Here is a 288,358-nt window from a genome sequence, read left to right on the forward strand (position 1 = left end):
ATATGTGTACAGCTCCAAATAACTTCAAACATCCCTGCAGCCAAGGGTGTGTAGGAGCGTAGGAGAGCTGGGGAGGGATTGACGTGATGGTGCTAAGATCTCTCTGTGGGACAGGGAAGGATGAGAACACCTGGCCATAGTCATGGTCATAGAGTATGACAGCACAGAAACAGGCCCTTTGGCCCACCTAGTCTGGCTTTCTACCTAGACACATACTCCTCCACCTGGGCCATAGCCCTCTAAACTCCTTCCATCAATGTACTTACCCAAAATTCTCCAAGCAGTCCTTCCTGATGAGGCAACTCTTCACCTGAGAATCTGGTGGGGTTGTCTATTGCGTCCGGTACTCCTGATGCAGTCTCCCCTACATCGGTGAGACCTGTTGTAAACTGGGGGACTGCTTCGTCAAGCACCTCCACTCCATCTGCCAAAAGCAGAATTTCCCAGTGGACAAACATTTTAATTCCGGTTCCCATTCCTGTTCCGAAATGTCTTGTGCCATGATGAGACTACCCTCATGGTGGAGGAGAAACACCTTATATTCCGTCTGGGTGGCCTCCCACTTGATGGCATCCCAGCCATTGTCAATACTCTTCAGAAATTGTCTGCCTGGTGTCAGTGGTCGCATAACCAGGACTTGTGATATGCACCAGCTCTCATACGACCGTCCACCACCTGCTCCCATGGCTTCATGTGACCCTAAACAGGTTCTACTCCTTGCCTAGGGTGATCTGTAGGCTATCAAAAGGAAGGAGCTCCTCACACCTGCTTTGTTAGAGATGTACCCCCACTCTGCCACCCAACAGGGCTATTGCAATGACCAACTAACCTACTAACTGATACTCTTTTGGGCTGTTGGTGGAAACCAGAGTGCCCAGAGGAAATTCACGTGGTCATGGGAAGAATGTACAAACTGCTTACAGAGAACATCAGAAGTGAACTCTGAACTCTGAACTCTGGAAGACCCTGAACTGTCATAGCATCGCATTAACTGCTACCCCAATCTGCACCATTCATTGACCATCCCCGCGTCACAGGGTTACAAAGTCTTAATTCTAGAATCCCACCATTGACTTCAAGTACCTCCATGTCATGGAATCATTCAGAAGGAGAAAACAGGCCTTTCGGCTCACACTGTACATGCTGACTGTCAAGCATCTATCTACAATAGAGATTTTAAAGATGAAAGATTAGCTTTATTTGTCACATGTACAGCCAAACATTGAAACATGGGTTGAGGGTGAAATTTGTTGTTTGTGTCAACAACCAACACACTCTGAAGATGTGCTGGGTCAGCCTACAAGTGTCGCCATGCTTCCAGTACCAACATAGGATTTCAACAACTTACTAATCCTAGCCCATGTATTTCTGGACATGCCCTCTTCTCAGTGCTACCATCAGGGAGGAGGTACTGGAGCCTGAAGACACACACCCAATGATTCAGGAGCAGCTTCTTCCCCTCTGCCATCCGATCCTGAACCCGAACCCAATCCTGCAATGTGCCGCCACCACATCATAACAAATTTCACACCAAATGCTCAGTCACTGGGGTGTCCCAAGCTCTTGAATTCCATCCTCTTTGTCTTACTGCCCTCCTTCTCCCCCTTAAGATACTCATTAAAAAATCTACTTCTCTCAACTTGTCATCTGCCCTAAATACAAGAGGTTTTTCAGATGCTGGAGACCGGATGCCATGAGCACCATGGTAGTGTAGTGGTTAGCACGGTGCTCCAGTTTCCGCCCACAGTCTAAAGACATACCGGGTAGGTAAATTGGTCATTGTTAATTGTCCTGTGCTTAGGTTAGGGTTAATTGGGGTTGTGGAATAGCTGGGGCAGCATGGCTCAAAGGGCCAGAGGGGCCTACTCCATGTTGTATTTCTAAATAAATAAATTTGTCAGATTGTAATTATAGACAAGTAGAATACGTAGCTAAGTATACATCGTAAGTTTGTCCTGCTCTCCGATCCAATGATATCTGGAGATGTTGTCCAGAACATTAGCAGAATCAATTAGTTCATAAAGGGCTGGAAAATGGGAACATTATTTTTTCAGCTTTAGCCACATTAGGTAACCCACTATAAAGGAACCCACATAAAAACACACTTAAAAGTTGACATAAAACAGGTGAGAACTGAATAAGGAAGAAATGAGAGCTCTGGTTACACTTAACTAAATGATGATTTGGAGAATGTGAAACAGAGAGAAAACAAATACATCAATATACTGTTGGTTTAAACTGTCGGATAGATATATGGACAGGAAAGGAATGGAGGGTTATGGGCTGAGTGCAGGTCGGTGGGACTAGGTGAGAGTAGGAGTTTGGCATGGACTAGAAGGGCCGAGATGGCCTGTTTCCGTGCTGTAATTGTTATATGGTTATATATAGGTTCTAGAGTGCCTCCACTGGGGAGAACGGGGAATTGCAACTGCTCCGAACCCTCTGCTTTGTCTGTCTCTGCCCAGAAAAACGAACTCCATCACTACACGAAAATCCTAGGTGGCTCAGTGCCAATTTATTGTTTGAAACGCCTTAGGATATCTTGCAATTAAAAGCTATTTATACTTTTACATTGTTGCTGCTTTGACTTTGGTGAGGCCACACCTGCGCTGGCATGCACAGCTTTCTCAACCTTAAACAGTGAAGCAAAGCTTGACTGTGATTAGTGGTTGTTCTGTATGGCAAACTAAATTAACTGGTTTTGTAAGATAGTATCTTGATGGGTCAACTATGGAACTAGTTCTTTTAATTCCAATTTTGTGCAGTGAGAAAGCTTGTTTAATGATCTGTAATTGCGTTGCTTGTGGGGAATAGTGATCATAATGTGATAGAAATTTATTGAAGGACTAGCGACTTTTTCTCAAGGTGGAAATGGCTAGTACCAGGGGACACTATTTTAAGGTGATTGGAAGAAAGTATAAGGTGGATATCAGTGGTAAGTTCTTTACACAGAGAGGGGTGAGTGTGTGGAACACCTTTCCAGGGCAGGTGGTAGAAACAAATACATTAGGGATGTTTGCTGACCCTGGAGGTTAGGTCGCAAATGTTCATCACTAGTCGAGGTGACATCATCAGTGAGCAATTGAATGTTGTTTCTGCGGAATGCTCTTGTTTATATTGATCTGACTTGTTGCTGTGATTGTTTAGCTATTGCGCTGGTAGCAAGTCTCCACTTGGTCCTGGCCAGCTGGAGAACTTATGCCTACGCTGACTCATATCCCTGGTTATCAGTTGCTGTGAGTGTTGTTTCCTCAGGTGTGCATGTCTTACCCCTCGGCTCCAATCCGCAGATGCATCGGTTCGTAAGTTACATCCAGTTCAATAAGCTTGTGGATAGAGTCTATCATTGAGAACTAAGCTTCTGAGAGTTCTCTTGATTTCTTGCTTTGTGCTTCTGCCAGGAATTTTGTATTTTCCCCAGACGAACTTGTGTCCTTCTTAGTCTTCATGTACTGCGATGAGTGACAGAGGATCGTGTCGTCTTACGGCTGGTTGATGTTCATATTGTCCCGTGGATAGTTTTCTCTCCATCTCATCCACTCCTACATAGTGTTTTGAGGCATTCTCCACATCTCCACATTGGCTTTGGTATATTACGTTTGTTCTCTCCGCCAGTGATGTTGGATCCTTGAGTCTTGAGGTGAGTGTTGTGATGGTTGTGCTGAGTTTGTGTGCTACCATTATACCATGTGTGACCTCACCTCCAGGCTCAGCAAACAATCCTACAAGCAAGCAGCGAACCAGAGCTACCTGTTTTCACTTTTGTTTCAATCATTAGTGATATTTAAGAATCTCTTAGATGGGTACTTGGATGGAAGTAAAATGGAGGGCTATGTAGGAGGAATAAGTTAGATCGATCTTGAAGTGGGTTAAAAGGTCAACGACTGTGCTGTAACGTTCTATGATTCAAATTGAAGACGTTCAGTCTATCGGGGTGGCATGGTAGCATTGAGGTTAGCATAACGCTTTACCTTCCGGAGACTGCTCTTTGGCAAGTTGGATAATTTGGCTGCACACCTACTTCCTGCATACAGACAGAGCCTCAAGAGCAAGGCTCCAGAGATCAAGACAGCTAAGAGGTGGTCATGGGAGGCAGAGGAACAGTTACAGCATTGCCTTGAATCAGTGGACTGAGTCGTGTTCAAGAACTCATCTGAGGACCCAAATGACTACACTTGGGTCGTAACAGACTTTACTAAAACAGCTGTGGATGAGTGTGTTCCCACAAAATCACTCAGGCTTCACCACAATCAGAACTCTGAATGAACAATGATATCCGGAACTTGCTGAGAGCCAGATCAGAGGCATTCAACTCTGGAGATCCAGTATGCAACAAGAGGTGCAGGTATGATCTCTGGAAAGCCACCTCACAGGCGAACTGGAGATTCCAGACTGGACTGGAATCAATGAGGGATGTTCAACAGCTGTGGCGGGTTCTGAATGCCGTAGTCTAGCGAGCTTCACTTCCAGCTGAGCTCAGTGCCTTCTGTGCTTGCTTTGACCATCAGAAAAGTGAGGAACCATTGCGCGCCCCCATGTATCCCAATGATCCTTTGGTCCCAGTATCTGATTAGATAATGAAGACACACAGTCCTCTTTTATTATCGTTTAGTAGTGCATGTATTAAGAAATGATACAATATTTTCTCCGGTGTGATATGACAAAACACAGGACAAACCAAGACTGAAAAAACTAACAAAACCACATAATTATAACATATAGTTACAACAGTGCAACAATACCATAACTTGATGAAGAACAATCCATGAGCACAGTAAAAAGTTCAAACTTTCTCAAATGTCCCACATCTCACGCAGACGGGAGAAGGAAGAAAAACTCTCCCTGCCATGCCCGACCACGGTCCGACTCTGAGTTGTCTGAAAACTTCGAGCCTCTGATCAGCTCTCCAACACCGAGTACTGAGCACCATCTCTATCCGAGCGATTCAACCTCAATCTCGGTTGCCAACAGCAGGTAAAGCCGGGGATTTTGAGGCCTTCCCTCCGGAAGATTCACGGTCGCGCAGTAACGACAGCAGCAAACGGGCTTTTCAGAAATTTCTCCAGATGTTCCTCTGTGCTTTCACGTCTGTCTCCATCAAATCAGAATTGTCCACGGCCCCTATTTAATGAATACGATATCATTTTTCACCGGAGGGCTGCTCACGCGCGGCGCGCTGCACTCTCTCCTCCCGCCTGATGACATGCGGACTGCCTTCAAAACAGTGAATCCATAGAAAGCATTGGGTCTGGATGAAGTACCTAGCCGAGTACTGGAGACCTGTGCTGACCAACTGGCTGGTCTATTCACGGATATCTTCAACCTCTCACTCCAGCAGTGTGGTACCCATCTGCTTCAAGCAGGCTTCAATCTTATTGGTGCTCAAGAAGCACGTGGTAACTTGTCTCAATGACTATCCCCCAGTGGCACTTACATCCACAGTGATGAAGTGTTTTGAGAGGCTGGTGTTGAAGCACGTCAGCTCCTGTCTGAGTGGCGACTTAGATCCGCTCCAATTTGCCTACCGAAGCAACAGGTCCATAGCAGATGCTGTCTCATTGGCTCTTCACACAATCCTGGAACAAATGGACAGCAAAGGTGCATACATCAGGATGCTCTTTATCGATTACAGATCAGCATTTAATACCATCATGCCCTCAAGACTAATCAATAAACTCAAGACCTTGGCCTCAATAACCCCTGGTGCAACTTGATCGTGGATTTCCTCACTTGTAAACTTCTGTCAGTTCAGACTGTCAAAAATACATCCTCTACAATCTCCGTCAGCGCAGGAGCACAACAGAGATGTGTGCCACACGCTCTACTTGCTTTACAGCTGTGACTGTGCGGCTAAGTACAGCTCCAACGCCATATACAACTTTGCTGATGACACCACCAAAGGGGGTGGTGAATCAACATAGAGCAGGGAGACTGAAAATTTGGCTGAGTGGTGTAATAACAACAACCTCTCACTCAATGTCAGTAAGATCAAGGAACTGATTGTATACTTCAGGAAAGGGAAACCAGAGGTCCATGAGCCAGCAATCATTGAAGGATCAGAGGTAGAAAGGGTCAGCAACTTTAAATTCCTGGGTGTCACTATCTCAGAGGACCCGTCCTGGACCCATCATATAAATATAATTTCAAAGAAAGCACAGCAGTGCATCTTCTCCCTCAGGAGTCTGCAGAGATTCAGCATGTCATCCAAAATCTAGGCAAACTTCAATAGGTGTGTGGTAGAAAGTGTGCTGACTGGCTGCATTACGGCCTGGTATCGGAACACCAATGCCTTTGAGTAGAAAATCCTACAAAAGTTAGACATTTCGGCCCAACCATTGAGCTCATCTAAATGAGATGTTGCCAGGGAAAAGCAGCATCCATCATAAAAGATTCTCACCACCCAGGCCATATTCTTTTCTCACTGCTGCCATCAGGTAGAAGGTACAGGTGCCTCAGGACTCACGCCATGAGGTTCAAGAACAGTTACTACTTCTCAAACTTCAGTCTCTTGAACAACACTCATTCTACTGGTGTTCCCACAACCAATGGTCTTACTTTAAGGACTCTTTATCTTGTTATTTCATACTCATTATTAATTGCTATTTATTTATATCTGCATTTGCACAGTTTGTTGTTCATTGATCCTGTTTACAGTTACTGTTCTATAGATTTGCTGAGTGTGCCCGCAGGAAAAGATCCTTGGCATTGTACATGGTGACATGTATGTACCCTGATAATAAATTTTACTTTGAACTTTGACCTTTACAGCGCCAGTGTTCAATTCTGACTGCTATCTGTAAGGAGTTTGTATGTTCTCTCCATGACAGTGTGGGTTTCCTCCAGGTGCTCTAGTTTCCTCCCACAGTCCAAAGATGTACAGGTTAGGATTAGTGAGTGGTGGGCATGCTATGTTGACACCAGAAGCATGGTGACCCTTCCATGCTGCCCCCAGAACATCCTCAGACTGTGTTGGTCATTGACATAACCAATGCATTTCACTGTGTGTACGTTTGACAAATAAATCTAATCTTTTTAAATCTCTATCTATTTGGATCCGAAATAAAGTCTTTAAGTCTAAATAAAGCAAACTATCAAATTATGATAGGTGATAGTGGAATGAGAAACTACATTGGAAGATATGACAGTAAGTATGTTAGTGCTTAAAGGATTAATGTGTCATTTGACAAATGTTTCTCCCTTTAAGGTTAGAAAACCAAACATGGTGGGCTTGTATTCTGCTGTACTGTTCAATGTTCTGAAAGGAGGAATAGGACTGAGGATTGGGTATATTTTAGAATTCAGTAAAATAAGACCAAGGCATTGATAAGGAATGCAAATTCAGAGGCATCCATAACAATCAGTATTGTGACCTCTGCTGTTTGTGATGTTAAAAAGAAGTTAAAGTCTGTCCTGAGCCTTGTGGCCCATCAGGCCGGTGCTTATGCCGGTTTCTGTGGCGAGAAGCGACTGAGACTCCCCCCTGGATAGGACACCAGTCTATCGCGAGGTCAACCCCCAGCATTTTGCTGACTGGAGCAGTGTGTGGTTAAGTGCCTTGCTCAAAGACACAACACGCAGCCTTGGCTGAGACTCGAACCCACGACCTTTAGATCGTGAGCCCAACGCCCTAACCACTTGGCCACGCGCCACACGTGCTGTTTGTGATGTACAGTATATAAATTAAATAGATGAAAATGGAGATGTTAGTAAGTTTGCAGATGATGAAGATTAGTGGAGTTGTGGATAGTGTAAAAGACTGGCAAAGAATACAGTGAGATATAAGTCAGTTCAGTACTCTGAGGTGGGTTGTCATGCCTAGTTCAGTATACTCTTCATTCTCAGAAGGGTGTTTTTTGCCATCCCTATTCTTCTTGTGAAGTCCATGTCGCACCTGCCATCTGATCTCGCCCAGCTTCCTAAGTAGCAAAAGTTCTTTACTTGTTTTATGTCTTCCCCATTTATTCTCAGCCTGCAGATAGTATTCTCCTTCTTTTTGGATATCACCATACATTCTGTCTTTTTGCAATTGATAGACCCATTTTTGCACTTTCTTCAACAATTATATCAATTAAGCCTTGTAGTTCTTCCTCTGTACTTGCAATTAACACACTGTCATCTGCATATCTGAAATTATTGATGTTTTCACCGCCAACTTTGATTCCCAAGAGATCTCTTATTTTTTGTAATATTGTTTCACTGTACACATTAAATAAATCAGGGAAGGAAACACACCCTTGTCTAACACCTCTCTTGATTTTCGTAAACTGACTCACTTCTCCATCTTTTCTTACAGCAGCAGTTTGTCCCCAGTACAGATTTCTGATTAGGCATAATGTACTGGTTGGGCACAGGAATACATTCAGCCAGAGACTCATTCCACCGAGATGCAACACTGAGCGTCATAGGAAGTCCTTCCTGCCTGTGGCCATCAAACTTTACAACTCCTCCCTTGGAGGGTCAGACACCCTAAGCCAATAGGCTGGTCTTGGACTTATTTCCCGGCATAATTTACATATAACTATTTAATTATTCGTGGTTTTATATTGCTATATCTATACTCTATTCTTGGTTGGGGCAACTGTAATGAAAATCAGTTTCCCTCGGGATCAATAAAGTATGACTATGATTATGACTATCTAGAGTTTTCTTTAATATTTCAAATAACTTATTGCACTTCACTTTATCAAATGCTTTTGAGTAGTCGATAAAACAAACAAACAAATCTTTTTGCACATGAATAGCACATTCTGATAGTATCCTTAACATCAATATTGCGTTTCTTGTACCTTTGTCTTTCACAAAACCACATTGTTCTTTGTTTATTTTTTTTAGATTAGATTTAGATTAGATTATGAGGACACGCAGTTCTCTTTTATTGTCATCTAGTAATGCATGCATTAAGAAATGATACAATGTTCCTCCAGAATGATATCACAGAAACACAAGGCAAACCAAGACTAAAAATCTGAGAAAAACCACATAATTATAACATATAGCTACAACAGTGCAAAGCAATACCATAATTTGATAAAGAGCAGACCATGGGCATGGTAAAAAAAAGTCTCAAAGTTTCTCGAAAGTCCCATCATCTCACGCAGACGGTAGAAGGAAGAAAAATTCTCCCTGCCATGAACCTCCAGTGCCGCAAACTTGCCGATGCAGCACCCTGGAAGCACTCGACCACAGCCGACTCTTGAGTCTGTCTAAAAATTCCAAGCCTCCAACCAGCCCTCCGACACCGAGCACCGAGCACCATCTCTACTGAGTGCTTCGACCCTGGCTCCGGCAACAGGCAATAGGCAAAGCCAAGGATTTGAGGCCTTCCCCTCCAGAGATTCTCGATCGCACAGTAACAACTGCAGCGAAGCAGGCATTTCAGAAGTTTCTCCAGATGTTCCTCTGTGCTCCTCATGTCTGTCTCCATCAAATCAGGATTGTGCACGACCCCTATTTAACAAATACAATATTATTTCGGAGTGGCCACACACGCTGCGTCGCGCCGCCATCTTCTCCTCCCCACCTTGTATTGAGAGTGACATAGTTAATTCAGAAACAAAGGTTCTGAACCTAAAGAGGGGTAACTTTGAAGGTATGAGACGTTAATTAGCTAAGATAGACTGGCAAATGACACTTAAAGGATTGACGGTGGATATGCAATGGCAAGTATTTAAAGGTTGCATGGATGAACTACAACAATTGTTCATCCCAGTTTGGCAAAAGAATAAATCAAGGAAGGTAGTGCGCCCGTGGCTGACAAGAGAAATTAGGGATAGTATCAATTCCAAAGAAGAAGCATACAAATTAGCCAGAAAAAGTGGCTCACCTGAGGACTGGGAGAAATTCAGAGTTCAGCAGAGGAGGACAAAGGGCTTAATTAGGAAGGGGAGAAAAGATTATGAGAGAAAACTGGCAGGCAACATAAAAACAGACTGTAAAAGCTTTTATAGATATGTAAAAAGGAAAAGACTGGTAAAGACAAATGTAGGTCCCCTGCAGACAGAAACAGGTGAATTGATTATACGGGAGCAAGGACATGGCAGACCAATTGAATAATTACTTTGGTTCTGTCTTCACTAAGGAGGACATAAATAATCTTCCAGAAATAGTAGGGGACAGAGGGTCCAGTGAGATGGAGGAACTGTGCGAAATACATGTTAGTAGGGAAGTGGTGTTAGGTAAATTGAAGGGATTGAAGGCAGATAAATCCCCAGGGCCAGATGGTCTGCATCCTAGAGTGCTTAAGGAAGTAGCCCAAGAAATAGTGGATGCATTAGTGATAATTTTTCAAAACTCGTTAGATTCTGGACTAGTTCCTGAGGATTGGAGGGTGGCTAATGTAACCCCACTTTTTAAAAAAGGAGGGAGAGAGAAACCGGGGAATTATAGACCGGTTAGCCTAACGTCGGTGGTGGGGAAACTGCTGGAGTCAGTTATCAAAGATGTGATAACAGCTCATTTGGAAAGCAGTGAAATCATCGGACAAAGTCAGCATGGATTTGTGAAAGGAAAATCATGTCTGACGAATCTCATAGAATTTTTTGAGGATGTAACTAGTAGAGTGGATAGGGGAGAACCAGTGGATATGGTATATTTGGATTTTCAAAAGGCTTTTGACAAGGTCCCACACAGGAGATTAGTGTGCAAACTTAAAGCACATGGTATTGGGGGTAAGGTATTGATGTGGATAGAGAATTGGTTAGCAGACAGGAAGCAAAGAGTGGGAATAAACGGGACCTTTTCAGAATGGCAGGTGGTGACTAGTGGGGTACTGCAAGACTCAGTGCTGGGACCCCAGTTGTTTACAATATATATTAATGACTTGGATGAGGGAATTAAATGCAGCATCTCCAAGTTTGCGGATGACACAAAGCTGGGTGGCAGTGTTAGCTGTGAGGAGGATGCTAAGAGGATGCAGAGTGACTTGGATAGGTTGGGTGAGTGGGCAAATTCATGGCAGAAGCAATTTAATGTGGATAAATGTGAAGTTATCCACTTTGGTTGCAAAAACAGGAAGACAGATTATTATCTGAATGGTGGCCGATTAGGAAAAGGGGAGGTGCAACGAGACCTGGGTGTCATTATACACCAGTCATTGAAAGTGGGCATGCAGGTACAGCAGGCGGTGAAAAAGGCGAATGGTATGCTGGCATTTATAGCGAGAGGATTCGAGTACAGGAGCAGGGAGGTACTACTGCAGTTGTACAAGGCCTTGGTGAGACCACACCTGGAGTATTGTGTGCAGTTTTGGTCCCCTAATCTGAGGAAAGACATCCTTGCCATAGAGGGAATACAAAGAAGGTTCACCAGATTGATTCCTGGGATGGCAGGACTTTCATATGAAGAAAGACTGGATGAACTGGGCTTGTACTCGTTGGAATTTAGAAGATTGAGGGGGGATCTGATTGAAACGTATTAAATCCTGAAGGGATTGGACAGGCTAGATGCAGGAAGATTGTTCCCGATGTTGGGGAAGTCCAGAACGAGAGGTCACAGTTTGAGGATAAAGGGGAAGCCTTTTAGGACCGAGATTAGGAAAAACTTCTTCACACAGAGAGTGGTGAATCTGTGGAATTCTCTGCCACAGGAAACAGTTGAGGCCAGTTCATTGGCTATATTTAAGAGGGAGTTAGATATGGCCCTTGTGGCTACGGGGATCAGGGGGTATGGAGGGAAGGCTGGGGCGGGGTTCTGAGTTAGATGATCAGCCATGATCATAATAAATGGTGGTGCAGGCTCGAAGGGCCGAATGGCCTACTCCTGCACCTATTTTCTATGTTTCTATGTTTCTATCTTGTTTCAGCTTGTATCTTACTTTTAGCTTTTAAAAGACACCTTTACGAGAATGAAGAGTATACTGACCAATACTAAACTAGGCATGACAACCTGCCTCAGAGTACTGAAATGTTATGTTTATCCAGTTATGTTATATGGCTCAGAATGTTGGACAATATCTAGTAACATGAGGAAACCAATTGTAGCAGCAGAGATGTGGTTTTTGAGGAGGATGCAAAGAATATCATGGATGAAATGAATATCTAATGAGGATGTCATGAACAGAGCAAACACGAAAAGAGAAATAATGTATGAGACCATGAAAAGGCAATGTAACTTCATTGGACATGTGATTAGGAAAGAGGAGTTAGGATGCATGGTAATTATGGGAAAGATTGAAGGGAAGAAAGCAAGAGGAAAACAAAGACAAAAGATGACGGAGACGGCAGCCAGAGAACTGGAAATGAATACCAATGAATTGATCCACTTGACCCGAAACAAGAGTGTGTGGGCCATGGCAGTCAAAGCTCAAACTGGGCATGGCACCTGATGATGATGATAGGTCAGTTGCAGATATGGGTGAGGGAATGGCAGATGGAGTTTAACAAGGCCAAATGTGAAGTGTTGCACTATTAAGTGCAAGATCCTGAAAAGAGGGATCTTGCGGTCCAAGTTCCTAGTTCCCTGAAAGTGGCTATGCAGGTTGACAGGGTGGTTTGGAAGGCATATGCAATTCTTGCCTTTATTAGTGAAGGAACTGAATTCAAAAGTCAGCACATTACATTGCAGCTTTATAAAACTCTGGTTAGGCCGCAATTGGAGTATTGCACATGGTTCTGGTTGCTCCATTATATGAAGGATGACAAGGCTTTGAGGAGCGTTCAGAGAGGTATATCAGGATGCAGCCTGCGTATGCTCGAACAAGGGTTTGGACAAACTTGTGCTGTTTTCTCTGGAGCGGTGGAGGCTGAAGGGAAATCTGATAGAGGTTTATAAGATTATGAGAGGCATTGATAGAGTAGTGAGACAATATTCTTTTCTAAGGGTTGAACTGTCTAATACCAGAGGGCAAGTATCTAGGGTGAGAGGGGGTAATTTCAAAGAAGGTGAGAGGAGCAAATTTTTTACACCGAGAGTGGAGGGTGGCTGGTGTGGTGGTAGAGGCAGATATATTAGGGACTTGTGAGAACTTAGCAATTCAGGAACATCTTATTCCCTTCTGCTATCTGATTCCTAAATGGACATTGAACCCATGAACACTGCCTCATTTTTAAAATATATATTATTTCTGTTTTTGCATGATTTTTAATCGATTCAATATACGAACGTTTGTACATATATTGTAATTGATTTACTTATTTATTTTTACTTTTTATCTTCTATGTTATGTATTGCATTGAACTGTTGTTGCAAAGGTAACAAATTTCACAACACATGCTGGTGAAAATAAACCTGATTCTGATTCTGAAGTATTTGAATAGGCACACTAATGTGAGGAAAATGGAAAGATATGTACATTGTGTAGGCAGAGGGGATTAATTTAATTAGCCATTTAATTCCTAATTTTACTGGTTAAGGGCTTGTTCCATGTTCAAACTCCACTCAGACAGCACCCATGGCCAGGATTGAACCCTGGTTGCTGAAGTAGTGAGACTCCAGTTTGAGAACCCTTGGTGTGGAGAACTTTGCCTGTGATGGACTGCTTTGTGTCCACAACTTTCTGTAGCCTTTTCCGCTCCTGGCCTCCAAGAGGACCACAGCCTTGTCGTGGTTTGGAAGCTTGCATGCCTCAATGACTCAGAGAGCTATGCTGGCTGGAGTCAGAATTTTATGCTTTGGCTCTTGGTAGGGTCACCCATGCCAAACAGGTCAAAGGGTAGAGGCCAGACTAAGAGTGGTCCACCAGCCCTCCAGGTTCAGGGGTTCAGCTCAGGGCTAACAACACTGACTGGTAAAGCGAAACTGTTACAGAAACAGCAATGAAGAATCCTTCTACCTCTGAGTGAGACGGTATTCCTGAGTGTCCACCTGGGACTTGCATGACTGACAGTAGTGAAAATCAAGAGGAAGCTACTGGTATGAAGCTCTGATCACCATATAACAGGCAGTAAGTAGGCAAGTTCCATTCATAGGCATTGATGTTTCTATACCAGAATGTGATGCAATCAGACAGGATACTCTTCACTGTCCATCTATAAAAGTTTGCCAAAGTTTTTGGTGACAAGCTGTGTCTACACAAACTTCTAAGAAAGTAGAGGTGGTGCCGTGCCTTCTTTGTGGTGGTACTTATGTGCTGGTCGCAGGACAGATAGTCTGAATTGATAACACATGTGATTGCCTCATGTTACCTAGACATCTGGGAGTTACTCTTCCAAAAGCATCGTTCTTGGTGAAGGCAGAGGGAGCTGAACACAGGTCCCAGCAAGCCTAATGTTCACTTGTTCTCTCCTTCAGGTCAGTTGCTCAACAGAACAAGTCATCCACATCCTCAGAAAGAAATTAAGTAACAAAGCTTTTCTGTGGAAAAACTGCTGTGCAATAGCGCTTAAGGGACGGGGGTTTGAATAACTGTGTGAAGTGACTGTTCTGATTGGAATGTGGTTGACAGTCATTATTGAATCCTTGCCCATGCTGGGTAGGTGGTGTTTCTGAGTTGCCTCCTGGGCTACCAGTTTTTTTGACACTGCCGGTACCTCTCTGGGCTGTGGTGGGACGCGGTCCTTCCCTCTGGAGTGTGTCTGTGGGTGTTCCTTACTGAAGAAGCATTGGAAAACCACTGGGATCTTCAAGCAGCTTCAGTCTCATCTATTTCCCAACCTACAAATGTGGGCAGCAATGATGTGGCAGATAAGGCTACCTTCTCACCGTTTCAGAAATTCCCAGCTTCAACAGAGAATTACAGCTCAGTGACTGGCCAATCTAGTCCATAACGACGCAATCTACCTCCTAATCCCATCTACTCACGCAAGGACCAAAGACCTCCATACCCCTCCAATCCTCGTACCTATCCAAACTTCTCTTAAAAGTTGAAATTGAGCCTACATGCTCCACTTGTGCTGGCAGCTCATTCCACACTCTCATGACCTTCTGAGTGAAGAAGTTTCCCCTCATGTTCCCTTTAAACTTTTCACATTTTACCCTTAACTCATGCCCTCTAGTTGTAGTCCTACCCAATCTCAGGGTAAAAGCGTGCTTGCATTTACCCTGTGTATACCTCTCATAATTTTATATACCTCTATCAAATCTCCTCTCAATTTCCTACGTTACAAGAAATTAAGTCTTAAACTATTCAATCTTTCCCTATAACTCAGGCCCTCCAGACCCAGCAACATCCTTGTAAGTTTTCTCTGTACTATTTCAACCTTATTTACGTCTTTCCTGCAGGTAGGTGACCAAAACTGCACACCATAGTCCAGATTAGACCTCACTAATGCCTTACACAACTTTAACATAACATCCCATCTCATCTATGACTCAATCAGGGACAATTGATGGACATGTGGTGAAGAATAGATTACAGATGTTGGATGGGACTGATAAATTGTCATTTTCTTTGCAGTTTAACAATTAATTGTCTACTTGCATTTTATATAATTACTTATATACGTACAAGTAACTTCTTACTATGATTCCTGGTGGCTATAGTATGCATAACGGTTTAAAGTACCCCTAGTGCTTGGGTTCCCAACCTGGAGTTCACAGACCCTTTGCCTAATGGTATCAGTCCATGACATAAAAAAGGTTGGGAACCCCTTCGTTAGTGGTTATATAAGATATAATTCTGGAAGTTCTATTTGTTATTTCATTAAGTGAATGAATATTTTCTCATTCTTAATTTTGACTGCAGTATTGATTAGCTGCTTTCTAACAGGGGTATTGTTATCTATGGATTTAGACCATGAGACTGTAAGATATAGGGGCATTTGGCCTCTCAAGTCTCTCTGCTATTTCATCATGGCTGGTCCATTTTCGCTCTCAGCCCCAGTCTCCTGCCTTCTCCCCATATCCTTTCAACCCTGGACTAATCAGGAATCTATCAACCTCTACCATAAATATACCTAATGACTTGGCCTCCACAGCCAGCTGTGGCAATGAATTCTGCAAATTCACCACTTTTTGGCTAAAGAAATTCCTTATCTCCATACTAAAAGGACACTCCTCTATTCTGAGGCTGTGTCCTCTGGACTTAGACTCCCCCACCACAGGAAACATTCGCTCCACATCCACTCTATTGAGGCTTTTCACCATTCAATAGGTTTCATTGAGGTCACCCTCAATCTTTTGAATTCCAGTGAGTAGAATCCCAGAGTCATCAAATGCTCTTCATTGGATTTGAATGGAAGTTTTCTTACCCTTGGGTATAAAAGGAGCTATTTTATGCTAAGATCCTACTTTATTTTCTATCTTCTACAGTCGTAGATCCCTGTCACTGTTCTATTTCTGTTCTATTAGCTTTAATAAAACGATTGTGAAGCAACAGGGGTCATGACGTCTAAAAAGAAAACACGAGGAAATCTGCAGATGTTGGAAATTCAGGCAACGCACACAAAATGCTGGCAGAGCACATCAGGCCAGGCAGCATCTATAGGAAGAGGTACAGTCGACGTTTCGGGCCGAGACCCTTCGTCAGGACGAACTGAAAGAAGAGCTAGTAAGAAACTTGAAAGTGGGAGGGGGAGGGGGAGATCCAAAATGATAGGAGAAGACGAGGGGGACGGATGGAACTAAGAGCTGGGAAGTTGATTGGCAAAAGGGATACAAGGCTGGAGAAGGGAGAGGATCATGGGACGGGAGACCTATGGAGAAAGAAAGGGAGAGGGGAGCACCAGAGGAAGATGGAGAACAGGCAAGGAGTTATTGTGAGAGGGAAAGAGAGAGAAAAGAGAGAGAGAAAAAAAGGATGGATAAACAAACAAACAAACAAACAAATAAATAAATAAATAAGGGATCGGTTAAGAAGAGGAGGAGAGGCATTAACAGAAGTTAGAGAAGTCAATGTTTATGTCATCAGGTTGGAGGCTACCCAGACGGAATATAAGGCCTCCAACCTGATGGCATGAACATTGACTTCTCTAACTCCCGTTAATGCCCCTCCTCCCCTTCTTACCCCATCATTTATTTATTTATTTATTCATTCATCCATTTATTTATTTATTTATTTAACCTCTTTTTCTCTCTCTCTTTTCTCTCTCTTTCCCTCTCACAATAACTCCTTGCCTGTTCTCCATCTTCCTCTGGTGCTCCCCCCCCCCTTTCTTTCTCCATAGGCCTCCCATCCCACGAGCCTCTCCCTTCTCCAGCCTTGTATCCCTTTTGCCAATCACCTGTCCAGCTCTTGGCTCCATCCCTCCCCCTCCTGTCTTCTCCTATCATTTCGGATCTCCCCCTCCCCCTCTTACTAGCTCTTCTTTCAGTTAGTCCTGACAAAGGGTCTCGGCCTGAAATGTCGACTGTGCTTCTTCCTATAGATGCTGCCTGGCCTGCGGCGTTCCACCAGCATTTTGTGCGTGTTTCTGAAAAGAATATTGGATTTAAACGTCAAAGTCATACACAGAGAAATATCGGAGTTGGAATTGGAACTGAAATTGTTATTGGTTTATTGTCACCTGTACTGTCCACACTGATAAATTCATCACATTAAAGCACTACAAGGTATAACTGGGCAATTTTCCACATTGTTGGATAGATGTTAGCGTTGTAAATACCCTGGAGCAGCTAAACTAGAGTCACAGATAATTCTGGAGCACATGTCTTTAGCTGTGTCAATTAATTAATTATAGGATTTATAGTCTTTCCAGAGATTCATTAGTGGCACAGAACATAGAACATGGAACATGGAACACAGAACATAGAACACAGAACATGGAACACAGAACATAGAACACAGAACATGGAACACAGAACATGGAACACAGAACATAGAACACAGAACATGGAACACAGAACATAGAACACAGAACATGGAACACAGAACATGGAACACAGAACATAGAACACAGAACATGGAACACAGAACATGGAACACAGTACAAGCCCTTCAGCCCATAACGTCGTACCTACATTCAACCTCCTCTAAGATCAATCTAAAAGTTCCCTCGTACATTGCCCTCCAGTTTTCTCAATCCATGTGTCTATCTAAGAGTCTCTTAAATGTAGCAGAATAATTGGAGGAATTAGGACACCGGGATACAGTAGATTCTGGAAATCTGGAGCAACACACACAAAATGCCTAAGGAGCTCAGCAGGTCGGTAGCAGGTATAGAGTTGATGTTTCAAGTGAAGACCTTTCGTCAGGGAGAATGGGATTGTTAAGGATGTCAGAGAACTGGAATTGACTGGATGGGTCAAAAGACCCCCAGTGTTGAAAGGAAATATTAAACTGCTGGTGTTTCTCATGCCCACACTGACTAAATTCTCTCACTGGAGTGGGATTCTGTTGAAAAAGGCTTGTGCATGAATCCCAGCAGGAAAGAACACATTGGGGCAAAAGAGAGGGCAAACAGTATTCAAATATAAAGAGGAGTTCATTTGCACACACACATTGAAACATTGAAACATTCAGTGAAATGTGTTCTTGGTGTCAATGGCCAACACAGTCCGAGAATGTGCTGGGGGCAGCCTGCAAGTGTCACCATGCTTCCGGTGCTTGAGTATCATGGCTAATCTGAACATATTTGCAATGTGCAAGGAAACCAGAGAAGTTGGAGGAAACCCACACAATCATGGGGGAAGCCTACAAACTCCTTACAGACAGTGGCGGGTACCCCGATTGCCGGCACAGTGAAGCGGTACGCTGGCCGCTGTGCTACCGTGCCACCTACATCATTTTATGATGATGAGTGTCAGTACTGTGAGAAACTGATGTTTATTTCAGAGAGAGAGAACGCCAAGTAGGTCCTCCAGCCCTTCGAGCCACACCACCCAGCAAACCCCTGATTTACTCCTAGCCTAATCTTGGGACAATGCACAATAACCAATTCACATACCAATCGCTACGTCTTTAGACTGTGGGAGGAAACACATGAGATCACGGAGACAGCGTGCAAACTCCTTGCAGGCAGCAGTGGGAATTGAACCCTGGTTGCTGGTATGGTGAAGTGTCGTGCTAACCACGATGCTACCGTGCAGCTCCATACAAATGACAGTGTCTGCCACTTTGGGAGTGATTGAGAGTAGAGAAAACAACTGCGTGGTAACTAGTTGGATTGGATTTGTTCCGCTCTTTGTGAACAAGAGGTATCAGGGCAATTATCCTTCAGCAGCTAAACTAGACTCACAGATAATTCTGGAGGGCATGTCTTCAGCTGTGTTAATTAGTTACATAATTTATTGTCTTTCTAGAGAGTTGTTGTCAGTAAAGAACTTAGAACACTGCAGTACACTACAGGCCCTTCAGTTCACAATGTTGTACCAACATTTTAACCTATTGAAGATCAGTCTAAACCTTCCCTCCTACATTGCCCTATTTCTATCACCGCTTCATTTTGTGAGCTGCTGGACTTGCATGCACGTATCAGACAATTCTGCTAATCAAGTGCTTGACTGGTCAGCGGACATGACCGGGGCATTTGATGATAACAAGTGAGCTCATTCTAATGGGACCCTACTGGCACACCACGCTTTATCACCCGCAGCCCAATGGCTAACACCCCTCCTTAAAGGCTGCTCTGAGGTCTTCCCTGACTGATGAGTGTTGGCATGATCGTCTCCCGTGGGTCCCGCTGGGGCTCAGAACAGCTCCAACAGAGGACCTGCAGTTATCCGTGGCAGAGTTAGTATACAGGCAGCCATTACGAGTGCTAGGCGATTTCATCCCTGTCATCATGATCGCCTGGTCGGCCTCACAGTAGTGTTCCACCCTCCTCAGTAAATTCAATTCCTTTTCACCTATTCCTACCGCCCATCATAGCGTACAGGATTCTTGGGTTCTTGTCGACTTAGTTCCACCTCGTTTGTTTCCGCCTGCCGTGGTGCACACCAGCATCCCCCTAGGGCCCCTTACGATTGTCCATTCCGTGTTTTGGAACGTGGAGAAAAGACTTTTATCATAGATGAGGGGCAAACCTGCACATATTTTGTTAGATCGCCTTAAACCAGCCCATCAAGATTTAGAGGACACTGCTACCACGCGACCATGCGTCATGACATGACCCTGAGCATGTCAATGCACCTCTGGCCGAGCCAAAGGCCTCTGCTGTTCCTCGATCCATGGAACATAGGAGTCGTACTGGGTGGCCCCTTCGAGCTCCAGTCTCACAATGCCGGTTTTAGTGAATTCTGGGGAAGCCTGTGTAGGCATGATTGATAGAAATGTTATTAAAATCACAACCACTGACATTGGGGTGGGGTTTATAGCATTATAGCATGTGCTATAATGAGAAGTTGGACACAATGAAGATAGAGGTTTACAAGACGATGAGAGGCGGAGGTAGAGTAGACTGACAGCACTTTTGTCCCAGGGTTGGAAAGCCTAAAATCAAAGGGCACGCATTTAAGCTGCAAGGGGGTTAATTTCAAAGGAGCTGTGAATTTTTTCACACAGTGAGTGATGGGTGCCTGCAATACACTGCCTGGGGAGGTGATAGAGGCAGAAACTTTCAAGAACTGTTTAGATAGACACATGAATGTGAGGAAAATGAAAGGATATAGACATTGTGTTGGCAGAGAGATTAGCTCAGTTTGTCATTTGATTACTGACGTACTTGGCTCAGTACAACATTCTGGGCCAACGAGCCTATTCCTATGCTGTTCTGGTCTATGCTCTTCACACTGGTCAGTGCTAAGAATGGGAAGAATTAGTACAGGACAGACAGAACAAACATAAGCGGTGTTTAATGGGCTGTTAGACGTGAGCACACAGGGAACGTGGGGATATGGATCCCATTCTGGCGGAAGAAGTTGAGCTTAATTTGCCGTTGTGTTTGGCACAGACATTGTGGGCCAATAGGCCTTTTCCTGTACTGTACTTTTCTGTGTTTTATGTTCTATAACTGGCTCCAATCTCTGTTTATTTATTCATTTCGAGATACAGAGCACTGCCTGGCAACCCACCTACTGAGCCCTAGTCACCGTTTGGTTTCTCGCCACCGCGTCCCTCTCCAAGCCCAGGTTGCAGCAAGTGGTCTACACAGCAGAGCAGATCAGTTGCTGACATTAAAAGACCTGTTCATCGCCAGAGTGAACAAAAGAGCTGGAAAAATTACTGCTGACTCCACCCACCCCAGCAGTCACCAATTCACCGAATTGCCATCAGGATGGAGCTGCAAGTCCATCGCCAAGCAGGACTACACGTCATCCCTGAAAGCTTCATTCCTGTATCTGTCCAAATTCTCAACAAAACTCACTCAGGTGCAATACCCTAACCGTCCCTGTACAACATCCAAGAAATGGTCTTTCCTGCTCTCCTTGGTCTGTTGATAATTATTGAGTCTGTTCATATGTTCACATTTATTTCAGTTTGATTATTGATGTTTGCGCGTGTGACTGTTCTGTTAATTGTTGATTGCTCATGGCTGCTTGGACTATTGTCTTGTAAATTGTTGGTTGCTATTGTGTTGTCTGTTGTGGTATTGTCCTGTGTCTTATGTTTGGCACCGAACCACAATCAATTCTTGTCTGTTTCACATACTGGTAATAAAGTTCAATGTTCAAAGTAAATTTATTATCAAAGTAGAGGTATGTCAGCATATATTACCCTGAGATTCATTTTCTTGCAGGCATACTCAATAAATTTATAGAATAATAGCCATAACAGAATCAATGAAAAACCACCCAACTTCAGCGTTTAATCGGAGTGCAGAGCCAGAAGTGATTCTGACTCTGACAGGACCATTCACAATGACCAATTAATCTACTAACCAGTACATCTTTGGAATTTTGGACGAAATCCCCAGAGCACATGGAAGAAATCGAAGTGTGGTACATATGTGATACCATATACTACCCTGAGATTCATTTATTGGAGGTACTTACAGGAAAATATACAATAGAATTTGTGAAAAACTGACTGACAAACAACCAATGTGCAAACAAAAATAATACTGACAACGTGAGTTGTAAAGAGGCCTTGAAAGTAGGCAGTGGAAGCGGTGAAGTTATCTACGCTGGTTCAGGAGCCTGATGGTTAAGGAGCAAGAACTATTCCTGAAATTGGTGGTGTGGAACCTAAAGCTCCTGTATCTCCTTTCTGATGGCCATAGCGAGACAAGAATATGGCCTGGATGGCAGGAGGCCTTAATGGTGGATGCTGCTTTCTTGTGGCTTCTGCACCTCAAGTTCAATGGAACATCGGAGACAGAAGAGACGGCAGACACTGGAATTCGGACCAGCAGACAATGTGCTGGAGGAACCCAGCAGGCTGAACATCTGTGGGAGGAAAGAAATTGACAGCATTTCAGAGCAATTCAGGACTCGAAAGAACATTGCTTCATATGAATGTGCTGCAGATCTGTGGTGAAACCAATTTCAGGATGGCAATTAAATAGTCATGGACCACTAAATGCTGCAAAGAACCTTAGTGAATTATTACAGCATAGCTGAGAGTCCTCAGGCACAGTGACAGAGGAGATGAGTTGAGGTTTCAGGTCACGTTTTTTGAAGCTCTTTATGTTGTTGAGGTGTTCCCCGTGGACAATAGGTGATGTTAGGTCAGGCTGTGTAGTGGTTGCTTTCTTTGCAGTTTAACAATTTACATCTGCTAGTATTTTATATAACTACCTATATACAGGTACAGTGATTCTTCAGTGCATTTCTTAGTGTTTGCAGTTCTTTGTATGATTCAAGATTCAAGATTCAAAGATTAAAAAATTTTATTGTCATTCTAACCATACATCAGCTCTGCAGGGCAGAATGAGACAGCGTTTCTCAGGGGCAGTGCAATTATAACATAACAAACGCAACACTAAATAATAAACATAACAATAAATAGTAAAACACAACAGACACATGTCCGTTAAAATCAGTTATAAGTGTTCAGTGCAAGTTAAAAGTGTCCAAAGCAGAGTCAGGTGGAGCAGCTATTTAGCAGTCTGACTGCCTGTGGGAGGAAGCTGTTTAGTAGCCTTGTGGTTTTAGTTTTGATGCTCCTGTAACGTTTTTCTGATGGCAGAAGAACAAACAGTTCATGGAGAGGGTGTGAGGAGTCTTTAATGATGTAACATGTCTTCTGGAGGCATTGACTCTGAAAGAGGTCTTGGACAGAAGGTAGGGAGACCCCAATAACCTTCTCTGCTCCCCTAACCACCCTCTGCAAGGCTTTTTTGTCGACAGCACTGCAGCTGGAGTACCAGGTTGTGATGCAAAAGGTCAGCACACTCTCAACCACGCCTCTGTAGAATGTAGTTAAGATGTTAATGGGGACTGATGCTTGTTTAAGTTTCCTCAGAAATTGCAATCTCTGCTGGGTCTGTTTCACAAACCCAGTGGTGTTCCTGGACCAAGTGAGATTGTCTGAGATCTACACCCAAGGAACTTGATGTTTTCCACTCTCTCCACTGTGGAGCCGCTGATGCTGAGGGGTGTGTGCTCAGGCTGAGACCGTCTGAAATCGACGATCATCTCCTTGGTTTTGGTGACATTAAGCATCAAGTTGTTATCCCTGCACCAGCTCTCTAGGTGTTTGATCTCCTCCCTGTACATTGTTTCATCATTTTTGCTGATGAGCCCCACCACTGTGGTATCATCTGCAAATTTAATGATCAGGTTCTCCTTGAATCTGGCTGCACCGTCATGTGTTAGCAGTGTAAACAGCAATGGGCTAAGCACACAGCCTTGTGGAAGCTTCTTGACAGTGCATTATTAGAATAGGGGCTCTATGATTGGTTAACACTTATCAATATATTTGAATGGAATGTCTCTTACCTAAAGGGTTTAAGAAGAGCTGAACACTTTGTCGTGTCATCTTTTTCTGTTGTTTGTTCTTAGCAAGTAGACCTTTGAAGCTCTATATTTCCAATTCTCTTTGTTCTATTAGCACATAATAAGATGATCACGAAGGAACAAGTTTTATGCCTGTTTCTTGTCTTCTGAAAGAACCTTGGATTAAAAACATTAGATTCCAACAGTGACTCATGATAATGATTTTTAGGAGAGGAATGAGACGTGACCATTAGTTGTAAACCATTGGACTTGTTTATGGAATGAGATGATTTTCCACAAGGAGAGGATATTTGGAATGGGGTTTATTGGGATTTGGATCAACCTGTCTAGATTGAGTAAAATGACCAGAGATATTGCCAAGGTGAAAAGTAAGGAAGACACAATAAGATTAAAAAAGTGAATTTACCAGGATACTGCTGGGTTACTGAGGACCTGAGTCATAGGGAAAGCCTGAATGAAGTTCAAGAAGTTCAAAGTTCAAAGTAAGATTTGTTATCAGAGTACATACATGTCACCTCATACAACACTGAGATTACTTTTCCTACAGGCATACTCAGCAAACCTATAGAACAGTAACTGTAAACAGGATCAATGAACAACAAACTGTGCAAATGCAAATATAAATAAATAGCAATAAATAACGAGAGCATGAAATAGCTTAAGAGTCCTAAAAGTAAAAGTATTGGTTGTGGGAACGTCAGAAATAGAATGAGTGTAGTTATCCTCTTTTGTACAGGAGCCTGATGGTTGAGGGCTAGTAACCGTTCTTGAACCTGGTGGTGTGAGTTCTGAGGTACTTGCGCCTTCTATCTGATGGCAGCAGTGAGAAAAGAGCATGGCTTGTGTGGTGGGGATCTTTGTCGAAGGATGCTGCTTTCCTATGCCAGCATTTCATGTAGATGTGCTCAATGGTTGGGAGGGTTTTACCCATGATGGACTGCGCTGAATCCATCACCGTTAGTTTAGGATTTTATTCCCTGGAGCATAGGAGAATGAGTGGAGTTTGACAGAGGTATACAAAATTATGAGAGTTATAGATAGGGTAAATGTGAGCAGGCTTTTTCCACTAAGGTTGGGTGGGACTGCTACTAGAGATCATAGATTAAGGATAAAAGGTCATGAAGACATCCTAGTCTCTCCCCACAGACTGTGCTTGATCTGCTGAGTGTTTCAAACATTTCCTGGATTTATTCCAGAGTTCCAGCATCTGCAGTTTGAGAACTAGAAGTCATAGGTTAAGGGTGAAAGGCGAAATGTTTATGGGGGAACTTCTTCACTCAGAGGGTGGTGAGAGTGTGGAACAAGCTACCAGCAGAAGCGATAGATGTGGGTTCGATTTCAACGTTTAAGAAAAATTTGGATAAGTACATTGATGGGAGGGGGATGGAAGGCTATGGGAGCAGGATGATGCAACTCAGCAGATTAATAGTTTGGCTTGGACTAGATGTACATTTTCTCCCAGGATCATTGTGGTGGAGAGACTTGTGAGTTCCTGAGATCCTTAGGGAGATGCTGTCTTCAGCTTAGCTCCTGGTAGAGTCACCCATCGCAGTAAGGTCAAGGGGGAGGTTCCTAGACAGAGAGATCCAACCAAGACCTCAGCAGCGGAGCTTGTGGAAGATGATGACGCATCACTACAGCAGTGAATGTGGAGGAAGGCTGAAGTAGTGAAAGGTCCCCAGTCATCTTGCATTCTTTGTCACTGGACACTGACCTTGATCTGCCAAGGACCATGTGGTGGCTGCCCGTGTATCAGTGTCCCTATGTTAAACAAGGTCACACACAGGCATTCTCCATTTATGTGGATCCTGGAATAGCCTCTACAGCCATCTGAAACTCATCAATAGACACTGTTATGTATCTAATATTCCAGTAAGACTTATTAATCTTCTATATATTTTGTTTGATTAAGAATTCAAAACATAACAAACACTCCTTCATTCTCGACTGAAGTGATACCTCTACACTGTAATCCTTGAGTTCTGAAATTACCTGCAACCCCACCACACCCCGAGATTGCTCATACTAAGTAAATACAGAAACTTCAACTTTAATTCTGGACTCACAGCATCTGGAAGCGGAACGCCACGGTATAGCACGACGCTATTACAAATCAGGGTGTTCCGAAGTTGGGAGTTCAGTTCCAGTGCCGTCATTCTCCTCATGACAGCGTGGGTTTCCTCTGGGTGTTCCATGATCCAAAGACGTACCAGTTAGTAGGTTAATTGGTTATTGTAAATTGTCCTGCGATTAGGCTAGGGTTAATGCAACACACATCAAAATTGCTGGTGAACGCAACAGGCCAGGCAGCATCTCTAGGAAGAGGTGCAGTTGACGTTTCGGGCCGAGACCCTTCGTCAGGACTAACTGAAAGACGAACTAGTAAGAGATTTGAAAGTGGGAGGGGGAGGGGAGATCCAAAATGATAGGAGAAGACATATCCCTTTTGCCAATCACCTGTCCAGCTCTTGGCTCCTTTCCTCTCCCTCCTGTCTTCTCCTATCATTTTGGATCTCCCCTCCCCCTCCCACTTTCAAATCTTTTACTAGCTCTTCTTTCAGTTAGTCCTGACGAAGGGTCTTGGCCCGAAACGTCGACTGTACCTCTTCCTAGAGATGCTGCCTGGCCTGCTGCGTTCACCAGCAACTTTGATGTGTGTTGCTTGAATTTCCAGCATCTGCAAATTTCTTCGAGTTTGCGAGGCTAGGGTTAAATATGGTCAGTTGCTTTGGCTCATTGGGCTGGAAAGGCTGCTCCATGCTGTATCTCCAAATAAAAATAAATCTGTATTTTTCTCCTTTTTTTTTTAAGATATCTTTGCTTTCCCACAACACTGGAGTTTTGTGGCTTTAAGTTCCTGAAAGGATAGTCTAATGTGTTAGCCAAGGGATGGGGCACATTGACAGTTAGTTGAAGTTGGGTTCGAGCTGGATCTCCCTGAATAGTAGTTTGAAGCCTTTCTGTCTGTTCACTCAGACCACTAAAGTCGTTTGTCACTATCCTGGATTAGAGAGCATGTCTTACAATGGTAGACTGAGCAAGCTAGAATGTTTCTCTTTGGAGCGAAGGAGGATGGGAGGAGACTTGATCGAGGTGTACAAACACAGAGACCTTTTCCCAGGGTGGAAATGACTAATACGATGGGACGTAATTTTAAGATGATTGGAGGAAAGTACAGGTGGGATATCAGAGGTAGCGTTTTCACACAGAGTGCTGGATGCTGCTGGGGTGGTGTCAGAGCAGATGCAGTACATTAGGGCAATATAATAACTCTTAGACCGGCACATGGGTGAATGAGACATGAGGGGCTATGTGGGAGGGAGTGTGGGTTAGAAATTAAAGAAGAACATTACAGCACAGTACAGGCCCTTCTGTTATGATGTTGTGCCGACCTTTAACCCACTCCAAGATCAAACTAACCCTCCCCTCCCTCATAGCCCTCCATTTTTCTATAATCCATGTAAGTTTGATCTTGGAGTAGGTTAAAAGGTTGACAAATTCAGATCAGTTTATTCAAGTTCAAGTTTAATTATTGTTCAACCATACATGAATACAGCCAAACAAAACTGTGCTCCTTTGGGGCCAAAGTGCATAGCATACACATATAGCAGGTCAACGTATAGTCACACAGATAAAAATATGTAGCCCAAGTCCCTGAGTGGGATGTCCTGTAAACTAATGGTGCTCTCGGCAAGAAAAAGACATTCTTAGCAGTCCACAGATGAAAGTATCCATGCATGCAGTCCAACTTGTCATTCCACTGATTGGACACTGGAGGGCAGCACCCACAGGAGCAGCCGCCCCCAGCCGAGCATGGATACTGCAGTACACTGCCTCCAGCGTCTCCTCCCCTGGAGTGCAGCAGCAGGCAATCCTGCGGCCTGAGGCCCAGTCCTCTCATCAACTGAGGCCACTCAGTTCCCCCGCGGTGTTGCACCAATAAACGAGATAAACTGACTTGCGGCATTTTACATCATCAATTTCCAACAGGATCTTACGATTGCACGAGCAATGTCTAAGACAGGTGAAGAAGAGTTGGAGAGCAGCAGGAAATACAGAGAGGGAAAGTGGGACTCACTAAACTCATAGAAACATAGAAAACCTACAGCACAATACAAGCCATTCAGCCCACCATGCTGTGCTGAGCGTACTTGCTTTAGAAATTGCCTAGGGTTACCCATTGCCCTCTATTTTTCTAAGCTCCAAGTACCTATCCAAGAATCTCTTAAAAGATCCTATTGTATCCGTCTCCACCACGGTCACTGGCAGCTCATTCCATGCACTCACCACTCTCTGCGTAAAAAAATTACTCCTGACATCTCCTCTGTACCTACTTCCAAGCACCTTAAAACTCTGCCCTCTCATGGTAGCCATTTCAGCCTTGGGAAAAAGCCTCTGACTATCCACATGATCAATGCCTCTCATCATCTTATATACCTCTATTTGGTCACCTCTCATCCTCTGTCGCTCCAAGGAGAAAAGGCCAAGTTCTCTCAACCTATTCTCATAAGGCATGCTCCCCAATCCAGGCAATATCCTTGTAAATCTCCCCTGCACCCTTTCTATGGCTTCCACATCCTTCTATAAGTGAGGTGACCAGAACTGAGCACAGTACTCCAAGTGGGATCTGACCATGGTCCTATATAGCTGCAACATTACTTCTCGGCTCTTGAACTCAATCGCACAGTTGATGAAGGCCAGTACACCGTATGCCTTCTTAACCACAGAGTCAACTTGCACAGCAGCTTTGAGTGTCCTATAGACTCAGACCACAAGATCCCTCTGATCCTCCACACTGCCAAGAGTCTTATCATTAATACTATATTCTGTCATCATATTTGACCTACCAAAATGAACCACCTCACACTTCTCTGGGTTGAACTCCATCTTCCACTTCTCAGCCCAGTTTTGCATCCTGTTGATGTCCTGCTGTAACCTCTGACATCGCTCCAGACTATCCACAACACCCTCAACTTCTGTGTCATCAGCAAATTTACTAACCCATCCCTCCACTTCCTCATCCAGATTATTTATAAAAATTACGAAGGGGTCCCAGAGCAGATCCCTGAGGCACACCACTGGTCATCAACCTCCATGCAGAATATGACCCGTCTACAACCACTCTTTGCCTTCTGTGGGCAAGCCAGTTCTGGATCCACAAAGCAATGTCCCCTTGGATCCCATGCCTCCTTACTTTCTCAATAAGCCTTGCATGGGGTATCTTATAAAATGCCTTGCTGTAATCCATATACACTACATCCACGGCTCTACCTTCATCAGTATGTTTAATCACATCTTAAAAAAAATTTAATCAGGCTCGTAAAATATGACTTGCCTTTGACAAAGCCATGCTGACTATTCCTCATCATATTATGCCTCTCCAAATGTTCATAAATCCTGCCTCTCAGGATCTTCTCCATCAACTTACCAATCACTGAAGTAAGACTCACTGGTCTATAATTTCCTGGGCTATCTGTACCCCCTTTCTTGAATAATGGAACAACATCTGCAACCGTCCAATCCTCCGGAACCTCTCCCGTCCCCAATGATGATGCAAAGGTCATCGCCAGAGGCTCAGCAATCTCCTCCCTCGCCTCTCGCAGTAGCCTGGGGTACATCTCGTCCGGTCCCGATGACTTACCCAAGTTGATGCTTTCCAAAAGCTCCAGCACATCCTCTTTCTTAATGTCTATATGCTCAAGCTTTTCAGTCTGCTGTAAGTCATACTTACAATCGCCAAGGTCCTTTTCTGTAGTGAGTACTGAAGCAAAGTATTTATTAAGTACCTCCACTACCTCCTCCGGTTCCATACACACTTTTCCGCTGTCACACTTGATTGGTCCTATTCTCTCACACCTTATCCTCTTGCTCTTCACATACTTGTAGAATGCCTTGGGGTTTTCCTTAATCCTGCTCACCAAGGCCTTCTCATGGCCCCTTCTGGCTCTCCTAATTTTATTCTTATGTTCCTTCCTGCTAGCCTTATAATTTTCTAGATCTCTATCACTACCTAGTTTTCTGAACCTTTCGTAAGCTTTCCTTTTCTTCTTAACTGGATTTTCTACGGCCTTTGTACACCATGCTTCCTGTACCCTACCATCCTTTCCCTGTCTCATTGAAATATACCTACGCAGAATTCCACGCAAACATTTGCCACATTTCTGCTGTACAGTTCCCTGAAAACATCTGCTCCCAATTTATGCTTCCATGTTCCTACCTGATAGCTTCATATTTCCCCTTACTCAGATTAAACATTTTCCTGACTTGTCTGCTCCTATCCCTCTCCAATGTTATGCTCCAACTCCTGGGGAAGAGATGATTTAAACTTCTTCAGGGTAAGCGTCCCTTGACAACTCTTTGACTATGACTAGCTACCCACCTTCCCCTTCCCCTACCTTGCTATTCTGGCATCGTGCCCCCTCCTTTTCAGTCCTGAAGAAGGTTCTCAGCCCGAAACATCGACCGTTTCTTCATTTCCATAGATGCCACCTGATCCTCTGAGTTTCTCCAGTATTGTATGTGTGTTGCATTGGATTTCCAGTGTCTGGAGAATTTCTCCTGTTTATTAGAACCAGAATCAGAATCAGGTTTAATATCACCAGCATATACCATGAAATTTGTTAACTTTGCGGCAGCGGTGCACTACAATACACAATAATAGGGAAAAAAACAAATTACAGGAAATATATATCTATAAAACTGTTAAATTAAATAAGTAGTGCAAAAATAGAAATAAAAAAGTAGTGAGATAGTGTTCATGGGTTCAATGTCCATTGAGAAATCTGATGGCAGAGGGGAAGAAGCTGTTCCTGAATCGTTGAGTGTGTGCCTTCAGACTCATGTACCTCCTTCTTGATGGTAGCAATGAGAACTGGGTATGTCCTGAATGATGGGGGTCCTTCATCATAGATGGCGCCTTTCTAAGGCATTGCTCCTTGAATATGTCCTGCATACTGTGGAGGCCAGTGCCCGTGATGGACCTAACGAAATTTACAGCTCTCTGCAGCTTCTTTCCATCCTGTGCATTCCCACCCCCCACCTGCCCCCATACCAGACGGTGATGTAGCCAGTTAGAATGCTCTCCATGGTACAGCTGTAGAAATTTTTGAGTGTTTTTGGAGTCATCCCAAATTCCTAATGAAATATAGCTGCATTGTTATGTTGAGTTGAGGTTAGATCCTCAGAGATATTGACACCAAGGAACTTGAAATTGTTATCTTATATACTTCCCAACTCTTCTGAGTTGACCAAGATGCCAACCTAAAGCTAGGCCCGTTTGTCTGCATTCCTCTAAGCCTGTCCTGTCCACGTACTGCACTTTTCCAAATATCTTCATCCAGGTTGAAAGAATTGTTAAAAAGGTTTTTTGTTCCCTGGCATAACCTGGCTTTGAACTTTTAGTTCAGAGGCCAAAGCACTGTGTGACCCCGGTCTCAACCCCAGGGATCCTGGTGGGGAGCCAGCACACCTCATCCAGGAGCCTCCAGGTGATGGATATGCTTGAATGTCAAGGCAAAGGCAGAAAGTACAGCAAATTTGAATAGAATGTGGCCGGGAGCTGTGGGAATTGTAAATCTACCGTGAAACCCAATCAAAATAAACAGAGGTGAAAAATTACTGAGTAAAAGTACAAAAGACACAGCACTTCCGGTCCTTCAACATGTTGGGTGTTTCCTTAGATGTTGAGCCACCAGTACATTTTGCTGGGGGCAGGTACAGCAGGGTGAGATGCAGAGAAAACATCTGCCTGCATTGCCCCCACACTCCCAGAGAGGGGACAATGTTAGCCAGTTACTCCTTATCTGTGAAATTAGAGCAATGTAGAAGGATGTTAACTCTGCATTTCAAAGCCAAAGTCAAAGCAAATTTATTATCAAAGTTCAGATATGTTACCATATACTAACTTAGAAATTCATTTTCTTGCAGGCATATATAGGAAAATAAACAGATACATAGAATGAATGAAAAACTATACATAAACAAAGGCAGGCAACTAATGTGCAAATGAGCACAAATTGCACATATAATTAAACAAATAAAACTGACAATATGAGTTGTACAGTCCTTGAAAGTGAGTCTGTGGGTTGTGGAATCAGTTCAGAGTTGAGGTGAGTGAAGTTATCCACGCTGGGTCAGGAGCCTGATGGTTGAAGGGTAATAACTGTTCCTGAACCTAGTGGTGTGGGACCAGAGGCTTCAGTCCCTCCTTCCTGAGGTTGTAGTGAGAAGAGAGCACCGCCTGGATGTGGGGGCCCTTGATGCTGCTTTCTTGTAGCAGCGCTCCATGTCAATGCGCTCACTGGTGGGAGGGCTTCACCTGTGATGGTGCTGTCCCTGCTTTACCTACCCACAGAGAAATCTACATTTACAAAGACTGTCTATACCTCTCATTTCCTTTGTAAAGAAAACAGCACCCACTACAGACATTCTCTCTTTTCCTCCGTCCCATCTGAAAGCACATCCCACCAGGCTCAAGGACAACTTCTATACCTGGATATGTTTTATAAATAGTAACATAATCCTCTCTCTACATTTTTCGCTTCTTTGGTGAAGCATCAAACCCACCTCGGACATTTTCCCTTCAATCCCATCCCATCAGGCAGGAAACCCTGAAACTGTACCAGGCTGCGGGTCACTTTCCACCCCAGTGTCACCAGATCAAACCCTTGAATGGACCTCTTGTATGATGAGATGGACTCTTGACCTCACGGTCCACTTCGTGCACCTTATTGTCTCCTTACAATACACTCTCTCTGAAACTGTTATGTTGGAGCCATGTATCTACTTTTTGTCTGTAGGAGCCATGTACCTATTTTCTTGTCTGCACGATTATTCTAGTAATCTGTCACGTGGGCTGGGGCGTGGTTGAAGCACATGAGCATGGTTACGTATTCACGCTTTGTCTAAGTTTTAGCTTAGTCCAGTTGAGAGTTCAAGGCAGCTGGGAATGATTTTTTTTTGACTGCTTAAATATGCTAACTTTGCTAATTGGAGCGCTAATTTAGTTTGACCATTAATTATGCTGTTCGATTGCCAGTTAGAATACTTAGTAATATCACTAATTTGACCACTAAGATCACTTGTTGGCCAGAAAGAACTACAGTTTGCAAATCAGTGAGTTTGAATGAATCAAGGACACAGTGGAAGCAGACAGACCAATTGCCTTTGCTCTTTCCACGAGGAAGGAGATGGAGGCTGCCGTTTTATGAAGAAGATTGGGCTCTCCATTTTGTGAGTCAGTTGCTTGGGTTGATCAGTGTCTTAAAGTAGACACAATGATGCCTCAGAAATCTGCTGAACTTGGGCTTACTTCCAAATAAGAAGTTATTTGTGAGATGTTCTTTGGTTGGATATAACATTCAGGTTTTTGACTGTTGGAGTTGGTATCTATTCTGTGTGAACCAAGCTGGTGGCTGATTGGGAACAAAGAGCCATAGATTACCGAATTTCACTTGCTAGGAAGAGAGCAATAAAAGGATGCTGGACCAATAAGGAAGTGTTTAAAGATCAGACACATGACCTACAGCCTATGAAACTGGAATGCAATACTTGAATTGGTAAGAAATGAATATAAAAGCAGACGCTTCAAATGTGCTGGCAGCGGTAACTCTGTAGGAGAACATCTATTGTGGGTGTGAGGTGCCCCATAGACAGGTAGAGATTCGAAACGGAACTGCAAGGAACATTTGGCCAGAAGCAGATACTCCTTTTTAACTGGTATTATATTTTCTGTTCATTGACTGTTCATGGAAGGTCAGGAAAAGTTAGTTGATCTGCACATAGGTATTAGTTATGTCAGTTCATGTGTTCTCCCATTGAGACAATAAAGGTACTTGCTGGTAAATACAGATTCTCTCTGTGCCTCCCTGATCATTATTACAAGGGGTTGGGATTCTTGTAATCCACTCTAGTGCTAATTTAGTTTTGTTAGATTTTTATCGCTATAAGAACCTTTGTCTTTGCTGGTTTTGTGATAAACAATCAGATGCACTTATTTTTTGAATTGGAAATTCATTATTTGGAAGCATGTCATACATTGTTGATTACCTTGGCCTAGTGTCCCAATGGTTTTGGTTTGATTTTGAGTAACTGCTGCTTGTTACACTTTACTCTGCATTGTTAGTGTTTTACCTTAGAATGTAGAACAGTAAAACACAAGAACAGGCCCGTCAGCCCACAATGCCATGCTGAACCAGCTGAAAAGTGAAGCTCCCAAAGCTAATCCCTCATACCTACCCAATGTCCACACCTTCCATCTTCCTCACACATATGTGCCCATCCAAATGTCTCCTATACATTGGGAGAAGAAGTAAAGCCAGCTGACTGGACTTCCCAAAGAGTGGGTGTGGGATGGCACAATTACTGTCTTTGATGGTTTTATAACAGTGGTCAAGTGTGTTGGCTCCTCTGGTTCTACAGGTGATATGTTGGTAGTGGTTGTTCAGAGACTTTTTCAAGCTGGTCTAGTTCAAATCTCCTGCAGTGATAGGGAATGAATTCCAGTGAATTGATCTGTAGGAAATACATAGTACTGTGCAAAAGTCTTAGACACATATATATAGCTAGAGTGCCTAAGGTGTTTGCACAGTACTTTATTTGTCAATGTGGAGCAGAGAGCGAGTTTTGTAGTTCTGGCGAGAGCACAGGAGTGGTGAGGGTGGAGCGCTGTGGGAGGGGTGTAGGACAAGTGGCAGAGAAGCAGGGGGTGGCGTGGGTGCAGACATGCCCAGCCTTGAGATATCAGGCAAGACCATTTGATTTAAAACAATTGGTTTATTGATCATTACAGAATATCAATCTGATGCTCCCTGCTCTCTCCCTTCTCCATTCCCCTTCTCCCAAACATGATTCCCCTCTACCTCCCTCCTTCCCATTCTCAGTCCACAATAGAGACCCATATCAGAATCAGGTTTATCATCAGTCGCATATGTCATAAAATTTGTGTTTTTTTTGTGGCAGCAATACAGTGCAATACATAAAAGTACTGCAGCACTGTGTAAAATTCTTAGGCACCCTTGCTATATATATGTATGTGACTAAATCTTTTGCACAGTTTGGTGTGTAAGACAAGCTTTACTCTGTATCTTGGTGCATGTGACAATAGTAAACCAATGCTAATACCAATAGCAGTGTCCTGAACACAACGACTTTAGCATGGGAGCATAGCAGCTAACATTACACTATTACAGCACCCATGACCGAGGTTCCATTCTGCTGCTGTATGTAAGAAGATTATACATTCTGCCCATTACCACATGGGTTTCCTCTGCGTGCTCCGATTTCCTCCCATGTTCCAAAGACATGTGGATATGTTGTAGGCATGGTATGTTGGTGCCAGAAGCATGGTGACTCTTGTGGCTGCCCAACCCTAACCCAAACCCCCAACAGTTATTCGGACTCTATTGGTAATTAACGCAAACAATGCATTTCACCATATGTTTTTGTGCTGTGATGTACATGTGACAAATAAAGCTAATCTTCATCTTCAGCCTCTTTATCATTGGCCTTCACAAGGTCAGAAGGTGGGAAGCTTTCTACTGGTTGCATAGTGTCCACACAGAGTAGAACATAGACCAGTATTGCACATTGAGGACCATTCGGCCTCGACTCCGTGATTACTCTAACCCTTCCCTCCTACACGGCCCATAATTCACCATTTTCCTATCACCATTGTGCCTATCTCAGAGTCTCTTCAACATCCCTAATGTAATTGCAATTATTCAATTCCACTTGCAACTCCTCGAGTTTAGCCCATGGAGTGTAGAAGAGTGTGTGGGGTGGGGTGCTCACAGAGGTTCATAAAATCGCAAGAGGAATGGATAGGATGGACAATCATAACCCTTTTTCCCCAGGGATGGGGAGTCTAGGAGGAAAGGGAACTGTTACAAGATAAGAGGAGAGAGATTTTGAAGACCTGAGAGGTAGGTCTTTACGCAGGGGGTAGTGAGTGCCAGATGAAGTGGTCGAGCTGGGTACAATTGCAACGTTTATGGGGCATTTTGGTAGGTACATGGAGGGGAGGGGTTTGGAAGGATATGGGCTGAACATGGGCAACTGGGACTAGCGGGGGTCGGGGTGGATGCCGTGGACCGCATGGCCTAGCTGGCTGAACAGCCTGTTATTATGCTGTATGACACTATGACTCTATGCAACAAGATCTGGCACCATTCAGACGTGGGCTGATAAGTGACAAATAGCGTATCTATCACTGTCAAACCAGGCAATAATATATGGTGGTGGTTGTTCATTGGGTCCAATGATGACAGGAAACCTGTGTGGGAGAGTTTTTAAAGTGGAAAGGCCATTGCACTGGGATAGTTTCACTCTCTCGATCTCAGATGGTCCGGGTCCAGTGGCGTCAACAAGAGTCCCAAACTGGGGTCTTCCTTGGTTGCAGTGGATGATCATGTTGTCTTCTGTGCCTTGCCATGCTCTTTGTTCTGCATGGAATGTTGCAGAACCACCCTCCTACCCACTGGATCTCACAGTAGATCTCATCTGCCCAGTCCGCCAGAGCTAATTTTGCATGCTGGGACAGGCATATCCCGACTTCACCAGAGTATGAGACTGCCGACTACCCTTACCTGGTTTAGCCCGCCTGTCAAAGCAGTGCACCGGGGTGTGGCCGCTGTCGTATGCAAACAGCTATTCGGAGCCACAGGTGAGAGCTGCCCCCAGAACAGACGGCAAGCCCTTTGACCAGAGATGCTACCCCTCTCTGGACACCCCATAGAGCCCACCAAGTGATAACATGAGAGAGTTAAAGTAGCATGGCACTTATACTACTAAAAATGTAGGCCAGTAGGGAGTATAATGGAGCAGAGGGACCCAGGAGTACAAGTGGACAAGTGCCAATGTCACGATCTAATGTCACGATGCGCACTGGCAATACTAGAGGAAAGACAGACTCCAGTGCAGAGATGGCGACCAGAGTTTATCCATAAGAATTCCAGCAGAACATTGATGGCTTGGCCACAAGGCACCAGGAGATGTAACATTCTCAGGTTGGCTGGTGGCGCAGTGAGATCAGAGCTGGGCTCGTGAACGGAGGTTCCCGAGTTCAATCCACTGACAGACGACTCCCAAGCGCGCTTTCCATCCGTGCTGGGTTGAGGTCGAGTTCGCAACTCAACCTCGTAAAAAATGCAATGTTAACATTCATTCTGAAAGGACTAGAATATAAGAGCAAGGATGTAATGTTACGGCTCTATAAAACACTGGTGAGGCCCTACTTGGAGTATTATGAATAGTTTTGGGCCTTTTATCTAAGAAAATATGTGTTGGCATTGGAGAGGGTGCAGAGGGGGTTCACGAGAATGATATTAGGAATGAAAGGGTTAACATATAAGTAGCGTTTGATGGCTCAAGGTGTGTACTCACTGGAGTTTAGAATGACTGTCGGGGGGGTGGGGGTGGGGAAGATCCCTTTGAAACTTAATGAATATTGAAAGGCTTAGAGAGAGTTGATATGGAGAGGGTGTTTCCTATGGTGGGGGAGTCTAGGACCAGAGGGCACAACCCCAGAATGGAGGGATGTCCATTTGGAACAGAGATAGAGGAGGAATTTCTTAAGCCAGAGGGTGGTAAATCTGTGGAATTTGCTGCCACAGACAGCTGTGGAAGCCAAGTCATTGGGTATATTTAAGGCAGAGATCGATAGGTTCTTGATTTGTGAGAAGTCAGGTGAATAGGATTGAGAAGGATAATGAATCAGCCATGATGGAATAGTGGAACAGATTTGATAGGCTGATTGGCCTTATTCTGTCTTGTGATCTTATTGTCTTATGCTCTCAAGGTACAACTCCTGTTTGCATGCCATCCAGACAGATTATTCTCCTGTGGCCATGTGGGTTTCCGCTGGAAGCTCGGGTTTCCTCCCACATTCTAAAGACGTACAGGTTAGTAGGTTATGTGGGTGCAACTGGGCAGCACAAGCTCGTTGGGCCGGAAGGGCCTGTTACGATGGTGTATCTCTAAATAAATAAACATTTCCCCAGCATGGGGAAGTCTAAAACTAGAAGGCACAGGATTCAGGTGAGAAAAGAAAGGTTTAAAAGTGATCTGAGGGGTATCTTATTCATTCAGAGGTTGCTGGGTAGATGGAATAAGCTGCCAGGGGATGGGGTGCAGGCAATCTATTGTACATGGATAGGAAAGGATTAGAAGAGGGGTTCCCAATATGGGATCAATTGACTCCTTACATAATAGTATTGGCCCATGGCATAAAGAAGGTTGGGAACCCCTGGCTTAGAGGGATATGGGCCAAATGCTGAGAGATGGGACTGGCTTAGATATATCAAGGTTGGCATAACCAGTTGGGCCTGTTTCTGTGCTGCATAACTCTACGATGAAGTGATAGAGGCAGGTTCGATTTCATTTGAACTGCATTTGGACAGGTGCATGGATAGGAAAGTCTTAGAAGGACAGGGGTCAGAGGTAGGCATCTGGCTCAGGTAGGCAACTTAGTCAGCATGAACAACATCGAACAGAGAACAGTACAGCACAGGCCCTTCAGCCCATAATGATGTGCTGACCTTTTATCATACACTAAGATCAATCTACACCTTCCCTCCCACATAGGCCTCCATTTTTCTTTCAAAAATATGCCCTAAGAGTCTCTTAAATACCCCTATTTTATATGCTTCCACCACCAACCCTGGCAGTATGTTCCAGCACTATTCTCTTTGTAAAAAAACTTGCCTCTGACATCCCTTATACTTTTCTCTAATCACCTTAATGTAAAGCCTCCTCATTTCAGTCATTTCTGCCCTGGGAAATAGTCTTTGGCTATTCACTTTATCTTGCACATCCCTATCAAGTCTCCTCTCATCCTCCTTCACTCCAAAGAGAGAACAGCCCTAGTTTGCTCAATTTAACCTCATAAGATGTGCTCTCTAATCCAGACCACATCCTGGTAAATCTGTTCTGCACCCTCGCTAAAGCTTTCACATCCTTCCTGTAATGAGATGGCCAGAACTGAACGTAATATTCCAAGTGTGAAATAACCAGGGTTTTATAGAGATGCAACATTACCTCACGGCTCTTGAACTCATTCTCCTGACTAATGAAGGCCAACACACCATACACCTTCTTAACCAGCCTATCAACTTGCATGGCAACTTCGAGGGATCTATGGATGTGGGCTCTAATATTCCTCTGTTCCTCCACACTGCTAAGAATCCTGCCATTTCCCCTGCCTTCAAATTTAACCTTACAAAGCGAGTCACTTTGTACTTCTCTGGGTTGGACTCCATCTGCCACTTCTCTGCTCAGCTCTACACCTTGTCAATGTCCCCTTGGAACTAATGGCAAAGTTCTACACCATCCACAACTCCACCAACCTTTGTGTTGCCTCAAACAAGAGAAAATCTGCAGATGCTGGAAAATCAGACAACAGACACAAAATACTGGAGGAACTCAGAAAGCCAGGCAGCATCTATGGAAAAAAGTACAGTCGATGCTTCGTGTCGAGACCCTGAAGGTCTGAAGATCAGCTGAAGGGTCTCAGCCTGAAACATCAACTGTACTCTTTTCCATGGATTCTGCCTGGCCTGCTGAGTTTCTCTAGCATTTTCACCTGCAAAGTTAATAACTCACTCTTACACTTCCTCATCCAAGTCATTTGTAAAAGTTGGGTTCCATGCTGGGCCCATTTAACTCTATATCATAGCTGACAGCAATCAGAGTGGGAGAGATTAGTCGCTCACTCCTTTCGAGTATCGGGACTAGTTTGGAGCTGCTTCCAACATGGAGTGCTGTGATTCAGCTTGTTTACAAAAGAATGGGGGTCAGAAGTTGAGGGAACTCCTTCTGACCGTGACTCATGGAACGAATCCCCAGCAGCTCCTGTGATTAGCCATTGTAGTCGTGTCAATCATCACCCTGGCACTGAGCCAAAGGTGCTGATGGGTGAGGTGCCCTTTGTCCACGCAGGAAGCTTCTGGATGATTCATTCAAAAGGTAAATAAATTAGCAGTGACTGAACACAAAATCCCTCGGTTAACACAACTGAGCCTTTGATGGGGTGGAGATGTGAACAGGCAGGTTTCAAATGACATAACATTGATATAAAAATGCCACGGTATGGTAGTGCTAACACAACTCATTCAGGGCATTACAGCTATTACAGCTCAGTACATTCCAGAGTTCAGTTCTGGTGCCATCTGTAGGAAGTTTGAATGTTCTTCCTGTGACCACGTGGGCTTTCTCTGTGTGCTCCAGTTGCCTCCCACGTTCCAAAGGTGTACCAGTTACCAGTAATTGATCATTGTGAATTGTTCTAGTATTAAATAGGTGGGATGTTGGGCAGTGTAGTCTGTTGAGCCAAAAGGGCCTGTTTGGCATTGAATCTCTAATTAATTAATTAAATAAAATTTATATTGCTGGGGTCATTAAATGGGATCACGGAGTCCTAGAAATGTACAGATGCAGTGGTAGTATGGTAGCGTGGCAGTTCTAGTTTATTGTCATTCAACCATACACATGTATACAGCTAAACAAAACATTGTTCCTCTGGGATCAAGGAACAATGTGCAAAACACAGTCACACACTGCTCATAGAGACACAAAATAATATTAGTGGCATTGCCTGAAGATTGACAAATCGACAGGTTGACCAGAAGTGCGAGGTGCATGTTTATGTGAGACAGTATAATGTTACTGACACTATTATATTAAAACAAGTAGTCGTATAGATATGTGAAACAGCAGCAATAAAAGATGAACAGTGACCAGTCTGGGATGGGAGTGTGTCTATGAGTTGGGAAGTGCGGGGGAGGCATGGGGGACAATTGCCACCATTATCTGTAAGGGGTTTGTACGTTTTCCCTGTGGCTGCATGGGTTTCCTCCGGGTTCTCCGGTTTCTAAAGACATACGAGTGAATAGACTAATTGGGTGTAATGGGGCTGGAGGTGCCTGATACTGTGTTGTTGCTCTAAGTAAAACACAGGCTCTTCTGTCCATCGTGACTGTACAGTCACCCATTGATACTAATCCTACATCAATCCCACTACCTCCTCTCATCTCCATGTTCTACTCCTTTCACAGGAGGTAATTTACACTCGTCAATTAACTCAGCAGGTCTTCAGGATTTTTATTTTATTTAGAGATACTGCATGGTAACAGCAAAGGTAATCAGCCAATCAGGTGACAGCAACTCAATGCATAAAAGCATGCGGACATGGTCAAGAGGTTCAGCTGTTGTTCAGACCAAACATCAGAATGGGGAAGAAATGTGGTCTGAGTGACTTTGACTATGGAATGATTGTTGATGCCAGGTGGGGTGGTTTGAGTACCTCAGAAACTTCTAATCTTCTGAAATTTTCAGGTACAGCAGTTTAGAGCAGGGGTTCCCAAACTGGGGTCCACTGGCCCCTTGGTTAATTGTAAGACTCCATGGTTGGGAACCCCTGGTCTCGAGTTTACAGGGAATGGAGCAAAAACCAAAAAGGCATCCAGAGAGTGGTAGTTCTGTGGACAAAAATACCTTTTTAATGAGAGAGGTCAGAGGCGAATGGCCAGACTGGTTCAAGCTGACAGGAAGGCGACAGTAACTCAGATAACCACATGCTACAACAGTGGTGTGTAGAGGAGCATCTCTGAACGCACAACACATCGAACCTTGAAATGATGCCTACGGCAGCAGACCGCACTGGGTTTCCCTCCTGTGCCTAATAAAGTGGCCACCGAGTGTATGCTTTTCTTGTAAACGCTGTGTCTTTAGTGCTCTGTGTCTGTGATGCTGCTGTGATTTTCACTGCAGACTTGATGGGACAAATGGCCTAATTCTGCTCCTATGTCTTATGGTCTTATAAAATGCACGTAAGTACCAGCACATATTTACAACGTAAACAGCATTATAACATGTGATTTCAAGTGTCTACAGTGCAGTGTAATGATGAGGATAATAGATAGAGGGGGTGGGGGCATGTCATGGATGGCTCCTTAGTGATGGATGTCCATCTTGAGACTCCGTCTCTTGAAAGTGTCTTCTGTTGAGGGGAGGTTTGTGCTCATGATGGATCTGGTTGAGTCTACAACCGTCTGTACTATAGAGCCTCTATCCTCTTGTGATCCTGTGCTTTGGACCCTCCATTCCAGGTGATGCAGCCAGCCAGAGTGTTCCGCACTGTACATATACAGGGATTTGCACGACTCTTTAGTGACATGCCGAATGATTGTCCAGATTCGCTCAAAGATTCCCAACCAGAAAACGGCAAAAGCAGAGAGGGTGAAAGAAGCCAATGAAAGCAAGGCTACCCTCAGGCAGTGAAAGGGTCACTGAAGGTGGGAGACTGCTACAGATCGCGTGCTTTCAATGTGAATTGACAGGAGGAACGCTTGCATTGAGTACTGTTGTAGCTCCAAGTAAATTGCATTAATGGAATATGACAAATTGCTAATGGGCCATAAATTTCCAAGGGCAGTTTTTTTGTTGATGTGAAAAAGAGATAAAAAAATATTGGAGCGAGCTTGGCGCTCTCAACCGTACTCACCCAGGTCAAGCATACTGATCTCGACTCTATGCAGATTATCTTATTAAAGGAAACAAACCAAGTAATCAAGCCTCCTGCCCATTGAGTTCAATCAAAACAACGTTTGATGGACAATCAGCAAATTGCTGACCTTTGTCCTCTCGGTAACCTTTCCGAACTTTGTGTGTGCCTCCCTCACCCCCTATTTGTGACATTTACCAGGAACATCGCAGACAAAAGGCCTGAAGCATTGCTGAGAATCCCTACCACCCAACCCACAATCTCTTTGACCCACTACCGTCAAGTCAAGTCAAGTCAAGTCAAGTTTATTGTTATTTTGTGTATATACATGTATACTGTCAAACAAGACTTTCTCCAAACCAGGCTGCAAAGCACAGTAGTACACATAACACACAATTACTTGTGAAGGTAAGAAAAAAATCTACAGACGAATTACACATAAATAACAAACTAAAGTGCATTAATTGAATACTGTAAGGTACGGAACAGATTAACCAGTGACACTTTGAATACAATGCCGCTGGGACTTCAGAAGCCTAATGATCTGGGGGAAGATGTTTCCCATCCTGACTGTTCCTGTTTCTATGCATCACAGTCTCCTCCCTGATGGTAGAAAGTCAGAGGATGCTGGATGGATGGGTGGGATTCTTAATAATACTAAAGGCCCTGCGTATGCCATGCTGCTGATAAATGTCCCCGATGGATGGTAGGGAGACCCCTATGATCCTCTCAGCTGTTCTCACTGTCCTTTGTGGGGGCTCCTGGTCCGATGCTCAGCTGCTTCCATACCGGATGGAGACACAACTTGAGAGGATGCTCTCGATGTTGCTCCTGTAAAATGCAGTTAAGATGGAGGTACAGGAGCATCAGGACTAGGACTGCCAGACTGAGTGACAGCTTCTTCCCTCAGGCTGTGACTAATGAATACCCTGCCACCACCAAGGTCTCGTCTCTAGGGCAGCAAGCTGCTTACAGTTTAACTGTGCTGCCCACTACATGCACTTTGAATTATATTTCATCAATCTATTTGTGCTAATATTTTATTTTATGTGCCATGTGTGATATACGTTTTGTGGGTGCACCATGGTCCGGAGGAACGTTGCTTCGTTTGGTTATTTATATGTACAGTCAGATGACCATAAACTTGAATTAGAACTTGAACTTACTCACTGGATAGAAACTATTGAGGCCCATCTCCCTCCCTCTCCCTCTCAGAGGGGAATCTCCTGGATCCAGCACATCTGGAAGCAATTTACTTTGATTAGTTTTTGTTGGCATTGATCTGTGTATTTTCTTTAAAAAAAAGAGTAAGTCTATGAAAGCTCTTGCGGAGATTGTGGTCTTGTTTTGGGCACTCATGGGTATTGAGTGAAGGGCATCCTCGCCCTTTAGTTAGAAGTTGGGTACAGGATGCTTTGGTTGCTCCTTGACTGTTCTCTAAGAGATTCCTTCCAACCCTGTTGAATTGGATTATTTGCTATTTTCTTTACAGCTTAACAATTGTCAGCTTGTATTTTATATAACAACTTACAGCACATACATGTAATTATTCAGTGAGTTTCCTAGTGGCAGACTGGCCCCAGCACACCCTTGTGTGTGTTGGTTTATTAATGCAAACAATCATTTCACTGTATGTTCTGATGTACGTGAGAAATAAACATGAATCTTGAATCAATGCACCGTGTAACGATCTGATCTGTACGAATAGTATGCAAGACAAGTCTTCACTCTATCTCAGTACATGTGACAATAATAAACCAATTCCAATTCTAATCCTGACATTCAGTCTAGGAGCCTCACTGAGGAATTCTTCCCTCACCTTTGAGCAGACACTCCTTCCTTCCTTATTAGGGAGAGAGAGAACCTGTGGTAAATTGAATACTGGGTGAAATATGAAGGCTTTGGGGTACTGCAAGTCTGTGTCTTTGCTGTTGCTTTGCTGCACGCTTGAGTGCTTGGTGGTGGTGCTGATGTCTTTTTTTGCTGGTGGGGGGAGGGGGGATTGTTACTCGCTGCCGCTTATGCGCTGGAGTGGGGAGCTGGGGGGGGGGACATTGGGGTTCTAACATTTAGCTGTTGTCCATTCTTTGGGGCACTCCTCTGCTTTCACATATGGTTGCGAAGAAAAAGCATTTCAGGATGTATATTGTATACGTTTCTCTGACATTGAATTGTACCTTTGAACCTTTGAACAACAACACCCATAGCAACAGGTAGCACGTCACATGGACAAAGAGATGATGAAACAGTTTGATTTTTTTTTAAAATCTTGAGCACCTAACTCAATCATCAGTTAAGCAATTTGCTTTTGAGTACAATCACTTTGTATTCTGTATGACTTAATCACATGACACAAGGGGTTCTGCAGATGTTGGAAATCCAGAGCAACACACACAAGATGCAAGTTGAACTTACAGGTCAGGCAGCATCTATGGAAGGGAATATGAATAGGCCGAGACCTTTCATCAGGACTGGAAGAAAAGGGGGAATATAAGAAGGTGGAGGTGGGGGAGGAGTACAAGCAGGAAGGTGATAGGTGAGACCAGGTGAGGAGGAAGGTAAGTGGGTAGAATAGGGAGGGATGAAGTGCAAAGCTTGGAGGTGTTTTATCACACAACGATGTCAAAGGATGACGAGGCATTTAATCTTGTGTTTTTGCCTCTTTGCCTTCAGGAAATCTGTCGTGGGTGAGCCAGTTCCTTTGGAAAGCCTTGTACAGAATGTGTGTGAGATATTGGAAACTGAACCAGGACCTGGACAATGTTATGGTATTGGGTTTGCTGACTGCAAAGTCTGAAACTCAAACAAAGACTTTAATCCCTATTGGATGTAAATAGCCATGAATACTCTTGCTAAAAGATTATTCTGTAATGACAGTCTAGAAAGACAAGTTCACTTTTCTGTTTAGTCTCCATGGTGTCAGTGTAAAGAGGTGTACATCCTCCTATGACTGCGTGGGTTTCCTCCGGGTGCTCCGGTTTCCTCCCATAGTCCAAAGACATACCAGCTAGTAGGTTAATTGGTCATTGTAAATTGTCCCGTGATTAGAGTAGGATTAAATCGGGGAATTGTTGGGCAGCATTGCTCGAAGGGCTGAAAAGGCCAATTCTGTGTTGTATTTTAATAAAACAGCTTTAAAAAAAATACGCACTTTTCATGTAGTGGGTCACCATTTCCTACCAAGGAGAAAATATTTCCACTAACTAAGTAGTTTCAAACGCAGTTCATTTATTTTTGGTGATATACGTTTAAATCCAAACAACATTCTTAAACCTCACAAAGGGTATCTATCTGCAACATTTCCACATTACAAACCATTTCTAGAACACAAAGCACAAAAGATTTCTAAGACACTGCTACAATTCCTATAAATTAAAAAGACATACCAATGATGCAGACCAGCAAATCATCCATTGCAGAAATTGAAGCCAGAGGAATGGACTTTGGTTCACCCTGTGTTTCGTGCATGTTTCTTGATGTTCTTTACCCCATTCCTAATAAGCCTGAGCTGCTGTCTACATTTATACCCTTTTTTCTACATGGGTGACTTCACACACATATGATATTTCCTCAGATGGCCTTTGTACAAAATGGTCTAAAAGCATCTTGGAGACACAGTTCCACAATCAATGCTATAAAGTTAAGCTAACTTCTCTGAGTACGTAAAGTTCCCAACATTACTAGATCAGTAATTTGATATGATAAATGATACTATTCATCTGGTCTGCAAGCTTCCTTGAACTAAACAACTTTTCTGCTTAGTTCAAGGAAGCTTGTCTGAAACAAGACAAATTAAACAACACATTGTCTTATACTGCATCTTGAATGGCAATAAACCAGGTGTAGTGTGCTACATCTTACTTCTCACAGAATTAAGTTGCTGTGCACTGCATTATAAAAGATACAAAGGTGTTCTATAGACAATACTTTTTTTTAACTTCAAACTCATTACTGCTTTCCACTTACATTTTATGAACTGAAGGCTGACTCTCATTTATGACCAGAACCTAAAGAAACTGTTAGTAGAAGTGTACTTACAACTGTTTTGGGCTTACAAGTGGCATTTGTAGTGTTTAGAAAGTAAGATGAGCAAACCATGAGAAAGAGGGAGCATTGCTACAAGAAAGCAGTATCTATCATCAAGGACACACATCATCCAGGCTATTCTCCCTCCTTGTTGCTGCCATAGGGAAGGAGGTACAGGAGCCTCAGATCCTACACGACTTATTACCCTTCAGCTATCAGGCTCCTGAACCAGCATGGATAATTTAACTTATCTTAATAATGAATTGATTCCACAACTGACAGACTTACTTCCAATGACTCTACAACTTATGTTCTCAGTATTATTTATTTTCTTTTGTGCATTGGTTGTTTGTCACTCCTTGTTTATGTATAGTTTCTACTGGCAAGGTGGCGCCAGCGGCCAATGTGACCACCAGCGATGTCCTGCAGACAGTTCATGATACTGCTTCTTCTTCTTTTAGATATACTGTACTACTAATCAGTGTGTAATTGGAGCCTGTAGTTTACATTTTGATAGTGTGTTTTTGGGTTGACTGAGTGATCTGAGCTTTTGTTGTCTCAGAGGGAACTTGGCAGAGTTGAGACTGGAGTGTGCCTAATGGTGGCGTGCATCTCCAGTTCTTGACTAACTCGCTGATTAAAGAATCGTGCAAGGTTGACTGCAGCCTGCAGTCAGCGAACAGAACAGCGTTGAATTAGACTGTACTGAACTAAACAGAACATTCCTGGACTATTTCAAGGACTCTATGTTTTGATGTTCGAGATTCTGTTTTGCATTCACTTGTTTGTTACTGGTCGTCCAATTTGTTCTTACTTTTTGCACATTGGGTGTTTGATGTTTTGAGGTGCCTGCAGGAAGGTGAATCTCAAGGTTGTATGCTGCATACATACTTTGATAATAAATGTATTTTGAATCTTTGAGTTTCATAAATTCTGTTGTAATTCTTTATTTTCCTCTAAATTCCTGCAAGAAAATGTTGACATAAACAGATCTAGATCCTAGATAATAAATTTAATTTCACTTTGATTGAAGAACTGAGCTGGTCAACAGTTCCAAATTGAGTCACAGGGATTTTAGTAACAAGTAGGCTTCAAACTCAATGTTTCATTTGATATTTGGAAGGTAGCCAAAATATCCATGAGTGCAGCACAACAGTTTAAAAAGTTTACACCTCTCACAAAGTCTTAACAATGGTTTTTTTTATATTCTAGATTTAGGGATGGAGGTTTATTGATCCCAGGTTGGAGACTCAAATCTCCCTGGTGATTATAAAGAAAACTATATTTTTTAAAATCCAAGGACAGTTGGTGGGAAATCCAAGGAAAGGAGAGTTTCCGATTTGTGGGGATAGGTATTGAGGAAACAATTGAAAAATAGGTACAATTATCCATCACAGGAAATGCCCCCTTACCATTGAACACATCTCCAAGGAGTGCTGCCACAAGAAAAGAGCATCTGTCATCCAAAACCCCCACCAAATGGACCATGTTCTGTTCTTGCAACTACAGGTCTACAGAAGAAGGAAATGGAAGAAACTTTTTGCCCTAAAACGTCGACTGCTTACTCTTTTCCATTGATGTTGCCTGACTGCTGAGTTCCACCAGCATTTTGTGTGTGTTGCTTGGATTTCCAGCATCTGCACATTTCCTATTGCCTGTGATTCCACAATCTAGGGACCCACTTTCAGCAATCTACAACTCATGTTCTGAGTATTTATTACTTATTTGTTTATTAATATTATTTTGTTTCTCTTTCTTATTTACACAATTTGCGCATTGATTCTATTGCGTTTCTTTGTATTTATGGTGAATGTCTGCATGAAAATGAATCTCAAGGCAAAATATGGTGACATATACGTACTTCGATAATAAATTTACTTTGAACTTTGAACTTTACCATTGGGCAGGAGGTAGCAGAGCTTGAGGTCCCACACCTCCAGGTGCAGGAACAGTTATTACCCTACAACCATCAGGGTCCTCAACTGGCATGGATAACTACCCATGGACTCTACAACTCATAGTCTCAGTAATATTTATTTATTTTTATTTACTTGCACATTATCTTCTTTTGCACATCATTGGTTGTCAGATTTTGTTTGTGTGTACTTTTTCATTGATCCTATTGCATTTTCTTTGTTTTACCGTGAATGCCTGCAAAAAAATGTATCTCAGAGTAGTATATTGATATAGATAATTCTTACTGCCTGTTACGCCGCTGGTGTTTTGGGAAGCAATGAAGGTCCTCCATCTTTGGCAATGTTCAGGGCTTCCTTTATTGTGTCAGTAGCTTCCTCTCCTTTTTCACTACTGTCAGTCATGCAGTGCAGTTCCCGGGTGGAGATGCAGGAATGTCATCACACATAGAAGTAGAAGGATTCCTCATTGCTGTTTCAGTAACAATTTTGTTTTACCAGTCAGGGTTGTTAGCCCTGAGATGAACCCCTGAACCTGGAGTACCAGTGGACCACTACCCTTCGACCTGTTTAGTATGGGTAACCCTATCAACAACCAAAGCATAAAGCATTGACTCCAGCCAACACAGCTCTTTGGTTATTGAGGCACCAAGCCTCCAAATCATACCAAGGTTGTAGTCCTCTTGATATGTCCAGTACTTTGATAACAAATTTAGTTTGAACTTTGAAGATCTTTGAATTGAGTTGTCTCAATGTGGTCGGTATATGTAGATGATGCCATTAGGAAAGTTGAGACCAAGATAAATAGGAAGAATCGAAGAGATGTAGAGTTAGAACAGTGAAGCAACTGGTTCATCAGAGGATTGGTGTGTCTTATTTTAAGAACAACCAAAATGGTGGGATTCCTGGCTGTTGGAACAATAACAAGCAGACAGTCCCATTGCTGTATCAGGCTAAAGCTACCCTTACCCTGGGCTAATGGCTGATTGGCAGCTGACAAGAGGAGGAGAAGATGGCAGCGCGACGGCAGCACACGCGGCCTCTCTGGTGAATGATATCTGTAATCTGTCAAGTAGGGTACCATGCACAATTCTGATTTGATGGAGACGGACGTGAGAGTACGGAGGAACATCTGGAGAAACTTCTGCAATGCCCGCTTCGCTGCCGTTGCTACTGTATGGTAACTGGAATCTCCAGAGCAGAAGGCCCCGAATCCTCGGCTTTGCTTGTTTCAGCGGCCGGGGCTAGGTCGAAGGCGCTTGGTAGAGGATGGCGCTCGGGAAGCTGTATCGGAGGGTCTGGTTGGAGGCTTGAAGTTTTCAGATGGACGGACTCAATGTCGGCTGTGATTGGCTGCTTCCAAGGCATTGGCAAGTTGACGGTGCCTGGAGGTTTATGGCAGGGAGTTTCTCCCTTTTGCCGCCTGCTATCAGGGACTCGGGAGTCGATTGACTCGGTGACTTTGAGACTTTTTTTTTACTGTGCCCATGGTTTGTTCTTCATCAAATTATGGTATTGCTTTGAACTGCTGTAACTATATGTTATAATTATGTGGTTCTGTCAGTGTTAGTCAAACATTGTATCATTTCTTAATGCATGTATGCATTTCTAAATGACAATAAAAGAGGACTGAGTATTCTCATAATCTAAAAAAGATTGGCAGTGTTGGGCAGTCTAGAATGTTAACAGAATGCAGAACTGGGCTGCGAGGTGGCGGATGGAGTTCAATATGGAAAATTGTGAAGTGATTCTCTTTGGAAGTTCAGACTTAAAGGCAGAGTACAGAGCAGGACTCTTAGCAGTGAGAAAGAACAGAGGGATGTTGGAGTCCACATCTATAAATCTTTCAAAGATATCATCTAAGTTGATAGGGTTGTTAAGAAGGCATATGGTGCGTGCTTTCATTATTCAAGTGAATTGAGTTCAAAGGCTGGGAGGTAATGTTACACCTCTATAGATCACTGATTACACTGCACTTAGAGTATTGTGTTCAGTTTTGGCAAGGATGCAAAAGAGATTTAGCACGATGCTCTCTGGATTAGAGAGCCTGTCCTGTGAGGCAAGGTTGAGCGAGCTAGGGCTTTTCCCTTTTAGATGAAGGAGGATGGAAGGTGAATTGACAGAGGTGTACAAAATGACAAAAGGCATTGGTTGAGTTGTCAACTAGAGACCTTTATCTCTAGTGGAAATGGCTAATACAAGAGGGCATAATTTTAAGGTGTTTGGAGGAGACCTTCGGGTGGATGTCAGATGTAGGTTTTTCACATAGATGGAACATGATACCGGGGCAATGGTAATAGCAGATACCAGAGTGCCAGGACAGTTAGTGGAGAGGTTGTGGAGGCAGATGTTGGTAAGACCTCAGACAATGTTAGGAATCAAAAGATTGAGTGTGGTGTGACAAAATCAAAAAGGATGAATACAGGACCGAAGGTGTTGTAATTGAATATGCACAGTACTGTATATGGAATAAGGTAGATGGAATCCTCATCCACAGATTTCTCAAAGATGTCATGTAAGTTGATAGGATTTTATAGTGTGTTGGCCTTCATTGTGTGAAACCCTCAATTGTTAAGGATAAGGTGATGGAGTACTTGGTGACGCAGGATAAGATAGGACAAAATCAACATGGTTTCCTTCAGGGAAATCCTGCCTGATAAACCTGTTGTAATTCTTTGAGGAGATTACAAGTAGGACAGATAAAGGGGATGCAGTGGATGTTGTGTATTTGGACTTTCAGAAGGCCTTTGACAAGTTGTCACGCATGAGGCTGCTTACCTAGTTAAGAGCCCATGGTATTACAGGAAAGTTACTAACATGGTTAGAACATTGGCTGATTGGTAGGAGGCAGCGAGTGGGAATAAAAAATCCTTTTCTGTTTGGCAGCCAGTGACTAGTGGTGTTCCGCAAGGATCGGTGTTGGGACCACTTCTTTTTATGCTGTTTTTAAATGATTTAGATGATGGAATAGATGGCTTTGTTGCCAGGTTTGTAGATGATACTAAGATTGGTGGAGGGACAGGTAGTGTTGAGGAAACAGGTAGGATGCAGAATGACTTAGACAGATTAGGAGAATGAACAAGAAAATGGAAAATGAAATATAATGTTGGAAAATGCATGGTCATGCACTTTGGTAGTAGAAATAAATGTGTGGACTATTTTCTAAACGGGGGAAAGTCCAAGAATCTGAGATTCAAAGGGACTTGGGAGTCCTTGTGCAGAACACCCTAAAGGATAACTTGCAGGTTGAGTTGGTGGTGAGGAAGACAAATGCCATGTTAGCATTCATTTCAAGAGGTCTGGAATACAAGAGCAAGGATGTGATACTGAGGCTTTATAAGACGCTGGTGAGACCTCACCTTGAGTATTGTGAACAGTTTTGGGCCCTTCATCTTGGAAAAAATGTGCTGCCATTGGAGAATCTACAGAGGAGGTTCACAAGAATGATTCCAGGAATGAAAGGGTTATCATAAGGGGAATGTTTGAGAGCTCTGGGTCTGTATGCGCTGAAATTCAAAAGGATGAAGGGGATCTCATTGAAACCTTTTGAATGTTGAACGGCCTAGACAGTGTAGATATGGAAAGCATGCTTTCCATTGTGGGGGAGTCTAGGACAAGAGGGCACAGCCTCAGGATAGAGAGGCGCTCTTTCAAAGCAGAGATTAGGAGAAACTTCTTTAGTCAAAGAGTGGTGAATTAGTGGAATTTGTTGCCACAAGCAGCTGTGGAGGCCAGGTCGTTGGGTGTATTTAAGGCAGAGATTGATAGGTTCATGATTGGACATGGCATCAAATGTTATGGGGAGAAGGCCGGGTACTGGGGTTGAGGAAGAGAAAGAAAAAAGGATCAGCCATGATTGAAAATGCATGCCAAAAGGGTAATGTTACAACAGTCATGGGGGACTTCAACATGCAGGGAGATTGTGAAAAACAGGTTGGTGCTAGATTACAGGAGAGGGAATTTCTAGAGTGCCTACAAGATGGCTTTTTAGCTGATTGTTGAGGTCACTAGGGGATCAGCTATTCTGGATTGGGTGCTGTGCAATTAACCAGGATTGATTAGAGACCTTAAGTAAAAGAACCCTTAAGGGTAAGTGATCATAATATGATCAAATTCATCCTGAGATTTGAGAAGGAGAAGCTAAAGTCAGAAGTATCAGTATTACAGTGAAGCAAAGGGAATTACAGAGGTATGAGAGAGGAGTTGGCCTGAATTGATTGGAAAGGAACGCTGTCAGGGATGACAGCAGAGCACCAATGGCTGGAATTTCTGAAAGCAATTTGGAAGGCCTAGGATATATACATCCTAAAGAGTAAGAAGTATTCTAAAAGAAAGATGACACAACTGTGGTTACAAGTGAAGTCAAAGCCAACATAATAGCTAAAGAGATATAATAGAGCAAAGATTAATGGAAGTTAGTGAATTGGGAAGCTTTTAAAAACCAACAGAAGGCAACTATAGAAGTCATAAAGAACGAGTGCAAAAGTATGCTAGCCAATAATATTAAAGAGGATACCAAAAGTTTCTTCAGATACATAAAGTCTAAAAGAGAAGTGAGAGTGGATATCGGACCATTGGAAAACAAGTAATGGGGGACAATGAAATTGCAGGAAAACTGAATAAGTGTTTTGCATCAGTCTTCACTGTAGAAGACACTAGCAGTATGGTGGAAGTTCCAGGTGTCAGGGGACATAAAGAGTGTGGAGTTACCATAACTTGAGATAAGGTTTTTGGAAAACTGAAAGGGCTGAAGGTAGATAAGTCACCTGGACCAGATGGTGTACACCCCAGGGTTCTGAAAGAGGTGACTGAAGAATTATGGAGGCATTATTAATGAGCTTTCAAGAGTCACTGGGCTTTGAAATTGTTCCAGAAGACTGGAAAATTGTAAATGTCGCGCCACTCTTCAAGGTGGGAGAGAGGCAGAAGAAAGGAAACTATACTCCTGTTAGCTCTCAGGGTACTTGGAGGCATGTGATAAAATAGGCCATAGTCAGCATAGTTTCTTCAAGAGAAAATCTTGCCTGACAAATCTGTTGGAATTCTTTGAAGAAGTGACAAGCAGGATAGACAAAAGAGAATCGGTTGATGTTGTGTACTTGGATTTTCAGAAGGCCTTTGACAAGGTGCCACACATAAGGCTGCTTAACAAGCTATGAGCCCATGGTATTACAGGAAAGATTCTAGCATGGATAAAGCAGTGGCTGATTGACACGAGGCAAAGAGTGGAAATAAAAGGAGCCTTTTCTGGCTGGCTGCTGGTGACTTGTGGTGTTCCACAGGAGTCTGTGTTGGGACAGATTCTTTTTACGTTATATGCCAATAGTTTAGATGATGGAATTGATAGCTTTATTGTAAAGTTTGATCGATATGAAGATAGGTGGAGGGACAGGTCATTCTGAGGAATTGGAGAGTCTATAGAAGGACTTAGACATGTTAAGAGAATGGAAAAAGAAGTGGCGGATGGAATATAGTGTTAGGAAATGTATGGTCTTGTTCTTTGGTAGAAGAAATTAAAAGGTCGAATATTTTCTAATTGGAGAGAAAATAGAAATCTTTGTGCAGGATTCCCTAAAAGTTCATTTGTATGTTGAGTCTGTGGTGAGGAAGACAAATGTGATGTTAGCATTTATTTCAAGAGGACTGGAATATAAAGCAAGGATGTAATGTTGCAACTTTATAAAGCACTGGTAAGGCCTCACTTGGAGTATTGTGAGCAGGTTTGAGACACTTATCTTAGAAAGGATGTGCTGAAACTGGAGAGGGTTCAAAGGAGATCCATGAAAATGCTTCCAGGATTGAATGGTTTGTCATATGAAGAGCATTTGATAGCTCTGGGCCTGTGATCACTAGAATTCAGAAAAATGTGGGGTGACCTCATTAAAACCTATTGAATGGTGAAGGGCCTTGAGCGAGTGGATGTGGAGAGGATGTTTCCTCTGGTGGGACCGGAGGACACAGCCTCAGAATAGAGGGGTGTCCTTTTAGAATGGAAATGAAGAGAATTCCTTTAGCCAGAGCGTGGTGAATCTATGGAATTCTTTGCTACAGGCGGCTGTGGAGGCCATCCCTTTATGTAAATTTAAGGCAGAGGTTGATAGATTCCTGATTGGTCAGGGCATAAAGGGATACGGGGAGAAGGCAGGAGACTGGGACTGAGAGGAAAATTGAATCAGCCATGATGAAATGGCAGAACAGACTCGATGGGCCAAATGGCCTATTTCTGCTCCTATATCTTATGATCATATGGTTTCATACAGGTGGCATTGGTGGTGGAATGCGTGCTGGTTCTTGCAGGCTGCCCTTAGAACATCATTGTGTGTGTTGGTTGTTAGTACAAATTGTGCATTTCACAGTATGCTTCCATGCACATGTAATAAATAAGTCTGAACATATATAAATATATATATATATATAGTAATTTAAATATATTTTTATTATTATGTATCGCAATGTATTTCTACCATAAAACGACAAACTTCACTACGTATGCCAGTGGTATTCAACTTGATTCTGATTCTGATAGCAAGTCAAATTTGACCTTTAACCATGTAAACATGGTTTTAGCCCAGACTGTGTGGTTAGTGGTGAAAGAACAATGTTCTCTCTTCTGACCTTAAGGTGTAAAACTCTTCCTCGGTCCTTGTGGCGAAATTCCCTCTTGGCAATGGATTAGATGTTGACTCAATAGTAGTCTTAGTGTCCGGCAGCTATGATGATCACACCAAAGACTGCTGAAACGGAAGCAAAATGCATCGTAAAGCTGAAAGGATAATCTTTAATCACATGTTTAAAACAGTGCACAGGCTGTTAGGCAAGGATGGGGTCATGAGTAACGCACAATTAGATTTGTCATGGACAAAATTTTTTGAAAAATGCAGTTTATTCACCCTCAGTGATCTCTGACTCTCCGACTGTGTACTCATGCTGACTCACCCCCACAGCCACGTGTCCTTCCTGAGAACTTGTCTCTGCGACCATCATGATCCATCAGGCTTCCAGCTCTGATCAGATTCCTCCTTTTTCTGTCCTTTGCCTCCTCCACCTATCCATCCCAACTTCTCACTTCAAAGGCAGAACTCCCAGTCCTGTCTGTTCTCCCCATGACCGTATGGGTTTCCTCCTACATTTTGAAGAATATCGGCTGGTTGGTTAATCCATCCTGATCAGAAAGGCACAAAGGCACCTTTATTTCTTGCAGAGCATCAAGAAAGCTCATCTCTGTCCCAGGATACTGATGAACTTTTACTGCTGTACCATTGAGAGCGCTCTCACCAACTGCATCTCAGTGTGGTATGGCAATTGTCCCGTATCGGACTGCAAAGCACTCCAGCGTGTGGTGAAAACTGCCCAGTGGATTATCGGCACCCAATTGCCCACCATTGAGAACGTCGACCATAAACGCTGCCTGAGCAGGGCGAAAAGCATTATCAAGGATGCATCTCACCCTAACCATGGACTTTTTACTCTCCTCTCATCCGGTAGGTGCTATAGGAGCCTCCGCTCCCGCACCAGCAGGCACAGGAAGAGCTTCTTCCCTGAGGCTGTGACCCTGCTGAACCTCACATCACAGCGCTAAGCAGTATTGCACCCATATTGGACTGTCTCAGTAGTTTTATATTTGTGTGCAATAGCACTTACTTTTTGTTCGCAGTTATTTTGTAAATAACATTATTGTTTGCATTTCTGGTTAGATGCTAAATGCATTTCATTGACTTTGTATCTGTACTTGGCACAATGACAATAAAGTTGAATCTAATCTCATCTAATTGGTCATTGTAAATTGTCCTGTGATTCGGCTAGGGTTAAACTGAGGATTGTTGGACAGCATGGCTCAAAGGGCCAGAAGGATCTACTCCACACAGTATCTCAATAAATACTGCAAATCAGTAAACAATGGGTCTGGAACTTGGGAAGCAGAGGGGTACTGACATTCCAGAAAGAACTTGCAACAGTTTTACCCTCAGCTTCCTCTTATAGAACATAGAACATTACAGCTCACTATGTTGTACTGACCTTTAAACCTACTCTAAGATCAGTCTTGTGTATAAGATGATGAGAGGCATTGACCATGTGGATAGTCAGAGGTTATTTCCCAGGGCTGAAATCATTAGCACGAGAGGGTACAGTTTTAAAGTGCTTGGAAATAGATACAGAGGAGATATCAGGGGTAAGTTTTTTACGTAGACAGTGGTGAGTGCATGCAATGGGCTGCCGGCAATGGTGGTGGTGGTGGATATGATAGGGTCTTTTAAGAGGCTCCCGTATAGGTACATGGAGCTTAGAAAAACAGAAGGATGTGGGTAACCCTAGGTAATTTCAAAGATAAGGGCATATTTGGCACAGCTTTGTGGGCCGAAGGGCCTGTATTGTGCTGTAGGTTTTCTATGTTTCTATGTTTTACCTCCATAGCCCTCCGTTTTTAGTTCAGCCCATATTCCTATCTAAGTTTCTTTATTGCCCCTAATGTACCTGGCTCTACCACCTGCCATGAAAGCGCATTCCATGTGCCCAACACTCTCTGTATAAAAGACCTACCTCTGGCATCCCTCTCTATATTTTCCTCCAATCACCTTAAAATTTTGCCCCCTCATATTAGCCATTCCCACCCTGGGAAAAAAAATTCTCTGACTGTCCACTCGATCTATGCCTCTTATCATCTTGTACACTTCCATCAAGTCTTCTCTCTTCCTTCCTGCTCCCTCACTCCAAAGAGAAAAGCCCTTGATCACTCAACTTACCTTCATTAGGCATGCTCTCTAGTCCAGGCAGCATCCTGGTAAATCTCCTCGGCACCCTCGCTAAAGCTTCCTCATGCTTCCTGTAACGAGGCAACCAGCAAAGAAAAATTCTGCTCTTCTGCTTAATTTGCATAAATTCCAGTACCTTTTGGAAAGAGCCATCTGTTTCCTAGAGATCCTATTTGTTTGTCCATTCGTCGTATGATGTATCTTCACCCCACCACCCACAGAGTTCCATCACCCAGGTCAAAAGGCAAGGCTGGGACTGGCTTCCCTGGAGTGCAGTTGGCTGAGGAGAATGTAGACAGGAACGTGGATATGAAAGGTTTATTGGGATATGGGCCAAACGAGGGCTAATGAGACTGGTTCCGAAAGACTTCTCGATCAGCATGGATGCATTGGGCCAAAAGGCCTTTTCCAATGCCCTTTGGCCCTGTGACTCTCTGAAAACAATCTCCTAGTGATCCTGTAACTGAAAGCTGAACTCCCAAAATCCCCAAGGATCAAGGGAGAGTTTCTCCTTCTTCTTATAATGTAGTAATTGAGAGCAGAGATTATTCTCTGCATCAAGTCACTACTTGTGGTTTTGTAAGAAGATTTTCATGGACATTCCACAGATCTCAACGCCAGGGGAGGGCTAGGACCAATGTTAGAAATCCAGAAGTGGAAACAATCCCCTTTTCTTGGAAAGCTTCCCCATTCCCATGGTTTCTTACATCGGACCCTGCTTTCTGAAATACACGCAGCAATTCTGGAGGAACTCAGCCGGTCAGGCACCATCAATGGTAGGGATTAAACAGTCAGCATTTCAGGCTGACATCCTTCCTTTCCAGTCCTGATAAATAGCCTCAGCCTGAAACTTTGACTGTTTATTCCCCTCCACAGATGCTGCCTGACTTGCTGAGTTCCTCCAGCATTTTGTGTGTATTGTTCTGGATTTACAGCCTCTGCAGAATCTCTCATGTTTATAATTCCCTGCTTTCTGCTCTCTCTTCCATTTCAGAAGAAAATAAGACGTAGGAGCAGATTTAGACCATTTATCCTATCGAATCTGCTCTGCCATTCTATCATTCCTGATTTATTATCCCTCTCCAGCCCATTCACTTATAGGACCATAATACATAGCAGCAGAATTTGGATTTAGCAGAACTTCACAAGGATCTCATTCTGGAGTTCCCTTTGTTCCCATTTGTGCCCCTTTCCCCGAGTTCCTTGCCCTTCAACAAGAATCTGTCTCCCTACTCCCTCCCCACTAACTGGGACCTCCATTCCCTGCTCCCTTTGAATATTCTGGGGTCCTGGTTCCTGCACTTCCTTCCCATTCTCCAAGGTCCTCAGTCCAGTTCACTCACTCTCCAGTTCTGTTCCCGAATTTACATGCTTACCGAAGTATTTCTCTTTCTACTCTATAACATAAAGTCAAAGAAGAGTCATATAACTCTACAGTACAGCTCATCTAGTCCCTGCTGAACTATCATTCTGCCTCATCCCATCGATCTACACTCAGACCATAGCCCTCCATAACCCTCCCATCTAAATTTCTCTTCAATGTTGAAATCAAACCGGCATCTACCACTTCCGCTGGCTGCTCTTTCCACACTCTCACCACCCTCAGAGTGAAGTGAAGTTCCCCTTAAACATTTCACCTTTCACCCTTAACCTTTGACCTCTACTTCTAGTCTCACCCAACCGCATTGGCAAAATACTGCTTGCACTTACCCAATCTACCCACTGTTCCCTCTAAGCTGCACAGGTGCATGGCCACACAATAACTGAAAAACTACTTCGCACATAACCTTTTTTATTTTAACTACTTTAATATAATTTTGAAATTATGTTAATAGAATTTTGAAACCTTTGTTAATGTAATTGTGAAATACCCTGTATTCTTGTGCCTAAGAAGAATAATGTGAGCTGCCTTAATGACTGTTGCCTGGTAGCATTTATATCGACAGTGATGAAATGCTTTGAGAGGTTGGTTATGACTAAACTGAACTCCTGCCTCATCAAGGTCCTGGATCCATTGCAATTTGCCTATCGCCTCAATAGGTCAACAGCAGATGCAATCTCAATGGCTCTTAACACGGCTTTGAACAACACAAACACCTATGTCAAGATGCTGTTCATTAACTATAGCTCAGCATTTAATACCATCATTCCCACAATCCTGATTGAGAAGTTGCAGAACCTGGGCCTCTGTACCTCCCTCTGCAATTGGATCCTCAACTTCCTAACCGGAAGACCACAATCTCTGCAGATTGGTGATAACATCTCTTCCTCACTGACGATCAACACTGGTGCACCTCAGGGGTGTGTGCTTAGCCCACTGTTCTACACTCTATATACACATGACTGTGTGGCTAGGCATAACTCAAATACCATCAATAAATTTGCTAACGATGCAACCATTGTTGGTAGAATCTCAGGTGGTGACGAGAGGTCATATAGGAGTGAGATATACCAACTAGTGGAGTGGTGCCACAGCAACAACCTGGCACTCGACGTCAGAAAGATGAAAGAGCTGATTGTGGACTTCCAGAAGGGTAAGACAAAGGAACACACAGCAATCCTCATAGAGGCATCAGAAGTGGAGAGAGTGAGCAGTTTCAAGTTCCTGGGTGTCAAGATCTCTGAGGATCTAACCTGGTCCCAACATAACGATGCAGTTATAAAGAAGGCAAGGCAACATTTATACTTCATTAGGAGTTCGAAGAGATTTGGAATGTCAACAAACACACTCAAAAACTTCTATAGATGTACAGATGTACCATGGATAATGATCTGACAGGCTGCGTCACTGTCTTGTATGGGGGGGGAGGTGTGTTACTGCACAGGACTGAAAGAAGCTGCAGAGGATTGTAAATTTAGTCAGCTCCATCTTGGGTACTAGCCTACAAAGTACCCTTCTTCAGGGAGCGGTGTCTCAGAAAGGCAGCATTCATTATTAAGGACGTCCAGAACCCAGGGCATGCCCTTTTCTCACTGTTACCACCAGGTAGAAAGTACAGAAGCCTGAAGGCACGCACTCAGCGATTCAGGAACAGCTTCTTCCCCTCTGCCATCCGATTCCTAAATGGACATTGAACCCTTGGACACTACCTCACTTTTTTAATATATAGCATGTCTGTTTTTTGCACGATTTTAAATCTTTTCAATATACATATACCGTAATTGATTTACTTATTTATTTATTATTATTATTTATTTTGTTTTTTTCTTCTAGATTATGTATTGCATTGAACTGCTGCTGCTAAGTTAACTAATTTCACGTCACATGCCGGTGATAACAAACCTGATTCTGATTCTGATTCAGATAATTAATTATGTTAATGAATATAGATTTTCTAAGTAATAAGCGTACTATAAACTTTACTTTGAAACATTTTACAGCTTCGATATATTTACAATGCCACTGTTTCAAGTTACAACACTACTACAAAGTGCAACAACAAACACAGAATGAACCATTGGCCCGCTGAATGCTGATGGTGTCTAAGTTTAAAAGTTTATGAAATGGTAGATATTTTCTTTGTTGTACTGTATCTGAATGCCCACAAGAAAAGGAATCTCAGGATAGTATATGGTAATATATATGTACTTTGAACTTTGAGATTACTGAGGGAACAGTGGTGAAGTACGACACAGTAAGAAGTTTAAAGTCAAGCTGTTCAGCCAGTGTTTCCAGCAAGCAGAGGATGTGAGAGTAAGAGTTCAGTGTGAGTTAAGCCGTAGGAAGCAGCGATTTGGGTGAGTTCAAGTTCAGAGCATCAAAGGTTAAGGAAAGCAAATGTCAGTATGGATGTGATTTTTGGAAGCAACTGATGCATGATACACAGATTTCAACATCTTGTGAACAGCTGTGAGGGACAGCAAGCATGAGCCTCTTGCTAACCAAACATAGAACTTGAAATCTACATCACAGTACAGGACCTTCGGCCCACAAATTTGTGTTGACCTTTTAACCTACTTCAAGATCAATCTGACCCTTCCCTCACACATAGCCTCCATTTTCATATCTTCCATGTACCAAGCCAAGAGTCTTTTAAATGGCCCAAATGTCCTTTTATGTCCTTATATATATATTATTCATTCATTTTGTGTGATGTATGATGTAGGCAATCATGGACTTTCCATGACCATGATTATTCTTGACAAATTTTTCTACAGAAGTGGTTTGACATTGCTTTCCTCTGGACAGTGCCTTTACAAGACAGGTGGCCCCAGTCGTTACCAATACTCCTCAGATATTGTCTGCCTGGCGTCAATGGTTGCATAACCAGGACTTGTGATATGCACCAGTTGCTCATACGACCATCCACCCATGGTTTCACGTGACCCTGATTGGAGGCTAAGCAGGTGCTACACCTTGCCCAGGGGTGACCTGCAGGCTAGTGGAGGGAAGGAATGCCTTACACCTCCTTTGGTAGAGACATATCTCCACCCTGACACACACACTCTCTCTCTCTCTCTCTCTCTCTCTCTCTCTCTCTCTCTCTATATATATATATATATATATATAAATATAAAACTAAATTAACTAAATTAAGTAAGTAGTGTAAAAAGAGAGAGAACAAAAAAAATGAGGGAGTGTTCATGGCTTCATTGTCCTTTCAGAAATCTGATGGCAGAGGGGAAGACGGTGTTCCTGAAATGTGAAGTGTATGTCTTCAGTCTCCTATACCTCTTTCCTGATGAGAAGAGGGCACGTCCTGGGTGATGGGGGTCCTTAAAGATTGTTGCTGAATTTTTGAGGCATCGCCTTTTGAAGGTGTCCTCAATGATGGGAAGGTTAGTGCTCATGATGGAGCTGGCTGTGTCTACAACTTTCTACAGCTTTTTCTGATCCCTTGCGGTGTCGCCACTGTACAGCAGACTGATCAGTCTGATGGAATGCTTGAGGGTTGTACTTAAATGCCTCAACCTCAACTATCAATAGCTTTCCAGGCTCAAGTTCAAGTTTATGGCAGACAGACCATAGAAATTAGCTATTTGCAACAGCAGCATGGTACTTTACAAGCAAGAAAATTACAAGATAACATAAACTCAAATTAGCATAAATTATACATAATTGCATGTGTGCAAAAATAACGAGAAAACTAAACAACAACGCTAGTGCAACTTGAGAGAGAGAAAGAAATATAGTCTGTGGTAGTGTTAGGGCTTTTCCCTTCTGTTGAATAACGTGGATCCTTAAGGCTGTCATAGCCAGGTGGAGGGGGTAGAGGGGATAGAGGGGATATGCTCCCACTACCTATTAAAGGCTCCCAATGACGTGTATGTTTCAGATAGCCTCCGACAACTAAGGCCAGCTCCTGGCCTTCACGTGTGGCTTAGCTACAAAATCTGGTGGAACCGTTTCTATCGACAGGAGAAGAGGCAAAGGTGGGTAACTGGTGCCTTAAAACCAGTCACTTCGGGCAGATGGGGCTTCTCAGCCTTGGTTGGCAGCTAATCTAGGGGAAAGAAAACTCTGATCTCAAACCTCCACAGAGTTGTGACTATACCCACTCATGGGGAAGGCTTCAGGAGAAAACCTTGAGCAAAAATCCAGAAGCTGGAGTCTTACATTGAGTTCAACACCGACTGGCAATTCCTGTGACACCACTGGTGCCAAACTGTACTGGTCTCTGCCATTCCTTTGGATTTACCAGATGCATGGAGAGAGGCAGCCTGCAGCACAGGCACGAGGTTACTCACTCTTTTGCACTACCCTGGCTTGCGTATGTAGACAGCTAAGATGTAACATCCATGCTCGACCCCAACCAATGGAGGGCTCAGGAACCTGACGTCAGTGGGGAAGAAGCTGTTTCTGAACCTTGAGGTGCGGGCCTTCAGAATCCTTTACCTCCTGCCTGATAGCAGCATCGAGAGCAGAGCATTCCCTGGGTGGTAGAGGTCCTTGATGATGGATGTCTCCCTCCTTGGACATTGGATGTCCATATTCCTGGCTTAATGTATGAAGTTCCACTTTAATTCTCAGGTAAAGAAGTAAATTGCTAATCGATTTACTACCTACTATACCTACAGCGAAAAGTGTAGGCAGAGACCGTGGAGGAGATGCTCGTTTCCATGATGCTCTGAAATAGCCTACAATTTTGTGCTGATCGATTTATTGTCCCATGTAACCAGCTACAGTGAAAAATGTTGTTTTGCATGTCTTCTTTATTGAAGAAAGGATGTGCTGACATTGGAGAGGGTTAAAAGGAGGTTCACGAGAATGATTCCAGGATTGAAAAGCTTATCATACGAGGAGTGTTTGATGGCTTTGGGCCTGTACTCACTGGAATTCAGAAGAATGAAGTGGAGCTCTTGTTGAAACCTATCGAATGTTGAAAGAGTGGATGTGGAGAGGATGCTTCTGATAGATAGGTAGATAGATAGATACTTTATTGATCCCAAAGGAAATTACAGTGTCATAGTAGCATCACGAGTGCACAGATATAAATACTAGAAAAGAAGTAAGAAAGAATAAAAAGTAAGTTACTTCAAAGAGTCTAACAGAAGGGAGTCATCACTTCCCTGGCTATAGGTTGACTCATTATAGAGCCTAATGGCTGAAGGTAAGAATGACCTCATATAGCGCTCTTTGGAGCAGCACAGTCGTCTTAGCCCATTACTGAAAGTACTCCTCTGTTCAGCCAAGGTGGTATGCAGAGGGTGAGAAACATTGTCCAGAATTGTCAGGATTTTCCGTTAGGGTCCTTTGTCCTACCACAGCTTCCAGTGTGTCTGGTTTGTCTCCTATAACAGAGCCAGTCTTTCTAATCAGTTTATTGAGCCTGTTGGCATCACTTGTGTTGATGCCATTGCCCCAGCACACCACCACATAGAAGGTTGTACTGGTGATAACAGACGGGTAGAACATGTGAAGGAGAGGCCTGCACACTCCAAAGGACCTCAGCCTCCTCAGGAAGTAGAGGTGACTCTGGCCCTTGTACCCAGCCTCTGTGTTGGTGATCCACTCAAGTCTGTCATCCAGGTGCACCCCCCGCCCCCAGGTACTTGTAGGTCCTCACCACATCCACATCCTCACTATCAATAGTAACAGACAGCAATCCAGGTTTAGTCTTCCTAAAGTCCCCCACTATCTCCTTTGTATAACTGATGTTAGGATACAGATGATTCAGCTTGCACCATTTGACAAAGTCCTCCACCAAGACCCTGTATTATCCTCCCTTTATACATCCAACTACTGCTGAGTACATCAGAGAATTTCTGTAGATGACAGGACTTGGTGTTTTATCTAAAGTATACAGGGTAAACAGGAAAGGAGCCAATGGAGCCCCAGTACATAGCCATGTCTGACACACAGCTCTGAAGCTGCTCAAACTGTGGTCTGCCAGTCAGATAGTCCATTATCCAGAATACAATAGAAGTGACAACCTGCACTGAATGAAGCTTTTCCCCCAGCCATGAGGATTGTATGGTATTGAAGGCATCTGAGAAATCAAAAAGCATCATCCTCACAGTGCTGCCCTGCTTATCCAAATGCGAGTATGCTCTGTTCAGCAGGTAGATGACAATATTGCCGACTCCAGTGGTGAGGGAGTCTAAGACCAGAGGACACAGCCTCAGAATAGAGGGGTGTCCATTTAGAATGGAGATGAGGAGGAATTTCTTTAGCCAGAGTGTGGTGGAACTGTGGAATTCATTGCCACAGGCTGTTGTGGAGGCCAAGTCACTGCGTGTATTTAAGGCAGAGGTTGATAGATTCTTGATTAGTCAGGGGTGAAGGGATACGGGACGAAAGCAGGAGATTGGGGCTAAGAGGAAAAACGGGTCAACCATGATGAAATAACAGAGCAGACTGGACAGGCCAAATGGTCTAATTCTGCTCCTATGTCTTATAGTCTTCCATAGGGATCATTTCATCACATCAGTGTATCGAGGTAGTACACGGGAAAAAAATAACAGAATGCAGAATAAAGTGTTACAGTTTCAGAGAAAGTGCAGTGCAGGCAGACAGTAAAATATCAGATCATAATGAGACAGACTGTGAGGTGAAGGGTCCATCTTAGCCCAGGGGACTATTCAGGAGTATGATAATAGTAGGAAAGAAGCTGTCCTTCAGCCTGGTTGTATGTGCTTTCAGGCGTTTGTATCTTCTGCCTGATGGGTGGAGGGAGAAGAGAGAATGCTTGGAGTGTGTGGGTGGGTCATTGATACTACCTGCTATACCTACAGCGAAAACTGTAGGCAGAGACCCTGGAGGGGATGCTCGTTTCCATGATGCTCTGAAATAGAACATAGAACATAGAGATCTACAGCACATTACCGGCCCTTTGGCCCACAATGTTGTGCTGACCATTAACCTACTCTAGAAACTGCCTCAAATTTCCCTACTGCAAAGCCCTCTATTTTTCTAAGCTCCCTGTACCAATCTAAGAGTCTTTTAAAAGACCCTATTGTACCCACCTCCACCACCATCACCAGCAGTGCATTCCAGGCACCCACTACTCCTTGTGTGAAAAACATACCCAGACATCCCCTCTGTACCTACTTCCAAGCATCTTAAGACTATGCTCCCTTGTGTTAGCCATTTCAGCCCTGGGGAAAAAGCCTCTGCCTATCCACAGGATCAATGCCTCTCATCATCTTCTGCACCTATATCAGGTCTCCTTTCATCCTCCTTCACTCCAAGGAGAAAAGGCCAAGTTCACTCAATCTATTCTCAGAAGGTATGCTGTCCAATCTAGGCAACATCCTTGTAAATCTCCCTTGCACTCTCTCTATATTATCCACATCCTTACTGTAATGAGGTGACCAGAACTGAACACAGTACTCCAAGTGGGGTCTGACCAAGGTCTTATATAGCTGTAATATTACCTCACGGCTCTTGAACTCAGTCCAATGGTTGATGAATGCCAACACACTATATGCCTTCTTAACCACACTGTCAACTAGCACAGCAGCTTTGAGTGGCCTAGACACAGACCCTGAGATCTCTCTGATCCTCCACACTGGCAAGATTCTTACCATTAATATTCTGTCTTCAAATTGGACCTACCAACATGAACCACCTCACAATTATCTGGATTGAACTCCATCTGCCACTTTTCAGTCCAGTTCTGCATCCTACTGATGTCCCGCCATAACCTCTGACAACCCTTCAGTCGGAAATGTGTCCACAAATCTCTGCAGTTTCTTGTGGTCACGGGCAGAGCAGTTGCTGTACCAAGCTGTGATGCATCCAGATAGGATGCTTTCTGTGGCGGCAATAAAAATTGGTGGCATCACACACAAAATGCTGCAGAAGGGTCTCAACTGTTTATTCATTTTCATAGATGCCTGATCTGCTGAGTTCCTTCTGCATTTTATGTGTGTTGCTTTAGATTTCCAGCATCTGCAGACATTCTCATGTTAATAAAACTGGTGAAGGTCAAAGAGGACATGCTGGATTTCTTTATTCTTTGGGTTATGAGCCGAGAATTCTGATGACTGCCTAGCGTGAGCTACTTAAATGATGCATCAACCGCACTCCTGACCTTTCTGTGGATATCGCTGGAATAAACAGAGTGTGTTGTCAGGATATAATAAAGTACTGGTCTGCAGCTGGGGTTAAAAGTACTGGGGATGCTTAGCATGAAGGTCCATGGGTTACGTAAAGTTCAAGAGAGATGTGCTCTGCATCTAAATGATTGAAGTCCAAGCATGCTAAAGCCATCTGGATATCACCTGCATAAAATCTTGCACATATTTTCTCTCAACCCAGTCCCTGAAGAATTGATAGAACATAGAACCATAGAAGGGTGAGATCAGGGCTTCCTAACTGGGGGTCCACAGACCCCTTGCTGAATGGTATTGATCCATGTCATAAAAAAGGTTCGGAACCCCTGGCTTAGATAGATGTTGGAGTAGTTTAAAAGGTCAGCACAACATCATGGGCTGATGGGCCTGTATTGTGCTGTGTGTTCTCCACTCTCAATTGCACATCAATGACTCTGCATTGGAAAAGGCTAAGAACACAAAGATCTTGGTGTGTACAAGAGAATATAGAATAATTTATTTATAATAATTTATTTCTAATCTACAATCAGAATAAAGGAATGTAGCATGTCTGCTTTGACCTTCACCAGTTTTATTAACATGAGAATGTCTGCAGATGCTGGAAATCTAAAGCAACACAAATCCATTACACAACAGATGATATAACCCAGACCCACAACACATTCTTGCCATAGAGGGAGTACAAAGAAGGTTCACCAGATTGATTCCTGGGATGGCAGGGCTTTCATAAGAGGAAAGACTGGATCGACTAGGCTTATACTCGTTGGAATTTAGAAGATTGAGGAGGGATCTTATTGAAACGTATATAATCCTAAAGGGATTGGACAGGCTAGATGCAGGAAGATTGTTCCCGATGTTGGGGAAGTCCAGAACGAGGGGTCACAGTTTGAGGATAAATGGGAAGCCTTTTAGGACCGAGATTAGGAAAAACTTCTTCACACAGAGAGTGGTGAATCTGTGGAATTCTCTGCCACAGGAAACAGTTGAGGCCAGTTCATTGGCTATATTTAAGAGGGAGTTAGATATGGCCCTTGTGGCTAAAGGGATCAAGGGGTATGGAGGGAAGGCTGGTACAGGGTTCTGAGTTGGATGATCAGCCATGATCATACTGAATGGCGGTGCAGGCTCGAAGGGCCAAATGGCCTACTCCTGCACCTATTTTCTATGTTTCTATGTTTCTATCCTCACTAGTCAAGAAGGCACAGGAGCATCTACACTTTCTGAGGACATTGAGGAATAAAAGGATCCCTGCCCCTATTCTAACAGCTTTCTCCAGGAGCACAATCAGGAGTGTCCTGTCTGGCTGCATCATTGTGAGATACAGAAACTTCAAGGCATTGGACCACAAGATCCCACAGAGGATAGATAAAACTTAGACCATAAGTCCATTATATATAGGAGCAGAATTAGGCCATTGTTCCATCATGTCCACTCCACCATTCAATCATGGCTGATCCTTTCTTCCCTCCTCAGCCCCACTCCCCAGCCTTCTCCATGTAACCTTTGATGCCGTGTCCAGTCAAGAACCTATCAAGTTCTGTCTTAAATACACCCAATGACCTCAGAGATCGATATATCGTTTTAGATACTGTTGGAGAGGTTGACCTGACAGAGGAAGACCACAGCGAACAGGACTCTGGCATTCTGCCCAGTGCCGTGATCAAGAGAGCAAGGAGAAATGCAGTAGTTACAGGGGAATCCATAGAGAGAGGAACAAACAAGAGATTCTGCAAGCCGGACAAGGATATCCGGATGGTGTGTTGCCTCCCTGGTGCCAGAGGGCGAGCAGCCAGAAGTCTTGGAACATGTTGGTACCAATGACATAGACAGAAAAAGAGAGGAGGTTCTGGAAGAAGATTACTGGGAGCTAGGAAGAAAATTGAAAAGCTGGACCTCCAGAGTAATAATCTCGAGATTACTGCTTGAACCACGCACTAATGAAGGTAAGAATAGCAGAATTAAGCAGATGAATGTGTGGCTAAGTAACTGGTGCAGGGGGCAGGGCTTCAGATTCTTGGATCATTGGGATCTTTTTTGGGGAAGTATGATTTATACAAAAACGACAGATTACACCTGAACTCAAAGGGTACTAATATCCTGGCGGGATTGTTTAATATAGCTGTTAGGGAGGGTTTAAACTAAGTTGGCAGGGAGAAGGAAACCAGGGTGTTAGGGTCAAGGAAGAGGAAAATAGAAATAAATCAAAGATACTGTGCAGCAAAGATGGCAAGAAGGACAGGCAGGTGAATAGACAGGATAATTTGCTGTGCGATAGAAATATAGCAAAATAGGTAACAGATACTGATCTAAATGTACTGTACTTAAATGTACGCAGCATTAGAAATAAAGTGGATGACCTTGCTGCACAGCTGCAGGTTAAAAGATATGACATTGTGGCCATCACCGAGTCATGGCTAAATGATGGATGTGACTGGGAGCTGAATATCCAAGGATACACGGTGTATAGGAAAGATGGGAAGGTAGGTAAAGGGGATGGCGTGGCCCTGAATGGTAGGCAACGATATCAAATCACTAGAAAGAAGGGACATAGGATCAGAAGAGGTAGAATCCTTATGGGTCAAGTTAAGAAATGGCAAGGGTAAAAAGACACTAATAGCAATTATATACAGGCCTCCAAACAGCAGCCGGGATGTGGACTACAAGTTACAGCTGGAAATAGAAAAAGCGCGTCAGAAGAAAAATGTCAAGATAATTATGGGGGATTTTAATATGAAAGTGGATTGGGAAAGTCAGGAAGATAATGGATCTCAGGAGAGGGAGTTTGTAGAATGCCTACGGGATGGCTTTTTGGAGCAGCTTGTCCAGAAGCCCACCAGGGGACCGGCTGTTTTGGATTGGGTGCTGTGTAATGAACCTGAGGCGATTAGGGAGCTGGAGGTAATGGAACCCCTTGGAAGTAGTGATCATAATATGATTGAGTTCAGTTTCAAATTTGAAAAGGAAAAGCTGGTATCAGGTGTATCGATATTTCAGTGGAACAAAGGAAATTACAGTGTTATGAGAGAGGAACTGGCCCAAGTTAATTGGAAAAGTAAGCTAGATGGAGAGATGGTAGAGCATAATTGGATGAAATTCCTACAAGAAATAACGAAAGTGCAGGAAAAATATATTCCAAGAAAAAAGAAAATCATGAATGGAAAAATGGCACAAATGTGGCTATCGAGAGAGGTTAAGGCTAAAATAAAAGCAAAAGAGATTGCATACAAGGAAGCAAAAATTAGTGGGAAAACTGAGAACTGACAACTTTTAAGAACTTACAGAAGGAAACTAAGAAAGTCATTAGGAAAGAAAAGATGAATTATGAAAGGAAGTTGGCAATTAACATAAAAAGGATACTAAGAGTTTTTTTAAATATGTGAAGAGTAAGAAGTGACACTGGTAGATATAGGACCAATTGAAAATGATGCTGGAGAAATTATAATGGGTAACAAAGAGATGGCAGAGGAACTGAATGAGTATTTTGCATCAGTCTTCACAGTGGAAGACATTAGCAACATATCTAATAGCCAAAGGTCTCAGGGAATAGAATTAGGTACAGTCAAGATTACCGGAGAGAAAGTGCTTGGGAAGCTAAATGGACTAAGAATAGATAAGTCTCCCGGACCAGATGAGGTGCACCCACGGGTTCTGAAGGAGGTGGCTTTGGAGATTGTGGAGTCATTGGAAATGATCTTCTAGGAATCAATACACTCTGGCATGGTTCCAGAGGACTGGAAGGTCGCAAATGTAGTTCCACTGTTTAAGAAAGGAGGGAGGCAGCAAAAAGAAAATTACAGACCTATTAGTCTGGCATCAGTAGTTGGAAAGTTATTGGAGTCGATCCTCAAGGACGGGGTTATGAAATACCTTGAGGTGCATGACAAGATAGGCCCAAGCCAGCATGGTTTCATGAAGGGAAGATCCTGCCTCACCATCCTATTGGAATTTTTTGAGGTAATCTCAAACAAGATTGACAAGAGAGAGGCTGTGGATGTTGTGTATTTGGATTTTCAAAAGGCTTTCGATAAGGTGCCGCATAAGGGGCTGCTTAATAAGATGAGAGCCCATGGAATTACAGGAAGGATATTGGAATAGGTGGAGCATTGGCTGATAGGCAGAAAGCAAAGGGTGGAATAAAGGGATCCTATTCTGATTGGTTGCCGGTTACTAGTGGTGTTCCGCAGGGGGCAGTGTTGGGGCCGCTGCTTTTTACAATGTATATCGATGATTTAGATTATGGATTAAATGGTTTTGTGGCTAAGTTTTCGGAGAGGAGCAGGAAGTGTTGAAGAAACGGAAAAGTTGCAGAGAGGCTTGGTCGCTGTAGAAGAGTGGACAAAGAAATGGAAGATGAGATACAATGTTGAGAAATGTACAGTTGTACATTTTGGAAGAAGAAATAATCAGGCAGATTATTATTTAGATGGGGAGAAAATTAAAAAATTGGAAGTGCAAAGGGACTTGGGGGTCCTCGTGCAGGACACCCTAAAGGTTAACCACCAGGTTGGATCGGAAGTAAGGAAAGTGAATGCCATGTTGGCATTCATTTCAAGAGGAATAGTGTATAAGAGTAAGGAGGTGTTGATGCGGCTCTATGGGGCACTGGTGAGACCTCATTTGGGATACTGTGTGCAGTTTTGGGACCCCTATCTTAGAAGGGATGTTCTGACGTTGGAGAGAGTTCAGAGAAGATTTACGAGGATGATTCCTGGAATGCAGGGGCTAACATATGAGGAGCATTTGTTGGCTCTTGGACTGTATTCTTTAGAATGTAGAAGAATGAGAGGAGATCTCCCAGAAACATTTCGAATGTTGAAAGGGTTGGACAGAGTAGATGTGGAAAGGCTGTTTCCCTTGGTGGGTGAGTCCAGGATAAGAGGCCACAGTCTTAGAATTAGAGGGTACCCATTTAAAACAGAGATGTGGAGACATTTTTTTAGCCTGAGGGTTGTGGATTTATGGAATTCGTTGCCACATACAGCTGTGGAGGCCCGATCAATGGTGTTTAAGGAGGAGATTGATAGGTATCTAATTAGTCAGGGTATCAAGGGATATGGGGAAAAAGCCGAAATTGGAACTAGATGGGAGAATAGTTTAGCTCATGGCGGAGTGGTAGAGCAGACTCCATGGACGGAATGGCCTACTTCTGCTCCTTTGTCTTGTGATCTTGTGATCTTGTGACCTTGTGACCTGACCTCCACAGCCGCCTGTGGCAACAAATTCCTCAAATTTACCACCCTCTGTTTAAAGAAATTTCTCTGCCTCTCTATTTTAAATGGATGCCCCTCAATCCTGAGGCTGTACCCTCTTGTCCTAGACTCCCCCACAATTGGAAACATCCTTTCCGCATCTACTCTGTCTAGGTCTTTCAACATTTGAAAGATTTCAATGAGATCCCCCGTATCCTTCTAAATTCCAGGCCTAGAGCCATCAAACGTTCCTCATATGATAACCCTTTCATTCCCAGAAACATCCGTGTGAACTTCATCTGAACCCTCTCTAATGCCAGCCCAGCTTTTCTTAGATAAGGAGCCCAAAACTATTCACAATACTCAAGGTGAGGCCTCACCATTGCCTTTTAAAACCTCAGTATCATATCCCAGCTCTTATATTCTAGAATTTTTGAAATGAATGCTAACATTGCATTTGCCTTCCTCACTACCGACTCAACCTGCAAGTTAATCTTCAGGGTGTGCTGCACAAAGACTCCCAAGTCCATTTTTCATCTCAGATGTTTGGGTTTTCTCACCGTTTAAGTAATAGGCTACACATTTATTTCTACTACCGAAGTGCATGACCATGCATTTTCCAACATTGTATTTCATTTCCAAACAAAAGAAAATCTGCAGATGTTGGAAATCTGAGCAACACACACAAAATACTGAAGGAACTCAGCAGGCCAGTAAAGAGTACAGTCAACGTTTCGGGCTGAAACCCTTCGGCAGTCCTGAGCTTTTTGAGCACCTTCTCCCTTGTAATAGTAACTGTACTCACTTCTCTTCCCTCACACCCTTAAACATCAGGCACGCCAATAGTGTCTTCCACAGTGAGGATTGATGCAAGATACTAATTTAGTTCATCTACCATCTCCTTGCCCCCTGTTATTGTTTCTTCAGCCTCATTTTCTTCTGGTCCTATATCCACTCTCATCTCTCTTTTATCTTTTATGTACTTGAAAAAGCTTTTCCTTTCCACCTTGATATTGTTGTCTGTTCCCTTACTTTCATATTTCATCTTTTCCCTTCTAATAATTTTTTTAGTGGCTGTCTGTAGATTTTTAAAAGCTTCCCAATCCTCTTGTCTTCCTGCTAATTTTTGCTTTGTCATATGCTCTCTCTTTTGCTTTTACATTAGCTCTGGCTTCCTTTGTCTTCCACAGTTGTACAATTTTGCGACTGAGTAATTCTTTGTTTTTGGATTGCATCCATCATGCACTTTCCTTATTTTCCCCAGAAGCTCATGCCATTGCTGCTCTGTTGTCATCCCTGTCAGCATCTCCTTCCAATTTACTTTGGCCAACTCCTCTCTCATACCACTGTAATTTCCTTTACTCCACTGAAATACTGCTACATCAGACTTTACTTTCTCCCTATCAAATTTCAAGTTGAACTCAATCATATTGTGATTACTGTCTCCTCAGAGTTCCATTACCTTAAGCTCCCTAATCGCCTCTGGTTCATTACATAACAACCAATCCTGTATAGCTGATCCCCCTAATAGGCTCAACAAGCTGCTCTGAAGAACCATCTCTTAGGCATTCAGCAAACTCACTCTCTTGAGATCCATTACCATCCTGATTTTAACTGCCATCAGGGTCCTTTTACCTTTGCAGTTTCTTAACTCATCCCACAAGGATTCAATATCTTCTGATCCATTCTTTCCCTGCAGAGACCTCTGCCTTCTCTCCGATACAACGTGTAAACTTGGACATTCAGCTCCCAACTCCAACCATCCTTCAGCCACGATTCAGTGCTGGCCACATCACACCTGACAATCTGTAAAAATGCAACAAGATCATCCACCTTATTTCTTGTACTCCATGCATTGAGATATAATACTTGGAGTGCTGTATTTGCTACCCCTTTTGATTCTGCATCCCTAATGTACTGATACTCACCCTGCTGCCTGCAATTTTGTCATATCATCTGCCTGCCCTTCCTGACAGTCTGACTGCACACTATCTTTGTTTTTTTACCATCCACCCTATCCAGAGTCCCTTCACTCCAGTTCCCATCATCCTGCCAAATTAGTTCCCATCTTCCAACTTCCCGCAATTTGTGACACTTCCCACAAATGTTGTATTTAAAGGGCTCAAAGCATTGTTGAGGATCCCTACCACCCAACCCACAGTCTCTTTGACCCACTACCATCAGGAAGGAGGTACAGGAGCATCAGGACTAGGACTGCCAGACTGTGAGACAAATACAACCGCCATGGTCTCATCAGTAAGACAGCAGTCTACTTTCTGTTTACCTGTTCTGCACACTTCACATGCATTTCGAATTATATTTTATAAATTTAACTGTGGTACTGTATAGTTTTATGTGCTGTGTGTGATACATGTTTTGTGGGTGCACCATGGTCAAGAGGAAGATTGTTTAATTTGGTTGTATATAAGTATGTTTAGATGGCAATAAACCTGAACTTGAACTTGAAAATGAATCTGTAGATAGCTCAGGACAGACGGAGATGAAGGACCTTCATTGTTACCCGAAATGCCAGCAGACGCAATGGGCAGTAAGTAAATTTGATACATGTATTATGGGTGCACTGTGGTCCAGAGGAACATTGTTTCATTTGGTTGTATATATGTACAGTCAGATGAAAATAAACTTGACCTTGAATTTGTTCTATGGTCTATGTGCAAATCCTCCGGTTCGAGTAAAAACCCAATGAATCTTTTTTGGTTGTTGAAACAGGTTTTCATTCTCTCTAAGCCTCTTATAATTTTATGCACCTCATTTAAGTCTCCCCTGTATCCCAACCTAGCAAGTATTATCCGGCACCAGCAATAACGTCCTGGCAAGTGTCTCCACCCCCTCCAAAACTGTCACCGCAGCAGTGACCAGGACTATGTTAACTCCTTTTGTCTGGGCAACAGTGAATCAATCATTGTAATTACTTTTTGCCCACAGCCCAGTCACACCACAGGAACCAGTCTCCCCTCGGTGGACTCTGTCTATATTTCTTGCTGCCTCAATAAAGTAGCCAGCATAATCAAAGACCCCACTCACCCCAGACATTCTCTCTTCTTTCTCCTTTCAGACAGAAGATACAACACTTGGCCTTGACCTTGCACTTTATCATCTACTGGCATTGAAATTGTGGTTGCTTTTACACTTTGTCATTGTTTTACCTTGTTCTACCTCAAAGCAGAGTGTAATGAATGGATCTGTATGAATGATTTGCAGGACAGGCTTTTCACTGCATCTTGGTACCTGTGACAATAATAAGCTGAAGCCAATACATCTAATTCAAGCCCAGATCTTCCACTCATCCACCCCACCTCCCACAGCCTCTCCGTTGTCCAATCTTCCAGTACCTTTCCCAACATCTACCTTGATGCTAAAGGAATTCAGCATGCCCCCATCACTTCTTACCAACTTTAATCGATGCACCATAGAAAGCATGCTGCCTAACAGCTTGGCATGGCAAATCTTCTGCATGTGGCTGCAAGAAACTGCAGACAGTTCTAGACACAGCTCAGCACATCACAGGAACCAGGGCCCGCTCTGTGTACTCTGTCTACACTTCTCGCTCCTTCAGTAAGGCAACCAACATTAAGACCTCACCCCCCCCAGACATTCTCTCTTTTCCCCATTCTATCAGGCAGAAGGTACAAACGACTGAAAGCATGTACCGCAAAGCTCAGCGACAACTTCCATCCTAGACTATTGAATGGACATCTTGTACAATAAAATGGATGTGACCTCACGACCTGCCTCATTATGATCTTGCATTTTATTGTTTAGCTGCTTTGCCCTTTCTCTGTAACTACACTTTATTCTGCATTGTTATTGTTTTATCTTGTTCTAGCTTAGTGCATTATCTAATGATCTGGTATGCATGAACAAAACAAGTTTTTCACTGTATCTTGGTACAAGTGACAATAATAAAGCAATTCCAACACCAATGCCAAATCTGAGATGGCAACTGGAGCACTGCTATCTAGTGTGATCACCGTGGTGATGTTGGTATGGTTTACGTAGACCAGCGAGGCTTCTGAAGCTTCTATATCCTTCCTATTCAAAAGCTCAAAGTAAATTTAGAAACACAGAAACATAGAAAACCTACAGCACAATACAGGCCCTTCGGCCCACAAAGTTGTGCCGAACATGTCCCTACCTTAGAAATTACTAGGCTTAAGCCCAATTTATACTTCTGCGTCAAATGTACACCATAGGTACGGCTTAGCTGCGTACCCTATGCTGTACTCTACGTCGAACCCTACGCCGTAGCCTAACGCGCACCTCTCCCAAAATGTAACTACGCGTCGCGGCGATGCAGACCGCAACTGTGTTTGGTCCGCTTGGTAGCATCGCGTTTCCTCCTACGCATTTCCGGTTGCTTCTTCTTCTCTGCCATTTCAGAATTGAGAGAGAAGAAACTCTTGTTCAACATTTATTAGCTCCAACTCCAACATGATGCACTCCGTTTCAATCGCTATTGTTTGAAGTACAGGATGAAACTGAACACAGTGCCATAGAAACCCCACCGCCAGCTAGTGTTTTGGCAGTGAATTGCAGAGCAACGCAGACACACCAACACACAAGTATAAATGCTCACAATGGTGAAGACCACTTGCGTAGGCAACAGCGTAAGCTACGGCATAGCCCTTACGCACAAGTATAAATCAGCCTTTACTCATAGCCCTCTATCTTTCTAAGCTCCATGTACCTATCCAAAAGTCTCTTAAAAGACCCTATCGTGTCCGCCTTCACCACGGTTGCCAGCAGCCCATTCCACACGCACTCACCACTCTCTGATTAAAAAAACTTACCCCTGACATTTTCTCTGTACCTACTCCCCAGCACCTTAAACCTATGTCCTCTTGTGGCAACCATTCCAGCCCTGGAAAAAAGCCTCTAACTATCCACTTGATCAATGCCTCTCATCATCTTAATAAATCTGATAAATTTATTATCAAAGTACAAAGAGGCCATAGTCTTAGAATTAGAGGGTACTCAGTTAAAACAGAGGTGAGGAGAAATTTTTTTAGCCAGAGGGTCGTGGATTTGTGGAATCTGTTGCCACATATGGCTGTGGAGGCCCGATCATTGAGGGTGTTTAAGGAGGAGATTGACAGGTATCTAATTAGTCAGGGTATCAAGGGATATGGGGAAAAAGCCGGAAATTGGAACTAGATGGGTGAATAGTTTAGCTCATGGGGGAGCTGCGGAGCAGACTCGATGGGCCGAATGGCCTACTTCTGCTCCTTTGTCTTGTGATCTTGTGATATATGTCACTATATACAAGCCTGAGATTCATTTTCTTGTAGGCATTGACAATAAATACAGGAAGACAATAGAATCAATGAAAGACTGCCCCCAACAGAACAAACAACAACTAATCGGCAAAAGAAAACAAATTATGCAAATATGAAGAATAAATAAGAAAATGAATAATAATAAATAAACAATAAATATCAAGCATATGAGATGGTGTCCTTGAAAGAGAGTCCATAGGTTATGGGAACAATTCAGTGATGGGGTGAGTGAAGTTGAGTGAAGTTATCCTCTTTGATTCAAGAGTCTAATGGTTGAGGGGTAATAACTGTTCCTGAACCTGGTAGTGTGGGTCCTGAGGCTCCTTTACCTTCCCCCTGATGGCAGCAATGAGAAGAGACCATAACCTGGGTGGTGGGGGTCTCTGATGATAGATTCCTCTTTGGTGCAACAGTGCTCCATGTAGATGTGCTCAAAGGTTGGGAGGGCATTACCTGTGTTGGACTGGGCTGTATCCACTACTTTTTGTACCTTTTCCCTTTTAAGGGCATTGGTGTTTCTGTACCAAAGAATATACTCTCCACAACACATCTATAGAAGTTTGCCTAAGTTTCAGATGTCATGCCAAACCTTCGCAAATTTCTAAGAAAGCAGAACTACCAGGTAACAAGTTATCAAGGATCCAATTCACGTTAACATTCTAGATCAATATATCATGACAGACCTTACCAAATGCCAAGTGCGAGCTCCTTCTCAATATTGGAAATTTTGGAATCGGTGCCAATGGAAAATGGATAATTTCATTCAGAAGTTATCCCCCAGCTGAGAATTCTGGCTGATTTTCAAACTGTTTCCCAGAAAGGAGAGGAAAGAGAAGTTGCAAACTCATTGGGTAAGTTACTGATTCTCAGAGGAGTCACTCTAACCAGCTTCCAAAAGGAAAATCCCAAAATTTCCCATCAGTTCTATGAAGCACTGCTGCAGTAGTTTGATTTTCCATGAAGGGGAATATCTTAAGTTAAGACTGAAGGACTGGCTAATACTCACCAACTTTCTGATTCCCCAAGGGAGGTTGAACTAAAAAAGCAGAAACTAAATATGAAAACTCTGTTACACTAAATATGAAATTTCTCTTTTTTTCATTGTTCCAATATAAAATAAATCAATTGCGTGTTAATTGTGTGGGAACTGGAGGGAATAGACAAGACTTCAGTCAGACTTTCCCATGGATTTAATTCCATTGCTCAAACATGTTGAAGGAACAAGAAAAAGAAACGTAGATTGTAGAATAGTACAGCATTGGAACACGCCACTCAGCCCACTATAGAACATGCTAAGTTCAAACCCTTATATTACAGCTAAGTACAAACCCCTTTGGCCAACAATATTGGCACAGGCCATGCTCTCTTCTCACTGCTGGAATCAGGAAGAAGGTACAGGAGCCTCAGGACTCTCACCAGCAGGTTCAGGAACAGTTATTACCCCTCAGCCATCAGGCTGTTAAACCAGAGGGGATAACCTCACTCAACTTCACTTGCCCTGTCATTGAAACATTCCCACAACCTATATTTATTGCTTAATATTTATTATTATTTCTTCTTTTTGTACTTGCATAGTTTGTTGTCTTCTGGACTTTGGTTGAATGCCTAAATTGGGCAGTCTTTCATTGATTCTGTTATGGTTACTACTCTATAGGTTCATTGAGTATGCTCGCAAGAAAGTGAATCTCAGAGTTGTATATGGTGACATATTGTATATGCACTTTAATAATAAATCTACTTTGAACTTTGATCTTTTAACCTATTCTAAGACCAATCTACCCCTTCCCTCCCACATACCCCTCCATAAATCTATCATCTATGTGCCTATCAAAGAGTCTCTTAAATATTGCTAATGTGTCTGCCTCTCTCACTGCCCCTGGCAGCACATTCCATTCACCAGCACATGCTGTACAAAAAAACTTGCCTCTGACATCCCCTCTATCCTTTGCTCTAATCTTTAAAATTCCTTAACATTATATGCTCTTGTAATAAACATTTTTGTACTGTGGAAAACTCTTTGGGTATCCGCTTGATCTATGCCTCTTATCATCTTGTACACCTCTATTAAGTCACCTCTCACCTTCCTTCACTCTGAGGAGAGAAGCCCTAGCTCGCTCAATCTACCCTCATAGGACATGTTTGCTAGTCCAGTCAGCTTCCTGATAAATCTCCTCTGCACCCTCTCTAAAGCTCTCTAAGTCTAGGTAATCACATGACCAAACTAAAGTTTGGACAGTTGATTGGCAAAAGTTCTTGGCTCCATCCCTCCTTCTCCTGTCTTCTCCTATCATTTTGGATCTCTCCCTCCCCCTCCCACTTTCTTATCTCTCACTAGGTCTTCCTTCAGTTCGTCCTGACGAAGGGTCTCGGCCCGAAACGTCGACTGTACCTCTTCCTAGAGATGCTGCCTGGCCTGCTGCGTTCACCAGCAACTTTGACGTGTGTTGCTTGAATTTCCAGCATCTGCAGAATTCCTCGTGTTTGCGTGACCAAACTAAATCCTTCTTTTTACATCCAGTAATATCCATATCTGTCTGCTTCTGTTTTCTGCAAAATGCCTTGACTGCAGAGGCAATAACTTGCCTTTGTATAGAAGCTTAAGGTAGGAATTCAAATCAAGGTGATTCACAGGTTGCTCAGCATCATCACAAACGGAATCATGTTGATTACCGCTGACATAGTCAAGATGGCACTAAACGGTGATTCGTTTGCTTGCATCTTTGTAAACAGCTCTACTTCTATCTTTGATATCTCTTTTTTTCCCTTTTCAAGGTTCTTTTGAAGATCCTGACCTGAGTTACACTCTGACTTCGGTTCTTTGTGAAAATAGGACCTGCTCTCAGGGCCTCACGACCGGCCACTTTTTGCTGATCCAAGGACATGGCCTGGAAGGCGAGCATGTCTTCAGGGGTGCTGGATTTTCATGGCCCTGGAGATGGGTGATTCAAAGCAAGTGCCCCTAACTGAAGCATCGCAGGAGAACACAGAACATTGGGAGTAGCAGGTTAGCTGCCAGCTGTGTGTCCAGAGATCTGATCCTTTCCGGGGCTGATCCTCTGGGTGCAGAGCTCATAAAAGATGACGCAACAGACTTTTAACATCATAAGTCAGTGAGTTGTTTGTTAGATTTCCCCTCTCACTGTGAAACGGAGACACCTCTTTTTCCCTTATTAGAGAGAGAGAGAGAATTACTGGGTGAACGAGTGGTCTTGGGGGTACTGCAAGTCTATGTCTTTACTGATGCTTGCTGCACGCTTGAGTGCTCGGTGGAAAGTGCCGATGCTTTTTTCTGGCGGAGTGGGGGGACGAGGTCATTGCCTTGGTGCTGCTTGTGAGTGGGAGGGAGGGGGGATTAGGGTGCTAATGTTAAACTGTCATTCATTCTTTGGGACACTCCTCTGTTTTCATGGATGTTTGCGAAGAAAAGGAATTTCAGGATGTATATTGTATACATGTCTCTGACATCAAATGTACCTATTGAACATATGTTGTGAAGTTTGTTGTTTGCAGTACAGTGCAGGCTATAAAAGTTAATCAGTTACAAAACTAAAAAAAGTGCCAAAAAATGAGGTAGTTGTCATGATTTTATGCTCTTTCCAGAAAATTGATGGTGAAAGGGAAGAAGCTATTCCTGAGATGTTCAGGTCCCTGGACCTCCTCCCCAATGGTAGCACTGAGATGAGGGGATGTTCCAGATAGTGATGGGTACTGCCTTTTTGGGCCATCAGCATTTGCTGATGTTTTTGATGGTGGAGAGGATAAAGCCCATGATGGAGCTGGCTGAGGTTACATCCCTCTACAGCTCCTTACAATCCTCTGCATTCATCATCATCATCATAATTATGGGCCGAGTCATTTCTCTTTCCAAGACCATGATTGCTCTTGGAGAATTTTTCTGCAGAAGTGGTTGACCTTTGCCTTCTCATGGACAGCTACTCTTCAGAGATTGTCTGCCTGCCATCAGTGGTTGCATAACCAGGACTTATGAAATGCACCAACTTCTCGTACGACCATCTACTACCTGCTCCCATGGCTCCACGTGACCCTGACTGGGGGGAGGGGAGGGGGCTGAGCAGGTGCTACACCTTGCCCAAGGGTGACCTGCAGGCCAGCGGAGGGGAGGAACGCCTTTGCAAATAGTTTGGTAGTGACGCTGCCACCTGTGCCTCCATACCAGATGGTGATGCAACCATTCATAATGCTGCCCAAGGATACAGCCCAGCCCATCATGGGGAAAGCCTGCCCCACCACTGAGCACACCTGCCAGGAACGCTGCCACAAGAAAGCAGCATCCATCATCAAGGACCCCCACCATCCAGGCCGTGGTCTCTTCTCACTATCACCATCGGGCTGGAGATACAGGAGCCTCAAGTCCCACACCACAAGGTTCAGGAACAGTTACTACCCCTCAACCATCAGGCTGCTGAACCATTGTGGATAACTTGACTCACCACAACACTGAGCTGATTCCACAACCTACAAGCTCAATTTCATGGACGCTACAATTCATGTTCTCAGTATTATTAATTTTCTTTATGTCCACAATCTGTCTTCTTTGGCACATTAGTTGTTAGTTTGTCTTTTTTACACCTAGCTTTCATAAATTCTATTGTATTTCTTTATTTTCCTGTAAATGCCTGAAAAAAATGAATTTCAAGGTAGCATGTGGTGACCTACACTCAGTGGCCACTTTATTAGGTACATTTGTACACCTGCTTGCTACTGCAAATAACAAATCAGCCAATCATGTGGCAGCACTTCAATGCATAAAAGCATGCAGACACGATCAAGAGGTTCAGTTGTTGTTCAGACCAAACATCAGAATGGGGAAGAAATGTGATCCAAATGACTTTAACTGTGGAATGATTGTTGGCGCCAGATGGGGTGGTTGGAGTATCTCAGAAGCTGCTGATCTCCTGGGATTCTCATGTACAGTAGTTTTCAGAGAATGGTGCAAGAAGCAAAAAAAAAAATCCAGTGAGAAGCAGTTCTGTGGGTTAAAACTTTTTGATAATGTGAGAGGTCGGAGGAGAATGGCCAGACTGGTTCAGGCTTACAGGAAGGTGACAGTAACTCAAATCACCATGTGTTACAACAGTGGTGTTCAGAAGAGTATCTATAATGCACAACACATCAAATCTTGAAGTGGATGGGCTACAAAAACAGAAGACTATGAACGTACACTTAGTGACCACTTTACTAGGTACAGGAGGTACCTAATAAATTGGTCACTGAGCATATAAGTACTTTGTTAATAAATTTACTTTGACTTTGACTTTGAAAAATAACTGACTACGTTTTGATCTTCCAGTCCTGCGTAATGATTCAGAGAAATGAGTTCAAGTCCCTGAAGAGGAACTGGAGAACTTAACTTTGGTTTCTAAAATTAATCTGGAATACAATATTGGTCTCAGAGGCCGTGAAATTGTTGGACTTCCTGAAAGCACATTGGCTTTCCTCGCATTCTTCAGAAAAAGAAAGCTGAGTTCTTGGTCTTACACAGAAGCCCCCAGCCCTCCAATGTAGTTGACACTTAGGAAGCCGAGGAAGAATTTTGGGATGGGCAAGGAATTATGACCTTGCCAGGAACAACCACAGTCCCGGGATAGCTTTTAAGAAAACTCTATTATTTTCCAGTCTAGTCTCTCTGGAAGGTGATGTAACTGGGTAACCTTTGATTTTTTTTTCCACAGATTAAAAGTATTCAAAGTTTTTATGCTCTGGCTGGCTTGACGTTAGACCACAGGGAATTAGGGGCAGTTATTACCCTTTAACCAAAGGGGATAACTTCATTCAACTTCACTTGCCCTATCACTGAACTGTTTCCACAACCAAATGACTAACTCTCAAGGACTTCATCTCATGTACTTCATATTTAATATTATTACCTTCTTTCATTTTATATTTGCACAGTTTGTTGTCTTTTGTACATTGGTTGTTTGTCTGTCCTGTTTGGAGTGGTCTTCTGTGTGTCTTGTATTTACTGTGAATGCCCACAAGAAAATGAATCACAGGGTAATATTTGGTGACAAATATCTGCTCACTTCATAAACTTACTTTGACTGTTAAGAAGGCCACTCAGCCCCTCAAACCTGTCCCATCATTCCAAATGATTGTGGCAGATCCACCCCAAGTTTCAAATGTTTTCCCATTTCTCTGATCTTTCAAAAACGTTATCCACTGTCCCTTTAAATTCCCCTCATGATTCTTCCCACACTCTATTGTAAAGAATTCTGCAGATTCGCCACCCCCTGCAAGAACAAGTTCCTACAGACCACCGCTTTCAAAAACTGCCTCCCTACTAATCCAGTATCTGGACAGGAGGGCTTAAGTTTGAACATAGAATGTCACAGCACAGTACACACCCTTCAACCCATGACATTGCGCCTACCTTTTAAATTACTCCAAGATCCATCTAATCCTTCCCTCTCAAGTTGGCCTCCATTTTTCTATCATCCATGTGCCTATCTAAGAGTCTAATAAATGCCTCTAATGTAATTGCCTCTACCACCACCCCAGCAGTGCATACCACACACCCATCACTTTGTGTTAAAAAAACAACCTCTGACATCCCCCCTAGACTTTCCTTTAATTACCTTAAACATACCTCATCTCATATTAGCCATTTCCCTTCCGGGGAAAAGTCATGAATTTACTTTGAACTTTGACATAGCTTCAAGATTCGAGGAGATTTAAGATGGAGATGAGGAGGAACTGCTTTTCCCAGAGAGTGGTGAATCTGTGGAATTCTCTGCCAAATGAAGCAATGGAGGCTACCTCAGTAAATATATTTAAGACAAGGTTGGATAGATTTTTGCATAGTACGGGAATTAATGGTTATGGGGAAAAGGTAGGTAGGTGGAGATGAGTCCACGGCCAGATCAGCCATGATCTAACTGACGGGTTGGATGGCCGACTCCTGCTCCTATTTCTTACGTCCTTATATACTAACTTTGAGTGGACAGCTGTCCACTCTATCTGTGTCCCCTATCATCCCCGTCACCTCTCATCCTTCTTTGCTCCAAAGAGAAAAGTCCTAGCTTGCTCAACCTTTCCTCATAAGACATGACTCTCTAATCTTGGGAACATCCTAGTAAATCTCCTCTGCAGCCTCTCTAAAGCTTCCACATCCTTTCTATAATGAGGTGACCAGAAATGAACACAATACTCCAAGCGTGGTCTGACCAGGGTTTTATAGAGCTGTTACAGATCATCTCCTGAGTCTTCCTGGAACCTGCTAAGTACAAAGGGAGTGCTCATTCTATGCTTTTTATCATCTGACATCCCCCTATACTTTTCTTGAATCATTTTAAACATATGCCATTTCCTATTAGCCATCTCCGCCCTGGGAAAAAGTCTTTGGCTATCCACTTTATCTCTGCCTCTTATCATCTTGTACACCTCTGATAGTCACCTCTCATCCTCCTTCGCTTGATGGGCTGTGAATTCTTTTCTGTGGATTCTAAGAAGCGGAGGGGTATCATTACAGCGGTTAATAAGGTGAGGATAATTGATTTCAGGTAGTGGGGAGTGGGGTTGGCAGTACACACACTGCTGTTTACATCAATGGTGCTGAGGTGGAGAGAGTTGGGAGCTTAAAGCTCCCGATTGTGAACATCATCAATAGTCCGTCCTGGTCCAACCACATGCTCACTGACACCGCTACTTCCTCAGAAGTTTTGAAAAACCTGGTACATCTTTTTTGACACTCACTAATTTTTATTGATGCACATTAGAAGGCATCCCATCAGGATGCATCATGGCCTGGAACAGCATCTGCTCTGTCCATGACTGCAAGAAACCACAGAGAGTTGTGGGCACAGATCAGCACATCACGGAAACCAGCCTCCCGTCCATGGACTCAGTCTACAATTATCACTGCCTCAGAATCAGGTTTAATATCATTGGCTTATGTCATGAAATGTGTTGTTTTGAAACAGCAGTACAATGTAATACATAATAATAGAAAACTGTAAATTACAGTAAGTATATTTTTTTGTAAAGTTAAATTAAATAAATAGCGCAAAAAGAAAGAAAAGTAGTGAGGTTCATGGGTTTAATATCCATTCAGAAATAAGACCAGAAGATATAGGAGCAGAATTAGTCTATTCGGCCCACCTAGTCTGCTCTGCCATTTCGTTATGGTGATCTAATATTCCTCTCAGCCCCAGTCTCCTGCTCTCTCCCCCTATCTCTGCATCCTAACAGTATCCCACTGTAACCTACAACAACCTTCTCCCCTCTCCACAACACTACTAACCTTCGTGTCATCTTTAAACTTACGAACACACTCCTCCATTGCTCGTTTCTGTAAGTGGTATCCACAACTCTGCATTTTCTGTGGTCACGTGCAGAACAGTTGTCATACCAAGATGTTATCTATCCAGACAGGATGTTTTCTTTGGTGCATTGATAAAAATTGTACAAACTACTACAAATGTCTTAAGTCTCCTAAAGAGAGGTGACTTGGATCCACTCCAATTTGCCTGCTGGAGCAGCAATCATACAGCAGACGCCATCTCCTTGGCTCTGCAGTCAACCCTAGAAAATCTGGACAGTAACGATGCATACATCAGGATGCTCATTATCAGAAAATCCGACAAAAGTTAATGGATTCAGCCAGTCCATCATGGATTAAGGCCTCCCAACCACTGAGCACATCTACATGGAATGCTGTCATAGGAAAGCAGCATCTATCATAAGAGATCCCCACCCCCCAGGCCATGATTTTTTCTCACTGCAATCATCGGGTAGAAGGTACAAGAGCCTCAGGACTCACACCACCAGGTTTAAGAACAGTTACGACCCCTCGACCATCAGGCCCTTGAACAAAAGGGAATAACTATACTCATTTGCCCATCCATTAAGATGTTCCCACAACTAATAATCTCACTTTATCTCATTATCCCATGTTCCTGTTGTTTATTGCTATTTATTTATATTTGCAGTTACACAGTTTGTTGTCTTCTGCACTCTGGTTGATCTTTCATTGATCCTGTTATAGTTACTATTCTATAGATTTGCTGAGTATGCCCTAGGAAAATGAATCTCAGGGTTACATATGGTGAGATTCATACGTATTTTGATGCTAAAGTTTACTTTGAATTTTGAACTTTGGTAGAAGAGCATTGGTGAGATTTCTTGGCCACAACATCAACGTGGCTAAGTATTATTTCTCATTTGTAATCCTTGGGGGTGATTTGCAGATTTTAATCACCTCCTGTCCCGGGACCTTCCTTCTGAACTCACGTTGGACTCTCTCAGGCTGATGCAAGTTTTCCACAGAACAGCATGACAGAAACAGGAGCTGGGATTTGGCCATTCAGGCCCTTGAGTGTGCCCGACCACTCAATGAGATCATGGCTCATCTGACCTTATCTTCAACTCCAATTCTCTTCCTGTTCTCTTTAAAGAGACCAGTTGTCCTCCTCAGCCAGGATAGTATTCAATGACTCAGCCATCACAGCTTTCTGGAACTGAACATGCACAAAAAAACACTTATTTAATTATTTTTATTTAGGGATACAGCATGGTAACAGGTCCTTCCAACCCAATGAGCCGGAGCTGCTCAGTTATACCCTTGTGATCAATTAACCTGGGGATGTGTGTAGAAACCGGATGACCTGGAGGAAACCTATTCAGTCACATGGAGAAGGTACAAACTCCTTACAGACAGTGGTGGAATTTAACCCAGGTTCCTGACACCGTAATAGCATTATGCTAATTGCTGTGCTAAAAAGGTTCAGCACTTTGTGGAGTCCCAGAATCTCACAGCATGGAAACGGGCCTTTGAAAACATTAATTAAGTTTCCACCTCCACAGTTGCTGCCTGCCCTTCTGAGTGTTTTCAGCACTCACTTTTATACAGATTAAAGATTAGCTTTATTTGTCACATGAACATTGAAACGTAGAGTGAAATGCGTCATTTGCATCATCAACCAACACAGAACGTAGTGGGGGCAGCCCGCCACACTTTTAGCAGCACCATTGCATGCCGAGAGGTCACTAACCCTAACCCTTTGGAATGTCTTACTCGTTGATGAAAACGTGGTCATGGGAAGAATGTACAAACACCTTACAGACAGCAGTGAAATTTGGTGCTGTCAATTGTTGTGCTAACTGCTAAGCTTCTGTTCCCGGGAGGTCTGAATCTAGGTCACCAAGTGACGTTTCGTACTTCCCTTCCGGCTTCTTGGGGTCCTGGTTCCTGCTTTTCCTCCTGACTCTCTAGTTCCCAAAATGCCACTTTGGCCTCAACTCCATTCCAAACTACTGGAGCCCTGTTTTCCCTGACACTCTAGGTCTTCACTCTCTTCTGCTTCACCAAGACCCTCAAAACTATGTTCTCTTTCAACTCACCAGAAGCCTATTTCCCACACTCCTTTTGTACTTACCAGGTTCTTTGAAGTCTTATAACATATTCTGCAACATCTCTATAAATCCCTGCTTAGACCATACTTGGAGTATTGAGTTCAGTTCTGGTCACCTCACTATAGGAAGGATGTGGAAGCTTCAGATAGGGTGCAGAGGAGATTTACCAGGGTACTGTCTGGATTAGAGAGCATGTCTTATAAGAAAAGGCTGAGTGTGCTAGGGGTTTTCTCCTTGGAGAGGAGGAGGATGAGAGGTGATGTAGATGATACAAGGCATAGACAATAGACAGCCAATAACTCCTTCTTGGGTTGGAAATGGCAGGAGGTCTGTTTTTTACACAGAGTGTGGTGGGTGTGTGGAATGCGTTACCAGGGTGGTGGTAGAGGCAGATATTTAAGGGACATTTAATTGACTCTTAGATAGACAAAAGGATGATAGAAAAATAGACGGCCATGTGAGAGGGAAGGGTTGGATTGATCTTAGAGTACGTTAAGAAGTTGGCACAACATTGTGGGCTGAAGGGCCTGTACTGTGATGTACTTTTCTATGTTCCAAAACTGTCCACAGCACTGGATAAAGATTTACAAGATACATTGACAGAGTGGACAGCCAGAGAATTTTTCCCAGGGAAGGAATCGCTAATAAGAGACTGCAACATTTTAAGGTGATTGGAGGAATGTATAGCAGGGATGCCAAGTGCCAGTACATTGTGGGTGTGAGGAATATCCTGCCAGGGGTGGTGGTAGAGGCAGATATATTAAGAGCATTTAAGAGACTCTTCGATTGCACATGGATGATAGAAAAATGGAGGGCTGTGTGGGAGGGAAGGGTTAGATTGGGAGTTGCAAGTTGAGGACTGGAGTGCTCGAAGCGTCGGGGTGCGGAGTGGGATTTGAGCATACTTCCTTGTGAACCAAGGTGAGAGACTTATCCGTTTAGTAGCCTGACATCATCAGACTGATGGTTACCATTTTCCTGCTGTAACTATGACAACAAAAGGCTTTTTCTTGCATTTGCACCTCGGAGTTTAGAGCTGGGAGGTGATGAGAGGCGCTTTGAAAATGTTCAATTGCCTTCTTGTACCTGGCAAAGGGTCACAGAATCAGTTCCAGGGCTGAATGGGTTTCTCGAGAAGTGTGAGGCTGCTCTGTGCAGAGTGGGAAATGTAAAACCAGGAAACTCCCTGGCCGCGAGCCAAACTTCCAACCTCCCCATTGACAGTGAATCAACACCACGACCCACTCAGCTCCGGGTTCATCCACAGGGCACAGCAGTTCATCCAAGACGCCAGAGGTTGCAGAGCTGAAGGGGAGACCTGAAGGGGAGACTCAGCACACAAGCTGAGTGGGAGACCTCAGCAATCATTCCTCATCGCCAGCCAAACCAAAGGGAGAACTGTATGTTTAGTGGGAGAGACATGTGTGGTCCCAGTGGTGCAAACCTTGCAGTGGAACAATGGAAATGGTCATAGTAGTCATAGAACACTACAGCACAGAACGAGGCCCTTCAGCCCATCTAGAACATGCCAATCTATTATTCTGCCTAGTCCCATTGACTTGCACCTGGACTATAGCCCTCCAAACACCATATATCTATTTAAACTTCTCCTAAATGTTGAAATTGAGCTTGCATGCACCACTCCTGTTGGCAGCTCATTCCACACTCTCACCACGCTCTGAGTGAAGAAGATCCCCCTCATGTTCCCTTTAAACATTTCACCTTTCACCCTTAAACTATGACTTCTAGTTGTAGTCTCACCCAACCTCAATGGAAAAAGCCTGCTTACATTTACTCTATTTATATATTCCTCATAATTTTGTATACCTCTATCAAATCTCTCCTCCATCTGCTACCTCCCAAGTCCTAACCTATTCAACCTATTCCCGTAACTCAGGGCCTTAAGTCTTGGTAATATTTGTGTAGTTAAGGAAGATATTAGTAGGGGTTCAGGAGAAATTAGTGAGGTGGGGGTTGGGTTTGCAAAGGACAGCAAGAACATAAGGCATACAACATAGAACAGGCTCTTTGGCCCACCATGTTGTGCCGACCCCATGACCTACTTTAAGATAAGTAGTAGTGCAAGCACTTGAGTCGAGTATGGTATTCTCCTGAGGAATTGAGGAGGCATTTGCTTAATAGAGAACACCTGCTCGTGACTTTGTTTAATGAGGGGAGTCTGATGCATGGGTAGCCACCACATGGTCCTTGACAGATCAGGGTCAGGGTTCAGTGGCGTCGAATGCAAGATGACTGGGGACCTTCCACTGCTGCAGCCTTCCTCCACTGCAGTTGTGATGGGCCATCATCTTCTGACGTCTCCACTGTTAATGTCTTGGTTGGAATCGTTCTTTGTCTGGAATCTCCCCCTTGACCTTACCACCATGGGTGACCCCACCAGGAGCTAAGCTCCAGACAGAATCTCCCTCAGGATCTCAGAAACTCACAAGCCTCTCCACCATGATGAGGCGATGATGCCTGGAAACGTTTCAGAACAGTACAGCACAATTCAGGTCTCTCGACCCACAATGTTGTGCTGGCATTTTAACCTGCTCTAACATCAATCTAACCATTCCTTTGTAGAACACATAGCATGGAACCAGGCCAAGTATCTGCCTCTACCAGCTTCACTGGCAGTGCATTCTGTGTACCCACCACTCTCTGTGTGAAAAACTTACCTCTGACATCCCCCTTGTACCTACTTCCAAGCACCTTAAAACTATGCCCCCTCGTGTTAGCCATTTCAGCCATAGGAAAAAGCCTCTGCATTCTTTTCAGCACAAGGGCAGCTTTCCTATAGGAGTGTGACCAAAACTGAACATAATATTACAAGACACAGAAATTTATGTAGATGATGGACATCCAGAACACATGGAATGCTGGAGTACGTTAGCAGGTCAGGTAGATCCTATGGAGAGAAATTCCTTTCCATAGCTGCTGCGTGACCTGGTGAGGTCTCCAGCATTTTGTGTGTGTCTTGCTCTATATTCCAAATATGACCTCACCAGCATCTTATACAACTGCAACATAACATCCCAACTTTCATCCTCAATGCCCTGAGTGATGTAGGTCAGCGTGTCAAATGCCTTCTTCATCCTGTCTACCTGTGATGCCACTCTCAGGAACCATGTAATTGTACTCCTCTGTTCTACAGAACTCCCCAGGACCCAACTTTTCACTGTGGAAAGTCCTACCTGGATTTGATATACGGATACAAATCAGCGCTGGACTTGAGTTGGGTGCTGGGGTGGAGATACGTCTCTACCAAAGGAGGTGTAAGGCACTCCTTCCCTCCGCTAGCCTGCACGTCACTCTTGGGCAAGGTGTAGCACCTGCTTGGACCCCAGTCAGGATCATGTCAAGCCATGGGAGCAGGTGGTGGATGGTCGTATGAGCAGCTGGTGCACATCACAAGTCCTGATTCTGCGACCACTGACACCAGGCAGACAATCTCTGAAGAGTATTGATAATGGTTGGGGTCACCCGTCGATGTAAAGACACTGCCCAGGAGAAGGCAATGGCAAACCATTCCTGTAGAAAAATTTGCCAAGAACAATCATGATCGCCCATGTCATACAACATGGCACATAACAAATAAATTACTTAATTTCATGTTTCTTACTATTACCTATAGTAATTTTTCTGTTTTGCATTGTATTGTTGCTGCAAGATAACAAATTTCAATACATATATTCATGGTAATGAACCTGATCCTGATCCTGATTCTGATTCTGATCCTGATCTTGATTCGGAGTATCTCTGGAACAAGTATCAGACTACCATAATTGCTTTGTTTTTTTTCTTTGTTGTTGTAAAACATAATAACATGTTTGTAATCACCAAGTCTTATGGCACATTTTCGACTTCCATGACACCATAAGACATAGTAGCAGAATTAGGCCATTCGGTCCATCGAGTCTGCTCTGCCATTATGTCATGGCTGTTTTATTATCCCTCTCAACCCTATTCTCCTACTTTCTCCCCATGCCCCTTGTCATCCTGACTAAGCAAGAAACTATCAACTTGCACTTTAAATACACTCAATGATTTGGCATTCATAGTCATTTTTGGCAATGAATTCAACAGTTTCAGCACCAGCTGGCTAAAGAAATTCTAACTCATCCCTGTTCTGAAGGGACAGCCTTCTATTCTGAGTCTGTGCCCTCTGGTCCTAGACTCCCCCACCATGGGAAGCATCCTCTCCACATCCACTCTATTTAGGCCTGTCAATTTTTGGCAGGTTTCAAAGGGATTGCCCCCTCATTCATCTAAACTTCAGTGAATACAGGCCCAGAGCATGAAATGCGCCTCACATATTAACCCTTTCATTACTAGGATCATTCTCATGAACCTCCCCTGAACCTTCTCTAAAGCCAGCGCATCTTTTCTTTAAGGGGCCTAATACTGCTCGCAATACTCCAAATCAGTCTGACCAATGCCTTATAAAGCTTCAGAAGAAATTCTGAAGATCCAACTGCGCTTTCATATGAAACTCCACTCAGCCACTCCACAGACAAGTGTGGTCTGGCAGACACTGTTCTTTCTCAAGAGTGACATAATTTTTATCTTCTGTAGCTGCATTAACACCCTGCATCCCCTCTCTCTCCACCTTATCAGTGGATGTATTCATCGATCTGATACTCCAGACAAGCGTCTGTCTGGTCTCATTAAAACAAATTACGGACATTTCTGACCTTCTTGCAGCTCAGGACTGCCAATATTTCCACAGCTCAGACAATGCTAATTTAAATGTCTGAATTGCTCTCTACTTGGTCTGCTCGAATGAAATCATTTATCTAATAACAAATTTCACAACATATCCATGCTCTCTTCTTGCTGCTGCCATTGGGAAGGAGATGCAGGAGTCTTAGGTCCCACACCACCAGATTCAGAAACAAATAAAACCCTTCAACCATCAGGCTCCTGAAACAAGTGTGAAAACTTCACTCACCTCAACTCTGAACAGTTCCGCAACTTATGGATTCACTTTCAAGTACACTACAACGTTTGTTCTCAACATCTATCTATAAATCTATTGATCTGTCTATCCAAAACAACACACACAAAATGCTGGAGGAACTCAGCTGGTCAGGCAGTGTTTATGGAAAAGAGTGAATGGTCAACATTTTGGGCTGAGATTCTTCTGTAGGACTGAGCAGGAAGGGGTGAGATGCCTGAATTAAAAGGTGGGGAGGGAGGGAAACAGGTTAGCTGGGAGGTGATCAGTGAAGCCAGTTGGGTGGGAAAGGTCAAGGGCTGGAGAGGAAGGAATCTGATAGGAGAGGAGAGTGGACCATAGCAGAAAGGGAGGGGAGAGGAGACCCAGGGCAAAGTAATAAGCAGATCAGAAGAGGTAAAAGTTTAGAGTGGGGAATAGCTGTGGGGGCAGAGGGAGTTTTTGTTCACCCGAAGGAAAAATCAGTATTCATGCTATCAGGTTGGAGGGTACAGAGACAAAATCTATGTATGTATGTATGTATGTATGTATGCATGCATCCAGCTATCTATTAACTAATTTACTTATTTGTTCTTACACAGTTTGTAGTGTTTTCATATTGGCCGTTTGTCTTTGTTTGTTGATTCTGTTGTGTTGGTGGGAAAGTCATTTTCCTATTGTAGTAGTTTCAAAAACCAAAAGGCTGAAGAAGAGGGAATCTGATAGGGGAGGAGTACGGCCCATGGGAGAAAGGGAATGAGGATAGAAGGTATTGAATAGAAGTAATTATTCCAGAGGGGCATAAAGGTTGGCATTGATATAATGGGCTGAGGGGCCTGTTTCTGGGTTGTCCACCTTTGTGAATATATGATTCTTTAAGGGTGGAGGAATGAATAGAAGTTGGTGATCAACTTTCAACTTATAGCCATGTCTGGCACGAGAATGTACTGTCAAAATCAAAGCCGAGTTTATTGTCATCTGCACAAGTCCATGTGTGCACAGGCGCAATGAAAAACTTACTTGCAGCAGCATCACAGGGACGGAGTGTCAGACAATCAGCGTTCACAAGAAAAACATAAATGATTCAAAATTATGCAAGAAAGTACGCAATTAGAACAAAACTAAATTGAGTCCACATCAGTGCAAAGTGATCATTGTGACCATGGTATTGCTAGACTGAAGTGATTAGGGTTTTGCCAGTTGATTCAAGAACAGATGAAGGATCTTGGCCCAAAATGTCGACTGTTTATTCTTCTCCAGAGATGCTGCCTGACTTGCTGAGTTCCTCCAGCATTTTGTGTGTGTTCCTCTGGTTTACCAGCATCTACAGAATCTCTAGTGTTTATGGCTCAAGAACTGCGTGTTTGAAATGTCAATGATAAATTTATTATCAAAGCAGGTCTGTTACTATACACTACCATGAGATTCATTACCTTGCTGATGCTTACAGGAAAATAATGCAATAGAATTTATGAAAAATTATACATAAAGACTGAAGCAGTGAGAGGATAGCATGGCCCGAATGATGTGGATCTTTGGTGATAGATGTGGCCTTCTTGAGACAGTGTATCCTGTACCTACCATCAATGGTGGGGAGGGATGTAGCAGTCAAATACTTGGCACAGTCTACTATTCCCTACAGCTTTTTGCATTCCTGCACATTGAAATTGCCATACCAGATCACGATGCAACCAGTCAGGATATTTTCAACAGTACAGCTGTGGAAGTTTGTTAGTGTTTGGTGACAAGATGAACCTCCTTAACTTTCTAAGAGAGTAAAGACGCTGGCCTGATCTCCTTGTGCTCTCTAATTGGTAGTGTCCGTAAAGGATCCTTTCAGAATCAGGTTTATTATCACTGACATATGTTGGGAAATTTGTTGTCTGTGGCAGCAGGGCAGTCAAAAACTAAAAATTATTACAAAATTACAATAATAATTATTGAAAAAGAAGAAATAAATGGGGCAAAAAGAGAGTAGACAGTGAGGTAGTGCTCAGGATCATTAGAAGTCTGATGGTGGAGAGAAAGAAGCTGTTCCTGAAACATTGAGTGTGTGTCTTCAAACTCCTGTACCTCCTCCTTGAGGGTAGCAATAAGAATAGTAGCAATGTCCTAGATGGTGGGGATATAACCATATAACAATTACAGCACAGAAATAGGCCATCTCAGCCCTTCTAGTCCGTGCCGAACTCTTACTCTCACCTAGTCCCACTGACCTGCACTCAGCCCATAACCCTCCATTCCTTTCCTGTCCATATATCTATCCAATTTAACTTTAAATGACAACATCGAACCTGCCTCAACCACTTCTGCTGGAAGCTCATTCCACGCAGCTACCACTCTCTGAGTAAAGAAGTTCCCCCTCATGTTACCCCTAAACTTTTGCCCTTTAACTCTCAACTCATGTCCTCTTGTTTGAATCTCCCCCATTCTCAATGGAAAAAGCCTATCCACGTCAACTCTATCTGTCCCCCTCATAATTTTAAATACCTCTATCAAGTTCCCCCTCAACCTTCTACGCTCCAAAGAATAAAGACCTAACTTGTTCAACATTTCTCTGTAATTTAAGAGATGAAACCCAGGCAACATTCTAGTAAATCTCTTCTGTACTCTCTCAATTTTATTGACATCTTTCCTATAATCAGTTCATGATAGACGCCTCCTTCTTGGGGCATCGCCTTTTGAAGGTGCCCTCGATGTGGGGAGGCTAGTGCCCATGATAGAGCTGGCAGAGTTTACAGCCTTCTTCAGCTTTTTCCAATCCTGTGCAGTGGGCCCTCTGTACCAGATGGAGTGCCGCTGGTCATAATGTAGAAATTTGCGAGGATCTTTGGTGACATTTCAAATCACCTCAAGCTCCTAATAAAATATAGCCAATTGTGTACCTTCTTTGTAATTGCATCAATATATTGGACCCAGAATACACCTTCAGAGATGTTGACACCCAGGAATTTGCAGCTGCTCCTCCTTTCCAATGGAGATCCCTCAATGAGGACTGGTACGTGTTCCCTCGTCTTCCCCTTCCTGAAGTCCACAATCTGATCCTTGGTCTTACTGACATTAAGTGCGAGGAGTGAAAGTAGCTCCTCACCAAAACTTCTGACAGTCTTGAACTCTTGATGCCCTGTTGAGCAAATGGGAGAGCCTGAGAACTCGTCTGACATTTCTCCTGACCAGTGGAGCTTACTTGGAATGTTTAAGCATTCGTCAGTAAACCACAAAGCTCTGGACACCGTCCCAGCTCCAGCGAGATCTGAGGCAGATGTACAGACACAGAGAGCAGCAAAAGTGGGGTCCACAGTGGGGAGGAGGCGGAAAATGAAACTAAAGCAGATGAGATTCCCATGGGTCTCTGCGGGGCACTGGCTATCAAATCATTAAGGGGGAGATTAACCCTGGGGCAAGAACAAGTGAACCCTTAGTGCTCACTGAAGCTTTTGTGTGTTTATGCCTGATGGAAAGCAATTCGTCCTTTTGTAACTTATTGTGAAAATGATTGTTAATTAACACAAGAACTTCCATTCTAGCTTCCAAAGGACTGGGTAGGGTGGCTGTGGAGAGGGCGTTTCATATGGTGAGGGTATCCAGAACTAGAGGTCACAACTTCAAAATTGAGGCATGGCGTTTTAGAACAGAGGTAAGAAGGAATGTTTTCAGCCAGAGAGAAGTGAATCTGTGGAATGCTCTACCACAGACTGCGGTGGAGGCCAAGTGCGTGGGTATATTTAAGGCAGAAGTTGATAGTTTCCTGATTGGTCAGGGCATCAAAGGATATGGCGAGAAGGCAGATGTATGGGGTTGAGTGGGATCTGTAACACTTTGATTCTGCATTTTATTATTGTTTTAGCTTGACCTACCTCAACACCCTGCTGGAATGAAGCGATCTGCAAGTCATATTTCTCACTGTACGTGTGACAACAATAAGCCAATTTGCCAAGTAAGCAATTTATTTACCAACTTCTGCTGGTAATTCAAATAGAAGATGATTGAAATAGTTGCTTGTTTCTATCTAAATCAAGGGTTTCCAGCCTGGAGTCTTCAGATCTCTTGGTTAATCGCAGGGGTCCATGGCATGAGAAAGGTTGGGAATCCCTTCTCTGAATGGCATCTTCAAAAACGACAGGAAACAGAAAGTAATTGAAACTAGACAAATATTCCCCTGTAAAGGAAAGCTGACATTTTTTTCCCCCCACATAAATGCGATGTTCTGGAAAAAAAATGTGTATTGGAAATAAAGATTGAACCATCAGGACAGACTTAAGGATCTGCAGATGCTGGAATCTGGAGCAAAAATTCAAAGTGCGGCAAGAATCCAGTCGTGCCTGTTCCAGTTTCGATAAGTGATCTGATCAATCCTAGACAGCTACAATCTGTTCCTTTGTTCCTTGGTATTATCTCGTTGTGTATCAGCTAAGGGTCAGGCACAAGTAAGAGAGCAAAGGGACCATCCCAGTAATCTAAGTGAAATCAAATCTCCCAGATTACATCTGTTCAGATTTCCCCTTCAATTTTGCTGTTAATGTTTCAGACACAAGTGGGTTTCCTTTCATTTTCAGCCTGAGTACATGAAAGTGAAAGAAATTACCAAATGATAGCCTAGTCATAAGACTCATAGGGGGGTACCACATGATGGGTACAGGCCATTCGGCCCAACCAGTCCATGCTGACCACCTTGCCCAGCGGCTCATTTCAATTTCCTGTATCTGATCCGTATCCCTGTATGCCAGGTGTCCCCAACCTGGGGTGCATGGCATAAAAAAGGTTGGGAACTCCTGTCCTATCCCCTGACCTCCATGTACCTATCCAAGTGCTTCTTAAAAGATACTATTGTACCTGCCTCAACCACTTCCTCTGGCAGCTCATTCCATATACTCACAAGCCTCCGGGTGAAAAAGTTGCCATTCAGGTCTGATTTAAGTCTTTCTTCTCTCATCCTCCATATCCTCTAGTTTTGGCCTCTCTTACCCTCGGGTAAAAAACTATTATCGTCCACTTTATCTGTGGCTGTCATGATTGTAAACACTGCTATGAGGTTGTCCCTCATTCACCCCATTTCAAGGAATAAAGACCCTGCCTGGCCATCCTTTCCCTACAACTCAAGCCCTCTAGTCCTGGGTGCATCCTCATAAATCTTTACTGCACTCTTCCCAGTTTAAATACATCATTCCCATAACATTCCTATAAAGGGATAACCAAAAATGTACACAGCACTCTAAGTGTGGACTCACCAACCTCTTTTGTTCCCATTCAAGATTCTCTTCAATGCCCCTTCTATCACCACCCTGGCAGGCTGTTCTACACACACCACTCTCTCAGTGTAAAACCTACCTCTGACATCCCTCCTATCATGTTTCTCCAAACACCTTAAAATTACGCCCTCTCTTACTAGCCATTTCAGCCCTTGGAAAAAAGTGTTTGGTTGTCCACTCAATTTATACTCCTTCTCATCTTGTTCACCTCTATCAAGTTGTCTCTCATCCTCCTTTACTCCAAAGAGAAAAGCCCTAACTCACTCAAACTATCCTCATCAGACATGCTCTCTAATCCTGGTAAAAGTCCTTTGCACCCTTTCTAAAGCATTCGCATCCTTTCTATAGTGAGGTGACCGGAACTGAAAACGGTATTCCAAGTGTGGTCTAACTAGAGTTTTATAGAGCTGCAACATTATACCGTGGCCCTTGAACTCAATCCTCAACTAATAAAGGGATTCAGTTCCAAGTATAATCATCATTCAGCCAATAACTTATATACAGCTAAATGAAAGAGTACTCCTCCAGTGCCTAGCTTCTACACTCGCCCAGTGTAGAGTGCCCTCCTGCTTTAAAGCAACCACCATTGTTCCGGTACCTAAAAAGACCTAGGTTACATGTCTGAACGACTGGCGTCCTGTCACTCTCACCTCAATAATAAGTAAGTTCTTTGAGAGGCTGGTCAGGGACATCTGCGGCATGCTGCCACCCACACTGGACCCACTACAATTTGCCTACTGACACAACCCATCAAGAGATGACACAATAGCCACAGCTCTTGTCTGGAGAAGAGGGATGCTTATGTGAGAATGTTGTTCTTGGACTACAGCTCAGCATTCAACACCATAATTCCCTCCAGGCTCGACAAGAAGCTCAGAGACCTCGGCCTTCACCCTGCCTTGTGCAGCTGGATCCTGGACTTCCTGTCAGATCGCCGGCAGGTGGTAAGAGTGGGCTCCCTCACCGCTGCCCCTCTGACCCTCAACGCAGGTGCCCCTCAGGGCTGTGTACTAAGCCCCCTTCTTTACTCTCTATATACCCATGACTGTGTCGCCACCCACAGCTCCAATCTGCTAATTAAATTTGCTGATGACACTACACTGATTAGCCCAATCTCAAATAATAATGAGGTAGTCCACAGAGAAATCATCACCCTGACACAGTGATGTCAAGAAAACAACCTCTCCCTTAATGTCGCAAAAACAAAGAAGCTAGTTGTGGACTACAGGAGGAATGGAGACAGGCTAGCCCCTATTGACACCAATTGATCTGGGATTGAGAGGGTGAACAGCTTTAAGTTCCTTGACATATACATCACTAAGGATCTCACGTGGTCTGTACATATCGGTTGTGTGGTGAAAAAGTCGCCTCTTACACTTCAGACAGTTGAAGTAGTTTGGTATGGGCCCCCAGATCCTAAGAACTTTCTACAGGGGCACAATTGAGAGCATCCTGACTGGCTGCATCATTGCCTGGTATGGGAACTATACCTCCCTCAATCGCAAGACTCTGCACAGAGTGGTGCAGACAGCCCAGTGCATCTGTAGATGTGAACTTCCCAGTATTCAGGACATTTACAAAGGCAGGTGTGTAAAAAGGGCCTGAAGGATCATTGGGGACCCGAGTCACCCCAACCACAAACTGTTCCAGCTGCTACCAACTGGGAAACGGTACCGCAGCATAAGAGCCAGGACCAACAGGCTCCGGGACAGCTTCTTCCACCAGGCCATCAGACTGATTAATTCATGCTGATGCAACTGTAATTCTATGTTATATTGACTGTCCTGTTGTACATAATATTTATTATAAATTACTATAAATTGCACATTGCACATTTAGACAAAGGTGTAATATAAAGATTTTTACTCCTCGTGTATATGAAGGATGTAAGTAATAAAGTCAATTCAAAATACTGTGTATACAGTCACACACAATACACTACACACATAGCAGATGCAGTCACAAAATGAGATAAATACCAGTCTCTGAGTGTCATGGCCTGAAGATTGATGGTGCATGGAATGCTATTCTGGAGTCATGTTTCTGCAAGAACAAGCACACAGCAGTTTCTCATCTCTGCAGACTCAGATGTAAGCAATCCAGATTGCTTTCCATGGAGGCAATACTGGAGGGCAGCACTCATGGGAGAGCCAGCCTGCAGGGTCCAGTCCCCAACACAGAATGGATTGCAGTGCGCTTGCTCTGTCTATTCTCTTCCATACTGTCTCCAGTGCTTCCTCCCTGGGTGACTGTAACAGGCGATGCCGCAGCATGAGGGCCTGATTGGCACAATAACCGAAGAGACACAGCTCCCCCACGGTCGGTCTCGTTAGTGAACCAGACTTGTAGTATTTTGTATTACCATGGTCCATCAGGGTCTTGTGATTTAGGACAAACACTAGCTCATTTCGTTAGGCTGCTGAGACCAAGCATGCCACCATTTTACTGGAAAGCCAGCAAACCATACTCCTTCTTAACTACCCTATTAACTTGCATGGCAACATTGGTGGATCTATGGAGCGGACCTCAGGATCCCTCTACCACTCCACAGTGCTAAAGATCCCGCCATTAACACTCTACTTCGCCTTCAAATTAGTCCTTCCAAAATGTATCATTTTATTCCATCTGCCACTTCTCAGCCCAGCTCTGCATCCTGTCATTGTCTTGTTGTAACCAATACCAACCTTCTACACTATCCTCAGCTCCACCAAACTTCATTCATTTGCAAACTCGCTAACCCAGCCTTCCATTTCCTCATCCCAGTTTCTTATAGCCATCACAAAGAGCAGGGGATCCCGGAACAGATCCCGACCGAACTCCACTGATTGCCAAACTGTAGCCTGAATGCACTTCATTTACTACCACCCTCTGCCTTCCCTGAGCAAGCCAGTTCTGTATCCACAGAGACCAGTTTCCCCAGGCCTCATGCCTATTGATTCTCTGAATGAGCCTACCTTGGAGAACCTTGTCAACTGCTCAGCCTCAGTGTTTGGACAGGGCAGGAGGAAGTCAATCAATGAGGCTGTGGTTTCTGATAGACCGGTAGGAAGCTGAACCCACTGCCTTTTATTCCTAGATCTTCATCTTCTCCTCCATTCTCTCCTGAGTCAAAGAATCTGCCATTCTGCCCACATTTCAGTTCAAACCCCCTCCTCCAGGGGATGGTTCCAGCTGCCTGATGTGGTCAACAACACTTAGTCAACACACACACACACAAAGCACTGAAGGAACTCTGCAGGTCAGGCAGCATCTATGGAGCTGACGTTCCCTGGTTGAGATCCTTCATCGGTACTGGAAATGAAGGTAAAGAAGCCAGAATAAGAAGAATAAAACAGTTGGAGTGGTGGGGGGTGCGGGGGGGTGGAGGAGGAGGAGCAGGGACTGGCAGATGATAGGTGAATCCAGGTTGTGAGGAAAGGGTAGGAAGATGGGACTAAGGGGAAGTAAATGGCATCAGAAGCTGACAGGTGACAGGTGGATCTAGCTGAGGGGTGGAGGGTAGGAAGATGAGACCAGAGAGAAATGAATGGCATTAGAACCTGGGAGGTGATAGAAGGATCCAGGAGAGGGGTGGAAGGTAGGAGGATGGGACCAGGGAGAAATGAATGGTATGAGAAGCTGGGAAGTGACAAGTGGAAGACAACAACGGACTGAAAAAGAAGGCATCTGATAGGAAAGATCAATGCAGTATGGGAGAAAGACTTCTATGATGGGCACCAGTGGGAGGAAGGTGTGGATTGCAGGCAGGTTGTGAGGGTGGGAGCAGGGGAAAGAGAAGGGGTAACAGGATTACAGTGATAAGGAAAACAGAGAGGGGATAGCGCCCCTCCCCTTATGTATGTGTCTTTGTGAAAGTGTGTTTGCCTGTGTGCAAGTGTGACTGTGTGTGTGATTGTGTATGTGGGTGAGTGTGTGAGCAAAAGGAGAGGGGTATTAACAGGGTGGAGGGGGAAGGAAAAGATGCCCTTGAGTGTGAAAGAGCTGAACAAGGAATGAGGAGAGAGAGAGCTGAACAAGGAATGAGGAGAGAGAGACTGGAACAAGGAATGAGGAGTGAGAGAGACTGGAACAAGGAATGAGGAGGGAGAGACTGGAACAAGGAATGAGGAGAGAGAGACTGGAACAAGGAATGAGGAGTGAGAGACTGGAACAAGGAATGAGGAGTGAGAGAGACTGGAACAAGGAATGAGGAGGGAGAGAGCTGAACAAGGAACTGGAAACACAAGGTTTGAGCTCAGTGCCTGGAGGCAGAGAGTGGGGAAACTGGAACTGTCCCAGAACATTGTTGCGTCAGGTTGCCAGCAGAGGGTTACAGGTTGCCGTTGGGTGGGAAGTGTACGGAGCTAAGCAGTGAATCCGTTTTGGGCTGGTACATTGTCGAAAAGGCATAGAGGTGGAGGGAATGAGGTGGAGGTGGGTGGATTGTAAATGTTTAACATTCCTGTGTCTCCCAAGTGACCCTTAATATCCAGAGCTGCTTCAGTTTTGAAGCTCTCCTCTCCAGCTGGGACAGAGTAGTCAGGAGGTAGGAATCCCACTAACCATTTCTGTGCTTTGTATTTACCCACGAACACTAAGACCAGGCAGAAGTAGAATTAGGGCATTTGGCCCATTGAGTTTGCTCCACTATTTTATCATGGCTGATTTAGTATCTTTTCTCAACCCCATTCTCCTGTCTTCTCCTGGTAACCTTTGACACCATGACTAATCAAGAACCTATCAAGCTCCGCTTTAAGTATAACCAGTGACTCAGCCGTCTGTGACCATGAATTCCAGAGGAATTTGTGAAGGATCTCAACAAAAACAATTCTTCCCAGCCTCTCTTTCAAGAGTTGCAAGTCATGTTGGCTTCCATTAGATCCGGCTCCAATGAGACTGAAGGGTTTGTTTCCCAGTTCACTGTAAGCTGCCTTGACTTGATAGTGATAATTCAACAAAATTATTGGTTACAGGATAGTTCCAGTTTTGGGAGAATCTAGGACCAGAGGGTACAAATTCACAATAGAAGGACATCCCTTTAGAACAGAGATGAGGAGGAATTTCTTTAGCCAGAAGCTGTGAATCGGTGGAACTCATTGTCACAGATGACTGTGGAGGCCAAGTCATTGGGTATATTTAAGGTGGAGGTTGATAGGTTCTTGATTAGTCAGGACGTCAAAGGTTATGGGGAAAAGGCAGAAGAATGGGGTTGAGAAGAAAATGGATCAGCCATGATGGAATTGTGTAGCAGGCTCAATGGGCCAAATGTTAATTCTGTGCCAATGTTTTATAGTCTTAAAGTCTTAAAAATTCAAAATACGTGCAATCATTACTGAAGACCCATGGCAGCGAGGAGCTTCAGAAAATGTAACCCTCTAACCTTGACCGAGTTCAAAAGGCTCCGCTCCCTCGAAAGATTTTGTTTTCAGTTTATTTCAACACAAGCAGATCCCCAGACATCTTCTGCATCCAGAAAATTTGCTAATTATTATTAGCATTATTTAAAAAATATGGCAAGTTAATCGGGGGTACTGAGAGATAAATAGAGCACGCTTGCCAAGGTTAGTTCTATGAGCCGAGCAAGCTTTTCCCTCAGTGAAATGCTCTAACCAGCAGTCCTTTGTGTTCAATTGATACCGAGCTCCCTCCTCCCCCTCCATCCCCCTACTTCACCGCACCCCACCAGCTACAGATGTACCATGGAGAGCATTTTAACTGAAAATTAGGCCACTGCACAGGCTTGGAAAAAGCTGCTGAGGGTAGTATGCCCACTCAGCTCCATCACGGGCATTACCTCTCCAGTTTTGAGGACAACTTCAAAAGCTGAAGCATCAAAAAATGCGGCCATCATTATTAAGGACATATTCTCGTCTCAGTTGTTACCATCAAGGAGGAGGGACGGGAGCCTGAAGACACACACTCAACATTTCAGGAACAGTTTTTTCCCCTCTGCCATCAGATTTCTGAATAGACAGTGAACCCATGTACACTACCTCACTATTCTTTGCTCTCTTTCTGCACCACTCATTTAATTTAATTAATATACAGTAAATACTTATTTCTCACCGTAATTTATAGTCTTTTTCTATTATGTATTGCACTGTACTGCTGCCACAAAACAACAAATTTCATGACTTGATTCTGATTCTGATCAATATGCTGATTGTCATGATGAACCAGAAGTTTAACTTAACCAGTTATCGACTGCAGGAACAGGTCAAGGACAGGGTACCCTGTGATGAGGACTCATTTACTCGATATGCCAAAGCCTTACTACCATCCACAAAATTCAGGAGCAGAAAGAAACACACTCCACTCGCCTGTGAATGACTCCCGACGTGCTAGAGGTGCATAAAATCACGAGGGGCATAGATGAGGTGAGCACACATTATCTTTTATTTTCCAGAGATATTTAAAGCAGAGGTTGGTGAGTAAGGATGTCAAAGGTTATGGGGAGAAGTCAGGAGAATGGGGTTGAGGGGGATAATAAACCAGCCATGATGGAATGGCAGACCAGACTTGGTGGGCCAAGTGTCCTAATTGTTCTCCTCTGTCTTACAATCTTCTGGTCCAATGGATGGAGTCACTGTAGTTTTATTCCAAAGGATTGGGGAATCAGGGATCGGCAAACGCTGGGGTCAATAACAAACTTGGAAGCCTGAAGGTCAGTGAGGCCTGTTGGGCAAGGCTCTTTGTCTGTGAGTCTACTGTGGAAGCTGGAGGATCTTTGTCCATGAGTCTGCAGGTCTGCTGGAGGCTAGAGCCCAGGAGTTGGCCTGTGCCACGGTTGAAGGACTGCCTGAGTGTGTAAGTGTGTGGGTGGGTGGGCGGGAGATAAGGGGCTTGATTTGCCCTTGTGCTGTTGTTCTCAGTTGCGTTGTATCAGGTCAAAACGAGGTAGATTGTGAGGCCAAGGGTCAACCTTACTGTATGAGATCCTTTCAAGAGCCTGATAACAGTGGATTAGAAGCTGTCGTTGAGCCTGGTGGTACGTGCTTTATGGCTTTTGTTACTTTCTGCCTGATGGGAGAGGGGAGATGAGAGAACGTTCAGGGTGGGTGAGGTCTTTGATTGTGTTGACTGCTTTACTGAGGCAAACAAGGGTAGATAGAGTCCATAGAGGGGAGGCTGGTTCCTGCGACATGCAGTCATGGGCACATCAGTTTCTGTACCAAGCCGTTATGCATCCACAGGATGCTTTCTGATGGTGCATCAATAAAAATTGGTCACAGCATTTAAAATACATTTGGACAGGTACGTGGGTAGGAAAGGTTTAGAGGATAAGGGCCAAATGCAGGCAAATTGCACATGATTATTACAAAAAAGGGAACACAATTTAAACCAAAAAAAATCCATTGTAGCACCTGAGTCTTCCATCTGGGGTCTGCCGATATCGACTATTAGCGTATCAATATGCTTTTAAAACATCTTAAAATGGTGTTGCTTCCTGAAATATCCATGGCTCTGACTGTGAATTTCAGATGTAGTCATCCAGAATGGGAACATTTGATGATTCCTATTGGAGCTGCACACCGACAGTCGCCACTTATCGGTGTCATCTTGAGTTTATTATAGGACCAAAATAAACTTATTGGGAAGAGCAGACCCAATAAACCATTGGGTCTGCTCTTCCATTCCATTGTAGCTGATTTATTATCCCTCTCAACCCCAATGTCCTGCCATCTTCCAGTAACCTTTGATGCTCTGACTAATCAACAACCCATCAAGCTCCGCTTTAAATATACCCAATGACTTGGCCTCCACAGTTGTCTGTGGCAATGTATTCTGCAGATTCATTACCCTCTGGGTAAAGAAATTCCTCCTTTTCTCTGTTCTAAATAGATGTCCCTCTATTCTGAGGCTGCGCCTTCTGGTCCTAGACTCCACCACTATTGGAAACATTGTCCCCACATCCACTCTATCTGGGTCTTTCAATATTCAATAAGTTTCTATAAGATTCCCCCCCTCATTCTTCTAAACTTCAGTGAGTACAGGCCCAGAGCTATCAAACGCTCCTGATTACACTTCCATTCCTGGAATCATTCCTGTGAGCTTCCTCTGGACCTTCTCCAATGCCACCACACCTTTCCTTAAATAAGGGGCTCAAAACTGCTCACAGCACTAAGTGAAGTCTGACCTTATAAAGCTTCAGCATTACATCTATGCTTCTATATCCTAGTCCTCTCAAAATGAATGCTAACATTGCATTTGCCTTCCTTACCACTAACTCAACCTGCAAGTTAACCTTTAAGGAATCCTGCACAAGGACTCCCAAGTCCCTTTGCACCTCTCCATTTACAAAATCGTCTACACCTTTATCCTTCTACCAAAGTGTATGACCTTACGCTTCCTGATACTGTATTGCATCTCACTTCTTTGCCCATTCTGCCAATCTAAGTCCTTCTGTAGACTCCCTGCTTCCTCAACACTGTCTGCTCCTCCACCTGTCTTTGTACTGTTTGCAAACTTGGCCACAAAGCCATCAATTTTGTCATCTAAATCATTGAAAAATAATGTGAAAAGCAGTCCCAACACTGACCCCTGCGGAACACCACTAATCACTGGCAGTCAACCAGAAATACTTCTAAGAAAGTGGAGGCTGTGTTGTGCCTTCTTTGTGATGAACATTATATGTTGGTCCCAGGACAAATCATCTGATATGCCAAGAAATTTAAAGTTACTGATCCTCTCTCAACTCCGATCCCCGAATGAGGACTGACTCATGGACATTGCCTTCTTCCTCCTAATAGTCAACACAATCAGCTTTTTGGTTTTGCTGACATTGATTGTGAGTGGTGTCGTTAGCAAATGTACAGCAAATATGGTTGTGAAGGTTGTAATGAGGTCGCCAGCCCAACCCCACGGGTAAAACCCTCCCCACCATTGAACTCATCGACATGGCCTCAGGAAGACGGCATCCATCATCAAGGACCTCCACCACCCAGGCCATGATGTCTTCTGGCTGCTGACATCAGCAAGGAGGTACAGGAGCCTCAGGACCCACACCACCAGGTTCAACAGTTATTACCCTTCAACCATCAGGCTCTGGAACAGAGCGGATAATTTCACTCAACTTCACTCACCCCAACTCTGAACTGTTCTCACAACCTATGGATTCACTTTCAAGGACTCTTCATCTCATGTTCTCAATATTTATTGCCTAATTATGATCTCTTTTTTCTTACATTTGCTCAGTTTGTTGTCTTTTGCACATTGCTTGTTTGACCGTCCTATTGAGTGAGGTCTCCCGTTGATTTTATTGTGTTTCTTGTATTTACTGTGAATGCCTGCAAGAGAATGAATCCTTTGCACACTGGCTGTTTGTCCATCCTTTTAGGTGCGGCCTTTGATTGGTTCTATTGTGTTTCTTGGATATACTGTGGATGCCCACAAGAAAATGAGTCTCAGGGTTGTGCAAGGGGACGTATTTGTACTTTGATAATAAATTTACTTTGAACTTTGAACCTCGCCGCACTGGGTCTGTCACTCACACACACCCGTACAATGTTTACACTGAGTGAGGATTCCTCTCCATCATATTTTCCGGCACTGCATTTCAGAAACTAAACACCACCCAGGTGAAAATGTTTTCCTTGTCTACCCACTAATCCTCTGCTTTAGATGTCTTCCTCTTCTGCTCTGGGAAGTAAATAATCTGGCCCCTGATCAACATATAAACCTTTATTAAACTTCTACTCAAGTCTCCCGTTCCAAAGAAATTAGGCCCAGGTGATCAGACCCCTCTTGAAGTATTGTGAGCAGTTTTAGACACCTTACCTCAGAAAAGGTGTGCTGGCATTGGAGAGGGTCCAGAGGAGGTTCATGAGAATGATCTGGGTGATGAAAGGGTTAATGTTTGTGGTGCATTTGATGGTGATACTCACTGGAGTTTAAATGAATGGGGGGGATCTCATTGAAACCTATTGAATATTGAAAGGCTTAGATAGAGTGGATGGGAAGAGGATATTTCCTATTGTGGGGGAGTCAAGGATCAGAGGACACAGCCTCAGTTTAGAGAGACGTCCATTTATAAATGAAAAATAGAGGGCTATGCGGTAGGGAAATTCTAGGCAGTTTCTAGAGTAGGTTACATTGTTGGCACAACATTATGGGCCGAAGGGCCTGTGATGTGCTGTAGATTTCTATGTTCTATGTTCTATAATAGAAATATGGAGGAATTTCTTTAGCCAGAGGGTAGTGAATCAATGGAATTCATTGCCACAGATGGCTGTGGAAGTCAAGTCATGGTCTTATGATCCAGCCTTAGCTCACTGCAATTTTCCAGTCCTGGAAACATCCTGGTGAGTTAAGTGAGGTAGTGTTTATGGACCTGATTCAGAAACCTGATGACAGAGGGGAAGAATCTGTTCCTGAATCACTGATTGTGTGCCTTCAGGCTTCTGTACCTCCTCCCTGATGGTGGCAACGAGAAGAGGCTAGTGTTGATGATAGAGCTGTATATGTTATCTACTCCTCTCATAATTGAGTAAACTTCCATCATTTATTTTCATTTACTCATTCAATTTATTGCACATTTCTCCACCTTCCTGAATCTGGTGGATCTTCCTTTCTGCTGGCTCAAATCCCCAGAACTCCCTCCTCCACCATAAGCAGTCAGCACAATGCTGTACAACAGCAGTGACAGGATGATCCGGGTTCAATTCCCGCCACTGCCTGTAAGGAGTTTGCACGGTCTCCCCATGACCATGTGGATTTCTTCTGGGTTCCTCTCTCTTCCCAAAAAGTACAGAAAAAGTTTACAAGGATGTTGCTGGGTCAGGAGGACCTGACCTATAAGGAAGGATTGAATAGATTAGGACTGTATTCTTTAGAACGTAGAAGATTGAGAAAAGATTTAACAGAGGTATGCAAAATTATGAGGGGTAGATGGGCTTAAATGCAAGCAGGCTTTTCCCACTGAGATTGGGTGGGACTATAATGAAAGGTCATGGGTTAAGGGTGAAAGGTAAGAGGTTTAAGGGGAACATGAGGGTAAACTTCTTCACTCAGTGAGAGCGTGGAATGAAATGTCAGTGCAAGTGGTGCATGTGAACTCGATTTCAACCTTTAATTGAAGTTGGGATAGGTACATGGACGGTAGGGGGTACGGAGGACTATAGTCCAGGAGCAGGTCAATGGGAGTAAGCAGGTTAAATGGTTTGGCACTGACTGGATGGGCTGAAGGGCCTGTTTCTGAGCTGTACTTACCTGTAAATTTATAACTCTATGTAAGGGTTAGGGTTAGTGAGTTGTGGGCATGCTGCGTTGGTGCTGGAAGCATGGAGACACTTGCAGGCTGCCTCCAGCGCATCCTCGGTCTGTGTTGGTCGTCGGCGCAAACAATGCATTTCACTGGATGTTTCTATGTATATGTGACAGGGAACGCTAATCTCTAGTCAGAACTGTCAGAACATTCCAGGAGCCCGTTCTCAAGGGCAGGCAAGGAAGTGTAATTAATAAAGGCCTGACCAGCATATTTTACTCATAGCTCACCGCCATGGTCTGAATAAAATGAAAGTTCCTGGGAATCTGAAGGATATTTTTAACTTTTAATATATTCTGCTTCTTATTCTCTAGCAACAGAAAACATGTGTGGAGTGTTGTAAGTTCTTGATGCTAAATAGTTTGGAAGAGGAGTGATGAGCTCTCCAGAGGGTTCAGGGGTTGAGTCAGCTCTGCATATGGTTTTGATACAAGCCAGGCAGGAGGGGAGACCAAGAGCGGGGCAACTGTTCATTCCAATATGTAACCACTAGTGCTGGGCACTTAATTACAGTACACAGTACGCCAGTTTATCTTGGTGGCATTGTGGTACAGTGGGTAGGGCCGCTACCTCACCACGCTCTGAGACGTCATCATTATCATTTTGTGCCATGTCATATGACATGGGTGATCATGGTCTTTCCATGACCATGATTGTTCCTGGCAAATTTTTCCACAGAAGTGGTTTGCCACTGCTTTCTTCTGGGCAGCGTCTTTACAAGATGGGTGACCCTGGCTATTATCACGTCTGCCTGGCGTCAGTGGACACATAACCAGGACCTCTGACATGCACCAGCTGCTCATACGACCATCCACCACCTGCTCCCATGGCTTCACGTAACCCTGATCGAGGGCTAAGCGGGTGCTACAACTTGCCCAAAGATGACCTGCAGGCTGGCAGAGGGAAGGAGTGCCTTATACCTCCATTGGTAGAGACGTATCTCTACCTCACCCTAACACAGAATCAGAATCAGGTTTATTATCACCGGCATGTGACATGGAATTTGTTAACTTAGCAGCAGCAGTTCAATGTAATACATAACCTAGCAGAGAGAAAAAAAAAATAGGTAATTTGGCTGATCTACTATCAGTCTCAACCCCATTCTCCTGCCTTCCCCCTGGAAACTTAACTAATCAAGAACCTATCAAACTCTGCTTTAAGTGAACCCAATGCCTTGACCTCCACAGCTGTTTGTGGTCAATGAATTCCACAGATTCACCACTCTCCAGCTAAAGAAATTCCTTCTCATCTCTGCTGTAAGGGGATGTCCGTTAAAGGAAAAGCAATCGCCTACCATTGTGCACATTTACGAGGAGCGCTGTCACAGAAAAGCAGCATCCATCATTAGGGATCCCCACTATCCAGGCCTTGCCCTCTTCTCACGATTACCATCAGGCAGGGGGTACAGGAACCTAAGGTTCCACATCACCAGGTTAAAGGAGAGTTAGTACCCTACAACCACCAGGCTCCTGAACCACTCACCTCAATGCTGAACTGGTTCCACAACCTTTAGACTCACTTTCAAGCACTCTTTTCAACTCAATATCTTTATTTGCACATTGTTTATTTGATAGTCTTTAGGTTTAGTTTTTTTTGTAAAAGTCCACTGCATTTCTTTCCTTCCTTTAAGTGCCAGCAAGAAAATGAATTTCAAGGTAATATATGCCAAAGTCTGTAGAGGTCTGTATGCTGAAGGATTGTTGTTAAGTAGGGTGTGTTATAATAGGCCCAGTGGCTAATTTATTAGATTCACCTGTGCACCTGCTCTTTATGCAAATATCTAATCAGCCAATCATGTGGCAGCAACTCAATGCATGACAGACATGCTCAAGTGGTTCAGTTCTTGTTCAGACCAAACATCAGAATGGGGAAGAAAGGTGATCTAAGTGATTTCCACCATGGAATGATTGTTGGTGCCAGACGGGGTGGTTTGAGTATTTCAGATACTGCTGATCTCCTGGGATTTTCACGCACAGTAGTCACTAGAGCTTACAGAGAATGGTGCGAAAAACAAAAAAAAAATCCAGTGAGCTGCAGTGCTGTGGGTGAAAATGCCTTGTTAATGAGAGAGGTCAGAGGAGAACGGCCACACTGGTTCAAGCTGACAGGAGGGTGTCAGTAACTTAGGTAACAACCCGTTACAACAGTGCTGAGCAGAAGAGCATCTCTGAATGCACAACATGTGAACCTCGAAGTGGATGGACTATAAAACAGCAGCAGAAGACCACGAACTATCACTCAGTGGCCACTTTATTAGTTACACAAGGTACCTGATAAAGTGGCCACTGAGCACATTTCTACGATTATTTATACATCTTTGAGAAGAATGAACTGGACACAAGGATTGGTGTTATCAAGCATTGGTATCACTCTGAATGGATGCCTTTGACAACATTTTACAAGAACTTGAATTTTCAGGATTGTTTCCTCCTGAGGTAACAGAAGAACCAATCGACAGATGACACAATAGCCACAGCTCTACACACCACCCTTACATATCTATAGAAGAGGGATGTTTATGTGAGAATGCTGTCCTTAAACTACAGTTCAGCATTCAACATCATAATTCCCTCCAAGCTCGACAAGGAGCTTAGAGACCTCGGCCTTCACCCTGCCTTGTGTAGTTGGATCCCGGACTTCCTGTCAGATCGCCAGCAGGTGGTAAGAGTGAGCTTCCTCACCTCTGCCCCTCTGACCCTGAACGCAGGTGCCCCAAAGGGCTGTGCCCTAAGCCCCCTCCTTTACTCTCTGTATACACATGACTATGTCGCCACCCACAGCTCGAATCTGCTAATTAAATTTGCTGATGACACTACACTGATTGGCATAATCTCAAATGAGAAATCATCACCCTGATACAATGGTATCAGGAAAAAACAACCTCTCCTTCAATGTCTCAAAAACAAAGGAGCTGGTTGTGGACTACAGGAGGAATGGAGACAGGCTAACCCCTATTGACATCAATGGATCTGGGGTTGAAAGAGTGAACAGCTTTAAGTTCCTCAGCATTCACATCACCAAGGGTCTCGCGTGGTCTGTACATACTGGCTGTGTGGTGATAAAGGCACAACAGCGCCTTCTTTCACCTCAGATGGTTGAGGAATTTTGGTATGGGCCCCCGAATCCTATGAACTTTCTACAGGGGCACAATTGAGAGCATCCTGACTGGCTGCATCACTGCCTGGTATGGGAACTGTACTTCCCTCAATCACAGGACTCTGCAGAGAGTGGTGCGGACTGTCCAGCGCATCTGTAGGTGTAGAACTTCCCATGATCCAGGAAATTTACAAGGCCAGGTGTATAAAAAGGGTCTGAAGGATCATTGGGAACCCAAGACACCCCAACCATAAATTGTTCCAGCTGCTACCATCTGGGAAATGGTACCACAGCATAAAAACCGGACCAACAGGCTCCGGGACAGCTTCTTCCACCAGGCCATCACTGATTAATTCATGCTGATGCAACTGTATTTCTATGTTATATTGACTGCCCTGTTGTACATACTATTTATTATAAATTGCTATAAATCTCACTTTGCACATTTAGACAGAGACGTAACGTAAAGATTTTTACTCCTTTTGTATATGAAGGATGTAAGAAATAAAGTCAATTCAATTCAATTCAATTCAATGTCAGTATGACTGAAGAACTATTTTGCCTTTCCTGGGTTGGTCACTTCCGGTCCCAGTTGTAACATCTCAGATTTTAAAAGTATTGTAGCGATTAATGAATGAAAAAGGCTATAAAATCCGGGGGGTAAAAAAAAAGGCGGCGTCTTTAGGGGTGAAGGTGTTAAAGGGACTGTGTCTAGATGGGTCAGTGTGTTAAAGGAACAGTGTCTGTACGGGAGAGTGTGTTAAAGGGATGGTGTCTGTAGGGTTGAGTGTGTTAAAGGGACAGTGTCTGTATGGGAGAGTGTGTTGAAGGGATGGTGTCTGTAGGGGGAATGTGTTAGAAAGTTGGTGTCTGTGGGGGAGTGTGTTAAAAGGACGGTGTCTGTGGGGGAGTGTGTAAAAGGGACGGTGTCTATAGGGGTCAGTGTGTTAAAGGGTTGGTGTCTGTACAGGTGAGTGTGTTAAAGGGATGGTTTCTATAGGGGTCAGTGTTAAAGGGATGGTGTCTGTATAGGTGAGTGTGTTAAAGGGACGGCGTCCTTACGGGTGAGTGTGTTAAAGGGACGGTGTCTGTATGGGTGAGTGTGTTGAAGGGACGGTGTTTCTAGGGGTGATTGTGTTAAAGGGACGGTAACTGTAGGGTGATAGTGTTAAAGGGACATTCGCACACTTGTTGAGTATGTAAAGAGACTGGGACAGTTGGAGTCACCTCGTGTAAAGACTTGGTAACTGTCTGGGTCAGTCTTTTAAGGGTATCCTAGCTCTAGGGGTCACTATTTTAACAGAATAGTAACTTAGTATTCCGAATGCAAATCCGATCAGAGTCATTATCACAATAGTACACTCAGTGACCAGTTCATTCGGGACCTCCTGTATCTCATAAAGCGGCCACTGATGGTCATCTGCTGCCGCAGCCCGTCCACATCAAGTTTCAAAGCCTTTGATGTTGCGGCTGCCTCCAGCACACCCACGGACAATATTGTTCTTTAATGCAAATGGAGCATTTCACTGACGGTTTTGATGTTTTGATGTACATGCGAAAAATAAAGCGAACTTTTAAATCTTCCATTTGTAACAAAAAGATGGTGAGGGTCCTTAGTGACGGAGGCCATCTTGCGGCAGTGCCTCTTGAAGATGTCCTCGATGGTGGCGGGTGGGGGGGTGTTGTTCCTGAGATGGATCTGGCTGAGTCTGGAACCCGTTGCAGCCTCTTGTGATCTTGTGAATTGGAGCCTTCATATCAGACAGTGATGCAGCCAGTCAGAATGCTCTCCCTGGTACATTTGTAAGAGGCTTTGTTTGATGTACCACATCTCCTCAAATTCCTAATGAAATACAGACATTCGTGTGCCTTCTGCACAGTTTTATTGGTGCGTTGGGCCCAGGACAGATCTGATGACATCCATAATCTTGAAGCTGCTCACCCTTTCCACCACTGACCCCTCGATGAGGACGGGTGTGTGTGTCCCCTGACCTCCCCTTCCTGAAGTCCACAATCAATCCCTTGGTTTTGCTGACGTTTTGTGTGAGGTTGTGTGGTCATTGTGTTAAAGGGGAAATGAATCTGGTTTTCTGTGTGTTACGGGGGGTGACATTTGTAGTCAGTATGCGGCAGAGGGCGGTAATGATGAATTAGTAGTGCGATCACTCAAGCTGACTATGGCGTTCTCCTATAGCAAGGGTTCACAATCTCTTTTTGTGCCCTGGACCAATACCATAAGCAAGCTGCGGACCTCAGAGATTGTCTATCCAGGATCGGAGCACGCCTATCCAGGATCCACGAATTCTGGTGCGGTGTGGGCCAGAGTAAGTGTTGACAGTGGTTAGTAGTTGGGCCTTTTGGTTCTTCAGCCTCTCCTTTCAATCAGTGAGTTAAAGAGGAACAGTGGGAGTCATGGTCTGTCGTAGACACAGCCCTGATACATGGCTTTGACCCGAAACATTCATCATTCATGCCCCTCCACAGATGTAGCTGACCCATCAGATTTGCTGCAGCAGTGTTTGTATGTTAGCCTGGACAGTAACACTAGAGGTCAGTGTGTCCCAGGAAAAAGTGACGACTGTGGTCAGTGTGTTAAAGGGTGCAGTAACCCTGGGTTCAGTGTGTTAGGTGCAACAGTAACACGAGGTATGGAAGGTTGTGAGGGGCAGATAATAAGGGACATTTTCTTACAAGTAAGCATACACCCTTTGAGCATGACCAATTTATCATGATAAGTTTCAGAGAGCTTCCTATCTGGATGCAACACTGCTTGGTACAGCAACTGTTCTGCCCATGACCGCCAGAACCGTAGAGGCTTGTGGACACAGCCTAGGGGTCATCTATTGCATCCGGTGCGGCCTCCTCTACATCGGTGAAACCTGACGCAGATTAGGGGACCGCTTCATCCAGCACCCCCGCTCCGTCTGCCACAACAGACAGGTTCTCCCGGTTGCCAACCACTTCAAATCTGCTTCACGTTTCCATTCAGATATGTCCATACATGGCCTCCTCTACTGCCATGAAGGAGCAACACCTCATATACTGTCTGGGTAGTCTCCAGCCCCTTTGTATGAACATTGAATTCCCCAACTTCAGGTAATTCGCTCCCCTTTCTTTCCCATATCCCAGATTCACTCGGCCCCCTCCCCCAGCTGCCTATCACCTCCCTTATGGTTCCGCCTCCTTCTACTACCCATTGTGCTTTCCCTTCCTTCTTCACCTTTCCTGCCTATCCCCTCCCTGCTTCCAATCCCCCACCCCTTTATCTTTCCCCTTACTGGTTTTTCACCTGGAACCTACCAGCCTTCACCTTCCCACTCTCCCTCACCTTCTTTATAGGGCCTCTGCCCCCTCCCTCTTCAGTCCTGATGAAGGGTCTTGGCCCGAAATGTTGACTGATCGTTTCCACGGATGCTGCCCGACCTGCTGAGTTCCTCCAGCGTGTTGTGAGTGTTGCTTTGACCCCAGCATCTGCAGAGTATTTTGTGTTTACAGCCTGGCATGCACACCAGCCTCCCCTCTATCGACACTCCCTACACTTGTCACTACCTTTGGAAAACAGCCAATGCAATCAAAATCCTTTTAGACATTCTCTCTTCTCCCCCCACTTCAGGCTGACAATACAAAAGCCTGAAAGCACACACCACCAGGCTCAAGGACAGCGTCTATCTCTCTGTAATGATTAATGAATGGACCTCTTGTATGATAAGATGGTCTCTTGACCTCACAATTTACTTGGTTATGGCCCCATCAACCCTTACCATACAAAGCTATCTGGATGCATTATGGCTTGGAACGGCAACTGCTCGACATGTGACCATGAGAAACCACAGAGAGTTGTGGACACAGTGCACACCACGGGAACTAGCCTCCCACCCATGGACTCAGGCTACACTTCCTGCTGTCTTAGTAAAGCAGCCAATGTTACCAACAGCCCCAACCACCTCACCCGCTCTCTTCACCTGCTGGGCAGAAGATGCAAAAGCCTGAAAGCGCATACCACCAGGCACTAGGAGAGCTTCTACCCCGTTGTTATCAGACATTTGAACGGATGTCTCGCCCCTTGAGAATCTTGCTCGTCATGATCTTACACCTTATCATTTACCTGCACTGCATTTTCCCTGTAGCTGCTACACTTTATTCTATATTGTTATTGGTTTACCTTGTTCTGCCTCAATCCGCTGGGTAATGATTTGATCTGTGTGAACAGTATGCAAGAACAGCTTTTCACTCTATCTATTCAGTACTACGACTCAGGAGGAGGTGGAGAAGACTGAAAATCCACATTTCCAGAACAGATTTCTCCCCTCTGCCGTGGGTATCTGAATGGTCCATGAACCCGCAAACACCACCTTGCTATTCCTCTCCTGCCCTATATATTCATTTTTATCGTATGGTAATCCTTATGTACTGCTGTCACAAAACAACAACGTTTAATGACGTGTCAATAATAATAAGTGCTAGACTCCATAGACGCTGGAAATCCTGAACAACACACACAAAATGTTGGAGGAACTCAGCAGGTCAGGCAGCATCTGTGGAGGGGAATAAACAGTTGGTGTTATGGGCTGAGACCCTTCATCAGGACTCAATGAAAATAAACCTGATTGACAATCATCATCATTATGTACCGTGTCTTTTGGCTTTCCGATTATTCTTGGCAAATTTTTCTACAAAAGTGGTTTGCCATTGCTTTCTTCTGGGCAGTGTCTTTACAAGATGGACTATCCCAGCCATTATCAATATTCTTCAGAGACTGTCTGCTTGGCATCAGTGGTCGCATAACCAGGACTTGCGATATGCACCAGCTGCTCATACGACCATCCACCACCTGCTCCTATGGCTTCATGCGACCCTAATTGCCCAAGGGTGACCAGTAGGCTGGCGGAGGGTGGAACACCTTGGTGGAGACATACCTCTACCCTGCTACTCATCGATAACAATACTGATACCATAGCAAAAGTATGTGAGAACAGAGAGTAGAGTTTAAGGTCATTGGGAAGTAGTTTTGAACAGATGTGAGGAAGAACTATTCCACATAAAAGGTGATTAGGATATAGCATGTAGAACCTGGGGTGCTGGTGGAGGAAGAGACTGTATCTGGACAGACATCATTCAGGCCATGCAATCTTTGTGCTATCACCATAGGTCCCACAACACCAGGTTCAGGAGCAGTTATTACTCTACATCAACAGGCTCCTGAACCAGTGTGGGATAACTTCACTCACCTCAGCTCTGAACTTGAACAGGCTGGTATGCAAACACCAATGACCAGGAACAAAAATGTCAACAGAAAATGGTGGATACAACCCAGTCAATCACAGGCAAAGCCCTCCCACTATTGAATACATCTACACAAAGCACTGACACAAGTCCCCCACCATCCAGGCCATGCTCTCTTCTCGCTGCTGCCATCAGGAAGGAGTTACAGGAGCTGTAGGTCCCACAGCACTATGTTCAGAAACTGTTATTACTCTACAATCATTAGACTATTGCACGTCAGGATAACTTCCTGTTCACTCACCACAACTCCAAACTGATTCCATAACCTACAGACTCGATTTCAAGGACACTACAACTCATGTTCTCAGTATTATTTTTGTTATTATTTGAATGATTGGCTTAATTTTGCACATTGGTTGCTTGTCAGTCTTAGTGATGGATGCCTCAAAAAGGTAGCATCAATCATTTGGCTCTCCATTGCCCTTTTCTCATTACAACCATCTGGGAGGAGGTACAGAAGCCTGAAGACACACACTCAACAATTCAGGAATAGCTTCTTCCCCTCTGCCATCAGATTTCTGAATAAACATTGAACCCACGATCAGTACCTCACTAATTTTTTTCTCTTCTTGCACTTTACACATTTCGTGACACATGCCACTGATATTAAACCTGATTCTGATTCTGATTTGTATATAGCTTTTCAATAAACCCTATTGTGTTTCTTTATCTTCCTATAATTGTCTGTAACAAAATGAATGTCAAGGCAGTATATGTTAATACACATTGCCTATAAAAAGTATCCCTCCCCCCCCCCCGGGAGGTTTCATGTTTTATTGTTTTACAACATTGAATCACAGTGGATTTAATTTGGCTTTTTTTGAGGCTGGTCAACAGAAAAAGACTCGTTTGTGTCAAAGTGAAAACTACTTTTGACAAGTTGGTCTAAATTTATGACAATTATTAAACACATAGTGATTTAGAGATTAGCTTTACTTGTGACATGTACATCACAGCATTGAAACATACAGTGAAAAGTGTCATTTGTAGAAAAAAAAGAAAAAGAAAAGAAAAAAGTGTCATTTGTGTCGACGACCAACACAGTCAGAGGATTTGCTGGGGGCAGCCCGCGAGGGTCACCTTGCTTCCGCCAGCATAGCATGCTCGCAACGTACAAAATCAGATTCAGAATCGTGATTGGGTTTATTATCATTGACTTGTCATGAAATTTGTTACTGTACTCTACATTACTATATATGCCAGAGTTCTGAGTCCTGGGCAAGGTTTAATCGACATGGTTTGTGCATTGGATACAGTAGTTCATGTTATGATGATTTTCTAGTTTCTGGTCACACCTTTTCTTGTTACCATTGTAACCCCGTCACTGGGCTCGTACGCAAACTTGACTTGTTAACTGGCGCTGCTAACAGTCACGTGACTCAGTAGAATGAAGGCCACCTCTCATAAACAATATACATCTAGGTTTAGGGTTCAACCAAACAGGAGTGCGGGATGCTCTGATTAAAGAAACTTCAATCTGAGTGAGTGCTGTGTAAATATTGCCCTCACACAATTATCAGTCGGGAAGAAATAACAGATTGTACACTGCATAAAATTATAAAGAAGGTATATTTACTAACTTCAGCTGTATCAAACAGTTATTAGGGAAAAATAGAAAAGAAAACTAAGGTGCCCATTATATTTAAACCAGTCCAATTTGCACATAACTGTTGGAGCTAATCTCTTCCAAAACTGGGTATTTGGGGGTACTTTGTGAGGAAGGCCCATCACTGACTACGGAAGACAATCGGTAAAACACTCATCCCCAGCAGTAATAGTGACCAGGTCTGAAACAGAGCTTCTGCATGGAGCTGTCTCATAGAGAGGCAGCAGTAACCTGCACAGGTATGCTACTGAGTACCAGAACATCTGGTGAAGGCTTCGAAAGAGGAGGTCTGCTTGATGTCGGAGCTGGGAGTCATCGAACCGTCTGAAAGTGAGTGGAGTAGCCCTATTGTCATTGTGCCGAAGAAGGATGGAACTCTTCGCATTTGCATTGACTTTAGGAAACTGAATACCATCTCATTTTTCGATGCCTACCCGATGCCCCGGATTGAGGACCTGTTGGAGAGGATTGGGAGAGCCAACTACATCACCACCTTGGACCTCTGCAAGGGGTATTGGCAGGTCCCCCTGGAGAGCCAGTCCCAGCCCCTCACTGCATTCAGGACCCCCCCAGGCTTCTTTCAGTTCACAGTGATGCCCTTTGGCTTACATGGTGCCCCAGCCACATTCCAGAGGCTTATGAACAGAGTGCTACAAGGTTGTGAGGACTGCAGCGTCTCCTATTTGGATGATGTGGTCATTTTTAGCCTGATCTGGGAGGAATATCTGGAGCACCTTTGTCGAGTCCTAGGTGCAATCAATCCTGCAGGACTTACACTCAGCCTGCAGAAACGTGAGTGGGCCAGGCAGGAAACCCGGTACCTGGGGTATCAGTTGGGGAGAGGAGAAGTCCGGCCTCAGGTGGATAAAGTTGAGGCCATTCTGAACAGCCCCAGGCCCCGTACCAAGACCCAGGTCCCGTCTTTTCTTGGCCTAGTGGGCTGGTACTGACGGTTCATCCCTCACTTTTCAACCCTAGCAGCCCCATTGACCAACCTCACCTGCAAGTTGGCCCGTAATCCTGTGGAATGGAGTGAGGAGTGTGAAAGTGCAGGGCCTGAAGGAGAAATTATGCTCTTCCCCTGTGTTGCAGAGTCCTGACTTTGAACACCGCTTCCTGGTGCAAGTGGATGCCTCAGGTGTAGGCATCGGGGCAGTACTGGCTCAGGAAGAGCCAGGTGAGGAACGCCCTGTGTTATATCTCGGCAGGAAACTTCTGCCCCGTGAAACCCGGTACTCCACAATCGAGAAGGAGTGTCTGGCAATCAAGTGGACGTTGGACAGCGTCAGGTACTACCTTCTTGGGAGGGAGTTTGACCTCCAGACGGACCACAGAGCCCTGACCTGGATCCAGACAATGAAGGACCGGAATGCCAGGGTGACCAGGTGGTACCTGGAACTTCAGCCGTTCAGGTTCTGTGTGCGGCACAAAGCAGGCAAGGAGAACATCACAGCGGACTTCCTGTCAAGACTGCCAAACATTGCCGCTGCAGGAGAGGAGGGTGGTAATGTAACGAAGGCCCGTCACTGACTACGGACAGCACTCGGTAAAGCACTCATCCCCAGCAGTAATAATGACTGGGTCTGAACCAGAGCTGCTGCGTGGAGCTGTCTCATATCGAGGCAGCAGCAACCTGCACAGGTGTGCTAATGGTGGAGGATACCATCTTTAATTGGATAATTGAGTTAATTAGCTTTTGGTTAGGGCTTAGCGGTTATAAGCCTCAGGTTACCAAGGCTTTGAAGTTAGTTTTCTTCTGTGTTTAGTCTGAGGGTGGCGATATATATATATTGTTTTTTTTCCGGTTTTTGTCTTATTTTGAGGTAAATAAAAGCACCTCAATTTATTTTTGAGACTCAAGCTATCTGGTTATTTTTCTTAAACAATTGACCCACAGTTTTTTGTGACATACTTACTCACGTGCTGGACCCACGGTCTGTGTGAAGATACTGGTCACATTTTCAAACTGCCTTCAAAGACCATCTGAAGCAACTGGCTTTCTCTCTCAGGAGATTTGGCCCTTCCTCCTTGGAGCCATTCACCTGCACAAAGCACTTCTTGTAATGGAGACTCTCCTTCCAGTGACTTTCTGTGGCGCCTTCCATTCTGTCCCGTAACGCAGCTCCCACCAAAAGTCACCAAAACCAGACTATTGTCTGTCATAAATCTCTCTCCACTTCGCTCTCTCTGGAACTTTCTCCAGATCCCACCATCCTGGTTGTCTGACACAACATTCCTAAGTTAAATAGTAGAGCTTCTTATCCTTAGCCGAAACCAAAACATTCTACCAGCAGGACACACTCCTTTTGCAGAAAACTGCTAAAATGAAATCTTAACCAGGGCATTACACTCTCTCCCCACCAAAAATTAAACTATTAACCCATTATTAATGATACAGTATTTAAGTAAATTTTGTGGTTTCAGGACCCCCAATCCACTTGTAAATGGAAGTAGCATATTTCACCATGGAAATGGACATAATACTCTGTTTCCAGGTGTACCCTCTGCCAGCCTTGCTGGGGGCTTCCTGACTCTCTGAGGCCTCCTTCTCTCATCTTCGGCTTCTCCAGCTTCAGCCACTCCTTGTGCCCTTTCCTGGTCTTCTAGAGGATACCTCCCCCTGTCTATCGCACATACCCTCCAGCAGCCCGGGTTTCCCTGCCCATGACTAAACTTAGCTTCCTTCAGTTTAAGCAGGTGCTGCTGAACATCTTCAACCTCCGCCGGTGCTAACCAGCGAGACCTCTCTTGCAACGGTGTGACCTCTGTCACTCTTTGGAGCAACCAACATCAAACTCGTCAGTGGAAAATACGCCTTCGCGTCCCAACATCTTCTCAGTTAAACTCCTTTTCCATTCCTCAGGCATTGGTGAATCACTAAAGTTGAATGACTTCAATGTCAACTTCCTTGATCCAGGAGACTGTTTCTCTTCCACTTTCCCCGGAACACTAGACACTATTGTCACAGGAAAAAGACGGGCAATTGGCATTTTCATGCCTGAGGGTGATATTTCTTTCTGAGGTGTTCCTGATAATCACTATCATCCTGCTTGCATAGACAGTCAAAAGTTTCTGCAGTTCAGGTCTCACCAGCGCTCCTGCAGGTAAGCGTGACTTTTCTTCCTGATCATCAGGAGTGTCCACCTGGATGGCCAAGTCGTTGGGAATTCCAGTGAATCTGGGGGCTTCCTATCACTCTAGCTACTCCTCTGGGATGTAACATGACAGGTTTAGACTGGGTGCACCACACAGTTCCTTGATTCTGCTCATCATCCTGCTTAGGAGGAACTTGCAGCCTCTCAAAATCAGCTCTGAACACAGGGTGAATGGACAAGGTTTTCAGAAGGTTCTCTTCATTCCCCTCCTTGCATACTCTCATGAGCCTTCTCACAGTAGAAGAATTTTTTCGCACAGGAATGGAAGCTTCACCCCTTTCAACCCAATCCGGGCAGATCAACACTGGTCTATCAACCGTCTCAGTTACTCCAACATCTGCTTCCGAAAACTCCAGGTTCAACACGTACGGGTACTCATTGGTTCTAAGCCCTCAAGACTCAAGGGTGCTGAGTGGCATCAACGGTAAATGTATTAAAATGTATTCAGCTGAACAGGACCTATAAAGCAAAGTAACTTGAGAACCTGCGTCAAGTATGGCTCTAGATAAACACCTTCAATCTGTATAGATATATCAGAGCTTGGTCCCACTAAACCTTCAGGAATAATATTTCCCACTGTAGTATTTCCCTTGATAAACTGACTGGAACATATCCTCTCCGAGATGCCAACCTCCCTCCGTAGTTTTGCCTCTTTTCTTCTCTGTATGATTAGCCGCTGCCTTACTTTTCAAAGATTTTCTAGTTCCTCACAGTCTTACTTGAAATGTCCATTTGCTTCTCAGTTGTAACAGAAAATAGTGGCCACCTCTCTTGTCAAGAGACCCTTTTCAGCAGCAGCCCTCAGCATCATAAATCCTACAGGTGGATTGGGTTTCCCAACGGGCGTGTCACGTTTAGCTGAAATATGAGCAGACATCCATCGAATCAGCTCAGCTCCAAGGTTGTCCACCTCATTCCTCAAAAGCTCTATCTTTGTGGCATCAGGGTCACTTTAGCAACAGACGCCACTACTGAAGACACCACTAGGCTTTTGGAAATATTCCGCTTGTCAATCATGTTTATCTCCTCTCTAACTTCTCAGAGTAACTCGGTAAATTTTTAATATTTACTATTGATTTGTAATCCAGGCAGCGGGAAGCGCAGAATCAAATATCGCTGTGATGATTGTACGTTCTAGTATCAATTGTTTGGCGACAATAAAATATAAAGTATAAAGTATAAAAATGGAGGAGGGCACACCTTGCAGGTCATTCGAATACGTAGAGCAATCACATCATGTCCTTCACAACTTGCTCCATCCTCGAGCAATTTCTCTCAGGCAGTGGAGTGCCCCCTTTATGGCACAAACAGTGCATCAGTTTCCCCAACCTGAAAAGGTCAGCAGACAGCTTCTCTCCTTCCTGCTGAAATGCGTGCCTACCCTTCATCCTAAGATCAGCTGCAATTTCAGCAAAGCCAAAAGCATCTTCCAGAGCTTGCATATAGTTAGCTGATGTGGCTAACAGGCTTTCTGCTTTTAGGACCCTCACTATATCAGCCACCGGCCCCTTTAAACTCTCTATCAGTCTCTGTTTCTCATATTATCTGAGCACGGCCATTGATCCAGTACCTGAGATGTCTGCCCACCCCAAGCCTCGTGTTCTTCTTCCCCGTCGGATGTGGGCGTGACTCCAGAGAACACTCTCATCCTACGATAACTTTAGCGCTCCGCAGGTAGACTTTGGCATTTACCAACCAGTGATATAATAACCAAAACCAGCTCTGAATTTAAATCAGCCGCTGAAGGACCCATTAGACCTCTCAAATCAGACGACTCTTTGTCCCCTCATTTCACAGAAATGAGAATAACTTGTCTTTAAAGTCTTCACCCTCAGCTACCTTCCCCCCTTCTCTAAAAATATAGGCCCCACCTCTTCAGAGTCTTCTAACATATCAGGCAGCACAACTTCAGTCACATCACTGCTGGACATACATAACATCCTTACCAGATGATTGGTCAAAACGGCGTTCAATCAGCATAACTTTCCCCAACACTTTTACAGAGCTCAGCACTCTAATTAGCAGGATATCGGGACTTCAGATATCCACCCCACTCAGAAGAAGAAGAAGAAGAAGAAGAAGAAGAAGAAAGCCCTGAGTGGAGTCGTCAGGATGCTGTCACGAGGGAATTTTTTTAGCAGGCTTTCTTATTTTACGAGGCCGAGTTGCTAGCTCAACGCTCAACCCAGCATGGATGGAAAGCGGGGTTTGAACTCGGGAGCCTTCACTCCAAAGTCCAACACCGATGCCACTACGCCACCAGCCAGCTAACCCCACTCAGAACACAGGCATAATTTGTGGATATTCTCTTTGAATTGCACCAAGCCTGCAGTATTCATAATAAAGTACCTTAATCACTTCCCGCAACACTAGCTTGAACACAGGCTTAAACACATAAACTTTTTAATCAATCCTAAAACAGCAGTCATGCAGAATCCAAAATCTCAGACAAGCCCCCACAAAATGTAACCTCCCCCCACTGGGCTCGTATGCAAAGTTGGCTTGTAGCTACCTCTGCTATTAGCCACGTGACTCAGTGGCGAGAAGGGCATCTTTCATAAACAATATATGTTTAGGACTGGTTCGATTTGGGTTTCAACCAAATGGGAACGTGTGATGCTTTGATTAAAGAAATCTCAATTTAAGTGAATGCTGTGTGAATACTGACTATACACAATTATCGATTAGTACACAAATGACAGATCGTACACCATATAAAATTATGAAGAAAGTATATTTACTCATTTCAGCTTTATCAAACAGCTATTAGGAAAAAGAAAAGAAAAGATAAATAAAGGGCCTATTATAGTTAAATCAGTTCAATTTGCACATAATCTCTGGAGCTCATCTCTTCCAAAATTGGGATTTTGGGGGTGTATCTCTGACCCATGGTCTGTGCGAAAACATCGGCCACACTTTCGAACTCCGCTGAAAGACCATCTCAAGCAAATGGCTCTCTCCCACAGGAGTACTGTCCTTCCTCCTGGGAGCCATTCATCTGCACAAAGCACTTCTTGCAATGGGGTCTCTCCTTCCAGTGGCATTCCCTGGCATTTTCCCTTCTGTCCCGCTCTGCAACTCCCTTCAAGAGATCCCAAACTAGACTACTGTCCGTCACAAATCTCCTTTCACCCCGGTCTCTCTAGAACTTTCTCCAGATCCCACCATCCTAATTGGCTGATACACCTCTTATCTGTAGCCGAAATCGAAACGTTCTACCAGTAGGACACACTGCTTTTGCAGGAAACTTCTAAAATGAGATGCCTACAGCTGAGCAATAGGAATCTTAACCAGAGCATTACACTATTTTGGGCGATTTTGAATTGGGACTGTCAGAAGTTAACAAACACTGACCTGAACTGAATATGCCCAGACTCTTTTGATTTTGTGTTTTATAATCTGAGTTTCTTGCCTTTTTTGTTGCCGTTTGCATGATTGATTTGTTTTTTTGTGCACGTGGGGAGGGAGGTTTTTCTACGGACAGGTTCCATAGTTTCTTTGTTTTGTGGATGTCTGTGTGAAGATGAATCTCAGGGTTGTATACTGCATACATACTTTGATAATGTACTTTGAATCTGAAAATTACTATAAGTTACAGTAAGAAATATAAAAATTAAGTAAGTTGTGGAAAAAAAAGAGCAAGAAGTTTTGTGATGTTCAGGGGTTCATGAACCATATAGAAATCTGATGGCCAAGGGGGAAATGTTCCTGAGACATTGAGGGTGTGTCTGCAGGCTTCAGTACCTCCTCCCTGATGGCAGCAATGAGAAGAGCTCATATCCCAGATATAGCCTAAAACACAATTTTATACAAGACTTTGAAAAAACATTTTCTTACTAAGTGACATGATCAGGCTCAGATATAAACCTAGCATGTGAAACCTGTGCTTGTTTTTTGCTGCACGAATACTCAATTCTGGTTGAACTTGAGATAAGCACACATGGATTTCACCTTCAAATGAAATAAGATGATTTTCGTCCTTGCTCTTGATGTTTGTTGAACAAGAAAAAGCTTACTCACACATGTAAGAAGTTGAAAACTGCAGCAAAATGTCCATTGCTTTCCTATGAATGGCTCATCCTTTACAGAAATCCAGAACTTGTCCAGGGGCGGGTCAGTAAATCTCATCTTGAGTGCACAGTCAGACTGCAGTTTACCAAGTTTTCCTCTTCTGTCAATGTCAAGTTCTCAGACAGAGCAGAACATTCAGAGGTAGGGTCCCTCACCAAGTCATACACTTGTGCTGAAAGGGAGGGAAATTTCTGCAAAGCGGCAAGCCAGCAACTGAGTTGCGGCGCGTAAAATTCCTTTTTTTAGAATGAAAACTTTCTTCCAATTTTCTACTACGCTGGTAGAGTTTGTTCGTCCCATAAGTCAGTAGGTGGCGCATAAGGGGAGGATGGGGTAGCTACTTTGGGAGGAAGAGGCTGACATCACAGACCAAGTTGGGTGAGACTATTGAATGCTTCGGAAAACACACTTCATACCTACTGTCAGCGTACCATCCTCCCCTCCATGGAATACAGTGTTCAGCAATTATCAACCTATCATCCTTCCTTATCTACTGTCAGCCTACTGACCTCCCCTCCATGGAAAACAGTGCTCACCAATTATCAACCTACCATCCTCGCTTATCTACTGTCATCCTACTGACCTCTCCTCCATGGAATACAGCACTCACCAGTTATCAACCTACTGTCCTCTCCTCCATGGAATACAGCACTCACCAGTTATCAAAGGCCTCCCCATCTACTGACAGCCTAACGTCCTTTCGTCTGTGGAACACAGCATTCACCAGTTATCAATGGCCTCCTCTATCTCGTGTCAAAAACTGAGAACGGACTCAACCAAATAAATACGGTCCTACTGCACATTGCCATACTGGGCTGAGAGAACTTTAACAAGATTGCTAACAAATTGTTTGGTCACTGCCCACTACTGCAAGCGCTAGCATTCTGTCAAGTTCAAAAAAATGATGTTTATTTTTTTTAATAGCAATCTCTCAGGGAACTTCTAGCAACCTCTTGCAGAACCCTAGTCGAGAAACCCTGCTCTACCCAATATGCTACCCTCCTGCCCATAGAGGGCTATAGATCAAGTTCCGGCTATGGGATCTGTGTCGATGATGTAATGGTCAGCATGGGGCTTAGTGGGCTGAAGGGTCTCACCCTGAGCTGAATGATACTGAGCCATCCAATTGCACACGTGACCAATTAACCTACTAACCCGTACATCTCATTGAAACCCATTGACAATTGAAAGGCCAAGATAGAGTGGATGTGGAGAGGATGTTTCCTATGGTGAAGGAATCTAGGACCAGAGGGAGCAGCCTCAGAATAGAAGAACGGCCATTTAGAACAGAGATAAGGAGGAATTTCTTTAGCCAGAGGTTTGTGAATCTGTGGAGCTCATTCCCACAGGTGACTGTGGAGGCCAAATCATTGCGGCTTTGGAATGATGGAAGAAACCGGAGCACCCAGACAAAACCCACGTGATTACGGGGAGATCATGCTAACTCCTTACAGAGAGTGACGGTAATTGAGCCCAGGTTGCCGGCTCGATAACAACATTGCGCTAACTACTACACTTTTGTGTTTCTCCGAGTCCTGCACTCCTGAACTAGACCCGTGAGTTCAAATCCCTGCACAGCTTCTGGAAAATGTTAATGTAATTAAATAAATCCGGAACTTAAATAGAAATGCTTCCCTGAATAACTGTTGGACAAACACATTCTCTTGTTCATTTTCAAGACCTGTTGCCAACAGGACCAGAATTTATTGCCTGACCATTCCTAACTGTTATTGAGAAGGTGGTAGTGATTGCTGTCTTGTGCAATTTGACTCTGAACTTTGAACTTTGAGCAGCTCCAATCACAACCTGGACGTGGAAATCTATCTCCGTCCCTTCGTCGCAGGCTGGGTCTAAGTCCCAGAACTCCCTCCCCAACAGAAGAACTGCAGCAGCTCCCTGTCACCTTCTCAAGGACAATATTTTTAATTCATTCAGAGGGTGGAGATTGCTGGCTGCACTGACACATTTATTTTTTTGCTAAAAATATACTTAATTCATAAAATTGGTCATTACACAATGAAAGTCATTCATCTCTGGTCAGTCACTGAATCAAATGTATCATTACATCTGCTTACAGTGTTTACATTATGTCAACATGTCACTAATGATTCGTTCGCAAATATTCTGTCAGCGCTAGGCTTGAGGGGCTGTTCAACTGAATTTTTCATTTGAAAAACTACGCTAATTAAATCAATGTTACTTGTAGTGCAGTCTAGAAATACACACACTCACCGGCCACTTTATTAGGTACATATGCACACCCGCTAATTAATGAATATATCTAATCAACCAATCATGTGGCTGCAACTCAGTGAGAAAACAGTATGCAGGCATAGTCATGAGCAAACGTCAGCATGGGGGAAGAAATGTGATCTAAGTGACGTTGACCATGGAATGATTGTTGGTGCCAGACGGGGTGGCTTGAGTATTTCAGAAATTGCTGATCTCCTGGGATTTTCATGCACAACAGTCTCTAGAGTTTCCAGGGAATGGAGCAGAAACAAAAAAAAAGCATCCAATGAGTGCCAGTTCTGTGGGTGAAAATGCCAGAGAGGTCAGAGGAGAATGGTCAGACCAGTTCATGCTGATTGGAAGCTGACAGTAACTCAAATAACCATACGGTAAAACAGTAGTGAGCAGAAAAGCAGCTCTGAATGTACAACATGTCGAATCTCGAAGCGGATGGGCTATGGTAGTAAAAGATCACACCAGGTTCCATACTTGTACCAAATAAAATGGTGACTGAGTGTACATGGTGAATAAAGGCAATCCTTGATGTATTCAACTACACTGGAAGTGTCACGGCACACCATTCGCCGGTCCGTACACTGGAAGACAGTCAGGGATTGGGCAGAGGGGCATGGTGACAGGAAACATCCCTCCCCACCATTGGTAGTATCTACAGGAGGTGCTTCCTCAAGAAGGGAACATCTCTCATCAAAGATCCCCGCCATCCAGGCCATTTCCTGAACCCAAGTAGTTTCTGCCCAAAACATGGACGTTTATTCCTCTCCATGGATGCTGCCTAACCTGCTGAGTTCCTCCAGCAATCTGCGTGTGTTATTCTAGTTTAATTGGATCCCTCTAAAGATGCCAAGACACAATAGGGCAATTCATAATTGGGTTGGAGTCATAGATCTCTACAGCACCGAAAAGGCCCTTCGACCCATGCTGAACTATTACTCTCCTACTCTCATTGACACACACCCAGATCAGAGCCCTCCATAAAGGCATCCCTTAGTCTTGCGAGACCATGGATCTGCACCTGGAAAGTCTTCACTCTCTAGAGCGCAGGCCTGGGCAAGGTTGTATGGAAGACCAGCAGTTGCCCATGCTGCAAGTCTCCACTCTCCACGACACTGATGTTGTCCAAGGGAAGGGCATTAGGACCCATACAGCTTGGCACCAGTGTCGTCGCAGAGCAATGTGTGATTAAGTGCCTTGCTCAAGGACACAAAATGTTGCCTCAGCTGGGGCTCGAACTCACGACCTTCAGGTTGCTAGTCCAATGCCTTAACCACTCGGCCACGTGCCCACAAGAGCCCTCCATGGCCTATCCAAATCCATGTACCTATCCAAATTTCTCTTAAATGTTGCAATCGAACCTGCACCCACCATTTATGGCAGCTCGTCCCACACTCTCATGACCCTCTTAGACCCTCTAACACTTAGAGGGTCTAAAGTGAAGGAGATCCCTCTCATGTTCCCCCTTCACCCTTAACCCATGACCTGTAGTTCTAGTCTCACCCAACCTCAATGGAAAAGCCCTTTTGCACTTATCTTAAGTATACCCCTCATAATTTTGTATACCCCTATAAAATCTCCCCTTTTTCTCCTGTGCTCCAGGGATAAAAAGTCCTAAGCTATTCAACCTTCTCCTATAACTCAGGTCATCAAGTCCTGACAAAATCTTTGTAAATTCTATCAATCTTGTAAATATCATTCCTGTAGGTAGGTGACCAGAACTGCACACAATACTCCAAATTAGACCTCAGCAACGTCTTATTGAACTTCACATAATTATTGTCCTCTGTACTGAGAAACAGTGAAAAACTTTGTTTTACATGCATTCCACACAGATCATTCCAAATGTATCGATGTAGACGAAGAGAAAAGCAATAACTTAATGCCAACTGCAGGGGTGAACATCACCAATAGTCTGTCTTAGTTCACTCATGTAGACATCACGGAGGAAAATCCCTCTCCATCATCGGTAGTATTACAGTAGGTACTGCCTCAGGAAGGCAACTTACTTCATCTAAGATCCCAGTCATCTGGGCAACGCTGTTTTCTCACAGCTTCCATGAGGCAGGAGGTACAGAAGCCTGAAGTCCCACAACAGCAGGTTCAGGAACATCTATTTCCCTTCATCCATTCGGGAACAACCCTAATCAGAATCAAAATCAGAGTCAGAATCTATTTTAATACCACTGGCATATGTTGTCAAGTTTGCTGCTTTGCAACAGCACTACAGTGCAATTCAAAACAATAAAAAAGTATAAATTACAATTAGAAGTATATGCTGCTTTGCACGCCATCCAGACAGCTCATTCCAACCACACTGAAGTAGCATGAAGAGAACAGCAATATCGGAATACTGCGGAGCACCGTGGTTGTGTAGCCGTTAGCGCAATGCTACGACAGCTTGGAACGCTTTGGAGCTTGGAGTTCGATTCTGGCACTGTTCTGTAAGGAGTGTCTGTCCGTCCTCGCTGTGGGATGCGTGGGTTTTCCCCAGGTACTCCGGTTTGCTTCCACGGTCTAAAGATGTACCGAGTAGATTGCTTGGTCATTGTAAATTGTCCTGTCATTAGGTCAGGGTTAATCGGGGTTGTGGGGTTGCTGGGGCAGCGTGGCTCAAAGAGCCAGAAGGACCTGCTTTGTGCTCTATCACTAAATAAATAAAAATTATTATATTAAAAAATAAATGAAATAAGTAGTGCAAAAAGAGAGCAAAAAATAGTGAGCTGGTGTTCGTGGGTTTATTGTCCATGCAGAAATCTGGTGGCAGAGGGGAAGGGGTTCCTGAGGTGTTGAGGGTGCGTCTTCAGGCTCCTGTACCTCCTCCTTGATGGTACCAATAAGAAGAGGGCATGTCCTGGGTGATGGGGGTCCTTAATGATGGATGCCGCCTTTTTGAGGCATCACCTTTTAAAGATGTGCTTGATACTATGAAGTTCAGTGCCCATGATGGAGCTGGCTGAGTTTATAACTTTCTGCAGCTTATTTCAATCCTGTGCAGTAGTTCCCCCCCCCCCCCAAACCAGACGGTGATGCAGACAGTTAGAATGTTCTCCATGGTACATCTGTAGAAACTTGCAAGAGTCTTTGATGACATACCAAGCCTCTACAAACTCCGAGTCACTAACTCAGTATAGCAACACCATGACCACTTTGATCACTTACAATATTCTGATTCCCAGGATAAGGAACTGTGACTCTGTCTCTGTCCCTCATGATTTTACCCCCCTCCATAAGGTCACCGTGGCGTAGTGTTTAGCGAGACGCTATCACAGCATGGGGTGTCGGAGCTTGGAGTCCAATTCTGGTGTCCTCTGTAAGCAAGTTTGTACATTCTTCCCGTGTGCGCTTGGGTTTCCTCCGGGTGTTCTGGTTTCCCACCACAGTCCAAGGATGTACCGGTGAGTTACCACTAGCAGGTTAACTGGTCATTGTAAATTGTCCTGTGATTAGGCTAGGGTTAAATCAGTGGTTGCTGGGCAATGTGGCTCATTGGGCCGGAAGGGCTTGTTCTTGTTGTATCTCTAAGTAAGTAAACAAAAATAAGGTCACCCCTACACTCCGAAGAATAAAGCCTTACCGGGTTTGATTCTGAGGGAGAGTTGAAGAAGAAACAGAAATTCCACTGAAAGTTTAGTGTAGTTTGGAGATGCTGTCCCACACGCTGTGTAACTTTTCCATAACCTGCAAAAGTACGGCTGAGAAATTTGAGCTGAGCTCCGGGAAACTTTCTGAAGAGCAGAACGTGCTCCCTGGTGGAGAGGACATGCTGTAGGTGATAGTTATACTCATGTTTCTTGCCTCAGGCACACAGCTTGGCTTGAAAGGCGTCATCTTTGCCATCAGGTGCAGAGTGGCACTCAGTGGTAGAAGTCTCGCCTCTGAGTCAGAAAGTTTGAAGAAAATATAGCAACTTGCATTTCTGACGGGGTGTGGATTTATGTTCCTGCTTCAGATCACGCAGGAGAAAAATAAACGGAGAATTTTCCATGTGAATCTTCATCTTTCCTTAACGGCTGCACAGTGGGGCAGCTTTCTTATGGCAGCACTCCATTCTAATGTGCTCAATGGTGGGCAGGGCTTTGCCTGAGACAGACTGGATGGTCTCTTTGGACACTTGTGGTTGATGCCAAGGATCGATGTCTGAGGGTCAAGTTGGTAGTTTAGTGGACTGTGTATGTGCATGAGTGGGAGGGACGATAGGGACCCCCTTGCTTCTCCTCACCTGCCTATCACCCTTGGGTGCCCCTCCTCCTTCCCTTTGTCCCACGGCCCACTCTCCTCTCCAATCAGATTCCTTCCTCTTCATTCTTTGGCTTTTTCCACCTATCACCCTCCGCCACCCATCTGACGTCACCTATCACCTTCCAGCTCGTCTATCCCCCCCCCCACCCCCAACCAACTTCTTACTCTGGTCTCTTTCCCCTTCCTTTCCAGTCCCGATGAAGGGTCCAAAATGTTGACTGTTTACTTCCATAGATGCTGCCTGACCTGCTGATTTCCTCCAACATTTTGAGTGTGTTGTTCTGGATTTCCAGCATCTGCAGAATCTCTTGTGTTTACATCTAGCATAATATTGTGGGCTGAATGGCCTGTGCTGTGTTCTACTGTTCTACGACATTGCACTCGGTTACCATTAAACTAATGTCTTGAAATGGTGTTTCAACCCACAATATGACTGTTCCTTTCCTCTCACAGATGCTGCTCGACCTGCTAATTTATATATTTTTTTTACTATTATGTATTGCAGTTTAGCGCTGTCGTCAAAACAAAAAATTTCACAACATATGCCAGTGATATTAAACCTGATTCTGATTGTGACCCACTGAGCTGCTCCAGCAGATTGTTGGTAACTCTACAAAAGCGTCCGTCTTGCAGCCTGAGGTTGGCGCGAGGTGAAAGGCAGTGGCTGGGAGGAAGCGATGCCAAGCAAATCGTTCACATTTCTTCCCGAGTGAATGGAAAGCAGGTGTGAAGCTTCCCCATTGATTGACCTTGAATGAGAAACCATAGAAACGCAGCAGAACAGAATACGTTTCCTGGCTCCTTGTAAGCTTGTCCTCGGCTATTTGCAAATATCAGTACCCGAGGAAAGAGCCACTCATCACCTCGATGCTGCATGGCACCAGTGGAGATATTAATGTAAAAACTTGGAGCATTCACACCTCAAGCCTGCTCCTTGTACAATAACTGTTAATGTTTCTCACTGCTTCAAAAAAACAGCCAACATAATCAACCATTCTCTATAGAGCACAGAACATAGAACAGTACAGCACTGGGACAAGCCCTTCAGCCCACAATGTTGTGCTGAAACAACTAAATTAGTAATCAAATGGCTTCTGCCTACACCATATATATGTCCTTCCACTTTCCTCACATTCGTGTGTCAATCTAAATGTCTCTTAAAAGCCTCTAATGTACAGTATCTGCCTCTGGCACCACCCCAGGCAGTGGATTCCAGGCACCCACCACTCTTTGTGTAAAATCTTGCCCCCTCACATCTCCTTTGCAATTACTACCCTCACCTTAAATGCATGTCCTCTGGTATTAGATGTTTTAGTTCTGAAAAAGAAACATATTTTTATCTACTCTATTTACGCCTCTCATAATCTGATAAACCTCTATTATATCTCCCCACAGCCTCTGGCGCCCAAGAGAAAACAATCCACATTTGTCCAGCCTCTCATGATAGCACATGCTCTTTAGTCCAGACAGCATCCTGGTAAACCTCTTCCGCACACTCTCCAAAGCCTCGACATCCTTCCTGCAATGGGGCAACCAGAACTGTAAGTGATTTATCATGGACATTCTCTCTTCTATCCCCCCTTGCACGTACCACCAGGCTCAAGCACCCTCACACTTAGCCATTACCGTCTGGTTTGGTGCAGCATCCTCTTGCAGAGAACAAAAACTACAGCCAACTGTCAGGTCAGCAGAAAGACATCGGCTGCATTCTACCATCACTGCAGTGGTTGCCTGTGTCCAGCACAAAGAAGCAGGCAGGAAAAATCATTGCGGACACTACCCACGCTGCAAACTGTCTTTTCAAAGAGCTCCCTTCTGGAAAGTGCTATAAAACTTCACACAATCCGGTTGAAAGCTTCCTTCCCCCACCCCAGGCAGTCAATCTGATCAGCCATTCTAGTTAGCCACCACACCCCACTCTATACCTCAGTCACTGCGCATTATAAACCACATTTTATAATGCAGTTTACATTACAGATACATGCTGGTGTTTATGTAATTATGCACAATTTATTCCGTATCCATACTTTAACCTCGAACTTTTTTGATATGATTCTATACTCTTGACTGCTGCATGTCACGCCAGCACACCACAGCAAATTCTTAATACATGTAAATATATATGGTGGAAAAAGCTGATCCTTGATTCTTAAAGGACAGCTTCTATCCCACTGTTATGAGACTACAGAATGGTGCCCCAGTACAATAAGATGGGCGCTTGACTTCACAATTGTGCTTGTTATGGCCTCACATGTTATTGTCTACCTGCACTGCACTTTCTCTGTAACTGTTACACTTAATTCTGCTTTGTTATTGTTTTCCCTTGTTCTACCTCACTGCACTGTGTAATGATCTGATCTGTATGAACATTGCAAGACAAGCTTTTCACTGTATCTCGGTACATGTGACAATAATAAACCAATTCCAATTCCGTTCCAATGCAATTACCCAACCAGTCCATGCCGACCACAGTGCCCACCCAACTAGTCCCTATTTCCTGCATTTGGCCCAAGTTGCTGCAAGACCCACCCTTCCCTGTACCTATCCAAATGCTTCTTAAATGACACTATTGTACCTGCCTCAACCACTTCCTCTGGCAGCTCGTTCCATACACTCACCACCCTCTGTGCGAAAAAGTTGTTCCCCCAGGTCCCTTTTAAGTCTTTCCCTCCTCTCCCAAAACCTCTTCCCCCTAGTTTTGGCCTGTTTGAGGTTGACAGAGACCTTACATGTTGCTTGCATTTGACTGAGCTCTGTGTTGGAGTTTGTTGCTACCTCAGGAATATCCGTCAAGTCATAGAACCGTCAGGAATCTCTCTTTGGAAATTAGCACAGCAGACAGGCAGGCTTTGAAACAATCTCTTCTTTTACAGCTGGTCAGACTAACCTGGCAACTCTTGACAGCTGAAGTGTTTTGACTTCAACTTTTTCCACATTTGAAACTTGGACTGTCTGTGATGGAAGGGACAGGCAGGAAGGGGCATGGGGGGAGCCCAGGTCAAGTTTATCACATGTGTGTGTGTGTGTGTGAGAGAGAGAGAGTGTGTGTGTGTGTGTGTGAGTCTATGAGTCTGTGTGTGTGTGTGTGTGTGAGAGAGAGAGTGTGTGTGTGAGAGAGAGAGAGTGTGTGTGTGTGTGTGTGTGTGTGTGTGAGTGTGTGAGTCTATGAGTCTGTGTGTGTGTGTGTGTGTGTGCCTCAATGCAAGGAGTACAGTTTACACCTTGTCTTTACAGCTCATGTTGACAGTCCTGATGAAAGGTCTCAGACCGAAACATCGACTGTTTATTCATTTCTATAGATGCTGCCTGACCTGCTGAGTTCCTCCAGTAACTTTTTTTGAGATACTGAATAGGCCCTTCCAGCACTTTGAACCACGCCACCCAGCAATCCCCTGATTTAAGCCTAATCACGGGACAATTTACGATGACCAATTAACCTATCAATCAGTATGTATTTGGACTGTGGAAGGGAACTGGAGCACCCAGGGGATGTACAAACTCCTTACAGGCAGTGGCTGGAATTGAACCCAGTACCTGGTACTGTAAAACGTTGTGCTAACCACCATGCTACTGTGATGCCCATTTTGTGTGTGTTGCTCTGGATTTCCAGCATCTGCAGAATCCTTTCCAATCTTGAAGAAGGTTCTCGGTCTGAAGCGTCGACTGTTTATTCATTTCCATATTTGCTGCCTGACCTGCTGAGGTCCTCCAGCATTTTGTGTGTGTTGATTTGAAGAATCTCTTGTGCCTAGTTTTATTTATTTAGTTAGTTATTTTGCTTATTTGTGCATTTTTTTCTTATTTTGCACATTAGTTATTTGTCAGTCTTCATTTATGTAAAGGCTTTCCATAACTTGTATTGTATTTAAGGATTCAAGTTTATTCCTCACCTGTACATTGAAACATGCAGTGATATGCATCATTTGCATTGACAACCAGCGCACCCAAGGGTGTTCTGGGGACATCCCACAAGTGTCACCACGCACATTCTGGAATAAAAATATATTTCTTTTATTTTTGGTAAGTACCTGCTATGAAATGAATCCCGAGGTAGTATATGGAGATGTATACATATATTAATGATTAATTTACTTTGAACTTCATTTTAAAGGGTTGGTACAACATCGTGGGCTGAAGGACCTGTGCTGGTCTATGTTCTGTGTTCTTTCCAGTTTGATGCCATCCTTAACAGAGAGGCTACAGCCATATGTGGCCTCACCAACAAGTGGAGATTATATTGACTGGCTGCATTACTAGTATGGAAACACTAGTGCCCTTGAATGGAAAATCCTACAAAAAGTAGTGGAAACAGCCCAGTCCATTACAGGTAAAATCCTTTCCGCCACTGAGCACAGCTGCATGAAACATTGTTAAGGAATGCAGCAGCCATCATCAGGGACCTCCACCACCCGGGACATTCTCTCTTCTCACTGCTCCCATCAGGAAGAAGGAGCAGGAGCCTCAGGACTCACGCCACCATGTTCAGGAACGGTTATTACTCCTCAACCATCGGGCTCTTGAACCAAAGGGAAAATTTCCACTCAACTTCACTTGCCCCATCAGTGAGATGTTCCCACAACTTATGGGTTCTCAAGGACTTTTCATTTCACATTCTCAATATTTATTGCTTCCTTATTTGTTATTATTATTTATTTCTTTTTGTAGTTTCACAGTTTGTTGTCTTTTGCACTGGTTGTTCACCCAGGTTTGTGTGGTATTTCATTGATTATGTTATGGTTATTACTCTATTATGGATTTATTGAGTATGCCTGCAAGGAAATGAATCCCAGGGATGTATATGGCGAATTTGATAATAAACTTACTTTCAACTTCACGGTGAAGTAAACTCCCCCTCAGATCTCTTCTAATCCCCCTTGTCCTTGCCTTGAACCTGTCCCCTTTCGCTTGGACACCTTTATGAAGTCACCTTATAATTGGAGAGGGTTTACAAGAAAGTTATTGGGACTGGAAGCCTTGGGATAGACGGAGAACCTAGACAGGCTGGGACTGCTTTCCCTGGAGCGACAGAACATGAGGGGTGACCTTATAGAGATGAATAAAATCAAGTCAAAGTTCAAAGTAAATTTATTATCAAAGATGCATATGTCTCCTTTTGCTACCCTGAGAGTCATTTTAACAGGCATTTACAGAGAATTACAGAAACACAGTAGAATTTACAAAAATTTATAAAAAGCTGTCTATTAACTGACAACTGAAAGTAAACAAATCATGCAAAGTAAATAATTAATACAGAGAACATGAGTTGTAGAGCTCTTGAAAGCAAGTGCATTGGTTGTGAAATCAGTTCATTGTTGAGGTGAGTGAAGTTATTCACGCTGTTTCAGGAGCCTGATGGTTGTAGGGTGATATTTGCTCCCGAACCCGGTGGTGTGGGTTCTGAGGCTCCAGTACCTCCTGCCAGATGGTAGTAGTGAGGGTCATCAATAGAGTGAATGGTTACACTCTTTTCCCCAAAACTAGAGGGCATAGGTTTAAAATGAAAGGGTAAGATTTAAAGGGGACCTGGGGGCAACACTTTTTCACTTATGGTGAAAAATAGAAAAAGCTGCCAGAAGTAGTGTATGGAGGTGGGTCAAATTACAACATTTGAAGGGCATTTGGACAGACACATGGATAGGAAAGGTTCAGATGGATATACTGGCCAAAAGTAGGAAAATGGGGCCTGGTCAGTTTGGCAACTTTTCAGTGTAAATGCCTTTGTACTATAATCTTTGACTCTATGAATCTATGGCACATGGAGAATGGTTGTATTACAAAATGCACTGTCCAAGGGGCAGTGGAGGCAGGGACATTTAGAAAGCATCTGGATGAGCACCTGAATCACTAAGGACGAGAAAGCTACTGTAGGTAAATGCGTTAGTGAGCAGTGAGTTGGGACTTTATGCTGAAGTTGTATAAGACTCTAGTGAGACCTGATTTGGAGTATTGCGAGCGTTTTTTGTCACCTACCTACAGGTAAGGTATAAATATGGTTGAAAGAATGCAGAGAAAGTAAAAAGGATATTGCCAGGACTTAAGGACATGTGTTATCGGGAATGGTTGAATAGGCTTGGACTTTCTTCCCTGGAGCGCAACAGAATGAGGGGAGATTTAATAGAGGTATACAAAAGTATACAAAAGATTATGAACAGATGGACTGAGTATATTCAGGAATTGTTTGAAGATGATCGAAGCGAAAAACCAGAAATTAAGAAAAACATTGAAGGTCCAAGTATTTTAAAATCTGAAGTTCGTAATGCAATAAATAAGATGAAGAAAGGAAAGGCAGCAGGTCCTGATGAATTAGTAATAGAACAAATTATCGCCTTTGAAGATTATGGAATTGAAAAACTTACTGATTTAATCAGTGACATTTATGAGACTGGAATAATACCAGAAGAGATGAAAGAATCAGTATTTATCACTCTTCCTAAGAAACCTGGAGCAATAGAATGTGAATTACATAGAATCATAAGTTTAATGAGTTATATCACCAAGATACTTCTAAGAATTTTGATTCCAAGAGCTAAAAGTAAGATACAAGCTGAAATAGATACAGAACAATGTGGTTTTGTGAAACACAAAGGTAGAAGAAACGCAATATTGATGTTAAGGATACTATCAGAATGAGCTATTCAAGTGCAAAAAAATTTGTTTGTTCGTTTAATCGACTACACAAAAGCATTTGATAAAGTGAAGCACAATAAGTTATTTGAAATATTACAGAAAACTCTAGATCTAGATTCGAAAGACTCTGCCTAATCAGAAATCTGTACTGGGAACAAACTGCCGCTGTAAGAATAGATGGAGAAGTGAGTCAGTTTACGAAAATCAAGAGAGGCGTTAGACAAGGGTGTGTTTTCTCCTCTGATTTGTTTAATGCGTACAGTGAAACAATATTACAAAAAATAAGAGACATCTTGGGAATCAAAGTTGGTGGTGAAAACATCAATAATTTCAGATATGCAGATAACACTGTGTTAATTGCAAGTACGGAGGTAGAACTACAAAACTTAATTGAAATAGTTGTTGAAGGAAGTGCAAAAATGGCTCTATCTATCAATTGCAAAAAGACAGAATGTACAGTGATATCCAAAAAGAAGGAGAATCCTATCTGCGGGCTGAGAATAAACGGGGAAGACATAAAACAAGTACAGAACTTTTGCTACTTAGGGAGCTGGGTGAGACCAGATGGCAGGTGCGACTTGGACATCAAAAGAAGAATAGGGATGGCAAAAGACACTTTTACGAGAATGAAGAGTATACTGACCAATACTAAACTAGGCAGGACAACCCGCCTCAGAGTACTGAAATGTTACATTTATCCAGTTACGTTATATGGCTCAGAATGTTGGACAATATCTAGTAACATGAGGAAACGAATTGAAGCAGCAGAGATGTGGTTTTTGAGGAGGATGCAAAGAATATCATGGACGAAACGAGTATCTAACGAGGATGTCATGAACAGAGCAAACACAAAAAGAGAAATAATGTATGAGATCATGAAAAAGCAATGCAACTTCATTGGACATGTGATTAGGAAAGAGGAGTTAGAATGCACGGTAGTTATGGGAAAGATTGAAGGGAAGAAAACAAGAGGAAGACAAAGACAAATTATGATGGAGACAGCAGCCAGAGAACTGGAAATGAATACCAATGAATTGATCCACTTGATCCGAAACAGGAGTGTGTGGGCCATGGCAGTCAAAGCTCAAACTGGGCATGATGATGATACAAAAGTATTGGCGGTGTAGATAGGGTGAATGCAAGCAGGCTTTTTCTTCTGAGTTTGGATGAGACTCGAACTAGAGGTCGTGGGTTAAGGGTGAAAGGTGAAATGCTTAAGGAGAACCTGAGGAGGAACCTCTTCACTCAGGGGTGGTGAGAGTGTGGAATGAGCTGCCAGTGTATGTGGTGGATGTGGGTTTTATTTCAACATTTTAGAGAAATTTGGATAGGTACATGGATGGGAGGGGTTTGGAGACCTATGGTCCGGGTGTAGGTCATCGGGACCAGGCAGATTAAAGTTAGACATGGATTAGATGGGCCAAAAGATCTGTTTCTTTACTATTGTGTTTTATGAGTCTGTGACATAAAATGGGATTAGTGAGCGGTGAGGGCCTGTTTCTGTGCCAAAGACCCTATCGCTCTAATCTGAAAGTAAGAAATGGAGAGAATTAGAGTCATAGAGTCACATAGCACAGAAATGGGCCCTTCGGCCCAACAGGTCCATGCTGACCAACATGCTCATCAAAGCTAGTCCCATTTGCCAATGTTTGACTCATAGCCCGCTAAACCTTTCCTATCTATCTAATTGTCCAAAATGTCCTTTCAACGTTGTAATTGTACCCACCTCAATCACTTCCTCTGGCTGCTCGTTCTTTTTTCACTCACTACCCTCTGAATGAAAAAGTTGCCCTTGGGTCCCCTTTAAGTCTTTCACCTCTCACTTTAAACTTATGTCCTCTAGCACTTTTCCAAGTGTCTTTTCAATGATGTTAATGCATCTCCCTCAACCACTTCTTTTGGCAGCTTGTTCCGTATTCTGACCGTCCCTCGTGTGAAGAAGTTTCCCCTTGTGGCCTCTTTAAATCTTTCTCCTCACCCCTTAAACTCTGCCCTCTAGATTTTAGTTCCCCTTTTCCCGGTAAAATTGGGTGGTGGGGTGGAGATACATATCTCCAAAGGAGGTGTGAGATGTTCCTTTTCTCTATATCCTGGAGGTCAACATTGGGCAAGGTGTAGCATAAGTCCTGGTTATGCGACCACTGATGCCAGGCAGACAACCTCTGAAGAGTATTGACAATGGCTGGGGTCAGCCATCTTGTAAAGACACTGTCCAGAAGAAGGCAATGGCAAACCACTTCGATAGAAAAATTTGGCAAGAACAATCCTGGTCATGGAAAGACGATGATCATCCAGATCATACATCAAGGCACATAATGACAATGATCCCTGGGAAAAAGACTGTGGCCCTACCTATGCCCCTCAAGCTTGTATACACCTCTCTGAGGACACCCTCAGTCTCCTCCGTTCCAAGGAATGGTGTCCTAGCCTGCCCATCCTCTCCCTGTGACTCAGCCCCTTGTGAATGGCAACAAGGACGGTGACAATGACAGAAAAGTGTTCAGGACCACAGTATTAATTAATGAAGGGAAGTTGCTCTTCCCACTTCGTCTACATTCTCACAGTCACAGGGGGGTCACTCTGTACTACCCTCCCAACACGCATGGTTCCAGTGTAGGGCTGCATCAGCAAGACCAATAAATTGATTGAGGACTTCAGAAAGGTTCCTTAAGGTTGTTTTAGCCAGGGGTGGTGGTGGGGACAAGCTCCTAATGGTGTGCGACTCAAATAGTCGCTGACCGATGGAAGGGGAAGTTGGGAGAACACGCACCAGTCCTCAGTCAGGTGTCAGCAATGGAAAGTATGAGCAAGTTCCCAAGTGTCAACGACACAGGAGATATGTCCTGGGCTCAACACAAAGTAGAAATTACAAAGAAGGCACTCCAGCCATTGTACTTCATTAGGAGTGTGAGGAGATTTAGTAGGTCATCAAAAATTCGTACTAATTTCTACCATTGTTATATGGGGCCCTGTATTGGAATTTCTTATGGGGTGAGGACTGAGGTTTTTGGTGCAGTGCACCTCTGCTCTGTATGTTTACTTTTGCCTTTATATTTTTCTCCCTTTTGTTGCTCAATATTTAATTTGATTTTGTTAAGGTTGTGGTTTTTGTGGATGTGCTGTATGTTTTTTGTTGTTTTTTTGTTTGTTTGTAATAAAAAAATAAAAAGAACATAAAAAAAATTCTACTATTGTTGGCATAGCTGTAGGGGCTGAAGGGCCTGTACTGTATTGCAGTGTTCTAAGTTCTATATACTGACCTTTTGTATCACCTCCTGGCATGGAGGCTCCATTGCTTTGGATTGCAAGAGTCTGAAGAGGGTCATAGTCTCAGCCAGCTCCATCATGGGTACAAACTTCCCCACCGTCAAGAATATCTTGAAGAGGCAGTGCCTCAAGAAGGCAGCACTTATCACAAAGGACACTCAGCATCCAAGAACGGGCCTCATGGCGCTGACCTCAACACATTGCGGACTATGTTGGGCGTTGACAAAAGCGGCACACTCATGTATGTACGCTTTGATGTTTCAAGGTAAAAAAGTTCAAAGTAAGTTTATCATTGAAGTATGTATATGTCACGATTTACTACCCTGTGATTCATTTTCACGTGGGCATTCACAGCAGAACAAAGAAACACAATAGAACCAATGAAAAACTACGCACAAAGACTGACAAACAACCGATGTGTAAAAAAGACAACCTGCAAATACAATAAATAAATAAACAAAGAACAGTACAAAACAGCCCTTCAATCCACAATGTTGTGCTGAAATAATTAAATTGCTAATCAAATGGATAAATTTCTTCTGCCTAGACAATGTCGATTTTCCTCACGTTCATGTGCCTATCTAAACAACTTTTAAAATTCCCTAATGTATCTGTCTCTACCACCACGCCAAGCAGCGTATTCCAGGCATCCATTGCTCCCTGTGTGAAAAACATGCCCCCAATATCTGCTTCGGACTTACCACCTCTCCCCTTAAATGCATGCCCCCTTGTACTGGACATTTCAACCCTGGGAAAAAGTTACTGTCTGTCTGCTCTTTCTATTCCTCTCAAGATCTTATAAACCTCAATAGGATCTCCCCTCAACGTCTGCCACCATAGAGAAAACAACCCTAGTTTTTCCAACCACTCATTACAGCACATGTGCTCTAATCCAGGCAGCATCATGTAAACCCCCTCTACACCCTTTTCAAAGCCTCAAACAAAAAAGCCATAAGAAAGGAAAAGATCAAATATGAGGGCAAACTAGCCAATTATACAAAACAAGATACTAAAAGATTTTCAGTTATATAAAGAGTAAAAGGGAGATGAGAGTTGATATTGGACCACTGGAAAATAATGCTGATGGGGTAGTAATTGGGGAGAAAGAAATGGTGGATGAACTAAATAAGTACTTTGCCAAGTCTTCATCGTGGAAGACACGAGGAGTGTGCCAGAGGTCTGTGAAATCAGGGAGCAGGAGTGAGTGCCATTGCCAATCCGAAGGAAAAAGCGCTAGGCATACTGAAAGGTCTTGAGGTGGTTAAGTCATCTGAGCCAGATGGACTACGTCCCAGAGTCCTGAAAGAGGTTGCTGAAGAGATAGCAGATTCATTGGTCATGGTCTTTCAAGAGTCTCTTGATTCTGGTGTGATCCCAGAAGAATGGAAAATTGCAAATGTCACTCCATTCTTTAAGAAGGAAGGAAGGCAAAAGAAAGGAAACGATAGGTTAGTTAGCCTGACCTCAGTCATTGGAAGGTGTTGGAGTCCATTATTAAGGATAAGGTTTTGGGGTACTTGGAGACTAATGATAAAATAAATCAAAGTCAGCATGGTTTCTGTAAAGGGAAATCTTGCCTGACAAATCTGTTAGCATTCTTCAAGGAAGTTACAAGGGGGTGGACAAAGGAGAGGTAGTGGATATTATTTACTAGATATTCAGAAAGCATTTGATAAGGTGCCACACATGAGACTGCTTAACAAGATAAAGTCTTATGGCGTTACAGGAGAGATACTGGCAAGGATAGAGAAAGGGCTGACAGGCAGGATGTAGTGAGTGGGAATAAAAGGGACCTTTTCAGGTTGGCTGCCAGTGACGAGTGCTGTTCCTCTGGGGTCCGTATTGAGACCACTATTTTTCACATTCTTTGTCAGTGATTTGGATAATGGAATTGATGGCTTTGTGGCAAAGTTTGAAGATGATATGCAATAGGCGAAGGGGTAGGTAGTGCTGAGGAAGCAATGTGATTGCAGCAGGACTTAGACAAGTTGGAAGAATGGGCAAAAAAGAGGCAGATGGAATACAGTGTTAGGAAATGCATTTTGGTAAAACAAACCTAAGTGCAGACTATTATCTAAATGGGGAGAAGGTACAAACATCAGAGGTGCAGAAGGACTTAGGAGTCCTCATGCAAGACTCCCAGAAGGTTAATTTATAGGTTGAGTCTGTGGTAAAGAAGGGAAATGCAATGTTGGCATTTATTTCAAGGGGAATAGAATATAAAAGCAGGGAGGTAATGCTGAAGCTTTATAATCCACTAGTCAGGCCGCACTGGGAGTATTGTCAACAGTTTTGGGCCCCATGTCTCAGAAAGGATGTGTTGTTATTGGAGAGAGTCCAGAGGAGATTCATGAGGATGAGTTTGAGAATTAAAGGTTTAACATATGAAGAACATTTGGCAGCTTTGGGCCTGTACTCACTGGAATTTAGAAGAAAGCGTGGGAATCTCATTGAAACCTACTGAATGTTGAAAGGATTAGATAAAATGGATTTGGAGAGGGAACAACCTCAAAATTGAGGGTCGACCTTTTAGAACAGACCTATTTTTTGCTAAAGAGAAGTGAGTCTGTGGAATGCTCTGCCACAGACAGCTGTGGGGGCCAAGTCTGTGGGTATATTTGAAGCGAAAGTTAATAGTTTCGTGATTGGCCTGGGCATCAAAGGATATGGCGAGAAGGCAGGTGTATGGGGTTGAGTGGGATCTGGGATCAGTCATGATGGAATGGTGGAGCAGACTCGATGGGCTGAATGACCTAATTCTGCTCCTAAGTCTTATGGTTGTATGGTCTAACCACATCTCCATAATGGAGCCATCAGAACTGTATGCAATGATCCAGATAGAGCCGAACCAGAATTTTATAAACCTGCAACATAATTCTGATTCCGATGGGGGGGCAATTACTTTGTCATAAGTACTTACCTTGTGAATGAGCCGTGAAAGGCTCCTGTTGACGAGCCACTGTGCAGGAAGAGCCCCTCCCAGCTAAAGTCAATGGGTTCATATTCATTTCAAAATTGCGTATGCCAGAATGGGAAAGTATTAAAATTTCACTGGATGAGGACAATTATTAATCATTCTTTCCACTGTGACATTTTGGAAATTCCTAGACCCTGAACTCATTAAGGATCCATTTATTGTAAGAAATTGGAGTAATTTGCCCTTTCAAACCTCTCTCCCATTCATTTGAATTGAGCTTAATTTTTGACAACGGCTCCAATTTTCCCACCCCCATCCCATATAAACCTTCCGTCACACCCTTAACTATACTCCGACTCTGTATCCACAGCTCTCTGCGGCCGGGAACTTGAGAAATCTACAGTCATCAGAGTGAAGAAATTTCTCCCCATCCCATTCTGGGTGTATGGTCCTGTATACAGTCCAAATTCAGTTAAAGAAACTCGACAGAATGCAGTTGTAAGGTCAATCATTAGAACATTGGACATAGAAAAGTACATCACAATATAAACTCTTCTGCCCATAATATTGTGCTGACCCTTTAACCTACTCTAAAGTCAATCTAACCTTTCCCCCCCACATAGCCCTTTGTTCTTCTGTCATCCATGTGCCTATCTAACAGTCTCTTCAATGTCCCTCATGTATCTGCCTGTACCACCACCTCTGGCAGGGTTTCCACACACCCACCACTATCCGTGTAAAGACATACCTCTGACACTCCCCCACCACATTTTCCTCCAATCCTCCTTAAAATTACAGTATGCTCCCTGGAATTAGCCATCTCCGCATTGGAAAACTGTCTCTGGCTGTCCATTATATTTATAAACATGAGAATATCTGCAGATGCTGGAAATCCAAAGCAACACACACAAAATGCTATAAGAATTCAGCAGGCCAGGTAGCATCTCTGGAAAACAGTAAAGAGGGTCCTGATGAAATGTTGACTGTTTACTCTTTTCCATAGATGCTGCCTGGCCTGGTGAGTTCTTTCACTCTATTTACGCCTCCTATCATCTTGTACATCTCTATCCAGTCACCTCTCCCCATCTTGTACATCTCTATCCAATCACCTCTCATCCTTCTTCACTCCTCCTGGTAAATCTCCTCTGCACCTTCTCTAAAGCTTTCTAAGTGTGGCAGCCAAGACTGAACATGTAAATATTACTGGTCCCCCCTGCTGTTTCTCTGCAAGTTAATTAATGGAGACTACTTGATTTCATACAACCAGGATTAAACTTGATGAACTCCTGTTATTCCTGTTGAGCAGTCAGTTGAAATTCATGGACCTGGATCTCTCCAGAGATGCAAGGGAGAGGGGATATTAGTAATTGGTTTATTATTGTCACATGGCGGTGGGGGGGGGGGTGGGGGGGGAAGCGTGGTTATCAGAATCAGAATTAGGTTTAATATCACTGCTGTATATTGTAAAATTTGTTGTAATGAGGCAGCAGTACAGTACAACATAATAATAATAAAAACTGCAAGAAGTGTATATAATAAAGGAAAATACATTAAATAAGTAGCACAAAAAGAGAGGAAAGATAGTGAGATAGTGTACTCGGGGACATTGTCCATTCAGAAATCTGATGGCAGAGGGGAAGAAGCTGGTCTGGAATCCTTGAGTGTGTGTCTTCAGGCTCCTGTACCTCTTCCCTGATGGTAGCAAAGAGAAGAGAGCAGGAACTGAGTGATGGGGGTCCTTAATGATGGATGCCACTTTTTTGAGGCATCTGTAAAGAGTTTGTACGTTCTCTCCGTAACCACATCTGTAAGGAGTTTGTACGTTCTCTCCGTGACCTCATCTGTAAGGAGTTTGTACGTTCTCTCCGTGACCACATCTGTAAGGAGTTTGTACGTTCTCTACGTGACCACATCTGTAAGGAGTTTGTACGTTGTCTCCGTGACCTCATCTGTAAGGAGTTTGTACGTTGTCTCCGTGACCACATCTGTAAGGAGTTTGTACGTTGTCTCCGTGACCTCATCTGTAAGGAGTTTGTACGTTCTCTCTGTGACCTCATCTGTAAGGAGTTTGTACGTTCTCTCTGTGACCACATCTGTGAGGAGTTTGTACGTTCTCTCCGTGACCTCATGGGTTTTTCTCCAATTTCCTCCCATATCCTACAGATGTACAGATTCGGCTGAGTAACCCACGGCCGTACCGTGCTTGTGCTGAAAGCATGGCAACACCACACATCTTCATAGCATGTTGGTCGTGATGGATGATGCACTTCACTGGTCCAGTGTATAAAATGAATCTTCATCTCTCCAGGGTGCCACGGTAGTGTAGCAGTTAGCGCAACACTGTTACAGCTTGGGGCTGTTGGAGCTCTCAGTTCAATCTCAGCATCCTTTATGAGGAATGTTTGATGGCTCTGGCCCTCTACTCATTGGAATTCAGAAAGATGAGGGGTGGCCACATTGAAACCTATCAAATGGTGAAAGGCTTTGATAGAGTGCATGTAGAGAGAATGTTTCCTTTCACAAGCAAGAGAAAATCTGCAGATGCTGGAAACCCAAGCAGCACACACACACAATGCTGGAGAAACCCAGCAGACCAGGCAGCCTCGATGGAAAAGAGTACAGTCGACGTTTTGGGCCAAGACCCTTCAACAGGACTGGTAGGCGAGTCTAACATCAGAGGACAGAGTCTCAGAATAGAGGGGTGTCCTTTTAGCCCAGAGACAAGGAGGAATTTCTTTTCCAGCGAGTATTGAATCTATAGAATTTGTTGCCACATGTGGAGGCTCAGTCATTGGGTATAATTAAGGGAGAGGTTGATAGATTCTTGATTAGTCAGGGCATGAAGGGATGTGGGGAGAAAGTATTAGATTAGGACTGAGAGGGAAAATGGATTGCATGATGAAATGGTGGAGCAGCTCGATGGGCCAAATGGCCTAACTCTGCTCCTATATCTTATGATCTTCTTGTCTTCTGCAAGGAGACTGTGTACGTCTTCCCCGTGGAATGCATAGGTTTTCTTGTGGTGCTCCGATTTCACCCCTACATTCCAAAGATATACCAACTAATTGCTCATTGTAAGTTGTCCCGTGATTGGGTTAGAGGTTTTGATGGTTGCTGGGAAGTGCGGCTCAAAAGGCAAGAAGGGCCTTTCATGTGTTGTATCTCCAAATTAATAAGTAAATAAATAAAGTTATCATGTATGAAGATGCAGTGGAAAGTTGTGCTTTGTGTATTATCCATACAGATCAATCTTTCAGTGCATCGAGGTAGTACTAGGGAAATTAACAGCGGAATGCAGGGTAAAGTGTAACAGCTACAGGGGGTGCACTGCAGGCAGACAGTAAGGAGCAGGACCATAATGAAGTTGATTGAGAGTTCTCCCTTTTAGGGAAAAGTGGCCTTTACTGGGTGAAGTGGCAGCATAGAGATTACGGTGCTATTATAGCTCAGGGGACGCTGGAGTTCAGTATTCAATTCTGGCGTCATCTGTAAGAGGTTCGTATGTCCTCCCTGTGAGTGCACTGGTTTCCTCCCACCTTCCAAAGATGTACCAGTTACTAGGTTAATTGGTCATTATAAAGCGTCCTGTGATCAGCTTTGAGTTAAATACCTGGGTTACTGGGCTGGAACGGCTGCTCTACACTGTATCACTAATAGACAGACAGACAGACAGATAGATAAAAAGAAAATTTAGAGCACTACGGAGGATGAGAGGTGACGTGACAGAGATGTATAAAATGATGAGAGGTATTGATCGTGTGTGTAGCCAGAGGCTTTTTCCCAGGGCTGAAGTGGCTAACACGAGGGGGCATAGTTTTAAGGTGCTTGGAAATAGGTACTGAGGAGATCAAAACAAATTGCACAGAATAAATCATTACTGAGTTAACTGAACAAGGTAACACAATAACAGAATGCAGAATAGAGTGTTGTTACAGAGAAAATCAGTGCAGAAAAACAGTAAGGTGTAAGATCAAAATGAGGCAGATTGTTAGGTCAGGAGTCCAACTTATTTTACTGGGGACCATTCAATTGTCTGATAACCATTGACTAGTTCTCGATGATAGTTTATAACTGTCTATAAACGATAGACAATTATTGGGGCAAGTCTTGTTCTTGAGCCTGGTGGTATGTGCGTTCAGGCTTTTGTATCATCTGCCCAGTTGAGACCTTGCTTGAGGAGAGGGTGGAGGAAAGATAGCTGGTGAATTGTGGTTGGTGATGGATGAAGCCAGATAGAGAGCTCATGATGGGTAGGTAGCAGAGGGAGAGTGAGGGGACAGGAAATATGATGAAAGGGAAAGGATAGTAACACACACAAAATGCTGGAGGAATTCAGCAGGCCAGGCAGCAGGACCTGCCGAAGGGTCCTGGCCCAAACGGCAACTGCATTTTTTTCCACAGATGCTGCTGCCCTGCTGAGTTGCTCCAGCATTTCATGTGTGTTACCTGGATTTCCAGTATCTGCAGATCTCCTCTTGCATGCAAAGGGAGAGGATAGTTTGACTGACATGAGTGCATGTTGGAGTGTATGTATGGAAGGTGAGGGTTACCTGTGTTGTAAACCACCCATTTGGAATTTGGCTTCCGATGCAGCTTCCTCTGCACTGGTGAGATCTGACGTAAATTAGGCGACCACTTTGTTGAATACCTCTGCTTCATTCGCCAAAAGCAGAAAATTCTGCTGGCCAACCATCTTGATTCCAGTACCCATTCCGGTTCCAACAGGTTGGTCAATGGCCTCCCCTTTTGCCACAATGAGGCCACCGTCAGGGTGAAGGAGCAACATATACTGTCTAAGGAACCTCCAACCTGATGGCATGAACATCAATTTCTCCTTCTGGTTGTCACCTCCCCCGCCACCCGCTCCCTCTTCTTCTACGTCCATTCTGGCCTCTTACCTCTCTCCTCACCTACCTGTCACATCCTCTTGGTGACCCTCCTCCTTCTCTTTCTCCCCGTATGTATTTATACTGTATGTATTGTGCGTGCAGCATGGTCCACTATCCTCTCCTATCAGATTCCTTCTTATCCCTTTAGTTTTCCCATTTACCTCACTTCACCCATCAGCTCCTAGCTTGTTCTCCTTCCCCTCCCCCCCACCCCGCCTTCCTATTCTGATATCATCCCCCTTCCTTCTCAGTCCTGAAGAAGAGTCTTGGCCTGCATCATTGACTCTTTAATCTCCTCCATAGATGCTGCATGACCTGCTGCGTTCCTCCAGCGTTTTGTGTGTGTTGGTTTGGAGCTCCAGTATCTGCAGAATCAGTTGTGTTTATGAAATATGAGATGTTGTTTTCCGTTAGTCCTCTCTGTAGCAGTGGAGAAAGCACCGGACAGAGAGGTCAACTTCAAGTCAAGTTCAACTTTATTGTTATTTGACTGTACATATATACATCCAAATAAAACAACATTCCTCTGGACCATGGTGCACCCACAATACATACAGTATATCACACATAGCACATAAAACAAAATATTCCCATAAATAAGTTAATAAAATATAATTCAAAGTGCATGTAGTGTCTAGCACAGATAAACAGTAAACAGCTGGCTGTCCTAGTGATGAGACTTCGGTGGTGGCAGGGTATTCATTAGTTTCAGAGCTTGAGGGAAGAGGCTGTTACCCAGTCTGGCAGTCTTAGTCCTGATGCTCCTGTCCCTCTTTCCTGACAGTAATGGGTCAAAGAGATAGTGGGGTTGGTGACAGGGATCCTTAACAATGCTTTGGGCCCTTTGTCTGCAATGCTCCCAGTAAATGTTGCAAATAAGAAGGAGGGGACCCCAGTGATCCTCTCAGTGTTTTTTTCTATCCTCTGTGCAGTCTTGCTCTCCAATTCTTTGCAGCTTCTATACCACACAATGATGCAGACAGATAGGACACTCTTAATTGTGCTCCTGTAGAAAAGTTTAAAGTTCAAGGTAAATGTATTATCGAAGTACATAATGTCACCATTTGCAACCGTGGGATTCATTTTCTTGCAGGCAAACTCAGTAAATTCACAATCGAATAATTACCACAACAGAACCAAATAACAGACCACACCAACTTGAATATTCAACCAGAGTGCAGAAGACTACAAACTCTGCAAGTACAGAAACAAAGAAATAATAATGATAAACAGATAAGCAATAACTAGCGAGAACATCAAATGAAGAGTCTTTGAAAGTGAGTCCATTTGTTCAGCAATCATTTTAACCATGGGGCAAGTGAAGTTGAGTGAAGTTATCTCCTCTGGTTCAAGGAGCCTGAAGGTTGAGGAGTAATAACTGTTCCTGAACCTGGTGGTGTGAATCCTGAGGCTTCAGCACGAAGAGAGCACATCCTGAGAGCTGGGGTTCCTGATGATGCCATGCTGCTTTCCTGCGACAACGCTCATGTAGATGTGCCTAGTGTTTGGACTGGGCCGTATCCCCTACTTCTTGTAGAATTTTCCGGTTGAAAGGCATTGGTGTTTCCATACCAGGCTGTGATGATTTGCAAGCCTCGCCACAAATGGGGTTGGTATTGGAGGGGGGAGAAGAGAAAAATAACATTTGACTGGAAGCTCGAGATGGTCATAGTAAAACAGTGACTGACTCTACAACTGCTTTCTCCAGTACGGAGCAAGTGACTTTGTGAGCACTGAATACAGTGCATCGGGTAGGAGGAGGTGCAGGTGAACGTCTGTCCCACCTGGAAGGGCTGTTCAAGTCCCTGGATGGAGAAGAGGGAGAGATGAAGCAATAGGTCCTACTCAAGGGAAAGTAGTGGGGTAAGTAGGAGAGGGCCGGGAGTCATAAACAGAAAGAGCCTGCTATAGTTGATGGGGCTTTGGAAATCAAATCATGTCAAGTCAAGTTTATTGTTATTTAACTATATACATATATTATGAGATAATGTTTCTCTGAACCAGGGTGCAAAGCACTATAGTGCACATAACACACCAGAACTTAGGAAAGTAAGGACAAAATCTACGGATGAATTATGCATTAATAAACAAAGTAACTATTGTCTAGTACTGAACAGATTGACCGGTGACATTTTGAAAGCAAAGGCACAGGGAGTTCAGAAGCCTGCAACACCAACACCATCACACTGAGCACGGGGGCCCCCCAGGGCTGTGTGCTCAGTCCACTGCTGTTCACTCTGCTGACCCACGACTGTGCTGCAACACGCAGCTCGAACCACATCATCAGGTTTGCCAATGACACAACCATGGTGGGTCTCACCAGCAAGAATGATGAGTCAGCATACAGAGAGGAGGTGCAGCGGCTAATGGACTGGTGCAGAGCCAACAAGCTGTCTCTGAACGTGAACAAAACAAAAGAGATGGTTGTTGACTTCAGGAGGACACGGAGCGACCACTCTCCGCTGAACATCGACGACTCCTCTGTACAGATCGTTAAGAACACCAAATTTCTTGGTGTTCACCTGTGGAGAATCTCACCTGGTCCCTCAACACCAGCTCCATAGCAAAGAAAGCCCAGCAGTGTCTCTACTTTCTGTGAAGGCTGAGAAAAGTCCATCTCCCAGCCCCCATCCTCACCACATTCTACAGAGGTTGTATTGAGAGCATCCTGAGCAGCTGCATCACGGCCTGGTTCGGAAATTGCACCATCTCAGATCGCAAGACCCTGCAACGGATAGTGAGGTCAGCTGAGAAGATCATCGGGGTCTCTCTTCCCGCCATTACAAACATTTACACCACACGCTGCATCCGCAAAGCAAACAGCATTATGAAGGACCCCACGTACCCCTCATGTAAACTCCTCTCCCTCCTGCCATCTGGCAAAAGGCACCGAAGCATTCGGGCTCTCACGACCAGACTATGTAACAGTTTCTTCCCCCAAGCCATCAGACTCCTCAATACCCAGAGCCTGGCTTGACACCAACCTACTGCCCTCTACTGTGCCTACTGTCTTGCTTATTATTTATTGTAATGCCTGCACTGTTTTGTGCACTTTATGTAGTCCTGGATAAGTCTGTAGTCTAGTGTAGTTTTTGTGCTTTTTCTTACGTAGTTCAGTGTAGTTTTTGTATGTTTTCATGTAGCACCATGGTCCTGGAAAACATTGTCTCATTTTTACTATGTTCTGTATCAGCAGCTATGGTTGAAATGACAATAGAAAGTGACTTGACTTGACTTGACTAACGTCCTCAAGGAAAAAACGGTTTCCGATCCTGACTACTCTTGTTTAATAGTGCAATCGTTGTGCATAATCGTGAGAGACAGAATCAAACATGATGGGCTGAATAGCCAGCTTCTATCATTCTTGCATCTGCTGGGCTCATTGTCAAGTCCAATCGGGCCAATGGAATCACCTGGGACCAGCTGAAAATTAACCCCGAAGGATCAGCTAGGCATAGAATCAGAATCAGGATCTGAATCATTTTACTTCGTGGGAGCAATGCAGCACAAGACATAAAAATTATTATAAGTTACAATAAAAAATATACTGCATAAAAAAGTAGTGCAAAAAGAGAACGAGATAGTGAGGCAGTGTCCATGGGTTCATGTACCATTCAGAATTTGATGGGGGAAGGGAAGAAGCTTTTCCTAAAACAGTGACTGTGTATCTTCAGGCTCCTATGCCCCCACTTTGATGTAGCAATGAGAAGAGGGCACGTCTTGGGTGGTGCAGGACATGCTGTTCATGGGTTCATTGTCCATTCAGAAAACTGAAGGTGGCGGGGAAGAAGCTGTTCCTAAAATGTTCAGTGTATGTCTTCAGGCTCCTGACCATCTCCCCTCACCTCCATCCAGGGACCTGAGAAGAGGGCATGTCCTGGGTGATGGTGGTCCTTAATGATGGATGCTGCCTTGTTGATGCACTACCTTTTTAATATAGACACTAGAATGACCTGATGGGCCAAATGGCCTTTTTTGCCTTAAATCCCTTTGTAACTATTTGGAAGAACAGGCAGGCCTTCCCCTGGACTCCCGCTTCCTTTTTCCACATTGTATTGGACAGAATATAAAACTGTATTTTGACTGCAATTGAAGTTTGAATAAGTACATGGATGAGAGGGGTATGGGGGGGGGGTGCTATGGTCCACGTGTGGGTCAATGAGACAGACAGTTCAGCATGGACTAGCAAATCATAAACACAAGAGATTCAGCAGAGGCTGGAAATCCAGAGCATCACACATAATATGCTGGAGGAACTCAGCAGACCAGACAGCATCTGTGGAAATTAATGAACAGTTGAGGTTTCAGGCAGAGGCCCTTCATCGATGCTGCCCCTCTGGTGTTTGCTCCACGATGAGGCCTGAAAAGGGAAAGGAAAGACTGTGTGCAGCTCTGGTCCAGGAAGGGTATGGAGGCTTTGGAGAGGATACAGCAGAGGTTTCCTCCAAAAGGACTACAGCCTTGTCGTTTGGAGGCTTGCGTGCCTCAACGATCCGGAGAATATGTTGGCTGGAGTCAGGGCTTTATGCTTTGGCTCTTGGTAGGGTCACCCATGCCAAACAGGTCTAAGTGTAGAGACCAGTCTAAGAGTGGTCCAGCGGTCCCCCAGGTTCGGGAGTTCAGCTCAGGGTAAAAGAAACAGCAATGAAGAATCCTTCTACATCTGAGTGGCCAAGGACAGAGAGAGATGGAGGACTTTCATTGCTGCCCTAAATGCCAGTGGCAAGTACTTAACATAGAGAGTGGGAGCCTGGAACAGACTGCCCGGGGTGGTTGTGGAGGCAAATACAATAGAAGCATTTAACAAGGTTTTTAGATAAGACACATGACGGGCAGGGAACGTACAGACATGGTTCATGTACAGACAGAAAGGATTTAGTTTAAGTTGGCATTGTGTTCAGCGCAGACAATGTGGGTCGAAGGGATTCTTCCCATTTGTTGTTCTATCTCCTGTATTCTATGTTCTGTGTTCTTGTCTATGTTTTATATTATATGTCTATGTTGTACATCTTGTGGTCTATATTCTATGCTCTACCCTCTGTTTAAAAGAAGGCAAAGAAATATAACTTTCTCTTCTTTTGTAACATTATCAGAAGGAAGAGATTTGTTTTCAGAAAAGCCACCAGATCCACTATTTTAGGAAATTCTATTATGTCGCCCCACCCTCACAGTTCCTCGCCTAATACAAACAGAACCTTTAAACATTTGCAGAAACTTCTTTGCATCCGTCAAAAAATATTTTTCAAGCAATTTCTTCTCCCTTCAAACACATTGGAAAAATGTTTTTGTAGAGCTTTAAATAACTGACTGCTGGCTTTCTAATCCACCAGGGATCACAGAGAGCCATTAGTATGGGCATGTCACACAGGGAGGCCATTCATCCTGTCAGTGCCCTACTAGCTCCATGGTGGCGCAATCCAATTAGCCCCACTCCTCCACCTTCCCCCAGAGCCCCGATTTTTTTTCTTTTAAATACTAACAAAACTCCTCTTGAACCCCGTTAAACTTCACTATCCCCACCAACAGTGTCCTTGAAATTACTCACTGTGGGAAAGACAATCACTCACATCCCTTTAGGTTATACTTCCTCTGTCCCAGCAGGTCCTTAGGAAACATGCGGAGGCTTTGGAGAGGGTACAGAAGAGGCTCAACAAGATGGTTTGTTGGCCTTCATTACTCAAGAGATTTAAGTTCAAGAACCGAGAGATAATGTTGCAGCTCTACAAACTCTAGCTAGACCACACTTGGAGCATTGTAATGAGACAGCTACGGATAGTGGTGAACTTAAGGTCTAGAATTAACTCAGACTGAGACGCAAAATAAACAAGATGACACAAACAAAATCCGAAGGCAAAATCACAAGAAATGGAACTCTTATGATTGAGAAGTGAGTGTTCAGCATGAGGCTGATAATTACAGACTTTCCATGAAAGAATGTAGAAGACAATAATTGGCAGTCTGAGCCTTAAAGAGAGAGCAGCAGCTAACTTACTCTGAGGAATTAGGGCACTGAAACTTGAGTGCCACTCTTTAGTTGGAACCATGAGAGTTAGTGTTCACTAACTCACTATAGGGAGGATGTGGAAACATTAGAGGGAAGCAGGGGAGATTTACCAGGATGCTGCCTGGATTTGAGAACATGTCTTATGAGGATAGGTTGAGCAAGCTAGGCCTTTTCTTTTTGGAGTAAAGGAGGTGACTTGATAGAGATGTACAAGATGTTAAGAGGCAAAGACTGAATGGATAGTCAGAGACATTTTTGCCCGGAGGACATGGCTAATATTTGAGGGCATACTTTTAAGGTGATTGGAAGAAAGTATAAGAGGGATGTCAAAGGGAAATTTCTAGCATGGAGAGTGGTGTATGCATGGAACATGCTGCCAGGGTTGGTGGTAGAGGCAGATATATTAGGGGCATTTAAGGAACTCCTAGATAGCCACATGAATGATAGAAAAATGGAGGGCTAAGTGGTGGGAAGAGGTAGATTGTCATAAAGTATGATAAAAGGTTGGCACGACATTGTAAGCCAAAGGGCCTGAACTATGCTGTAATGTTTTAGGCTTTGTATTCTATGTTCTATGCGGCTTTGATTAGAGGACGTGTGCAATAAGATCATTTGGAAGTTTGGACAGCGAGGCCCAATAACTGGAGCCCTCGGAATTTGTGCGAGTCTGTGAGTCCACTGGGAAAGTTGAAGGTCCAATGTGTGTGAATCTGTGAGCCTACTGGAGGCTGGAGACCAGGAGGCGGCCTGGGGTTGGAGGCGTGTGTGTGTGTGTGTGTGTGTGTGTGTGTGTAAGGGAGGAACGTGACTTCTTTTGCTGTGTTGTTGCTCGTTGCATTCTGTGTTGTTCTGCTGAACAGTGTGGTCATGGTATGTTGGTGTTGGAATGTGTGGCGACACTCATGGGCTGCCCTCAGCACATCCATAGGTTAGAAACCATAGAAATCATAGAAAAACTACAGCACAGAAACAGGCCTTTTTTTGCTCTCTGTTTCCTATACATGTTATACATCTCTCTCTTCTTCTGTATCAGAGTTTCAATATCCCTTGAGAACCAAGGTTCCTTATTCTTATTCATTTTGCCTTTAATCCTGACAGGAACATACAAACTCTGCACTCTCAAAATTTCTCCTTTGAAGGCCTCCCACTTACCAATCACATCCTTGCCAGAGAACAACCTATCCCAATCCACGCTTTTTAGATCCTTTCGCATTTCTTCAAATTTGGCCTTTTTCCAGTTTAGAACCTCAACCTGAGGACCAGACCTGTCTTTATCCATTATCAAGTTGAAACTAATGGTGTTATGGTCACTGGAACCAAAGTGTTCCCCTGCACACACTTCCGTCACCCGTCCTAACTCTTTTCCTAATAGGAGATCTAATATTGCATGCTCTCTAGTTGGTACCTCTATATATTGATTTAGAAAACTTTCCTGAACACATTTTACAAACTCTAACTTGTCTAGATCTTTAACAGTATGGGAATCCCAATCAATATGTGGAAAATGAAAACCCCCCACTATCACAACTTTATGTTTCCTGCAATTGTCTGCTATCTCTCTGCAGATTTGCTCCTCCAATTCTCGCTGACTATTGGGTGGTCTAGAATACAACTCCACTAATATGGCCATACCTTTCCTGTTTCTCAGCTCCACCCATAAGGACTCAGTAGACAAGCCCTCTAATCTGTCCTGCCTGAGCACTGCTGTAACATTTTCCCTGACAAGCAATGCTACCCCCCCCACCCCATCTTTCATTCCTCTGTGCTGGTTGTTAATGCAAACAAAGCATTTCACTGTATGTTTCAATGTACATGTGATAAATAAATCTGAATCTAGAATCTGTTTCTTTCCCCAATTGCTGACATTCCCCTATCTCACTTCTGTTGTAGGAGTTGTGTGAAGTTACTGTTACTACAGAGAAGATTCTTGAGAAACTGAAAAGTCTGAAGGTAAATAAGTCAACTGGACCAGATGGTGTACAGCCCAGAGTTCTGAAAGAGGTGGCTGAAGATATAATGGAGACATGAGTAATGATCTTTCAAGAATCACTAGATTCTGGAATGGTTCCGGAGGACTGGAAACTTGTAAATGTCACTCCACTCTTCAAGAAGGGAGAGAGGCAGCAGAAAGGAAATTACACACCAGTTAGTCTGACCTCAGTGGTTGGGAAGATGTTGGAGTTGATTATTAAGGGTGTGGTTTCAGGGTATTTGGAGGCACTTGCCAAAATATGCTGTAGTCAGCATGGTTTCCTTAAGGGGTAATCTTGCCTGGCAAATTTATTGCAATTCTTTGAAGAAATAACAAGCAGGATAGACAAAGGAGAATCAGTTGATGTATACCTAGATTTTCAGAAGGCCTTTGTCAAGGTGTCAGACATGAGGCTGCTCAGCAAGTTAAGAGCCCATGATATTACAGGAAAGATACTAACATGGATAAAGCAGTGGCTGATTGGTAGGAGGCAAAGAGTGGGAATAAAGGGCTGCCGGTGACTAGAATATTCTGCGCTTCTTTTTACAATATATGTCAATGATTTGGATGACTGAATTATAAGACCATAAGACAAATGAAGATGACAGATTTAGGCCTTTCTGGCTCATTGAGTCTTCTCCACCATTTAGTTATGGATGATCCTTTTTTCTCCTCCTCAACCCCATTCCCTGGTCTTCTCCCCATATTCTTTGATGCCATGTCCAATCAAGAACCTATCAAGCTCTGCCTTAAATACACCAAATGACCTGGTGTCCACAGCTGCCTGTGGTAACAAATTCCACAAATTCACCACACTTTGGCTAAAGAAATTTCTCTACATCTCTGTTTTAAATATCCTGAGGTTGTGCCCTCTTGTCCTAGACTCCCCCTCTATGGGAAACATTCTTTCCACATCTACTCTGTCAAGCCTTTCAACATTCGAAAGGTTTCAATGAGATCCCCCTCATCCTTCTAAATTCCAGTGAGTACAGACCCAGAGCCATCAAACTTTCTTCGTATGATAACCCTTCCCTTCTCGGAATCATCCTTGTGAACCTCCTCTGAACCCTCTCTAATGTCAGCACATCTTTTCTTAGATGAGGAGCACAAAACTGTTCACAATACTCAAGGTGAGTCCTCACCAGTGCTTTATAAAGCCTCAGCATCACATCCCTGCTCTTGTATTCTCGACCTCTGGAAATGAATGCTAATATGGCATTTGCCTTCCTCACTACCAACTCAACCTGCAAGTTAACCTTTAGGGCGTTCTGCACAAGGACTTCCAAGTCATCTTGCTTCTCAGATTTTTGGATTTTCTCTCTGTTTAGAAAATAGTCCAAATATTTATTTTTACTAGCAAAGTGCAGGATCCTGCATTTTCCAAAATTGTGTTTCATTTGCCACTTTTTTGCCCATTCTCCTTGTCTGGCTAAGTCCTTCTGCAGCCTACCTGTTTCCACAACACTACCTGCCCTTCCACCAATCTTCTTATCATCTTTAAACTTGGCAGCCAAGCCATCTATTCCATCATCTAAATCACTGATATACAGCACTGAAGGAAGCAGTCCCATCACTGACCCCTGCGGAACACCACTGGCAGGCAACCAGACAAGGATCCTTTTATTTCCACTTGCTGCCTCCTACTAATCAGCCAATTCTCTAACCATGTTAGTAACTTTCCTGTAATACCATGGGCTTTTAATTTGGTAAGCAGCCACATGTGTGGCACCTTGTCAAAAGCCTTCTGAAAGTCCAAATATACAACATCCACTGCATTCCATTCATCTATCCTACTTGTAATCTCCTCAAAGAATTCCAATAGGTTTGCCGGGCAAGATCTTTTGTCCTATCTTGTCCTGTTTCACCAAGTACTCCGTCACCTCATCCTTAACAATTGACTCCAACATCTTCCCAACCACTGAGGTCAGACTAACTGGTCAATAATTCTTAAAGAATGGAGTGACATTTGCAATTTTCTAGTCCTCTGGCACCATGCCAGAGTCCAATGGTTTTTGAAAGATCATTACGAATGCCTCCACAATATCTAACGCTACTTTTTTCAGAACCCTAGCGTAAAGTTCATCTGGTCTGGGTGAATATGTACCCTTAGGTCTTGCAGATTTTCGAGCACCTTCTCCCTTGCAATAGTAAATGCATTCACTTCTCTTCCTTCACACAGTACAACATCTGGCACACTGCTAGCGTCTTCTACAGTGATCAAAATACGTATTTTGTTCATCTGCCATCTCTTTGGCCCTTGTTATTATTTCTGTGGCCTCACTTTCTAGCGGTTCTATATCCAATCTCATCTCTCTTTTAGTTTTTACATACTTGAAAAAGCTTTTACTATCCGCATTGATGTTGGTTGCTAGCTTGCTTTCATATTTCAATTTTTCCCTTCTAATGATTCTTTTAGTTGCTCGCTGTAGGTTTTTATAAGTCCTCCAATCCTCTATCTTCCCATTAATTTTTGCTTTGTTGTATGCCCTCTTTTGTTTTTATATTAACGTTGACTTCCCTTGTCAGCCTTGTCAGAATTGATGGCTTTGTGCCAAGTGCATATTGTTCATAGAGATCAAACCATTACACAGTGTATTGAGCTAGTATAAGGCAAACAATAGCAGAATGCAGAATAAAGTGTAACAGAGAAAGCGTGATGCATATAAAGAATTAGGTGCCCTTGGCTCAGCACGCAAGGGCAATTATGAAGAAAGCATAGCAGTGTGTAATTCCTTAGGAGTTTGCGAAGATATGCATGACATCTAAATCTTTGACAAACTTCTGTAGATGTGCAGTGGTGAGTACATTGACTGACTGCACCACAGCCTGGTATGGAAACACCGATGCCTTTGAATGTAAGATTATACAAAAGGTAGTGGATATGGCCCAGTCCATCACGGGTGAAGCCCTCCCCACCATTGAGCACATCTGTACTGAGCTTTGTTGTAGGAAAGCAGCATCCTCAGGTCATGCTCTTTTCACTCTGCTGCCATCAGGAAGAAGGTACAGGAGCCTCAGGACCCACATCACCAGGTTCAGGAACAGTTATTATCCCTCAGCTGTCAGGTTCTGGAATCAAAGCGAATAACTTCACTCAGTTACACTCACCCCATCACTGAAGTGTTCCCACACCCTATGAACTCATTTTCAGGGCCTCTTCAATTCAGGTTCTTGAAATTTATTGGCTTATTTATTATTATTATTTATTTTTGTATTTGCATATTTTGCTGTCTTTAGTACACTGGTTGAACACCCAAGGTGATGTGGTCTTTCACTGATTTTATTAAGGTTATTATTCTATTATGTATTTATTGAATAAGCCCCCAAGAAAATGAATCTTAGGATTGTATATGGTGTCATGTATGTACTTTGATAATAAATTTTGAACTTTGAGGTGTGAGATCTTAATAAAGTAGATTGTAAGGTCAAGAGTCCATCTTATTGTACAAGATCTTCATTTAGGAGTCTGATAACAGTGGGATAAAAGCTGTCCTTGAACCTGGTGGTACATGCTTTCAGGCTTTCGTATCTTCTGCTCAATGGGAAGGGGGAGAAGATAGGATTCCTGGGGTGGATGGTGTCTTTGATACTGCTGGTTGCTTTACTGAGGCAGCGAGAAGTTTAGACAGAATCCATGGTTTCCACGATGAGCTGGGCTGTGTCCACAGCCTCTGGAGGAATAGGCAAGATGAGTGAATGTCCAGGGTGGGCAGTGACAAGGATAGAGTGCTAAGGCTTTATAAAGCACTGCTCAGATCACATTTGGAGTATTGTTGACAGTTTTGCAGCCCTAAGAAAGGATATGCTGACATTTGAGAGGGTACGGTGGGGGGGAGAGTTATGAGAATGATCCTGAAAATGAAAGGGTTAATGTATGCAAAGCATTTGATGGGCCTGTACGCATGGGAGATCAGAAGAATGAGGAGGGATTTCACTGAAAACTACCAAATATTGAAAGGCCTAGATAGAGTGGATGAGGATGTTTTCAATAGTGGAAGAGTCTTGGACCAGATAACACAGCCTCAGAATAGAAGGACTTCTCTTTAGAACAGAGATTAGGAGGAATTTCTTTCGGCAGAGGGCGGTGAATCTGTGGAATTCATCATCACAGACGGCTGTGGAGGCCAAGTCCTTGGGTACATTTAAATCGGGAGTTGATAGGTTCTTGATTAGTCAGGACATCAAAGGTTACGGGGTGAAGGCAGGAGAATGGGGTTGAGAAGGATAATAAATCAGCCATGATGGAATGGATGAGCAGACTCAATGGGCTGAATGGCTTAATTCTGCTGCTATATTTTATGGAGGAGGAGTGGATGGGAGGAGGAATCCTTCAGCTCACCCCCCCCCCCCCATTTCTGGAGCACTAACAGAGACAAGTTCACAGAGAGAGTGAAACTCAAGCATTGAACTGTAAAATAATCCTGTAGCCAATATAGGTCAAATTCCCCTGAACTGAATTATCTTCCGAAATATTTCAACATTCCGATGACTTGGATCAAGTGATTCTTGGATGGATGAACCCCTGACAATTACACTGCATGTGAAATATAGTTAACATGAAAGCTAACTCCTCTCAACCACAGAATTAATTCAAACTGATCCTTCAAATCCCAACCGCAGTAATAACATTCGCTTAGTTTTCAAAGTTTCCACTGCTGGCAAATTTGGTCCCAGCATCTCCTTCAATGATGCTGCTGTAAAGATTCCATTGTCTTGTCTTTCTGTTATCTGATTCTTCCAATCCCACTGAGATCTCAGAGGTCCTTCATCAACAGAGGAGGGAAGCAGGCTGATTACAAAAAAGTTCAGCAGCAGACTAAGAAAGTAGATAAGATAGATTCTGAATTCCTCCAGCATTTTCTATCTGTTACTTAAGATTTTAAAATCTAAGATTGTAAAGAATATTGAAATATTCCTTATATAAGAATGTTTGTGGGTGGTGGGGTGGAGATATGCACTTAGCCAGGCCATGGGGATTTATCCACCTTAATAGGCTGTAAATATCTCCTCTGTAGTAATATGCCAGGTGGCGGGGTGGAGATACGTCTCTACCAAAGGAGATGTAAGGGACACCTTCCCTCTGCTAGTCTGCAGGTCACTTGGACAAAGGGTCGCACCTGCATAGTCCCCACTATCTGGGTCACATGAAGCCATGGGAGCAGGTGGTGGATGGTCGTATGAGCTGCTGGTGCAGATCACAAGTCTTGGTTATGTGACACTGACACCAGGTAGACAATCTGTAATGGCTGGGGTTACCAGTCTTGTAATGAGTGTCAAGAAGAAGGCAATGGCAAACCACTTTTGGAGAAAAATTTGCCGAGAACAATCATGGTCAAGGAAAGACCATGATTACCCATGTGATACAACATGGCATATAGTAAAGGTATCTTATTTCTACCTGATTGCTGTAAATGTTACACTTTATCCTGCTTTCTCCCTTGTTCTACTGCAATGCACTGTGTAATGATTTGATCTGTACAATCAGTATGGAAGACAGGCATCTCACTGTATCTCAGTACATGTGACCATAATACAACAATAAACTTATTTATTTAATCTCCTTCGCCACCAGCTTCCACCCTCCCCCTCAAATTCACCATTTCTGACACATCTCAATGATATCCTTTGAACCATGTTTTGGTAAATTAGTAAATAATTTATTATTGTCTCATGTACAGAGGTTCAGTGAAAAACCTTGTTTTGCATGCCATCCATGCAGATCAGTTCATTACAATAGTGCATTGAATATAATGAGGGAAAGCTATAACAGAGTAGAGAATAAAGTTTTACAGTCATGGAAATGCTTCAATGAAAATATCACAATCAGCATGAAGAAAATCAACATGACGTCTAAAAACTGGGAAGACTTTGCACGCAATAGATGCACGTGGAGGAAATCTGTTCAAGAGGGAGGCTACACAAGGAGAACAAACCTCCACCGTTCCACAGAGAGCAAGTGGCAGATGTGAAAGGAGAGACTGAAGAACCAAAAGATCCACCCACTAACCACAGCCATCACTTACTCGTGTCCACGCTGCACCAGACTACATGGATCCCAGATCAGCCTCTACAGCCACCTGAGGACCAACCAGTAGATAACCCCTTTGGAGAACATCATAGTCTACTTGAGTGATCGCATTACTATCACAGTTACAGACAATAAGGTGCAAGGTCATAATGAAGTGGACTGTGAGATCAAGAATCTATCTCATCGTCCTAGGGGACCATTCAGTGGGGTGGAAGCTGTTCTTGAGCCTGGTGGTACGTGCTTTCAAGCTTTTATATCTTCTACCCGAAGGGAGAAGAAAGAATGTCCAGGGTGGGTGAGGTCTTTGAATATGCGGGCTGCTTTACCAAGGTAGTGTGAAGCGTAGACAGAGTCTGTGGAGGGGAGAATGGTTTCCAAGATGTGCTGAGCTGTGTCCACAACTCTCTGCAGTTTCTTGTACTCACTGTATCAAGCTGTGATGCATCCAGGTAGGATAATGTCTATGGTGCTTTCTTGGCAGTGCCTTTTGACCTCTCCATGTGAAGTGAGCACTCTATCCACCCCACTTCCTGAATAATCCCCTACTTTTTTCTATTAGTTACCCATCTGACTTGGCCGGCCCCTAGTTTTGTGAATTGTCATCAGATTTTGGACCCTCCTCCCACCTCACTGTGAGAGGAACTTGTTTGTGACAATGTGGGGAGGGGAAAGGAGTTCAGCGACTCTTTTGCTGAATCCTCAAAGCTGGTAAGATGTGATAAAGTAAAGATTAATATCTGAGATAAATACCCACCCACCTACCTTCCTACTATCACCTTCTAGTGTGTACTCCTTCCCCTTCCTCACCTTTTTTTGGCTTCTTCCCCCTTCCTTTCCAGTCCCCTCCATAGATGCTGCCTGACCTGCTGAGTTCCTCCAGCATTGTGTGTGTAACTCTGGATTTCCAGCATCTGCAGAATCTCTAGAGTTCATATCTCAGGTTAGATTTTCTTTTCAAATCTTTTTATTATTTTTTTCCAAAATAAACACGAGTACATCGAAGTAAACAACACTTACAATGTCTCAAGGAAAAAGAACATTATATAAAGATTGAAAAAAAATTTGTGATGAAAAAAACCCCTGCTAAGCAAGAAAAGTGGGAAAAAAGAAAAATCCCATTAGGTGTTCAACCCCAGAGCCATGCGTCACACATAAAGCTTCTAAAGATAAACATCAAACCGCCCGCAAAAAAAAAGTACCAAAACATTTACAATTAGATCGTGGAAAATCCATCAATTAACTCAAATGATAATAACAAGCAAATGAACCCCATCTTTTCTCAAAATCAAACATAGATTCAAAGGTTCGACTTCGAATTTTCTCCAAACTAAGACATAGCATCACTTAAGAGATTCATTGTGAGAAAGTGGGAGCCGTTGTATCCTTCCACTTCAACAAAATGGCCCTCCTAGCTATCAATGTAACAAATGCAATAACATGTTGGTCAGACACGGAGATACCATGGATATTTCGATATTAGGTTAGCTTTTATTTGTCACCTGTACATTGAAACATATAGTGAATTGCGTCGTGACCAACATGGACTGAAATTTTGCTGGGGGAGCCCGCAAATGTCGCCATCTCTCTGGTGCCAACATAGTATGCCCACAACTTACTAACCCTAACTCATACGTCTTTGGAATGTGGGAGAAGAGCAGAGCACCTGGAGAAAAATGAACACATGTACAAACTTCTTCCAGACTGTGGTGGGAATTGAACCCAGTCGTTGGTGCTGGAAAGTGATGCACTAACCTCTGCACTACCATACCACCCTCAGACTGAGCACACATGGATGGTTGAGGTGATGAAGAGAGATCTCTACCATGGATACTTCTTCCATAGTTATTGCGAAAGTTGAGCCACCGTTGAGAGATTAATTAAAGGGAATGCCAGATGTTATTTCTGTCTGTTAAGCCTCATTAGAAGCAAAAGGAGAAACAAGGAACAAGGAGAGATCCAAAGATAGCATTCCCAGGGTCCGAAACTTTCCCCAGTTGTGTGATGTGGCTGTTACTGCTGAGAGAAGCCAGCCAAGCACGCACTCAGCATTATTTTTTAAAGGTTATTAAGCAATTTTAACAAAAATATTCTGCTTGGCCATTTCACCTTGCCTCCCTCACCATTTGACCCACGGCTTTTCCTGAAAAAGGAATTTGTGTCAGTGATCACCGAAGGGATTGGCACTGCATTAACGCTGAGACTACAAGGCCTTGCTCAGGCTGCATTGTGAGCAGTTTTGGGCCCTTTATCTAGGAAGGGATGTGCTGGCTTTGGAGAGGGTCTAAAGGAGGTTCACGAGAGTGACGCTGGGATGAAGGGGTTAACATATGAGGAGTGTTTGATAGTTCTGGGTCTGTACTAGCTGGAGTTTAGAAGAATGGAGGGGATGGGGATCTCATTCAAACCTATTGAATATTAAAAGACCTAGATTTATTGAACGGGGGGGGGGGTAAAGTTTTTTTTAGAGTAGTGGGAGAGTCTAGGACCAAAGGGTACAGCCTCAGAATAAAGGGACATTAACTTCGAACAGAGATAATGAGGAATTTTCTTTAACCAGAGGGTGGTGAATCTGTCTCACAACATGAAAGAAGAATCTGCAGGACTTGAATACTTCCAACCAAATGGGATTAGTACAGATGGGTATCTGGTCAACACAGATACAAAAGGCTGAAGGGCCAGTTTTGTACTATTTGACAATAGACAATGGACAATAGGTGCAGTGGTAGGCCATTCGGCCCTTCGAGTCAGCACTGCCATTCACTGTGATCATGGCTGATCATCCACAATCAGTACCCCGTTCCTGCCTTCTCCCCATATCCCTTGACTCTGCTATCATTAAGAGCTCTATCTAACTCTTTCTTGAAAGCATCCAGAGAATTGGCCTCCACTGCCTTCTGAGGCAGAGCATTCCACAGATCCACAACTCTCTGGGTGAAAAAGTTTTTCCTCAACTCTGTTCTAAATGGCCTACCCCTTATTCTCAAATTGTGGCCTCTGGTTCTGGACTCCCCCAACATTGGGAACATGTTTCCTGCCTCTAGCATGTACATTCCCTTAATAATCTTATGTGTTTCAATCAGATCCCTTCTCATCCTTCTAAATTCCAGTGTATACAAGCCCGGTCGCTCCAATCTTTCAACATATGACAGTCCCGCCATCCCTGGAATTAACCTCTTGAACCTCCGCTGCACTCCCTCAATAGCAAGATTGTCCTTCCTCAAATTTGGAGACCAAAACTGTACACAATACTCCAGGTGTGGTCTCACCAGGGCCCTGTACAACTGCAGAAGGACCTCTTTGCTCCTATTCTCAACTCCCCTTGTTATGAAAGCCAACGTGCCATTAGGTTTCTTCACTGCCTGCTGTACCTGCATGCTTACTTTCAGTGACTGATGAACAAGGACACCAAGATCTCGTTGTACTTCCTCTTTTCCTAACTTGACACCATTCAAGTCGTAATCTGCCTTCCTGTTCTTGCCACCAAAGTGGATAACCTCACATTTATCCACATTAAACTGCATCTGCCATACATCTACCAACTCACCCAACCTGTCTAAGTCATCCTGCATTATCTCAACATCCTCCACACATTTCACACTGCCACCCAGCTTTCTGTCATCTGCAAATTTGCTAATGTTACTTTTAATCCCTTCATCGAAATCATTAATGTATATTGTAAATAGCTGCGGTCCCAGCGCCGAGCTTTGCGGTACCCCATTAGTCACTGCCTGCCATTCTGAAAGGGACCCATTAATCCCTACTCTTTGCTTCCTGTCTGCCAACCAATTTACAATCCATATCAATACCCTACCCCCAATACCATGTGCTCTAATTTTGTCCCCTAATCTCCTATGTGGGACCTTATCAAAGGCTTTCTGAAAGTCTTTGACCTTAGGATACTTTAGCAACTGTTTGAATTTGTATAGTTTTTTTCTGATATGCTTTTACTTGCAAACAAATTCACGTAGAAGATTAAAAGAAGATCAAAGGTTAGCTTTATTATCTTTATTTGTCACATGAATATCGAAATATCCAGTGAAATCCGTCGTTTATGTCAACTTCCAACACTGTGGATGTGCCGGGGGCAACCCGCAAGTGTCCCTAGGCTTCCGGTACCAATACAGCATTCCCACAACTCACTAACCCTAACCAGTTTGTCTTTGGAATGTGGGAGGTAACAAGAGCACCTGGAAGAATCCCCAATGGTCACAGGAAGTACGTATAACTTCCTTACAGACAGCGGCACGAATTAAATCACGATTGGTAATTGCTGGCGCTGCAAAGAGTTACATTAGCCACTACACTAATGTGCCACATGGTATCCATGGAGACTTAACTTTGTATTCAAAACTGGCATTCCCATAGAAGACAGAAGGTAGTGGTCATTGGGACTTAATCTGGCTGGAGGTCCATGACGAGTGGTGTTCTGCAGAGTTCTGTGCTGTGACCTCCGCTGTTTGTGATTGACCTGGATGAACTCATAAGCTTAAGGTCATAATCTCACCATCACCATCACCAGGGACCCCCATCATCCAGTCTGTGCCCTCTTCTCCCTGCTGCCATCAGGAAGAAGGTACAGGAGCCTCAGGACCCACAACATCAGGTTCAGAAACAGCTACTACCACTCAATCGTCAGGCTCTTGAACCAGAAGGGATAACTTCAGTCAACTTCACTTACCCCGTCTCTGAACTGTTCCTACAATCTATGGACTCATTTTCAAGGAGTCCATCTCATGTTCTGGATATTTATTGCTATGTATTTACTATTTTTTTTCTTTTTGTACTGTATTTGCACAGTTTGTTGTCTTTTGCACATTGATTGTTTGTCCGTGCTGTTGGGTGCGGTCTTTCACTGATTCTATTGTGTTTCTTGTAGTTACTGTGAAAGCCTGCAAGAAAATGAATCTCAGTGTTGTATGACATGTATTCACTTTGGTAATTAATTTACTTTGAACTTAGAGGTGTGAGTATTGATGTACAGAAGGATCATGAGGAACTAAGCTCCCTGAAAGTGGTTACACCAGATTGGTAGAGTGATGAAGAAATCATGTACCATGCTTAACTCTGTTAGTTGAGACAGTGTCCAAGAGTTAGGAAATTGTGTTGCCATTTTGTAAAACTAGCCAGGTTCTACCTGGAGCATTGCATTCATTTCCGTCCACCTCATTATAGGAAGGATATGGAGGCTTTAGAGAAAGTCCAGAAGAGGTTCACCATGATGCTGTCTGGATTAGAGGGTTTGACTTATAAGGAGAGGCTGGTTAAATTTAGCTTGTTTACTCTGGAGCAGCAGAGACTGAGGACAAACATGATGATAGAAGTCCATTGGATTATGAGAGGGATAGGAAATCTGGCTGAGTGGTGCCCAAATAACAACCTCTCAGTCAACGTCAGCAAGACCAATGAGCTGATTATTGACTTCAGGAGGAGAAAACCAGAGGTCCATGAGCCAGTACTCATCAGAGGACCAGAGCTGGAGAAGGTCAGCAAATTTAAATTCCTCGATGTTATCATTTCCCAGGACCTGCCCTGGCCCTAGTACTTAAGTATAATTACGAAGAATGCACAGAAGCGCCTCTACTTCCAGAGTAATTTGCAAAGATTCATCGTGGCATCTAAAACTTTGACAAACTTCTATAGATGTGTGGTGGAGAGTGTGCTGACTGGTTGTATCACAGCCTGGTATGGAAACACAAATGCCTTTGAATGGAACCGATGGACTCACTTTCAAGGACTCTTCATCTCACATTCTTGATATTTATTGCTTATTTACTTCTCATGATCATTTCTTTATTTTTATATTTGTACAGCTTCTTGTCTTTTGCGCACTGGTTGAATGCCCAGGTTGGCGAGGTTTTTTATTGATTCTATTATGGTTATTATTCTATTAGGGATTTATTGAGTATGTCCGTAAGAAAATGAACCTCAGGGTTGAATATGATGACGTATATATACTTTGATAATAAAGTTACTTCGGTCTTTGAGATAGAGTAGATGGACAGTATCTTTTCTTGCACACTCTCAGCCCTCCACACAGCTGATGAATTGAAAGGAGCAGCAGCGACCAATACAGCTTGGCACCACAGTGGCATCGCAGGAGTTGCCAGTCAGCATTGAACCAACGTAGGACTGCCTTAGGGACTCCAGCTCTGGATTTACCTTTGGGGTTTACTCCTGAAGCCTTCCCCATCAGAGGGTATAGCCACAAGGCAACAGAAGTTAAAGATCAGAATTCTACCAACCACACTCTCACCAGCCTCTGAAAAGAGGTAAAGCTGAATCTGATTGTCTACCAACCATGGCTAATGATCCCCATCTTCCTGAGGAGACTGGTTTTAAGGCACCAGTAACTGGCCTTTACCCCTTTTCCTGTCAGTGTAAATGGTTCTGCTGGGCTTAATAGCTAAGCAACACATGAAGGTCAGAAGCTGGACTTGGTAGTCATAGACTATTTGAGGTGCACGCCATTGAGAACTTTTAATAGGTAGTGGGAGCTTGCCCCCATTACCACACCCAGCTATAACAGCCTTAATGAACCAATTGCAATTACTATTACAATTATGTGCAGAAAATGGAGAACATGGATCACGTGCAGGCAGAAAACGTTCGGTGTTACAGAGATCTGAGAATACACATAAATAACTGGAGTCACAGGTAGGGTCGTAAAAGGAGCTTTTGGTACATTGGCTTCATAAAGCAAAGTATTGAGTTCAGGAGTTGGGGTGTTATGTTGAATTGTAAAAGAAGTTGGTGAGTATTGTGCTCAGTTCTGGTCGCCTACCTACAGGAAAGGTATGAATAGATTTGACAGAGATATGCAAAAATATGATGAGTATAGATAGGGTAAATGCAAGAAGTCTTTTTCCAATGAGGTTGAGTGAGACTAGAATGGGGGGCCATGGGTGAAGGGTGAAAGATGAAATGTTTAAGGGGAACCTGAGGGAGAACTTTCCACTCAGAGGGCGGTGAGAGTGTGAAATGAGCTGCCAGTGTAAGTTGTGGATGCGGGTTCGATTCTAGGAGTTAAGAGAAGTTTCAGTAAGTACATGGTGGATAGGGGGCATGGAAGCCTATGGTCTAGGTAGAATAACAGTTCGGCACAGACAAGATTGGCTAAAGGGCCTGTCTCTGTGCTTTACTGTTCCATGTTCCAAAGCAACAGCAGACTTGGTAATGCTGTTCCATCACAATTCCAGTGACCCTTTCCCCAAAAAATCAATGCAAACCTTTTAAAATGGTTTTACACACTTTGCCAAGGCAGCCATTTTGAGAGCCCAGTAAGATTTGATGTATGTGGTGGATAGACATCAGCTGAAGAATTTGTTATACACCAGGCTCTGGGCACAGGATAGCTAATACTTCAGTTGTGATATATAGCCTCTGGATCCAACTCAGTGGATCTGTCATGTTCCTAGTTCCTCTGATGTGGACTGAAAAGGAATTGAACGATTGCACTTGGAACCAGAATCCCTCCCCTTCTCCGTACATCAAATGTGAGGAAAAAAAATCTTGGTTTGGGAATAATCTGGGATTTATCATCTTCCCATTACCTTGGGAAAATTAAAGTTGAATTAATGTGTTCATTGATGTCAACCTGAGGCCTTGACGTACGTTATTAATGTTTATAAATTGAGCGCTTTGTGCATTGGCTTCACACATTCAATTAGACGGTCTCAGTGGATTACAGGCTCCTGGCTAGACAATGCAATATGATGCTGATATATCTTCGGCATTTCCCAGAGAATTACTTCATAGAGATTTCCTCTTGATAAAAGGGCTCCGAACCAGAGTCCGAAGCATGCGCGGGAATCTCTTGAGTCATGTGATTGAGGTTTTGACAAATCAGCCTTAAAAGAAAAAACAACGCTACCTTCAGATTCAGATTCAGCTTTACCTCTTCTCAGAGGCTGGTGAGAGTGTGGAAGGAATTACCAGCATGTGGCGCCTGGGAGCTCAATTTCAATGTTTAAGAGAAGTTTGGATAGGTGCAGGAATGGTCGGGGTATGGAGGGCTATGGTGCAGGTGCAGGTCGATGGGAATAAGCAGCTTAAATAATTCGGCACAGACTAGATGGGCCAAATAACCTGATTCCGTGCTGTATTTTTCTATGACTCTATGACTCTGTGTGCATCAAATCTTACAGTGCAATGCGTCCTTTGCGTTAACAACCAAACACTATTTAAGGACGTGCTGGGGGGAGCCAACAAGTGTGGCCACACATTCTGTGGCTAACATACTTTGCCCACAATGTTCATCAGAACAACACAAGATGTCCCTATTAGGACACTGCCTGGATGACAGGGCATGTGCTGTAAGGAAAATTTGGACAAACTTGGACTATTTTCTCTGGAGCAGTGGAGGCTGAGAGAAGACCTGATACAGCAGGGGTCCCTAACCTGGGGTCTCCTGACCACTCAGTTAATGGCATAAAAAAGGTTGGAACCCCCTGTGACAGAGGTTTATAAAATTATTTTAGTTCTGGTAGAGAGAATTTTCTTCCCATGTGTGTTCGTCCATCGTCAATGTCAATGAAGACTTTGACACCATTATGATGGTGTCGAGACTAGCACGTGATTTGGATTTAAGTGAGGGAGAGTTGCACAGCGTCAGCCTCACTCTCTCTTCCCAATTCCCATCTGGATCCAGTGGCAAGACAGAGTCGAGACGGCTGGAGATGGGACTAGGCGCAGTGGATGACCAGGACACCTTCTGTGTCTTGTTCTGCTCTACACGTTCCACGACGCTTGCAGAGACCGCCTTCTTGACGGTTGGACCTTCCATTGGTCTCGTCCGCTCAATCCGCCGGAGTCTGTCTTCACATGCTGGGATAGACAACTCCCTATCTCACCAAGGGTTTTAGACCCGTCGGCTACCCTCACCTGGTTTAGCCGGCTTGTCGGAGCCGTTGCCCGGGGTGTGGCCGCTGTCGCATGCAAACAGCTACGGGGAGCCACAGGTGAGAGCTGAGTGCCAGGTGGGGACCAAAGGTGAACAAACCACCTTGAAAAGGACACAACATGTTCCCCCACCAAAGGTGCTACCCCTCCCTGACACCCCATACACCCCATAGTAAAAATGTCAAGCACTAGAGGACATACATTTAAGGTGAGAAGAAGAAAGTTCAAAGGAGATGTGAGGGGCAAGTTTTTTTTCTCAGAGAGTGGTGGGTGCCTGGAATGGGCTGCCGGGTGTAGTCGTAAAAGCAGATTGATGGAGATGTTTAAGAAGCCTTTAGAGAGAGACACAGAAATGCAAGGAATGGAGGGATATGGGTCATGTTAGTTTAATTTGGCGTTGTGTTCAGCACAGTAATTGCGGGCTGAGTGGCCTGTTCCCATTCTATTTGATGTTCTACAATCAGTGGCTACTTTATTAAATACACCTGTACACCGGCTCATTAATGCAAATATCTAATCAGCCAATCATGTGGCAGTAACTTAATGCATAAAAGCATACAGACGTGGCTAAGAGGTTCTGATTTTGTTCAGACTAAACATCAGAATAGGGCAGAAATGTGATCTAAGTGACTGTGACTGTGGAATGATTGTTGGTGCCAGATGGGGTGGTTTGAGTATCTCAGAAACTGCTGATCCCTTGGGATTTTCTTGCACAACAGCCTCTGGAGTTTACAAAGAATGGTGCGAAACACCAAATAAAAATCATCCAGTGAGCTGCAGGGCTGTGTGTGAAAATGCCTTGTTAATGAGAGAGGTCAGGGGAGAATGGCCAGACTGGTTCAAGCTGACAGTAACTCAGATAACCACGCTTTGTAATGGTGGTGTGCAGAAGAGCATCTCTGAATGTATTCACATCAGATCTTGAAATTGGTGGACTGCAAAAGCAGAAGACCATGAACATACACTCATCTGGCAATTTTTTAAGTACGGGAGGTACCTAGTTAAGTGGCCATTAGAACCAGCATTTGAATCTGATGTTTGGTTCTGTTTTTAGTTCTAGGGAGTTGTCGTTGAAAATATTAAATCTGTTTCTATCTCCACAACCCAAGGAACAAGTGAGGTACTTGAGGAGTACCAGAAATGCAAGAAAACACTCAAGAAGGAAATCAAGAGGGCTAAAAGAAAGCATGAGGCAGCTCTAGCAGACAAAGTGAAAGAGAATCTCAAGGACTTCTACAGATATGTTAAGAGCAAAAGGGACTATTAAGGGACAAAATTAACCCTCTGGAAGATCAGAGTGGTAATCTATGCATTGAGCCAGATGAGATGGAGGAGAAATCATATGATTTTTTTTGCATCTGTATTTCTGTATTTACTCTGGAGATGGACACAGAGTCTGTAGAAGTGAGGCAAAGCTGCAGCGAAGTCATGGACCCTGTACAGATTACAAAGGAGGAGATGTTTGCTGTCCTGAGGCAAATTAGCTGGATAAATGCCTAGGGCCTGACAAGGTGTTCCCTTGTCTAGTGCAGTAATTGCCGGGGCCCTAGCAAAGAGATTTAAATCATCCTTATGACAGGTGAGGTACTGGAAGATTGGAGGATAGCGGATGTTGTTCCACTGTTTAAGAAAGGCTCTAAAAGGAAAACAAGAAATTATGGGCTGGTGAACCTAACATCAATAGCGGGAAAGTTATTGGAAGGTATTCTAAGGGACCAGATATATGAATATTTGGACAGATTTGGACTGATTAGGGATAGTCAGCATGGGTTTGTCTGTGGTAAAAAGTGTCTAACCAATCTTATAGAGTTTTTCAAGGAAGTTACCAAGAAAATCGATGAAGGTAAGGTAGTGGATGTTGTCTGCATGAACTTAGTAAGGCATTTGACAAGGTCCTGTATGGGAAGTTGGTCAAGAAGGTTCAGTCGCTCAGCTTTGTAAGAGAAACCAGGAAGTGGTAGTAGCTGGTTGCCTCTCTGACTGGAGGCCTGTGACTAATGGAGTTCTGCAGGGATCGGTGCTGGGTCCGTTGTTTGTCTGAATGGGAAGGGTGGGGTAGAGTTGAATTGAATTGAATTGACTTTATTACTTACGTCCTTCATATACATGAGGAGTAAAAATCTTTACGTTACGTTTCCGTCTAAATGTGCAATGTGCAATTTTTAGTAATTTATAATAAATAGTATGTACAACAGGATAGTCAATATAACATAGAAATACAGTTGTGTCAGCATGAGTTAAGCAGTCTGACGGCCTGGTGGAAGAAGCTGTCCCGAAGCCTGTTGGTCCTGGCTTTTATGCTGGGGTATCGTTTCCCTGATGGTAGCAGCTGGAACAGTTTGTGGTTGGGGTGACTTGGGTCTCCAATGATCCTTTGGGCCCTTTTTACACACCTGTCTTTGTAAATGTCCTGAATAATGGGCAGTTCACACCTACAGATGTGCTGGGCTGTCCGCACCACTCTCTGCAGAGTCCTGCGACTGAGGGAAGTACAGTTCCCATACCAGGCAGTGATGCAGCCAGTTAGAATGCTCTCAATTAGAAACATAGAAAACCTACAGCACAATACAGGCTCTTCGGCCCACTTACTTTAGAAATTACCTGGGGTTACCCATAGCCCTCTATTTTGCTAAGCTCCATGTAGGTATCCCGGAGCCTCTTAAAAGACCCTGTAGTATCTGCCTCCACCACTATTGCCGGCAGCCCATTCCATGCACTCACCACTCTCTACATAAAAAACTTATCCCTGGCATCTTCTCTGTACCTACTTCCAAGCACCTTAAAACTGTGCGCTCTTGTGTTAGCCATTTCAGCCCTGGGAAGCAACCTCTGACTATCCACACATGCCCCAATTGTGCCCCTGTAAGTTCATAAGATTTGACAGCCCATACCAAACTTCTTCAACTGACTGAGGTGAAAGTGGCACTGTTGTGCCTTTTTCACCACACAGCTGGTATGTACAGACCATGTGAGATCCTTGGTGATGTTTATGCCAAGGAAATTAAAGCTGTTCACTCTCTCACCCCAGATCCAATGAAGTCAATATGGGCTAGGCTGTCTCCATTCTTCCTGTAGTCCACAACCAGCTCCTTTTCTGGTTGGCCTAGACAGAGTAGATGTGGAAGAGATGTTTCCCATGGTGGGAGAGTCTAGGACAGGAGGGCACAGCCTCAGGATAGAGGGGCACCCTTTCAAAACAGAGGTGCAGAGATATTCCTTTAGTCAAAGGGTGGTGAATTTGTGGAATTTATTACCACGTGCAGCTCTGGAGGCCAGGTCATTGGGTGTATTTAAGGCAGAGATTGATAGGTTCTTGATTGGACATGGCATCAAAGGTTACAGGGAGAAGGCCGGGAACAGCATAATGGGCCAGATGGCCTAATTCTGCCCCTATGTCTTATGGTGTTTATTTTTGCGATATTGAGTTTGTTTTCTTGACACCACTGTGTCAGGGTGATGACTTCTTCTTTGTAGGCTGTCTCATTATTATTTGAGATTAGCATCGTCAGCAAATTTAATTAGCATATTAGAGCTTGGGTGACAACACAGTCACGGGTATACACAGAGTAAAGGAGAGGGCTTAGTACACTCTCTGGAGGGGCACCTGTGTTGAGGGTCAGAGGGGCAGAGGTGAGGGAGCCCACTCTTACCACCTGCTGCCGCTCTGAAAAGAAGTCCAGGATCCAGCTACACAAGGCAGGGTGAAGGCCAAAGTCTCTGAGCTTCTTGTCAAGCCTGGAGGGAATTATGGTATTGAATACTGAACTGTAGTCCAAGAACAGCATCCTCACATAAGTATCCTTCGTCTCCAGATATGTAAGGATGGTGTGTAGAGCTGTGGCTATTGTGTCATCTGTCAATCAGTTGTGTTGGTAGGTGAATTGTAAGGGGTCCAGTTTGGGTGGTAGCAAGCTGCAGGTGTAGTTCTTGACCAGCCTCTCAAAGCATTTGCTTATTACTGAGATGAGTGCGACAGAACGCCAATTGTTCAGGCATATTGCCTTGGTCTTTTTCGGAACAATGGTGGATGTTTTGAAGCAGGAGGGCACCCTACACTGGGAGAGGGAGAGATTAAAAATGTCTGTAAACACACCTGCCAGTTGTGCCACACACATCCTGTGTACCCGCCCTGGGATGCCGGCTGCTCCCGTGGCCTTGCAACTATCCACTTGTTGGAAATACCTGTGTATTTTGGCCTCAGAGAATGACCAAGCTGCAGGTCGTATCATCTGTAGACTCAGAATTGGCGACATCGAATCGAGCGTAAAAAAAGATTTAGCTCGTCTGGGAGCGATGTTGGAAACCCCGCTGCATTTAGTTTTGAAGTCTGCGATGGTGTGCAGACCTTGCCATAAGTTCCGTGTGTTGCTGGTGGAGAGTTGAGTCTGAATCTTGTCTCTGTATTGTGGTTTCACTGCCTTGATGGCTTTGCCCAGATCGTAGCTTCATTTCTTGAGCTCCCGCTGATTACCGGCAACGTAAGCATAGAAGGAGAGATCATGGAGGGAGACACCAATCCCTTGGTGTCCACATTTCCGAGGATCTCACCTGGTCCCTAATCTTCTCCATCCTGATCAAAAAGGCGCAACAGCGCCTTTATTTCCTGCGGAGCATCAAGAAAGCTCACCTCTGTCCCAGGATACCGATGAACTTTTACCGCTGTACCATTGAGAGCATACTGACCAACTGCATCTCAGTGTGGTATGGCAATTGTCCCGTATCAGACTGCAAAGCACTCCAGCGTGTGGTGAAAACTGTCCGGCGGGTTATCAGCACCCAACTGCCCACCATTGAGAACATCTACCATAAATGCTGCCTGGGCAGGGTGAAAAGCATTATCAAGGACGCATCTCTCCCTAACCATGGACTTTTTATTCTCCTCCCATCTGGTAGGCACTACAGGAGCCTCCGCTCCCGCACCAGCAAGCACAGGAAGAGCTTCTTCCCTGAGGCTGTGACCCTGCTGAACCTCACATCACAGTGCTAAGCAGTATTGCATTCGTATTGGACTGTCTTAGTACTTTTATATTTGTGTGCTGTAGCACTTACTTTTTATTCGCAGTTATTTTGTAAATAACACTATTCTTTGCATCTCTGGTTAGATGCTAACTGCATTTCATTGGCTTTGTATCTGTACTCGGCACAATGACAATAAAGTTGAATCTAATCTAATCTAATATGAGGGAAATGGGTTGGTATGAGAAGGTGTGATGTAAGAAAGTGAGAATATTGGACAGCATGATTCAATGGTACAATCTTTCCAATTGGAAATAATTGGAAACAGTTTCTTCCCCTCTGCCATCAGATTTCTGAATGGTCCATGAACACCACACTCCTTTGTTTGCTTTTATTTTTATAATTTATTAATTTTCATGTCTTTGTACTGAAGAAAGCTATACAAAAAGCACAGTGTTCATGTGCTATGTCATGATCTGTACTCTAATTCTAATATTTATGGATCTGTGAATACAGATCTATAATTCCTCAAAATTAGTGTCACAGGAAGATAGGATTATAAAGAGAGCTTCCGGCACATTGGCTTTCACTTCAGTGCATTGAGTACAGAAGATGGGATGGTATGTTGGGGTTGTATGAGATGTTGGTGAGGCCAAATTTGGGGTATTTTGTTCAACTCTGGTTGCCTAACTGCAGGAAAGATGAAAATAGGATTTAAAGAGTGCTGAGAAAATTTACAACAATGTGACTGGAGATTGAGAACCTGAATTACAGGAAAAAGTTGAATAGGTTCGGGCTTTATTCCACACAAAATGCTGGAGGAACTCAGCAGCTCAGGCAGCTCCATGGAAACAGCCGTTGTTTCAGGCCGAGACCCTTCATCAGGACATGAAAAAAGGGTAAGGAGTCAGAGCAAGAAGGTGGGAAGAAGCACAAGGTGGCAGATTTTCTCCTACTTGTAGAGCTTTATTCAGAATGTCCAGGATGGATTCCTGTCACAGTATGTGGACAGGCCGACTAGGGGGAATGCCATACTAGATCTAGTACTAGGTAATGAACCGGGTCAGGTCACAGATCTCTCAGTGGGTGAGCATCTGGGAGACAGTGACCACCACTCCCTGGCCTTTATAATTATCATGGAAAAGGATAGAATCAAAGAGGACAGGAAAATTTTTAATTGGGGAAAGGCAAATTATGAGGCTATAAGGCTAGAACTTGCAGGTGTGAATTGGGATGATGTTTTTGAAGGAAAATGTACTATGGACATGTGGTCGATGTTTAGAGATCTCTTGCGGGTTGTAAGGGATAAATTTGTCCCGGTGAGGAAGATAAAGAATGGTAAGGTGAAGGAACCATGGGTGACAAGTGAGGTGGAAAATCTAGTCAGGAGGAAGAAGGCAGCATACATGAGGTTTAGGAAGCAAGGATCAGATGGGTCTATTGAGGAATATAGGGAAGCAAGAAAGGAGCTTAAGAGGGGGCTGAGAAGAGCAAGAAGGGGGCATGAGAAGGCCTTGACGAGTAGGGTAAAGGAAAACCCCAAGACATTCTTCAATTATGTGAAGAAAAAAAGGATGACAGGAGTGAAGGTAGGACCGATTAGAGATAAAGATGGGAAGATGTGCCTGGAGGCTGTGGAAGTGAGCGAGGTCCTCAATGAATACTTCTCTTCGGTATTCACCAATGAGAGGGAACTTGATGATGGTGAGGACAATATGAGTGAGGTTGATGTTCTGGAGCATGCTGATATTAAGGGAGAGGAGGTGTTGGAGTTGTTAAAATACATTAGGACAGATAAGTCCCCGGGGCCTGACGGAATATTCCCCAGGCTGCTCCACGAGGCGAGAGAAGAGATTGCTGAGCCTCTGGCTAGGATCTTTATGTCCTCGTTGTCCACGGGAATGGTACCGGAGGATTGGAGGGAGGCGAATGTTGTTCCCTTGTTCAAAAAAGGTAGTAGGGATAGTCCGGGTAATTATAGACCAGTGAGCCTTACGTCTGTGGTGGGAAAGCTGTTGGAAAAGATTCTTAGAGATAGGATCTATAGGCATTTAGAGAATCATGGTCTGATCAGGGACAGTCAGCATGGCTTTGTGAAGGGCAGATCGTGTCTAACAAGCCTGATAGAGTTCTTTGAGGAAGTGACCAGGCATATAGATGAGGGTAGTGCAGTGGATGTGATCTATATGGATTTTAGTAAGGCATTTGACAAGGTTCCACACGGTAGGCTTATTCAGAAAGTTAGAAGGCATGGGATCCAGGGAAGTTTGGCCAGGTGGATTCAGAATTGGCTTGCCTGCAGAAGGCAGAGGGTGGTGGTGGAGGGAGTACATTCAGATTGGAGGATTGTGACTAGTGGTGTCCCACAAGGATCTGTTCTGGGACCTCTACTTTTCGTGATTTTTATTAAAGACCTGGATGTGGGGGTAGAAGGGTGGGTTGGCAAGCTTGCAGATGACACAAAGGTTGATGGTGTTGTAGATAGTGTAGAGGATTGTCAAAGATTGCAGAGAGACATTGATAGGATGCAGAAGTGGGCTGAGAAGTGGCGGATGGAGTTCAACCCGGAGAAGTGTGAGGTGGTACACTTTGGAAGGACAAACTCCAAGGCAGAGTACAAAGTAAATGGCAGGATACTTGGTAGTGTAGCGGAGCAGAAGGATCTCGGGGTACATGTCCACAGATCCCTGAAAGTTGCCTCACAGGTGGATAGGGTAGTTAAGAAAGCTTATGGGGTGTTAGCTTTCATAAGTCGAGGGATAGAGTTTAAGAGTCGCGATGTAATGATGCAGCTCTATAAGACTCTGGTCAGGCTACACTTGGAGTATTGTGTCCAGTTCTGGTCACCTCACTATAGGAAGGATGTGGAAGCATTGGAAAGGGTACAGAGGAGATTTACCAGGATGCTGCCTGGTTTAGAAAGTATGCATTATGATCAGAGATTAAGGGAGCTAGGGCTTTACTCTTTGGAGAGAAGGAGGATGAGAGGAGACATGATAGAGGTGTACAAGATAATAAGAGGAAGAGATAGAGTGGATAGCCAGCGCCTCTTCCCCAGGGCACCACTGCTCAATACAAGAGGACATGGCTTTAAGGTAAGGGGTGGGAAGTTCAAGGGGGATATTAGAGGAAGGTTTTTTACTCAGAGAGTGGTTGGTGCATGGAATGCACTGCCTGAGTCAGTGGTGGAGGCAGATACACTAGTGAAGTTTAAGAGACTACTAGACAGGTATATAGAGGAATATAAGGTGGGGGCTTATATGGGAGGCAGGGTTTGAGGGTCAGCACAACATTGTGGGCCGAAGGGCCTGTACTGTGCTGTACTATTCTATGTTCTATGTTCTATGTTTATTCCCTTGATCATAGGAGAACGAAGGGAGATTTGATAGAGGTATACAAAATTATGAGGGGTATTCATTCATTCCTTATGTGCCACGTGGTACGACATAGGTGATCACAGTCTTCACCATGATTTTTTCGGCAATATTTTCATCAGCAGTGGTTTCATTGCCTTCTTCTGGGCAGTGTCTTTACAAGATAGGAGACTCCAGCCATTATCAATACTCTTCAGTGATTGTCCACCTGGCATCAGTGGTTGCTCATATTGGGGGCTAAGCAGGTGCTACACCTTGCCGAAGGGAGACCTGCAGGTTAGCAGAGGGGAGGAACACCTTACACCTCCTTTGGTAGAGATGTCGCTCCATACTGGCACCCGAGGGTATTGATAAGGTAAATGCAAGCAGGATTTTCCACTGAGGTTGTGTGAGACTGTAGTGCTCTATGACTATGACTATGTCATGTTTACGTTCTATGTATTATCAGCACCTAAGTGCCTTTGATGTTGCTACCAGCTATTTTTTCACTGTACCTGTATCTCACTGTACTTGTGCATATGACTCATTCACTGCATTAGTCAGATTTGTTGGAAATGTCTTTCCACAGTTCTTCAGGCATGCTTGGCTCAATAATTCACCACCCTTGTCAGAGAATTCCTGGGATAAAGCGGATGAAGTTGTTCCCGGAAACACAGGGTGGGACTGCCTTCCGAGAGATGATTCAGCCTTCTTTGCACTGTCAGGATTTTGAGGGAGCAATGAACCATTTGCTGGAGGATTTCTATGCCTGAGAGAGAGCTCTTCAATTAATCTCTACCCCACCACCCCCCCATCAGCCCTGTAAATTCACCCCCCTGTCTCTATTTACATAGAACAATGTTGTGTTTATAGTGAGAACACTGAGGTTGAGTTATTCTTTCATCCATCGTACGGTGATAAGCACTACTTAGGTCACCGCGATTTGTTGGGGCTGGACTGGTCTGAGGGTATGCAGAAGGCTAGAGAGGCCAATCCACACTTGACAGTGGGGACAAAAGATAGCAGCCATGTTGGGTTGGGAGCCACTGGCTCGGCTTTCATAGAAACATAGAAACATAGAAAACCTACAGCACAATACAGGCCCTTCAGCCCACAAAGTTGTGCCAAACATGTCCTTACCTTAGAACTACCTAGGCTTACCCATAGCCCTCTATTTTTCTAAGCTCCGTGTATCCATCCAGGAGTCTCTTAAAAGACCCTATTGTTTCCGCCTTCACCAGCATCGCTGGCAGCCCATTCCACGCACTCACCACTCTCTGCGTAAAAGACTTACCCCTGACATCTCCTCTGTACCTACTTCCAAGCACCTCAAAACTATGCCCTCTCGTGCTAGCCATTTCAGCCCTGAGAAAAAGCCTCTGACTATCCACACGATCAATGCCTCTCATCATTTTATACACCTCCACCAGGTCACCTCTCATCCTCCGTCGCTCCAAGGAGAAAAGGCCGAGTTCACTCAACCTATTCTCATAAGGCATGCTCCCCAATCCAGGCAATATCCTTGTAAATCTCCTCTGCACCCTTTCTATGGTTTCCACGTCCTTCTTATAGTGAGGTGACCAGAACTGAGCACAGTACTCCAAGTAGGGTCTGACCAGGGTCCTATATAACTACAACATTACCTCTCGGCTCTTAAACTCAATCCCACGATTGATGAAGGCCAGTACACCACATGCCTTCTTAATTACAGAGTCAACCTACTTAGCAGCTTTGAGTATCCTATGGACTCGGACCCCAGGATCCCTCTGATCCTCCACACTGCCAAGAGTCTTACCATTAATACTATATTCTGCCATCATATTTGACCTACCAAAATGAACCACCTCAAATTTATCTGGGTTGGACTCCATCTGCCACTTCTCAACCAGTTTTGCATCCTATCAATGTCCTGCTCTAACCTCTAACAGCCCTCCACACTATCCACAACACCCTCTACCTTTATGTCATCAGCAAATTGTATCATTTCTTAATGCATGCATTACTAAATGACAATAAAAGAGGACTGTGTGTCCTCATAATCTAATCTAATCTAAAATTTACTAACCCATCTCTCTACTTCCTCATCCAGGTCATTTATAAAAATCACAAAGAGTAGGGGTCCCAGAACTGATCCTGGAGGCACACCACTGGTCACCGACCTCCATGCAGAATATGACCCATCTACAATCACTCTTTGCCTTTCCTGGTCAGCCTACCTCTCTCTGCTGCAGTTGTCCTCTGCCTCATGGGTTACTGCACCCTTACATCACTCAACCTGATCTTGGGCAATATATTCCCATGTGTCTGTGTTGATGCCAAAAGCTTTTGGTACAGTTTTCGGGGTATCTTTACAGTGTTTCCTTTGATCTTCTTTCTGTAGTTTGCCATAAGGCAGCCGATGGACTGGCACACGAGCCACGTGGCCTGCCCAGTGTGACTGGGATTGCATCAGGATGGTGTGATATTGAGCAAGCCTGCCTAGATAAGTATCTTAATGTGAGTGACTGTCTTGCCACTCTCTGGGGCAGATTGTGTGGAAATGATTCAGTTTCTTGGTATGCTGTTGGTTCACCGTCCGTGTTTCACAGGCGTGAAGCAGAGTGGGAAGTACACTGGCCCTATACATCTTCAGCTTCACCTGCAGACTTATGCCTCTTGTCTCAGACGTTGGTATAAAACTTGCCAAAGGCTACGCTTACTTTGTTGATCCTAGCATTTACCTCATCATCAATGACGATCGGGCGCCGGACGCTCGGAGAGATTTGGCGGGGGTGGGGGGTGGGCGCCCGGCGCTCAGCCGGGTGCTATAGTCGAGTGGTTGGCGACTAGGGCCGGCTCCCCCACCGGACTTAGTCTGGTGAGGAGGGTGTGAGGACACCCAGCAGGACTAAAAAAAAACGAGACCTGACAAAGGGTGGATGAGCTCCTTGTGAGCCAACGGCCATCTTCCGTGGAAGAGATTAAAGCCGCACCACGTATCTACGAATCGAATAATATGCACTTAGTTAGAAGAGGCATGATGAACTTAGGTGCTGCACTGTATGCCTGGACTTGCCCAAGGCCTCTGCCTAAGGAAGGGACGAACTCGAAGAAGCGGCCGCGGCTGGAGGCTGACACGGCCTCGGGCTCAAGTTTAGCGGGGGCGGCGGTGGGTGGTGCCAAGGTGGCCAGCGAGAACAAACTGGAGGAGAGGCTGTACTCGGTGCTGTCGCAAGATCGAAGAAGATGGAGGTGCATAGCCGCCAACCCCAGATTCGGGACGGCACCCACTGACTGACTGACAATGACGATGTTCTGGGTCAGTGTGCTGCCAAGATACGTGAACCTTTTCACTGGGTTGAGTCCTTTGACTATTGATTGTGTTGTTTGGCTTAGTGTATGATTTCCCTGGAATCGGCCAATGCATTACTTCAGTCTTCTTGGTGTTGATGCAAGCCCAGAGTCTACACAGGGCTGCATCTCATCTCTTGAACCAGCAATGAGGACACATCATCAGCAAAAAGGAAGGCTCTGATCATGTCTGTCATAACCTTAGCTTTTGCTTGGAGCCACCTGAGGTTGAACAGTTTCCATTCAGAAATTGGAGGGTTGTGCCATGATGGAGCAGGCTCTGTCCACAACCTTCTGCAGCCTATTGTGATCCTGTTCATACCGGAAAGTGGAAATACTCTTCACCATACATTTGTAAAAACTTTTCAGAGTCTACTGTGATGTATGGAATCTCCCCCAGAGGAAGTGGTAGAAGAGGATACCAATATGACATTTAGAAGGCATTGGACATGTTCATATTTTGATTGAGAGAAATTTGGCCCAAGGTTCAATGTTCAAAGAACATTTATTATCAAATACACATGTCACCATCTACAGCCCTGAGATTCATTCTTTCACAATCACAGGAAATACAAGAAACAATAGAATCAATGAAAGACGACACCCAACAGACAACAAACAACCAATGTGCAAAAAAAACAACGAACTGTGCAAATACAAAAAGAAAGAGAAAAAAAGGAATAATACTGATAATAAAAATAATGGGAGAGCATGACCCTCCATGGAAGACATCCCCACAATCTGAGCAGACTAGATCTCAACAAGGAAGCATCAAATGCCTGTCTTAGAGTTGGAGATCTCTTCCCAGAAATAAAAGGGTTCCTTGTGGCAATATAGGACCAGGTGGTTAATATAAAAAAAAGATCAAAAATATATGATAAAAGACCAATAAATTCAAGGCAAATTTATTCTCCCTCTCAATCCCATTCTCCTGCCTTCTCCCCATAACCTTTGACTCCCTGACTAATCAAGAACCTATCAACCTTTGCTTTAAACATACTCAATGACTTAGCCTCCACCATCATCTGTAGCAATGAATTCCACAGATTCACCACCCTCTGGCTAAAGGAACTCCTCCTCACCTGTGTTCTCGATGGACATCCTTCTATTCTAAGGTTAAGTCCCTTAGACCTAGACTCTCCCACTATAGGAAACATCCTCTCCACATCCACTCTATCTAGGCCTTTCAATAATCGGTATGTTTCAATGAAATCTCCCCTCTTTCTTCTAAACTCCAAGCAAGTAAAGGCTAGAGCCATCAAATGCTCCCTATATGTTAACCCTTTCATTCCCAGAACTATTCTCGTGAACCTCCTCTGGACCCTCTCCAATCCCAGCATATCACTTCTTAGACATGGGTCCCAAAAGTGCTCACAATACTGCAAAAATATATGTCTTCACACCGTATTACTGTTGCAAAACAACAAATTGCAGGACAGACGTCAAGTGATAGATCTGATTTTGATTTTTCAGTTGAAGATTCCTATCAAAACTACTCCCGCCAGCTTTGCATATAATTTCCTTCTGCAGGCCTGCGTCCTCTAGCCACCCACAGCTGTTGGGTACCAGGTGATGAAAAGAGGGTGCTTGTCACCTGGGAACAAGCCCTTCTCCTTTAGAAGCCAGTGCAGAGCGGGCTCAGGAAGGTTTCAAGGACCCTGGAGCACCCAGGTGGAGAGACAGAGCTACGGAAGCCCTCTGGAATGGACCAGCAGCACCCTCTGGTGTTCGTGCCCAGCACTGTGGGTGACAACTAAACTTGAGAACGAAGGGAGATTCGATAGAGGTACACACAATTATGAGCAGTATAGATAGGGTTAACACAAGCAGGCTTCTTTTCTTTGAGGTTGGGTGGGACTACAACTAGAGATCATAGGTTAAGTGTGAAAGGTAAAATGCTTAAGGGGGTGGTGAGAGTGTGGGATGAGCTGCCAGTAGGAGTGGTACATGTTGGTTCGATTTCAAGATTTAAGGGAAATTTGGATAGATACAAAGAATGGGAGGGGTATGGAGGGCTGTGGCTCAGGTGCAGGTCAATGGGACTATGCAGATGAATAGTTCAGCATAGACTAGATGGGCTGAAGGACCAGCCCATGGTAGAATGGTGCGAGCACAACAACTTGAGTCTCGCCATGGACAAGACCAAAGGGATGATTGTGGACTTTAGGAAGGTGCAAGATGACCATTCCTCACTGAACACACACAGTTCCTCTGTGGAGAGAGCTAGGAGCACCAAGTTTCTGGGAATGCACATAATGGACGATTTCACCTGGTCACTCAACATCTAAGTTGAGAAGCACAGCAGCACCTCCACTTCTTCACTTTCTGAGGAGACTGAATCGAGCAAGTCTTCCCTACACCCTCCCTCCCAATTCGAACCAGTTTTACAGGAACACCTTTGAGAGCGTGCTGACCAGCTCATCACCATCTGGTACTGGAATTGCAAGGCATCTGACTGCAAGTTCCCACAAAGGATTGTGTGAACTGCTGCGAGGATCATGGGGTGCCTCTCCCTTCGTCTAACAACCTCACTGACTTTCTACCATAAGGCAGGGGATACAGTGGCATTAGGACAAGAACTGCTAGAATGAGAATCAGCTTCTTCTCCCAGGCCGTGAGACTACTGACCTCCCTACCACCACCCAGGTCTCATCAGAGTTTGAAGTGCCAGTAGCATTATACTGTTTACTTTTTAACTTGTGTTGTAAATGCACTTTATTATTTATTAGTTTATTTGGGGTATATTACTTTGTGTGCTGTGTGTATGAGTTATATTTACTGTGTTGTGCACCTTGGTTCATAGGAACAGTCTTTCACTTTGTGGTATACATGCATATGGTTGAATGACAGTAAACTTGAAGTTGAATTTCAAATGTCTCTCTGCTCTTGTGCTTGATTACTCGATGACTCCAGAAACATTGACTGGAACTTAGAGTTACTGACCCTCTGAGGACTGGCTCTTGGTTTCCTCCTCCTGTAGCCAATAATTAGCTCCTTGGTTTTGCTGACGTTGAGAAAGAGGCTGATGTAGTGACACCACGCAGCCAGATTTTTAATCTCCCTTCTTTATGTTGATTCATCACCAGCAACAGTGACTCGGCCAATGGCAGTGGTGTCATTGGCATACTTAAATATGGTATTGGAGCTGTGCTTAGCCTCACAGTCATAAGTATAAAAGGAGTCGAGCAGGGAGCTAAGCACACAGCCTCGTGGTGCACCTGTGCTGATGGACGTTGTGGATGGGATGTTTTCCCCAATCCAAACTCTCTGGGGTCCACAAGTGAGGAAATTGAGGATCCAACTGCACACGGAGGTATTGAGGCCTAGGACTTGAAGCTTATTGATTAGTTTTGAGGGGATGATAGTGTTGAATGCCGAGCTGTAGATATATGCATCCTCACTGTCCAGATGTGTCAGGTTTGAGTGAAGAGCCAATGACATGGCATCTGCTGTTGCCCTGTTGCTCCGGTAGGTAAATTGGAGCGAATCCAATTCGCTTTTCAGGCAGGGGTTGATGTGTTTCATCAGCAACCTCTCAAAATACTTCATCACAATGGATGTAAGTGCTACTTGACAATAGTCATTGTGGCAGGTTACCACGTTCCTCTTGGGCACCAGTATAATTGAAGCCTGCTTGAAGTAGGTGGTTAACTCAGACTGCCGAAGCGAGAGGTTAAAGATATTGGTGAACACTCCAGTCAGTTGATCAGTTACAGGTCTTTAGTACTTGGCCAGGTGCCCCATCTGGGCTTGATGCTTTCTGTGGGTTCACCTTCCTGAAGGATGCTCTCAGAGAATGAAATCACAGGGTTGCTGGGGGCTGTGGGAGTGTGTGTGAAGTATCTCTATGTTTTGCTGGTCACAGTCCAGTGAAATTGTTGAGTTTATCGTGTGTACTTCTGAAGTGGAGCAACAAGACACTCCTACACCCACCAGATTCAGATTCATTTATTTGTTACAAGTCCATCAAACATACAGTGAAATGTGTTCTGATGAAGGGTCTCGGCCCAAAACATTGACTGTTTATTCCTCTCCATGGGTACCACCTGACCTGCTGAGTTCCTCCAGCATTTTGTGTGTGTTATTTCCAGCATCTGCAGAATCTCTCGTGTTTGTAAAATGTGTCTTTTATATTAACCAACATAACCAACGGCTGTGCTGAGGGCAGCCTGCAAGTGTCCTCACACATTCATTCCTGGATGGGAGAGGTTTTGAAGGATATGGTCCAGCTGCAGGTAGATGGAAAACAGGCTGGCATGGGCTAGATAGGCCAAAGGGCCTGTTTCTGTGCAGTACTGTCCTATGACTCTATGACATCACTGTTACAGGGAGAACGTGCAAACTCCACACCGACAGTGCTGGAATTTGAGAATGAACACAGATCTCTGGAGATGAGATGCATCGTCTCCAATCTATACCTTTCTGTGTCAACCTGGTAGTGAGCTACAATCAGTTGAACCTGAATAATGGCTCAGAATTAATTGTTTTTTTTATGTTTGGAGGGATGGTTCTGAGGTCAGAGACGGGAGTTAAGGATCAGTTTAGTGTCCAGGGTTGGGATATAAGGTGTTAGGGATCAGGTTAGGGTTTAGGCACAGGGATGTGGAGGAGTTAGAAGTCAGGCCATAGTCTAGGCCTCCAGTCAGTGCTCTGTGCTTGCTGTGGGACAAAGGTCCACAGATTATTGGCCTCTGCTCCGTGCTCGAAGGCCAGTGACATGAACATGTGACAAAGGATATCAGTCATTATGCCTGGGGCCCTGAGGACAGGTGGAAGAGGAAGTGTAAGGGCAGGTGTAGCAGTTTGGCCACTAAGTGCCAAGTGGGAGATTAGTGGGGAGGGATGAATGGACAAGGGAATTTCAGAGGGGGCAGTCACTGTGGAAAACAGAGGACAAATGAGTTAAAGTTATGTTTAGTGGTAGGATCCCTTTGGAGGTGACGGAACTTGCAGAGGATAAGGTGGTGGATGTGGAGAGAATGGGGTGGTAGGTAAGGACAAAAGGAACTTATCACTATTAACATGGCAGGAAGATGGGGTGAGTGGAGATGTACAGGAAATGGAGGAGGTGCCAGTGAGGGCAGCATCAATAGTTGAGGGAGGGAAACACTATCCTTTAAAGAAGGAGGACATCTTTGATCTCCTGAAATGGAAAGCCACATCCTGGGAACAGGTGCAGTGGAGGCCAAGAAACTGAGAAAAAGGGAATCGCATTTTACAAGAGATAGGGTGGGGAGAGGGATAGTTGAGATAATCCTGGGAATCAGTTGATTTGTAAAAGATGTTGGTTGACAGTTTATCTCCAAAGATGGAGACAGAGAAATTGAGAAAGGGGATGGATGTCTCAGAGATGAAAAAAGTGAATTGAAAGACAAGGTGGAAGTTAGAAGCAAAGTTGATAAACTTGATGAAGTCAGCATACATATTCTGTCTAGGTAGCCTCCAACCTGATAACACGAACATCGATTTCTCCTTCCAATAATTGTTCCCCTCCCTCTTCCCCCTTCTTCTATTCCTCACTCTATACTCTTACCTCTTGTCTTCTCCTGCCTATCACCTGCCCCTGGTGCCCATCCTCCTTCTCTTTCTCCCATGGTCCACCCTCCTCCCCTATCAGATTCCTTCTTCTCCGGCCCTTTCCCTTTCCCACCCACCTGGCTTCACCAATCACCTTCTAGCCTGTTCAAGTCAAGTCAGGTCAAGTCGCTTTTTATTGTCATTTCGACCATAACTGCTGGTACAGTACATGGTAAAAACGAGACGACGTTTTTCAGGACCATGGTGCTACATGAAACGATACAAAAACTACACTGAACAACATAAAACAACACAAAAACTACACTAGACTACAGACCTACCCAGGACTGCGTAAAGTACACAGAACAGTGCAGGCATTACAATAAATAATAAACAAGACAATAGGCACAGGGGAGGGCAGTAGGTTGGTAGTCCGATGGCTTGAGGGAAAAACTGTTACATAAGTAAACAGCTGTACTCCTGCTGAGTATTTCATTGGGGTCAGATGTAGTTCAATTTAATGTCCATTGGAGAGCAGAATGGACGGGAGAGCTGGCTGGCTAGGGCTTGCTTTTTTCCTGGCACGGACTCCTGTCCACTCGCCTCGCTTCCTCTTCCTTGCACACTGCTTACGACCTCCCCACCTCTGGCCACCGGCATCAGGCGACTCTGAGGACTGCGGGCCTGATTCTCTCAGTAAGCTGAAGTTGCGCAATTTAACCAGCAGATCTTCATGAAGATTTGTTTTTGGGCGATCTCTGTACTGCAGCAGTATCTGGCGATGGTAGATAGTTGCTCTGTTATCCATTGCCCTAAACCCTAATTGTGCCTTAAAATTAAATTTAAAAACTAAATTAAAGTAGCACCAGATCCGAAAGGCCGCCGCTGCCGTACCGCACCGCCTGCTGGATCCTTCCCCTCCCCCCATTTTTATTCTGGGGTCTTCCCCCTTCCTTTCCAGTCCTGATAAAGGATCTCGGCCTGAAATTTCAACTGGTTCTTCATTTCTGAAGATGCTGCCTGACCTGCTGAGTTCCTCCAGCATTTTGTGTGTGTTTCCTAAGGAGGCTGTGAGTCTGGAGGAGGTTACATGCAGACCAACAACTGGGTATTGTAGTAACCCAGGGTTGGTCACTGGGAGCCAGTGTAGGCCACGTCACAGTGGAATTAATCACAGGGGAAGGGTCACCGGTGATGGATCTCATGGTCACAAGGTCACAGGGGATGGGTCGAAGGGCCCTGGGTCATGGGGCCAAAAGTCACAATGCTTGGAGTTATCCCGCCACAACAATGGTGTCACTGCCAGCTGGGACAGATGCTGAGGAAATAAAACTTCTCTCAGAGACTTCCAGCACTCAAACCCGCAACCATGTGTACTGTTCCACTAGCCGTCACCGCAACAGTTGTTTTGTAAAACTCAAACCTTCCTCACTCTTCGAACTCACCCCATCTCTGTGAACCTTCTGAGGGTCTGGTCCATACACAGGGTCCTTTCTACCTCTGCTGGGAACAGCTCAGACATGGTTCTCCAGTCCACTTGTGTTCTGCCCCTGCTCTCTTCTTGCCTCCAAGCCCAATGCCCCAGTCCCTGCCCAGAACCTGGTGATAATTGGACTGACCTGGCCTTTCGATGAACTCTGTCCGGGTAACCTTTCCGAAAGTCAGCACTGGCTGCAGGCAGATATTTCTATCATAATGAGTGGGATTAGCCAGGTTTAAGGGTTTATTTCGTTAAGAACACAATGTTTTGCAAACGTCTTTCATTCAGAATATTCAAAGAAAACAAAAGAGGGAGATTTTTTTAAGCAGGGAAGAAAGAATGTGAGAGAGAGGAAATATTCTGTGGAACTGGGCCAAGGCAGGGAGCGAGGAGCTACTGAGAGGACAGCATCGGCCTCTCCAGCTCCAGGGGATCCATTCCATCCAACTCGGCTGGAGGGGGGCTGGCTTAGATCAAGGGTTGAAATCTGGGCCAGTGGCAGAGAGAGATAGAGAGAGAGAGAGAGAGAGAGAGAGAGAGAAAGGGTGGGGGGAAGGAGAGTGAGAAAGAAGGGGAGAGAGAAAGGGAGACAGAAAGAGAGAGAGAGTGAGGAAAGAAGGGAGAGTGAGAAAGAGGGAGAGAGAGGGAGAAAGAGAGAGGGAGAGAGGAAGGAAGAAGAGAGACAGGGAGAGAGAGAGAAAGTAAGAGAGAAAGAAGGAGAGAGACAGGGAGATGGAGGCTGAATGAGAGAGAGAGAGGGAGAGAGAGGGTGGAGAGAGAGAGAGAGAGAGAGAGAGAGAGAGAAAGAGAAAGAAGGGGAAAGAGAGAGCGAGCCAGAGAGAAAAGGAGAGTGGGGGGAAAGAGGGTGGGGGGAGAGAGAGAGAGGGGGAGAGGGAGAGCAAGAGAGAGTGAATGAAAAATAGGGAGAGAGAGAGGGAGAGTGGGAAAGGGAGAGGAGAGAGAAAAAGAGAGAAGGAGAGGTATATAGTACAAGAATGTGAGAGGGACACACAGACAGAAAGAGACTATAGGATAGACTGAGTGTGACAGAGAGAGACTGAGATGGTGATCTAGATGATAATGTAGTAAATTGGATCAGCAAGTTTGCTGATGACACTAAGATTGGAGGCGTTGTGGACAGTGAGGAAGGCTTTCAAAGCTTGCAGAGGGATCTGGACCAACTGGAAAAATGGGCCAGACAATGGCAGATGGAATTTAATGCAGACAAGTGTGTGGTGTTGCATTTTGGAAGGACAAATCAAGGTAGGACATACACAGTACATGGTAGGTTATTGAGGAGTGCAGAGGAACAAAGGGATCTGGGATTCAAGATACGTAATTCCCCGAAAGTGGAGTCACAGGTAGACAGGGTTGTAAAGAAGGCTTTTGGCATCCTGATATTCATAAATCAAAGTATTGAGTATAGGAATTGGGATGTTATGGGGAGGTTACATTGGTGAGGCCAAATTTGGAGTATTGTGTACAGTTCTGGTCACCTAACTATAGGAAGGATATCAGTAAGATTGAAAGAGTGCAGAGAAGATTTGCTAGGATGTTGCCGGGTCTTCAGGAGTGGAGTTACAGGGAAAGATTGAACAGGTTAGGACTTTATTCCTTGGAGCGTAGAAGAATGAGGGGAGATTTGATAGAGGTTTACAAAATCATGAGGGGTATGGACAGAGTAAATGTGAGTAGGCTCTTTCCACTTAGATTAGGAGGAATAAATCCGAGAGGACATGGCTTTAGGGTGAAAGGGGAAGGGTTTAGGGGGAACTTCTTCACTCAGAGAGTGGTGGGATTGTGGAACGGGCTGCCAGCTGACGTAGTAAATGTAGGCTTACGCTTAAGTTTTAAGGGGTACATGTCCACAGATCCCTGAAAGTTGCCTCGCAGGTAGATAGGGTAGTTAAGAAAGGTTGTGGGGTGTTAGCTTTCATAAGTCGAGGGATAGAGTACAAGAGTCGCGATGTAATGATGCAGCTCTATAAAACTCTGGTTACCCACACTTGGAGTACTGTGTCCAGTTCTGGTCGCCTCACCTTGGATGTGGATGTGGAAGGGTTGGAAAGGGTACAGAGGAGATTTAAAAAGATGCTGCCTGGTTTAGAGAGTATGCATTATGATCAGAGATTAAGGGAGCTAGGGCTTTACTCTTTAGAGAGAAGGAGGATGAGAGGAGACATGATAGAGGTATACAAGATATTAAGAGAAATAGATAGAGTGGACAGCCAGCGCCTCTTCCCCAGGGCACCACTGCTCAATACAAGAGGACATGGCTTTAAGGTAGGGGGTGGGAAGTTCAAGGGGGATATTAGAGGAAGGTTTTTTACTCAGAGAGTGGTTGGTACGTGGAATGCACTGCCTGAGTCAGTGGTGGAGGCAGATACACTAGTGAAATTTAAGAGACTACCAGAGAGGTATATGGAGGAATTTAAGGTGGGGGGTTATATGGGAGGCAGGGTTTGAGGGTCAGCACAACATTGTGGGCTGAAGGGCCTGTACTGTGCTGTACTATTCTATGTTCTATGTTCTATGTTAATAAATTGGATAGATACATGAATGGGAGAGGTCTGGAGGGTTATGGACCGGGTGCAGGTCAATGGGACTAGCGGAATAAAGTTTCGGCACAGACTAGAAGGGCTGAATGGTCTGTTTTCTATGCTGTAGTGTTCTATAGTTCTATGATGGAGAGAGGAAAGCTTAATACAGAGAGGGGAGATAAAGGAGTGTGCTAGGGTAGAGAGAGTGAAAGCGAGGGTGGGGTAGAGAGAGTGCGAGAGAGAAAGATAAAAAGGGAGTCAAAGAGGGAATGAAATAGAGATGTGAGAGAGAGTGTCATAGATCGATTGAGATAGACAGAAATAGGGAAAGAGAGTGAGATAGTTGGAGAGAAAAGGGAGAGTGGAGAAGGGGGAGAAAGAGAGAGAGACGGTGTCATAGAGCTAGAGGGAGAACTAGAGAAAACAACAGACACCAGTGAAGAGAGCGTGCAGTACAAGGTTGGGATACAGAAGAGATAGAAAGAGTGAGACAGAGAGAGAAGATGTAGAGGGCTGGATAGTCAGTGCAGGAAAGTGTGAAAGGGTGAAAAATAATCACCTTTGAGACTCAGATAGAGACTGTGAGACAGAGAGAAGGAGGTAGAGAGACAGAGGGTGAGGGCAAGGACTCAGATTGCTTGGGGGGAGAGAGAGTGAGAGAGAGGGAGAGAAAGGGAGAGTTTGTGTGAGAGAGACAGAGAGAGTATGTAAGAGAGAGACAGATAGACAGAGAATCTGAGAGATAGAATATGAGAGACAGAGAGAACAAGAGGATGAGAAAGAGAGAAACAGAGAAAGGAAAAAGAGGGTCGGAGGGATAAAGAGAGCAAGAAAAAGGCAGAAAGTTTCTGAAGATCATTATAGGAGTGGAGGAGAGGAACGGGAGACAAGACCACGCGAGATATAGTCTTTTATAAATGACTTGGATGAGGAAATGGAAGGGTGGTTTACTAACTGAGCAGATTACACAAAGGTAGTTATGATGAAAACACACCAGCTACATTAGGAGCTTGGTGAGATTTGGTACATCACCAAAGTCTGGCAAATTTCTATGGATATGCAGTATAGAGCATTCTGACTGCTTGCACCACAGCCTGGTGTGGAGGCTTGGATGCAGAGAATCAAAGGAGGCTGCAGAGGACTGTAATCTCAGCCAGCTCCATCATAGGCACAAGCCTCCCTCATCAAGGACACCTTCAAAGGGTAATGCCTCAAGAAGGCAACATCCATCACAAACGACCCTCATCACATCTTTATCACTACCATCAGAGAGGAGGTACAGGAGCCTGAGGACCCACACTCAATATTTCAGGAACAGCGCTTTCCAATCCGCCAGCAGATTTCTGAATAGCCACTGAACCCATGAACACTATTCATCTTTTCTACTATTTAGTTTTTCATTGTAATTTATCGTAAATTTTTATGTATTGCACTGAAATGTTGCCAAAAAACAACAAATTTCACAACATATGTCAGTGATAATAAACCTGATTCTGACTGGGTGTGTTGTGGATATTGTAGACAGTCATTGTAGGCTGGTTCCTTAAGATTGCTGTAGCCAGGGGTGGTGATGGGGTCAAGCTCCCACTACCCATTAAATGCTCCCAATGGCATGCACTTCAGATAACCCCTGACAACAAGTCCAGCTCCTGGCCTTCACACATGGCTTAGCTACTAAGCACAATGGAACCGTTTTTACTGACAGAAGGGACAAAGGTAGGTTACTGGTGCCTTAAAACCAGTCACTTTGTGCAGATGGGGCTTGTCAGCTGTGGTTGACAGCTCAGCTAGGAGAAGGAAAACTCTGATCTCAAGTCTCCACTACCTTGCAGCTGTACCCACTCATGGGGAAGACTTTGGGAGTAAACCCCAAGGGTAAACTCTGGAGCTGGAGTCCCTAAAGCAGTTCTACATTGAGTTCAATGTTGACTGGCAACTCTTGCGATGCTGCTGGTACCAAACTGTGTCGGTCTATGATGTTCCTATAGGTTCATCAGATGCGTGGAGAGGGGGTGCTCGCTACACGGGCAACAGCCTGTTCTCCATATCATACTGCCCAGGCTTGTGTATCTAGATAGCTAGGACGCAGTATCCATGGTGAAGTGATTCGCTTTGGAAGGTCAACTTCGAAGATGGAGCACAGGGTTAACGACAGGATTCTTTGCGGTGTGAAGAAACAGAGGGAACTTAGGATCCATGTCGATAGATTCCTCAAAGTTGCCGTGCAAGTTGATAGGGTGGTTAAGAAGGCATATGGTGTGTTGGCTTTCATTGGTCAGGGGATTGAGTTCTATAAAATTGTGGTTAGATCTCATTTGGAATATTGTGTTCAGTTCTGGTTGCCCGATTATACGAAGGATGTGGAAGCTTTAGAAAGAGTGCAGAGGAGATTTATCAGGATGCTGTCTGGTTTGGAGAGCATATCTTCTGAGAAAAGAGAGAAAGAGAGAAGGGGCAGAGGGAGAGGGAAAAGAGAGAGTAGAGAGAGAAAGACAGAAAGAGAGAGAGTGGGGAAGCAGAGGGGCACAGAGAGAGAGTGAAAGAGAGTGGGAGAGAGAGAGATAGAGAGAGAGAGGAGAGAGAGAGGGAGAGTGAGGGTTGGGGTGGGAACTATAGAGATGAGCTGACATTAGAGCATGGGTTTTTGGGTTTTTACTGGAGCAAGTTATTTGAAAACATTTAAGAGAAGCTTAATTTGCTGTTTTAGGATCTGTGAATAGCCAGCCAAAAAGACACACAGGCAGCACACAGCACTTTGGTTTGCTTAGGAATTACGAGAGCCGATCTCACAGGTCACCAAGAGCCGTTTTGTATTACTTGAGAAAACAAGCCGATTGTGGTGGGGAAAGGTTATTTTTACATTATGACTCTTTATGTAGTTTAAACTCTGACAATCTGAAGCTCAGGGAGAAGGTTTATTTTCAGAAGTTTCTGACACACTTAGTAGTTTTCTTTTCAGAATAACTCAATATAAACAGCTTTCTGTGAAGACTAGACTTGCTGCTTGCCACAGTATATACACTCTGTGTGTATGATTCTTTGCCCTGTATATATAGAGGCAACTCACTGAACCATCCCACGCTACTGCGTACTCATAAACTTAAGGTCACCAACATCAAGGACCCCCACCACCCAGCCAATGCTCTCTTCTCACTGCTGCCATCTGGAAGTAGATACAGGAGCCTCATGACCCACACCACAATGTTCAGGAACAGTTACTACCCCTCAACCATCAGGCTCTTGAACCAGAGGGGATAAATTCACTCAGCTTCACTTGCCCCATTACTGAACTGTTCCCACAACCTATGGACTCAGTTTCAAGGACTCTTCATCTCATGTTCTCAATATTTATTGCTTATTTATTTATTATTATCCTTTCTTTATTTCCTTTGTACTTACACAGTTTGTTGGTTTCTTTTTGCACATTGGCCGCTGGATGCGGTCTTTCATTCACATTGAATTTCTTGTATTTACTGTGAATGCCCACAAGAAAATTAATCTCAGGATCGTATATGGTGACAACATTGATTTCTCATTCATCCCTACTTGTCCTTGAGAGTGGTGGGGATGTGCTTCAAACACCACTGCAGTCTTTAGAAAATAAACATGCAAAATTACAGCACCGTACAGACCCTTCAGCCCAGGATGTTGTCACCAATTTTTAACCTACTCCCTCCCCTCCCACATACCCCTCCATTTTTATATCATCCATGTGCCTGTCTAAGAGACTCTTAAATGTCCGTGGTGTATCTGCCTCTACCACCACACCTGGCAATACGTTCCACACAGCCACCACTCTCTGTGTAAAAAATCTACCTCTGACATCCTCCCCAATACCTTCCTCCAATCACCTTAAAGTTATGCCCCATTATATTAGCCATTTCCGCCCTAGGAAAAAGGTCTCCGGTTGTCCATTCTATCTATGCCTTTTATCATCCTTTACACCGCTCATCCTCCTCTGCTCCAATGAGAAAAGTCCTAGCTTGCTCAATCTAACTTCATATGAAATTCCCACTAGTCCTGGTAGCATTCTGGCAATTCCCATCTGCACCCTCTTTAAAGCTTCCACATACTTCCTATAATGAAGGTTCTCTCCTGATGGGATTGAGGAGGGTGTTCCAGAAATTAGACCTAGTCATGATGAAGGACTGGTGATGGGAGGCAGACGTACAGCTGGTGGCACGTCAGCTACCCTGACCCATCTTGGTGAGAGAGGTGGCATGTTTGCAAGATACTGGGCTGGTAACTACAGTATGTGTTGTGGATAGTGCATATTGCAACTTCACCTGTGGTGAAGGGAGTGAACTTTTTTCATTGTGGTTGGAAATTGGTAATTGGTCTATTATACTGGACAGCAAAGATTTAGTTTCCTGAATACTTTTGGGTCTATCTTATGAATTTTGGGCTGCTGACCATGAAAATCATCATGAAATTTCCCTATCATGCAACATTTTTTGAAATAGTCTGTATTTGTTATTTCAATTTATATTTCAAGTCAGAATAACTGATGCGAAAATTAAGTAAGGCATTTGTTGGTCCACAAACCAAACAGGTCATCAATGATAGGCAATTCAAAGAACTTCTAGTGGGACTAGAGAAAATCACATGGAAGTCAGTCAAAGATATTGTTGAAAATTTTCTTGGCAACTATAGAGCACCAAACTACATGCAGCTGGCTGACAACATGCACTTTGGTACTAGAAATAAATATGCAGACTATTTTCTAAACGGGGCAAAAATCCAAAAATCTGCAATGCAAAGGGCTTGGGAGACGTTGTGCAGAACATCCTAAAGGTTGAGTTGGTGGTGAGGAAGACAAATGCAATGTGGGCATTTATTGCAAGAACTCTTGAATACAAGAGCAGGAGTGTGATGCTGAAGCTTTATAAGGCACTGCTGAGGCCTCACCTTGAGTATTGTGAACAGTTTTGGGCTCCTCATCTAAGAAAAGATGTGCTAGCATTGGAGAGGATTCAGTAGAGGTTCACAAGCATGATGCCAGGAATGAAAGGGTTATTATATGAGGAACACTTGATGGCTCTGGGTCTGTACTCACTGGAATTCAGAAGGATGAGGGGGGAACTCATTGAAATCTTTTAAATGTTGAAAGGTCTAGACAGAGTAGATGTGGAAAGGATGTTTCCCATGGTGGGGGAGTCTAGGACAAAAGGGCACTGCCTCAAGATATCGGGATGTCCATTTAAAACAGAGATTGGAGGCAACATCGGTTGCACGACAACTCTGGCAGGGCTTGCAAGATATTAGCAACAAAGAAACATAGAAAACCTACAGCACAATACAGGCCCTTCGGCCCACAAAGTTGTGCCAAATATGTCCCTACCTTAGAAATTACTATGCTTACCTATAGCCCTCTATTTTTCTAAGCTCCATGTACCTATCCAGAAGTTCCTTAAAAGACCCTATCGTATCCGCCTCCACCACTGTTGCTGGCAGCCCATTCCATGCATTCACCAATCTCTAAGTAAAAAACTTACCCCTGACATCTCCTCTGTACCTGCTCCCCAGCACCTTACACCTGTGTCCTCTTGTGGCAACCATTTCAGCCCTGGGAAAAGCCTCTGACTCTCCACATGATCAATGCCTCTCATCATCTTATACATCTCTATCAGGTCACCTCTCATCCTTTGTCTCTCCAAGGAGAAAAGGCTGAGTTCACTCAACCTATTCTCATAAGGCATGCTCCCCAATCCAGGCAACATCCTTGTAAATCTCCTCTGCACCCTTTCTATGGCTTCCACATCCTTCCTGTAGTGAGGCGACCAGAACTGAGCACAGTACTCCAAGTGGGGCCTGACCAGGGTCCTATATAGCTGCATTAATTCCTACAAAACAAAACTCAATAGTATGAATGGCAGCGATGCTTCACTACCAGATGAACTCAACGCCTTCTATGCCCGCTTTGAAAGGGAGGACACAACTACAGCTGTGAAGATCCCTGCTGCACCTGATAACCCTGTGATCTCTGTCTCAGAGGCTGACGTTAGGCTGTCTTTAAAGAGAGTGAACCCTCGCAAGGCAGAAGATCCAGATGGAGTACCTGGTGGGGCTCTGAAAACTTGTGCCAACCAGCTAGCAGGGTATTCAAGGACATTTTCAACCTCTCACTGCTGGGGGTGTAAGTTCCCACTTGCTTCAAAACGGCAACAATTGTACCAGTGCCTAAGAAGAATAATGTGAGCTGCCTTAATGACTACTGCTTGGTGGCACTCACATCGACAGTGATGAAATGCTTTGAGAGGCTGGTCATGACTAGACTGAACTCCTGCATCAGTAAGGATTTGGACCCCTTGCAATTTTGCCTATTGCCACAATAGGTCAATGGTAGATTCAATCTCAATGGCTCTCCACATGGCTTTAGACCACCTGGACAATACAGACACCTACGTCAGGATGTTGTTCATCGACTATAGCTCAGCATTTAATACCATCATTCCCACAATCCTGATTGAGAAGTTACAGAACCTGGGCCTCTGTATCTCCCTCTGCAATTGGATTCTTAACTTCCTAACCGGACAACCAAAATCTGTGTGGATTGGTGATAATATCTCCCTCTCACTGACGATCAACTCTGGTGCACCTCAGGGGTGTGTGCTTAGCCCACTGCTCTACTCTCTATATACCCATGACTGTGTGCTAGGCGTAGCTCAAATACCATCTGTATATTTGCTGATGATACAACCATTGTTGGTAGAATCTCAGGTGGTGACGAGAGGGCACACAGAGTGCCAACTGGTGGAGTGGTACCACAGCAACAACCTGGCACTCAACGTCAGTAAGACAAAAGAGCTGATTGTGGACTTCTGGAAGGGTAAGACGAAGGAACACATACCAATCCTCTTAGAGGGATTAGAAGTGGAGAGAGTGAGCAGTTTCAAGTTCCTGGGTGTCAGGATATCTGAGGATCTAACTGGTCCCAACATTTTGATGCAGTTAAAAAGGAGGCAAGACAGTGGCTATACTTTATTAGAAGTTTGAAGAGATCTGGTATGTCAACAAATACACTCAAAAACTTCTATAGATGTACCATGGAGAGCATTCTGACAGGCTGCATAACTGTCTGGTATGGTGGAAGTGGGGCGGGGGGCGCGGTTTCTACTGCACAGGACTGAAAGAAGCTGCAGGAGGTTGTAAATTTAGTCAGTTCTATCTTGGGTACTGCCTACAAAGTACCCAGGACATCTTCAGGGAGCAGTGTCTCAGAAAGGCAGCGTCCATTATTAAAGACCTCCAGCACCCAGGGCATGCCCTTTTCTCACTGTTACCATCAAGTAGGAGGTACAGAAGCCTGAAGGCACACACTCAGCGATTCAGGAACAGCTTCTTCCCCTCTGCCATCCGATTCTTAAATGGACATTGAACCCCTGGACACTACCTCACTTTTAAAAATATATAGTATTTATGTTTCTTGCACAATTTTAAATCTATTCAATATATGTATACTGTATAAAGTATACGGAATAAGATTTACTTATTTATTATTATTATTATTTTCTTTTATACTATGTATTGCATTGAACTGCTGTTGCTAAGTTAACAAATTTCACATCATATGCCGGTGATAATAAACCTGATTCTGATTCTGAGATGTGGATAAATTTCTTTAGCCAGAGGGTGGTGAATTTGTGGAATTTGTTACCACATGTAGCTGTGAGGTCGTTGGGTGTATTTAAGGCAGTGCTGATCGATTCTTGATTGGACACAACATCAAAGGTTACAAAGAGAAGGCCGGGGAGTGGGGCTGAGGAGGGAATTAAGGAATCATTTATGAATGGTGGTGCAGTCTCAATGGGCCAAATGGCCTAATTCTGCTCCCAATGCTTATGGTCTTAAACAAAGAAATCCATAAAGTTCAACATATCTCTAAAGATTCATTTTCTGCTTTCCCATTTAAACTTCCTCCCTGCAAATTTTGGTGATGACAGTGATGAGCCTGGTGAAAGGTTTCACCAGGACATTGCGCTCACGGAGAAACAGGGCAACTGGAATCCATCATTGCTGGCTGATTATTGTTGGACACTTAAACGAGAAGCCTCAGACACTGAGTACAAATGAAAATAATCAACAAAACATTTTTAGCTTAGTTGAACTATTGCAAAGCATCAAACATATTATATTCAATAAAACAAACATATTATATTCAATAAAAGTTAATTTCTTGTTTCTCAGAATTCCTACCTGATACAAATACTCTGAAATTATATTAGTGTTCAGCTTCAAGTGGTCTATCATTAACAAAAAAAAAAAATTCTGAAGAATCAACACATTGGAAAAAATTTGTTGTCGTGTTATTGTCACATGTAGCAAGATACAGTGAAACTTTCTGCACACCAACCTTATAAATCAGTTCACATGGATTCATAGAATCTTAGAACACGACAGCACAGAATCTGGCCCTTCAGTCATTCTGGTCCATGCCAAACTATTAATCTGCCTAGTCCACATGTTTCCAAACTGGTGTCCATGGATTCCTTGCTTAATGATATTGGTCCATGGCATAAAAAGAGATTGGGAACTCCTGGCCCAGCCCCATTGACCTGCACCTGGACCACAGCCCTCCAAACACATCCCATCCATGTACCTATCCAAACTCCTCTTAAACATTGAAATCGACCCCATATCCACTACCTGTGCTGGCAGCTCGTTCTGCACACTCATCACCCTCTGAGTGAAGGAGTTTCTCCTCAAGTTCCCCTTAAATGTTTCACCTTTCACCCTTAACCCATGACCTTTAGTTCTAGTCTCACTCAACCTGAGTGGAAAAAACTTGTTTGCATTTATCCCATCAATACCCCTCTAAATTTTGTAAACCTCCTTGTAAGTTTTGTAAATTTTCTCTACACTCTTTCAATCTTAATGACATCTCTCCTGTATAACATCAGAACAGCATGTTTTGCTGCTATAGGATGATTGAATCTAATACAATAAAATGGTCACTTGATCTCTACCTTGTTATGGCTTTGCACCTTATCGTCTGACTTGTCTGCACTTTCTCTGTAACTGTAACAGTTTAATCTACATTCTGTTATTGTGTTCCCTTGCACTACCTTGATGCACTGTTGCAATGAAATGATCTGTATGAGGACAAATTTTTCACTGTACCTTGCTATATGTGATAATAATGAACCAATTTACCAATTGAATTAGTTTTTTAGACAGATCAGGTTTGTTGATACTACTTTTTCTAAGACTGTGAGAATTTTTGCCCTTACTCGTTGCTCTGAGATAGTCCATTATGGCCACAGCTCTCCCCACCATTGACAAAATCTACAGGGGGCCCTGCCCCAAGCAGGTGGCATGTACCTTCAAGGATCACCCCACCGAGGTCATGTCCTCTTCTCATAGCTACTGTCGCAATAGGTACAGATACCTGAGGTCCCACACCACCAGGTTCAGGAACAGCTATTTTCAGCCTACAATTAGTTCAAAAGTTCAAAGTTCAGAGTTCAAAGTAAATTTATAATCAAAGTACATATATATCACCATACACAACCCTGAGATTCGTTTTCTTGCAGGCATTCATGATAAGTACAAAGAAACATCATAGGATCAATGAAAAACTGCACACAACGGACAAACAACAGTGTGTGAAAGACAACAAACTGTACAAAGGACAAAAATGAAAATAATAATAAATAATCTATAAATATCAACAACATGAGATGAAGAGTCATTGAAAGTGGGTCTATAGTTTGTGGGAACAGTTCAGTGACGGAGCTTCAGTAAAGTTACTCCCTTCTATTCAAGAGCCTGATGATTGAGGTGTAGTAACTGTTCCTGAACCCGGTGGTGTGAGTCATGGGGCTCCTGTACCTTCTTCCTGATGGTTGAGGAGTGGTAACTGTTCCTGAACCTGGTGGTGTGAGTCATGGGGCTCCTGTACCTTCTTCCTGATGGTTGAGGAGTAGTAACTGTTCCTGAACTTGGTGGTGTGAGTCATGGGGCTCCTGTACCTTCTTCCTGATGGCAGCAGTGAGAAAACAACATGTCCTTGATGACAGATACTGCTTTCCTGCAACACCCCCTAGGTTCTTGAACCAACTTGCCCAACTCTAATCACCTCCTCAGCAAAGGAACTCAACAGACCGTCTTTGGCACGACCATATTTACTTAGCGATACAGTGCAGAACAGGCCCTTCTGGCCTAACAAGCTCTGCTGCCCAGCAACCCATCAATCTAGCCTAATCACAGGACAATTGACAGTGACCAATTTACCTGCCAACTGATACATCTTTAGACTGTGGGAGGAAACCGGAGTACCCAGAGGAAACACACTCACTCACAGGGAGAATGTAGAAACTCTTTAGAGACGGCATTGGAATTGAAGTTCGACCTCTGAAATCTGTAATAGTGTCACATTACTGTAGCGGTCTGGAGTTCCCATTGTGTTCTGATGGCAGTGGCGAGGAGAGAGCATGGCCTGGACGCTACTTTCCTGCGATAGCGTTCAGGCTCTTAAACCAACATGCAAAACTTTAGTCAGTGCCTGAGCAACAGACCACCTCCACAGTCTACGATTGTGCTTTTCTGCATTAATATCTTTCTATTTCTTCACTTGTATATTTATTTATCATTCATGTTCGTTTTGTGGTTTGTACTTACGTGTGTGTGTGATGCTGTTGCATGCTTCTCATCGCTTCTCTCCCTCACAATAAACTCGGCTCAACTGACTTGATACGTCACTCTGGGCACGGCCATTGTCAGTTCTTCATTACCCAGTGAGATGTCCCAGCAAATCATAAGTACAAGAGACTCAGCAGACGAACTTCAGTAAGGGCGTTGACAAGGTTCCACACAGAAGGTTAGTTAGGAAGGTTCAATCATTAGGTATTAATATTGAAGTAGTAAAATGGATTCAGCAGTGGCTGGATGGGAGACGCCAGAGAGTAGTGGTGGATAACTGTTTGTCAGATTGGAGGCCGGTGACTAGTGGTGTGCCTCAGGGATCTGTACTGGGTCCAATGTTATTCGTCATATACATTAATGATCTGGATGATGGGGTGGTAAATTGGATTAGTAAGTCTGCAGATGATACTAAGATAGGTGGTGTTGTGGATAATGAAGTAGGTTTTCAAAGCTTGCAGAGAGATTTAGGCCAGTTAGAAGAGTGGGCTGAAAGATGGCAGATGGAGTTTAATGCTGATAAATGTGAGGTGCTACATTTTGGTAGGACTAATCAAAATAGGACATACAAGGTAAATGGTAGGGCATTGAAGAATGCAGTAGAACAGAGGGATCTAGGAATAATGGTACATAGTTCCCTGAAGGTGGAATCTCATGTGGATAGGGTGGTGAAGAAAGCTTTTGGTATGCTGGCCTTTATAAATCAGAGCATTGAGTATAGGAGTTGGGATGTCATGTTAAAATTGTACAAGGCATCGGTAAGGCTAAATTTGGAGTATTGTGTACAGTTCTGGTCACCAAATTATAGGAAAGATGTCAACAAAATAGAGAAAGTACAGAGAAGATTTACTGGAATGTTACCTGGGTTTCAGCACCTAAGTTACAGAGAAAGGTTGAACATGTTGTGTCTTTATTCTTTGGAGCGTAGAAGGTTGAGGGGGGACTTGATAGAGATATTTAAAATTATGAAGGGGATAGATAGAGTTGACGTGGATAGGCTTTTTCCATTGAGAGTAGGGGAGATTCAAACAAGAGGACATGAGTTGAGAGTTAGGGAGCAAGAGTTTAGGGGTAACATGAGGGGGAACTTCTTTACTCAGAGAGTGGTAACTGTGTGGAACGAGCTTCCAGCAGAAGTGGCAGAGGCTGGTTCAATATTGTCATTTAAAGTTAAATTGGATAGCTATATGGACCAGAAAAGAATGGACGGTTATGGGCTGAGTGCAGGTTGGTGGGACTAGGTGAGAATAAGTGTTCATCACGGACTAGAAGGGCCGAGATGGCCTGTTTCCATGCTGTAATTGTTATATGGTTATATATGGTTATATGGTTAGATGCTGGAAATCCAGGGCAGCACACACAAAATGCTGGAAGAACTCAGTAGGGCCAGTCAGCATCCATGGAAGTGAATGAACAGTCAACGTTACGGGCCGATAACCTTCATCAAGTCTGGAAAGGAAGGGGAAAAGATGCCAGAATAAGGAGGCGGGGTGAAGGGGAACTCCACTAGATGAAGATAGGTGAAGGCAGGTGGGTGGGGGAGGGGGGATGGAGTGAGAAGCTGGGAGGCAATAGGTGGAAGAGATCAAGAGATGGAGAGGAAGGAATCTGACAGGAGAGGATGAGGACCATGGGAAAAAGGCGACTAGGAAGGGCACCAGGGGAGGTGATAGGCAGGTGAGGAGAAGAAGTAAGACGTCAGAGTGGGGAACTAAAGAAGAGGGAAAAGGGGAGAGGAAAACAATCACCAGAATTTGAAGAAATCGATATTTGTGTCATTAGGTTGGAGGCTACCCTGACAGAGTATGAGGTGTTGCTGACGGTGACATCTTTGTGGCAGAAGGGGAGGCCATGAATCGACATGTAATGGGAATGGGGATAGGAGTTAAAAATTGTGAAATTTTGCTTTTTCTGGACGGAACAGAGGTGCTGATTCATTCAGTACAGGGGTCAATAAGGTCAGATAAGGTGCCATCCTGTGACTGGAGTTACAGTGGGAAACTAAAATGGCATTTGAATAGTATCCAAGAATTCCTCACAGTCAATAAAATGCGCTTAGAAAAATAAATGTAGGTAACGTTGCCTCACAGATCCAGTGGTCCATGTTTGATCCTGACCTCAGGCACTGACTCGGTGGAGTTTGCAGTTTCTCGCTGTGAATGTTTCCCCTGGGTGCTCCCACATCCCAAAGGCATGAGGATCAGTAATGGTAGGTTGGGTGAGGGGGTTGAACCTATGGAGTGTTGAAAGGAATAGGGTCATAAAGTTATACAGCACGGAAACAGGCTATTCAGCTCACTTTGTCTGTACTAACCAAATTGCCTAACTGAACCTGTCCCATTTGCCTGCCTTTGGCCCAGTAAAGCAGCCAACATAATCAGATACCCCTCCCACCCTGAACAATCTCTCTTCTCCCTCTCTTACTGGGCAGAAGATACAAGGGCCTGAAAGCACGCACCATCAATCTCAAGGACAGGTTATATCTGGTGATCATACAGGGGTGAATAAAATCCTGAGGGGCATAGAAAGGGTGAATACATACAGTGTTTTCCCAGGGTTGGAGAACATAAAACTAGCTTGCATCTGTTTAGGTGAGAGAGGGAAGATCTGATAGGAGCTCGATGGGCATCTTTAATTCACATAGGTGGTATAAACTTCTATAGATGTGTAGTGGAGACTGTATTGACTAGCTGCATCACGGCCTGGTATGGGACCACCAATGCCTTTGAATGGAAAGTCCTACAAATGGTAGCTGATTGTGAGTAAAACCCTTCCAACCGTAGAGCACACTTGCCTGAAACATTGACGCAGGAAAGCAGCATCCATTATCAGAGATCCTCACCACCCAGGCCATGACTCTTTTCTCACTGCTGCCATCAGGTAGAAAGTACAAGTACCCAGGGCTCACACCACCAGATTTAGGAACAGTTAATACCCCTCAATCATCAGGCTCTTGAACAAAAGGGGATAACTACACTTATTCGCCATCCATTGAGAAGTTCTCGCAACCAGAGGTCTCACTTTAAGGACTCTTTATCTTATTATCTCATGCTCTCATTATTTCTATCTGCAGTTGCACAGTTTGCTGTCTTCTGCACTCTGGTTGATCTTTCATTCATCCTGTTATAGTCACTATTGTATAGATTTGCTGAGTATGTCCACAGGAAAATGAATCTTAGGATAATAAGTGGTGAATATATGTATTTAGATAATAAAATTTACATTGAACTTTGACTTTGATCTTCATAAATATGTGAAACAAACTGCCAAAGGAAATGGTTGAGGCAGGTCCAACACAAAGTTTAAATGACAGCTGGGCAGATACATGGATCAAAAAGAATTAGAAAATAATGGACCACTCACCTTTGCACTGAACTGGATTCTACAGCTCATGTTCTGTGTAATATTTGTGTACTTTTTTTATTGTTTACACAATCTGTTCTGTTTTTACACATTGGATTTTTGAGTCTTTTTTTTCATAAATTCTACTGTGTTTCTTGTTTTGTGGTTGTCTGCAAGAAGACGAATCTCAAGGTTCTATAGGGTATACTTACTTGGATAATGAATGTACTTTGAACTTTGAAACTCTTGCTCAGATGGATCACGTTGGCTGGCATGGACCAGTTGAGCTGAAGGGCCTCTTTCTGTGCTCTCTGACTCCGTGACACTGCTGGTCACATCTCACTCTTCTCACCAGCTCTTACCTCCATCAATCTGAGCTCAAAGAGTAATGTGATACTGTGGGCAATGTTTGCTGGCTTCCCACTGACTGCTGAATGGATCTCTTAATCGTTGTTAATCATGTTCAGAATCAGAATCCAGTATTATATCACCAGCATATGTCATGAAATTTGCTGTGATAACAATATATTGCAATAATAACAATAACTGGAAATCACAGTAAAAAGTATTTAAAAAGTTAAATTCAAAAAGAGAGAGAAATAAAAGTAGTAAGGTAGCATTCATGGGTTCAATGTTCATTCAGCAATTGGATGGCAGAGGGGAAGAAGTGAACAGCTTCATTTCATTTGTTGAGTGTGTGCCTTAAGGCTCCTGTAGCTCCTCCCTGGTGGTAGCAATGAGACGTGGGCATGTCCTGGATGATGTGAGTCCTTAATGATGGATGCCGCCTTTTTGAGGCATCGCTTCTTGAGGATGTCCTGGAACTGACAGAGTTTACAATTTTCTGCAGCTTATTTCGATCCTCTGCAGTTCTCTGCACGCCCCCCCCCCCATTCCAGAGTTATTGGATTTATTAGGTATGCCTGCAAGAAAATGAATCTCTGGTAACATATATGGATTTTGATAATAAATTTACTTTGAACTTTGATCTTTGAGACTGCTTACTCAGCATGAACAAGAGCCAGATAAAGCAAGGTATTAAAACAATCCCGGTCTAATTTTCCTGCGTTTAGAGCAGACTTTAATAGCTGTGTTCGTCAAGCATTTATTTTACTCCGTAAAATAAAAGATCTCTGAAGATTAATAAGAGATATCTGAAGATCTGAAGATCTCAGTAACGTAATGATAAGAAAAGCAGACACACTCTAAATGTAGTGAATGTTTTTTATAATCCCAGTGCATGCTGAATTGTGGGATATGCGTTCTATTCTGTAAAGAACAAACTCTGGGTTGGTTGCTTTGTTCGTCACAGAAAGTTCCACTTCATTATAATATTAAGTTCCAATAATTCCAATAAACAAACAGTGCAGTAGTGAAGTGGTTAACACTGTTGTTTTACAGCGCCAGTGATCCGGGTTCAATTCCCGACTGCCTGAAAGGGGTTCGCACGTTCTTCTCGTGACCGCGTGGGTTTTGTCTGGGTGCTCTGGTTTCCTCCCACAGTCTAAAGCCCTATGTTTGGGTTAGTGAGGAGTGGCAGTGCTACGTTGGCAACACCTGCAGGCTGCCACCAGCAAGGTCCTCACTGAGGAACATGTGACAAATAAATCTCATCTTTAAATCTCTGTATTCCCTAATGTACGTACAACAGGTAACCTGAGGAGATGAGATTTCAGAATCTCTAAAAGATTTGTCAGGCACACACAAAGCCATTCTAACTCTGTCTATCCAAATGCTGGTGGTTTCTGCCCCTGAGAATTTCCTCCACCAATTTCCCCACTACTGATGTCAGGCTGACCAGCCTAAGTTCCCTAGCTTGTCATTGCCATCCTTTCTACACAACAGAACGACATTAGCCACCTTCAACAGTGGCTAAGCCAATATCTCAGCAAGGGCCTTCTCATTTTCCTCTCTAGGTTCCCATAGACTCCAGGATGCACTCAGTCTTAATGTGTGGTAAATACCTCCTGCATAGCAATATGACAGATGGCAGAGAGGAGATACGTCTCTACCAAAGAAGGTGTAGGGTGCTCCTTCCCTCTGCTAACCTGAAGGATGTTCTTGGGCAAGGTGTAGCACCTGCTTAGCTCCCTGATCAGGGTCACATGAAGCCATGGGAGCAGGTGGTGGATGGTCGTTTGAGCAGCTGGTGCAGATCACAAGTCCTGGTTATGTGACCACTGACGCCAGGCAGACAAATTCTGAAGAGTATTGATAATGGCTGAGGTCTCCCGTCTTTTAAAGGCACTTCCCAGAAGGCAATGGAAAACCACTTCTGTAGAAAAATTTGCCAAGAACAATCATGATCCTGGAAAAACCATGATCACTCACATCACACAACACGGCACATAACAAACAAACAAACAAACTAGTAATATGGTTGTCCAGCAAAACACTTCCAGTTGTTTCCCATCTCTTGAGCAACCATGATTTTACCTTCAGCAGACACCGAGGAGAAATCTTCATTAAATATTGTTTGGGCACGATGGTAGTATAGCAGTTAGCACAATACTATTATGGCCGGGGACCTTCTGGAGTTTGGAGTTCAATTCCAGTACTGCCTGTAAGGAGCTTTTTACGTTCCTCCCAGTGTGAGCGCTTGCCTTTCCTCCGGGTGCTCTTATCTCCTCCCACAGTCCAGAGATGTTGGTAGGTTAATTGGTGATTGTAAATTGTCCTGTGATTAGGCTAGGGTTAAATTGGTGGGTTACTGGGCAGTGTGGCTTGGTGGGCCAGCAGGGCCTGTTCCACACTGTATCTCTAAATAAACATCCCAGACATCTCCTGTGGCTCACAATATAGGAGGCCCTGGTGATCTCTCGGGGCACCTCTTTTCCTAGTGACCCTTCTACTCTTTATATAGCTGTAGAACCTTGAATCCTAATCTAGCTATCATCTACCATCATTATAAATCTAGCAGAATTTAGCCTGTGAGCTTGGGGGCCAGAATGCATGTATAATCCCTCTTGCGTTTCTGAAAAACATTCTTCGGAAACATAGAAACTGGGAAATCAGGAGGCGTACACCACAAAAAGCTATAAGAAATTGTAGACAGTTGTGGACACAGCTCAGTACATCACGGAAAACAGACTGCTCTCCATGGACACTTCTCACTGCTTCGGTAAAGCAGCCAACATAATCAAAGATCACATTCATCCCAGACGTTCTCCCCTCTCCCCTGGAGCAGAAGATGCAAAATCCTGAAAGCATGTTCAACCAGGGTCAAGGACAGATTCTATCTGTTAGATTGAACGGCACTTAATAGAATAAGATCAACTTTTGACCTCACAGTCTATCTCATTATGACCTTGCACCTCATTGTCTGTTTGCACTGCATTTTCTCTGTAATGGTAACACTTTGTTCTCCATAGTTCCCTCTTTGTACTACCCTGATGCACAGATGGAAATGTCTGCCTAGGTGGCAGGTAAGCAAAAAGCTTTTCGCTCTCTCTTGCAAATGTGCTGATAATAAATCAATTACCAATAATTTGGGTGGCAGGGTGGAGATACGTCTCTACCAAAGGAGGTGTAAGGCTCTCCTTCCCTCCACTAGCCTGCAGGTCACCCTTGGGCAAGGTGTCGCACCTGCTTAGACCCCCGGTCAGGGTCACGTGAAGCCATGGGAGCAGGTGGTGGATGGGCGGATGAGCAGCTGGTGCACATCACAAGTCCTGGTTATGTGACCACAGACAATCTCTGAAGAATATCGATAATAGCTCGGGTCCTATCCAGAAGGGCGACTAAGGCAAACCACTTCTGTGGAAAAATTTGCCAAGAAAAATCATGGCCGTGAAAAGACTGCGATCACCCATGTCAAATGACATGGTGCATAGAGAATAAACAAATTATGTAAATTTCAAGATTCAAAGTTCATAGTAAATTTATTATCAAAATACATGTATGTCATCATTAGATTCATTTTCTTGTGGGAATACTCAATAATTCCATCATAGAATAATAACCATAAAAAACCACACCAACTTGGCTGTTGAGCCAGTGTGCAAAAGACAGCAAACTGTGCAAATACAAAAAGAAAGGAATAATAATAAGTTAACAAATAAGCTATAAATATCAAGAACATGATTACTATTTTCAATCCCTCCAAAATTACATGAATGCATGCCACCAGAAGTTTTTGCGGACTTGACGGACCTTTTCAAGTTCATCCACTAAACAGTTTTAAACTTGAGTTCTCATGTCTGTTTTTTTCCTTTTCATGGTGACTGGGTTCCCATCAGAGTCCATTATCTACAGCTTGCGCTCAAACTGCGCTCTTCACAGACGGTGGGTTCTCGCTGTTTGGAACTCGCTGAGCAGCACGCTCTTCGGTATCTGTGGGAGTGGTTAGGAAGACGTGTGCCTTTGGGTTGTGGCCCTGAGGACGACCCGATTCCTCACCGAGGTCATCGACTGAAGCGTCGTGGGAGTTTGAAACATCCAGACAATGGGTGTGGCTCTCCCTTGTTACTGAGAGAGACTGTTGAGATGTTGAGGTGTTGGAATGAATAGTAGTTTTTGATGGACTCTAGACATGGGAGAGTTGGAGGTCAGGCCGGGCTCTAGGGCTCTACTCCATAATTGAAGTCCAGCAATGTGCATGTGGGCTAAATGTTTTCAGATATCGGATAGCAGATCAGTGAGGAGAAGAGCTGGTGGCCTTCTCCAGATCAGCCAGTCATCGGCTTGTTCTGAGATTAGAGTTCCATATGGGCAGGAAGAATGAGTGACAGTGACTCCCTAAGTATGCAAATTGGTGAGACCGGAGTTTGAGGTCTAGTGTTTGGAGCCCTGACATCGACGAGGCTGGAGTTTGAGGTCTAGTGTTCAGGGTCCCAACATTAGTAACACTGGATTTTGAGGCTGGGTGTTTGGGGTTTGGATACCAGAGAGACTGAAGTTCAAGGCCTTATGTTTAGGATCCCAACATCTCCAAGGTTGGAGTTCAAGGCCTGGAGTTTGGGTTCTCATCCAGGGTCCTCGTTCATCATCATTGGCAAGTCCTGAGGTCACTATCAATCAATGCCAAAAGGTCAATTGGATACCCGATAGTTGAAGCCCGATAACTGGAACCTGGGTCTGCGAGACCTCTGGGGAAATCAAAGCCAAGTGTCTGTAAATTCACAACTCTGATGGAGGCTGAAGGCTGGAGATGGACTGTACTGGGATAGGAGACCTGTGAATATGTGCTTTGGAGGAATGGGCTTGTTTTGTTGTGTTCTGTGTTGCTCTGCTGAGATTGTGAGCCTACTATGTCAGCCCAGAATGTGCGGCAACACTTGTGGTCTGTCCCAAGAATATAAGACCATAAGACCCTAAGACACAGGAGCAGATTTGGGCCATTTAGCCCATCAAGTCTGCTCCGCCATTCCATCATAGCTGATCCCAGATCCCACTCAACCCCATACACCTGCCTTCTCATCATATCTTCTGATGCCATGACTGATCAGGAAATGATCAACTTCTGCCTTAAATATATTTGGCCTCCACTACAGTCTGTGGGAGAGCATTCCACAGATTCACTACTCTCTGGCTAAAAAAATTCTGCCTTGCCCCTGTTCTAAAAGGTCGCTCCTCAGTTTTGAGGTTGTGCCCTCTAGTTTTGGACACCGCCACCACAGGAAACACCTTCTCCACATCCGCCCTATATAGTACTTTCAATATTTGGTAGGTTTCAATGAGATCGCCATGCATTCTTCTAAATTTCGGTTAGTACAGGCCCATATCGCTAAGTTGTGCTGGTTGTTAATGCAAAATACAACTTTAACTGTATGTTTTGATGTACATGTGACAAATAGATGAATTTAAATCTGAATCTGAATCTGTATGTGTTGTGTCTCTGCACAATTACATATCAATTAAGTAAAAGCACAGAGGTGGGAGATAGCTTTAATTGGTGTATTCACATGGCAATGAGAGAGAGAGAACAATGCGCATGTGCAGACAACAGATCAATACGTAGTGCTAAGGGGGGAGTCGTTGGACTAAAAGAAATAGATCCATACATTGCACTTTCTCCCCCTTTAGATTACTGCAACATACTGTATATGTACAAAACATTTAATTTACCTTTCATAGACCCACATTCCAAATAAACATACTTTCACAATAACAGTCCATAACTAACTTCACAGTTCTAAAAGTTCAGTTTTTGGGTGACGTTCTGTTTCTTTCAGGATAGCGCCTCTGGACCTGTGGAGTGGCAGCAGGTTTGGCAGGTGTCTTGGTCTAAGACAACGTTCTCAGTTGCTGATGTCATGTTGCTGTCAGTGACACAATCATCACTGAGAGGTAAGTCCGGTGACTGTAATGTGTCTGTCTTGTTGGAGGCAATCGACTCAGGTGTGTTCTTCAGTTGAGCATCCAGTATCTGGTCCACATGATGTCTCCATGTCTGACCTCCAACATCAGTGATTCAGTTCTTGTAGGTATCCTATTGGGTGTCCTCTTGTCTTCTCAGTAATCAGGCACTCGGACTTCCTGTCCAATCTCACAGGTCCTTGCGGGTTCACTTGGCAACTTGCTGAACTGTTTATTCTGCACTGGTTTCAGGAGGTCTCAGATTCCTGTTCATGAACAGCATTGCAAGTATTTGATTTGTCGTCGCATGAACAGAGTTCCGGTACAAAAAAAGGAAGTTGTCCACTTTGTGCTGTAAAGAAATGCCCTCATAGTCCACAGCTTTAATGGACTTCTTGAAGGTTTGGATAAACCTTTTAGCTAACTCATTTGTTGCTGGGTGGTGAGGAGCTGACTTGAAATGTCTGATGCCATTTTTCTTCATGAACAGTTGGAATTGTTCTGACATGTATTGTGGTCCGTTCTCGCTCACAATTTGCTCTGGTAAGCTGTTTCTGGTGAAGGTAGTCCTCAGGGCAGAGACAGTCTTTGCTGAGGTGGTTGACTTCATTGGTATAATTTCTGGCCACTTCAGATGAGCTTCTACAGCAATCAGAAACATGGAGTCCATGAATGGCCCAGCAAGGTCAATATGTACTCTTTGCCACGGTGATGACGGCCACTCCCATGGGTGTAACGGTGCATGTGGGAGGGTGCATTTTGAACATTTTGGCACCCTAAACAGCTTTTGGCCAAGTTTTCAAATTGTTCCCAGCCACCACACATAACTCTGGGCGAGACTCTTCATCTTGACTGTAACCAGGTGTCTTTCATGCAGATTTTCTAACACTCTGGTATGCAGTTTAGAGGGAACAACATGAGACCCACACTTCAGCGTTCTTTGACATACCAAAAATTGGTCTGGTCTTGCTGTGGACTCTGGAAACAGGTTTACCATGAGCTGGCCATCCTTGCATGGAGATTTCATGGACTTTTGACAATGTCGGTTCTTTCCTTGTTTCTCTTTGCATTTTGGAATTTGTTACCGGCAACTGGTCCACCAATACGGTGCGGAACACTTCTGCTGATCACAGTATGAAGACCTTTCTTCTTCAGTTGCCAATAGAGGAAGATGTGACAAGTCGTCAGCATTGCTGTGTTGTTTGGTACCCTTGAATTCCATGTCAGAAGAGTGGGCTCCTAGGAATAGACCCAACTGAATTCCCTTTCCAGGATTGAAAATGAACACAAGCGGCTGGTGATCTGTCACCAGCATATACTTTTGTCCATAGAGGTAGTGGTGGAACTTCCTTATTCCCCATTCTAGACTAAGGGGCTCTCAGCTGATCGGTTCATAGTTGCCTTCTGTGCTTGTCAGTGATCTTGAAGCAAACGCAGTCGAGTTTTCAGATCCATCTTCCATAGTGTGGCAAAATGGCTCCAATGCCACGAGGACACATCACATGCCAGTCTGATGGGCAGGGCTGGGTCATAATGGGTGAGCAGTTCATCTGATGTAATTAGTCTCTTTGTTTCCTTGAAGGCTTTTTCACATCTTTCCGACCATTCCCACTTTACTCCTGTCTGTAACAGTACGTTCAATGGATGCAGCACTGTAGCAATGTTTGGGAGAAACCTGTGGTAGTAGTTTAGAAGGCCCAAGTATGATCTGAATTGTGACAGATTTTCCGGTTTAGGTGCCTGTAGTACTGCTTCAGTCTTCTCCTGTGATTTATGTAAGCCCTGCTTGTCAATGACATGTCCGCAGTATGAGATTCCATTCTTGAAAAACTCACATTTCTCTCTCTTTGCATGCAGACCATGCTCACTCTGCCTTGGAAGCACTTTACCAAGGTCCTAGAGGTGCTCCTTATCATTTTTGCCAGTCACAATGATGTCATCAAGGTAATGTTGTGCTCCTGGGATATCTTGGAACATGTGGTCCTTTGCTCTTTGTTAAATTGTTGGCACTGATGTGATGCCAAAGATGAGATGATTATACTGGAACAGTACCTTACGAATTTTGATTGTGAGGAACTTCCCGCTTGACTCCTCAATTTCCATTTGTAGATAGGGTTGTGTCAAGTCAATCTTTGAAAACCTCTCTCTACCTGTCAAAGATGCAAAAATGTCCTCTATTCATGGCAGGGGATGCTACACAGTACGCAGAACAGGATTGATGCTCACTTTGAAATCCCCACATATGCGGACAGCTCTGGCCTTCCCTTTCTTGATCACTGGGACAATGTTCATGGTCCAATTGCTCCACTTAACCATGGAGAGAATTCCAGATGTCTCCAAGCTCTGCAGTTCAGCATCCACTTTAGGACGTAGTGTGTGAGGTGCTTTATGGAATCTTGGTGTTGCTGTTTCGTCCAGTTCAATTCTGGTCTTCATGCCTTTGAGTTTACCAATTCCTTTCTCAAACAACTTCTCATTAGCATTAAGCAGCTCTGACAGTCTTTGGTTAGTGCTATAATTTGGCTGCCATTGCCTGTTGATGTCACACTGAAAGCTTTGATTGAGCGCCAGTCTAGTTGGAATTTCCCCAACCATTCACATCTGAAAAGCGCTGGCCCTCCACTTTTCAATATGTAAAACTGGTGAGTTTGGCCTCCATATGTCACATTTACTTTCGGTTTGCCTTTGGGAGACACTTTTTCTCCTGTGTAATTCTTTAGCATCACTGAGATCTTCTCTAATGGTATCTTAGAAAACAGTCTGTTGTAGTCAGCTTCCGGAATTATGAAGAAAGCTGACACTGTATCCAGCTCTATTTTCAGTTTTACCCCGGACACATCTATTGTGATCCAGATGATTTTTGAATCTTCTTCAGTTATAGTATGCAGTTCTAGGCATGACAGTTCACTTTTATCAGACTCTATGTTGTCTGATTCCGTTTTACATTCGATAACTTTATGCATTTGCTTAGTATTGCATTTGAGAGTTTTCACTCAGTTGTGCTTTTTGTCTGCCTTGCACACTCTCTCTATGTGACCTTGTCTGTGACACCTTCTGCAGAATTTTTCTTTGAACCAACAGTCATTTGCATCATGGGAAGATTTGCCACATCGATAACATTTTTGGTTTTTTGCACCATTCACGGACATTTTGTGCGTTTCACATTCTAACCTTTTCTGTAGTTCAGCTGCATCCTTTGCTGCAGTCTCTAACGATATTCCCATGGTCAATGCCCGTTCTAAGGTTAGGTCTCTTTCTGCCAGTAGCCTCTTTTGAGTGCTTTGGCTATGCATGCCACATACAAACCTGTTCCTTAATGCATCAGAAAGTCCCTCTCTAAAGTCACAGTACTTGAAAAGTGTGTACAGTTCTGCAATGTATTCAGAAAGGTTTTCATCTTTTGACTAGTTTCTTTTGTAAAATTTAAACTTTTCAGCTATTACCAGTTCTTTAGGGCTCAAGTGATCTTGTAAAATCGTAACAATTTCATCAAACTTGCCTTGCAAAAAGCCTTGCAGAGAGTGGTTAGGGGAGCAGAGAAGGTTATTGGGGTCTCCTTACCTTCTGTCCAAGACCTTTCAGAGTCGATGCCTCCAGAAGACGAGGTACATCATTAAAGACCCCTCACACCCTCTCCATGAACTGTTTGTTCTTCCGCCATCAGGCAAACGTTACAGGAGCATCAAAACTAAAATCACAAGGCAACTAAACAGCTTCTTCCCACAGGCAGTCAGACTTCTAAATAGCCACCTGACCCTGCTCTCGACACTTTTAACTTGCACTGGACACTTATAACTGATTTAACTGATGTGGCTGTTGTGTTTTACTATTTATTGATATATTTATTATTTAGTGTTGCGTTTGCTATGTTATGATTGCACTTCTCCTGAGAAACGCTGTCTCATTCTGCCCTGCAGAGCTGATGCACGGTTAAAATGACAATAAAGTTTTTTGAATCTTGAATCTTGAATCTTGAAACTTCTTGCTTGCTGGCTTTTCAGCGGTTAGTAAGTTGTGTAAGAGTCTGTATGTTTTTGGGCCCATTTAGAAGTGTAGGGGTTTTCTTTTGCTCCTCCATGTTGTTCGCATTAAATAAAAGCATGCTCGCAGGAGATGACTAACTGGTGTATTTACATTGCATCAAGAGATAGAGAACAATGCACATACATAGACAATAGATCAATACATAGTGCTGGGGGCATTGCTCTAAAAGAAATAGATCTATACATTGCAGTATGGATGGTGTTTTTCCAGTATCTCAATTTTTGGGACAATAATGAACCAATTTGCCAATTAAGGACCTAGCAATCCTCAATGTCCTCCATTCTTGCAGCCTGCTTTAAAATTCCACAGTACAGCTGACGACAGAATAACAGACTAGATGGGCGAAAGGGCCAGATACTGTAGTGCTTGGTGATTCTATGGCTCTATGACACTTCCTCACTCACCCCTCCTGGCCCCACAGTCAGTTTAGCCCATCTCCCCTGCGGGGGCATAGACCGCTGACAGCAGCTCCCTGGAGTCACAGAGTTATAGTCATAGGGAAAAACAGCACATCTATCCTGAGCCAGTCTTTCAAATTGTTCCTAAGTGTAGTTCATTGAAGATCCTTCCTTTTCCAGGAATAAGGCCTTTGGACTTTCTGCTGGTGTTTCTGTACTCTGCATTTTTATGGGAAGGGTTGCTAGCTCCATGTCCAATCCTCCTCCCTTCACAGCTGGGCTAAGGACTGTCCATGGTGGAGTTTCTGGCCTCACACTCCTTTGCTGATTCCTTGGATACTATTTCTTCCAATGTTCTTGTGGTTCAAAGCATTTTATGTTGAATGAGTCTTTCAGGCTTAGGGGAATTAACTGCTGGTGTATTAAACAGAGCAGCGGTGAAGACTCAGTCAGCATATGTTCGTAAGAAAACACCTTTATTACTTCCTCAATGAACTTTGGGTGACTCACAAATCCTCACCAGTTGTTTTAGGAATCAGCCCAGTGAGTGGTCTGCCCAACTGGATTCACTCTGTTTTCCTTAGTAGGAGGCAAACTCCGTCCACAACCTATTTTAGACCGCTTGCTGTATCCTAGCCAGTCTTTTGCAATGATCTGTCCAAAAATTTGGTGTCTATAATTATAAACTAAACGGAGAAGGGCAAAAACATTTTTAAACAGGGATACAAAATGCTGGAGAAATTCAGCATGTCAGGAAGTAACTATAGAGGGGAATGAACGGTCCACATTTCAGGCCAAGACTCTTCATTAGGTGTTCTGTAGAGTAGGGTTAGCACAACACTATTACATCTCGGAGCATCAGAGTTCAGAGTTCAACTCCAGCGTCCTCTGTAAGAAAGTTTACATGCTCTTCCAGTGTCCACAAAGGTTTCCTCCATTTGCTTTGGTTCCTTCCCACAGTCCAAAGATGTTACTGTTAGCAGGTTTCAAAGTTTCAAAGTACATTTATTATCAAAGTATGTATGCAGTACACAACCCTGAGATTCATCTTCACACGGACAGCCACGAAACAAAGAAACACCATGGAACCCGTTCAACAGTAGCAGAACCACATTTAAATGAAAAAGAAATGTAAAAGAAGTTATTTTGTGAACGGCCCGGAGGACATTGCCCTTCGTCACTAGTGCTATCTTAAACATAGAACATAGAATAGTACAGAACAGTACAGGCCCCTCGGCCCACAATGTTGTGCCGACCCTCAAACCCTGCCTCCCATATAATCCCCCATCTTCTTCTGGATAGTTAATTGGTGATTGTAAATTTTCCTGTGATTAGGCTCGGGTCCAGTTGGTGGGTTGCTGGGTAGGGCCAGGCGGGCTGAGCTATACTGTTCTGTGCTATCTCTAAAGTAAAAGATAATAAAATTTAAGAATCAAGACTGGAAAAGAAGGGGGGAGATGCCAGAATAAGAAGTGGTGGGGCGGGGGGTGTGGAGGAGTACAAGCTCAAAGGTAATAAATGAAGCTAGGTGGGTGGGGGAGGAGGGGTGAAATGAGAAGCTGGGAGGTGATAGGTGGAAAAGGTAAAAAAGGTGAAGAAGGAATGAAGAGGTGAGAAAAGCTCCCAGAAAAGAGACAAGACTGTGGTAGTGAGTCTGGGTGAACACATGGTCAATGAGTTGGAGAGCAGCAGAGATCACAGAGAGGGTCTCGCTGATCTCCTGTCAAAGAGAAAATTTAAACTTCTTCAGTGTATAGGCATACCCATAAATTGGCCACTGAGTTATACATAGTGCATGTGGAATAGTGAGATAGTATGTATAAGAACTTAAGAAGTAGGAGCAGGAGTAGGCCATCCTGCCCATCGAGCCTGCCCAGCTATTCAATAAGATCTGATCTGCCCGCAAACATAGCTCCATCTACCTGCCTTTTCCCCATAACCCTTAATTCACTTTCTATATAAAAACCTATCTAACTGTTTCTTAAATATATTTAGTGAGGAAGACTCAACTGCTTCCCTGGGCAGAGAATTCCACAGATTCATCACTCTGGGAAAAACATCTCCGTCCTAAATCTTCTCCCCTGAATCTTGAGGCAATGTCCCCTAGTTCTAGTCTCACCTACCAATGGAAACAACTTTCCTACTTCTATCTTATCTATCCCTTTCAAAATTTTGTATGTTTTTATAAGATCCCCTCTTATTATATAGTCCCAGGCAACTCAATCTCTCCTCATAGGTTAACCCCTTCATCCCTGGAATCAACCTTTGCACTGCCTCCAAAGGCAGTATATCCTTCCTCAAGTATGGAGACCAGAACCGCACACAGTACTCCAGGTGCGGCCTCACCAGTACCCTGTATAGTTTCAGCATGACCACTTAGAAATCAGATGGCTGAGGAGGAGACAGTATTACTGAATCACTGAGTGTGGGTCTTCAGGCTTCTGTACCTCCTCTCTGATTGCTGAAATTATCAGAAGGTATGTCATAGATGATCATGTATACATGCAAAACCAAGGTATCGCTGTACATGTGGCAACAATTTATCATCAACCAATTACTCACTTTACAGCTTCTCTCTCTACCTCCTCCCCAATCCCTCCCTCTCTCTTTCTTATACTTTCTCTCTAATTACACTCAGTGGCCACTTTATTAGGTATATGTGTAGACCTGCTCGTTAATGCAAATATCTAATCAGCCAATCATTTGGCAGCAACTCAATACATAAAAGCATGCAGACATGGTCAAGAGGTTCAGTTGTTGGTCAAACCAAACATCAGAATGGGGAAGAAATATGATCTAAGTGACTTTGACTGTGGAACAATTATTGGTGCCAGACAGGGTGATTTGAGTATCTCTGAAACTGCTGATTTCCTAATGTTTTCACACACAACAGTCTCTAGAGTTTACAGAGAATGGTGTGAGAAAAAAAGTCCAGTCAGTGGCAGTTCTGTGGGTGAAAACACCTTGTTAATGAGAGAGGTCAGAGGAGAATGGCTAGACAGGTTCAAGCTGACAAGAAGAGAACAGTAACTCAAATAACCACACACTACAACGATGGTGTGCAGAAAAGAATCAGCACAACATGTCAAACCTTGAAGTGGTTGGGCTTCAGCAGCAGAAGACTAAACTGGGTTTCACTCCTGTACCTAATAAAATGGCCACTGAGCGTATATCTCATTATCTCTATCTTTCTTTACATCTCTCTCTATCTCTCTCACACACACACGTATACACATATACACTCTCTTTCTCCATTACTGGATATTGGAGATTGTTGACAAGACCAGTATTTATTACCCATCCATAACTGCTCCTGGAGAAGTTCAAAATTCAAAGTAATTTCATTATCAAAGTACATCTGTGTCACCATATACAACCCTGAGATTCATTTTACTGTAACTACAAAGAAACACAGCATTCACTGTAACTACAAAGAAACACAATAGAATCAACGAACAACTCCACAAGCTGATATAGACAAACAACCAATGTGCAAAAGATAACAAATTATGCAATAAAAGCAAGTAATGGTATAGAGGGGCTACTGCACAGGACCGAAAGAAGCTGCAGGAGGTTGAAAATCTAGTCAGCTCCATCTTGGGTACTAGTCTACAAAGTACGCAGGTTATCTTCAGGGAGCAGTGTCACAGAAAGGCAGTGTCCATTATTAAGGACCTCCAGCACCCAGGGCATGCCCTTTTCTCACTGTTACCATCAGGTAGGAGGTACAGAAGCCTGAAGACACACACTCAGCGATTCAGGAACTGCTTCTTCCCCTCTGTCATCCAATTCCTAAATAGACATTGAATCTTTGGACACGACCAACAGTGTTTCTGTTTTTGCACGTTTTTTGAATCTATTCAATATACATAATTGATTTACTTGTTTATTATTATTATTTTTTAAAATGTTATGTATTTTTTTTCTCTGCTAGATTATATATTGCATTGAACTGTTGTTGTTAAGTTAACAAATTTCACGTCACATGCCAGTGATAATAAACCTGATTCCGATTCTGAAAAAATAATAGTAAATGAGCAATAAATATTGAGATCATAAGGTGAAGCATCCTTGAAAGTGAGCTCAGAGGTTGTGGGAACAATTCAGTGATGAGGTGAGGCCTCTTCTCGAACTACTGCAGTCCTTCTGATGAAGACCACCCCCACCATCTCCAGTGCTGCTGGGGAGGAAGCTCCGGGATTCAGACCTGGTGACTGTAAAAGAGGAAAGGGGTAAAGATTAGCTCTGCATGTCAGATGTACATGAAAACAAACAGTGAAAAGCGCCATTTACGTCAATGACCAACACGGTCCCAAGATGCGCTGGGGGCAGTCCGCAAGTGCTGCCGTGCTTCCAATGCCAACTCACTAAACCGAACCCATACATCTTTGGAATGTGGGAGGAAAATGGAGCTCCTGGAGGAAACCCACGCGGTCATGGGGTGAATGTGTAAATCCTTGCAGACAGTGGTGGAACTGAACCCCGATCTTACAACTATGCTAACTGCTCTGCTGCTGTGCTGGTTCACAAAAATGGGAACAGTCCCTTTGGCCCAAACTGTCCATGCTGAGCAAGTTGTCCACCTGAGCAAGTCCCATTTGTCCATAGTTTATCAAAGTAGGTACGTATATGTCACTGCATACTAAAAGAGACAAAATATGCAACATAGCATGCCCAGGACTTACTAACCGTAACCCACATGTCACTAGACTGTGGGGGGAAATCAGATCACCCAGAGGACCTCCATGTGATCGCAGGGGAATGTACAGACAGCGATGGGAATTCAACCCTGATCAACACACACAAAATGCTGGAGGAACTCAGCAGGTCAGGCGGCATCTATGGAAATGAACAGGCAGCTGACATTTCAGGCCGAGACCCTTCTTCAGGATTGAGAAGGAAAGAGGAAGATGCCAGAATAAAAAGGTAGGGGAGGGGAAAGAGGCTAGTTGGAAGGAGATAGGTGAAGCCAGGTGGGTGGGAAAGGTAAAGGCCTGGAGAAGAAGGAATCTGATAGGAGAGGATAGTGGACCATGGGAGAAAGGGAAGGAGCAGGGCACCCGGGGGAAGTGATAGGAAGTAAAATGTTACAGTGGAAATAGAGGAAAAGTGGGGGGGGGGATTTTTTTTTACTGGAAGGAGAAATTGATGCTCATGTCATCAGTTTGGAGGCTACCCAGATGAAATATAAGGTGTTGTCCTCAGCCCTGAGGCTGGCCTCATCTCGACACATGTCAGAATGGGAATGAGAATCGGACTGAAAATCTTTGGTCAGGAGGTAGTTCTGCTTTTGGTAGATGGCACAGAGATGCTCGATTGAATCCTGATCACTGGAACTGTAAATCATTGCGCTAACCCTATGCTACTATGCTGTCCATGAACGATTAGAAAGAATGATGATATAGGTAGATAAGAAAGTGGTTTAGGGTCACTCCAGCAACACTCACTGATGTGTGTCTGATCCTCAACAATAGGCCATCAATATGAAAGATCAAGCCCGCTTTTCTCTCTTTCTCTCTGTAAACACTGCCTGGCCTGCTGAGTATTCCCTGTTGCCATTAGGTCTCATCGCAGCGGGATTATTTGATTCCAGCCCCACCGTGGAGAGCTGCTCTTTCTGCAGGATTCCCGTTCCGTTCCTCTACACAAGAGATTCTGCAGATGCTGGAAGCCTGGAGTAATACATACACACATTAATTTTAGATTTAGCGATGCAGTACAGTAACAGGCCTTTCTGACCCAACGAGCCCGCACTGCCCAATAACACCTACGCGACCAATTAACGCACCAACCGACACGTCTTTGGAATGTGGGAGGAAACTGGAGCACCCGGAGGAAATGCATGCGGTCACAGGGAGAACATAGAAGGTCCTTACAGACAGCGGTGGAAATTAAACCCAAGTTGCTAGTGCTGTAGAGTATTACACTATTGTGCCATCTCAGCACATAGTCTCGTCTACTGACACAATGAGGCCAAACTCAGGTTGGAGGAGCAACATCTCATATTCCATTTGTGTAACCCCCAACCTTATAGCTTCAACAGTGATTCCTCTAACTTCCAGTCATTTCTCCCCACCCTTCCCCTTTCTCTCTTTTTCCATTCCCACTCTTTTCCTTCTCCTCACCTGTTCATCATCTCCCCTTCCCTCCCTTTCTCCCTGTCCTCTCCCATCAGATTCCTTCTTCTTCAGCCCTTTACCTTTTCCACCTATCACCTCCCTGCTTCTTATTTCATCCCCACTCCCCCACCATCCACCTTCCCTCTCACCTGGTCTCACCCATCACCTTCCAGCTTGTACTCCTTGCCCTCCCCCCACTTTCCTATTCTGGCTTCTTCCCTCTTCCTTTCCAGCTCTGATGAAGTGACTCAGCCCAGAATATTGACTATTTATTCCTGTCTATTGATGCTTTTTTTAACTGAATAAACTTTATTCATCGTAAAAATATTTGCAAGAAAAATCCATTCAGTGTCTTTTCATTTTTTACATTCACAGTCAGTTTTCCATACAGTTCTACTGCATACCCATCAATAGCACTACTGCTATTCATGGTGTTCTGGGGTGGTATACTGCTACCATAATTGAGGGACTTCCTCCTCCTACCCAGAACCCTACCTTGTGTTCACTCCCAAGCACCGAGCTACAGTATGTCCCTGGGAAGAGCCCATAGATTCCCCTCCACAGATGGCGCCTGACCTGCTGAGTTCCTCCAGCATTTTGTGTGTCTCACCCTTGTCTCCTCTGGCTGACCCTCTGTACTAGGGTAACACCCTCATGCTTGTGCATGGTGTGGTAGGGGTGAGATGCAGTTTGGTGCCTCCTGGCGAGAGATCAAGGCATGAGTTAGTGGAGATCCATGGGGCATCGAGAGGAACTTTCGGCTTACACTTTACTTTCTACCTGAGCAATGCATTATGGGAGAGGAGGGGGTTGCCATGGTAATTTCAACACCGATGCTCTCCCTTAAGATGATCGTATTCCTGTTGAATGAATAAAAGAAAGCTCACACAGTAACCCCTTCTCAATTCATCCCAACGATGACTCACAGGACATCTGCGCTCCATATGGCTCCTGTATCCAGGCCTGAATGGTGATTCAGTCGTGGACTGGCTCCAGGCCCTCGGCAATGGGCTCCCTCCTCTCTCCCCTTGCTGCCAAAGGTCCTCCAGCTCCAGCATTTACAGTCAGGTCATGAAAAATAATCTTCGTGTTACGGGTTCGAGCTCTGCTTACGATCAGGGCGGTGTGCCAGCAGTTTCGTCTACTTCTCTGGATTAGAACTGCCATTCACTTAAAGCGTTTAAGAATCTCAGTTACATTCTGTTCACTTAACCCTTTCCTCCCGTGCAGGCAGACACGGAACATAGAACATAGTGCGTTACAGTACTATACAGGCCCTTTGGCCCATGATGTTGTGTTGACCTTTTAACCTTTTAAGATCAATCAAACCATTCCATCCTACATAGCCCTCTAATTTTCTATCATCCATCTGCCTATCTAAATGTCCCTATTGTGTCTGCCTCTACTTAACATTTCCTGTAAAAAATCTCCCTCTGAATCTCTCCGCCCCCAGTATTTTCATTGTCCCAGGCAGCTGTGACCAAATCATGGGGTATATTTAAGGCAGAGGTTGAAAGTTTTTTGACTAGTCAGGGCATGATTGGATATGGAGAGAAAGCAAGAAATTGGGGCTGAGAGAGAAATGGCTACGGGGCCTCAAATCGATCACAATACTCAATGGACCAAATGGCCTAATTCTGATCCTATATTTTCAGGTCTTGTGGTTTTATTTTTCTATCATCCATGTGCCTAACTGAGAGGTTTCTTAAATGTCCGTAATTTATCTACCTGTACCACTACACCTGGCAGGGTTTTCCACACACCGTCTGCTCTCTGTGTGGAGTCTTCTTAGAAGCATAGAAACATTGAAAACCTACAGCACAATACAGATCATTCGGCCCACAATGCTGTGCCGAACATGTCCCTACCTTAGAAATTACCTAGAGTTACCTATAGCCCTCTATTTTTCGAAGCTCCATGTACCTATCCAGGAGCCTATTAAAAGACCCTATCATTTCCACCTCCACCACCATTGCCGGCAGCCTATTCGAAGCACTCACCACTCTCTGCATGAAAAACTTACCCCTGACAGCTCCTCTGTACCAGCTTCAAAGCACCTTAAAACTATGCCCTCTCGTGCTAATCATTTCAGCCCTGGGGAAAAGCCTCTGACTATCCACATGATCAATGCCTCTCATCATCTTGTACACCTCTATCAGGTCACCTCTCATTCTCCGTCTCTCCAAGGAGAAAAGGCCGAGTTAACTCAACATATTCTCATAAGGCATGCTCCCCAATCCAGACAACATCCTTGTAAGTCTCCTCTGCACCCTTTCTATAGTTTCCATATCCTTCCTGTAGTGAGGCGACCAGAACTGAGCACAGTACTCCAAGTGCGGTCTAACCAGGGTCCTATGTAGCTGTAACATTACCTCTCGGCTCTTAAACTCAATCTCACAATTGATGAAGGCTAATACACTGTATGCTTCTTAACCACAGAGTCAATCTGCGCAGCAGCTTTGGGTGTCCTATGGACTCGGAATCCAAGATCTTTCTGATCCGCCACACTGCCAAGAGTCTTACCATTAATACTATATTCTGCCATCATATTTGAACTACTAACATGAACCACCTCACACTTATCTGGGTTAGACTCCATCTGTCACTTCTCAGCCCAGTTTTGCATCCTAGCAATGTCCCGCTGTAACCTCTGACAGCCCTCCACACTATCCACAACACCCCCAACCTTTGTGTCATCAGCAAATTTACTAACCCATCCCTCCACTTCCTCATCCGGGACATTTATAAAAATCATGAAGAGTAACTGTCCCAGAACAGATCCCTGAGGCATTCCACTGGTGACCGACCTCCATGCAGAATATGACCTGTCTACAACCGCTCTTTGCCTTCTGTGGGCAAGCCAGTTCTGGATCCACAAAGCAATGTCCTCTTGGATCCCATGCCTCCTTACTTTCTCAATAAGCCTTGCATGGGGTACTTTATCAAATGCCTTGGTGAAATCCATATACACTACATCTATTGCTCTAGCTTCATCGATGTGTTTAGTCACATCTTCAAAATATTCAATCAAGCTTGTAAGGTATGACTTGCCTTTGACAAAGCCATGCTGACTATTCCTGATCATATTATGCCTCTCCAAATGTTCATAAATCTTGCCTCTTTTAGATTTCTCTGTCAGTCATTGACACCTAAAACAGAGGCATGGTTTGAAGCCCCCATTTCTAGAACCCCAATGCGTATAATTAGATCTGTCTTCTGGGCAGCTAAAACCATGGTGAATGGACTGATACCTGTAGCCCATGATGCTCTGCCGACACTTTAACCTACTCGAAGATCCATCTAATCCTTCCCTCCCACATACCCCTCCATTTTTCTATCATCCATGTGCCTATCTAAGAGTCTCTTAAATGTCCCTAATGTGTCTGCCTCTACAGCACGTTCCACACGCTTGCCACTTTCTGTTTAAAAGATCTTACCTCAAGCATTCCCAACCCATCCCCATCCTCATTCCCAATACGTTTACATCCAACATTATTTTATTTCCCAGGTTCTGGATGGAATTTTTGCCTATCTCTCATTACACTTGAGAAGTTGTGGATGAACTGCGTTAGAATAACACAGCACTGAAGCAGGTCCTTACAGCCTAGTTCCTCCTTGCTGACCAACGTGCTTGGCGCCATTGTAGCGCGATGCTATTACAACTTGTAGAGTCAGAGTTTGGAGCTCGATCTGGTGTCTTCTCTAAGAGGCTGTATATGTTCTTCATAAGTGTGTGCGTGGGTTTCCTCTGGGAGCTGCAGTTTCCTGCCACAGTCCAAAGATGTACCGTTAGTAGGTTAATTGGTCATTGTAAATCGTCCTGTGGTTAGGCTAAGGGTCAAATCAGTGGGTTGCTGACGGTGCAGCTCGTTGGACCAGAAGGGCCTGTTCCACACTGCCTCCACACGGCAATAAATAATAATATATACCTGAGCCAATCCCATTTGCCCAAACTTGGCCCGTATCTCCCTGAACTTTCCCTGTCCAAATACTGTATCTTCTAAACATTGCAATGTACCCTCCTCTACCACTAAAACCTTGGATACACAACACTTGTGTTAAGTGCTGGGCACCTCATTATAGGAAAGATAAGAGTTTTAAGAGACTCTTGGATACGCACGTCTAAGTTAGGCCGGGAGTTCTCCACCATGAACCCGACTGCAATTTATGTACTGCCAAAGGCAGACATCAAGCAAGTACTTGATGTATTGAGTGCCATGATTAACAAACAAGAAGCAGCCTAGCCAATGCCTTTTACATCCTTGCCAGGAACTTCATTCAGGCTAACTTGAAGAAGTTTCTGCCAATTACCATCAGTATATTGCGTGCAATACCAGAGGACCCACACACTCGACCACTGCTGCACTACCGTCAAGAATGCCTGCTGTTCCATCCCTAGATTGCATCTTGGGAAATCTGATTACTTGGTTTTTTGCATATCTCTGTAAAAATCTCTATAAAAGTGATGTACTGTTGAAAGAATCCGGACTGCATCATGGTCTGGTACGGCAATTCAGATGTGCAGGGATGTGAGAAGCTGCAGAGAGCAGTGGACTCAGCCCAATAGGTTGCAAGCACATCCCTCCCCACCATCAGGTAGCACTTACAAGTGGTGCTGCCTCAAGAAGACACACCTATCATCAAAGACCCCCATCATCTGGGCCATGCCATCTTTTCATAGATACGACTGGGCAGGCGGTGCAGAAGCATGAAGTCCCACACCACCAGGTTCAAGAACAGCTACTTCCCTTCAACCATTCAGTTCTTCAACCAACCGCACAACCCTATTGACTAGAGTTTAACAACATTATGCCCACTTTGATTACCTTGCACTCAAATGGACTTTTTTATTTGTTCTAATGGTGTTCTTTCTTTGTAATTATTATGTGTAATTTATATTTTCCTTGTGAATGCTGTTTATCTGACACTCTGTGCCTATGATGTTGCTGCAGGTAAGTTCTTCATTGTACCTGTGCACACACAGACTTGTTCAGATGATGATAAGCTTAATAAATTGATCCAATAATTTTGGAGAGAAAATAGAAAATGCTGGAAATTCTCAGCAAGTCAGGCAGCATTGTGGGAAAGAAAACATTTTGAGTTTTCAATGAGGGTTTCAATGTTTTCGAAAGAGCGAGGAGGTTAATGAAGATAGGGTAGTTGTACCACTAATCTGAGATATTATCACAGCTGCTCTCAGATGAGACAGAATGGAGGGTTCAGTCAATGAGTCCATGTGGGTAGGACTCAAAAATAGGAAGGATGTAATCACAGTCTTGGGAGGGTACTGCAGCTCCCCAATAGCCACAGGGACATTGAGGAACAGATATGCAGGTAGATTTAGGAAAAGTGAAAAAACAATAGGGTTGTTGTCATGTGGAACTTCAATTTCCCTAAAAGAAACAGATATAAACAGGGATGTTCTTAATGCAAGAAATTTAGATGGGGCAGAATTTGTTAGGTGGATCCAGGAGGGTCTCTAAAATCAATATGTAGACAGTCCAACAAGAGGTGGTTCTGGACCTGGTGTTTAGTAATGAGCCTGGCCAGGTGACCAGCATTTCTGTCAGTGAGCTGTTAGGAAACAGTGACCACGATTCGTTAAACTTCAAGATAGCTATAGATAAGGATAAGTATGGACTTTGTTAGAGAACATATTAGAGCAGGGCAAATTATGAGAACATTAGGCAGGAACTAGGAAGAGTTAATTGGGAACAGTTGTTTTTGGGCAAGTCCACATCTGTTATGTAGAGGGTGTTTAAAGATGAAGTGCAAAGAGAACAGGACAGGTATTTTCCAGTAAGAAGGAAGGATAAGGCTGGCAAAGCAAGAAAACTTTGGATGTTGAGAAAAGTGATGAATTTAGAGTCAAGAAGGAAAAGGAAAGTATGTAAAACTTAAGGAGCTTGAATCAAACAGAGCCCTTGAGGATTATAAAGAAGTCAGAAAAGAACTCAAGAAGGGAATTAGGAAAGCCAGGAAGGGCTATGAAAAATCCTTGGATTTAGGATTAAAGAGAATCCCAAGGAGTTCTATACATACATCAAGAGCAAGAGGATAACTAGGGGGAGAGTAGGACAACTCAAGGATAAAGGGGGGAACATTTGTTTATAGACAATAGGTGCAGGAGTAGGCCATTCAGCCCTTCGAGCTAGCACCACTATTCACCGTGATCATGGCTGATCATCCACAATCAGTATCCAGTTCCTGCCTTATCCCCATAACCTTTGATTCCGCTATCTTTAAGAGCTCTATCCATCTCTTTCTTGAAAACATCCAGAGACCTGGCCTCACAAACAGGAGGAATTCTGCAGATGCTGGAAATTCAAGCAACACACATCAAAGTTGCTGGTGAACGCAGCAGGCCAGGCAGCATCTCTAGGAAGAGGTACAGTCGACGTTTCGGGTCTCGGCCCAAAACCTCGACCGTACCTCTTCCTAGAGATGCTACCTGGCCTGCTGTGTTCACCAGCAACTTTGATGTGTGTTGCAGAGACTTGGCCTCCACTGCCTTCTGGGGCAGAGCATTCCGAATATCCACCAATCTCTGGGTGAAAAAGTTTTTCCTCAACTCCGTTCTAAATGGCCTATCCCTTATTATTAAACTGTGGCCTCTGGTTCTGGACTCACCCATCAGCGAGTACATGCTTCCTGCCTCCAGTTTGTCCAATCCCTTAATAATCTGACTAAGGGTCTCGGTCTGAAACGTCGACTGTACCTCTTCCTAGAGATGCTGCCTGGCCTGTTGCGTTCACCAGCAACTTTTATGTGTGTTGCCCTTAATAATCTTATATGTTTCAATCAGATCCCCTCTCATCCTTCCAAATTCCAGTGTATACAAGCCCAGTTGCTCCAAGCTTTCAACATATGACAGTCCCACCATCCCGGGAATTAACCTTGTGAACCTACACTGCACTCCCTCAATAGCAAGAATGTCCTTCCTCAAATTTGGAGACCAAAACTGCACACAATACTCCAGGAGTGGTCTCACCAGGGTCCTGTACAGCTGCAGAAGGACTTCCTTGCTCCTATACTCAATTCCCCTTGTTATGAAGGCCAGCATGCCATTAGCTTTCTTCACTGCCTGCTGTATCTGCATGCTTGCTTTCAGTGACTGATGTACAAGAACACCTTGATCTCGTTGTATTTCCCCTTTTCCTAACTTGACTCCATTTAGATAATAATCTACCTTCCTGTTCTTACCACCAAAGTGGAAAGCCTCACATGTATCCACATTAAACTGTATCTGCCATGCATCTGCCCACTCACCCAGCCTGTCCAAGTCACCCTGCATTCTCATAACAGCCTCCTCACATTTCACACTGCCACCCAGCTTTGTGTCATCTGCAAATTTGCTAATGTTACTTTTAATCCCTTCATCTAAATCATTAATGTATATTGTAAACAGCTGCGGTCCCAGCACTGAACCCTGCGGTACCCAACTGGTCACCGCCTGCCATTCCGAAAGGAACCTGTTAATCGCTACTCTTTGTTTCCTGTCAGCCAGCCAATTTTCAATCCATGTCAGTATTCTGCCGCCAATACCATGTGCCCTAATTTTGCCCACTAATCTCCTATGTGGGACTTTATCAAAGGCTTTCTGAAAGTCTAGGTACACTACATCCACTGGCTTTCCCTTGTCCATTTTCAAAGTTACATTCTCAAAAAATTCCAGAAGATTAGTCAAGCATGATTTCCCCTTCATAAATCCACGCTGACTCGAACCTATCCTGTTACTGCCATCCAAATGTGTTGTTATTTCATCTTTTATCATTGACTCCAGCATCTTTCCCACCACTGACGTCAGGCTAACCAGTCTGTAATTCCCTGTTTTCTCTCTCCCTCCTTTCTTGAAAAGTGGGACAACATTAGACACCCTCCGATGCACAGGAACTGATCCTGAATCTATAGAACACTGAAAAATGATTACCAATGTGTCCACGATTTCTAAAGGCATTTCCTTAAGTACCCTGGGATGCAGACCAGCAGATCCCAGGGACCTATCAGCCTTCAGACCCAACAGTCTATTCAACACTATTTCCTGCCTAATATAAATTTCCTTCAGTTCATCCATTACCCTAGGTCCTTTGGCCACTACTATATCTGGGAGATTGTTTGTGTCTTCCCTAGTGAAGACAGATCCAAGTACCTGTTCAACTCGTCTGCCATTTCCTTGTTCCCCATAATAAATTCACCCATTTCTGTCTTCAAGGGCCCAATTTTGGTCTTAACTACTTCTTTCCTTTTCACATGCTTAAAGAAGCTTTTACTATCCTCCTTTATATTCTTGGCTAGTTTACCTTCATACCTCATTTTTTCTCCACGTATTGCCTTTTTAGTTATCTTCTGTTGCTCTTTAAAAGTTTTCCATTCCTCCGGCTTCCCACTCATCTTTGCTATGTTATACTTCTCCTTTATCTTTATACTGCCCTTTACTTCCCTTGTCAGCCACAGGCTTCCCTTACTCCCCTTAGGATCTTTCTTCCTCTGTGGAATGAACTGATCCTGCACCTTCTGCATTATTGCCAGAAACACTTGCCATTGCTGTTCCACTGTCATCCCTGCTAGGGTATTGTTCCATTGAACTTTGGCCAGCTCCTCCCTCATAGCACCATAGTTCCCCTTGTTCAACTGTAATACTGACACTTCCGAGTTTCCCTTCTCCCTCTCAATTTGTAGATTAAAACTTATCATATTATGGTCACTACTCCTAATGGCTTCTTTACCTCGAGGTCCCAGATCAAATCCAGTTCATTGCACAACACTAAACCTAGAATCGCCTCCTCTCTGGTAGGCTCCAGTACAAGCTGTTCTAAGAATCCATCTCGGAGGCACTCCACAAACTCCCTTTCTTGGGGTCCAATACCAACCTGATTCTTCCAGTGTCCCTGCATGTTGAAATCCCCCATAACAACTGTAGCATTACCTTTGCAACATGCCAATTTTAACTCTTGATTCAACTTACACCCTACATCCAGACTACTGTTTGGGGTCTGTAGATAACTCCCATTAGGGTCTTTCTACCCTTAGAATTCCTCAGTTCTATCCATACTGACTCTACGTCTCCTGATTCTATGTCCCCCCTCACAAGGGACTGAATATTATTCCGCACCAACAGAGCAACCCCACCCCCTCTGCCCATCAGTCTGTCCTTTCAATAGGATGTATACCCTTGAATATTCATTTCCCAGGCCCTGTCCACTTGAAGCCATGTCTCTGTTATTCCCACAACATCATACTTGCCAATTTCCAACTGTGCCTCAAGCCCATCCACTTTATTTCTTATACTCCATGCATTCATATATAATACTTTTAATTCATTACTCCCCTCACCTCCCATATCAATTCCTATTTCACTTGGCCATACTGTACGGTCCCTTCTTGAGCTTTCTGCTCCGTTGATTCTGTTGTCTTTCTTAACTTTTCTTATTCTCATTTTCCCTTTATCTCCATCCTTATATTTCCAGTTCGTCCCCTCCCCCCCACTACTTTGTTTAAACATACCCGGGCTGCAGAGGCAAACCTGCCTGCCAGAATGTTGGTCCCCCGCCTATTAAGGTGCAACCCATCCCTTTTGTACAAATCATCCTTACCCCGAAACATACCCCAGTGGTCCAAGAATGTAAATCCTTGCTTCCTGCACCAGTTCCTCAGCCACACATTCAGATCCATTATCTCCCTGTTCTTGCCCACTCCAGCACAAGGAACTGGAAGCAAACCGGAGATAACCACCCTGGAAGTCCTGCTTTTCAGCCTTCTTCCAAGTTCTTTGAATTCACTCTGTAGAATATCTTTCTTCTTCTTCCCCACGTCATTTGTGCCGACATGCACCACCACTTCCGGATGTTCACCTTCACCCTTGAGGATTCCCGACAATCGGTCTGTGATGTCCTGGATCCTAGCACCAGGGAGGCAACACACCATCCTTAAATCTCACCTGTTGCCGCAGAAACCCCTTTCTGTACCTCTCACTATGGAGTCCCCTACTACCACGGCTCTGCCTGACGTCTGTCTCTTCGGCTTTGCTTCAGAGCCAATTTTCGACTCGCGGACCTGACTGCCTCTCAGGCTGGCACTGTCTTCTGTCCCGACAGCTTCCAAGAGGGAGAACCTGTTTATGAGAGGTACATCCCCCGGGGTCTCCGGTACTTCAAGCATCCTTTCCTTCTTCATCGTCACCCCGCTTCTCTCTTCTGGTATCCTTGGTGTAATGACCTCGCTGTAGGTCCTGTCCAGAAAATTCTCGTTTTCCCAGATGAACCTGAGGTCATCCAGTTGCTTCTCCAGTGCTGCAACATGGTCCTTCAGAAGCTGAATCTGGACACATTTTCCACAGGTGTAGGAGCCAGAGGCACCATCAGTGTCCCTGACCTCCCACATCATGCACGCAGCACACCGAATCAGCCGAGCGGTCATCTCTTCACCACTTCTCACCCTCTCCAACTGTGGCGTAATCTCCTCTCTCAGCCTCCTCGCCGAAGACTCTCGAGCCAAAGACTCGCACTTTTCTCACAAGGCACTTCCCTCGACAAGGCTGCTCCCCAACATGTCCTTAATGAGTACTTTATATCAGTATTTACCAAGGAAGAGGACATGGAGGATAGGGATATCAGTGCTGAGCCTATTGATATGCTAGGCATTTCAAAGTAAAGGAGGAGGTAGTGCTGGGTATCTTAAAGAGCATTACAATGGATAAGTCCTCAGGGCCTAAGAGGATATAAGACAAGATATAGGAGCAGAGTTAGGCCATTTGGCCCACCAAGTCTGCTCTGCCATTTCATCACGGGTGATCAATTTTCCTCTCATCCCCAATCTCTTGCCTTCTCCCTGTATTCATTCATGCCCTGACTAATCAAGAATCTATCAACCTCTGCCTCAAATATACAAAAAGACTTGGCCTCCACAACCTCCTGCGGAAAAGAATTCTACAGATTCACCACTCTCTGGCTAAAGAAAATCCTCCTCAGTTCAGTTCTAAAAGGACGCCCCTCTATTCTGAGGCTGTGTTCTCTGGTCTTGGACTCTCCCACCATAGGAAACATCCTTTCCATATACCCAATGTTAAAGAGAAAAGCAAGAGAAGAGATTGCTGGGTCTTGATGAATATTTTTGTGACCTTTCTAGGCACAAGGGAGGTTCCAGAGAATAGACTGGTGAATAGCTAATAGTGTTCCATTATTCAAGATGGGAACCAGGGATAATCCTGGAAACTATAGACCAATGAGTATCATTTCAGTGGTATGGGTGTTACTGGAGAGAATTCCTCGGGATAAGAATTATAAGCATTTGGAAAACCATGGCCTAATTAGGAAGAGCCAACATGGCTTTATGCAGGGCAAGTCGAATTTGATTGAAATTTTTGATGGGGTGATGAGGTTGATTGATGAGGATAAAGTTGTGGATATTGTTTACTTGGACTTTAGTAAAGTATTTGACAAAGTCCCTCATAGGGGGCTCATCCAGAACATTAGGATGCATGGGATCGATGGCGAATTGACATTTGGATTCTGAACTGGCTTGCCCATAGAAGACAGAGGGTAGTGGTTGATGGGACTTATTTGAGCTGAAGGTCTGTAATTAGTGGTGTCCCATAGTAACATAGAAACATAGAAAATAGGTGCAGGGGTAGGCCATTCGGCCCTTCGAGCCTGCACCACCATTCAGTATGATCATGGCTGATCATCCAACTCAGAACCCTGTACCAGCCTTCGCTCCATACCCCCGATCCCTTTAGCCACAAGGGCCATATCTAACTCCCTCTGCAGAGATCTGTGCTGGGCCCTCTGCTGCTTTTGGTGTATACAAATAACCTGGATAAAAATGTAGGAGGTGCGTTAGTAAGTTTGCAGATGACACAAAGATTGATGGTGTTGTGGATAATGTAGAAGATTGGCAAAGAAATCAGCAAGATGTAGATCATCTGCAGATGTGGCATGGAAAAGGCAAATAGAGTTTTACCTGGCCAAATGTGAACTGTTGCATACTGGTAGGTCAAATGTAAAGAGACAGTGTTGATGAGCAGAGGATCTTGAGATCCAAGTTCATAGATCCCTGAAAGTGGCTACAGAGGGTGATAAGGTGGTAAAGAAGTCGTATGGCATGCTTGCTTTTATTAGCTGAGGCATTGAGATCAAAAGTCTGGAAGTTGTGTTGCAGCTTTATGTAAATCTACTTAGGCAGTATCTGGAGTTTTGCATTCAGATTGCCTTTTGTAGGAAGGATTTTGGGGCTTTGGAGGGTTCAGAAGAGGTTCACCAAGATACTGCCCGATTTAGAGGGCATGTGCTATAACGAGGTTAGACTCTGGTGTGAGGGAGATGAGTTCTGGTAGAGATTTATAAGATTATGAGAGGCATATAGAGTCAATATCTTTTTCCCAGGGCTGAAATACCTAATACCAGAGGGTATACACTTGAGGTGGGATGGAGTAATTTTATGATTATGAAGACACGTAGTCCTCTTTTATTGTCATTTAGTAATGCATGCATTATGAAATGATACATTATTTCCTCCGGCGTGATATCACAAAACACAGGACAAACCAAGACTGAAAAAACTGACAAAACCACATAATTATAACATATAGTTACAAACAGTGTAACAATACCATAACTTGATGAAGAAGTCCGTGAGCACAGTAAAGTTCAAACTTTCTCAAATGTCCCACATCTCACGCAGATGGGAGAAGGAAGAAAAAACTCTCCCTGCCATGCCGACCACAATCCGACTCTGAGTCATCCGAAAACTTCGAGCTCTGATCAGCTCTCTGACACCGAGCACTGAGCGCCATCTCTGTCTGAACGATTCGACCTCCTTCTCGGTCACCAAAAGCAGGCAAGGCTGGGGATTTTGAGGCCTACCTTCCGAAAGATTCCCGACCACACAGTAACGACAGCAGAGGATGGGTGTTTCAGAAATTTCTCCAGATGTTCCTCTGTGCTTTCACGTCCATTCTCCATCAAAGCAGATGTGAATCAGATTTCAAAGGAGATGTGAAAGGAGAAATGTTTTACGGATGAAGTGGTGGGTGCCTGCCTGGAATATGCTACTTGGGGCAGAGGCAGATACATTAGGGACTTCTAAATAGGCACACGAAAGTGAGGAAAATGGAAGCATATGGAGAGTGTGTAGGCAGAAGGCATTAGTTTAGTTGGCTATTTGATTTCTAATAAATTGTTCCTGTGCTGTACTGCTCTATATTCTACATTCTATGAGTTTGGGACCCTGCATCGGAATTGGGAAAAGGATAGAGACAGGTTAGTTTCAGGTGTGGATAAGGTGGGAACTGATTGGAAGAACAAAGGAAATATCTCTGAAACAGTGAGAAGAAATGAGATAATGAAATAATTTTTATCAATGCACCATAGAAAACATTTTACCCGGATGCAGCACAGCCTGCTATGGCAACTGGATTTTTTGATGCCACAGGAAACTGCAGGAGTTGTGGACACGGCTCAGCACATCATGGCAATCAGACTGCTCTCAACCCTACCCCCATCATGGACTCTGTCTGCACTTCTTGCTACCTTGGTAAAGAAGCCAACATAATCAAGGACACAACACAGATCAGATTGTCAGTTCCGACTAAATCCATTACTTTCATAGGCTAGGTTTGGGGAGAGTACTCTGTAAACCGAGGAGTCTATGACCAGTGTACGCACTCAGACTAGGGGGAAGGCATTAGTTTTTGTTACTGGTGTATTACTGGGAATTACTTCATTATTGTCACATCTACTGTTTCAAGGTTGTTTAACGTCATTTCCGGTACACGAGTGTAAAGGAAAGCAAAATAATTGTTACTCTGGATCTGATACACCACAAGAAATGAGATAAATAACACACATATTTAAAAAATGCAATAAATATAAATACTGAAGATAAATTATATGCATTGATAGTGTGTCCATAATGTCTCTAGACACAAGGGGTAGGTTAGTGGGTGGAGGTGTTGATCAGCCTCACTGCTTGGGGAAAGTAACAGTTTTTGAATCTGGTGGTCCTGCTATGGATGCTGTGTAGCCTCTTCTCTGGTTGGAGTGGAACAAACAGTCCACGATCAGGGTGAATGGGATCCTGCATGATGTTACTGGCCCTTTTCTGGCACCTTTCTGTCTATATGTCCTTGATGGCGGGTAAGTCGGTGCCAGTGATGCATTGGTCAGCTTTGACCACCCATTGTGGAGCCCTCCTGCACACTGCAGTTCAGTTTCTGTACCATGCAGTGAAGCAACATGTCAGGATGCTCTCTACTGCAAGTCCGTAGAATGAGGTGATGAGAGAGGTACAGGGTCCAGCTCTCCTTGGCCTCTCCAGAAAGCAGAGGCATTGGTGAGCTTTCCTGATTGTGTGGCATGTGTTCTGGGATCATGAGAAGTTGTGTGAGTTGGGCACTGAAAAAGTTTGTGTGTCATCCAGACAGAGCACGATGGTAAAAAGAGCACATAATGCTCAATCAGTATGACAGCTTTATAAAGCTCTGCCGAGTCTGCAAGTTCCTTACGGTTGTCATAGCCGGGAGGAGGTAATGAGGATAACGATTAAGTGCTCCCAATGGTGTGCGTCTCAAATAGCCTCTGACAACCAAATCCAGCTCCTGGCCTTCACGTGTGGCTTAGCTACTAACCCCGGCGGAACTGTTTCTACTGACAGGAGAAGGGGCAAAGGCAGGTTAATGGCGCCTTAAAACCAGTCGGTCCGGGGGAGATGGGGCTCGTCAGCCATGGTTGGCAGCACACACACACACACACACACACACACACACACATACACACACACACGCACACACACACACACACACACACACACATACACACACACACGCACACACATACACACACACGCACACACATACACACACACATACACACACACACACACACACGCACACATACACACACACATGCACACACATACACACACACACACACACGCGCGCGCACACACACACACACATACACACACACACACACACACACACACACATACACACAAACGCACACATACACACACACATGCACACACATACACACACACACACACACACACGCGCACACACACACACACACACACACACACACACGCACACGCATACACACACACACACATATACACACACACGCACACACACACACATACACACACACACACACACACACACACGCACATGCACACGCGCACACACACACACACGCACATGCACACACTTCCACATCACCATGTTCTTGAACAGCTCACTGTATACAAAGTGCTGAGCATAAAGCTGCCTTAGTCTCTCCCAGCTGCAGTCAGTTAAATGGCTATTAATAAGCACCACTTCCCTCACACACGAGTCCTTGCACCTTAAGTCCACTGCAACTGAACTGTGAAGCCGCCTTTGGGGACTCTGCCCCTTCTCACAAACAGCTCGGAGGTTTCAGGTTTCACTCCTGTGGGCGGTGAGACCCTCGACTCTCCTGTGAGGTTTGCTCTGGGTGTTGGAATAGCTGAGGCATGTTTCCTTTGTCCCGGGCAGTGGTCCCACCGATGCTGGCGCAGCATGCAGTGCTCGAGCCCTGCACCGAGACTCCTTGTGCTGTGGAGCGTCTCTCTCACCGCCTCTGCCAGGGGCGAGGCCAGTGATTGACGTCCCGCTGAAAGTAGGGCTGGAAATGAGGCAGGGCGAGGCGTCCCCTCTGAGACTGGAGTTTTCCATCACAGAGAGACCCGCCGTAGTCTGTGGGATGGCGCACGTCAGACACCTCCGCCCCCATCGCTGCAGTGAGCTTTCTGGGAAAAGTGAAAAAAATAGAACAAATGGTATGGCCCACGATGTTGTACTGACCTCTACAATCAATCTAACCCTTCCCTCACCCATGGGCCTCCATTTTATTTTCATCCAACTCCACCATGGATAGTCCCTGCCGCAGCTGTGGTGGAAGGAGGGTTCGACATAGGGCTAGTAACCCCAGCCCATTAAAAAAAACAGTGCTGCAGAAATGCCAATCGAAGCTCTGATGCCAGACCTGAAAGAGGAAGGAAACACCAAGAAGATGGGCTACACTTGGGAAGAAATTGAAAGCAGAGGGTTGATAGATTCTTGATTAGCCGGGTTACAGGGAGAAGGCAGGAGAATGGGGTTGAGATGGAATTGATGGAACAGCAGGGCAAACTCAGTGGGCCGAATGGCCTAACTCTTCTCCTATTGTTATGGTCTCGTGGTCTTTGCTGTATGACTCTAACACCATGTACAGGGAGAGAAGATAGAGGACTCTGGCGAGTGGCTGTCAGGTGCCCATGACCCAGTAGTGGTGAAGGGCTCAAGCAAGTACATTCCTATCTAAACGTCTCTTAAATGTCCCTAATGAATCTGCCTCCACCACCACCTATGGCAGGCCGTTCCACACACCCACCACTCTCTATGTTTTAAAAAAAGACTACATCTGACATTCTTCCACCTCATACTTTTTTTCCAATCACCTTAGAGTTTTGCTCCCTTGTGTTAGACATTTCCGGCCTGGGAAAACGTCTCTGGCTATCCACTCGATCTATGCCTCTTGTCATCTCGTACACCTCAATCGAGTAACCTCTTACTCTCCTTCTCTCCAAAGCGAAAAGCCCGAGCTTGCTCGACATATCCTCGAGAGACACGTTTTCTGATCCAGGCCACATCCAGGTAAATCTCGTCGGCAGTTTACCTACCAGCTTAGTCACCACCTCTCAGCCATTGAAGAGAGTTCAACAGTCTGTGCTCTGTGCAACTTGGACATGCCCTGTCAGTCCCACCCTATGTTCTATAAATAGAATATAGAACAGGGTACACCACAGGAAGAGGCCACGTGATCCAGCCTGTCAGTGCCAAACACAATGCCAAAGCAAACAAAATCTCCTCTCCCTTTACATAGTGTCAAAGTCATACAGCAAAGGCCATAAGGCAAAGGAGCAGAATTAGGCCATTTGGCCCATTGAGTCTATTCTGCCATTCAATCATGTCTGATTTGATTGGCCTAATCTCAAATAATAATGAGGCAGCCTACAGAGAAGAAGTCATCACCCTAACACAGTGGTGTCAAGAAAACAACCGCTCCCTCAATGTCACAAAAACAAAGGACCTGGTTGTGGACTCCAGGAGCAATGGAGACAGGCTCACCTTCATAGACAGCAATCGATCTGAGGCTGAGAGAGTGAACAGCTCTCAGTGGACGTGAGATCCTTGGCATAAACATCACCGAGGATCTCACGTGGTCTCTACATACCGGCTGTGTGGTTAAAAATGCACAACAGCACCTCTTTCACTTCAGACAGTTGAAGAAGTTTGGTATGGCCCCCCAAATCCTAAGAACTTTCTATAGGGGCATGATTGAGAGCATCTTGACTGGCTGCATCACTGCCTGGTATGGGAACTGTACTTCCCTCAGTCGCAGGACTCTGCAGAGGGTGGTGCGGACAGCCCAGCGCATCTATGGTTGTGGACTTCCCACTATTCAGGACATTTATAGAGACAGGTGTGTAAAAAGGGCCTGACAGATCATTGGGGACCCGAGTCACCCCAACCACAAACTGTTCCAGCTGCTACCATCTGGAAAACGGTACCTCAACATAAAAGCCAGGACTAACAGGCTCCGGGACAGCTTCTTCCACCAGGTCATCAGACTGATTAACTCATGCCAACGCAACTGTATTTCTACGTTATATTGACTATCCTGTTGTACATAATATTTATTATAATTTACTATAAATTGCACATTGCGCATTTGAACAGAGACGTAACATAAGGATTTTTACTCCTCATGTATGTGAAAGATATAAATAATAAAGTCAATTCAATTCAATTATTAATCCTCTCAACCCCATTTTTTTGCCTTCTCCTTTTACAGAAACAGCCCTTCTAATCAGTTATAGGAGTCAAAATGGACACACCGGAGGCTGTGATAGAACAAAGGACCCTACAGAAAATCCTGGCAATTCTGGATAAAGTTTCTCACCCCCTACATGCCCCTTGGCTGAACAGAGGAGCACTTTGATAATAGACTAAGACAACAGTGCTGCTCCAAAGAGGTAATTTTACTCTTGGTCATTGGGCTCTTAGAGAGTCAGCCGATTGCCGAGAAAGCGATGATCTCCTCCTGTCCTTCCAGGTGAGGCGACACTTCACCTGTGAGTCGGCTGGGGTGATATACTGCGTCCGGTGCTCCCGATGTGGCCTTCTATATATTGGCAAGACCTAACGCAGACTGGGAGATTGTTTTGCTGAGCACCTACGCTCTGTCCGCCAGAGAAAGCAGGATCTCCCAGTGGCCACACATTTTAATTCCACATCCCATTCTCATTCTGACATGTCTATCCACGGCCTCCTCTACTGTAAAGATGAAGCCACACTCAGGTTGGAGGAACAACACCTTATATTCCGTCTGGGTAGCCTCCAACCTGATGGCATGAACGTTGACTGCTCTAACTTCCGCTAATGCCCCACCTCTCCCTCGTACCCCATCTGTTATTTATTTATATACACACATTTTTTTCTCTTTCTCTCCTTTTTCTCCCTCTGTCCCTCTGACTATACCCTTTGCCCATCCTCTGGGTTTTCCCCCCCCTCCCCCTTTTCCTTCTCCCTGGGCCTCCTGTCCCATGATCCTCTCATATCCCTTTTGCCAATCACCTGTCCAGCTCTTGGCTCCATCCCTCCCCCTCCTGTCTTCTCCTATCATTTTGGATCTCCCCCTCCCCCTCCCACTTTCAAATCTCTTACTAGCTCTTCCTTCAGTTAGTCCTGACAAAGGGTCTCGGCCCAAAATGTTGACTGTACCTCTTCCTAGAGATGCAGCCTGTGCCTGCTGTGTTCACCAGCAACTTTGATGTGTGTTGCTTGAATTTCCAGCATCTGCAGAATTTCTTGTGTTTGCATCTCCTCCTGTAGACTGTTCGAGGTAACTTTTTTTTATTCTTTCAGACATCTCTTCGAATATTTGTATTTTTGCATATCTGTGTCACTTGTATTGTTTCTGTGAGACTGTAATTTCCTTCACGATCACTAAAGTATCCATCTATCTATCTAACCTTTGATCCTCTTACTAATCAAGATCAATCACCCTTTGCTTTAAATATACCCAATGACTAGGCCTTCAAAGCTGTCCATGACAATGATTTCCACAGATTCACCACCCTCTGGTAAAGAAATTCTTCCTCACCTCTGTTCTAAATGGACACCCCCCTATTCTGAGATTGTTCCCTCTGGTCCTAGACTCCTCCACCATAGGAACATCCTCTGCACATCCATTTGGTCTAGGCCTTTCAATATTCAACAAGTTTCAATGAGATCACCCCTCATTCTTCTAAACTCCAGTGCGCACAGGCCCAGAGCATCCAAAAGCATCTGATACATTAACCCTTTCATCCCTGGAATCATTCACTGGAATGTTACAGTTACATTCAATAAGGTGTTACAGTTACAGATGGTGTAGTGCAGGTAGACAATAAGGTACAAGGTATAATGAGTTAGATTATGTAACTTCTCCCATTCTCCAAGATATATCCATGTCCTTCTGCAGCCTTCCTGCTTTCTCAACACTACCTGCCACTCCATCTATCTTTGTATTGTCTGCAAACTTGGTCACAAAGCCATCAATTCCATCATCCAAATCATTGACATATAATACAAAAAAATGGTGGTCCCAACACCAAACCCTTTGAAACACCACTAGTCACAGGCAGCCAACCAGAAAAGGCCCCTTTTATTCCCACTCTTTGCCTCCTGACAATCAGCCTCTGCTTTATCCACATTAGTATCTTTCCTGTAATTCCATGGGCTCTTATCTTGTTAAGCAGCCTCATGTCAAAAGGTCTTCTTAAAATGCAAATAAAGACCATCCACTGACTCTCCTTTGTCTAACCTGCTTTTTATTTCTTCAAAGACTTCCAACAGACTTGTCAAGCACAATTTCCTTTTAAGAAGACCATGCTGACTTCAGCCTATTTTATTATATGCCTCCAAGTATCCCAAAACCTTTCTTTAACAATAGACTAAAATGCTACAAACCACTGAATTCAGGCTAATTGGCCTATAATTTCCTTTCTTCTTCCTCCCTCACCTCTTAAACAGTGGGTGACATTTGTGATTTTCCAGTCCTCTGGAACCATTTGCGATTCTACTGAGCTGCTTGTGTTCAATGATTGTAACACAGATTAGATCAGGTGGTTAAGAAAGCTTTTTGGCACATTGGCCTTCGTACAGTACAGGAGTTGGGATGTTCTGTTGCGGTTCTATGAGATATTGGTGAGGCCTAATTTGGAGAAAGGTTTTGGGATACAGTTTTGGTCACCTACCTACAGGAATGATGTAAATGAGGTTGAAAGAGTACAGACATAATTTACAAGGATGTTGCCAGGTCTGGAGGACCTGAATTATAAGGAATGATTGAATAGGTTGGAACTTTATTCCCGAGAACATAGAAGAGTGAGGTGAGATTTGATAGAGGTATACAAAATTATGGGGGATATAGATAAAGTTAATGAAAGCAATGGAGGTAATGGAGGAATTCAGCAAATCAGGCAGTATCTATGAACATAGGACGTAGATGTCAGAACATAACTCATAGAACATGACATTCAGCCATGATTTTGTGCTGACCTTTTAACCAACTCCTAGATCACTCTAACCATTCCCTCCTACATAGCCTCCCCCATTTTTCTATCATCTACCACCACCCCTGGCAGGGCGTTCCATGCACCCACCACTGTTTTTATCTCAGCTGCTAACATCGAAGGTTTATTCCCCTCTATAAATGCTGCCTAACCTGCTAAGTTCCTCCAGCACTTGGTGTGTGTTACTCGTGATTTAAGTTACCTGAAGGCACCAGTTGGAGGCTGAATCAAAGCTTGTGATGACTCAGCACATAGGAGTGGTACCGCAACAACAACCTTTTCTTCAATTTCAGCAAGACCAAGGACTGATTATTGACTTCAGGAGGAGGAAACTGTGCAAATTAAAAATAATAATACTGAGAACATTAGTTGTAAAGAGTCCTTGAAAGTGAGTCTGTAGTTGTAGAATCTGTCCAAAGTAGCAGTGGACGTACTTATCCACACTGGTTCAGGAGCCCGATGGTTGAAGGGTAATAACTGTTCCTGAACCTGGTGGTGTGGCACTTAAGACTTCCATACCTCCTGCCCAATGGTAATAGTGAGAAGAGAGAACGGTCTGGATAATGGGGATCTTTGACGATAGATGCTGCTTTCTTCTGGCAATGCACCATGTAACTATACTAAGTGGAGGACAGAGCTTTGCCTGTGATGGTCTGGACTGTATCTGCAACTTTCTGTAGGTGTTTCCACTCCTGGACATTGGTGTTTTTGTATCAGGCTATGACACAACCAGTCAAGATACTATCCACTGAACATCTATAGACCTTTGTCAAAGTTTTTGGTGACTTGCTGAATCTGTGCAAATTCTAAGGGAGTGAGGCGCTGATGTGCCCACTTTGTGATGGCCCTGATGTGCTGGTTCCAGAGCAATTCCTCTGAAAAGATGATGCCAAGGAATTTAATCTTCATGTGTCGACCTGCTTTGCCAGAACTTTCTGCTTCTGGAACTCATGTCATCAGTATTATTTATTTACAGTTTTTATGATTTGCATGATTTGTTCAATTTTGCAAATATACATCTTTAAGTATAGTTTTTCATTGATTCTATTGTAGTTCTTTATTTGCCTGTAAATGCCTGCAAGAAAATGAATCTCAGTGTAGTATATGGTGACATATACTTACTCTGATAATAAATCACTTTGACTTTGACCTGCCATCTCCGCCTAGATGATATTATTTTGCTTTTACTGCCACTCCTCAAGCTTCCTTCCAAGATGAATCATTTCACCTTTATTCAGTTACCGAAAATGTTTGTAACTTTGGAGTGACTTTGCTTTGCTCATTGCTTGTGGACGCCCCCTCTCACATGGTGACTCATACTTCCAGGGTGTGTAGCACATGAAGCAGAACTCCCATTTACAAGGTGATTAAGAGCAGGATGATTCGCTCGGTCCCCTATGGATGGTTTAAAAGTCCGACATCTGGAGGCTAGAAGCCAGTGGATTCCACTGACTGAGGTGATGACTCATTGCAGTGTGCCAGGGAGCTGAGAGCCCTTGCTGATTAACACAACTGCCCAAATAACAGACAAAGAGTTTATCCGCTCATTCGTTATGTGCTGTGTCATATAACGTGGGCAATCAAGGTCTTTCCATGGCCATGATTATTCTTGGCAATTTATTCTACAGAAATGGTTTGCCATTGTCTTCTTCTGGGCAGTGTCTTTACAAGTGTCATTACAGCAAGGCATTTGATAAGGTACCCCATGCAAGGCTTATTGAGAAAGTAAGGAGGCATGGGATCCAAGGGGACATTGCTTTGTGGATCGAGAACTGGCTTGCCCACAGAAGGCAAAGAGTGGTTGTAGGCGGGTCATATTCTGCATGGAGGTCAGTGGTGTGCCTCAGGGAACTGTTCTGGGACCCCCTCTGATCGTGAATTTTATAAGTGACCTGGATGAGGAAGTGGAGGGATGGGTTAGTAAATTTACTGATGACACAAAGGTTGGAAGTGTTGTGGGTAGTGTGGAGGGCTCTCAGAGGTTACAGTGGGATGTTGATGGGATGCAAAACTGGACTGAGAAGTGACAGATGGAGTTCAACTCAGATAAGTGTGAGGTGGTTCATTTTGGTAGGTCAAATATGATGACAGAATATAATATTAATGATAAGATTCTTGGCAGTGTGGAGGATTAGAGGGACCTTGGGTTCTGAGTCCATAGGACATTCAAAGCTGCTGAGCAGGTTGACTCTGTGGTTAAGGTGACACATGGAGCATTGGCCTTCATCAACCGTGCGATTGAGTTCAAGAGCAGAGAGGTAATGTTGCAACTATATAGGACCCTGGTCAGACCCCACTTGGAGTACTGTGCTCACTAAGGAAGGATGTGTAAACTATAGAAAAGGTGCAGAGGAGATTTACAAGGATGCTGCCTGGATTGGGGAGCAAGCCTTATGAGAATAGGTTGAGTGAACTCAGCCTTTTCTCCTTGGAGTGTTGGAGGATGAGAGCTGAGCTGATAGATGTGTACAAGATGATGAGAGGCTTTGATCGTATGGAGTGGATAGTCAGAGGCTTTTTCCCAGGGCTGAAATGGCTAACACAAGAGAGCATTGTGTTAAGGTGGTGGAAGTAGGTACAGAGATGTCAGGGGTAGGTTTTTTATGCAGAGAGTGGTGATTTTGTGGGATGGGCGCTGGCAATGGTGGTGGAGGCAGATACAATAGGGTCTTATAAGAGACTCCTGGATAGGTAAATGGAGCTTAGAAAAATAGGGGGCTATTGGTAACCCTAGGTAATTTCTAAAGTATGTACATGTTCGGCACAGCATTGTGGGCCAAAGGGCCTGTATTGTGCTGTAGGTTTTCTATGTTTCTATGTTTCTATGTTTCTAGGATCGGTGACCCTAGCCATTATCAATACTCTTCAGAGATTGTCTCCCTGGGATTAATGGTCGCATAACCAGGACTTGTGATATGCGCCAGCTGCTCATACAACCATCCACCACCTGCTCCCATGGCTTCCTGTGACCCTGATCAGGGGCTTGGCAGGTGCTACACCTTGCCCAGGGGGCTAGCAGAGGAAAGGAGCACCTTACACCGCCTTTGTTAGAGACGTATCTCCACCCTGCCGCTGACAAAAAGTAATATTTTTAACTGTTGTCAACCACTTTCGTGCAAAGATGAGGTCACATCAGATATACCTAACAGCTTCACTCTCTGGACAGATCTTACCATAACAGAGTCCAAAACTAACCACAGCTTCTTCCCATTCTCAAATCTAAATGGAACATAGAACAGTATAGCTCGGGAACAGGCCCTTCCTCACCAGCTAAAGAGCAAATCAAAGACACCCTCCTACCTATATAATGTCCTTGTTCCTCGGCCTTCCTTACATCCATGTGTCTATTTAAGCATCTCTTAAAAGCCTGTAATGTATTTTCCTCTACCACCATACCAGGCAGTGCATTCCAGGCATCGACCTCTCTCTGTGAAAACTTCAGAGTAACGCACACAAAATTCTGGAGGAATGGGTGGCACCTATGGAGAGGAATAAACATTTAGTGTTTTGGGGCGAGACCCTTTATCTGACAGTCCTGATGAAGGGTCTTGTCTGGAAATGCCAGATGTTTATTCCTCACTGGAAAAGTGCAGGGCAGGTGAACAAGAAAGTGCCAGGTCATAAGGAGGTAGATTGTGATATGAGGGAGTGCATCTGATTGTACAGGCCAACCTTTCAGTAGTCTGATAACAGTGGGATAGAAGCTGTTCTTGAGCACGGTGGTACATACTTTCAGGCTTTTGTAACTTCTGCCCAAAGGGAGAGAGGAGAAGAAAGAATGTCCGAGATGGCGGGGTCCTTGATTTTGCTGGCTGCTTTACTGTCCACCAGGCAGAAGACAGCAACACAGAACACAGCCAGCAACAAAACAAAACCAGCAAAACAGGCCCCAATCCTCCCTCTCTCCTATGCACACACACACAAAATCAGAATCAGAATAAGCATGTCACCGGCATATGTCGTAAAATGTGTGATTTTGTAGCAGTAGTACAGTGTAATACAGAGTAATAAAAACTGTAAATTACAGTCAGAAGTGTGTGTGTAAAATAAATATTGCAAAAAAGAACACAAAATAGTGAGGTAGTGTACATGGGTTTATTGTCCATTCAGAAATCTGATGGTGGTGGGAAGAAGTTTTCCCTAAAACGTTGAAAGTGGGCACGTGGCCAAGTGGTTGAGGCGTTCAACTAGCAATCTGAAGGTCGTGAGTTCGAGCCCCAGCCGAGGCAACGGGTTGTGTCCTTGAGCAAGGCAATTAATCACACAGTGCTCTGCGACGACACCGGTGCCAAGCTGTATGGGTCCTAATGCCCTTCCCTTGGACAACATTGGTGTCATGGAGAGGGGAGACTTGCAGCATGGGCAACTGCCGGTCTTCCATACAACCTTATCCAGGCCTGTGCCCTGGAGACTAAAGACTTTCCAGATGCAGATTCGTGGTCTCGTAAGACTAACGGACCTTACTCCTGTACCTCCTCCCTGGTGGTGGCAATGAGAAGAGGGCACGAACTGGATGATGGGGATCCTTCATGATGGATGCCGCTGTTTTAAGGCATCTTGCAGTTAGAAGAGTGTCTAAGCACTCAAAGAACTGGTCAAAGAACTACAAGAAGGGTCAGAGCCGTCTCTATTTCCTGAGGAGACTGAGGTCCTTTAACATCTGCCGGACGATGCTGAGGATGTTCTACGAGTCTGTGGTGGCCAGTGCGATCATGTTTGCTGTTGTGTGCTGGGGCAGCAGGCTGAGGGTAGCAGACACCAACAGAATCAGCAAACTCATTTGTAAGGCCAGTGATGTTGTGGGGATGGAACTGGACTCTCTCACGGTGGTGTCTGAAAAGAGGATGCTGTCCAAGTTGCATGCCATCTTAGACAATGTCTCCCATCCACTACATAATGTACTGGGTGGGCATAGGAGTACATTCAGCCAGAGACTCATTCCTCCGAGACGCAACACAGAGCGTCATAGGGAGTCATTCCTGCCTGTGGTCATCAAACTTTACAACTCCTCCCTTGGAGGGTCAGACACCCTGAGCCAATAGGCTGGTCCTGGACTTATTTCATAATTTACTGGCATAATTTACATATTACTATTTAAGTATTTATGGTTCTATTACTATTTATTATTTATGGTGCAACTGTAACGAAAACCAATTTCCCCCAGGATCAATAAAGTATAACTATGACTATGACTGTGACTATGACTAAGCAATCTTCTTCAGCCTCCAGCAGACTGGGACTCTGGTCTGCAGACATTGGGCCCAGAGATTCGCAGACCCAGGTCCTAGCTAATGGGTCTCGACTTCCAGACTCCCAATTCCACTCTTGAGCCTCCATCCGCGGGATTGACTCTAGAACCCGCCAATCACTGAACACCAGACTTGTCACTAATGGGACCCCAAATGCTAGACTTTGATCTCTGGTCGCACCAATTCGTGAACCCAAAAGGTTCATCAGACACGTTCTTCCTGCCCATGCAGTACTGCTTCTGCATTGTCACAGGTGCTGATACATAGAGAGAAACTTGTCTTACATACTGTTCATACAGATCAAATCATTACACAGTGCATTGAGGTAGAACAAGGTGAAACAATAACAGAATGCAGAATAAAGAGTAGCAGTTACAAACAAAGTACAGTGCAGGTAAACGATAAAGTGCAAGGTAGATTGTGAGGCCAAGAGTCCATCTTATTGTACAAGTGATCTGCTCAATATCTGATAACAATGGGGTAGAAGCTGTCCTTGAGCCTGGTGGTACATGCTTTTAGGCTTTTGTATCTTCTGCCCAATAGGAAAGGAGAGAAGAGAGAATGTATGGGATGTGTGGGCACTTTGATTATGCTGGCTGCTTTACTGTGGCAGTGGGAAGTATAGACGGAGTCCATAGAGGGAAGGCTGGTTTCTGTGATGTGCTGAACTGTGTCGACAGCTCTCCATTTTCTTGTGGTAACGTGCAGAGCCATTGCCATACAAAGCTGTGATGCAGCCAAGCAACATGCTTTCTGTGCTGCATCGATAAAAATTGGTAAGAGTTGACGGGGACACCGAATTTCTTTAGCCACCTGAGGGCATAGAGACATTGATGAGTTTTCTTAGCTGTAGCGACAACTTAGTTGGACCAGGGCAGGAACTGATGATACTCACACCCAGGAATATGAAGCTCTCAAACTTTTGGTTATAAAGAGGTTCAGTTATAATATTTCAAAACGAACTGGGGTACATATTCTCTCTACCTGGTAGACCCAACTTCATGGTTAATGAAGGGAGGGAGCAAGAATGTTTACCCCCTTGTGCAATTGGATTCTGGATTTCCTCACTTGCTGACACCAGTCAGTTCGGATTGGCAAAAACCTCTCTTCTATCAGCACAGGAGAACCAGATCTTGCTAAGCGTGTGTTTTGGTTCCTGCACCTTGCTCTTCACAGCCATGACTTTACTTCACTGTAAAAGAAGTGAAAAATATGAAGACTCTAGACCCAGGGTGTGTCTGTACAGTTCCTCACCTCTGTTTCATGGTCCACTGTCCTCTCCTTTTTCTTCAGCCCTTTACCTTCTCCACCTTTCACCTCCCAGCTACTCACATCATCACCCACCCACCTAATCATCTTCCCACCTGCCTTTACCTGGGTTTGCCCATCACCAGTCAGTTCGTGCTTCTCCCTCTCTCTCTGCCATTCTTATTCTGGCTTCTAACCCATTCTTTTTCAGTTCTGATGAAGGGTCTTGACATTCCCCTCCATGGATGCTGCCTGACCTGCTGAGTTCCTCCAGCATATTGTGTGTGCCGATGAAGGAACACAAGGAAGCTATAAAAATGAAAGACCATTGCGTTATGCTGGAGTTTATAAGCCAAGAAGAATGCGATGATGTCAATTCTGGGGTTCCTTAGTAACTGTGGCTTGACTGGATACAAACTTGATATGAATGGTTCTCTGTTTCCCATAACATCAGATCTTTATTAACTGATCCCTCCGATTTCCCCTGATATTTTATTTTGGAAAGTCAAGGCATTTCTGACTGAATTGGATAAAGGGACCGTCCATCATTGAACTTGGAGTTCACTCAGGAATCATCCTGAGTGTGTTTCATGAGTCACGTCTACTTCCAGAAGCCTTCCCGCAAGAGTAATTCGGGTGAGAAAATATTGAAGGATTGCGTCCATCGAGACCAGAGAGGCTCTTCCCACGACGATCAGTGTCATAGACAAGTACAGCACAGAAACAGGCACTTTGACCAATCTATCTGTGCTGAACCATTTAACCTGCCTACTCTGTCGACCTTCTCCATGACCATAGACCTCTGCACCTCTACCATTCATGTACCTATCCAAACTTCTCTTAAAACATTGAAATCGAGCTTACATGCACCACTTGTGCTTGCAGCTCATTCCACACTCTCACAACTCTCTGAGTGAAGGTGTTTCCCCTCATGTTCCCCTTAAACTTTACGCCATTCTCCCTTAACCCATGACCTCTAGTTCTAGTCCCACCCAATCTCAGTGGAAAAAGACTGCTTGCATTTACAATACACTCAAACACTTCTATAGATGTACCATGGAGAGCATTCTGACAGGCTGCATCACTTTCTGGTACGGGGGTCTACTGCACCGGACTGAAAGAAAATTTTTACAGACATACCGTGGAGAGCATTCTGACTGGCTGCTTCACAGCTTGGTATGGAGGCTCCAGTGCATAGGATCGCAAAAGGTTGCAGAGTTGTCGACCCAGCCAGATCCATCATGGGCACATCAGTACCACAGAGGAGACCTTCAAGACGTGGTTCTTCAAGATGGCATCATTTATCACTAATGATTCTCGCCACTCAGAACATGACCTCTTCTTGTTCTTCCCATCAGGGAGGAGGTACAGGAGCTTGAAAAACCACATTCAAGAATTCAGAGACAACTTCTTCCTCTTCCCTTAAAGATATCTGAATGGTCCATGAATCCAAGAACACCACCTCATTATTCCTTACATTTTTGCACTATTTAATTATTCCTGTAATTTATAGTAATTTTATGTTTTTGCACTGTTCTTCTGCAGCAAACCAACAGATTTCATATTTGTCAGTGAGTCTGAACAATGATGTGTGTTTCTTAAAGGCAACACCTATCAAAGATTCATTAAAAAGTACAGAAGCAGGCCATTCATCCCATCTAATCCATGCCAAACCATTTAAACTCTCAACCCCCACTGACCTGCACTGGGACAATAGCCCTCCATACTTCTACCATCCACGTACCTATCCAAACTCCTCTTAAACATAGAACTGAAGCTTGCATGCACCACTCATGCTGGCAGTTTGTTCCACACTCTCATGACCTTCTGAGTAAAGAAGTTTCCCCTTAATCTTCTCACTTTTCACCCTTAATACATGACTTCTACCTGCAGTCCCTTCCAACCTCAGTGGAAAAAGCCTGCTTGCATTTACCTTATCTATACCCCTCATAATTTTGTCAAATCACCTCTCAATCTTCTGTGTTCCAAGGAATAAAATCCTAACCTATTCAATCCTTTCATATAACTCAGGTCCTTCAGACCCAGAAATATCCTTGTAAATTTCCTCAGTACTCTTTCAGCCTATTACATCTTTCCTGTAGGTAGATGACCAAAACTGCACACAATACTCCAAATTAAGCCTCATCAACTTCTTATACAACTTCAACATAACATCCCATTTCCTATTCTCAATACTTTGATTTTTGAAGGCCAATGTGCCAAAAGCTTTCTTTATAGCCCTATCTACCTGTGATGTCACGTTCTGCAGGCGAAAATTCCTTGTTAATGAGGGAGCTCAGAAGAAAATGGCCAGAATGGTTCAAGCTGACAGGAAGGTGACAGTAACCCAACTAACCACACGTTACAACAGTGGTGTGCAGAAGAGCATCTCTGAATGCACAACACATCGAACCTTGAAGTGGATTGGCCATGGCAGCAGACCATACTGGGTTCCACTATTGTGCCTAATAAAGTGGCCACTGATTGTATTCCTTTCATGTAAATGTGGTGTTTTAACGCTGCTGTAAGTAAATGTTTCATTACACATGACAATAAACTTGACTTTGATTTGCAGTGTCTCGAACCTCTGTTTTAACTGGCTGTAATCTTTTGGACAAGGGATGAGGCACCAGGACGAGTTGAGGAGGAGGGGGCAGCTCTGTGGGGAAACAGGTCAGGCTGTGTAATGTCCTCTCCTTAGATGCTGCCTGACCTGCTGAGTACCTCCAGTATTTTATGTGTGTTGCTCAAGATTTTCCAGCACCTGCAGAATCTCTTGTGTTTTGGATTTTGTTCATCGCTGTGATTGATGTATGGTAACTTGAAAACATTAAAGTAATTCAAAGGAAGTCCCAAAATGTGGATCTAACTTTGCGTTTTACTTCAAGGAAGGTGTGCACATATCATATGGTAGTGTGATGATGTATACAATTCACGTATTTATGCTTATAATCCCTAATGAATTATTTAAAGGAACAAGAATGCTTAATCAAGATTACTCAAATATTACTCAAGTACACAATGGCCAGTTTAGACTCATCTTGTTTGGTGACTCCCTCACTCCCGCCAAACCGTAGGCTGCGTTCAGTTGCTAAATGGGAAGTTTTTTTTTAATTGAGAGGTACACAATATATGAAAAACCTCCTTTCACTGTGGCTGCCTGTTGTCCTTGAGGATTCTGTGAGAACAGGGCTCAATCTTATCAGCAGCAGCCCTGTGAAACTGTCTCAATGTCCCCTATCAGGTGCACGATTCCACTGGTTACAAACTTAATCCTTTCATTTTATTGGCAACGTTAACGGAGCCCAAAAGATCGAGCAACCTCGGGCTGGAATGCCGCTGGTGTGTTAGGGATGAATTCACAGGCTCCGCACTGGGCCTTCAGGAACTCAGCCAGCTCCGTCATGGGCGCTGGCCTCCCCAACATCGAGGACACCTTCTAAAGGCGATGCCTCAAAATGGTGACATCCATCATTAAGGACCCCCATCACCCAGTACGTGCCCTCTGCTCATCACTACCATCAAAGAGGAGATACAGGAGCCTGAAGACTCGCACTCAACAATTTAAGGACTGCTTCTTCCTCTCTACCATCTGATTTCTGAATGAACCCATGAACACTACTACACTATATTTTCTTCTTTTTCGTTCCTTTTTTATGCACTTTTGACACCATTTATTTATTTTAGCACACAGACACATATATATAACTTCTTATAGTAATTTATAGTTTGTTTGTAATATTATCTGTTGCTACACAATAACACATGCCAGTGATATTAAATCTGATTTGGATTCTGACAATATTCCTGATGAACTCAGAAAGACAGGGAGTCCAAGTAAGCTATTCAGCCTCTCAATTTCATTTTCGCTCTGTGTATGATTAATCCGCTAATTAACATCACAGCACAAAGCATGGAAACAGGCCCTTCGGCCCGTCTGGCCCATAGTTACCAATGTTTCCATCTTAACTCGTTTCATTTGCCTGTGTTTGACCCATATCCCTCGAAACCAGTGGTTCTCAACCTGGTGGGGCATGGATGCTCAGACGCGTTGCTTACTGGTATTGGTCCATGAAACGCAAACAGTTGGGACCCCTGCTCTGAACCTTTCCTCTCCTTGTACCTGTCCATTTACCTTTTAAATATTGTCAATGTACCTGCCTCAACCACCCCCTCTGGCAACTTGTTCCTTATGTAGTCTACCGTCTAGTTCCTTCATTAGACAGGGCTTTCGGAGCAAGAGCTTAGATTACGTCACGCATTTTTGTCACACGTATATTGTAACATAGAAACATGCTGTAGAGTAAAATGCTCGACCTTGTGTTCACGACCAACACGGAGCAAGGATGTGCTGGGGCAGCCAACATGTGTCACTGTGCTTCCAGCTCCAACATAGCATGTCCACAGCTTACTGTCCCGTGTGTGCTTGGAAACCGGAGCACCTGCAGGAAACCCAATAGGTCACAGACAGAAAGTGCAAACTCCTTACAGACAACCCTGATGGTTGGTGCTGTAAGGCATTACGCTAACCACTATGCTACTGTGCCTTGGTGAGGTCATGTCACAGCTGGTTCTGTGCACTCTAGACTATGTGATTAGACTCTGCTCCGACTCTGGCTACAGGTTTGCAGATAATACCTGCGCAGTAGGTCAAATCCCAAATAACGACACATTGCAGCACGGGAAGGAGTCAGAGAGCACCATAGGAAGGTCCTAATGTATCTGCCTCTACCACCAGCTCTGGCAACCTGTTCTATGCATGCATGACTCTCTGTGTATAAAAAAACTACCTCCAGCATCAGCCCCTATACTTTCCTCCAATCGCCTGAAAATGGTGATCCCCTTGTATTAGTCATTCCACCCTGGCCATTCAGCCACACTTAAATGGTTCTGGTCACCGTACTATCGGAGGGATGTGATCGTACTGGAGAGAATGCCTGGGCTGGAGGACCTTTGTTATGGGGAGATATTGAATAGGATAGGATTGTTTTCAAAAGATTAGCTTTACTTGCCACATCGAAACATTGAAACACACATAGAGTGAAATGCATTATTTATGTCAAATCAAATCAGTGAGGATACGCTGGGGGCTGCCGGCAAGTGTCGCCACGCTTCCAGCACCAAGATAGAAGCCCCCAACTAACTTGTACATCTTGGAATATGTGAGGAAACTGCAGCTCCCAGAGGAAAGGCACGTGGTCATGGCGAGGAGGTACAAACTCCTTACAGACAACAGTTACAGTAAACTCCCCGTGGTGATCACTGAGGCTGTAAAATGATCGTGCTAACTGCTACACTATTGTGCTTCCCTTTACACTATTGTGTTTCCTCGCGGAGCAGAAGTAGGCCATTCGGCCCATCGAGTCTGTTCCGCCATTCAATCATGGGCTGATCCAATTCTTCCAGTCATTCCCATTTCCCTGCCTTCTCCCCATACCCGGTTAGTGCAACACTATTACTGTTTGGACTTCCATTCTGACGTCCTCTGTAGGGAGCCTGTACCTCCTCCCTGTGGAATGCACTGGTTTTCTCCAGGTGATCTGATTTCCTCCCACAGTCCAAAAAATGTACTGGTTTGAAGGTTCATTAGTCATTGCAAAAGCAAATTGTCCCATGATTACGTTGGGTTAAATCAGAGGGTTGCTGGGCAGTACGACTCGAAGGGCTGGATGTTATTCCTTGCTGTATCTCAACAAACAATGGGGATCTGAGTGGAAATGGTTTTTTACACAGAGAGTGATTGATAATTGCAACATGTTACCAGAGGATGTGATGGAATCAGATAAGGTCACTATATTTAACATAGCAAAAACTCTGATTGCATGCCCTAGTTGACCTGTCTTTCATTGATCCTGGGAATAGTTACTATTCTATAGATTTGTTAAGTATACCCGCAGGAAAATGATTCTCAGCGTTGTATATATGGTGACATGTATGTACTTTGATAATAAAATTTACTTTGAACTTGTTTAAGAGAAATTTCAAGAGATACGTAATGAGCAGGGCACAGAAGGATATTGTCTGAATGCAGGCAAATGGGATTGGTGCAGATTGGCAGAAACATCGGGATTTAAAAGGAATCCGAGAGGCAACCTTTTCATGCAGAGGGTAGTCAGGACAGGGAACGAGCTACCAGAGCAAGTGGTTGAGGCAGGTAGAACAATTAAAAGACACTTGAATACGTTTCAGAATCCCTGGAGCATCGGAGACGGAGGGGTGATCTTATAGGGGCGTATAACACCACGAGGGGCACAGATAGAAACCTGAGAGCACAGGTGTAAGAATAGAAGGAAAAGAGTCAGAATCAGGTTGAGGGGAAATACGTTGCAAAATGTACATAGGGAAATAGTCATAGTCATGCTTTATTGATCCCGGGGGAAAGAGAATCAAGAAGCAGAGGGCACAAGCTTGAAGTGAGATACGATCATTTGATAGGAACCTGTGGGGCAACTCCTTCACCCAGGGGGTGGTGGGTATATGGATAGGAAAGGTTTAGAGGAAGATGGGCCAAATATAGGCAAATATAAACAAATCGTCTGCAGAGGCTGGGAATCCAAGGCAAGACACAAAACAAAAACGATAGAGGAACTCGGCAAGCCAGGCTGCATCAATGGAGATGAACAGTCAGTGTTTCAGAATGAGACCCCTCTCCAGTACTGGAAAAGAAGGAAGAAGATACGGAATCAAAAGGAGGGGGAGTGGGAAGAAGGACACTAGCTGGAAGGTGATCGGTGAAGCCAGGTGGGTGGGTAAGGTCAAGAGCTGGATAAGAAGGAATCTGATAGGAGAGGAGAGTGGACCATAAGAGAAAGGGAAGGAGGAGGTGACCCAGGGGGAAGTAATAGGCAGGTTAGAAGAGGTAAAAGGTCAGAGTGGGGAATAGGTAAGCGGCGGGGGGTAGTTTTTTCACATGAAGGAAAAATCGATATTCATGCCATCAGATTGGAGAGTACCCAGACAGATTCTAAGGTGTTAGTCCTCCCCCCTGAGGGTGGACTCACCTTGGCACAAGAGGAGGCCAAGGACTGACAGGTCAGAATGGGAATGGGAATTGGATTTAAAACGTTTGACCACCTGGAAGTCCTGCTTTTGTCAGATGGAGCGGAGGAGCTCGATGAAGCTGTCCTCCAGTTTACGACGGGTCTCTGCAATGTAGAGGAGGCCGCACTGCAAGCTTCGGACACAATAGACAACCCCAGTAGATTCTCAGGTGAAGTGTTGCCTCACCTGGAAGGACAGCTTCTGGCCTTGAATGGAGGTGAGGGAGGAAGCGTATGGGCAGGTGTCGCACTTTGCCTGCTTGCAGGGATAGGTGCTGAGACGCAGATTAGTGTGGAGGGACCAGGGAGTCACGAAGGAAGCGATTTCTGGAGAATGTGGAGCATGGAGGAGGTAAAGAATATATTGGGTGCTGGGACCCCTTTGGAGATGGGGGAAGTTGTGGAGGATGATGTGTCGGATGTGGAAAATGAAAGAAAGAGAGAAAGGCAGATAGCTTTATTTGTCACATGTACATCAGTACACACAGTGAAATGTACCATTTGCATCAAATCAAATCAGTGACTGTGCTGAGCAGCCCATAAGTGTCTCCACGCTTCTAACGCCAACACACCATCCCACAACTCACTGACCTGAACTGTACTACTTTGGAATGCGTGAGGAAACCGGAGCACCTGGAGGAAACCCATGTGGTCACAGAGAGAATGTACAACTGCTTACAAACAGTGGCTCGGAATTGAACCTGAATCGTACAGGTGGCACTGTAAGACAACTGTACTGACTGCTTTATGGGTAGATGGGAATCTTGGTCAGGATAGAGCTGTTGGGCTGAAGGACTTGTTTCCATGATGTAGCATTCTATGACTTTCTGAAACAAATCTCTTGAATACCAGAGTCACCAGGTAAAATGTTCAGCGGGAAAGTGTTTCCTCGGAGAGCAATGGGAATGTGGGAAAGGGTTCATGGGGGGAAGGGTTGTGAAAAGGGGTTCACTCACTGGGATTGGGTAGATTGTGGGAATGGGTTCATCCTCGGGAAAAGGGAGATTGTGGGAAGGGGTTCATTCTCAGGGAGAAAGGGGATTGCGGGGAGGAGTTCATTTTCAGAGAGCAGGGAAATTGTGGGAAGGGGTTCATTCCTACGGAGGAAGGGGATTTGGGAAGGGGTTCAATCTCAGGAATCAGAGGTTTTTTTAGGAGGGGGATTCATGGTGATTGGATTGAAAGGAATCAGAGAGACAGGGGGCAGAGACAAAAAGAAACGTCTGGAGATTGAGAGTTGTGGAGGAGGGGGGGAAGTTGAGCGAGAAGCTGGAGAGTTAGGACACAAACACTGGCACCAAGCAGACAGTCTGCCCCTGATTATCAATTTGTTGCCTTTCACAATGTAATCTCTGAGACTGCTGGTGATACACAGAGTCAGCCGCTGTGTGTGAGAATTGTCACTCTGAGGCACTGACGGCAGCTCAGTGTAACCAGCTGCCCACCGCCCTGATAAACTAATCAGTGTCCTTGGCTGGTGTGTGTGTGTGTGTGTGTGTGTGTGTGTGTGTGTGTGTGTGTGTGTGTGTGTGTGTGTGTGTGTGTGTGTAGGCATATGTGCACCTGTGTGTGTGTGTGAGAGAGAGAGAGTTAAGTGTCTGTCGTAGTTGCAATTATGAAGAAAGCACAGCAGTGCCTCTACTTCCTTAGGAGCTTACAAAGATTCTGCATGACAGCTAAAACTCTGACAGACTTCTATAGATGTGTGGTGGAGGGTATATTGGCTGGCAGCATCACAGCCTGGTATGGAAACACCAATGCCCTTGAATGGAAAACCCTACAAAAAGTAATGGATATGGCCTAGTCCATCACAGGTTAAGACCTCCCCAGCATCGAGCACATCCATATGAAAAGTTGTTGCAGGAAAGCATCATCCATCATCAGGGACCCCAACCACCCAGGAGGTGCTCTCTTCTCGCTGATGCCATCAGGAAGAAGGTATAAAAGTCTCAAGACCCACACCACCGAGTTCACAAACATGTATTATCCCTCAAACATTAGGCTCTTGAACCAGTGGGGATAACTTCAGTTAAATTGACTTGCCATATCACTGAACTGTTCCTACCAGCATATGCACTTACTCTCAATATTTATTGCGTGTGGATGTTCTCAATTATTATTTTTCTTTCTTTTTGTCTTTTGCACAGAGGTTGAACGCTCACATTGGTGCAGTCTTTCATTGATTCTGTTACAGTTATTATTGTATAAATTTATTGAGTATGCCTGCAAGAAAATGAATCTCAGGGCTGTATATGCGTACTTTGATAATACATTTACTTTGAATGTTAATTGTATGTGTGTGCATGCCTAGGTCTGCTCTTGCAGAATATTCTTGCCACTCTGTGCCGAATGCCCACTCCAAAACAAAATGACAAACACTGGCCTCAGGTGAATTTTTAAGAGGTTACAAACGGCAATGGGAACAGAGCCAGTTTCTCAGTAAATGCTCCATCCTACCCTCCAAACCTCACTCGCAGTGTAGCAGTTAGTATAACACTGTTAGTTAGCCTCCCATCCCCGTTCTGACAAATTTCTACAGGAAGGACGGTATATTCTGTCTGGCTGTGTCATTGTGTGGTACGGAAGCCTCAAGGCATCAGATTGTAAGACCCTACCGAGGACGTAAGAACTGATGAGAGGATCACTGGGGGTCTTCCTCCCTCTCTTGTGTCATTTTCGGGGAGCATTGTATACAAAGGGCCAGAAGCATTGTTGAGGATCCGTACCACCCATCCCACAATCTCTTTGACCCACTACCATCAGGAAGGAGGTAAAGGAGCATCAGGACTAAGACTGCCAGACTGGGTAACAGCTTCTTTCTTCAGGCTGTGAGACTAGTGAGTACCCACCATCGAGGTCTCGTCATTAGTTCAGCGTGTTGTTTACTGTTTACCTGTGCTGTGCACTTCACATGCACTTTGAATTATATTTTATTAAGTTTTTATAATATAATATTTTGGTTTACTGTATGTGTGATGTATGTTTTGTGGGTGCACTGTGGTCCGGAGGAACTTTGTTTCATTTGGTTGTATACATGTATGGTCAGATGACAATAAACTTGAACTTACAGTGCTAGTGATCTAGGTTCAATTCCCACCGTTGTCTGTAAGGAGTTTATATGTTCTCCCCATTGCCACACAGGTTTCCACCAGGTGCTCCACTTTCCTCCCACATTCCAAAGAAATACGGGTTTAGAATAGTTGGTTGTGGGCACGTTGGCACAGGAAGCATAGAGACACTTGTGGGCTGCCCCCAGCACATCCTCGGACTGTGTTGGTCCTTGACACAAATGACTCATTTCACTGTATGTTTCCATGTTTTTTGTGATAAATAAAACCAATCTTTATCTCTTCATCTGTTTATTTGGTTAATTAATGTCACTGAGATACAGTGAAAACTTTTGTTTGTATGTCATCCAGACAGACCATTCCATACATAAGTACACCAAGTTAATAAAAGAAAGCAGGATGCAGAATAAACTGTGTAAAAGTGTATGTCAATAAGACCAAAGAACTGATTGTGGACTTCAGGAAGGAAACACATTCCAGTCCTCACCGAGGGACCAGGAGTGGAAAGGATAAGAAGTTTCAAGTTCGTTGAGGTCAACATCTATGAAGATCTATCCTGGGCCCAACATATTGATACAGTTACAAAAAAAGCACAACTGCGGCTTCTGGCTATATTTCATGATGAGACTGAGGGGATTTGGTATGTCACCAAAGACACTCGCAAATTTCTACAGATGTATCGTAGAGAGCATTCTAGCTGGTTGCATAAACATCTGGTAAGGAGGAGGTACAGAAGCCTGAAGACACACACTCAACGATTCAGGAGCAGCTTCCTCCCCTCTGCCATCAGATCTCCGAATGGACTATGAACTCATGAACACTTACTTTTCCCTCCCTTTTTGCACTACTTACGAGGAGTGATTGATAGGTTCGTGGCCTAAGGTAGAAGAAGTCAACTTTAGAAAACCTAGCACATTTATTTTTCAACATAGTCCCCTTCTACATGTACACACTTAGTCCAGAGGTCGTGGAGCATACGGATCCCTTCTTTGTAGAAGTGGTCTATAGCAGGGGTGATTGATAAGTTCATGGCCTAAGGTAGAAGGAGATGAGTTGTTAACTTCAAACTTTCGGCATTATCACTCAAAGCGTTGAACTGCACGTGCATGTAACGAGAGAGTCTTGGACCTCCAGGTGGTTTACAGCAGGGGTGATTGATAAGTTCGTGGCCTTAGGTAGAAGGAGATGAGTTATACAGCTCTTGTTACATGCATGTGCATTTCAACTCTTTAAGTGAAAATGCAGAAAGTTTGAAGTTAATAACTCATCTCCTTCTACCCTAGGCCACAAACTTATCAATCACCCCTGCTGTGAACCACTTTCTGGAGGTCCAAGATGCCGACTTCTACAAAGAAGAGATCCGTATGCTCCACGACTGCTGGACTAAGTGTGTAAATGTAGGAAAAATAAATGTGCTAGGTTTTCTAAAACTGAATCCTCCCTTAGGCCACAAACATCAATCACCACTCATATTTATTTTTTACATACATATATACTTATTGTAATTTATAGTTTTTATGACTATGTACTGCACTGTACTGCTGCCGCAAAACAACAAGTTTCATCACATATGCCAGTGGTATTAAACCTGATTCTGATTCTGATTCTGATCTTTTACTGTATGAGACATCCATTCAAGAGTATGATAACAACAGGACAGAAGCTGTCCTTAAGCCTTGGTGCACATTGCCAAGGTTTTGTATCTTCTCTCTGCTGGGTTAGGGAGAGGATGAGAGGTGTCCTTGATTATGTTAGCTGCTTTCTCGAGACTAGCTTTGTGGGCATCGTGGTTGGCATGAATGAGATGGGCTGAAATCCCAGTTTCCATGTTGTGTTACTCTATAAGACAAAGTGGGTAGTGGGGGAAAATGCAAGAGCAAGAAGCTGTCATGCTTCAGTTCGATCAGAATCAGAATCAGAAAGGTGAGAAGTTTAAGGGCAACATGGGGAGGGGGATCTCCTTCACTCAGAGGGATGTGATAGTGTGGAACGAGCTGCCAGCACAGGTACTGCATGCGAGCTCAATTTCAATGTCTAAGGGAAGTTTGGATGGGTACATGGATAGTAGGGCGTATGGAGGGCTCTGGTCCAGGTGCAGTTTGATGGGAGCAGGCAGTTCAAATGGTTCAGCAGGGACTAGATGGGTCAGAGGGCCTGATTCTATGCTGTACTTTTCTATGACTCTATGAATCAAATCAGGTTTAATATAAGCAGCATATGTCGTGAAATTTGTTGTTATGTGGCAGGCAGTCAATTGCAATAATTTATAGATATATTTTTTAAAGTTAAATTAATTAAGCAATGCAAAAAGAGAAAAGAATGTGGTGGGGCAGTGTTCATGGGCCCATTCAGAAGCTTGATAGCAGACAGCAAGAATTATTGAGTGTGTGCCCTCAGGTTCCTGTACCTCCTCTCTGATGATAGGAATGAGAAGAGGACATGTCTTGGGTGATAGGCGTCCTTAGCAATGGACGCCAGCTTTTTGAGGCACTGCTCTTTGAAGATGTCTTGGAGGATAATACCCATGACGGAGTGACTAACAGTACAACTTCCTGCAGCTTATTTCGATTCTGTGCAGAGCCTCTACCCCCATCCCCATACCAGATGGTGATGCAGACCATTAGAATGCTCTCCATGGCACATCTATTAACATACCAAACCTTCTCACACTCCTAATGAAATATCACTGGGGGCACCAGAGTCCTCCAGGCTCTGACACTCCTCCTCCGGGCTCTGATTATTAGTAGATCATTTTCACCCGTATCAAATTTTGGTTCTCAGTGCCTGTGTGCTTGCCTTGTTTTGTTTCTCTGTTTTAGTTCCCTTGGATTTGCTTGTCTTTGCTCAGTCTCAGTTTACCTGCCCCGTGTGTAGTGATTCTCGAGACCCACTCTGCGTTCTCTACAAACTAATCCACAATTGAAGTTTCCTGGTTCAATTCCACCTTTGTCTCTGGTCTCCTCTGCACTTGTGTCCTCCTGGTTTAAGACTCTCCTGGTTAAAGATGCAGAACTTCATAACAAACCTGGTTCAAACTCAGACTGGCTACCACCTCTGTTACAAGATGCTTTTAGACAGACATGGATATGAAGGGAATGCAAGGGGGGTGGGTGGGGTGGAATGCTGGATATAGAACATAAAACAGTACAGCACAGTATAAGACCATAAGACCATAAGATACAGGAGCAGAAGTAGGCCATTCAGCCCATCGAGTCTGCTCCGCCATTCAATCACAGGCTGATCCAATTCTTCCAGTCATCCCCGTTCCCCTGCTTTCACCCCATAGCCTTTGATGCCCTGGCTCATCAAGAATCCATCTATCTCTGCCTTAAATGTACTCAATGACTTGGCCTCCACAGCTGCTCGTGGCAACACATTTCCACAGATTTACCACCCTCTGACTACAGTAATTTCTCTGCATCTCCGTTCTAAAAGGACATCCTTTAATCCTGAAGTCGTGCCCTCTTGTCCTAGACTCACCTACCATGGGAAATAACTTTGCCATTTTTCTATGAGATCGCCCCTCATTCTCCTGAACTTGAAGGAATACAGCCCAAGAGCTGCCAGATGTTCCTAATACGGTAACCCTTTCATTTCTGGAATCATTCTCCTGAATCTTCTCTGAACCCTCTCCAATGTCAGTATATCCTTTCTAAAATAAGGAGCACAAAACTGCACACAATGCTCCTAGTGTGGTCTCACGAGTGCCTTACAGAGCCTCAACCTTGCTCTTATATCCTATACCTCTAGAAATGAATGCCAATATTGCATTCACCTTCTTCACAACTGACTCAACCTGGAGGTTAACCTTTAGGGTATCTTGAATATCTCCTGCTGTAATTTGTAATCCACATCCTGGCTGATGTTTGGAGGCCTGTATACAACTGCCATTAAGGTCCTTTTACCTTTGTCATTTCTTAGCTCAACCCAGAGAGTCTCTACACCTTCCAATCCTATGTCATCTCTTTCCAATGATTTAATATTATTTCTTATACACAGAGCCACACCACCCCCTCTGCCTACTAACCTATCTTTCCAGTATACCGTACATCCTTGGATGTTCAGCACCTAATGGCAACCACCCTCTATCCAAGTTTCAGAGATGGTCACCACGTCATATTTGCCAATCTGTAGATGAATTTCAAAATCATCCATTTTATCCCTTATGCCTAATACTCTCAGTGCAGTATTTGTTGCTTTCTGTTTTAACTGCACCTTGCCTCTATTGCCCTGTAACTCATGCCAATGGCATTGATTAAGCCTCATCTCCTGCAACACACATCAAAGTTGCTGGTGAACGCAGCAGGCCAGGCAGCATCTCTAGGAAGAGGAGCAGTCGACGTTTCAGGCCGTGACCCTTCGTCAGGACTAACTGAAGGAAGAGCTAGTAAGAGATTTGAAAGCCACTTTCAAAACAGAACCTCCTGCCTGTTCTCCTCACTGTGGAATCCCCTATGACTACCGCATTCCTCATCTTCCTCTTTCCCTTCTGCACCATGGAACCAGGCTCAGTGCCAGAGACCCAAAAGGGTTTGTGTACCTCTCGCAGGTCAGGGTGTAGTTCCATCTGAGCCTACTGTGGGAGGAAACTCAGATCAGAATCAGGTTCATTATCACTGATGTAAGTCATGATACTGTTCCTGAATTTTTGAGTGTGGGTCTTCAGATTCATTTATTCATCATGTATGTTTTATATTGAAACATTCAGTGTAATGTGTTGTCTGTGTTGATGTGCTAGGGGCAGCCTGCATGTGTTGCCACGGATTCTGGCGCCAACATAGCATTCCCACAATGTTCAGTACAACAATGCAAGCACAGCAACAACACGACAGCAACAGCAAAATAAACCCCTTTTCCTCCCTCTCACCCACCCACTCACAAGCCTCCAACCCCAGAACAGGGCACTTTTAGGCCTCCAACTTTGGTCTTTTGTCTTCAAGTCCAGGATTCACTGATAATGAGAGACAGGCCTTGCCAACTTGCCGGCCTACGGAAGCTTCGTGTCCACATGGATATCAGATGTTGGGATCTGCTGAGAACTGGCCATCCTGGGGTTCAGGCTCCTCTACCTCCTCCCCATTGGTAGTAACAAGAAGAGGGCATGTCCTGGATGGTGATGGATGGCCCCTCTTTGAGGCATCCGCTGGTCTTGCGAGACTGTGGATCTCCGCCTGGAAAGTCTTCACTCTCCAGGGCGCAGGCCTGGGCAAGGTTGTATGGAAGACCAGCAGTTGCCCATGCTGCAAGTCTCCCCTCTCCACGACATCGATGTTGTCCAAGGGAAGGGCATTAGGACCCATACAGCTTGGCACCAGTGTTGTCGCAGAGCAATGTGTGATTAAGTGCCTTGCTCAAGGACACAACACGCTGCCTCGGCTGGGGCTCGAACTCACGACCTTCAGGTTGCTAGTCCAATGCCTTAACCACTTGGCCACGTGCCTTGGCATGGCCTTTGCAAGATATCAGATGAGTAAATAGGCACATACATGTGAAGAAAGTGGAGTAATATGGACATTGCATGGGCAGAGATAATTAGTTTAGTTGGCCATTTGATTATGAGTTCATTTGGTTCGACACAACATTGTGGGTTGAGGGGCCTGTTTCTGTTCCTGAACCTGGTGCTGTGAGTCCAGAGGCTCCTGTACCTCCTGCCTGATGTGGTGGGGAGGTTAATGCCCATGATGAAACTGGCTGAGTCTACAACCCTCTCCAGATTTTTCTGATCCTGTGCATTGACGCCTTAATAACAGATGGTGATGTTATCAGTCAGGTATTTATTGACCCGGTGTTCAGTCTCTCGGCTGCCTTAATGTCGGATGCTGCCCTTCTTAAGGCAGCACCTCTTGAGGATGTCCTGGACGGCGGGCAGAGCTGTGCCTGTGGTGAAGCTGGCTGAGTCAGCCTGAGTCTGACCGAGGACAGGAATGGCCACACGGGCTGTGTACAACCCGCTCCTGAGCCTGACGAGGCCTTCCCACGGAAACATTATCCTCAGGAATCCAGGATTCCAGGATGTGCTTGACTGCCCAGTGAACTCCTCCAGAGACCTCTGTGGCACAGGAGTTCGGGAAGCAGACCAGGCTGCTGAGCGGATCAAACCCAGTCCTTGCCTGCTACATGTGCAACCAATTGTATCTTGGACACGTCCCAGGCCAGTTCCTCCTGTGGAAGGGTCTAACAGAGTTTCTTTATGCTCCCCATGGAGGCGGAAGCTGACAACCCAGCCGGCTTTGCCAACTTGACGCCCCAAGTAATACAGCCTAATCCAGTTACGTTTTTGCTCTCTTCTCACTGCTGCCATCAGGCAGGAGGTACAGGAGCCTCAGGACTCACACCACCAGGTTCAGGGACAGTTATTACCCCTCAACCATCAGGCTCCTGAACAGAGGGGAAAACTTCACTCAACTTCACTGAGTCTGTCACTGAACTGTTCCCACAACCTATGGACTCACTTTCGTGGACTCTTCATCTCATGTTCTCGATATTAATTGCCTATTTACTTATTGTTATTATATCTTTGTCTTTATTTTTGTATTTGCAGAGTTTGTTGTTTTTTGCATATTGTTTTTATTTCTGTCCTGTTGGCTGTGGTCTTTCAATGATTCTGTTGTGTTTCTTGTAATCACTCTGAATGCCCACAAGAAAATGGATCTCAGGGTTGTATATGGTGACATATATGTACTTTGATAAAAAAATTACTTGAACTTTAAACTTTGAACTCTGGTCATGACATCTCAAAGGCTTTCACATCTCAAACACCTCATGGCATGTACACCACCCTCTCTGTCTTTCCTCACCCTCCTTCCTTTGGATGTTTATGTTACTTAAATCAACACGGTCTTACTTTGCTTTGGAGATTGGAATGACTTCATTCAAGCCCAGACACTGATACGTAGTCTCCTAAACCCTGCGGTTCCTCCAACTTCCACAGCTCCGGTGGTGGCCATGGTGGAATGACTAATAATCCAGCTTCCTTGTCTGGAGCTTGTGGCTTCCTACGTTCCCGGAATTCGGTTGCCGCAGACGAAAGGGGTATGGGTGGGGGGGGGAGGGGAGGGAGTGGCTGAACTGCCTCCTTGAACCACTATGAAGGTGAAGGTGCTCCCATGCTGCTATTGGGGGAAGGAGTTTCAGAGTTTCTTATTTATTTATTTAGATATACAGCGCGGAACTGGCTCTTCTGACCCAGCAAGTTGAAAGTTGCAGCTTTATGAAACACTAGCTTGGTCACACTTGCAGTATTGCATACCAATCAGGCTGCCCCATTATAGGAAGGATGCCAAGGCTTTGGAGAGAGTGCAGAAGAGGTTTACCAGGTGCTGCCTGCGTTAGAGGGCATGAGAGGTTAGGCAAACTTGGGTTGTTTTCTCTGGAGCAACAGAGGCTGAGGGGAGATCAGATAGAGGTTTATAAGATTATGAGAGGCCTAGAGAGAGTAGGCAGACAGCAACTTATTCTCAGGGTTGAAATGTCTAATACATTCATTTAAACTGAGTTCAAAGCTTAATGTAAATTTTATTATCAAAGTGCATATATGTCACCACATACAACCCTGAGATCCTTTTTCCTGTGGGCATATTCAGCAAATCTTTAAAATAGTAACCGTAAGAAGACTAATGAGAGATCAACCAGAGTGCAAAAGACAACAAACTGCCCAAATGCAAATATAAATAAATAGCAATAAATATTGAGAACATGTGCAATGAGGTAAAGAGTCCTTAAAGTGAGGTCATTGGTTGTGGGCAGGGGTGCAGTGCTAGCTGAAGCGCGTCTGGCACATCTTTAAGAAAAAAGACAGACTAAACAAGCTAAACAAAAAAAACATCCAGTGAGTGGCTGTTCTGTGAGTGAAAGCAACTTGTTAAATCCACTCGCTGGATTTTTTTCTGTTTTTGGCACCACTCTTTGTAAACTCCAGAGTCTGTTGTGCGTAAAAATCCCAGGAGACCAGCAGTTTCTGAGGTACTCAAATCACCCTGGGCGGCACCTAATTAATTAGCTTGTTTAGTTCGTCTTTTTTCTTAAAGATGAGTCAGACGCGCTCCGGCTAGCACTGCACCCCTGGTTGTGGGAACATCTCAGTGGATAGGCAGTTGAGTGTAGTTATCCCCTTTGTTCAAGAGCATGATGCTTGTCAGATAATAGTTGTTCCTGTACCCGGTGGTGTGAGTCCTGAGGCTCTTGGACCTTCTACCTGATGGGGGCAATGAGAAAAGAGCATGGGGGTGGAGGAGGTCTCTGATGATGGATGCTGCTTTCCTACGACAGTGGTCAGTGCTTCATGTAGATATGCTCAATGGTTGGGAGGGCTTTAACCATGATGTACTGGGCTGAATCCACAAATTCCTTTTGTAGAATTTTCCATTTAAAGGCATTGGTGTTTCTATACAAGGCTGTGATGCAGCCAGTCAATACGTTCTCTACTACACATCTACAGAAGTTTGTGAAAGTTTTAGATGTCATGCCAAGTCTCTGCAAACTCCTAATGATGGAGATGAGCTGCCAATTGCACCTTCATGCTGAGTCCAGGACAGGTCCTCTGAAATAGTAACACCCAGGAATTTGAGGCTGCTGACCCTCTCCACCTCTGATCCTCTGACGAGGGAGGACTGCTCATGGACCTCTGGTTTTCTTCTCCTGAATTTTCCAGTCAGTTCCCTGGTCTTGTTGACGTTGAGTGAGAGGTTGGTGTTATGACACCATTCAGCCAAACTTTTAATTTCCCTCTTTGATCCGGCCCACAGCAGTGGTGTCACAGACAAACTTGAATATGTTGTTGGAGATGGTATTAGCTACATAGTCGTAAGTATAAAGTGAGTAGAGCAGCAGGGTAAGTGCACAGCCTTGTGGTGCACCTGCGCCAATGGAGATTGTGGAGGAGATGTTGTTCCCAATCTGAACTGATTGGAGTCTACAAGTGAGGAGATCCAGGATCCAGTTGCACAAGGAGGTATTGAGGCCAAGGTCTTGGATCTTATTGACTAGTTTTGAGAGGATGATAGTAATGAATGCCAAGCTGTAGTTGATAAAGAGTATCCTGACTATAGCCCTGCCGAAGGTTTTTAGCCCAAAATGTCAACTGTACTTTTTTCCACAGATGTTGCCTGGCCTGCTGAGTTCCTGTAGTTTTTTATGTGTGTTGCTCGGATTTCCAGCATCTGCAGATTTTCTTTTGTTTGTGACCCTGATGTCTGCATCTTTGCTGTCCACATGTTCCAGGCTTGTGTGAAGAGCCATTGAGTTGCCATCTGCCCTGGACCTGTTGCTCCTGTAGGTAAATTGGAGCGGATCCAATTCACCTCTCAGGAAGAGGCTTATATGTTTCATCACCAGCCTCTCAAATCACTTTATCACTGTGGATTTAAGCATCCACATTTAAGCATGACTGGGTGATTGTGATTGAGGTAGGTTACCATGCTCTTCTTGGGCACTGGTATGATTGAAGCCTGCTTGCAGCAGGTGGGTACCACACACAGTCGAAGCGAGGCTAAAGGTATCAATGAACACACCAGCCAGTTGGCAAGCACAGGCCCTTAGTACGTGGCCAGGAACTCTGTCCAGTCATGTACTAAAGAGGGGGAACACTCAGAGGAGAGGTGAAGGGTAGGTTTTTTACACAGGGAATAGTGGGTGCCTGGAATGCGCTGCCTGGGGTAGTGGTAGAACATAGAACATAGAATATAACCATATAACCGTATAACAATTACAGCATGGAAACAGGCCAACTTGGCCCTTCTAGTCCTTGCCGAACTCTTACTCTCACCTAGTCCCACCAACCTGCACTCAGCCATAACCCTCCATTCCGTTCCTTTCCTAGAAAATAGAACATAGAACAGTACAGCACATTACAGGCCCTTTGGCCCACAATGTTGTGCCGACCCTCTAACCCTGCCTCCCATATAACTCCCAACCTTAAATTCCTCAATATACCTGTCTAGTAGTCTCTTAAACTAGAGGCAGGTACATTAGGGACTTCTAAAAGATGTTTACATAGGCACAAGAATGAGAGGAAAATTGAAGAATATGGACATTGTGTAGGCAGAAGAGATTAGTTTGGTTGGCCACTTGATTACTAATTTAATTGGTCAGCATAACATTATGGGCCAAAGGGCCTGTTCCTGTGCTGTACTGTTCTATGTTCTATTTTCTATGAGTCACACCACCCAGCAACCTAACTATTTAACCCGAGCCTAATCATCGGGCAATTTATGGTGACCAATTAACATCTATGTGGTAAGTCTTTGGACTGTGGGTGGAAACCGGAGCAACCGGAGGAAACTCACATACTCACAGGGAGAATGTACAGAGACTCGTTACAGACAGTACCAGAATTGAACTCTGAACTCCAATGCCCCAATCTGTAATGTCGTAACCGCTATGCTACTGTGGTGCCCCATAATGTACGAGGTAATTATGGCTCAATAGTATAGCACCTGCTTTTTACAAAAAGAGTGGTGGATGTATGGGGTGGTGTTTGAGGAAGATACATTCGCGACATTTCAGAAAGGCATGTGGATTAAAGAAAAGTGGAGGGTTATGCAGGAGAGAAGGGTTAGATTGATCTTGGAGTAGGTTAAAAGGTCGGCAAAACATGGTGGACTAAATGGCTGTAGTGTCCCATGCTGTGCTATGTTCTATGTCCGAGGTGTTGTGAAAACTTTGTCTTGCAAACTGCTCATTCAAATAAGATTGTTATTACAGTCCATTGAGGTCGACCAAGATAAATCAATGACAAATTGTAACAGCAACAGAGAAAGTGCGATGCAGGTAAACAATAAGTTGCAAGATCATAATGAGGTCGATTACGAAGTTAAGAATCCACCTGATATTAATAGGGAACCATTCCAAAGTCTGATACCAGTGTGGTAGAAGCTGTCTTTGAGCCTGCATGTACATAGAATACTTTCTGTCTTTTGAGTCTTGATCCCAGCACGTAAGCGCAATTTCGAAGAAAGCACGGCAATGCCTCTACTTCCTTAGAGGTTTGCAAAGATTCGGCCTGACATTTAAAACTTTGACAAAAATCTACAGATGTGCAATGGAGAGTATATTGATTGGTTGCATCATGGCCTGAGCTGGAAACACTAATGCCTTTGAATGGAAAATCCTATAAAAAGCAGTGGAATCGACCCAGCCCATCATGGGTAAAGTCCTCTCCACCATTGTGCATATCCACACAGTGCGCTGTCACAGAAAAGCAGCATCCCTTGTCAGCGACCCATACCACCCAGATTAGGCTCTCGTCTTGCTGCTGCTATCAGAAAGATGGGGTGGCATGAGGCACAGCGGTTAGCCCAAAGCTTAATAGTATAGGCGGCCTAGGTTCACTTACCACTGCTCCCTGTAAGGAGTTTGTACGCTCTCCCCATGACCATGTGGGTTTCCTCCACATGCTCCGGTTTCCTCCCACATTCCAAAGGCACACCGGTTGCTAGGTTAATTGGTCATTGTAAATTGTCCTGTGATAGGCTCGGATTAAATTGGGGATTGCTGGGCGGTGTGGCTCGAAGGGCCAGAAGGGCCTATTCCGTGCTGTATCTCAATAAATAAATAAATAAATTAATTAATTAATTAATAAGAAGGTACGGGAGCCTCAGGACTCATGCCACCAGGGTCAGGAACATTTATTACCGTCAACCATTAGGTTCCTGAAGCGGTGGGGATAACCTCATTCAATGTCACTTGCCCCATCACTGAACCGTTCCCACAACCTATAGACTCACTTTCAAGGATTCTTCATCTCAAGTTCAATATTTATTACTTGCTTGTTTGTTTGTTTATTTATTTATTTTCTCTCTCTTTTGTCTTTGCATAGTTTGTTATCTTTTGCACATTGGTTACTTGTCTGTCCTGTTTGGTGTGGTCTACTGTGTTCCTTTGTATTTACTGAGTTTGTCCACAAGAAAATGAATCTCAGGGTTGTATATAGTGACATGTACGTTATTTAATAATATATTAACTTTGAACTTTGAAAGGTAACATAGCATCCCAATTCTGGTACTCAGGGCCTTTATTGATGAAGGCCAGTGTGTCAAATGCCTTCCACACTACCTTGTCTGCCTCACAAGCCACTTTCGGGAAACCATGTACATACTCGCTCCAACTTACACTTTTAGGGGATTTACAGTAGGTCTAGTTTCAAGTCCTGGTGTGGAAGTCACGAGGGTCAGTGATCCCCTCCACCTGGTCACTGGGGTCAGAGGTCCATGTGATTCCTGAAGCCAAGGCGTGAGTATCAGTCCCAGCAATGTGTAGAGGGCAAAGGTGGAAGTCAAAGTCCAGGGATACGCAAGCTCAGAGGTAGAGGCCTGAAAGTTGAGGACTAAAGATAGAGGCCAGGTGGACAGCATAGTGAAGTCATGAGGGCCAAGGACATCGGGATCAGAGGTCCACGTGAGTCTGGAGGTCGAGGCTTAAGGGTGAAACTTTTGATTGGCGAGGCCTGGGATAGGGTGCTGCCGTGGTGTAGTAGTTAGAGAGATGTGATTACAGCTGGGGACATCGTTCAGATTTCAATTCTGGTGTCCTCTATAGGGAGGCTGTACATCCTCCCCATGGAATGTTTGAAGTTTCTGTGTCCTCCAGTTCTCTCAACAGTGCAAAGACGTACTGGGTAGGATAATTAGTCCATAAGACCCTAAGACATAGGAGCAGAATTAGGCCATTTGGCCCATCGAGTCTGCTCCACCATTCAATCATGGCTGATCCTTTTATCACCTCAGTACTTCTCCCTGTAACCTTCGATGCCATCCAATTAAGAACCTATCAAGCTCTGCCTTAAATACACCGAAAGACTTGGCCTCCACAGCTGCCTGTGGTAACACATTTCACAAATTCATCACCCTCTGGCTAAAGAAATTTCTCTGCACCTCTGTTTTAAATGGACACCCTTCTATCCTGAGGCAGTGCCCTCTTGTCCTAGACTCCCCCACATGGGAAACATTCTTTTCACATCTACTCTGTCTAGACCTATCAACATTCAAAAGGTCTCAATGAGATCCCCCCTCATCCTTCTAAATTCCAGTGAGTACAGACCCAGAGCCATCACATGTTCCTCGTATGATAGCCTCTTCATTCTCAGAATCATCCTTATGAACCTCCTCAGAACCCTCCCCAAAGCCAGCACATCTTTTCTTAGATGGAGAACCCAAAACTGTTCACAATATTCAAGGTGAGGCCTCATCAGTGCCTTATAAAGCTTCAGCATCTCATCCCTGCTCTTGTATTCGAGACCTTGTCAAATGAATGCTAACATTGTATTTGTCTTCCTCACCACCAACTCTACCTGCAAATTGACCTTTAAGGTGTCCTGCACAAGGACTCCTAAGTCCCTTTGCATTTCAGATTTTTGGATTTTCTCCCCAGTTAGAATAGTCTACATGTTTATTTCCACTACCGAAGTGCATGACCATGCATTTTCCAACATTGGATTTCATTTCCCACTTTCTTGTCCATTCTCCTAATCTGTCTAAGTCCTTCTGCAGCCTACCTGTTTCCTCAACACTACCTACCCCTCCACCAATCTTCCTATCGTCTGCAAACTTGGCAACAAAGCTATCTATTCCATCATCAAATCATTGATATATGGCATAAAAAGAAGCAGTCCCAACACTGACCCTGGCAGAACACCACTAATCACTGGCAACCAGCCAGAAAAGGATCCTTTTATTCCCAATCACTGCCCCCTACCAGTCAGCAAATGCTCTAACCATGTTAGTAACTTTCCTGTAATACCATGGGCTCTTAACTTGGTAAGCAGCCTCATGTGTGGCACCTTGTCAAAGGCATTCTGAAAGTCGAAGTATACAACATCCACTGGATCCCATTTATCTATCCGACTTGTAATCTCCACAAAGAATTCCAAAATGTTGTCGGGCAAGATTTACCCTTAGGGAAACCATGCTGACTTTGTCCTGTGTCACTAATTACTCCATAACTTCATCCTTACAATTTACTCCATATAACCATGTAACAATTACAGCACGGAAACAGGCCATCTCGGCCCTTCTTGTCCATGCCAAACGCTTACTCTCACCTACTCCCACCGACCTGCATTTACCCATAACAGTCCAATCCTTTCCTGTCCATATATCTATCCAATTTTTTTTAAATGACAAAATCGAACCTGCCTCTGCCACTTCTACTGGAAGCTCGTTCCACACAGCTACCACTCTCTGAGTAAAGAAGTTCCCCTTCGCGTTATCCCTAAACTTTTGCCCTTTAACTCTCAACTCATGTCCTCTTGTTTGAATTTCCCCCACTCTCAATGGAAAAAGCCTACCCATGTCAACTCTATCTATTCCCCTCATAATTTTAAATACCTCTATCAAGTCCCCCCTCAACTTTCTTTCTTTTCTTTTTCAATCTTTTTATTAATTTCAAAATACAGAAACAAAACATAGCCATAATACAAATAGAAGGAGATATATTGTTACACTTAAAAAAAGTAATTGCAAAACCAAGTAGTGGAAATTAACAAAGCTCCCAAACATGTAGAACTAACCACGGATAATACAAAACAAAAAAAAACTGGAAAAAAAAATGAAAAAGAAAAAAAACAAAACAAAAAAAAAACCATTCCCAAAGAAAAACAAAATTAATCAACTAAACTAAAAGACTTGGGCAAAACTAACAACTTAAAAATGGAAAAGAAGAAAACCCTAGTGTCGACGACTCCAATCCCCTCCAACAACAGTACAGAGAGATAAAACAAGTTTGAAAATGATCAAATTACATCAAATGAAAATGCTGAATGAATGGCCTCCAAGTTTTTTCAAACTTAATGGAAGGGTCATAAACTGCACTTCTAATTTTCTCCAAATTCAAACACACCATAGTTTGTGAAAACCAATGAAATACCTTAGGAGGGTTAATCTCTTTCCAATTCAACAAAATGGACCTTCTAGCCATTAAAGTAAGAAATGCAATCATCCTTCGTGATGAAGAGGTTAAATTATTTAAGTCTATCATTGGTAGTCCAAAGATAGCAGTAATTGGATGAGGTTGTAAGTCTATATTTAGGACCGTTGAAATAATATCAAAAATATCTTTCCAATATTTCTCCAACAAGGGACATGACCAAAACATGTGGGTTAAAGAAGCTATCTCGGAATGACATCTGTCACATATTGGATTAATATTAAGAGTAATAACGAGATAGTTTATCTTTGGACATATGAGCCCTGTGCGCTACTTTAAACTGTATCAACCTATGCTTAGCACATACAGAGGATGAATTCACCAACTGAAGAATTTTTTTCCCATTTTTCAGTCGGTATATTAATCTCAAGTTCTCTTTCCCAGTCAGCTTTAATTTTATTAGAAGCATCAGGACATAGATTCATAATTATATTATATATAATTGCTACTACACTTTTCTGAGAGAGATTTAAATCTAAGATTTGTTCCAAAGTGTCCATTGGATATGGGTGTGGAAAATTAGGAGAGACAGTAATTAAAAAGTTTCTAATCTGTAGATATCTAAAAAAGTGAGATCTGGGTAAGTTATATTTATTAGAGAGTTGATCAAAAGACATAAAACAGTTATCCAAGAATAAATCGCGAAAAGATATTATACCTTTGGTTTTCCAATCAAAGTAAGCTTGATCCATCGTGGAAGGTTGAAAAAGAAAATTTGATATAATGGGACTTGCTAGAATAAATTGATTAAACCCAAAAAATCTTCGGAATTGAAACCAAATACGTAAAGTATGCTTAACTATTGGGTTGTTCATTTGTTTATATGATTTAAAAGAAGTAAAAGGAAGTAAAGTTCCTAAAACCGAACCCAAGGAAAACCCTTGTAATGAATTAGATTCAAGATTTACCCAACGAGGGTTTAAAGATGCGTCCAAATCTTGTAAACAAAATTTTAAATATCGAATATTAATTGCCCAATAATAGAATCTAAAATTCAGGAGGGCGAGCCCCCCCTCCTTTTTAGATTTCTGTAGATACCTTTTACCTAACCTAGGATTTTTATTCTGCCAAATATATGAGGAAATTTTTGAATCTACGTTATCAAAAAAAGATTTTGGGATAAAAATTGGAACCGATTGGAATATATACAAAAATTTGGGCAAAATGATCATCTTAATAACATTAATCCGACCAATCAAAGACAAAGAGATTGGGGACCATTTGGTAAATAAAAGTTTAATCTGATCAATTAAAGGTAAAAAATTAACTTTAAATAAATCTTTATATTTTTTCGTAATTGTTATCCCTAAGTATATAAATGAATCAGTAACCAATGTAAATGGTAAACGTCCATAAATAGGTACATGCTTATTTAAAGGGAATAATTCACTCTTACTAAGATTCAATTTGTAACCAGAGAAGTTACTAAATTGAGCTAACAGATCTAGGATAGCAGGAATTGACTTCTCCGGGTTAGAGATGTATAACAACAAATCATCTGCATATAATGATAATTTATGTATTTCGTTTCCACGGGTAATACCAACAATATTTGACAAGTCACGAATAGCAATTGCTAAAGGTTCAAGAGCAATATTAAATAGTAAAGGACTAAGAGGGCAACCTTGCCTAGTAACACGAAAAAGACGAAAAAAAGATCTATAATTATTTGTACAAACCAAGGCTACCTGGGAGTAATATAACAATTTAATCCAAGATATAAATGTCAAATTAAAATTAAATTTCTCAAGAACATTAAATAAATAAGGCCATTCAACTATGTCAAAGGCTTTCTCAGCATCTAATGAGATAATACATTCCAGGGTAGTAAATGAGGGGGTATAAACAATATTCATTAACCTCCTAATATTAAAGGATGAATAGTGATTTTTAATAAATCCGGTTTGATCCATAGAAATAATTTGAGGTAACACCTTCTCCAGTCTAGTTGCTAGAATTTTTGAAAAAATTTTAGAGTCTACATTCAGAAGAGATATCGGTCTGTATGATGCACAATCAGTATGATCTTTAATCTTTTTAAGAATTAAGGAAATAGAGGCTTCATAAAACGATTGTGGTAATTTACCTAAACTGATTGCTTCCTTGAATATTCTAGACAACTTAGAAGAAAGAATGGAGGAAAAAAATTTTTAAAATTCCACTGTAAACCCACCCTCAACTTTCTATGCTCCAAAGAATAAAGACCTAACTTGTTCAACCTTTCTCTGTAACTTAGGTGCTGAAACCCAGGTAACATTCTAGTAAATCTTCTCTGTACTTTCTCTATTTTGTTGACATCTTTCCTATAATTTGGTGACCAGAACTGTACACAATACTCCAAATTTAGCCTTACTGATACCTTGTACAATTTTAACATGACATCCCAACTTCTATACTCAATGCTCTGATTTATAAAGGCCAGCATACTAAAAGCTTTGTTCACCACCCTATCCACATGAGATTCCATCTTCAGGGAACTATGTACCATTATTCCTAGATCCCTCTGTTCTACTGCATTCTTCAATGCCCTACCATTTACCTTGTATGTCCTATTTTGATTAGTCCTACCAAAATGTAGCACCTCACATTTATCAGCATTAAACTCCATCTGCCATCTTTCAGCCCACTCTTCTAACTGGCCTAAATCTCTCTGCAAGCTTTGAAAACCTACTTCATTATCCACAACACCACTTATCTTAGTATCATCTGCATACTTACTAATCCAATTTACCATCCCGTCATCCAGATCATTAATGTATATGACAAACAACATTGGACCCAGTGCAGATCCCTGAGGCACACCACTAGTCACCGACCTCCAATCTGACAAACAGCTATCCACCACTACTCTCTGGCATCTCCCATCCAGCCACTGTTGAATCTATTTTACTACTTCAGTATTAATACCTAACGATTGAACCTTCCTAACTAATCTTCCATGTGGAACCTTGTCAAAGGCCTTACTGAAGTCCATATAGACAACATCCACCACTTTACCCTCGTCAATTTTCCTAGTAACCTCTTCAAAAAATTCAATAAGATTTGTTAAACATGACCTTCCACATACAAATCCATGTTGACTGTTCCTAATCAGGCCCTGTCTATCCAGATAATTACATACACCATCTCTAAGAATACTTACCATTAATTTACCCACCACTGACGTCAAACTCATAGGCCGATAATTGCTAGGTTTACTCTTAGAACCCTTTTTAAACAATGGAACCACAGGAGCAATACGCCAATCCTCTAGCACCATCCCCGTTTCTAATGACATTTGAAATATTTCTGTCAGAGCCCCTGCTATTTCTACACTAACTTCCTTCAAGGTCCTAGGGAATATCCTGTCAGGACCCAGAGACTTATCCACTTTCATATTCCTTAAAAGCGCCAGTACTTCCTCTTCTTTAATCATCATAGTTTCCGTAACTACTCTATTTTTCCCCTTTCCTCACGTAATTCAATATCCTTCTCCTTAGTGAATACTGAAGAAAAGAAATTGTTCAAAATCTTCCCCATCTCTTTTGGCTCCACACATAGCTGTCCACATCTGATTCTCTAAGGGACCAATTTTATCCCTCACTATCCTTTTGTTATTAATATAACTGTAGAAACCCTTTGGATTTATTTTCATCTTACTTGCCAAAGAAACCTCATATCTTCTTTTAGCTTTTCTAATCTCTTTCTTAAGATTCTTTTTACATTCTTCATATTCCTCGAGCACCTCATTTACTCCATGCTTCCTATATTTATTGTAGATCTCTCTCTTTTTCCGAACCAAGTCTCCATCATCTTCACAACCACTGAAGTCAGGCTAACTGGTCTATAATTTCTGTTCTGTTGCCTCCCTCCTTTCTGAAGGAGTGGAGTGACATTTGCAGTTTTCCAGTCCTCTGTCACCATGCCAGAGTCTGATAATTTTTGCAAGATCATTACTAATGCCTCCATGATCTCTACTGCTACCTCTTTCAGAACCCTAGGGTGCCATTCATCTGGTCTGGGTGACTTTGTATCCTTAGGTCTTTTGGCTTTTTGAGCACTTTCTCCCTCGTAATAGTAACTGCATTCACTTCTCTTTCCTCACATGCTTCAACACTTGGCACACTGCTACTGTGTTCCACCGTAAAGACTGATGGAAAATACTCATTTAGTTCATCTGCCATCTCCTTGCCCCCCATTATTATTTCCCTGGCCTCATTTTCTAGTGGTCCTATATCCACTCTCATTTCTCTTTTATTTTTTATATTCTTGAAAAAGCTTTTACTATTGTTTCCTCGTTTGCTTTCATATTTCATCTTTTCCCTTCTAATAATTCCTTTAGTATTTTTCTGAAGGTTTTGAAAGCTTCCCAATGCTCTATCTTCCCATTAATTTTTGCTTTGTTGTATGCCCTCTCTTTTGTTTTTATATTAGCTGTAACTTCCCTTATCAGCTACGGTTGCATTATTTGCCAATTGGTTATTTCTTTGTTTTCCCCAGAAACTGATGACTTTGCTGCTCTGCTGTCATCTCCTTCCAATTTACTTTGGCCAACTCTCTTTCCCTTACTCACCAAAATACTGCTACATCAGACTACCTTCTCCCTATCAAATTTCAAGTTGAATTCAATCATATTGTGATCACTGGTTCCCAAGTGTTCTTTTATCTTAAGCTCCCTAATCGCCTACTGTTCATTACATAACACCCAATCCAGTATAGCTGATCCCCTAGTAGACTCAATGACAAACTGCTCTAAAAAGCTATCTTGTAGGCATTCAACAAACTCACTCTCTTGAGATCCATTACCAACCTAATTTTCCCAGTTAAAAGCTCCCATGACTATCATAACATTGCCATTTTGACATGCCTTTTCTATTTCCCATTGTAATCTGTAGTCCACATCCCAGCTACTGTTGGGATGCCTGTCCTGAGTCCCTTCACTCCAGTTCCCACCCCCTGTCAGATTAGTTTAAACCCTCCCCAAAAGCTCTTATAAACCTGCCTATGAGAATATTGGTCCACCCTCGGCTTCAGGTGCAACACATCACACTTGTACTGGTCATACCTCTCCGAGAAGAGATTGCAATGATCCAAGAACCTGAAGCCCTGCCCTCTGCACCGGCTTCTCAGCCATGCATTAATCTGCCATATCATCTTGTTTCTACCTTTACTGGCACGTGGCACAGGTTGCAATCCAGAAATTAGTACTGGAGGTCCTGCTTCTCAGCTTTCTACCTAGCTCTCCAAATTCTCTTTTCAAGACCTCTTTGCTTTTCCTTCCTGCGTCATTGGTACCAATACGCTCCAAGATATCTCCCCCCTTGAAAATGCTGTGGACGCAATCTGAGATGTCCCTGACCCTGGCTCCTGGGAGGCAACATACCACCAAAGGGTGTCCCGTTCACGACCACAGAATCTCCTGTCTGTTCCCCTGAGTATTGAGTCCCCTATCGCTACCACTCCTTTCTGCACCATGGACCCATGCTCAGTGCCAGTAACCTGGTCTCTGTGGCATTCCCTCGGATGTCATCCCCCACAACAGTATCCAACACAGTATACTTATTATTGAGGGGAATGGACACAGGGGTGGTCTGCAGTAACTGCCTGTTCACATTCCCATTGTTCCTGACAATCACCCAGCTACTCGTCTCCTGCAACTTCAGGGTGACTACTTTCCTGTAACTCTGATTCTCTCCTCACTCACCCGTACAAGTCGAAAGTCATTCAGCTGCTGCTCCAGATCCCAAACATGGTTTTTAAGGAGCTACAGCCAGATGCACTTCAAGCAGTTGTAGTTCCCTGGGAGACTGGAGTCTGACATCTGGCTTGAAGAGCACACAACAGACATTTACTACATTAGGTACAGTAAGAGGAAAGAAAGGGAACCTTAACAGAAACTTACCCAGAGCCAACGCCTCTTCTGAACTGAGGCTTCCTTTGAGTCAAAGCCTGACACTTCTACTCTCGCCACTGGCCCACTCCCAACAATGGCCGCCCTGCTCGTCCCTTCTGTACTTTTAAACAAGTGTCACCAACCAGTGAGAAACCTCATCGCTGTGGCCTGCTGCTGCCGCTGATTTGGTTGCTGGAATGAGCCCGAACGCCGTTAATGGCTCCTTTTAAACAAGCACCACCAACCAGTGAGAAAACTCGTCGCTGTGGCCTGCTCCTGCCGCTGACTGGGCCGCCAGAATGAACCTGAATGCCCACAATGTCCGTTTGAACAAGCATCGCTGACCTGCGAGAAGCCTTATAAATTGTCTTGTGATTATGTTAGGGTTAATCAGGTTTAGCGGGGTGTACAGCATGAAGGGCCGGGAGGGCCTATTCTGTGTTGTATCACCAAATAAATAAATAATCAGTCCAAAGGTGGAGGCCCGGTGTCTGCAAGTTTGAGAAACCAGGGGCAAGGATTGGAGGCCCAGAGGTGACCTGTTGTGTCTGTGTGTCTGTGTGTCTGTGTGCGTGCGTGTGTGTGTGTGTGTGTGTGTGTGTGTGTATGTGTGACTAAGTCTCTGTGTGTGTACGTAAGGGTGGGGGGTGGTGTGTGTGTGTGTGTGTGTGTGTCTGTCTGTCTGTGTGCAATGCTCTTTTTACTGGTCTACAGAGCAATCTATCGACAAGCTTCAACACATTCAGAACACTGTTGCTAGACTTTTAACAAAAACCAGGGTGAGGGAGCATATCAGACCCATACTAGTTTGGCTTCCTGTATCTTTCAGAATTGATTTTAAATTTCTCTTATTTGACTTCAAACAAGGTCTGGGACCTGAGTATATCACAGAATCATTTTCGTTTTACAATCCTGCTCGAGCTCCCAGGTCTTCTTCAGTGAGTCTCTTAAATTTAAACAATCGCCCTCAAACGAGAATTGGCAGGTCAGCTTTTTTTAAACTATACTCCTAAACTGTGGAATTCAACCCCTAAAACTATAAGTGATGCAGACTCAGCTAACATTCTTAAATCCCAGCTCAAGAAACAATTACAATCATCATGGCCTGGCCTCACGAACGAAGATTTAGGAAGGGGGCTGCCCATGTCTGCTGCAGGCTCGCTGGTGGCTGATGAGGCCAATTCGGGACAGGCAGGTCCGGCCACAGCAGCTGCAAGGGAAATTCTGTTCTGGGTTTGGTGCTGCTGTGTCACGGTTCTTCCTCCTTCTCCTTTTGTCCTCAATGCCAGCCCTGCATGCGTTCTCGAAGGAGGAGACAGACTGGTGAATGGTGTGTTGCCAGGCCTCACGATCAGAGGCTAGATTAGACCACTGACGATGGTCAATGTGACGAGCACCAAGGGATTTCTTCAGAGAATCCTTTTACAAACCTCTTTTTCTGTGTCTGTCTGTCACGGTGGCCAGTGGAGAGTTCGCCATACAGCACAATCTTGGGCAGGCGATGATCCTCCATCCTGGAGACGTGCCCTGTCCAGCGCAGCTGGGTCTTCAACAGCATGACCTTGATGCTTGTGACCTCTGCCTGTTCGAGGACTTCGATGTTGTTGACGAAGTCACTCCAGTGAATGTTGAGGATGGTGCGGAGGCAGCGCTGGTGGAAACGCTCAAGGAGTCGTAGGTGGTGACGGTAGGTGACCCACAACTCGGAGCCGTACAGGAGGGTGGTCGGTACAATGGCTCTGTACACGCTGATCATTGTGCCTTTCTTCAAAGGCTTGTTGTTCCAGACTCCTTTGTACAGCCTGCCAAATGCGCTGTTTGCCTTTGCCAGTCTGTTGTCAATCTCTTTGTCAATCTTGGCATCTGACGAGATGGTGCACCCCAGGTAGCTGAACTGGTGGACTGTCTTCAGCTCTACCTCACCAATGGTGATGCAGGGAGGTTGGTAATCTTGGGGTGCGGGTTGATGAAGAACTTCTGTCTTCTTCAAGCTGGCTTCCAGTCGGAAGAGCTCGGCAGCCTCTGCGAAGCAGGATGTTATACGCTGCAGGGCTGTCTCTGTGTGGGCAACGAGGGCAGCATCGTTGGCGAAGAGTAGTTCTCGGATGAGTTGCTCCAATGTCTTGGTGTGGGACTGTAGTCGCCTCAGGTTGAACAGGCTGCCATTGGTGCAGTATCGGATGTAGACACCGTCCTCGTCATCAAGGTCTTCTGTGGCCCTTTTGAGCATCATGCTGAAGAAGATGGTGAAGAGAGTTGGTCTGAGGAGGCAGCCTTGCTTTGCTCCATTGCCTATTGGGAAGGGTTCTGAGAGGTCGTTGTTGTGTCTGACTATTTACAATATTTACCTTGCTTTTAACCAACATCTTGTCGTTTGCTTTCCTGTTTACACTTTGCCCTATTGTAAAGCACTTTGAAATACATTTCTGTATGGAAAAAATGCTCTATAAATTAGTTATTGTTATTATTACTTATAAGAAAATCTGAATCTAAGTATCCAGAGCCTGTTCATAAAAATTCAACATCAGTTCAAGTGATTTCCTTTGATTGGAATGAGCATTCAAAGGAGGTTCCAGAGGATGATTCGAGGAACGAAAGGGTTAACATATGAAGCACATTAGATGGCTCTGGGCTTGTACTCACTGAAGTTAAGCGAATGAGGAGGGGGGGATCTCATTGAAACCTATTGAATATTGTAAAGACTAGACAGAGTGGATGTGGAGAGGATGTTTCCTATGGTAGGAGAGTCTAGGACCAGAGGACACAGCCTCAGAATGCAAGGATGTCCCTTTAGAACAGAGATGAGGAAAATTTTCTTTAGCCAGACAGTGGTGAATCTGTGGAATTCATTGCCACAGACAGCTGTGGAGGCCAAGTCATTGGGTATATTTAAAGTGGAGCTTGATAGGGTCTTGATTAGTCAGTGCTTCAATGGTTAAGGTATAATGGGTGACTTCAATCTACATGTAGATTGGGTGAACCAAATTGGTAAAGGTGCTGAGGAAGAGGATTTCTTGGAATGTATGCGGGATGGTTTTTTGAACCAACATGTCGAGGAACCAACTAGAGAGCAGGCTATTCTGGACTGGGTTTTGAGCAATGAGGAAGGGTTAATTAGCAATCTTGTCGTGAGAGACCCTTTGGGTAAGAGTGACCATAATATGGTGGAATTCTTCATTAAGATGGAGAGTGACATAGTTAATTCAGAAACAAAGGTTCTGAACTTAAAGAGGGGTAACTTCAAAAGTATGAGATGTGAATTAGCTAAGATAGACTGGCAAATGGCACTTAAAGGATTGACGGTGGATATGCAATGGCAAGCATTTAAAGGTTGCATGGATGAACTACAACAATTGTTCATCCCAGTTTGGCAAAAGAATAAATCAAGGAAGGTAGTGCACCCATGGCTGACAAGAGAAATTAGGGCTAGTATCAATTCCAAAGAAGAAGCATACAAATTAACCAGAGAAAGTGGCTCACCTGAGGACTGGGAGAAATTCAGAGTTCAGCAGAGGAGGACAAAGGGCTTAATTAGGAAGGGGAAAAAAGATTATGAGAGAAAACTGGCAGGGAACATAAAAACGGACTGTAAAAGCTTTTATAGATATATAAAAAGGAGAAGACTGGTAAAGACAAATGTAGGTCCCCTGCAGACAGAAACAGGTGAATTGATTATGGGGAGTAAGGACATGGCAGACCAATTGAATAATTACTTTGGTTCTGTCTTCACTAAGGAGGACATAAATAATCTTCCAGAAATAGTAGGGGACAGAGGGTCCAGTGAGATGGAGGAACTGAGCGAAATACATGTTAGTAGGGAAGTGGTGTTAGGTAAATTGAAGGGATTGAAGGCAGATAAATCCCCAGGGCCAGATGGTCTGCATCCCAGGGTGCTTAAGGAAGTAGCCCAAGAAATAGTGGATGCATTAGTGATAATTTTTCAAAACTCGTTAGATTCTGGATTAGTTCCTGAGGATTGGAGGGTAGCTAATGTAACTCCACTTTTTAAAAAAGGAGGGAGAGAGAAACCGGGGAATTATAGACTGGTTAGCCTAACGTCGGTGGTGGGGAAACTGCTGGAGTCAGTTATCAAGGATGTGATAACAGCACATTTGGAAAGCGGTGAAATGATCGGACAAAGTCAGCATGGATTTGTGAAAGGAAAATCATGTCTGACGAATCTCATAGAATTTTTTGAGGATGTAACTAGTAGAGTGGATAGGGGAGAACCAGTGGATGTGGTATATTTGGATTTTCAGAAGGCTTTTGACAAGGTCCCACACAGGAGATTAGTGTGCAAACTTAAAGCACATGGTATTGGGGGTAAGGTATTGGTGTGGGTGGAGAGTTGGTTAGCAGACAGGAAGCAAAGAGTGGGAATAAACGGGACCTTTTCAGAATGGCAGGCGGTGACTAGTGGGGTACCGCAAGGCTCAGTGCTGGGACCCCAGTTGTTTACAATATATATTAATGACTTGGATGAGGGAATTAAATGCGGCATCTCCAAGTTTGAGGATGACACGAAGCTGGGTGGCAGTGTTAGCTGTGAGGAGGATGCTAAGAGGATGCAGGGTGACTTGGATTGGTTGGGTGAGTGGGCAAATTCATGGCAGATGCAATTTAATGTGGATAAATGTGAAGTTACCCACTTTGGTGGCAAAAATAGGAAAACAGATTATTATCTGAATGGTGGCCGATTAGGAAAAGGGGAGGTGCAACGAGACCTGGGTGTCATTATACACCAGTCATTGAAAGTGGGCATGCAGGTACGGCAGGCGGTGAAAAAGGCGAATGGTATGCTGGCATTTATAGCGAGAGGATTCGAGTACAGGAGCAGGGAGGTACTACTGCAGTTGTACAAGGCCTTGGTGAGACCACACCTGGAGTATTGTGTGCAGTTTTGGTCCCCTAATCTGAGGAAAGACATCCTTGCCATAGAGAGAGTACAAAGAAGGTTCACCAGATTGATTCCTGGGATGGCAGGACTTTCATATGAAGAAAGACTGGATGAACTGGGCTTGTACTCGTTGGAATTTAGAAGATTGAGGGGGGGATCTGATTGAAACGTATAAGATCCTAAAGGGATTGGACAGGCTAGATGCAGGAAGATTGTTCCCGATGTTGGGGAAGTCCAGAACGAGGGGCCACAGTTTGAGGATAGAGGGGAAGCCTTTTAGGACCGAGATTAGGAAAAACTTCTTCACACAGAGAGTGGTGAATCTGTGGAATTCTCTGCCACAGGAAACAGTTGAGGCCAGTTCATTGGCTATATTTAAGAGGGAGTTAGATATGGCCCTTGTGGCTACGGGGGTCAGGGGGTATGGAGGGAAGGCTGGGGTGGGGTTCTAAGTTGGATGATCAGCCATGATCATAATAAATGGCGGTGCAGGCTCGAAGGGCCGAATGGCCTACTC

The sequence above is a fragment of the Mobula birostris genome, chromosome 4, assembly GCF_030028105.1.
Source record: "Mobula birostris isolate sMobBir1 chromosome 4, sMobBir1.hap1, whole genome shotgun sequence".
NCBI classification, from domain to species: domain Eukaryota; kingdom Metazoa; phylum Chordata; class Chondrichthyes; order Myliobatiformes; family Myliobatidae; genus Mobula; species Mobula birostris.